Below are 282,549 nucleotides of genomic sequence, written 5' to 3'. Positions count from 1 at the left end.
TACGCAGAGTATCGGACCGGGTAACTACTACTGAACATAAAGTATGCACCCTACAAGCAGAGGTCTGTACGCTCCGTGACACTCTCCTTGACCTCCAGAAGCGAGTGGTGCGCCAGGATGACCCTGCAGAGGACTCTGAAGGGATGTCACGTAGAAAAAATCTACTCTTTTTGCAATTCCCTGAGAAAGCGGAAGGAGACTCTGCCAAATTATTTTTGGAAGACTGGATTACAACTGTCTTGGTCCCGAAGAGGCTCTCTACATTTTTCACCATTGAGCGAGCTCACAGAGAACCTGTTCCCCTCCACCCAAGCCTGCTGCGCCGCAAAGAGCTATTCTAGTTCGGTTATTCAATTTCAGAAACTGGGATGCAATCCTACAGACTATCTGTTCCCGAGGGCCCTTGCTGTTTGAGGGGCACCCTATTTCAATTTACCCGGATTACACGCAGCGAGTACAGGATCAGTGGAAAACTTTTCTTGGTATAAAAAGATGTGTTTGGGACCTTAATATCAAATTTCCTGCCAAACTGCGAGTTGAAAGCTAAGAAAAGGTCTGTTTTTTTTCCTCGGCTGCAGAGGCAAGTGACTGCCTGGATTGCTGAGAAAACTTGGGTGCCTGTCTGGTACCCTCGATTGAGTCGTCCCGGTCTGCCCGAGATGGTAAGCTGCTAAATCACTGGAGGTCCCATGATAAGACTGGGAGCCTAGGACGGATCTGAGTTTGCCCTGATGGGACGTTGCAGGCCACTGAGGCTGTCCCTGATTCGTATGTGGCTTCTCGGGACCAACTGGTAGACTGGAGCCCGAGCGAGGCCGCTGCGATTTAAGTGGTGAAATGGGGGAGCTCTGGGGTTGATATGTGGGGGGATGTTTGCATGGAGTACTGTGTAGGGGGATTCATCCCCCCCCAAATAATCTGACTCGTGTCGACGGGGGGCTTAACACCCTCTTCCCCCCCCACCACGCCCGAGGTGGGCACCTGTGTGGTGTGCTAGAGGTCTTTGCCTCACACCCCACCAGCTGATCAAGCTCTAGCACAGCACATGTCTGTGAAAAAGCAAGAAAAAGGAATGGGGAATATTGTTTTGTGGTTCCTTGTTTTTCTCTGTTCTTGTTCCAGTTGGGATGTTGGGCGGCACTCGCAAATCCGGTACCGCCCATGTTTAAATGTGGGTATTGGTTGGGGTTGTTGACCCTGTTTCCATATCCGAGAACTATCTTTGCAATGCCAAGAGGGCTCCTTTATGTGGGATGTTCATGCAGAGATGTACTGCAGATGTTGGGAAATGGGAGATTACTATGTGATATTATATCAAAAAAAGAGGGGGGGACCAGGAGCTAAATAATGGTCCAGTGCCTATGCTCCAAAAGTTAAATCTTGTAATCACAAAAGAGGCACTGTTCCAAGGGGAATTAGGTCAAGAAGCGACCGTCATCCGCAAATAGAAGTGAGAGAGAAGAAGAAGAGAGAGAGAAGAAGAAGAGGATTAGGTCAGGTTTAAGGTACTGTGGGTGAAAGGGGAGACACGTTATTGTCTCTTGTTGCCCTCACACACCCCGAAGGATGTCATGCTTCATCATCGGGCGTTTGCTCCTCGTCGGGCCGGCGGTGCAATGCCCTACGGGTCCCCCGAAGGGTCTCTTTAGCGGAGATCTTCTAGAGAACTGCCGATGGATGCATGCGGGTATGTGGGAGGGAAGTACCAAAGTGAGCAGTGCAAAGAGTGTGTGCTATGTGAATTTAAAAATGCCTAAGGATACCGAACAAGTGATCATTTAATAAAGAGATATCCTTGGTATAGTAAAAAACCCGTAGGTTAGTAGTTATCTGTCGGGACGTTATGTGTCTGGATAACTTAGATGATGGTCGACATGTTTCACGCCTTACGTGAAAATTACGAAGGTCACCTTCGAGCTGGCGTCTGGACTGGGCAGGTTTCCAGTGCCGTCACCTGAGTAACCCCCCTAGATGGTGTGGGCATCCTACGCCGTAGACTCATGGAGAAAAACTTACTCCTCCTTTAGGTCAGTTCCAAAGGGGGCATAACAAACTGGTTTTTACATACACTACCTATGGAGGTAATTTAAACCGTAATTTTCCCCCCTTCCCTCTAAATAGCGAGAGGGCTAATATCACCCTACCAGTATTTCTTAGTCTGTGCACTATTCACACTTTACCACCACCACCACTGGTCCTGATGAAACGCCGAGGATCCCTGTGACCACCCAAGGCGTGAAACATGTCGACCATCATCTAAGTTATCCAGACACATAACGTCCCGACAGATAACTACTAACCTACGGGTTTTTTACTATACCAAGGATATCTCTTTATTAAATGATCACTTGTTCGGTATCCTTAGGCATTTTTAAATTCACATAGCACACACTCTTTGCACTGCTCACTTTGGTACTTCCCTCCCACATACCCGCATGCATCCATCGGCAGTTCTCTAGAAGATCTCCGCTAAAGAGACCCTTCGGGGGACCCGTAGGGCATTGCACCGCCGGCCCGACGAGGAGCAAACGCCCGATGATGAAGCATGACATCCTTCGGGGTGTGTGAGGGCAACAAGAGACAATAACGTGTCTCCCCTTTCACCCACAGTACCTTAAACCTGACCTAATCCTCTTCTTCTTCTCTCTCTCTTCTTCTTCTCTCTCACTTCTATTTGCGGATGACGGTCGCTTCTTGACCTAATTCCCCTTGGAACAGTGCCTCTTTTGTGATTACAAGATTACTATGTGACCCATGGCCGCCTCCAAAACTAAGCTGATTACCTGAAATGTCCGTGGTATCACTGCCTTTGAAAATGCAGATGGGTGTTTGCTTATTTGAAGCGGTACGGAGTGGCGGTGGCTTGCCTGCAAGAGACTCATATTTGGGGGAACTCCCTGCCATACCTGAGGAAAAGGTGGGGAGGGCAGCTCTATGCCACTTCATATTCGGACTTTGCACGGGTGTGGGCTTATTTGGGTGGCTCCAGGGTTTCCCTTTCAATATTTGCACTATGTGGTGGATCTTGAGGGGAGGTATGTTATCTTAAGTGGGAAGTTGGAGGGGAGAGAGATATGCAACATTAATGTGTATGCCCCTGATGTTGATTGCCCTGATTTCCTTCCTGCTGTGATGGCAGCAGCAACTCCCTATTTGGGTACGATGATAATATTGGCTGGGGACATTAACTGTGTCCTCGATGGATCGCTGGATCATGAACCTCCTCATGCCCAAACTAAACCCCGTTTGACAGGGGCACGTAGGGACATTCTGGCTGGCATGCAGTTGTGTGACATCTGGAGAGACCGTCACCCTGCGAAGAGATTGTTCTCGTCATTCTCCGGCATCTAGGACTTTCAGCCGCATAGATTATTGTTTCCTCTCGGTTGAAATCGCATTCGAAGTTACAGGGATTACCTACTTTCCCAGATACCTCTCGGATGATTAGTCTGACCTGTTGAGTCTTGGAGTCCACGGCTGCCTGGCGATACCCTTGTGGCGCCTTCGAGCAGAGCCATTGACAGATCTCCATTTGTGGCAATACTTTGAAGAAGATTGGGTGTCTGCTGCATTGAGATGGGTACTTGATTGGGAGGCCATGAAGGTCGTCCGTCAGGGAGTGTGTATCAAGACGTCGTATGGGGTTCGGCGTCACTTGGAACAGGACATAAGAACCCAGGAATCAAAACTGGGTAGATTAGAGGTGTCACTTCACACAGCCCCTCAGGAGCTCTGCTGGCCCGACTGTTTTAACGGGAGTCATCTGTGACACCTCCGCGGTAGGAACAGGATCGACGGGCTTCAGGTGGAGTTTTATCATAGTTGTGCCCCGCTGTTGGCTGACCGCCTTCTGGAGGTCTACAATGAGGCACTTGAGGTTAACTCTTTGCCGGCTTCCATGTGTGAGGCCTTGGTGGCTATGATTCCAAAACCTAATAGGGACCCTTGGCTCGCTTGGTCATACAGGCCGATCTCGCTCTTGAATCTGGATATGAAGGTTCTTAATGGGATTCTGGCGGCCCGCCTCCTCCCAAACATTCCCCTTCTTATACATACAGACCAAGCGGGGTTTGTCCGAAGTCTAGAACCACCCATAACTTGTGGGTCCTAGCACATGTGTGGCATGCTCCACACCTCATGGAGGATGGCTATGCTCTGGCACTCTTGGATATAGGACAAGCCTTTAATTCTGTGGATTGGTTTTATGTCTGACAGGTACTTCAGTGAGTTGGAGTGGGTCCGGGTTTCATCAAGTGGGTCCAGCTGCTTTATGCTGCTTCTTCGGCTAGAATATGGGCTAGAGGACTAGTATGCAATCCATTTGAGTAGTGTCTGGGTACCTGTCGCCACTCTTATTTGCAGTTGCCATGGAGCCTCTTGTGTCTGCCCTGCGTGATAGGATGGGTTTATGGGGGATAACTCTAGGAGAGACCAACTATGTGGTCTCCCTTTTGCCGGTGATACGTTTGTGTATCTCTGACAGCCGGCATATTTAGTGCCTATCCTCCTCAAGGTTTTGCAGAGGTTTGAGGATGTCTCTGTATTAATCTGGGAAAATCCAAATTGGTCCACTTGGGTAGGCTGGTGGGAATGCCTGAAAGTGGGGTTTCCATGGGTGACTACGGGGATTAGATACTTGGGGGTCCAATTGGCCAGTACGGCCTCTTCGTAGGATCTTAATGTTTAGAGGTTGGTGGAAGGAGTATGCAGCTCCGTACGGTTCTGGAAAGAATTACCCCTGTCCCTCATGGGCCAGATAGCGATCGGGAAAATTATCATTTTGCTGCGTTGTCTCTATGCCCTACAGCATTCGTTAAATATGTGGTTCCCAGATGTTATTTTCAGGCATTGGATTGCCTGTTGGTGGACCTCCTGTGGGGCTCCAGACGCAAGAGGGTGAGACTCAAAACACTACAAAGGGCATGGTGTAGAGGGGGGCTCGAGGTTCCCTGCCTAGAGTTTTATTAAATTGCTGCCCAACTACAGTACTCAGTCCATTAGATAATGACGATAACTGGGGAAAGCGACTCCTGGCGGGCACATGCGGTGGTCACCTTCTGACTGATCTCCTGATGCTCGGTTTCTGGGGTTCCTATATTGTACATCATGTGGCTATCACCTAGGAGACCGTGGTTAGGTGGGTGGTGCAACTTGCCCCTTAAGCCCCGGATATGCCTCTTTGGGCAGTATGACCTTTCTCATGTATTGCTGAATCCATGTCTGTGTGGCGCTGGAAAGAGGGAGGGTGCCAGGTGTTGAGGCATCTATATGGTAATGAGCAATTTATAACCCGTGAGGAGGCAGTGACTTTCTTTAACCTGGGAGCTGGACAGTTTCTGCAGTACAAAAAGGTGTCGGGTGTTGTAAGGGAGGTCTGGCTGTCCTTCCCCGAGGAACCCCCCGGCACTAATAAACTGAAGGTAATGTATATGGCCCAGGGGCGCCAGTTGGCGTCTCAACTTTAGCGGGCCTTATGGGATGACTTACCTGGTGGGACTCTACCAGTGCAGACAAAATGGGACACACTAGTTGGAGAACCACTAACGCAGGACGAATGGCTGAAGGTACATGAAGGTGTCGGAATTGTAAGCACAAAATGCGCTTTTTAAGCTCCTTTAATATAATTTTGTGCCTCAGACATACCTTACCACATAGACACTGCGTACTATTTACCTGGCCTGCCTGGGCACATGCCAAAATGCAGGTCGCTGGAGACTGTTTTTGTCCATATGATGTGGGCTTTTTCATTCCTTACCACCTACTGGGAGGCCATACTCGCTCGCCTGGTGGAAGCTTCAGGTTGGGTGGTTCCCATGGAGATCCGAAAGGTGTTGCTTGGTTTACTTCCCACCCCAAAAAACAAGAAACTAAATAGAAAATGTGCTCTTCTAGGATTTGTACCAGCAAAGAGACGCATTGCAATTACCTGGCTTTGGCCTGCGCCCCCGTCCATTGGGGCGTGGTTGAGAGACCTGTGCGAATGGGTGACTGCAGAAGCGGTGCAAATGAAACCTGTCCCGAAGGATGAAAAACTTGAGGACGACTTTCAGGCATGGTCCAATATGTTATCTGACCTGTTGGAACCACTAGCCCCAGGGGTGCCTGGTACCGCTGGTGAGGGGGAGATCTTGCTAACCCCAGAGAGGTGATCGTTTGATGGCTGATGACAGACGGTGATTGAGGAGACACTGGGATACCTAGGGCACATCTATACATTTCATTCTTCTTGTTGACATGATGCCCTGACAGAAGTAGGGTGGGAGGTAGGGGAGTTAGTTTGTTAAATGTTTGCATGGAGTTCCCAAGATGTTTTGGGAGGGCTCTTCAATTCCTGTGCAGTGAAATCGCAGTGAATCCTATTTAACAATCTTAATGTTCTGAGAGCTGGGACATTTATTTGCATATAATTAATATGATTCTGCCCGCCCTCACTCCTTCTTGGATATCAGGAGAATTACTGATGTTACCACGTGTTGTTAATTTGTATTTATGTGGGGATGATGGGAGGGGATAGATGGATATTTTCACGGAGAACTCCTATTGAAAAAAGATGTCCATGTGATTATCAAAATACCAATAAAGTTGAGAGAGAAAAAACTACATGTAGTGGTGGATTTCGTGCTTTTGTCATGGAATAAATACATTTGGGTGAAAAGTGTGCATGAATGTCCCTTTCCAAGTGACCTATAGAATGTTACCGCCTTACCCCATGTGCATGTACCTGGAGGTACACGCTGCATATTTTTGTTTTCGCTTGTAGCAAGAAAGTCTGTCCGAAACCCCCATTCTGGAAAAAATTCACATAAAGTTGATCAATTTCCCCTTTGTGGATATCGTATTATTGTCTTCTGAGTCTGTCTGCTATGTAATCCACCAGGAAGTGCGTGGCGACAAAATTTACCTTTTTGTCCAATTTTCTCATTCTAAATTCTCTGCCTGGCGAGGATTTTGTTCTTCTTTGCTTGCTGAATTATTATTTGGGCCACCTTGCACAATCTGTGGTGTTGAAACTTTGACGCAAGGAAATGGTCCCTGTCTCAATTCTAGGAGGTTGTTGATATGTTTCAAGATCGTACTTAATGGCCACTGTCTTCTAATTGTCAAATCCTCCATGTTCTCCTCCCATCAGAGAAATGTGTCTTAATGGTTACTTCCCACCAATTAAATTCTAGGCTGTCCACCAATATAGTCTGTACTGTCCGTGGTAGAACCCCTAGATTTACCAGTATCTCAAAGATCATGGACTGGTCTCAGAGATGGTATCAGGTGCATGACTTATGTGATCATTCCTAATTATTTTATCACTAATCTTATCGTCCAAGGAGGTGATCTCGGGCATAGTGGAATCACTTTGTGAAATTCCTGCTGTATCTACATTGGCTGCGTTGCCTCTGCTTTCCACAGTGTTCATATCACCCCCAATAAGTTTCTTGTTCTGAGAATGGCCTGGGCGCGACTTTTGTATGTGGATAATGAATCCCATAATATACAGAACATAAATGGTTGTTTTAAATTGGCTCTGACATAGCTTACGCTTTCGTGTTGTAGATTTGCTGCCAGTGTAGACGAGCATTTGATAAATCTTTGGAACTCACTTTATTTCAAACAGCAAAACAAAGACCTGATATTGTTTGCCACCTACTACAATTCAAATGTATTTTTGGTGCCTCTGAGTCCTCTTAACGTGGAAGTAAGTATTTTCCTGAGAAGTCATTTGTTAGGCAGTCCCTTTTAGTGTAGAGGAATAATATTCTGCAATCCAGTCATTGAATGTATGTCGCAATTGAAAGCGCTGAATCCAGGCTTTGTGAATTGCAATGGTACTGAACACCCCCCCACCCCAACCTTGATTATGTTCTGTTACTTTCCTCATTATTTTTTTTCTTTTTTAAACCATGAAAGTGGTAAGGTCTCTTATGTAACCTATTATAGACCAATTGTAGCATCAGTTTAGCTGAGATTATAGTCTGATAAGTGTAGACAATTTCTCTGTGTGCAGCGGCCCGAGCTATTTGAACTCTGACCTAGGCTGCCTGCCTGCCTTGAACAGACTGCAGTTAGGCGTTTGTGCTCCTACTAAGAGGCAGCCTGTTGGCTGACTGCTGTTTTTGGTGATCTTGGTCCCACATATCTATGGGCCTCAAGGCCTGCTCCATGGTGGAGCATATCGAGAGAGAGGACCTCTGTTAAAAGTTCCTGTAGCCTTGGCTGTTTCTGTGTCCTTTTTAATACTATAAAATGACATTCACCCCTTGGTCGAACATATGCGTACCTTCAAAAGCCATGCTGCTGAACGGCTTGGCATCTCAAAGTAGAAACCTGAGATCCCTAGCCAGGAGTGTCGTTATAAAACCAAGATAATTGTCATCTCACTACTCTACTTATTCAACGGGTCAAGGGAGGCCATGAGGCAGGTGTTTGAATTAGTCCTCTCTTTGCTATCTGTCTTTTGCCAAGATTCGTGCCTACCCTGTCTGGAGGTGGGCCGGTAGTGATGCCTGGGTTCACCAATCTCTTTTGACTTTGTCCATAATGGTGTATGGCTGTGCATGAGTCTGTATAAATGTGGGAGCGGGTGATAGGGCATAACCCGCACTTCTCATAATCTGTGGTGTTACAAATCTAGTGGTAGCTGATGCCATGACTCTATTTGCTCCTTTTATTTAAAGTGTCCCAGTCTATTGGCAACATTTTTTTTTAAAACAAATAGACTTTCATATAAAGGGTGAAGCTGTAGTGTTTTTTAAGTGCTAGGGAATGGAGTTGAAGGAATGGTAAGTAGCAGTGAAGGAGTCAAAATATTCAAGCATAGGCAGGTGGATGATAGTAGGTCGACTTTATGGGTTAGATGGAGTGGTAGGACCGAATGATGGAGGTAGAAGTAGTGCCATGCCTCTTATTGTGACTGAGAAGTTCCTGATACAAGAAAGAGATACTTTTATAATTTGATTTCAGAGGCCGTCAGCTTGACATTTAGAGACAGACCTGTGATATACAGGCTCTATAGTAGAGAAAACAGTAACTATTCCGAAACTACACTAACCCCTTAGAAAATAAATATACGCTAATAATATACATGGAAACCCCTCACAGCGGGGCATGCTACACACTGACATAAAATACATATAAATTACACCATAAAGCTTACCCACACTTATTGCAGAAGTACACTGAAAGATGGAGAGAGTTTGAGAAATTGAAACAATGTCATAAAACGCAGCGGCGGATCGGGGAAGAATTTGAAATGGAGACACACTGACCCAATACACAGAAACCAGGACCAGGAGATGTTAGCGTTGAGAGGAAATAGATTAGAATTGTAACAAGATGCCACATACTGTCAAATAGAAAGCCTCATGCAATGAGACACTTACCAGATCACCGCTCTCCTAGAAACATTGTTTTTAAAGCAACTGCAACATAAGATTCTCCCATAGCGGTGGTTCTTAAACTTTTGACTTCGGTGAACCCCCAGTTAATCAACACTGGAATCCGCAGACTCCCCTCTGAGTCATTATTCGAATCTGTGGACCCCAGCCTAAGCAATTTCGATGCCATCAACACCAAAATAATACACAAAAATGTAGAGACATGCATTCATAAAGCAAATACACAAATGATTAAATATATTATTTCATTCACAAATTAATATAACTTTTAATGGGAAGGGTGGAGCTTTTCTAAATTCAGTTGAAGCCACCCCTTGTATACTATATTCTGTTTAAATCACTTGCACTGGTCCCACGAATCAATCGGAGGATGCGAAGTTAATGTTAGTCTTCAATTTCAAACTCCTATACTTTTACAGAACGTTTTAACATTTTCTATTGTACATTTTTCTAGTTTATTTATATGCACTTTAATAATCTTTTAATCTTATTTAATTTTCTAAGCCGTCACTGACCCCCTGAGCAGGTATTGAGGACCACCAGGTGTCCCCTGACCACGGGTTAAGATTAAGACTCTTAGACACCCAAAACCTGTCCAAGACGCAACCAGTGTTTACTCTATACTAGTTTTGTCCAAAAATCAGTATGCCAGTTGATGGGTGCCTACAGGTGAGCTATTTCCTAAAGACTTTAGGTCTCAATAAACTGGGTCATTTGTAAAGTCACTATTGTGGATCTATTGATGCTTCTCTGAGGCTATATTATTGCCTTCCGGTGTTTTGCAGAACTATACGCAACAGTTGTAATGCTGTGCTGTAGACCTCTGAAGCTCAGAGATTTAGTTTGACAAAGACCTCCCCCTCATTCCTGTCAGAATTATGGAACACTGTAAACCTGTTAGTCTATAGGAGCCGCAAACTATGTCCTGGTATTTCATGCACCAGTAAAACATATGTTGAGAAGATTGTTTAGCCACAGCCAAGGAGTTTTGCTAAAATTATTGGGATATATAAGGCACTGTAGGTTCGCTGTGGTGGCCTCTAGAAGTAGCATGTTAAACTAACAATTATGCCCAACATACTATTCATCTATTTCACTAATTGGAAATTTCTGTACAAATATGCCCTATGACGAATAACGCATGATAAAGGAACTCTGATAATAGCAGTGATGCTTACCTAAAATGTTAACTCTTCGTTAATTTAAGAATGTTATTCGGAGTGCCTAGATCTTTTCATTCTCCAACGTTGGATCTTTTATATATTCACATGCTTTAATCATTTCCTGTCATCAAGCTGGGAATCCCTGGTACATTAAAATAGCAGTATACAGTGTAAAAATATACAGCATACAGTATATAATGTGAAATGGCCATAGGCCTGAAACAGTCAATGTTTCCAGGACACTATGTTTACAGGACACGGAAAATCATAAAAATGTTACTAGACCTGCAGGTCTAGTAACTTTAATAATCAACTCGACCTAACTTTAATGTACTTGACTCGTGAATTTGTCTGAAATTGTGTGATCCTGGGCAAATATTTTGTCTTATGGAGCTGTCTTTTTCATTATCACATACGAGAGCACCTTTAAATATGGAAGCTCAATATTTCTGCTGTACAAAAAAACAAAATGTTTGCTCCGTGTATAACAAGAATCGAGCCCATATATAGGGTACACATGATTCCTTCACTAATAGCATTGTCATCTGGGCGGGAGCAGGATTAATTCCCAGTCCCAATATTACCAAAGCATGATGTGGTAGTGCATTGTCATTTGCATATGGCCTATTTTCATTGAAATGGCCACAAAACTTTCCCACTAATGTAGTTTTACATAAACTAGTTTTGGAATTGGGGTTCAGCAAAAATATTAGAAATTTTGCACATGAGCAAGTAAAGTGTTATAATTTGTTTTGATCCTATAAAAGTATTCTGTTTCTCCACAGAATTACAATAATGGGTCTTCATAACTCCTGAAATATGTTTGAAATGTTCGAACAGTTCACTTAGCTATTGCAGTGTTGTTAGAAAAAAGCCTGGCCTCTTGCAGCCTTTCATTTAACATGCTTTGCACAGTTCAATTGTCACACAGTTCACTTTATAAAATCCTCTAACTTAAGTCACAGAAAGAAAAATAAATGTAAAGGAGGAGGTTGAGGAGACAGGAGGCTGGGTGCAGAAGGTAACCCCATGTTAGGATCAGATGGTTTCTGTGGCAACAATTTAGTAAAAGTATCCATCACCAGTAGCAACATTGATAAGAAGGCCATTGGCACTTGGACCACATCTGGCTCTCTGTAATATCTACGTGGTCTCTGTCTTAAATCTACTGGAGTACTTCCAGACTTGTACTCCTGCTGATACACAGATTCCCTATAGGACTCCTCATCATCCACTGCATCCTCTTCAAATTCTGGGACATAGCTCACATCCAATTGCATTGGGTTGTAAGCTATCAGTGAGGCATAATCACTAGTCTCTTCTTGATCGTACTGCAATAATTGTACTGGAGGCACATCAGTCACTCTTAAAGGTAAAAAAACATTTTCTCCCATGTTATTTATTGACTGCATGGTTCCCAAAAGTAATGCGGTTGGCGGTATGTTTCTCGTCGTCGACGGTAAGCTCAACGTCTCAGTCTTCTTGCTGTCAACGGCATGATCAATGACAGTGGTGTCGTCGACGACGAAGGTACGGTTGATTATGACAGTCGTCGACGGAATTAAGGTCTTTCACGTTGATGGTCTCGTCATCGAAATTTCCTTCGAAAAGGTCTTCTTAGTCAGAGGTGAGTCTCTGTAGCGCTTAGACTCTGGTTTGTCAGCGGAGGAGGTGGCTGCAAGCCCTGTACTAAATAGATCATGCTCCAGAAACTGTAAAAGTCTCCTTTTGTGCACTGCCTTCATGGAATCTCCTTTAGAAGGACAATTCTCTCTATTCATCAGAAGTAATGCCAACCTCCTTTCTCCATCTTTAAGAGTCTTAGTGGAGAAGGACTTGCAGATCTTGCACTACGTTGACTTCTGCTTAGGATAAAGACAATAAATGCACTGAGAGTGTGGTTCATCAGTGTAAATGCTCTTGCTGCCACAAGATAGGTTTTAAAATGAGATCTCTTTTTTATGTCAGCCATAGTGACGGTTATTTGTCACACCAAACAGATCTCCATGGTTCAAAAATTGTAACACTCTTCCCTAAAAACAACTCCCAGTACAATAGTGCTGAAGATGGGTCTGGTTTAAACCCAGGGCAGCCCAAAATGGAAACAATTTAATGTTCACTGAAAGGTTAGAACAGAGATCTGACAGGGGAGTCCATCACACAAAACATGCGGTAGAAATCTGAGCTATGGTGACCTCTAGGGGGAGTAGGAGTGCTTAAGCTTCCACCTCATTGGCTGAAGTTTGGGTTCTTTCAAATGAGGTGGATGTGTTACTAAACATTCTGTTTCAGGCCTAGGGCCATTGTACATGATATACTGTATGCTGTATATTTGTATACTGCTATTTTAATGTACCAGGGATTCCCAGCCTGACGACTGGGTATGATTCAAACATGTGAATACATAAAAGATACCAATGTTAGTGAACTAGAGTTACAGGTAAGTAACTAATTTCTTCCAGAGCAAAACTTGTTTGATTCCTGCTGGTCTGCTTACTGACATAACTTAAACTAAACGTAAGATAGAGCACCTTTGTGATCACATGACTCCAGCATCTGTAGTTAAAAGCATGTTGCCTGCATGACTCTACGGATACTGTGGGCATGGCTGTATAGGTCATCTGCATGCATGCCTGAGGTCTCCATGGGCCAGTTCTCTAAGCTGTTTTAGTCTGCACTCATTCTTATACCTTCTCAGCTGTGAACTACCCTTTATTCACAAACCATTTTCTTGAATTACTAATGTTTTACTCTTAATTAAGTGTAGCAGACATGTTGAGTAACTCACCCTCCAGCCTGGAGTAGGATACAAACACTCAACAAAAACATTTGTGATTCCGGCCTCAAAATTCAGGAGTAATTCACAAATACGACAGGAGTTAGAGACCAGTTTTTCACAGAAAGTTTTGTGAATCTGACTCCTAGTTACTGTTACTAGTAGCTTTAACATATTAAGTAAATATCTTCTTGATGTAAAATTTAAGTAAACTCATTGCAGCCCTGACCAATGAAACCATTATAAATCCCCAGAGTAGGCACCACCTTTGAAATACTGTCCCTTATTGTAGATGGCAGATAAGCACTTTACTATGCTTTTTGTACACTAAGCAATACTTCAGTAGGCCAACATTCTTTAATTTATTTGGCAGTTTTATATAGCATGAACTAAACTTGCAGGTGTCAGAGCGCTTTAAAACAAACATTCTGGGCTCAGCGAAGAAAGTGGGAAAAGTGTAAAAGATACATGAGGGTTAGCAGTATCATCCCATGAAATTCAACAGTTAGAATATGTTCTGGTAATTCTGGGATGCACAGACTGTTTCGCAAACAAAACTTATTAGGCTTATTCTGATGAACTTTGGGCCCAGGAGTATGGTGTAGCAGTATGTTAACACAATGATTTAATGAATTCATTGATCGGTGATGAACGACATGTCGGTCAGAGGTGTCAAGTTTGATATTGATGTCTGAGTAAGAGACTCCTGGTTCTGGTTGCAAATGATTCCTGTCACCTCTGATGTAAGTGTTGCAGGTGTTGAGGCAGTATTATGAGATCATTTTTTTAAATTGATCCTAATATTGTAATTTCCTGATATCTGGTGGGAGTTTCATAATCTTTGGGCACTTCCAGACAAAGATTGCTTTATAGGTCTGTATTTTTTCAAAGCTGGGATCTTGAACAGAAGGTTATCTGTGATTCTCAGTTGCTGTAATTCACCCGAGATTCAATTAGCTAGAGAGATAGTTTGGTGTGCTCTCATGTTTTGCCATATAGGTGTAGCAGGCTTATTTAAAATAAATGATTGGTAATTGAGATAAGGATTGGAGGCATTTGTTCCTGTGCTGGAGAGCAGTCTGGCAGCAGTATGGATGATTGCTTTAAGCGATGCTAGGTGTAGGTTCGAGAGTTCTGCTAGTAAAATGCGTAGTTTAGTCTTGACAAAACAAGTGGTTGAAACACTGGTCTGAGGTCTGGTTCTAATAAAACTGATGCCTCTTTAGTAGTCTGAGTTGGGATTAAGCTCCTTTCGTGATATTGATGTGTTCTTGGAGGGTTAAGTGCCTATCAAAAGTGAATCCTAGTGAGTTAACCGAGTCAACAATAGTGGGGTTGTTAAGATCTGGCTTTTTTTTGGGACCATTATGATTGGTATGCTGCAGTTGGAAAAGTGGTGAGGTATTCTGTTTTAGAGTTGAGTTTTAGATGATGTAAAGACATTCAAGTTTAGATTTCTCTGAGGATTTTGGCCACCTTGTACGTGTCTTCTGGAAAGGTGATTTTTAAGTAAAGTTGTATGTCGTCCAGCTAGAATATATGTTCTTGTTTGGTTGTTTCAGGATAGTGTGTTCCATGTAGATGTTGAAGAGCGATTTGATGAGAATGTTTACCATTGAGGGATCCCTTAATGACATATTACTTTGTTCAAGTTGAAATTACTGAGTTTGTTGTATTGCTTTTTGTCATCTAGGAAAGATGAGAACCACTATGTCATTGATTCCAAACCTGTCCCTTAGTGTTCTCAGAAGAGTGTTCTGTTTAGCAGTGTCAAGCGCTGCTGATAGTTTTCAACGTATGAGGTGGCAGGTGTTTTTCATCTAAGCAATGTGGGGCACCCTCAGGTATTTTTAGGGTTGCAGTCCCCGTACTGCAACTTTTTTTAAAGCCAGATTGAAGGTCATCCAGGGCTATTCTAGGAAAAGTATGAGTTGATTTTCTACTCAACTTTTTAAAGATTTGTTGAGGAACAATAGATTAGATACTGGAAGATATGAGATATTTTGTGTTAGAAATGGTCCTTTCTGCAGGGCCACTCCCAAACTTTTTGCCTTCCTCCTCCCCATTTTTGCTGAATTCATTTTTGTTGACTTTAGGACTCTGGGCACTTTACCACTGCTAACCAGTGCTAAAGTGCAAGTGTTCCCAACTCTAAACATAGTAATATTGACTTATCCACAATTAGCATCATTAATTTACATAAGCCCCTAGTGCAGTGCAATAAATGCGCCAAAGACCTGTAAATTAAATGCTACTAGTGGGCCTGCACTGATTGTGCCACCCACTTCGGTAGCCCTTTAAACATGTCTCGGGCCTGTCTTTGCAGAGCGTGTGCGTGCAGTTTTGAACTGCCATGCTGACCTAGCAAGCTAGCCCTCTTGCCAGTTTCAAACCTTCCTTTTTAAAACATGTAAGTCACCCCTAACGCAGGCCCTGGATAACCCGAAGTGCAGGGTGCAGTGAATATAAAAAGTTGGACATGTACTTGTAAGTTTTACATGTCCTGGTAGTGAAAAACTCTTAAATTAGTTTTTCAATACTGCAATGCTTATCTCTCTCATATGTTAACATTGGCATTACCTTATTACATTTTATAAAGGTAATTTTCAATTGGGAAAAGATAGATATTTCAAGCTTGGTGTCTCCAGACTCCCAATCACAACTTGTGGTAAAGTTGTATTTTAAGTTGCAAGTCTGAAAATGCTGCTTTTAGAAAATTGACATGTTCTCACTTTAACCATTCTGTGCCTCTGTCTGCCTCTGAATACACGTCTAGGGTGGGTGACAGCTGGGCTTTGTGCATTCGCTCTAGACAGCCACACACAAGGAGGAGCCATCCACATCCTGATGGGCCATTAACATTCTGATGAGCCATCCTGGGCAGGACGGGAGGAAAGAGCTGAAACTTGCACCTGCATGGGTTTTGCCTGTCCCCACACAAAGAATTTCATACATCTCTGTAGTGAGTCTGGAGCCAGGGCTAGAAAGGCAGGGACTCTGTGTACTTCAAAAGGCCTTTCTTTGAAGCCTCCCCCACTTCAAAGGCACAACTGGGTATAAGTACTGGACCTCCGACACCACCACTTCAGTACACTTCTGGACCTGTGGATGTTCTGCCAGGAAGAAGGGCTGCTGTACTGCTGAACGGTCTGTCACTCTGCTGGACTGCCACTCTGAAGGAGCTGCTGCCTTGCAGTGCTGACTTGCTGCTCTCTTGCCTGGGGAAGAATTGGACCTGGAACCCAGGACCCTAGTGTGACCTAGTCTGCTGGCCTCCTGATCTGAGCCTCAGGGACATAACAGGCTCTTTGCAGCCCCTGACACAGTTTTCTAAGAGTTCTGACCCCAAAAGGCACCTCTCAGGTCCCTGGGTCCTTGGGTGGATCTGCTCTGGAACCAGGTCGCTCGCACAAAGGATCCAGGCAAACTGATGCCAGATCGTCTCTTCGCATAGCAGCATCTCCTGCAGATGCAATGCTCCAGGCCGTCCGTCCATGACGCCCAGCAGCTGTTCACACCCTGCTGACCCACTCCATCGACACTCACCTTGCTCCCGGCAAACTTCTCTCCTGCGAACAGCACTCTTGGCACACATTTTGAAAAGGTAAAACTTCAGTAGGACTTACCTGAAACTATCTGACCCACACTCCATCGCGGTCATTCAGAACTTTTTTTTTATTTCACCCTGTCTAGCACAACCAGATATCTCCAGTTGGTGCTTTATGCTTTTAGGCACTATATTTCAGTTTAATCTTTAAAAATGTATAACTCCGATTCTGCTTATTTTATCTCTGTCCGTTTGATCATTTTGTTCATTAAATTAAGCTCTGTTTTTCTAACCAGGTGTGGTGTGGTATCTTTTTGTTTGGTGTTTTCACTGCTCTACTTTTTGAATTGTTGCACAAATATTTACACATTGCCTCTTAAGTTAAGCCTGCATGCTCTGTGCCAAGCTACCAGAAGATGAGCACAGGTTAAATTATGGTGTGTATCTGACTTATCCTGACTAGGACTGTGGTATTTGCATGGACAGGCTGCATACCTCAGCCAATCAGAAACCCAATTTCTAAGAGGTTGGGTCTGCTTCTTCGTTTTTAAGGAGCTGTTTGACTTGCTCTACTTTTAGATGTTCTGGAACTCCCCTTGAGTCCAACTATTGTAGATGAAGTTTAGCCAAGATAAGATGAACGCCTGGCTATGTCTTTTAGGATGATAGAAGGAATGGAATCTTTGTCATGGGAAGTAGTATGGTCTTGGTGAGTGTTTTAGTTGTTTCCTCCCATGAAATGTCTCTGAAGGTAGACCAGCTTAATCGAGTATCCTGGCTTTCAGTTTAATGCGTTTGATCAGTTGTCTTCACTGTTTTGTACCATTCAATGTTTATCTTTGGTTTAAAAAAAGAAAAGAAGTTGGAGACCTCCTCTAACTTTTTATTTATTGTTTCTGTATATTCTCTGTGTTTGGTTTGTTTGGATTTTTTATTACTATTTAGTTACTTGCTCAGTTCACTTCCTTTTTGATGAAAGAGAATTGTGCTTTTAAACTGTTTCTTGTACTTGTTTTTTTCACTGTTGAGAACTGTCAGGTTCTTGAGTGAAAAAGTTCTGTACCAGTTTTTCTCCAAGATAATCAGGCGTTTTTCACTCTTTATATAGTTCTTTTGAGTACCATATGGTTTTGTTTGTGTTTTTTGTCTCGAAGGATTTTGGTGCTAGTTTGTCAGAAGCTACCAATGCTGCTCCGGCTTAGTAGTTTGTGACATCATTCACCTCAGAAGGAATGGATAGGGCTTGAGGAAAAAGTGCACCTTTCCATATATTGTTGTTTTGTCCATGTCTCTTAGGTTTCTCATCCATTTTGGGGGTATAATGATTTGTCCAGTGGTGGAAGGAGTGATTTTAACAGTCAGCTTGTCCCATCTTGTCGATCAGTAGCTTTTCCTCTTTGGCAGTTAGGTTTAGAGAGCCCCCTTTGCAATGTGTGTAGGTGATGTGCAATGTTGTGTAAGATTGTTGGTGGTTCGGTGTATGGCTAGGGGAAACACCTTGATGCCATATTTGTTTTGTAAATTGAAGTCACCCCAAAAAATCTTGTTCATACATTTTTAAACACTTTCTTTGATAAGTTCAATTATCTGATGGGTGAAGAGTACGTTTCCTGGGAGGTGGTAAATAAGTTGAAAGATTAGGTGATTTAGCTCCATTGTCTTTAGTTCAGTATTCTATGCGAGGGTAGTAAATTGGGTTGTGAATCATTGCAACTCCACCTCCAGTTTTGCCTTTTCTATTTAGGTGGGTAATCTCAAATCCTTGAGGGACTAGCAGATCTAGGGAAGGTTGCAATGCTTCTGTCAGCCAAGTTTCTCTCAGGAAGATCATGTCGAGATAATGGGTTGTTATGTCTTTTTGCAAGTTAAATTTTGCTGGAGATCTGTTGCATGCACAGATCTCCAGCAGAATACAAGGCACCTTAAGGAGTGAAATTGTGTGCATCTTGCTAGTAACAGCCAATTGGTTGTATTTCTCCTAGGTTGTTTTGGTTACCCCTTTTGTGGGAGAGTTTCATAGTGATGTTTCTCTGTATTTTATGATCTTGATGTGGAAGCGTTTGTGGTTGGTGTTGGGGGCCTTCCAATGGTTATAATCTTTCAGTAGGCCCCATCAGCTCTTTTCCTGATATTGGGGAGGATGCTCTCCTAATGCATGGATCTGTTAATACAAGGAATATTCTTCTAGTCAACAAGGTTGAAGGGTTAATGCGTTAGTGCATTATTAGGAAATTTATCTTTTCAAATGTAGTTGAGAGTTTGAAAAACAATTTTGAAATTTCTGAGGTCAGTGAGAATTTCAGTTTAGTAAGGGTATCTATTTTGGATTCAATAAAGTTGCTAGACGAGGAGGACACTATACCATTTGAGATGGGGGCCATCTAAGGGTGGTGAGGCAGTAGAATGAGAGGTGTTATAATGCCTGAAGGGTCCTTGGTGTGGAGTGTTTGTCGGGGCATAGGGCTATGATAGAGTTGTTTCAGTAGGTTCTATCTCTGAGTTCTAGGCAGGCATCAGTGGGGGACATTGTGTAAGGCTCAAATTCGGAATATTGGCCAGATGTTTTCTATAATGCATTGATGGTTATGGTGGGTATGAAGTTTTGGGAGTATAGAGAATCCAGTGAGGGGGAAGGTTTCAGTCGTGAGGCATATTTTTAATGTTTAAGAGCATCTTGGAGTGAGAGTTAAAGAGTTGAAGGTTGGTCTTAGAAGGTAAAATCATAATTTTTCTGATATTGTAGTTTTAGATTGTCATGCCAGTTGTGTGTGTGTTGGTTGGGTGAGTTTTGAGTTTTCTGCTATAAGAGAATTTGATATGTTTTGTTATTTTTAGGGATTTGATGAATACTATAAGCCATAGAGAGGTGTCTGGTGCATGAGATATGAGGTCAGTTATAGTTGGCTCTGTCTTTGGGTTGCTAGAGTAGTCCTAGAAGAGTGATTCCGGGGGCTCTCTCGTTGTGTGATGTTTGTTTTTCATACCACTTTTGGAGAGGTTTACAGGATACATGGTTTTGAAAGAGTTTGGGCCTTCTCTAACTAGGGGCTTTTAAAGGGGCATGTTATTTCTGTAGGGATGGACCTTGGTTGCTTCTCTATGATCCTGGAGACTAGCTTGTTAATCATTCTGTGAAATATGGGTTATACAATAAGGGTTTGAATTTTGTCAAGCTTTCTGTTACATACAGTTTACTAATAAATATATATGTACATATGTCTATGTATGTGTCTGTGTGTGTGCTGTTGGTAGGTAGGTATAGGAAGGAACTAGTTTCCATAAGAAAAGCGTTTTTTGACTTGTCTATATCTTTGGCGCTGTTTGACGAATCTTCATGAATATTCTCGAAAGAAGTGTGCCGGTGAGTCTTATTGTGCATGGAAAGTTTAGAGGCAATCCGTCAAGCGGGGGCCGAGAAAAGGGGGGGAGCCTCAGAAAAAGTGTTTCCCATGTTAATTTCCATTAGAATTTTAAACATGACTCGAACCTGTACCGCTAGATAGAATTACACCAAATTTGGAAGAAAGGTAGCTCTTGGTCTCGAATGCACCACTTTTGTTATTTGGTGTGAATCCATTTAGAAGTTTTTGAGATTTTAAAGAAAATCCAAATTTGTATATCTAGGGTCGCAACACCTCCGTGAATATTGACGATCTTGTGCAAAGATCTGATTGGCCGCCAACACTCCAACCAGGAAGTGTTGGCAGCCATTTTGGGATTGATTTCAGCCGAATTGCAAAGAAAATAAAGGAATGTGGGTAGGTTAGGAATACCCTGACCCCCTGCTGCTGAGGACCCCCAGGGCCAATTTTTTTTGTAAATGTTGCTGCAAAATGATGTGTTTTCGCAAATTTGCAGCAAAGAAAGCATGGTCTCCCGCACATGTTTGAAGATCAGATCCTGGGTGATCGGGAATGCTGCAAGGCAGACTGATATACATGCCAGTGAATGGAGCTCAGGGCATTGGGCGTGGCATAAAACAATAGCAGCGTCTTGTGGCACTGACAGGGAAGACCCAGTCTAGCTGAGCTGCTCCTGGAACTGCAGGGGGAGCAGTGGATGTGCTCCTTTCCTTCAGGCTCGGTTACAGGTGGTAGGGCAGGCACCATGCAGCTGGTGCCACGAGTGGGATGCTCTGACTCAGTCTGAAGGCTGGGTTGTGATGACAGCACAGCCAATAAACACTTCTTGAAGTGCTCCTGTGAGCAAACCCTCTGCTTTGGCTCCTCTCTTAGCTACCCCTCTGAATCAAGTTTGGCAAATCATCAGCTCAGTCAACCTACCTCTCACTCCTGATCTCGCTGCAATGCATTCTGTCTCTGCCTTCCTGGAGCTGCATACAAATCAGGGAGGCTTGCTTCCATCCTGTGGCTGCCCCTGCCCTCTTCTCCAGTACTCCCACATGCTATTGCTGCCTTCTCCGTGCGCAGGGAGGATGCTTGAGTGTGCTAGAGTCTGACAGCAGCTGCTACTGGACTCACTCTCTGTACCCACCCCTGTCGCACAGAGACAGAACTGCTGAAGATGCTGAAAGTCTCCATACCCTCATCATCCTCCTTGTCAGCATCCTCCTCTGGTTTGTCATCAACCTCTCGCTCGGGCAGTGGGGCAGTCCAGTACTCGATTGATGGCTCCAACAAGGACCCCAGGCCCGCTACTATTAGCTCGAGTCGGTAAAACGGACGGTAAGAAGAGCCCTGGAGGCACGTCGCCCTATCATGCTGGGCACAGGGGGACAGCTATTACTCGCGCATTTCCCAGGTGTCATGAACAAGCCCCCTGTGAGAGGCAGTGATGCTCTGTCTTTGAATGGCTATAGCATATATAAGGGAACGCGGAGAGCAGTGGCGCCTTTCTACTCCTCTCTGAAGAGGGATGTGCTTGTGGATCAATGTACACACTGCCTCACCAGCTACGGCGGGGATGCTAATGAGTTCAGGTGGCTGTGGTGCCTTTTGAAGAGCCCCTCTGCCTGCCCTGGTGAAGCTGGAGTTAGCAGATCCTCCCCCGTCTGCACACCGGCCACACAATAGAGCACCGGCTCCATAAACACAGGTGCAGCTAGCTGTTATGCTAATACCAGAGACCAATAGTGCGTTCCCTCACTGCCCCCTAAAGCTCCACATCACAGGTTTCTGTTTCACTGCCCACCTTAGGTCTTGGAGTCGCTGCCGTCAGATGTTCCTATTTAGTGTCTCCACACCGTCACTGCCCACCGCGGGTTCCCCTCCCTGTCCATCACGGGCCTCTCATTGCCTGCCTCGGGTCCCCTCAAAGCCACGAGACCCACTCACTGCCCATCTCTTAGAGTTGGGCGACCAGATTCTGAGAAGTAAAAACTGGAATAGGTCAGACATAGAAGGACTAAAGGCTGACCGAGAACAAGGTATATATTTGACCTGTCCCGATTTTTGCGTAGCCCTGTGAAAAAAATATATATATACATATATATGTATATATACTCACATATATTCACTGAAAAGGTTATAGGGACGTTATAGTTAGGTAAAAGAATTTTGAAAACCCTTAGAAATGTACTGAAAAAAACAAAGTTTACATGGACGTTATAGTTGGGAATTTCACTCGTACTAAAACTTGTGAAATTCAGCAGTTATAGTTACCTGAGCTAACTATGACAACACCCTTGTAATTCCCTCCTTATGGCCTCTCATATTACATCACTCATGGCATGGTCAGTGACATCACTCATGACATTATCCACAGAACCACTGACACACCCACACAACCTCATACACCCAACCACGCACATACCCATTCAAGTACTCAAACACCCCCACTTACTTATATAGCCAGTCACACAACCACTCACCCATACAGCCACTCACACATATATTCACTTATTCATAAAACCACATACATACCCATTCAAACATCAAAACAAACGCCCACATGACCACTCATTCATTTATGCAGCGAATAATACAGGCACAGACTCCAATACAGCTACTCACTCACCCACTAAAACAGCCATTTACTCACCAATACACCCACTTATACACCCAGTCACTCACCCATAGAACCACTCACTCACTGATACAGCCACTCACACACCCACCCATACAGCCAATCACACACTCTTTATTCACACGTACTGGCACTCATTTACCCACTCCCCCATTCACTCACCAATACAGCCACTCAGTCGACCATAGAGCTACTCACACCCACTTATTCACCCACACGGCCACTCACACACTGATACAGTCATACAGCCACTCAGATTAAGTATGTTAGAAATAGTATCACACAGTATTACAGATAGAATAGTAATTTAGCTTAGGCAGTAGCTTACTCGATATCTTTAACTCTCAAACGTTTTTGAAATGCACTCACTGGATGATGTAATCAGTGATGTCGATAGTGATCTCACTGACCATGGTGTTGGGTAATATATGAGTTCCTAAGCAGTGCATTGCAGGGGCATAAGTTAAAGTTAGCTCAGGTAACTATAACTGCTGAATGTCACAGGTTTTGTACGAGTGAAATCTGAATCGAACTATAATGTCCCTGTAACCTTTGAGGTTTTCAGTGTGATGTGGCAAGGTATATAGGAGAAATCAGTGATTGCGTGCACTGTGTGTGAGACTGTTCCCATGAGGCACAGGGTCAGACTGATTTGCATATGGCCATGTCTGAACTGGGGTGGTGGAGTGAGCTAAAGAATGATGAAGATTAAACCCAGATCAGTTGACTGGGGGTGAGTGTTTGATTTGCTCAAACGCTCCGTCCATCATCCCCTTTGGTATCGCTTTGTTCGCCCTAAGTTGGCAGGGTATGCCCAGAGGTGGGTCCCTTGCTCACTTTACCACTGGATTCAAGATAGCCTGGCTGATGAGGGTTATGAACCCGAAATCGGTTCCAGGATGCTTGTTTCCGGTCCAGGGAAGACATGGCTTGGCAGTTCGGGCTGGACTGTTCCTATGAGGCACAGGGTCAGACTGAATTGCATATGGCCATGTCTGAACTGGGGTGGCGGAGTGAGCTAATGAATGATGATGGATTAAACCCAGATCAGTTGACTGGGGGTGAGTGATTTGTTCAAGCGCTCCGTCCATCATCCCCTTTGGTATCGCTGTGTGTGAGAAAGGCAGGAGAAACTTATGAAACGCGTTGCTCTGTAACTTAATAAACTGAGAAACTAATATCCCAGTCGTGTCACTACCCTTTTTATTTTCGGACTGGTGTTGGAGATGATACGGTGCCGACACTTGCTGGATTCAGCTGAGCTGACGCCCACCTTCTGGTGCATTGCGGATTCCAAGTGTGATTTTGGAGTGGATGCAGCCCATACTGCGAAGCCCCACTGAGCCGATAGAAATTAGCATTTTAGTGCAGAGGAGCGCGGTGAATCACTACTGGAGTGTCCCAGGATGTCTGGAGAGCAGGTAAGCTGCTCCGACAGCATTGTTGAAATATTTTGGCTCATAGGAGAGGTTGCGGTGTATTTTCACAGCAAAACGGGATTATCACAGTCAGGGGCACGAACAAACAAGTTGTCACGCCATTATGGCATCTGTCAAGACTTTGGCAGCGACCACGCATATCGTGAAATTTAGTGTTAAAAACTACAAACCTTTATTCAAACAAACTAAGTATCCGCGTTGGAGAAGAAGATATTTGGTGTCAAAACTCCTGTTGAAACAATGCTTGAAAATAATAAAAGACTCTGGTGAGGAAAATAGTCGCGCGGTGGAGGACAGGCCAAAGGCAGGTTGGCGGTCTAGTGTTCCCCCCTCACGCGATCGTCAGGGAGCTCAAGATGCGCATTCCAAGAAGGAACTGAGCACTTCAACTGTAGCCCACCGTGAGGAAACGGTGTCTCCTCATAGCGCAGAGCCTTGTCATTAGCGTCTTGAAAACAAACAATTTCTACATATTTGGCAAAGTATAACGCATGCGCAACGTGGGAGTCAAGAATCCTTACGGAGAAAACCGAGCTCTGACCGCGCGTATGAGGAGAATATTCTTGTAGCGCTACCGTCGTCTTTGTTACACCAGAGTTCCGGATTAGCGGTAATTGCTGTTACCCATACATAGAGCAGCCAAGGTACTGTGACAAACTTTTGAATAATTAATAAGGGTGCTTATGTTATATAGCGCCACCGATAAATTCGATAAACTTTGATATTCAAGTCAGTCATAATCTATGGAAATAAACCTTAGGAGAGTATTTAAATTCAACCCCAAGTTAATAAGAGGATTACAGTTGGAGATTAATACGCAGCTACAATACGCAGTAAAAAGGCAATTAGGGTAGATACCAAGGCGTATAAGAAAGTCACTGTTTTTCTTTAGAGTTGAGTTGTTTATTTAAATGCTGTTTGTTTCCCCTAATGCAGATGCTGTTCAATAAAAACCACCAAAACGACTATAAGGGAGAAGCAACAGCCTAGGGTCTACTGGGTAAATTTAGCACAGACGTATGAATAACATTGTATAGTATAGTGTTGGTTGCACGTTACATTTTGTGTCTCTTATCCAGGTGCAGTAAGGAAGACGCCACATAGACCATTGGGTGAAGAAACTCTCAACCCAGCAGAGGCTGTCTCTCTTTATTTCTCTTCCACTTCCCCTTTCCCCCCTGCTTTATTCATTACCTTGAATAACATTCGGGTGACGATTGAGGTGGCGGGGCGGTGGGACCATCAACGGCTCCTGTGGATTTCCAGGTACTTGACAGCGTCTGACTGGTTGAAGGAGAAAGTAGGGGGCTGCCACAGAACACATGCACGGCCCAAAGGCAGGAATGGGCTACAAACAGTGCAGAGTCATCTAAGAACATGATGATGATCCTTATGAAATATGCCAATCAGGGTAGAGGCAGAATAATGGAAGAAATGCGAGCATTGCAGCAAGAGGTAAGTGAATATACTAATCAAGAAGTTATCGAAATATTTGAGAGGGAATTGGAGAGTAAATTGAAAAAATATGAACAAAAATCAAGCACAGCAAGACAACAAAATTCCAAAGAGACAGACATGATTATCAAAAGGGGCAGATCTACACCGTTGTGTGCAGATTCGTTAATGTACGCAGACAGAAACTTTCGGATCAAATCAATGGAGGCAGGCACCAACTGAGACAATCTCTGAGTTTGGTTTGGAGGTTAAAACAGACCCAGAAGAAGTAACAGGCATGTCTACTGGTAGGGGAAACAATCGAGAACGGCTTACAGTCATAGAATAGCTTTTTATTACGGTTAGACCGCACATGGAACACAAGACCACGCCCCCAACGAAGAGGAAAACCTATTAGAGGAGGCGCCAAAGGAGGAGGTATAGAGCTCAGATCAGGAACCAAAATGTGGCAAATACCTTAACTGTGGTCAACTTATCTGACTTGGAGCATTCCGGTGAAGAAGAGGGCTGACTCTCATTAGGATTGTCGTTCTGTACTCAAACTAACTTCAACTATGAACAGCCTCGCATTGATTTTTTCCTTTTCACGCGCAAACTAAAACTTAAGAAATTCTTTCAGAATAAGGGCAAAAACGACGATGGTCTTAACAATAGGGGAGCAGCACCAGAAACCAATCTGGCAGTTCCAGATTTGGAACTGCTGTTTGATCTGTAACAGCTTGAAAGGGACAAGGAAGGAAGGCATTCATTGTCCTCTACCTGGGAGATGGCTGACAATCTTGGAATTGACATTTATGGCTGTGTTTAGACTTCGTTTAAACCAAAGTCAGTTTTTATTCCAATCCTACCTAGGGACTCATGAGACATATATTCAGAACTTGTAATTAGTGATCTGAAAACATTATCAGTAACGACGAGTGAGCAATTTTTGTCTGGGAGTGAAACACAGAGAGTGAAATACCAACATGTAAACAAAATCAAAAATGGAATGGACATAGTAATCCGTCACTCGGAGAAGGGAGGAAACATTGTTCTATGGCCTCTAGATAAGTACACCACAGAGGCAAAGCATCAATTAAGAGAAGATGCATGTTACCAAAAGGTGTCACAATCGAACCTGGTTGAAATAAAAGGCAAGTATTTTGTTGAGTTTTCGAAGTAGAGAAGGGTAGGTTTGGTTAAACAAGAAGAATATCTTTATTTGAAAGTAGATGCACTGATAACTCTCAATCTATACTTGATCTCAAAAATACATAAGAACTGCCAGAACCCTCCTGGAAGACCCATTATCTTAGTGATTGGAAGTCTGTTTGAAACTACATCTCTATATATTGATTACTCTCTACAAGAACACCTATGCAATCTACCGTCCTATATTCAAGATACTGGAGACTTTCTCAGAAGAATGTGATATTCCTTGGGAAGAGTCATATGCTCTCATCAAATTAAATGTCACCTCTCTGTATACGAGAATCTCTCATAAGGATGGACTGAGGGCCAGGGCACACTTTTTAGGCTCTAGGCCAATACATCTTTATCGACATTCATAAATGTTATTGACAATGACTGAACTGTATCTTGAGAACAATTTTTTCTTATGCGTAAGAGATACTTACAGACAGATCAGAGGTACTCTCATGGGCACCTGCTTTGCTCTGTGCTATGCTAACCTTCATATGGGGTGGCGCGAGGAGTAGGTGCTCATGGCTAAATGCGCAAAGGAATGGGCGGAGAACGTTGTCCTCTGGACAAGATTAATTGACGATTTATTTATTCCCTGGAATGGTCCCCCTGAGTCTGCACAGGCTTTAATATTGGAATTGAATAAAAATGACTTGAATTTAAATTTCACTTCAAGAATCAGTACCACTGAGGTACATTTTCCTGATTTGGTGTTTTTTTGTAAAACAATTACAGATTGCACGGCAGGGAACTTCATTCTACATTCTGAGTTTCCATCCATGTAAACTCAAATAAAGTATCCTGTATACAAAACGTCTTCGGATGAAGAGAAACTGCAGCAAGGCAACTACCCGAAGTGAAGTACAAACAGAACTACAGACTAGATTTGTAGAAATAGTATATAGTCAGTAAGTATTAGACCAAACTAAAAAATAAGGCAAAGGAGATATCTAGAGACACGCTATTGTTCTCACAAAAGGAATCAGAGAAGGAGGCAAGAGCAGAATAAGAACTGAGAATGATTACTGCGTTCAATACTTAACCATCATAGAGTAAGAAACATTGGAACCTTATAAAAAGTGACCCAGTAATGAGCCAAGAGTTACCCAGAAAACCCTTACTCACCTTTGGATTTTCTAAGTCCATGCGTCAGAAACTGCTGGTCAGTAGTCCAGAGGTACTACACCCTGAAATGTGGTTAAGAGGCAACCCTGGCTTCCTCAAATGCCGCAAATGTAAGAATGCAAAGGAAGTAAAATCACCTCTATTGTAAACTACATTAAAGATGGGCAATTCATACAATTGCAGGAGTGACCATGTTGTGTATGTACTTTCATTTAATGAAGACATCTTATCAGAAAGCGCAATTATAATTATACAATAATAACAAATACTAGTGATTAAATCCAACAATATGAATTGTAGAGTATGATCGAACAATGTGACATTGAGTGAACGAATGAAATTTTATGATGCCCATAGAAAATGGAAAGAATATGGCGATGAGAGGGATAAGTTAATGGTATTTACCCAAATCCTAGGTCTTCTTGCATTTATTATATGGTGTTTTTTTAAGGAGAAAAAATTGCACTTTACAAAATTGGATGGTTTTAAGCAACAATGTATTTTAAAAATATTTTTTTGTATAATTGGTTAACAATGTTAGCTATTCGCATTAAGGACTGTAAAATGTAATGCCGCTTTTTTTGCACTTTATTTTGCGCATGAATATGCACTACATTAACCAGAATCCTAATAGTGCATCAAACAGGAAATGATGTCAGCACTGTTGCACTTTAAACAACCGTCTTGGACGGTTACTGATTAACCCGTGATCAAGGTCTAAGTTAGACCGAAACGCGTAGGGACTTACTGGTCACTGTAAAGAGAAATTAAAAATGTCCTTTATCATGAGTGCGTTCCTACCTCCTTCCTTGTGAAGAAATCTTGGTGGAGATATAATCACACACACTCTGAGCCAGGCAAGTTAGATGCACAAATCCATTTCATTTTTATATTGCGCATTCCGGCAGCAGCAGGAGCGAGTCTGCGTAGGCCCCCCTACCCATTTTTTAAAATTTAAATAAAGTCTGTGGCCATGCCCCGGGGATGGGGTCCCCGGGGCTATATCAGCCTCAGGAGGAGGGCCGTGTGGTCCCCCTCCAAATTAAAATAAATAAATAGAGGAGGCTGGGGTCCCAGGGCCAAAACTGGCCCAGCGAAGGGGAGACACGTGGCCCCTATTCCTTAAAACTATCCCTATCGCCCGGGGCTAAAATCGGCCAGGGAAGGGGGGCCGCAGGGCTCCCTCCGGTTTAGAAAACAAAATAGCAAGGGGCCAGCCCTGGGCAAGATCTGCCTTGGGAGGGGGGCTGCGCGCCCCCTCTGCAGTTTTATTACTGAAATTAGTTTTTAAAAGATCTGGCCCCGGGGGATGGGGTACCCGGGCCCAAAAGCATTGGGGTGGGCACACTGCCACCTCTTACTAGAATTATTATTTTTTCAAATGGAAGCTGGCAACTAACAGGCCCCGCCCCCTTTCTTCACTACTCTGCAAACGCACCTCCTGGCACGTTCTTGGTTCGAGGATGAAGTGCCCTTCGTTGCTGAGGGTCCTTAGGGGCCAACTAGCTCACCTGTTACCACCAGTAAGCCCCACACAGCTGGATTAGTAAAAGGTGGTTGGTGGCCACACCCCTTTTTACACCACTCTGCAAACGTGCCTCTCTGCGCACTGTTTGTGGGGTGATGAGGTCCCCTTGCATCTTGAGGGTCTCGGGAGTTAAGAATACTTCATACCCCAAGCAGCAGTGCACCAGGGGGTGTGTTTTCAGTGTGGTGAAGAAAGGTGGCATAGCCTCTGACCATCTCTCAGCAATCCAGCTGCGTGGGGCTTATTGGAGGTAACAGAAGGGCTAGTTGGCCCCCAGGGACCCTCAAGAGGCAAGGGGACTTCATCCCCCAACCAAGAGCACACCAGGAGGTGCGTTTGCAGAGTGGTGGAGAAAGGAGGAGTGGCCTGCGATCACCTCTTAGCAAGCCTACTGTGTGGGGCTTACTGGAGGTAAACTCTGCAAACGCGACTGTTAGTTTAAAAAATAACATAGAAATTCACTGAAAAAAACACAGATTTCATGGACGTTTTAGTTAGGAATTAGCATTTAAAAACCTTAGAAATTCACACAAAAAACTAAGGTTAGAGGGACTTTATAGTTAGTCTGACATTGCACTTGTAAAAAGCCAGAGAAATTCTGCCGTTGAGCTAAGCTAACCATAATTCGCGTCCCCACAATGCACTGCTTATGGTCACACATATTACATCACTTATGACATGGTGGTGACATCACTGATGAGATCAGTGATTACATAATCTGTGACGCCCCCACTCACACCTCTATAGAATCTTTTATATACCCACTGCCGCTCCCACTCAGCCATTCATAAACTCATTCACAGAGCCATACCAGTACCTACACACCCACTCACTGATTCATTGATCTATACACACATCCACTCGCTCACTCATACTGCCACTCATAGACCCACCCACTCACTCACTAATACAGTCATTGACATACCCACTCATACAGCCATACAGGCACTCACACACTGAGTCACCCATAGAACTACTCTCACCTAGACACTTGCCCATACAGTCATACAGCCACTTACTCGCCCACATTTACTTATTCATACAAATTGTAACACATACTCACTCAGCTATAAACTCACTGACAGAAGCGTGCACTCATCTATATAGCCACTCTCACATTCACTCACACATACAGTCACTCATATACCCAGTCACTCATGTATACTGCGCCTCACCTACTCAGTTACTCACCCTTACTGACACATGCACTTAATCATGACACAGCCATACAGATACCCATTCACACATGCAACAGTACCCCATACAGCTACTGACTCACCCACTCACTGATCCAGACAGGCAGTCACATACCTCCTCACCCACCAACACATACACCCAGACAACCATCGACATAGTCAGACAACCAATCAATCACACATATAGCCATTCACGTAGTCACTACCACACTCCTACACCCACTTAGAGATCAACTGACAAATACACACATTCACACAACCAGGCACTCACCCATACATTCACTGAGACACCTAATCACTCACTTATACAGTCAGTCATGCACCCACTGAGTCTTCCATACAGCCAATTGTACACTCACTGATTCACCAATATACCTTGGTATATCTATTTAACACTCATAAACTTTTTTAAAAACACTCAGTCACTGGATGATGTCATCAGTAATGTCACTGACCAGGTCATGAGTGATGTAATATGCGAGGTCATAAGCAATGAGTTGCGGGGGCTTGAGTTATAGTGGCTGAATTTCCTTGGTTCTGTATGAGTGAAATATCAGACTAACTATATTGTCCCTCTAACCATGAATGTCTAAGGTTTTTTAAATGCTAATTCCTAACTATAACATCCCTGAAACATGTAGTCAGTTACTATATATATATATATATATACATTCACTGAAAAACCCAAAGGTTACAGGGGCATTATAGTTAGACTCAGATTTCACACATTCAATAGAAATTCAGCAGTTCTAGTTACTTGAACTAATTATAACTTGCGCCCTGCAATACACTACTTATGAGTATGACCTCCCATATTATATCACTCATGACATGGTCAGTGACATCACTGATGACATGATCCACAGAAACCCTCACACACCCACTCACCCCCAATACAACCTCTCATACACTCACAACCATTGAAATGCCCATTCACAGACCCATACAACACACCCACTCACTCAGCCATAGAGAAGCTCACACACCCACTCGCTCCGACTCAAACAGCCACTTACGTACCCATACACCCACTTACACACCCAGTCACTCACCCATAGAGCCATTCACACAGCCACTCAGTCACCAATACAGACACTCACACACCCACACTCACTTAGTCACTCAGTCACTGATACAGCCACTCACTCACTCTCTCTCTCTCACACACACACACATACACACACAGTCACCCACCCATCCATACAGCAACTCACCCATCCATAAAGCCACTCACAAAGCCATTCACTCACAGATACAGCCACTCACACACCCATACAACTACTCACACACCCATACAGCCACTCAGACACCAACTCTTACACTGATAGAGGGAGACACAGCCACTCACATGTGATCTATTAGAAATAGTATGACTAATTTCTAGCACAGAAACAATAGTAATTTAACTTATGAAATAGCTTATCTTTAAGTCTCAAAAACGTTTATGATAATCTAACACTCACTGGAAGATGTAATCAGTGATGCCCCTGTTTCTGTGAAAACACAGTGCCATGTAATTTACAAATTGTAAATTGTAACTACAGCTATTTTGATAGAGATGCTTCAAAGATGGCTTCACCCGAAACCTATTTTGTGCCTTCTGGGAAATTTCTTAAGGCTAAATCGAAAATGATATTTGAAGAGCGGATACGCCAACAGGATCACAATCATCTCTCAAGTTTAGAAAATTCCAAGAAGCTAAACCAGCTAAGCCAGTTTGTGCATATATGTTTTTCCTTTCCAGTAACACATGCACAAATGTAAATGATTCCTTCATTAATACCAGTCCAATGTAATGGCTACCAAATTCCATGTGTCCGAATTGAAGGCGAAAATGAGTGGCCCTCAGGATACTTAAAACCTTGATAAATCTGTAAGATTATTGCAAATATAATGGTGTGCCATAAGATTTGACCTTATTCGGGTAGAGTGAAAAAAAGAGTTCATGTTGGTTAAAGATTTATTAAGTGAACCAATTAATGATGTCTTAAACTCCCATGTTTGTATTAAGCGTAGTTTTTTAAGCTTAAAGGTTGACTGTTCCAAAGACTACAGAGGAGTGAAAGAAGGATCCATTTTGCAGGGACTATGATTGTGGGTGACAAGGCTGGCCTCATTGTGACTTTGGATGGTTCCTGTTTGGATGTTGCATCCTGACCTGAAGCTGGACTGATGACCGTGTAGAAGATGATTCTTGTTGATTTGATCATGCTTGAAGATGGAAAGGAATTTCTTAATTCTCATTCTTGAGAGCAGCACATACCATTTCGGCCAGCCAGTGTTCTTTTCTGTGAAAAATGTCTTTAATATTTTGCACTTATACATAAAGTGGGCCAGGAAGAGGGTTAATATGGTCTTGACTGCATTCAAGATAGCTCCCCTTTACTTGCCTCCATGATGTGTAGTGGCTGCTTTTTCTGTTATGAAGTGTCCATAAGAGCGGTGGAGCTTCTTAAGAAGGGTTAAGTTGTTAGGTCATCTTTTTTTGGTTTCAAATGTAACTTTTTATGTCAAGGACTTCTTTGAAGTTTAGAGATTTGTGTTTTCAGTTTGCCATTTTTTCCCCATTGCTTTTCAGGGTAGAGTTTAGACAACTGAGGAATGTGTTGATGTTATTTGGGACATGAGTCTTGTTCACAAATGTGGTGACTGAAGATGTTCAGATTGATGTGGTGCTTTTGTTCAGGAAGGCAACTCTCGTTCATTGCTGGTGATTACGTGCTCAACACTTAATGTTGGTTCGACAGCAGCTTGGCTCGGCTCGGCTCAGGGCTCAGCAGGGGTGCTCTTCCTGCTCCTCCATTTCCTACCCCATCAATCGAACCCCCGGCATTTATTTTTCTTCAGGTCTGGGTTCAGGCCGCGTCTGGCTGGCTGGTTGCCTTGCACACCGGTGTTCCTAGGTGGAGCACATAGGAGCGTGCAGGAGTAAAGAGGAGCAAGGACAAGTGGCAAGGGCCTGGTGAGGAGCGACGCGGCGCTCAAAGGTGAGAGCGTACAGTTAGGGGGACCAACCGTCCGTAAATTTCACGGACAGTCCATAATTTCGGCCGTCTGTCCGTTGTCCGTGAAGGATTCTTTAACGGACGCCATTTGTCCGTAATTTTAACCGGGCACCGGTCGCACCACCCTAAGCCGGCACAGCTTCCACCCACCTCCCTGCTTGACTCCGATGCTGTTGAGGTTGAGTGTAACAGACTCCGATGAAGTACCGAAGCTCAGATACCCAGCAGCATTGGAGAGGCAAAGCGGGATGGCAACCCTCACACCTTCAGCCCTTGATGAGCTGTTAAGAGGTGTTTGAACGTGACTGAGAGGGAGGGGCTGCAGCTTCAGGATCAGGGGCATCTATTCAGATGCAAACAGCCCTGAATGCGTCCGGTCTCTGCAATTTAGAGGGGCCTCACACATTCCCTTTCTGCCCAGGGCCCCAAACATCCTAGAACCGGCCCTGATTACACCGAGGCAGCACGTGGTTATCTACACAGAGCTTAATTACTGTCACTAAATTGTAAGCAAACCTCGGTTCTGCAAACATGCAGTCTATAATGTAATAAAATAAAGAAATGGCACAATCGCACCCACACTGATTAACAAAGTATGGAGGACAATCCGTTAAATCAGTTCTCTTGCAGTATCTCCTTTAAGTACTGTACATCACAGTGGGGGATGGCAAAACTAACATTTTGGACAGAGAGCCTGTCGTCTCGTTGTCTTGTCCAGGGGGTGAGGAGCCCTACCTCACCCTGGAGGGGCCAAGATGATACTAGAATACTGCATGCCCACCCCTGTGCTCACCCTGGTGGATCCTGTTTCCCCTCTTGTGATGGCTCCTGCCCCCCCTCAGTGATGGCTCCTGTCCTCCATGTGATGGCTCCTGTCCCCCCCGTGGTGGATCCGGTCTCCGCCCTGGGTGGCCTCTGTCCCAGTCCTGGAATGGCTCCTGCAGCGAGGGTGAAGTTCTTGATGGGCCTCTTCTCAAAAAGGCTCAGCTCAAAATTAATATGAAAAGGTGAGCGAGTGAGTAAGTGAAGGGATGGCTGGATGAATTAGTGAAAGGGTGAATGAATGAATGAAAGATTGAATAGATGGAGAATGAGAGAGGATGGATGGATTGATGAGTGAGTGGAAGGATGGATGAGAGAAAAGCTAAATAGCTGGATGTATGGGTGGAAGGGTAGCTGGATGGGTAAAAGGGTGGATGGATGAGTGAAAGGATGGATGAGTGAAAGGATGGATGAGTGAAAGGATGGATGAGTGAAAGGATGGATGAGTGAAAAGGTGGATGATGAGTGGGTGGATGGATGAGTGAAATGATGGATGGATTGATGAATTGATAAGTGCAAGGGTGAATGGATGGACGGATGAGTGAAAGGGTGGATGTAAGGATGGATGAGTGAGTGAAAGGGATGGTAGATGGACAAAAGGATGAATAGATGAGTGAAGGAGTGAAAGGATAGATGGATGAGAGAAAAGAAGGATGAGTGATAGGGTCAATGGATGGATTCATGAGTGGATGAGTAGATGGGTGGGTGGATGGATGGAAAGAAGGATGGCTAAGTGAAAGGGTCGATGGAGAGAGAAAGGGAGGATGTATGGATGACTGAAAGGGTGGATGGGTGGAAGGATGAGTGACTGGGTGGATGGATGAGTAAGTGAAAGGACGGCTGGATGGGTGAAAGGGTAAATGGCTGGATAGATGAGTGAATGGATGCATGGGTAGAACAGTGGATGGATGAGTGTACAGATGATAGGGTGAAAGGGTAGATGGATGATGGATGGATGAGTGAAAGGATGGATGAAGGGATGGATGAGTGAAAGGATAGATGGAAGGATACATGATGGATAGGTTTGCAAATGGTTGAATATGTGAGCTTACTTATATAACATTGCGCGGCCTCCTCTGATGTGTCTGTAAAACTTATCTATTGTCCTGAAGTTTTGTCCTGAATTTTGACCTCCTTTCCTGAATTTTGACCCTTTGTCCTGAATTTTTACACTCACCGTCCTGAATTTGCACCAATGCCAGTTGGTCGCCCTACATACAGTAAGAGGTGAGGCAGAGCAGCGTGAGCCCCCTAGGTAGAGCAGAAGTGGCCAGCGGTGGGCTGGTGCGGCTTGCGCCCTCGTGGAGGCCACGCATTGCCCTCGGTAACACTGACTGCTGCCCTTTGTTTTGCTGCATGCTGTCCGCCGCCCACCCTCCTTTCAACTTAAAAGTTTGTATTCAACTAATCACCGAAGTTCCAGGCCGGATTCCACTGGCTACCAGCAGCAGCCTTCTTTTTATTACCGGGTAACTCTCTTCCTCGTCCCTCCAGCTCCTGTGCAAATGAAATCCAGGAGAGAGTAAGGAGGGGAGAGAAAAAACAGAAGCAGAAGGTAAGAGAAGACACTTTGTAAAGCTGGCCCTCTGTTCCCGGCTTCAGGAAGAGGCTAAGTAGCTGCATGCTGGGCTCGCCGGCTGCGCATTACATCTATATACTTTTCTGGTGATTGGTTGCTGGCACAGAGGCCAACTTGTAGCCCTACAAGTTCTACTTAGTTTTAATTATTTGATTGCCTGGATTAAAAATGCTTTTGCAAATCCCACCTGAGGCGGCCAGGCAACAGTATTTTATACCTATAATTTGTTTTCTTCTTTTCTACTTTTAGGTATAAGGCATTGTGTGCCAAGTGGGGCATGCGGGAAAAAAGTGAGAGGAGGAGGAGGTCTGTTACCAGTGGCCCTACAGTATCTATGGAGGTTCTGAGCTGACCTGTGTTCCGAAACCTGTTGGAAAGCTGCAAGGGTATTCTCTTTCTTTCGGTGCATACGGAGCTACTATAGCCTGGATGTTTTGGGTTTTGGCCATTGGGTCCATAATAGGAACACAGTTGTGGTAATGTTTGGTTTCCTGCTGTCTTTTCGGAGTAACAAGCCTTCCACTAAGAGATCAGATCGCACAAGGGTACCAATACAACTTTCGTTACAAGCCCAATTACAAAAAAGACGAAAGGCTGCAAGGAAAATTCAAACCTGTTCCCAAAAAGATATATTACATGCTAATGAAATGGACCTTTAAGAACTTTCAGACAATAATAGGTCATTATCAAATCTGGGGTGTGTAATAACTGTTGTGAGTCAAATACACAATCAAACTTCTGTCTGTGGGACTCATTTTTCTGAGCCCAGCATCATGGAGTATTTTAAAAGGTCAGACAAAGTCCAATGTGAGGCTGAGGGGTTCTCACCAACATCTTCATTTATAAATATGTGTCCATCATTAGCCCAGATTACCTGCGATGGTGTTCTATCCCAGGGTGAAGAAACAAGAGAATGCTTGAAACAGTCTGTTGCTTCTACTTCTTTAAGTTTAATTGCATCTGATGTAAAAACAAATATTGCATATGAAAGTGGGCATCCTCATGTAGTGATAGCCAAAGCCCAAATCCATAATGTTCCAAAAGTCTGTCAAGTAAACATGCTGTCAACTCAATCTATGTAACTGCCCCAGAAGAACTGTGCTCTACAGGCGGAAGAAAAACCCTGGGCTACAACTGAGTGTAATAAGGCCTCAATTGATTGTGATCTCTCTGTTATTTGTTTGGGAGAATTTCAAACTAGCCATTGCTCTTTTAAATCCCGGTAGTCTAAGACTGAGAATGAGAGTGCCTGCGAGTGTCTAGGGACATCTATGATCCAGTCACCGAGCGAGAAGAATGTTTAAACCCATTTAGTCCCGGAATATGTGACAGTGACGTTCATCTAACTTTAATTCCCCTAAAGAGTAAATCTACAAATTTTAATCGGGGACTAAAGAATTTAGCCCAAGTAGATAGCTCCTTGAACTCTGCAGACTTCTCAGTCTTTGATAAATATCATGTTCCTACAATAACAGATGAGTGCCCTGCTAAACATCAAAGTGCAGATTACAATGGAGTGTGGTGAAGCCTGTTGAATACAATGGACGCAATAATGAAAGCATTACATTTTCACTCAAATAAGGTTTAAATACAGGTGGAAGTACTAAATACTTTAGCAGTTTATGTGGCGGGTATACACACAAAATTACACAATGTAACAAACCTGGTGGTAAAAGCTCAGATTGATGTTAACAACCAATTATTTAAATGCACGTGTTCCCTGATCCTAGAGTATCTGACCTCCCGACATATAGTAGGGTGCCTCATTGATTAAGTAAAAAAAAATAGCTGTGATACTATACCCTGAACGAACACCAGTTTGCTATAATGAAATGGGATCAGGTGTAATAAGTATGAAGACACAGTTGCAACAGAATCGGTGAGTAGTGCCCACCGACAATACTAGGGCATCGGGTGGGGCGGGGGGGGGGGCGCAGGGGGGGGGTTGTTGGAGAGACAGAAGTATGCTTGGATTTGGCCACATCAGTAGATGAATGTCATGTTTCTCAGGGAAAAGTTGAAGCTGATATAAACCAAGTTGCTAATTCCAGTGGTTCAGACCTAGGGGATAGCCTTAGTGATGTTCCCTTATCAAAAAGGGCCAGAAAAAGGTTGCGTAAGGCTCGGAATAAAGCTAAGAATGTTGTTGCTCCTGTGGCCTCAGTGGCTATACCCATAAACTGTTAGCCTATTTTTTAAACAAACTAATCAGAAATCTCAATGCCAGGACTGCTCCCAAAAGGGTGCAGAAACCCCCTTTGACCTATCAAGTCTAAAACATCAGAACCCCAAACTGAGTAATGAGGTTCAGCACCCTGCAAAGGGTAGTAAAAAAGACCCTCCGACTGCTGCCGATATGGTGACCTCTGATATAGTTGGCACAATTAATGGAGCTGTGCCCAAGTATGACAGTAAGCCCCAGATCTGAAGTGAGAGTAAGCAGATGCCGGAAAACACAGGAATAGAAATAGTCTGCCACCCGCAATCTAAGACTAAATTACTAGTACACAATGAGACTACAGTCATGTCCCACAATCATGTAACTCACACCGATCATGGGATCAGTTTAGCTGATATGATAAAGACCTGTGTCACTCAGAGTCTAACGCCCTTTAAAGAATATAAAATTAACTATTTAGTTACTGATAGTAAACCAGGCTCAGCAAGAGCTCCATGTGTTATACTGGTAACAAATACTTCTAAAAGGGTGAAGATACCGGAAATAATACTTCTAATAGGGTGAAATTAATTTTGCATCCATTATACGAGTCCAGGGGCATTCACGGCAGTCTTAATTGGAGTTTGATTCTAAAAATAATCTCAACCATTCCTGATTTACCATTCATTAAAACCACTGATCATTTTTCTGTACAGTTTAAACAACTACAACCCAACTCATCCCGTGAGTCCACTATAACAACATGATCTACATATGAAACAGTGAACAAACTCTTAGATTTAAGTGTGTATTTGATGGCATGTGGTATTAAGGTAGAGAATTTCATTCCTTTAAAATACCCCCTGATTTTAGAGGTATTAGCCCCAAATGTGGAGAAAGATAGAATAAAGGTTGAAAGTAAAAAGTTAAACCCATTACTTAGAGGTGCGATCGGCACAATGGATAAATCATCTTGTAATCCAGGCCTGCTGATTACTAATACACTAACAAGAGTGCGTATCTGTGATTGTTACCTAAAAACAAAATGCAATTCGAGGATTGGTCTTGGCTTCCAGCCACCCTTGCAAATGTGCATTGAGTTGAGGAGAATTTAACTCTCAAGGGTATACTTTCCCCATGCTGAGCTTTTCATGAAGCGACTTGTCATTTACCCTGATACTTGGCTTGGAGCATGCAGTGGGCATTAGCACACCTATGCTACACCGTTTGTTTAAAACAAAACTACCGGGGCGTGGCTTAGGCGCCGGCGAAGATGGCCGCCTAGTACCGGAGCTCCGACACACCGGGACGGTCTTTTAGAATTTACGGCGGAGTTCTTGCTTACTTTTCGCTCCCCTCGACCGATGCTGGCAGCGGAGTGACTCGGACCTCGGGTGAGCCCAGGCAGCGCTTCCGCTCACCTTGTAATGCTTTGTTATCCTGCATAACGGGATCTCCTCAGCGCGTCCGCCATTTTGGATCGCGGACGACGCTGTCTCGGCTTCTCATTCATGCGCAGCTTGTGGCCAAAGCCTCTATAAGGGCGCTATGAGCATTTTTGTGACCAGTCATTGATGTGTATTCAAAAAACACAATTTTGAGAGCCTGATTATGACATTTTTATTTTTTATATTTTGTGGCACTTAAATGGCATCTGTTTTATTGTGGCAAGGACAATAGAATTAATGATTACATCTTGCGCCTGTTCGTGGAGCTGCGGTTACTGACTGGAGATTCTGCCTGGGTCTGGAGCACCCTCCTGTTCTCTCTTTTTGTCACGTTTCTTTTGGCAGTTGCTTCCTCGCACTAACTGGCTTGCACGTCATTTTGGCTCCTACGTCAAGTTACTGCGTCAGCCTAGTGGAATTTTACCTAACTCAGGAGCTTTTTCCCTACGTGCTCCCTTCACATCCTTGGAGGTGGGCCCTTTTTTATTGTTTTTCTCTGTGTTCTGCTGGCTGCTGTGCTGTATGACTTATCTGCCATTCTATTTTCTAATTGGCTGGTCCTCCCTGGCACATTGTATTTTGTTTTGGCCTAATATTTTTGCGTCTTGCTGTTCATGGGCAAGCTACGTAACCCAAAATTTGTTTTTGTGCCCTCGAAGGGTCCTCCTACAGCGCCTTCCTCTTCCTCCTCAACTGTGGATTCTTCTCCAGTCTCTGCTCAAATGGCGGCAGCAGCTCCCATCCGTTCTCCCACGCCACAATCCTCTTCAGGCAAAACACCTCCTTTCTCTGCATCCTCGAAGCGCTTGAAACAGGACTCTCCCCCTCCTCCGGATAAGTCGCCACCTCCCATTTCTATGGAGCTTCTGCTGGAAGAGATACGGGCTCTTCGCCCGTTTGTGGAAGAGACTAACTCGAAAATGCAGCTTTTTGAAGCAAAATGGGTGTCTATGGATAACAGAATGTCTTCGGTGGAGCAGCAGGTTCAGGACATCCAAGTCAATTCTAAGCGTATTTCTTCTCTCGAAAAATCGGTTCTAGCCCTTCAGCAGCACACAGAGGATTTAGAAAACAGAAATAGGAGGAACAATCTTCGCATTTATGGTCTGCCGGAGTCTTTGGAGGGTGATGACCCTGTCACGTTTTTCTCCTCGTTCCTCTTAAAGCTTTTAGACATGCCTTCAACCACCTCCCTGAGTATACAAAGAGCTCACAGACTTGGTCCTCGCTTATCCACCTCTACTAAACCTCGAGGAGTCATCATCCTTTTTTTGAAATTTACGGATTTGCTTCTGGTCCTCTCTGCGGCTAGAGCTAAACGTCAGGTCTCTTGGTTGGGCCAAAGGGTCTTTCTTACTCAGGATGTTTCCAATGTTACTGCAGCCAGAAGAAGAGAATTTTTGAGTCTTCGTGCTCCATTGCGCACTCTTGGTGCCAGATATGGTCTATTCCACCCATGTACCTTCAAAGTTACGCATCAGAATCAAACTTGGACTTTTCAAGATCCTGCGGAACTTAAATTTTTTATTCATATTCAATCTAATTCTGGCATGGATACTTCTGCTTATGCTTGTGGTTGAATGTTTAATCTTTCTTTTCCTGCAGGTTTTTCAATTGTAATATTTTTATGCTACCATTGTCTTTTAGATTAATAATTCGTTTTTTTGATTCATTCTTGCGATCTTCTTTTTGATGTTTTTATCCTTATTGCTTCTCACTAAGTTGTTGGTTCTCTTTCTCTCTTCACTCCTTTTTCTCTCCCAAGCTTGTTATCACTTTTCACTTTTTAGCTATTTCTCGTTCTACATTTCCACTCTTATTCATTTCTTTATGTGTCTATTCCATTGTCAGCACTTTTCTATTTTTTAATTTTTTTTATTTATTCAGATCGATTGTTGTGCTCCCCTCCTCCCTTTTTGCGAGTTGTGCTCATCGTCTCCCGTCCTGGTGCGTTCCGGTTTGGTCTCCTGGTTCCGGGAGGTCATTCTTGTTGCGTCTCTCCACTGTCCCGATATCCTCTTCGTGTCCCCTTCAGGTATGTTATGTTCAGTCGTCCTTTTTGGATTTGTACTGTCACTTCTTGTAATTTTTTCTTTTTCTCCTCCCTTTCTTTTCCTTTTCCCTTCGCTCTTCTTCTTTTTATCTGTTTTCAATCTTTCTCCGTCTCCATCATTGTTTTCCCTTTTTGCTTTACACTCTTTATTTCTTCTCTCCTCTCCCTCATTTCAGCCTTCTCCGTTTACCTGTATTCTCTGTCATTTTATGCATCTTTCTTGCCTTTTATCTGTGGTTGTAGGTGTTGTTCCTGTTAATGTTCTTAGCCTTTTAAATTCAGAGTAATCTCCTGGAATGTTAAAGGTTTTATCAGCCCTATTAAACGTTAGAGGATTCTTTCCCATCTTGCTTCTTATAATCCTGACATAGTCCTCCTGCAAGAGACCCACCTCTCTGAGGCGGAATCTCTTATGCTAAAGCGTGGTTGGGTGGGTACGGTCTTATTCTCCCCTTCTACTAACAAGAAAAATGGTGTGGCTATTTTATGTCATTAAAAATTACCATGTAAAGTGTTATTACAAGAAACAGATTCTGATGGTAGGTGGGTTTTAGCTAAGATGTTAATTAATTCTATTCCCCTGACTGTGTTTAATGTTTATGGTCCTACACAACCCAACTTACTTTTTTGGCCCTCAATTACGAGCAAATGTATTCAATACAAAGATGACTTTTTCATTCTAGGTGGGGATTGTAACCAGATTGTGGATCCCTTTCTTGATCGTAAGTCAATGGTTCGATTTGTACCTCACAAGCCTCACAAGCAGTTTCTCGATACTATTTCTCAAGCACACCTCACGGATTCTTGGAGGCTTTCGCACCCTGACATCCTTGACTACTCCTTTTTCTCCCCTCCACACTCATCTTTTTCTCGCCTTGACTATATTTTTCTTTCTCTCTCTTTGTCGCAAAATTTAATTTCTTCTTCTATTGAACCTATACTCATTTCGGACCATGCTCCTATTGTAGCGGACCTTGACCTCCTTCTTCCACATCCCAAACCTTCTCGTTGGCGATTTAATAATTCTCTTCTTACTGACCCTTTTTTCTCCTCCTCTTTCCGATCTTTTGCTACTGATTTCTTTCTGGTAAATGACGTTTCTAACATTTCCCCCCACCTTCTCTGGGATTCCTTTAAGGCCACGGCTCACGGGTTTGTTATTGACTTTGTCTCCAAGAAAAAGAAGCGTTTTCTTCAGAAACAGAAAGATATTCTAGCCTGCATTAAATCTTTGGAACGTAAGTTCTATTCTTCCCCTAAGCTCTCTGTTTCTCCGGATCTCATCCGTGCCAAACTAGATTTTAATAAATCTACTACCGATAATGCTTCGTCTATGCTCCTTCGCAGTAGCGCCCGATATTACGGTGGTCGCAATAAAGCGGGGAAGCTTTTAGCTAATTATCTCAAGTCGCGCAAGGAACGCTCTTTTATTGATTCCATTTATTCTTCTGATAATACTTTATTGCATAAAGCTCAAGACATTCTTGACCAGTTTCAGTTATTTTATCGTACTCTTTATACACCTGAATCTTCTCCCTCTCCCTCCCTTATCCAAGCTTATTTTGACAAACTTCCTAAGCCTTCGACTTCTCTTCTTAATTTCCCAGCTCTGGAAGTTGATCTTTCCTTGCATGAGTTATCTACGGCTTTAAATTCTCTCACCAAAGGTAAAACTCCTGTCCCTGACGGTTTTTCAGTTGAATTTTATTTGCACTTTTCTGATCTTTTACTTCCCAAACTTCTTTCTCTCTTTCATTCGTTTTATTTATCAGGTAAGTCAGAGGGTACATTTCAAGAAGCCACTATCTGTCTGATTCCTAAAGACGGTCGCGATCCCAAATTCTGTAAGAATTATCATCCGATCTCTTTAGTAAATGTGGACTATAAATTGTTTGCTAAAGTACTTGCCATACGCCTTGATCCCTTAATGCCCCTCCTCATTGGTAAAGAACAGTGTGGTTTTATTAAAGGTAGGCTTACCTCTGATAATTCTCGCCTTTTTCTTAATGTTTTAAATCAGGTTTCTTCCCTTTCTATTCCTTTAGCGGCTATTTCTGTAGACGCTGAAAAAGCCTTTGATAGAGTTGACTGGTCTTTTTTATTTGCTTCTTTGCGTTGGCATGGTTTTGACCCTCACTTTATTTCTCTTATTTCTTTATTGTACTCTTCTCCTAAGGCTTTGGTTCTGGTCAATGGTCAAGTTTCATCATATTTTCCTCTTCAGCGTGGTGTTCGTCAAGGTTGCCCCTTATCTCCTTTACTTTTTGTTCTTGCCCTTGAACCCTTTTTGTCTTCTATCCGCACTAATGACTCCATTTCAGGTTTTCCTTATGGGGATAATCAATTGAAATTGTCCGCTTATGCAGACGATATACTCCTCTTTATCTCTGATCCAGAAACCTCCATTCCCCCTTTACACTCTGAATTTGACTCTTTTTCTCAGGTTTCGGGATATAAAATCAATTCGGATAAAACCGAAATCCTTCCCCTTACAAAATTTTGTACTCCTCATGCCTTCTCCCCTACTGGTTTTGCTTGGAATAGTTCCAAAATTAAATATTTAGGAGTATGGTTTTCCAATTCCATCTCCGCTTCAATTACTCTAAACATGTCTGCGGTTTTGTCTCGTATTGAACGTTTACTTTCTTCCTGGAACCCCCTCTTTCTCTCCTGGTGGGGGCGGTTGGATTCAATCAGGATGATGATAGCCCCCATCTTAATTTACGTTTTATCCATGTTATCCGTTCATATCCCCGCATTCCATTTTAAACGTATTGATTCTTGTTTGTCTAGATTTCTCTGGAACAAAAAGAGATCTAGAATTTCTTTAGCGCAGCTTCGTAAGTCCCAGTCCAATGATGGTGTCAACTTCCCAGACTTCCGGCTTTATCATAAATCATTCTCTTTTCGTCAGGCGTCCAGATGACTTGCTTCCGTTCCTTCTCCCCTCGCTCCTCTCTGGCTTCACATCGAACAAATATTGTTGATGCCCTTTTCTTTTGGAGAGGTTGTACGTTTTTCTACCAAGGCCCCCCATTCGTCATCTCTTTTGTTTAAACATACCTCCTCTCTTTTGAGGATTCTTGTCAACCCTACGACTTTTACTCGGGAATCTTTCCTGGATTCCACTATCTGGTATAACTCGCTCATTCTTATTAACAATAGGCCCATCTTTTGGAAGTCTTGGAGATCTTTGGGCATCATATGGGTGAACCAGCTTTTTGATGGAGCGTCTCCTTGTTCTTTTCCTCATTTTCAGATGTCCTTTCATTGTCCCCGTTCCTTCTTGCAAAAGTTTGTTTCTCTGATGTCACTTATCCTCGACATTTTTTACTCTCTTCCTTCCTCTGTTTCCCAAGCTCCTCTTCTTAAAATTCTTTCAACCCTTCCCAAAGCTTCTCTCATTTATAAATTCTTTTCATCTCCTAATCCTGATCGTCTTAAGTCTAAACTGGAGCTCTCGTGGGAGGCGGACTTGGGATGTGCTTGGTCCGTTGCCTTGTGGGATAAGCTCTGGTCCAGATCTTTGAAAGTTTCTCGTTCCTCTTCACTCACTCAAACTTTATTTTATCTATATCATAGACTGTTTCTTTCACCACTCTCTCTAGCTCGTTTCTCTTCTTCTCCTGATTCTAACTGTTGGACTTGTTCTGCCCCTAACGCTAATCTCTTCCATCTTTTATTCTTATGTCCATCTGCTTCTCACTTCTGGAATTCTGTCTGGCTATACATCTCTCGTATTTTCACACTTTCATCTCCATATTCAATATCTACCCTTTTTCTAGGCAGTTTATCTGATTCTTTAGATCTTCCTCTGCCTTCTCGTGGCCTTTTTGATCTCATGCTGGCTTTAGCCTTTCAACACATTTCCTCTAATTGGAAGTCCCTTACAAAACTCTCCATCCGTCATTGGTGGAACTCCTTATGTCATTTTCACAGACTTGACACCGCTTTTGCCTCCTCACAGAACAGGGATCTCTTCTGGTTACCTCTTACCTCATACTTAGATCAGATGGTTCAGAAGAATGTGTCAACTACCACTTCGGAAAATTTTAAGCCGCCTTGAGGGACTTACTCCTTTTTCTCCTATATCAATATCATTAGTACAGGATTTATTTATTGTTCTACTTGTTCTTCTAGTTGCTTTTTGACTGTTGTTTTGCCTACAGCACCCCTTCTTTAATAGCATAATTTTCATTATTTTTAGAATATATTGTCACCTTTTCCCTTTCTTCCCTTTTAGTTTTCCCTCCCCTTCTCTTTCCCTCCCTTTTCCCATCTTTCCTTAAAATCCGTATAAAATGCTTTTGCTCGTTTTTTATGATATTAGCTATTTACTGTTATTGCATTCTTATTACTTTATTGTCTCAATTTCTGCTGATATCCTTGTACTGACATTCCTTTTAAATAAAGCTTTTCAAACTAAAAAAAAACAAAACTCCCGTGGTAGCGTGTTCTTTTCTATCTGGGCATTTTTAGCGCACAAGTGTTCACTTTCCCCACGCTGGGCACTGACTTGACAACCAGGTGTGCCATTCTTGATCCTGAAGACTGCCCGTGCTTAGCTTAAACGCTTTGAGTGTTCTTTAAGATATCTCACGCAACACTGCTTCTAACCCTGGCACTATATCGGGGCATTTGATAGGCAACCATGATGCATACCACGTCGGGACCCTGCACTTAGAAGTCGAGTCCCTTCTCACTCTTCGGAGTTCATTAGAGCCTCCCTCTGATAGATCTTCACTACTGTACCATTTCATCTGCTGTTTTGGTTCCACTACAACCTGCTATGCTCCGTGTAATTAGGGGTAATGGTGTTTACAATATGTCACCCATTACCATGGGCCGCTCCTTTGAACTGCTATGCTCTTCCGCCAGGTGGAGGGTCACCTTGTACCTTTGGACCCCCAAGGTGCTCTCCGTTATTACCCTTTAAGGCACCATATTCTTAACTTTCTTCACGGCGGTAAGAGGAGTGGCACTCCCAGACCCACTTACAGGTATGAGATACATATAGACAAGCCCCATCCTTTTTGAAACTATGGTGTTCACAAACCCGGCCTTGCGGCCTGTTCTAATGATTGCCTGATCATGTTGTGTCACTTTACATGTTTTTTACACAATGAACTCTAGAGTTTCCTACACTACATGTTGTCGCTCGTATCTCACTTTCTTTTAGTACTGGTAGCCGAGTTTGGCTGAGGGGTATCTCGTGGCTATAGAGAGGTACAATGCAATTCCTCTATAAGGTAAATACCTTTCCATTCCTTCTGTCCTTTTTTAAAACTCACTAGATAGGTATTTTATGTTAAGGAGGTGACTGTTTGTGTGCCCTGTGATACTATGTGTATGATACTTTCGAACCAGCTGATCCTTTTTAACTAATGTTTGTGTGTTTCACTGTTTCTCATTTTTCTTTTTAGATGGAGATGGAGTATTAATTACCCATCATTTCCGTGACAACAATTGAACACGGCCAGTATAGCCATCTGATTATTTTTTGGTTTTACTTATTGTTGCAGAGCGACTTGAATGATTTTTTGGGCCTGATGAATGCCTAGAGAACTCGGTTTGAGTCTAAATAGAGGCAGAAACATATTGATCACCGCGGGTGTACATTTGTTTTGAACCCCCCCGTCCTCTTGTTTTTTAATCCTATCCAAGGACACCACCGAATAAAGTAAATGGGCCCCTGAGATAGTTTTAATTATCCACTATTTAGGTCTCGCTGAGCCAACGCATGCGCTGCGAGAAATCAAGTGTGTGGGTTTTTCAAAAAAGTGCTGCCACAAGCTTTTGGTGGCCTAGCACTTGCATTCACGCGAGCGTGCACGCGCGCAGACGCCATCTATCTTTAATCACGATCACTTTCGCGGGCCGCGCGGCCGTGTCACTTTCACGGCCGCGTGGCCAATGTTTGTTTTCGAGTTTTGCTGCACTTTCCGCAAGAGCTGCATGACCGAAGTCCCAATACTGGCGCAGCATAAGGAGGTAACTATGGGATCGGGAACACAGACTAGTCACAGTTGCCATGTGTAAAGCTCTGGCTCCATCACTTGAAAGATCTCTAGAAAATGAACTGTACAAGAAAATGTGGTCTCACTGCCATTTAATGATCGGTAACACCATGGACCGAGGACCACACCCTAAGTATTTGTCCGAATAACAAACTTTTGGTCACTTATTCGGCTGAAGGCAGGCACAGAGCCGAAAAGAGTTTTTTTGTGTTTAGAACTAGTTCCTGATAATCAACCATTTATAGAGCAGACGCGTGCCTGTTTACATGTTTTGCATTCCTCTTCCGGTCTCCAGTGTAATTTGTACAATTAAAGACCGGAATCAACAAATTCTTATGAACAAATATTTGATTTCCTTTTGTAAAACGTATGTCTGAATAAAGTGATTTAAAAAAAAAAAAATGTTATTATTCAGGAATCAGTATTTTACAAACCATTATTTAACATTTGGCTTCGACTTATGTTTTGGGCTAAATCGAACATTTCAATTTTGGTCTGTTTGGAGCTACACATCTGTAAGATACTAATACCCACACCATCGCTCTCAGCGTTATAACCTTTAAATGATGGTACTGACTCAAATTCCCCTACAAATACTTATAGAACAATAGATATTTCCCAGGGCGGCTGTACTATCAGAATATCGAATTTGGAATATTGTGCTCCCTAATATGGTAGTCAGATTATCGACTATCAAAATAACGTGAAGGTGGGGATATATGTAAGTAGAGATTTACTATACTCCACTCCAAGCATACATATATCTTCAGTGTAAGTCGATATGGAGTTAAGAATATTTCATTTATACTTGCCTATTTATATTTACTGCCAATATATTTTTGCTGGTAAATACTCTGGGTACATATTGTGGTAGCATGATATTGTCATGTTTCATATTCTGTCATACAGATGGTTACAGAGTAAAATCACTCAACAATATCCACACAAAATTCCAAAATGTGTGAGGGTCTTTAGAGGGTCACGTGAGCGCAAGGAAGCACCACTGATCTATGTAGCAACAGTTGTGTGTTGGAGACACCGAGATAGAGCCCGCTCTGGTGTATCACATTTTGCATTTGCGTTAGGCAGTGCTTGGCCTGCTGATGGATCCAAGGTTGTGGGAATACAATGAGGTGACTTTGGGTGTTATGTGTATACTTAGGCATAAAGTAACCAAGCTATCTGGGACATAAAACATTTTTTTGCAGTTTTATTTGTATAGCGCTTTACTGTGGATTGCAAGGCTGAAAGCACTTTCTTGTTTGCCCAGTAAGTTGTCACTCAGGTTTTATCATTTATATATAGCGGTTAAAATCTCTGATGAATATGCCTCAGGATCTTTTATGCCCTTTGGAGTGCATTGTTGTAGTTTGCCCGAGATGGGACACGTCTGGTGAAGTTTGAACAAGTACTGTAAGCATTGGGCACTGAATGCTGATGCACATAAGCATGGGTGTTGCAGAGAGTGTGAGAATCGATGCAGTTGTGCATGTGCTTACCATTGTTAGGGACAGAAAGCATCATATTTAAAAACCGGAATTGATGTTTCATTTGAGTTCATTAGAACATATTAAGCAGCTGTGGTTTCTTCATTAGGGCAGGGAGGCATTGCCCCCCACCCACTGTGCCACGCTATACGTGAAAAATAAAATGGCAATGAATTGATTTGATCACCATTTAATTTCTCACTAGGGAGCCGCAGTCGCCAACCTTCCCGAACCAGGTAAAAAGGGGGCGTGCTCTCTACTTCCGATTGTCAGCAGATGACTGGAGCAGTGACTGACTGGGTGCACCAAAGTGCGCATGTTAGTTTGTCCGGCCGTCTTAGGCCGGGCAAACAGACCTGCACACTTTTATTTCTCCAACCCAGCTGTGTAGCATAGCCTGGTTGGAGAAAAGCCATAGGTACCCTTTGCCTGAGCAAGTGTCAGACCAGCCCACTCAGGCCAATCCAGGCACTTTTCTCATGCTAGCATGAGAACAGTGTCTGGATTGGGTGGGGAGCCTGACCGGAGGTGCTTGGACTGTTGGGAGATCAGAGGAGAGCTGGAGAGGAGCTGCGAGGCAGCGTTTGTGCAGCTAAGTCTTTTGTTTTTAATTTATTTGTATTCCCCCAACCCATCCCAACCCCAGTACCCCCCCACAGCCACTCCACTTTAGATTGGTGGCGGCCGCCCCTGATATTAAGTCCACACAGGCTCATCAGAAGGCCAAAACTACTGGGGGCATTTGTTAAACAACCAAAGGGGCATCAAATGGCTTCAGTTGAGGAGCAATGGAAGTATCGCATAGGAAACGAGCATTGGCATAGCCAATAGATCTCGCCTTTGGTACCTTATAGCCATGCAACAGTTGATGTTGCACCAAGGATATTGTGCTAGATAACTAAACACTTATGAGGTCCCAAAGGCGAGACCTATTGGCTATGCCAATGATTGTTGTTTTTTGCACTCTGCCCCTCACTCACCTTTGTGCTCATTGGCACTTCCTACCTACAACACCTCAGCTCCTCTTCACCTACATTTTTCTGGTGGGGAGTTGTAGCCCACATCGGGAACCTTGCGGTCGTGATGTGAGGAGGTAACACAATGATGAAGCATGTCACCCTCGGGTGAGTGAGGGTTCTCTTCCTGTAAAAGGAGCACTTTCTCTCCAGCTTACTTTCTTCACACATGACCCTTGTTACTAATAGGGACATATCTTTTGTGAGTTTCCATTATCGTTAGGGAGTGGTACGTCCCCCCCCCCCCCCCCCCCTTTCGGGATTGTATCCTTTGGATCCCCTGTGTGCTTTTGAGAATTGAACTCTGCTTGTTGCAAACGATAAAGATGTGCAATTGAGAATATGTTCATGGAATGTGCATGGGCTGGCCCATCTATTATCTGACCCAGATACTATTTTATTTTTAAACTGCTTTGCAATTTTAACATTCCAAGAAACGTGGAGAGAACAAGTGACACCTCTGCTTGGGTTTAATGAGTATAGTCTACCGGCAGTACACACTAATAAATTAGGCTGCGCAAAGTGTAGGCTCTCCTGCTATATTTTGGCAGAACTAAATTTAACAGTAGAAGTAGTTGATTTTCAACTGGACTGGTTACAATGCCTTGTACTGCAGTATAGAGGTCTTAGTTTGATAATATTTAATGTATATCTTAAGTACATTAATAATTCGGCACTCAGAAGCCAGGTTTATAGTTTCTGATGGTTTCAATTTACATTTGATCGCCTTAAACCCCGTAAACGGAAAGATTAATTGTACTGCAAAAGAGTGTTTTGACATGATGTACCAGTTTGGGTTTACCATGTTAAAAGAAAAATGTAGGTTTGTTCCATCTTTTAAACATTCTTAACATGGTTCGATTATTGATTATACTTTTATCTAAGAAAACATAAGCCTAATATTGATTAAATATCAGGTAACCCCGCATCTAGAGAGTGATCACAATCCTCAGATAGTTATACTACAATCGCCATTAAACCCCAACCCTAGATTTAATGAGTTCCCCAATACGGCCCATTCTTCAAATAATCTGAAGAGACTGGTTTAGCATAGTGTCAAAAAGAAGACATTTTACAGGCTGCTAAAGTAATAATAAAGCATAGTGACCAGTGCGAGGTGGGAGTAGGCTACATGATTAATAAATGGAATTATATATCATCATCCCTGGTGGGAACATTTTCAGCACAAAATCATAGAAAACTAATACTACATTAAGATCCCTGAATAAATGGTTCACTTCTAAATTATTCAAACTAAATAAAAATCACTTAATAGAGCTGTATGGGATGCCTATTTCTATTGACCCCAGCAATCCTACTGTGCCTATAAGGACAAAATGACGGCACTGAGAAAATCTTATAAACGAGAAGTTTGGGTGGCTAAATCATATTTTCGAACAGGGCTTTGGAACAGATTACTACATGCCTCCAAACAAAATAATGCGAAAAAGTTCTGGGGAATAATAAACAAACTCGAAAGGGGAGGCAGTAAGTCTTATTGCATTAATATAACGGAAACTAATGGGCAAACTTCATCACTAATCTGTATGGCATGGTGGGTCAAGCTGTGAAAAAGCAAGATGGGTGTTTCAACTATGATGAAACTAGTAAACTAAATACTGAAACAGAGAGTGGTATGAGCCTGGGTACGTATAATATTGTGAGATTTAGGGACAGTAGTCCTGATTTGAGGAAGGCCCTGGATCGCATAAGTTGTAATAAAATAGCCATTCTTTTACGTGGCCTTCGTTCAAACGGTGCTCCTGGACCTAACGGGCTGCCTAATGACTTGTTCCGGGCCAATATCGATATGTGTGCTGAACTACTAACCCCATTGTTTGATAATGTATTGGCATTGGAAACTGTGCCTGTATCATGGCAAGGCAGTATCCTGCAGCCTATTTATAAAAGTGCCCGGTTGATAACCCTGCTAATTATCGGCTAATCTCTCTAACTGATGTTGACGCTAAGGTTTTTGCCTCACGTCTATTGATAAACCTGGAAAAATGGGCAACACAGCAAGGTAAAATCCCACTCAATCAAACAGGTTTTCGCAAGGGACAATCTACCACTACTCATCTGTTGGCTCTTTCTCTATTAGCAGAGCTGGCTTTTTTAAAGAAAAAAAATCTATATATTGCCTTTATAGATCTAAAGGCAGCGTTCGACTCTGTCCCACAGAATTTACTATGGAAATAATTGGTTGGTTGTGACATTCCACAAAACTTGATAGAGGCCATAATTCTTCTGTATACCAATACCTGGGTCCAAGTCAGGCTGGGTGATGGTGATACTTTATCACAAAAAATTAAAACGTATGATGGCTTAAAGCAAGGTTGTGTTTGCGCCATGCCTTTTTAATTTATTTTTATCAGATCTCCTGCTGCATGTGGACTCGGCTGACGCCCATTCTCGAATAGGTCAGGTGCAAACTAGCTATCTACAATATGCAGATGATACTATTCTGCTGATTCAAACCCCTATAGGTCTACAGAGATTGATAAATGCTTTTGATGATTATATACTAATGAATCGCCTGGAACTGAATGTTAAAAAAAACTAATTATGAAAATTGGTCCAGCTAAACTGAAAACTAATACTTGGAGGGCCTGAGGTGGTCCAATTGAAGTCATAAAAACTTATAAATATTTAGGGATTCTATTTGATAATAGAGTTTCACTTAAGAATCACTTTAAAGTTTTTAGGACAAAAACTGTAACTTTAACTCATGCTTTCAAATGTTTGCACAAATCATTGAGTTGCCAATCGTATGATCATCTCTTCAAAGAGCAAAATTACAGCCAACTATTTCATATGGCTCACCCATCACTAGGGGGAAAGATGCAAATCTATTGGATTTATTAGTCTTTAAGGCCTATAAAGCAACTTTTAGGGTACCCAGGTCAGTGAGTCAAGCTGAAATAAGATTGGAGTTTGGTCTCCAAAGACAGTGTTTCATGTCAAAAGGGGCATTTTTGAAATGCATGTTTTCTAAGTTTTCCTCCTACCCTGTTTTGCTAGCCAACAATTGCTGGCTTGAAATAACTAAATCTGCTTATGCTGCTACCTGGAGATCTCATTTTAAATTGCTTAAATAAAATTGGCATGCAGATCGGGTTTAACAATCTAAAAATGCCCAATTATAAACTAATCCAAAAAAACAAATCAAAGTTAAATCTTTCATTGCGGATAAAACTGCATGAGCGGCACATAATCATGCATGGTATGTGATTAATTCACACCAGTCTCTGTGTATCCAGCCATACCTTAATGCCCACTTTCAGGCAATAATAAAAAAAACAACCTTAAAAATGTGATTTGGAATAACCCAACTAAGGGGGGCAGTCTGACTTGGATTCAGCAGTGGCCTAGTACGAACTGTAGATTTTGTGGGTGGCCACGAAATCTATAATGCATATAGTATGTGTGTGTCCCAAACTGCTTAAAATACTTTGCATAATTTTTAAACCCTTATTTCTGAGGTTTGGGGTAAGATAGGCTCGCCAAGCTCTGATTCTATGTTTATCCGGCGAGTCGATTCCGCTGCTATGTCAATTGATAACGTTTTTAGCTGTTGTCGAAAAATGTTTGTTATTGATTGTGTCAGGTACCTCATAATCAAATTAACTGCCACCAAGAGAAATTTTGAATGCATGAATGCACTTTTTTTTGCTTATTTGCACATTAGGGCCTTACAAAAGATTTGGAGTCTATGCTGCTATGGTAAACTATTAGACATTTAAATAAAGAAGATTTCTTGATTGCACAATGGAAGATATCTTGTTTGCACAATGGAAGATACTGATGCACTTTTACAGATTGATTGCACAATGGAACTATAGTTTACCGCACGTTTGCACTTAAACACGCAATGATTCAGTATATGTTTTAATGGATTTTATAGCTGAATTGTACAATGACATAAAGTTAATTGGATTTTAATGCATAAATATGAATGTAACTATAAATTGTTAAGGATACGAATGTAACGGTCTTAAATAGAAGTATATAAATGGTTTTATAGCTATGGTATGGCCTGTAATTACAGATTTATACTCTTATACAGGTATTCATTAACTACAGGTATGTGATAATGTTTTTATATACTGTCCTATTACTAAGATGTTTTAATTGCAATGATTTTTGTTAATCAAGCAATAAAGATCTAATTCATTCAGATTGGTGTGCGTGTTTGGCAGTGTGTCTGAGGCTGTGAAGGAAGGTTTCTTTCGTAAAGGAGTCATCCAGGAAGGTGAAGTCTCTCGGAAAACTGCTGCTGGAGTGATAAATGGAAAGTATAGTAATGAAGCTAGATATCTTCCATGAACTACTTGTTAGGGTTTGGAAGTCCTTGAAACTGGTGGAATGTGGTTATCTGGAAGTTGATGAGGTTGAAGTGGGAGGTGAGGAGTTTTAGTTTTGAATGTTGATGGTCATTGAATGGCGTTGTCCAAGAAAACGTGAACAATCGCAAACATTGTTGTCTTGCAAAGGCCATCGCTCTTTTGTATTCTGTATACTTTGGAGTTCAGGATATCATGGATGTGAGAGGATTTGGGGCTGAGCCAGATTTTGTAGATGAAGATTTTATGAAGTTTGTCCACTGTACTTGGGGGACGTGGCTTGCGAGGCCAACAAGGCGGACGCCTAGAACGAACCTCGAGGCCCACATATCTCTGTATCCGGCATTCATCTTAGCTACCCACCACAAATTCTATCCTCTGCTCGGTGAACCGACTTGGCAAAAGCTGGTGACAGTGGCATCCACATTATCTGTCCCAGGTCCCGGAACTGCCCAGCGAAGTGGAGCGGAGACGCCATAGTATGGCTCACCCAAACTGGGTATAGTCCCCTCCCTCCTTCACAGAAAGAGGGTCCACGTAGCGCTGCTGCAAGAATCCCACCTAACACATTCTGTGAGGGCGATAGACTCCCGAGGCGATGGTGGGGCAGCTCTACATTACTAACTAAGCTACATACATCAGAAGGGCCTTGGTCTAGATACAGACAGGCACTTCCCTCTAAGTCTTATTGCAGGATATTTACACTGAGGGAAGATTTGTCCTGTTAGATGCCAAGTTAGACTGCAACCATGTAATAATAGGCAGCATTTATGCCCCTACCTCCGACCAGACTCGTTTTTTTTGCAGCAGCTGCCTCAGTTACCAGATGGGCTCATCTTCCTTTGGTCATGGGGGAAGATTTCAATAGCGTCCTGGGCACATCACTGGACCCCTTGAAACCTCCCCTCCTGGGCACCCTCACTTTCACCAATACTCCCAACCTGGCTGCCTGGCTCACTCCCTGGTCCCTCCAAGACGCATGGCACCTCCATAACCTGGAGGTGAAACTCAACTCCTTCTACTCTCCAGTCCATGATCTTTACATCAGTCTGGATAGTATAGTATGCTCAGCCACCCTCTGCCCGTCCATCTCCTCTTCACACTCCCTTGGCAGGACGGTCTCAGATCACAACCCTTTAAGGCTTAGTCTGTCATGTGGCAGGGTATGCTCCCCCGATTGCCATCTGGCTAATCAACCATTAAAGATGAAAGACCCAGCTTTCTGGGGCTCCATAGCAGACCATATCAAGGACTGCTTCTAACATAAAGAGGAATCTACCTACTCCCTGGCTACGGAATGGGAGTCCTTCAAAGTGATCATCAGGTGAATGTGCATTTGCACGACCTGGGGTGAATGGCGTGCCATACACCAAGACGACCAGCACCGAACAACAATACATAGATATTGAGAGAAGGGTGGTTAACGACCCTACCCTCTGCCCTCAACTCCTCCGTCTCCAAGAAGTTGAGGCAGTGCTGGTGGAACGACTGCAATGCTTAGATTATAAATCGCATGTAGCCCGAACCCACTTGGAGGGCAACAAAGCCAGATGCCTCTTGGTGTGGCTTGTTAGTAGAGAGTCATGGCAGCTGCAATCGGTGATGATCTGAGGCTCGGACAGGATGCTCCTTTATTCCCAGCAGGCCATACAAGATGCCTTCGTGGCATTCTGCCAAACCCTTTACTGTCCTCGTCCTGAGGCTTCCCCGGAAGATATCCAGGTTTTCGTGGGGGCAATTCCCCTTCGCTGCTTGACCCTCGCAGGATGACAAGAGGTAGACACACCCATCGTGGCCCAGCACATGAAGGCTGCCATCACAGAACTGGCTGTAGCAAAGACTCCCAGAACCAATGTTCTGCCATCGAAGTTTAATAAGACTTCTGCAGTCTCATTGTCCCTGAAGTTGGCGACCTTATATGAACTGCCGCTAGATTCCAGGCACCTTCTGACTTTCCTCTGCAAAGCCGCACTTGTTGCCTTGCTAAAACCCTGAAAATACTCACAAACCTGATCCCCTATCGCCCATTTGTGGGCCTGAGCACCGATTATGAAACCTTTAGCAAGATTTTAGCTGATCATATTAAGCTAGCGCTCCTTTGCCTTATCCACGTTGGTCAAAACTGTTTTGTGCCCATCTGTAGCATGCCACGAAACTTCAGGAGGTTATACCGCATTCTTGAGGCCGTCTGGCAACACTATCCCCATGTGGCAGCCTTAACCTTGAACTTTGAGAAGGTGTTCAATTCTCTAAGATGCACATACCTCTTCTAGGTCTTGCCCAAGTTCAGATTCAGTGATCTGTCTGTTCCAGACGTTGTAGGAAGACCCTTCTGTCGTGGTCCATCTGTGTGAACTTGCGTCTGAGCCGCTGCTGGTAGGCAAGGGAACGCGACAGAGTTGGCCCCTCTCACCCACACTCGTGATGGAGCCCCTGGCCGCTCACACGCAGAGGGAGGGTACTACTTGCAGGATCCTCTATTGGACAGAATCCAAGCAATCTCGCTGTATGCTGATGACAATTTGTTCTACATCAAAGGCCTCACTGAGGATGTCTCTGGAATTTCTGACCTCCTGTTGACTTTTACAGCACTTTCAGGTCTCGAGGTCAGTTGGGGCAAGTCATACTTGACCAGCCTTCCCCCTGCCCCCAGCAGTGATGAGGGTGGGCTAGCACCTACAGGACCCCACTGGCCTGCTGTGTGGCTCCATCTTTCAAATACGTGGGATCTGAATTTTTCCCAACAATCTGGATCTCCTAGATGGTAACCTTACAGCGGCGGTGGCATCCCTTTGTTCCCAGGTGGTGCTTTGGAAAATTCTCCACTGGGCCACTTTGCAGTCTATAAGATGGTGATGCTTTCTCGACTTTTATATCACCTTGCCAAACTCCCTCTGCAATTGCCCTGGTACTTTATTTTGAGATCTCAATAGCTTACTTGGTTATCTGGCACAATTCCTGCCCTAGAGTAGCCATGCCGGAATTGCAGCTCTCATTGGATTCTGGAGGCCTGAGAGCACCTAACTTTGCGCTTGATTACCTGGCAGTTCAGCTGTAAAGGCTGACCAGGGGGATAGCCGTGTCCTACATAGAAGATACTAGTACCTGGAACCCTCCGCTGTCACATGCAAGCGCTTTAACTGTACTGGCTCCCATAGCGCGCCAACAAACTGACCCTTCGTGCCTGTTACTGATGGCTCTGATTAGTCCTGCAAGAGGCTTCTGGATCATGTGGAGCTCCGCTCTCTACTACCCAGTGATACCTCTACTGGGTTTCGGTGGGACAACAACACTTGAAAATGTGGGAACTGCTTGGACCAGACAGGAATCTCCATGATGAAGGACCTCTTCCGCGATGGCCAACTCTAATCCTTTGCAGACATTGTCGCACAGGCAACTCTCCATGCGGGGCAATTCATTACCTATGGCCGAGTCCGTCGGGTCTTGAGCGCCCTTGGAATGTTAAGGGATTTAGAAACCGCTACTAATCAGCTCACCAGCGCCTTGCATACAGTGGGGACAGGGCGGAGACGTATCACTTGGTTATATAGGGGCCTGGTAGCTCATTTCCAGATTTCCCTGCTTCCGTTAGGGACATTTGGGAGGCAAAGATATGTTCTGCGGCCAGATATATCCCCAGATGGTCTCGTGGAGTGCCAGCTTTAAGTTTATCCAGCTCGGTACGCTTCATAGAGCCTACCTCTCCCCGGCAAAGATGCACAGAATCTTTCCTGACTCTCAGGACACTGGTGCCCATGGTCATGCCCCAGCAACAGATTTCAAGCAGGACCTCTGAGATTGCCCCAGACTCCGACTCTACTAGACTGATGTGGACTGGACATTTTTAGCTGTTACTGGTAAGTCTGGCCTAGACACCTGGGACGGGAGTGCTCTGGGCCTCTACAAACGGTATAAAAAACGTTGAACCGTTTGCTAGATTTAGTCCTACTTCTAGCGAAATGCAACATCTCCATGCATTGTAAGGCCCCCGTGCAGGGATCTGACTCAGTGGGCGGATGCCATGGCAGTGGGCCCCTTGCGGGAGGAGGCAAGAGGCCTCTGCGGTCATCCTGTAGCCCCTGCATGGGAGGTGCTTGCGGGAAGACTGGCAGCATCCCAGGAGAGCCCGACCTCTTCTCCCTGGCCAGCTCCAGTCTGGGACCTGACATACTTCTGTGCTCCTTTCCCTCATGGACTCTTGGTTGCCTGCTACCTACCTCATGGACTGCACTGGCTTCAAGTCTGAAGGTTTCAGCCCTCTCGCCCCAAGAAATACCCCAAAAGAGATGAGACTCGGACGGCATCTGCCGCCCAGCACGGGATCAGGGGGATGGCAATGTGTGTATCGTAGATAAGATCGCATAATCTGTGTCTGCTTAAAACCAAATTCTGAAGCAACTGGACAAACCTATAATCACAAGCAAACACAATACGTAGCTGTACATCAATTTCCCTACATTGATTTGAGAGAACATTGAGAATATATTAAATATTTCACATTGCAGATATCATATTTAAATCAAACTCATAAACTCCCACCACAGGTATACACACACATCCAGGCTTTTTAAGGGCCCCTGGTTAGATATTGATCCAAAACAGTGAGAAATAATATTTCTTCGTGACTTAAACATGCTGTTTAAGAACAGGTAGAGTCTCATACCCTTTTTGGTACAATTTTTTATTTTTGTAAACTTTTTCTTAGCCACTCTCCCTATGAGTTGTCTGGTAATGATGCCATGATGTGCTACAAATCCGAAATTTGGCTTGGGATAGTATGTATTTGAACCCTATTTAGGGGGCAACAGAAATTGTACTGGTGATTCAGGTGAGTCAGTAGATCTCCGTGGTGTTTGGTTGGGCACAATTTCTATGTATCTTGTGGTGGGGCGGGAGTACCTGCAGGTAGTCATTAAAACGCCTAGGCAGTGCTTAATTTGCGCAGGTGGTTGCTGGTGCTGCACACTGGGACTCATTTTTGGAGATTGGAACTTATTTTTTATCATCCAACCTTGGCTCAGAGCAAGAGAAAGAAAGGCAAAAATGGTAGATAGAAGGAGGAAGCAAAGTATCGGAAAGTAGCAATAAAAAGAGGAAGCAGACATGAAAACCTGCAAAAGTTAAAGGGTGAGGAAGTTTATGTTGGCTGAAACAAAGAGGAATGAAGTGTAATCAAGACTAGGCTCTAGAGGTTGGCAAGACAGCAAATTCATAGGCAGAGTCTACCAGGGATCTGGCTTTATTTTAGGAGATGAACTGCAAGCTGAGGCATCCGAAGATTTGGGTGCCGATCACGATCCTGTAAAGACTGGGTACGAAGCGTCGGACGGAGCAAATTCTCCGTCCGACGCGTACCCGGTCGTCAAAATGTACAAACATGGAATTACGATTCGCACGGAAACACCATTTCCGTACGAATCGTACAAAACCCCGACCGACGAAAATAAACATACAAATGCGATCCGGGAAAGCGCCGACGTGACGTCGGGACGCACGCAGCCTGCCATTCACGAACCAGGAATTACGATTCGCACCGACGTCATCCCGCACGGTGAATATTTTCCGGCTGCCAAAAACTGCCGGGAAATCAGGACGACGCGAACAAGGAGTACCTGTACGCGACGGACAGACATGGACCCGAACCTACGTGTCATCCTGGCCCTCAAGCAGTCGACCTCCTCTACAGGTTCCGACGCAGACGCCGCAGAAGGTCAGAACAACTAAGGGAGGGGGGTAAAGGGGGGGAAAGGGGGGGGGGCAGGACCAGGGGCAGGCCACAAAACCACCCACCACCAATGTCACACAGCACACATACCTGACCCCCATGCCCTGGTCACCACGAGGGGGTGGGGGCGTGTCCAGCAAAGCCAGCGTCCGCCACAAAGGAAGTGCCTGATGACGCGAACCGGCAACACAACTATACAGGTACGTCCCGTACCCACGCCTTAAGAGCGTGGGTATGAGTCGTACCACGCCCACACCTACGTCACCCCAACAATGGCGGGACGGCTGTACCCACGTGGCAAAGGCCTGGGTACGGGTCGCACAAGCATCACATAGCGTGGGGACGGATATGTACGGACCGTACCCCCACCACCGTATGCATGGAGCGTACCTCCAACCCCAACAGTGGAAGTACGACCCGTACCCCCACCCGCGTACGTATGGAGCGTACCTCCACCCCAACAGTGTAAGTACGACCCGTACCCTCACCCGCGTATGTATGGAGCGTACCCCCACCCCAACAGTGTAAGTACAACCCGTACCCCCACCCGCGTACGTATGGAGCGTATCTCCACCCCAACAGTGTAAGTACGACCCGTACCCTCACCCGCGTACGTATGGAGCGTACCCCCACCCCAACAGTGTAAGTACGACCTGTACCCTCACCCACGGACGTATGGAGCGTAACCCCCACCCCAACAGTGTAAGTATGACCCGTACCCTCACCCGCGGACGTATGGAGCGTACCCCCCACCCCAACAGTGTAAGTACGACCCGTACCCCCACCCGCGTACGTATGGAGCATACCTCCACCCCAACAGTGTAAGTACGACCCGTACCCTCACCTGCGTACGTATGGAGCGTACCCCCACCCCAACAGTGTAAGTACGACCCGTACCCCCATGGAGCGAACCCACACACGTGTATGGACTAAGCGTACATATTGTTAAATAGGAGGGGTGTGTGCCAATCACTCCCAGCAGTGCCCAGAGGCAGGAGGGGTGTGTGCCTATCACTCCCAGCAGTGCCCAGAGGCAGGAGGGGTGTGTGCAGAGTCCTCCCAGCAGTGCCCAGAGTCAGGAGGGGTGCGTGCCTATCACTCCCAGCAGTGCCCAGAGGCAGGAGGGGTATGTGCAGAGTCCTCCCAGCAGTGCCCAGAGTCAGGAGGGGTGGGTGCAGAGGCCTCCCAGCAGTGCCCAGAGTCAGGAGGGGTGTGTGCCTATCACTCCCAGCAGTGCCCAGAGGCAGGAGGGGTGTGTGCAGAGTCCTCCCAGCAGTGCCCAGAGTCAGGAGGGGTGTGTGCCTATCACTCCCAGCAGTGCCCAGAGGCAGGAGGGGTGTGTGCAGAGTCCTCCCAGCAGTGCCCAGAGTCAGGAGGGGTGGGTGCAGAGGCCTCCCAGCAGTGCCCAGAGTCAGGAGGGGTGGGTGCCTATCACTCCCAGCAGTGCCCAGAGGCAGGAGGGGTGTGTGCAGAGTCCTCCCAGCAGTGCCCAGAGTCAGGAGGGGTGTGTGCCTATCACTCCCAGCAGTGCCCAGAGGCAGGAGGGGTGTGTGCAGAGTCCTCCCAGCAGTGCCCAGAGTCAGGAGGGGTGTGTGCCTATCACTCCCAGCAGTGCCCAGAGGCAGGAGGGGTATGTGCAGAGTCCTCCCAGCAGTGCCCAGAGTCAGGAGGGGTGGGTGCAGAGGCCTCCCAGCAGTGCCCAGAGTCAGGAGGGGTGTGTGCCTATCACTCCCAGCAGTGCCCAGAGGCAGGAGGGGTGTGTGCAGAGTCCTCCCAGCAGTGCCCAGAGTCAGGAGGGGTGTGTGCCTATCACTCCCAGCAGTGCCCAGAGGCAGGAGGGGTGTGTGCAGAGTCCTCCCAGCAGTGCCCAGAGTCAGGAGGGGTGGGTGCAGAGGCCTCCCAGCAGTGCCCAGAGTCAGGAGGGGTGTGTGCCTATCACTCCCAGCAGTGCCCAGAGGCAGGAGGGGTGTGTGCAGAGTCCTCCCAGCAGTGCCCAGAGTCAGGAGGGGTGTGTGCCTTACACTCATAGCAGTGCCCATGAAACGCAAAGGGTGGAGTAGCCACAGATACCATGCCCACAAATTTCAGTCAGGTGCACAAAGACCCTGCAGTACATGTACCACATGTGTGCGAGGCTGGGAGTATACGCATGCATAGCGCAGAAAAGAAAACATGTACACATGAAGTCATGTCAATAGTCCACATACACAAGTACAATGACTACCAAGAATGCCACGAATGATGCAGGTGGAGACATCGCTCAGCATGCATGTGCAAAGTAGAAGGAGTCCGTCACACACCCAGCTAATGTACACACAGCTCTGCGCTAAATATTGGGAACACCCTGCAGGGAAGATGTCAGGGTACACAGAGGAAGGAATACACCTTTGGACAATTTCACCATGCAGCAACTGCTTACATGAACACAGAAACCTAGCTAACACCGTGTGATGGCACACAGATCCCAGGGTCCCCCCCATCACCAGCACACTACTACATTTCCCACACAACCAACACATGATCACCACCCAAAATCATGTAGTAGCCCCACCAACAGCAATATCAGAAAAGCAGTAGTGTTTAAAGGAAACAAAAATTGCTTTAATCAGCATGATCAAAAATTGTATGTTCGTAGAAAGTTCAATATTTACAAAGCCCATAGGGCAGTCCAGAAGTCACAGCTGGATGGGGGACACAGTGGGATGCGTGTCCCCTAGCTTGCCTGCACAGTTACATTCCGTCGTCTTCCACAGGGGTGAGGGCATCATGTGGGGGGGAAGAAACAGGCACCGCAGGGACAGGAGGGTGAAGGGTAGGCGTCGTGGGTGCAGGGATGGAGGACTCCACCACAGGGGGTGGGGCAGGGCCAAAGGTGGAGGCCAGGATCTCGCTGCACACCTTAGAAAGGTCCTCCAGGGAATCCCCTGCACCCGAAGGAACCACAGGCCCGAAGGAGGGGGGGGTCAGAGGGATGGGTCGCAGCGCCACTGGGGGAGGGTGTAGACAGGGGGGGGGGGAAATCAACCACCCTGACCGAGGACTTCCTTGACCGCTTGCGTGGTGGCGTCACTGTGGGGCTCAGGGACAGAGCGGCCATGAAGGAGTCTTTGGGGGAGATGTGGCCAGGAGAGCTGAGGGGAGGGGATTTGGAGGGAGTGGATTGGGTGGAATGCGGACTCCCACTCTGGCTGCGTGTCACACGTTTGCCCCCCGACCCAGTGGGTGTGCCTACTTCACCCTGTGTGTGCGTGTCAGGAGGTGTGCGGTGGACCTTCCCTGCTGGTGTGGTGCCTGTGTGTGCTGTGGTGGGTGCATGCTGACGTCTGGGTGTACGTGGGACAGGCATGGGAGTGGGAAGTGTGGATGGGGCAGGGGTAGGGGGTGGGACGTAGCGCTGCAGGAGACCCACTGCTGCAGTCAGTGTCGAGTCTATCGACCTCAGCAAGCTGCGTTGGTCAGCCTGCGATGAATGAATGCCCTCCAAGTATGCCTCCATGTTGTGCAGCACTTGGCTGTGGCCATGGAGGACATTAAGGATCGCAGCCTGACCAACCTGCAACTGCCGCTGGATGTCCACAGGCTCGGCATTGGCGGCAGCAGTGGAGACAGGGGCAGGGGGTGCGGTGCCTGGCAGGAAGGAGACATGTGGTGACCGGGCACGTTGGGAAGGGACACGAGCAAGTGGGAGGCGGCTGATGGCAATGGAGGGGGCGGGGCGAGATGTAGTGCCGCTGTCAGCTGCTGGTGCAGCCGCCGCCCACTCGGAGAGATCATCCTCGGACCCGTCAGCTTCATACTCTGTTGTGCCAGTCGACAGGTCCCCGGCTTCACTCTCCTCCGCCTCAGTCCCACTTGATGTGCCAGCCCCGATGTCACCGCTGGCACTGGTGCTCGGTCCCTCTGCTCCGTCAGTGCCCATGTCTCCCTCCGTGTCCCCCGACGATGCTGTGGGCAGGGTGAAGAGACAGAAATTAATCATACACCTGTATACATATGTCACATGAGTCCAATCTACATAGGTCACAGTGCATAGCCTGAAACAAAAGAAGAGTTACATCTACAAAACAAGGTATATATGTAGGGCATGCAAGACACAGTTGTTTGACCCACCATGCCACCGAAAAACTATGGAGAGCATGACACAATAGCAAATGAGATGGAATGGAATTTTGACTGAGGAGCAAGGCCCTGGGGACAATCCAGCACTGCATCTGCACCACACAGCGTGGCAGGAAATAGGGATGAGCAGGGACCATATCCAGGAACAAGAGGCACATGCAGCATAGGTTATACTGAAAACATGCCCACCATGACTGGCCCACTGCACCTTGAGTGCATGTTCAGACAAACATCACACACTGGCCAGTCCTAGCAAGGAGATATCAGGTTGTGACATGAAGGCCATGCCCGCACCACCCACCCCCTACATGAGACAATTATTTGGAGACACAGGAAGCACTTACAACCCTTAGTCTGGGTGAAATACACATGGGATGCAACAATTCAAGATTGCACACAAAATACCCAAGGTGCGCCTGTCCAAATAATCATGTACAAATGGGCATCATCAGATGATTGTAACAAGACACACAGGCAATGTCCACCGTGAGTATGAACAAGGAAAATCAGGTCAGTCTGTACAGTGGACACTTGTACTACATTTCACGTCAATATACATTTGGCCAGGGGACAATGGCACAGAGCACAACCTATGCTGTAGACACAGAGATTGTCAACATATTCGGATTACACACATGATACCTAGGAAAATTTGCCCCTGGGGACAGTAGTGGCCACACAACTCCATGCTCCTGAATGGGAATGACTGCAACACACGCTACCATCCCCGCACTATGCGTACCGCACACTCATGCACATCATGTCACAGGCCACCACATAGGACATGCGTGCTGTAAGGCCTCACACTTGAGAGACTAACTCCCATGTCTGGACTCAGCATTAGTGCCAACTGACATGGAACCCACAAGACCAGAACTGGACAGGGCACAGGCAAGGTCCCAAAACCTGTTACACACCACCCCCACACATGATGCTGCAGGCATTGTACACGTGGAGAAGGTGCCAGGCTACATAACCTTGTGACGGAGTGACTTCACGCAGACCAGGGAACACATTGCAAGGAGGGGAAGGGAGGCAGGAGAGCACTGCAATACTGTGGGTAACAGGATCTGCACAACACCATTAAACCCTGGCAGTGCATCCATGGAACAGTGCACTTACAAATGCTGGTGAAACACAACAAACACACATGTACCTACCCCTTCCTGCTGCTGCATCTCCTGTAAGCGCCTGTCCAAGTCTGGAAATACCACCGCCAGCACACGCTTGTGGATGTGGGAGAGACGGCGGCGCCCGCGGTTCTTATGGCTCTCAGGTGAGTCCCCCAGCAGGACCCGTGCGATCCTCCGCGTCCAGCACCGGATATCCTGCCAGCGTTTCCTCACCTGGGACAGGCACCGCTTCCGACCATCCGCACTCCTCACGGCACTGACGGCGGTCAGCCAGATCTGCTCCTTGGCAGAGGCGCCTACCTGTGAGGATGAACAAGTGACACTACATCAATACAACTGCAACATGTCACAGAGACACATATGGGAACAAATTAGCTGGTTACAACAAGGCATGTCATGCAGCCAACGCATTGCACCTTTGCCATAGGGACATACTCCTCTGGGGAAGGGCAAAAGCAGTACGTGCCAGTGAAAGTACACAGGTGGAATGAGGGCAAAGACACAATCAATTATCAAGGCTCACACTGTGCATCACACCCACCCCTCATGACTCTGGGCACTGCTGGGAGGACTCTGCACACACCCCTCCTGTCTCTGGGCACTGCTGGGAGGACTCTGCACCCACCCCTCCTGTCTCTGGGCACTGCTGGGAGTGATAGGCACCCACCCCTCCTGACTCTGGGCACTGCTGGGAGTGATAGGCACCCACCCCTCCTGACTCTGGGCACTGCTGGGAGTGATAGGCACCCACCCCTCCTGTCTCTGGGTACTGCTGGGAGGACTCTGCACACACCCCTCCTGTTTCTGGGCACTGCTGGGAGGACTCTGCACCCATCCCTCCTGTCTCTGGGCACTGCTGGGAGTGATAGGCACCCACCCCTCCTGACTCTGGGAACTGCTGGGAGTGATAGGCACCCACCCCTCCTGTCTCTGGGCACTGCTGGGAGTGATAGGCACCCACCCCTCCTGGCTCTGGGCACTGCTGGGAGTGATAGGCACCCACCCCTCCTGTCTCTGGGCACTGCTGGGAGTGATAGACACCCACCCCTCCTGACTCTGGGCACTGCTGGGAGGCCTCTGCACACACCCCTCCTGTCTCTGGGCACTGCTGGGAGTGATAGGCACCCACCCCTCCTGTCTCTGGGCACTGCTGGGAGTGATAGGCACCCACCCCTCCTGTCTCTGGGCACTGCTGGGAGTGATAGGCACCCACCCCTCCTGTCTCTGGGCACTGCTGGGAGGACTCTGCACACACCCCTCCTGTCTCTGGGCACTGCTGGGAGGACTCTGCACACACCCCTCCTGTCTCTGGGCACTGCTGGGAGGACTCTGCACCCACCCCTCCTGTCTCTGGGCACTGCTGGGAGTGATAGGCACCCACCCCTCCTGACTCTGGGCACTGCTGGGAGTGATAGGCACCCACCCCTCCTGACTGGGCACTGCTGGGAGTGATAGGCACCCACTCCTCCTGTCTGTCTCTGGGCACTGCTGGGAGTGAGCACTGCTGGGAGTGATAGGCACCCACCCCTCCTGTCTCTGGGCACTGCTGGGAGTGATAGGCACCCACCCCTCCTGACTCTGGGCACTGCTGGGAGGCCTCTGCACACACCCCTCCTGTCTCTGGGCACTGCTGGGAGACATCAGGCATTCCCCCCCCCGGAACCCCCCCTACAGTACATAGCATGTGTGTCACACCTGGACACAATGGCAGAAGTCACAGTCACAAAAAAAGGGACACAGTCTGTGCTAGTAGCTCTTCACTCACCTGATACCCTGGTCGCCCATACAGCAGGGGGTACTGTGGGAGGATCACATCCAGCAATGCCAGGTTCTCCTCCAGGGTGAATGGCTGTGACCTCTCCACAGACCTTGACATGGTTCCAGGGAATCAGGAGCAGCAGCAGTGTGGTAGAATCGAAATATGTGCAGGCAAGTGCTCCCTCATGGGACCTGGCTGCCTTATATCTGACTTGCTGACCTGTTTCATGCACAGGAGTACAGAGTGATTGGTCACTCACCTTTGCATCCTATGTTTCCTCCAATCCCTTCAAACCTAGCACAGTCAGTGGGTTCTTATTGTGTTTTTTTCTTCAGCATGATGTCAACCCCACAAACACATTGCAACAAAGTAGATTCATTTCAACTGACTTCTGCTGTGCACCTTCCAGAACAAATTCAAACTTAAAACTTGGTCTCCATGACAACCAGCATGCATGTAGGCCTTAATACTTGTCCCTCATGTGTCCCCTATGTAAAATTGAGCTTCACCCACAGGTACGGTGCGTTCCGGGCCCCTAGGGCACCCCAAAAGCATAGCAACGGCCCATACACGCGTGCGTATTTTCACTATCACTATGGGTGTCCTCGCGTATGAGTAATCGTACTGGTATGGCCCGTACACACGCCTGTACGTTCACTATCACTACGAGTACGCATACGCGAGAACACCCATGGTGATAGTGAACGTACAGGCGTGTGTACGGTCCGTACCACTATGGGTGTTCTCGCGTATGCGTACTCGTAGTGATAGTGAACGTACAGGCGTGTGTACGGTCCCTACCACTATGGGTGTTCTCGCGTATGCGTACTCGTAGTGATAGTGAACGTACAGGCGTGTGTACGGGCCGTACCACTACGAGTACGCATACGCGAGGACACCCATGGTGATAGTGAACGTACAGGCGTGTGTACGGTCCGTACCACTATGGGTGTTCTCGCGTATGCGTACTCGTAGTGATAGTGAACGTACAGGCGTGTGTACGGGCCGTACCACTACGAGTACGCATACGCGAAGACACCCATGGTGATAGTGAATGTACAGGCGTGTGTATGGTCCGTACCACTATGGGTGTTCTCGCGTATGCGTACTCGTAGTGATAGTGAACGTACAGGCGTGTGTACGGTCCCTACCACTATGGGTGTTCTCGCGTATGCGTACTCGTAGTGATAGTGAACGTACAGGCGTGTGTACGGGCCGTACCACTATGGGTGTTCTCGCGTATGCGTACTCGTAGTGATAGTGAACGTACAGGCGTGTGTACGGTCCGTACCACTATGGGTGTTCTCGCGTATGCGTACTCGTAGTGATAGTGAACGTACAGGCGTGTGTACGGGCCGTACCACTACGAGTACGCATACGCGAGGACACCCATGGTGATAGTGAACGTACACACGTGTGTACGGGCCATACCACTATGGGTGTTCTTGCGTATGCGTACTTACTGACCGTACACATGCCTGTACGCTCACCATCACTATGGGTACACATACGGCAGCACTCCCATAGTGATATGGGAACGTACACAGGCCCTCTTAGCAGCAGTACGGTGGTTTTCACACATCACAGTGGTGACAGGCAGCACACAGAAGGAATAGGGCTGACATACTTGTCCATGGATGGACATCAAGGCATCGTCTGGGCAGTACTACATGTGTGGGGCACAGGTGTGACAGGCTGTGATGTGGCACATTACTCCTGAGTCGAGAAGGCACCAGATGTATGATGAGATGTGTACAGATGTAATGTGTGACGGTGCAATGTGTGCCAGGCATGCCCTTGACTCCTTTGACATGTGTGCATGTCGTACTGCACACTTGGGATGAGCGACACTGGCATGGCACGGACACCAACACACGGAAGTGTCCCCTGATGCCCGGTACAGGGGTTACCACACCTGACTTGTCACTACCCACGGTGCACGATGTGACTGTCATGTAAGTGTGGGGGGTTCCCATTAGGTTGTTGTTGGAGCACCCTCAAAAGCTGCAGCTGTTGCAGCAACCAACATGTGTCTGTGTGTAGATTGACATTGCACACTGTTCCGCACACCATGCCACATGTGGTATCGGATGTGAGGTGCGTATGTATGCATGGGACACGGAGTAGCGTAACAAGGACATGTCTGCATCCTCTCTATGAATGTGTGGTGAGTCATGACATGTGCACCTTCATGGCAAGGTGTGTGGGCTGTCCTAGTGTAATGTCATGTGACCTGTGGCTCTAGTGTTCCGCTACCAGTCTCTGCAATCGGCATCCTACTTCTGCTGATGTGTGGGTGTATGTCACTCCTGTCTTGCGTCTGGCTGTTCACTTGCACTGGGACACAGCTAATCCCATGCCATGGCATGTGGAGGTTCTCAATCTCCGTGTGTAGCTGGGTCTTGGTAGGAGTGTCACCTGCCAGCCATACGTGTCCAGGGCATGTGGCACATACCTGACTCCGTATGTAGCATATGTGTATAGACAGATTAACATGTGCTCAGTACAAATTAATTGTTGTTGTGGTGCACTCACTCTTCCTTGTCACTTCCAAATTACTGCAGAGCGCCGCCTCTTCCCCGACCAATTCCGGACTTGGCTGCCATGCGGGAGAATGACTGTATCCGGTGCTACCGCTTCCCCCAACGGTTGATTCTGGATTTGACGGCGAGACTGGCACCACACCTGCAACCGCTGCACAGGTATCCTACGGCACTGACACCCAAGCTGAAGGTAATGGCAGCCCTACATTTTCTAGCCACGGGTACCTTTCAAAATACCATAGCTCATGTTGGTGGCATGTCCCAGAGCATGTTCTGCCGTGTGCTGCATGATTTCTTAGAGGCCATGTTGATTCACCTGGATGACTTCATACATTTTCCTACCCCTGAAATGTTGACTGGGGTCAAGCAGGTCTATGCCCTGGGAGGGATGCCCCATGTCATTGGGTCCATAGATGGGACACATGTTGCTTTGGTACCACCACAGGCACAGGAGGTAGCGTACCGGAATCGCAAGCACTACCACTCCATCAATGCCCTTGTGGTGTGTCTGTCCAACATGGTGATTTCACATGTCTGTGCTCGTTTTCCAGGATCAGCACACGATGCCTACATCATGAGGCGTAGCAGGGTGCCTGAAATGACGCAGCTGCGCAACGAACGAGCATGTGTTGTTGGTGGGTACAGTCTGTCTGTCCTGTATTTTGCGTAGACTTCCAGCACGACCGCTTCTCCTGTTCTAACGATGTCCATGTGCTTTCCATGTAGGGGATGCTGGCTATCCCAACATGCCATGGCTGATCACACCTCTCCGCAACCCCATCACGCCGGCCCAGCTCCGCTACAACACCGCCCATGGCCGGACAAGGCGAGTGATAGAGAGGACGTTTGGCCTCCTGAAGAGCCGATTCAGGTGCCTACACAAGACCGGCGGCGCACTCCCATATGCCCCGGCGAAGGTCTGCAAAATCTTCATGGTCTGCTGCATGCTGCACAACATGGCAGTTGAGAAAGCTGTGCCACTCATCCTGGATCAAAATGATGAGGACCATCCACCCGTGGAGGACGAAGGGCTTAGCAATGGGGCTAGTGATGTGGAGGATGTGGAGCCGCAAGAGGACATCCGGACTTGGCTCATACGCGACTTCTTTGCTTAGTGGTGAGTACCAGTGTCTGAGTGTGCACGCATTGGTCCCCGTGTGGTATGTGTTGTGATGTGTGTCTCCACCTGCATGTATGGCACGTGAGTCAGAGGTGTGTGTGGGTGTGTCACTGGAGTGATGGTGCCAGTGATGGTTGTATTTCCCCAGTCATAATTGTGACCTAGCATGTTGTCATCCATACATGTGTCGAGTAAATGCACATGCAGGTGGCTGTGCTTTTTGTGGCTGACTTCTTGTGTGTCTCTCTTCCCCAGGTACTTGCGCATGCCGTCTGCTGCTTGCATTGTTGTGGCACTGCTATTCCTCATGAACACGTCATCGTGTGCTGACTCAGGGTTACAGGCACGGACACGTTTGGAAGTCTCCTTAGGGTAAGGGATGCATCAGGGGTGTATTGGGTGTGGCAGTTGTTCACGATGTATGCACACTGCCCCTGTCGATGTTTGGTTCCTCTGCAGACATGTTGCATCACCATGGTACACATGACATGCAGCTGGGTACACCTGAATAGATGGTCAGACTTTGACAGTCATCAGTGATGGGATAGTGGATTGTGATGATGGCATCAATGTGTGTAACACTGCCCTCGGACACATACGGTTTGCATTGGCTTGACATGCTGTGGGGCTTCCACATCAGCGGATCAATGGTGTATGGCAGGCTCTCCGTGAGCAGCTGGGGGTGTTTAGCTGTTAGCCGACACTTGTGTGCCAGTTCCATGGCTATCACGCATTTGTGCTGCAGAAGGGGGGTGCCAGTGTTGGACCCACATGTTACTCCACATGAACTGTTCATGTGTACTTCAAGTTGCCTCTGCAATCCCGAATACATGACTAATAAAGGTGTCCCTATGCCTCCAAGGTGCCTCTTCTCAGTCAATGCTGGTGTGTTGCCACGGTGCATCCAGCATGTCTGGCATGGTTTTCCCTGATAGTGGCTATGTGTCTATGTGTCGAGTAGCAAGATGCAAGCTGTGTGTGTGGGATGAGACTGTGTATTGTGCATGATGTCCATGACTGTGTGGGTATTGTGACATGTGCCATCCCCATGCATCCAACGTTGGCCAGGCCCCCATTATCTGCATCCACCGGACTCAAGCTTGCAGGACATGGTTCTGCCACCTGTCTACACATACCTGGGTGCCCCCCAGGACACTGGACATGATCCCTGACCTCTGCGCATGACTGTTGCTGTACTCAATATGTCTGTCAGCACGGTTGTGCGGCCACCCCCTCAGCTGGTTGGGCCCATCACGGGTGTGTATGGTGCTCCATGTCTGTCTTGCCTAATACACTGTGACCCGTGTGTCCTGTGCCAGACTCAGGCCCCAGGGTGTGGATGGTTGAAGTCAAAAGAGAACTCAGGCATGTTTAGACTTTACAAGACACATGTAAGGTAATAATGCAACCAGCAGGCATCTTCTCTTCATGGTGTGACTTTTTATTTTAGTGGGGGGGGGGGGGTGGGTGGGGGGGGTATGACATGAGGGGCTTTCCGGGTGTTTGGAATCCAAAGTTCAGTAGGGGAGTTGGTGTCCTTGCCATTGGAAATCCTCAGAGTCCATGCCACAGTCTTTGTCAACATTGGTCAGACAGTGACCAGCAAGGCCATGTGGCAGAGAATGTCTTTTGATGCTGTGCTGCTGTTGCTCCAGTGGGCCAGGTGCCAGGCCAGGTGTCCTGGGAGATGGTGCTGTAGCGCCGACCCTCACGGTCTTTTCCGTGGACGACCCGCCCTCCTGCGGGGACCCTCAGAAGCAGGCCGTGACGATGTTTGGGATGCTCCATCGGATGTTTCCTCCTCCTCCTCCTGATCCCTTCCTGTGGGTGGTGATGTTCTACGCCTTCTGGCACAGGGAGGGTTGCCCATGTTGTCGGCCATCCGACGGAGTGTGCTGTGAACACCGTCACGAGCTCAGCCTGTCTGTCCTCCATCCTCCGTTGGTGTTGCAGTAGACAGGCATGTCGCTCCGCATGTTGCTGGGCCTGCTGGGTCTTGATCTCATCGAGGGTCCCCTTCATCTCATTGAGGGTGGACACAACCTGGGCCATGCCCGTGGTGTCCTGCCGGTATGTGTCCAGGATGTTTCGGACATGGGAATATACCGGTTCCCCAGCCAACTGGTCAGGCTGGCGCCTCCGCCATCCTCCACTCCCACCACCCCTGCCCACTTGCACCTGGCCTACCCTTGTGGGCACATCGGGTCTCCGGGACCCCTGAGGGGTGGCATTGGCGTTGTCGCCTGCCTCCTCCTGGGTGCCCGGGACACCGTGTCCCTCCTGGCCAGCCTGGCTGCTTTGTGGTGGTGGGGCAGGGATCCTGGGTGTCTCCTGGGATGTGGCAGGAATGGGGGTGGTGGTTGGCCCCGTTGTACCTGACGCAGGTGCTGCAGGTCGTTGGACACCAGAGGGGCCAGGTTGGTCGGGGTCGTCCACAGAGTGGTGAGAGTCGTCGCTGCCGGTGGGATCGGCCTCCCGCAGAGCCGGGTCCTGTGAGTCTTCATCCCCCAGTGTTGGGGGGTGAACCACGAGGTTGACCTGTGTGTGAGAGAGACAATGTTAATTTTGGTCCATGCAACATCCATGTTTCATCAGTTTCAAAGTTGGAACATTTCCTCTGGGAATTTGGATCTGTCTTGCATTCCACTCACAGTGCACTTGTGCATGGGTGTGTCCCTTGGGTACAGCTTTGGCGCCTTTAACTATGTGTGGCACAGTCTTACTTGCTGCGTCAAGTGTGACTGCAGTCAGCAGTGGAGTGGGCAGGTGTGGCGAGCCGTGCATTGGCGCCTTCCGTGTTGCACTGTACGTGGGCACATGAAGTTGTTCCACACACTTATATGATGCAGGTAGCTGTCGTTGTGCTTGTGCACAGGTTGTGACATGGCCCTGTGTTTTGCCATGGAGGAGAGGGGGGGTGCTGGCACTGGCCACCCTTGTCTACATGCACGCAGTCCACCTGCTGACGAGCAGACATTCCCACACACCACATGGCTGATTTGCTCTCCCTGTGTCTCCCTCCCTCTCTGTCCCCCTCTCCCTCCCTCTGTGTGTCAGCCTCCTCCCTCTGTCCGTCTTCCTGTGTCTCCCTCCCTCTCTGTCCCCCTCTCCCTCCCTCTCTGTCCCCCTCTCCCTCCCTCTGTGTGTCAGCCTCCTCCCTCTGTCCGTCTTCCTGTGTCTCCCTCCCTCTCTGTCCCCCTCTCCCTCCCTCTCTGTCCCCCTCTCCCTCCCTCTATGTGTCACCCTCTGTCACCTCAGCCCTGCTTCCTGGGCACACACTGTTAGCAGATCTTTGAATGGCCCTTGGCTTGTTGATGTGAGTTTGTTTCTGATCTCCAGGCACCCATTGGGTGTAGTGTGTGTCTCTGCGCTGCTGCTGTGGTGGTGTGTGCTGCCACTCTTTCACAGTGTTGGCTGTTCATTAGCTGCTGTCATGTGCAAAACAGTGCCTTCACCCCCATGTGTTAATGCAAGGCGTCCGCCATTTGCTGGCGAGTCTTTCCTGTGTGGGGACACACTGTTTGTCTGGCTGTGACCTAGGCCATATGGGCAGAGGGCATTGTTGTCTGCTTCTGAGTTGCACTATGTGATTGTTTGGGCCCACCCTCCCGCCATCCGGGTTACCGTGTCATGTGTTGGTGTCTTCTGTGGCCTGTGACTTGACATTGTCCAGCTGGGTGCATGGGGCATGGTGGCGCCAGTGGCATGTGCGTGTTCATGGAGTGTGGTTGAGTCATGCGATAGCTTGGGGTGGTAGCGTGCCTGTTTGTGAGTTTGGTTGTGGATGACGTTCCCCCCATGTGAGGTGCGTTGTTTGTGTACTCACCCGGGTCTCGGAGTCCTCCTAATCCTTTGACTGCCTCCACCGGCAGTATGGCCATCACCCTCTCCTCCCAGGGATGGTAGTGTACGGGTCTGCGGGACGGCACTCCTCCAGTGACGTTGGCCTGGTTGTGTTCATCCGTCATCTTGGCTCGGACCCTCCTCCGCAGATCGTACCACCTGGCTTGGCATTCCTGCTTGTTCCTTCTGGTGTCCGCAACAGCATTCACAGCATCGACGATGGTCTGCCACATGGCTGTTTTTGCTGAAATGCTGGTCTGTCTGACCAATGTTCCAAAGAGGTGTGGCTCGACTCTGAGGATTTCATCGACAAGGACCTCCAACTCTCGGTTACTGAACTTTGGATTCTTGTTAGTGGGCATGGTGAGGGGTGTGGGTGTGGATGGGGGGGTGTGGATGGTTGTGGGTGTGTGGGTGTGGTTGTGCAGGTGTGTGTGTGAATGTGATGAGGGGGTGTTTGTGAAGGTGGTTGTGTGAAGGTGTGCAAGTGTAAGGTGTGGTAAAGCTTCTAGTTTGGTGCTGTAGGTTGTCTGTGGGGTCTGGCAGCAGTGAGTCTGTTGCAAAGGCTCATGGTTTGTGTGTGTGGGCCCTTTTTATTGGTCTATTGGTGGGTGTGGCTGTGTTTGAAGTTTGGGTGGGTGTGTTATAAGGAGTGGTGGTGTTTTGGGCCTCTGTTTGTTTTTGGCAGTTGCAGGTCAGTGAATGTGTTGTTTTAGTGGTTGTTGGACATGTTTAGTGGCTTTGTGCCATTCGAATGGTGTATTCTTGTGTTGTTTTGGTTTGTCCTGGTTGTGTATGTGCGTTTTTAGCGTGTGTACGGGGTGTACATGGGCCATTTTGTTGTACAGTGCTGTCCTTGTGTGTGGCTTGGTATGACTCGTACATGCGGTTGTGATGTTGGGGCCTGGGGTGCGCTCCGTACTTAGGAGGTTGTGGTGGGGGTATGACTCTGACGTACACGGGTGTACATACACGGGTGGGGGTACGACTCTAATGTACACGGGTGTACATACAGGGGGGGTACGACACATACAGGGGTGTACATACACGGAGGGGCACGACACGTACAGGGGTGTACATACACGGGGGGTACGACATGTACACGGGTGCACATACACGGGTGGGGGTACGACACGTACAGGGGTGTACATACATGGGGGTACGACACGTACAGGGGTGTACATACACGGGTGGGGGTGCGACACGTACAGGGGTGTACATACACGGGGGTACGACACGTACAGGGGTGTACATACACGGGGGTACGACACGTACAGGGGTGTACATACACGGAGGGGTACGACACATACACGGGTGTACATACACGGGTGGGGGTATGACTCTAATGTACACGGGTGCACATACACAGGTGGGGGTACGACACGTACAGGGGTGTACATACACGGGGTGGTACGACACGTACAGGGGTGTACATACACGGGGGGTACGACATGTACAGGGGTGTACATACACGGGGGGTACGACACGTACAGGGGTGTACATACACGGGGGGTACGACACGTACAGGGGTGTACATACACGGAGGGGTACGACACATACACGGGTGTACATACACGGGTGGGGGTATGACTCTAATGTACACGGGTGCACATACACAGGTGGGGGTACGACACGTACAGGGGTGTACATACACGGGGTGGTACGACACGTACAGGGGTGTACATACACGGGGGTACGACACGTACAGGGGTGTACATACACGGGGGTACGACACGTACAGGGGTGTACATACACGGGGGTACGACACGTACAGGGGTGTACATACACGGAGGGGTACGACACGTACACGGGTGTACATACACGGGTGGGGGTACGACTCTAATGTACACGGGTGCACATACACGGGTGGGGGTACGACACGTACAGGGGTGTACATACACGGGGGTACGACACGTACAGGGGTGTACATACACTGGGGGTACTACACGTACAGGGGTGTACATACACGGGGGTACGACACGTACAGGGGTGTACATACAAGGGGGGTACGACACGTACAGGGGTGTACATACACGGAGGGGTACGACACGTACACGGGTGTACATACACGGGTGGGGGTACGACTCTAATGTACACGGGTGCACATACACCGGTGGGGGTACGACACATACAGGGGTGTACATACACGGGGGTATGACACATACAGGGGTGTACATACACGGGGGTACGACACGTACAGGGGTGTACATACACGGAGGGGTACGACACGTACACGGGTGTACATACACGGGTGGGGGTACGACTCTAATGTACACGGGTGCACATACACGGGTGGGGGTACGACACGTACAGGGGTGTACATACACAGGGGTACGACACGTACAGGGGTGTACATACACGGGGGGGTTCGACACGTACGTACGGGGGCTGGGGGGGGGTGGCGCGTACGTACGGGGGCTGGGGGGGGTCGGCGCGTACGTACGGGGGCTGGGGGGGACGGCGCGTATGCGGGCACATGTCTCCATGGTTGCTATGGGTGTTCGGTGCGGACGGTGTTTTTTCCATACGGTTGTAACTTCTGACGCACGGGATGGATCGTGATTCCGCGGTCAGACTTCACTTTTCACATTTGTACGGTGATTCGTCCGAGGACGTGTCGGACACTTTTTCTGACCCGAGGACGTGTGGGGAATGATTCCCAATGCGATTCGTATGGTCTTTTTCCCATGCGAATCGTAATTGGCAGTTTGTACGGCACTTGTATGATTCGTACGGTAAAAAGACCGGATACGAGTCGTACGGGGAAATTATTTACCGGATCGTAATTGGCACCATGGTATGTAAAAATATGTTAACGGCTGTTTCAAATTAAGAGTACTATGGGTCTGATTACGATGGCGGTCGGACGAGCGTTGAACCGCGATCACTAAGGGTAGGTGACCGGCCAACAATGTATTGGCAGTCCCGCCCTATTAGGATATGACTGCCGTGCAGGCGGTTGTAAAAGGCTTCTTCCTGCTGCAGCCCAGAAAAGGGCTGCAGCACTAGCTGCAGTAGAAAAAAGCATTTTACAAACATCCATGCACTAGGTGGTGCCTAAAACACGATGCATGGATGTGTGTGGGGGACCCACAACATTGAACCCTGGCCACTTAGCAGTGGTCCCCCAAAGTCTGTTTCCGTCTGCCTTTTCATGGCGGTGGGACTGAAATTAAAAGGCATTTCGAAAGGGACATCGTGATCCTGACTTCGCTGTCTGAGCAGGCATCACCTCCATGCCAACTATATATATGGTCAATACTGTTGTTTTATGTGGAGTTGATCATGGACAAGTCAGGCTTTTGCAAAGAGCATGTCCTGTACTGAATTCCTTCAAGCTGCTCTCAGATCTTACTAGTGAAGTAAAATGATTTGCCTAGGATCACAGTTTGGAAAGTGGGAAAGCTCACAATTGAACTTACTGTTCTAATTAGTCCTTGTTAGACCCGGGATCAGGGAAAGGAAGGTCACCTCCTTAGATCGCCCGGCTCACCCTTGGCTCGGTAGCTTGGCACAAGTAGCCAGGCTTATCTTCAAGGCAAATGTGTAAAGTATTTGCATCCACGCTCACAATAATCCAATGATGACACCACAAAGACTCCACACGACTTTTATAAAAACAAGTATAAACTTTATGTAAAAAGATATCCGATAAGACCACACGATATAAAACCAACATATGAGGATGTGTAATATTTCTTCTGGCTGGTTGTTAGGCCAGCCAGCCCTTGTAAGTTCTGGCGATATTAATGAGCACTTCTAAACATTCTCCTGTACTCCTAATAGCGTAGTACACTCGGGCCCCGATCACCGGGCCTTAGGCAGTCTCTCTGCCTTTCCTTTTGACTTGCAGTCAGCCTCTCACAGTTGCCCCCGGCACAGTACGATGTAACAAAAAGTGCAGCTTCGCACTCCGGCCCCTGTGCCGCCACTCCCTTGGCAATACGTGCCGCGATACGAAACGAAGCAGTGGCTCGCACTGCCAACACGAGAGAAAGGCCAATAGCGTCACCCTCCGAGCCCGCGCCCCGCCCCAGGAGTCGATACACGCTACCTGGGGGGCTCAAACTCACTCTCCTCTCCTCGTCCGGCTGCTGGGCCTCCAATGCAGCTTTGTGAAATGGCAACAGCGGCTCGGGCCGGTAACTCAGCTCCTCTGGGACAGCCGGTCCGGGACGCTTCAGTTATGAAGATTTCAGGCTGCCACAAGGCACATGCACACAGCGTCGCTGAGTTCTCCTTACTCTTCGGGTGCACGATCACTGGGCACTCCACACACAGGTCTCAGGCTGCACGAAGATCACGCACACAGCGTCACTGAGACTCACTTTGCTCCGGTGCACACGATAACAAGGCAAATCCTCACAAAGGTCTCACGGTGCACAACGTACCCGCACACAGCGCTGATGAGACCCACTTGGATTCCGGTGCACACGATAACAAGGCAAATCCTCACGAAGGTCTCACGGTGCACAATGCACACACACACAGTGTCGATGAGACTCACTTGGATTCCGGTGTACACAATCACTGGAAAGGGGTTCAGGCTGCACAAAGCACACGCACCCCGCGTCGCTGATCCTTGCTTGAACTCCAGATGCCCACGATCACAGGTCACGCCTTACAAGGGTCTCAGGCTGCAACAAGCACACATACACAGTGCCGCTGAGACTCTCATGGAAAGTTTTGTGTTCCTGTGTTTCCGAACAGGGAGCCCTCTCACCTCGGGCCCTTGGGGATAAGTTACTTCAGGACACAGCACACAGCAAAGTCCCTTTAGCCTTTCCTTGGTTAAAACAGCAAATTGCAGGCCAGCCCCAGAACACATAGCAAGGGTCAGTTCTATCTTTCAGTCTCTTCAGTTGTTTCTTCCTTGGCGAAGGTCCTTTTGACCACAAAATAGCTCCAGTCTTGTTCACACTTGATCAAGCCATTCTCCAAAGTTCAGGGGCTTCAGCTCTCAAAGTTATACCCCTCAATAGCTTTGAGGTTTTTGTGTTTCAGGTGGCACTGACCCCTGTTCAAACCAGTTCTGGGTCGCTCCCTGCCAGTGACACCTTTCTTCCTTTGATTAGTGGGGGTCTGGATTCTCAATCACTCAGCAGGAGATGAGCCAATTGTTTTATAGCAGCAACCCAGGCCTCTTCACCTCTAGGGGCTTCTCCTCCCCCTACACTCCAGATGCAGGTCAGCCTGTTGCTGTCTCACCTCCTCCCCTGGGTCAAGACTACCTAGTCAAGACATTCCCCAGATCCTATTGCTCTCAAATCCAGACAGTCAAACCACAGCCAGGCAGAGACACACAGAAATGCCAGAGCATAAAAACTCAGCCACCTCTAAAAGAGTGGCTTCTGAATGCACAATGCAAAAATCACCTACATTAAAAGATGTGTTATTACATTGTGAGTTCAGGCATACTAAACTTCACCTTTCCATCTTAAGCCTTTGGGGAGATAGGCTGGAAAACATATTGCTCAGCCTTCCCATTCTGTCCTATGGGCAAGATGGCCTTTCAACAGTGAAAAACGAAATGGAGATTATTTCACTGTGAGGGTGTAAAACACACCTTAGTACATGTCCTACCTTTCACTAGCACTGCACCCTGTCCAGGGGGTACCATAGACCTACCATAGGGGTATCCGATGTGCATAGAAAGGGAAGGGTAAGGTCTGGAAAGTGAGTGCACTTGACAGAACAACATGGCAGTTTAACAAACTGCGAGCAGGCCCTGCAATGTCAGGCCTGAATTCCCTTTTTAAGGCAACATATGTGGGTGGCACAACTAGAGCTGCAGGCCCAATAGTAGCATTTGCATTACCAGCCCTGGCACACATAGTGCACTTTAGTAGGGACTTTACTAGTAAGGCTAACATACCAATCATGGACAACCAATTACCATTACACTTTATACAGGGAGCACTTAGACTTTGACACTGATCAGCAGTGGCAAAGTGTCCAAAGCATCTAAGTTGGCAACACCATGTCAGAAAAATTGTCTAGGGGGAAAGCAAAAAGTTTAAGGACTTTAGCCAAAAAGGGCCAAGTCCTACAGTCCTCCTGCAATCAGGCACTGAATATCAGTGGCAGCTGGCATGCACCGATGGTGGAGTGGTTGACACAAAAATTAAATAAATAAAATACACTTAGCTTCCTGCACGATGTGACGTACTCCTCCTTTGGTCTTCTCTCAAGGCAGGCTCCAAAGCAGGACCCAGCCAACTCCCCTAACCAAACCTGACCCTGCCCGCACCAGCATCAGGATTGGAGTGAGTGGCCTCACTCAGCGCTCTCAAGAGTACTAGAGTCTTGCGCTTTCTCCAACCCAGCTGTCTAAGACAGCAAGGTTAGAGAAGTTTAAAGTGGGCATGTCTGGCTGATTGTCACAAAACGGCCGGCCAAAGAGACGTGCATTTTAAACTTTAGTGCACTGTGTTCAGTAAATAAACGTATCACATTTTAACACAGTCTGGCATGATACATTGTAAAATAAATCTTTCTTGGCAAAAGCACAAAGCAAAGTGTAATGTAAGGCCAAGCAAGAGACTACTTTTAGGATACTGTCACTGCCTTCCCCAGACTCCACAAACAGTAAAGAGGGAGAGGGGCTGCCATTAAACGTGTTGCAAAAGAAGAAGGACGCTGACATCCTAAAGGGTTTGTTCACAGTTAAGTCTTCAATGAGAAACATGGAAGTTGCAGATCACCTACAGATACACACACAATTGTGAAATCCCCCCCCCCCCCCTTATTTAATGTCACTCTCTCATCTGGCCTGTGCTTAGCCGTTTTCCTCTTTTAAGCCTGCATTAGAGAGTAAAAAGGGTGATGCCTGTGATGCTTGAATTAGCTCAAAGATGTGTGCAAACCAGTGCTTAAATTGAGCAGGTGGTTGCAGGTAAGGGGCACACGGACACTCATTTTTGGGGACTGTCACTTCTGTCGCTTATTTTTCCTTATCAGACTTTGACCCGGAGTAAAAGAGAGAAAAAACACGTAAGGGGCAAAGAAGGATGAAGAGAAAGGGAGAAAAAAAGTGACAAAGGGAAAAATCGGGGATGAAAAAGATCCTGCAAGAGATGGAAAAACAGGCACGGGGTGTTTGGTGGTGGACTAAAGGGGCAAGAGGGAAATCAAGACAACGCAACATTGATATTGATAACACAAGCCACAGGCTTCTGGGCAAATGTTTAGGCCCTGGCACTTATTCTTTCACAAATTAAGCACTCGTGCAAACCTGCACATCTGCTGCACATGTGCATAGTTTTTTAATGAGTCAAAGATGTATTTACCAGTTACAACACAGGGGTGCCCTCTCCAAGGCAGAGGGCAGGGGATTTTAAATGTTAACCACTGTGTAAACAATCCTAAAAAAATCAATTCTGTGCAGAGATTGCGAGTCTCCGTTTCTGTTTTTCGCACAGTGGGTTCATCTTTTACCGGCGGAGGACCAGGCTTTTGAGAAATGAGGCTTTATCTTTTGTTGTTCCTCTTGGCAGTTTACCTCCAACAGAACCATGCCGATGCTTTTCAAAGGTAATGCTTTTGTCTTTCGTGTTTCACTTCTGTCTAGAACAAATGAGGAGTCTATTTTTTTATTTTATTTTATGTGTCCAGTTTTCAATAGCGCCAACGTGGTCTAGGCCATTAGAGCGCTTTAAAATTGAATGGAAGGTAGTGGCGAGTAACAGTGATACAATAAAACCAGTGAGCACCAAAACACCACAATCAGATTGAGGCAATGGCAAAGGTAGCAACGCATGGGGCCGCACATAGATCTAGCGAGGGAGTTTCGGGTTCTTATTGCAGTGCCAAAGAATGACTGCTTCATGCACCAATATTGGTGTGAGGGGGGCTCTGTGAGCAGGATTTGTGCCTTCCTCGACTCCACATGGGCGCCAGGGATTTTCAGTTTTCCGCGAGGCAGCCTGGCGTGGAGTTTTGCAGGGCTCTGTCCCTAATGCAGCCAGTCTTATTTTGTGCTGTTGCTTCAGTGGGGAGCCGCTGAAGAGTTAAAAGAACATGAGAGACTGTGTCCCATATCTTGTACCCAGAAACAAAGTGGTGAGCCATGTGGAGCACGTCTGAAAGGGGGGGACAGGTGAACCTTTGGCTGTCCAACGAGTAGAGAGTTTCTATGATTCATGCCAGAGAGATCTAGTACCTGGACTATAGACTTCTCCAGGGATGGACTGCCTTCTCCCCCAGCAGAGCCTTACTTGGCAGCGCGCGTTCTTGGCCATAGTAGAGTTATAGTTTTGTAGGTTACGCTTGTTGTCGAGGATTAATCGCAGGAACCTAATGTTGTTTACAATAGCAGGCTTGGAATCCAGCGGAGAGCATGAATCAATCTACGCTTGATTTTGTTTTGGGCAGATTAATAGGTATTCTGTTTTTGTTGAGTTTCATTTTAGGTGTGGGTTGACACCTCATTGCAGCATGTCATTCATACAGACCTACTGGAACTATCCTCAGTGGTGCATTCATTGCTTGATTTTTAAGGACTTCATATAGCGTTAGCGGAGGGCGGACCTTGTAGTCACCCTTTGATAGACCTGCTTGTCTATGGAGAGTTCTGATAATGGTTCTCAGTACTGTATGTTTGAATGTCATGCTGCAATGAGTATGACTGAATGCCTTAAATTATGCAGGCTCAGAGTATGCAGCAATCTCAGATATAGCAACCTAGAGCGGGGTTCAGATTAGAGATCTTTAAATTTGGTCCTGATGAATGCCGTTTGACCACTGAGGCAAAATGATATAACTGAAACATGTAGACCCAGTAATGTTCGAGTACATTGTATACTCTATAAGATCACCACAAGTTTTCTAACCTTTCCAGATGTTCCTCGGGATAAACTTTTGAGTCTTAAGGATACCTTTAGGCAATTTTATATTTAGATCCGTGAACCATAATGTACAGAGGGCTCCCTTTATTATCAAAGTTGTGCCCACCCAGATACAGACTCTATCTGGATGAGGACTTGATGATGAAGCATACCGCTGGGTCAAAGTCTTTTCTAAAAACCAAAAAGGACCTCTTGTGATAGACAGTAAGAGGAACCAACCCAAATGCTGAAATGTGGGCACTCTCCTTGATGATGTGGATAGGTATGGCATTTACCCTTGGATGGCTAAAAGAAAAGGGACAGATGCCAGGGAACTGTTTTTCATCCATGTTATATTTGATAAATTGTAAGTGAGAAATGGTTATAAACGGTTACTCCTATAGGTAGTCCATTTACACTGTGTCAATGGTGCTTATTCTGAAATTGGTTTAAAATATACTTTTTAATTATCAAAATATCTGTTCAGCAGTGCCTAAGCAGCATAGCTTGGCATTTATGTTCCTTTTTAGGTTAGACTTAATCATACTTGTGTTGTCCATGACAAACTATTTCATACAGTATACATCTAGATGGATTGGTATGTAGACTTGCTATGTGAGTCTTTAGGGGACAGAGGTATGTCGGCTACATGGCCCATCAATGGAGTTTTCATCTTTTACATGCCAATTCGTTATCTGTAGTTTTCACTAGTGCCCCACTGGCCTTGGTAGAAACAAAGGGGCCTAGTCACAAAAATAAATTCGTTTGTTAACATATGTTTATGCCTGAATTCACCTTATTTTATGTCGTTCAGGGAATCACAAAAGCGTTTCTGGCAGGCGTAAAGGAGGCAAGAGAGTGGGGTGGTGGGGGGGGGTGAGAGGTCTTTACCACAGGTGCATTGATCTCCTTAACTTAAGTCCACTCAGAGAGTGTTAAGTGGCCAATCCAGAATGTGGCTTGCCTTGGAAGTTTTGGAATGTCCACAAACGCATATATTTGTAGGAATTCCCAAATTTCGATCCATCCCATTGCCCAACATTTGCTTTTACTCCAGCACAGGACTGGTGCATATCCACTTCCCGCACAGAAAGGGGAATGGATTTTGCTCGGAATAGCTGGGGGCACTAGTTGGAGGCCTCGAACCACAATGAATAATATGTTCTCTGCAGAGAAAAAAGTGCATTTGCACAGAGGATCCTATTCCAGCTGTGCAGGTCTCTCCACTATGGAAAACTCCATCCGAAGGGAATAGGTGCTTCATACAAAGTCACATGACTTTCCTAAAGTGCCCCTGGAGATTTGCACCGTTTCTTTTGATTGCTGCATAATCCGATTCACAGTGTGGTGGCTGGTGGCAACATGTTCTCCTTTTCAAAGCAGGGCTTTCCTAGTGTCATTGCGTTCTTCAGTTGCATGGGAGTTATTGTCAGCAAATAAACAAATGCAGGTAGCTGCGGAAGATACAAACATCTGTAGCAGCGGTTGCATATGTTAAAAACATTTAAGAAGCGATAGCAAACAATGAAAATGGGAAATAAACACCACATGAATATATAGCAGAATAAACTGCCTCGAATTACAGGGCAGTATTTTCTTGTGTCGTTTCACCTTATGAACTTGAATTACATTGTTTTGCAATTGCATTCATAAAGCACTTCATGCCAAGACTCATTTGTAATCAGAAAAACAAAATAAGCAAATGTATGCTGTCCTCCGCATGCCTGGCCCTGGCCTTTCATTTAACACTTAATTGCATTCTGTATGTCGTCTTCATTTGCTTTATTTGCCAGTGCCTTCAATATAGATGATCCTTGAAGAGTGATTCTGTGGCTGGATGCTCAGTGTTTGATGAAGATCGAGCCATCGGTTACATCTCCATTGATCATATGTTTGTAATAAAGAAATGAAAGGATGCTGCATGAGTACAAGTATAACAGAGGCAAAGAATGGAAGGGCAGGCAGCGAGCAATGTCTTGTTACTTGTAGGTGACTATTCCAAAGAGGACAGTGATGCAACGTGTCGTCTGATCTTATCTGTGAAGTGTGACATGTGTGCTCACCTTTCTGTAGAGATTGTGAAGGAAGATCTCTGTGCAACGCTTGCTAGTAAACAAACCTTCCTTCTGCTGCCACAAATCAGCTGATTAATCATCCGCATGATTGCCCAACTTGATACACAATTGCTTAATTCAGAAACGGCACAGCTCACATCATCCAGCGAAAACAAGAGAGAGAAGAGACAAATTGATTGACATAACGAGAGAAAGGCAGAGAAACGGAGTAATGTAAAGTAATAAGAAAGAGAAAGGGAGAGGCAGGATAGTTTGAATTTGGGAAACCTCGGGCCAGATATATTAATACTTTGCGCTGGTGTAGTTTCACAAAAAGTAGGACAAAGGCCAGAAAATCTTGAAATAGCATTTACTTTCCAGCACAAATCTTACTTTGAGCAGGAAAGTAACCCTTTGAGTTACTTTGCATTACTTTGCATCAAGGGGATGTCCCATTGGTGATACATGGACATTCCCATGCAACCACTCATGTTTTTGATGCAAAGTCTTATCTATTGGAAAATATAAACAGGGCTGAGTGCCAAAAATGCATACCTCCTCGAGGCTACCTTAATGTTGGAGAAAAGCTTTCTCAAAACTTTTCTAACTTTGCATGTGTGCTTTGTCCTCACACACACATTCAAGGCACTTCAGAACTCAGGTCCCACCTACCAGAACAGTCGCAGCTCATTCCACCAACCACCCAGACACCTCGGCTCCGCAGGAACTCCTACTTGAACACATCCCATGCATACACACAACTAGATCAGGAGGGTGGGCGGTCTCTTATATCACTCCTAAAGTGTGGAACGACTTCCCACTCCACATGAGAGCCGCCTTGTCTCCACAAGAAGCTGTTCACCTGGCTTATCAATTAACCAACCAACCATAGGCAGGGCTGGGCACATACCTGCTCAGTGCCAGGATACCTTTGCATGTGATAGTACACTTTACATAACATAGTTTACAGCAGACAAGCAAAGTTCTAAAAGTTGTAATCTATGTCTAACCACAGTATTTTGTTTAGGAAGGGTGCTTTTCAAGTACAAAACTTAGATTAGGCATCACACACTTTTGTACAAGGCTGTGCGCATGGTGCTAGGCAACTTAAAGAGCGCCAGTGCAGCAGGTGATAGCAACAGCATCATATCTTAGTAGTTATTCCACTGTCCTGCTCTCTGCCTTCATGCAACACAGGGCAGCAACCTTTGTTGCTGTGCTACGTGATCTGTAAGAAAATCTAGTTCTTTGAACCCCGGCTTCAACATAACTGGGAACTTTGTTTTCCAAGAACGTTACACCTTCGAGGTAGTCAGAGGGGAAGCATGAAGTTCTAACTTCTCTGTAAGCGCTTTATGACTAAAGTGACTTGCTAAGGAGCCATGTGGTCACACAGTTCCATGGGTTGACTGAGCAATTGACAGTTTTTGGTTGGCAGCCCTGATACTAGAAAGTGTGCTTCAAAGTATGCCTGACCTCTGAAGCGTAGTAGGTGCTTGAGGTCCCAGTAGGCAGAGGAGCGCTGCTGCTGAGTAGAAGCATCCATATTGAACAGTTCTAGATGTGAGTGAGAAAGTACCTTGCTTTTTGGGGTTTGGGCTTCAATTTCTCTTGAGAGCTGGGATGCGTGGGTGTTTTGCCTCGATTCTTTTCCAGTTGATTATTTTAGGGGTTTGATGACTGCTTTAACATACACGAGTTGCTCAGAATAGGGCTCTGGTCGAGCAAGCGTTCGTTTTCCAGCCAATGCCCTGTTATGTAACCTGACTTCCACTCTTATTGTAATGCTGGGTTGTACAGAGTGCTTTTGCTCAGCTATCTGCTGAACATGCAGTGAGGATATCTCGCAGCTCAAGGGGGGTACTCTTTCCAGAGTGAACAGCGACCCCCGTTTCATAGGCGGCGATGACGTGAAAGATGGCAGAGTGGACTGATTGTTGGCAGCATAGCCCTGGGCCATACTGTGGTTTTCACCTAGAGTTGTTGCCCATCTGGATAGGTGCCAGGTCAAAACGGTAATGTTTTGTTTGTGAGTCACCCACGGATGTCCCAGGATGGAAGTAAGTCAAACAGAACTGACGGCGCACTGAACCTTGGACCGTTCCATGTTTGAGAAAAGGAGGTCACACTGAGTAAATACACTGGCTTGAAATACAGCTGCAGGGTTTGCAGGACTTGTTGTGCCCCTCCTTGATTCCCCGCTGCTACCATGCAGATTAGAAGGGCAGTTCATAGGTACAGTGCATATGCTTCCTTCCATTCATCTGATGGCAGAAGACCAGCGGAGTAGTAAATCTTTGCAGCCATGCACATGTCATTAACAAGGGAACAACCTAAAAACTCAAGGTATCCCTCCTGCATTACCTCCACCAACCATGTTAGGACAAGCATTGGCACAGCCAATAGGTCTCGCTTTTGGGACCTTCTAAGTATTTAGTTATGCAGCACAATATCCTTGGTGCAACCACATCAACTGTTGCGCGGCTAAACACTTAAAAGGTCCCAAAGGCGAGACCTATTGGCTATGCCAATGCTTGGTGTGGTTGTGTGTGTGGTTGTGTGTGTGTGTGGTTGTGTGTGTGTGTGGTTGTGTTACCGTCTGGAATTTACTCAACACCACATCACATATAGGATCCTTTGCTCACTTGATCAAGCAACATTCGTTAAGAAATTATGTGGGATGATCGGTTCTAAGCCTGTGAAAACGTGCCCTACTGACTCAGAATGGATGCGTGTGGTCTCCCATTACAGAAACTTCTGACAACTGAACCAATTCTTGTTAACTTCTAATCAAATAAAAACACTTTTGTTTTATCAATTTGTCAACTGGTTTTTATTGGACTTTTTCAAAAACTCAAGCATAGTAATTTTGAACACCAGCATTATATTCGTATTCTACTGGTTTAACTGCTGCCAAAACGCTAGACTGCCGACTTTGTTGCTGGAAACCAGGGTTCGAGCCTCGGGGTCGTGTCCACATCCTGTGATTCTGGGCAAATCACTTAATCTCCCCGTGCCTGAATGTGTAACGTAACCGGTGCTCATGTAAAGCGCTCCAATACCTTTGTGTCGAGTTCGCGCTATATAAAATCTGCAAAAAAAAAAAAAGCGTGCCCGAAGAAGGTATAAGCTGATCTATGGTTATTTCTCATTGTAAGGAATCATTAATTTGTGCAATGCAACTACGCTTAATCAAGAGATTGAAGACATTCTCCTCGGTTTCCAATGTCCAACACTTGATTGACGTAGGAGGTAAAAGCGCAGGAGCAGCCAAACCGAGCCAGCTACATAGGGTGGAGTCTACGATAAACAGCAGAGCCATGAAGTACGAAAGAGCAGGTGATTTTTTTTTGTTTGCGGTTTTACATGAGCATCAGTTACGTTAGGCAAGGACACATTCATTATTGGTAGGCACGGGGAGATTAGGTGATTTGCCCGAATCACAGGGTGTTAAGCCGACGCCGAGGCTCAAACCTGGTTCGGCAGCTCTGACCATTAGGCCACATTTTCTCCTTATCGAGCGACAACAGACTTTAGTAGAGAAATGTCTCCTCATCAACTTTGAATAGGGTTACATGGATCGCTGTTACCTCTTGGTGCCATGAACTTGGACACATGTTTACAGAAACAGCCAAAACTGACCGCTCAACTCCAGAAACATGCCGACCGACCAGGAGGATGCGGAAGACTGGCGGTCAAATTGTGTGTTGAGCCGCATCGCATGCGCTTCCCGGCCACCGTTACCAATGAACAACTGGGCAGCATTTTACTAAGCCAATCATCTGCCACGTTACAGGCTATGATACAGTACTGCTAATAAAGATCGAGAAATCTTATACCCAATCCATAGATAAGAGTTTCCACAACCAACCCAAGGTCATTACGCTTTCCCCAATATAACTTCAATATGTTTCCTCCAATATGATTGGATGCACTGACCCAGGTGTCCCCCTTGACTCTAGCCGTATTTGGCGTTATTACGAGGCAAGCGGCATTCGTTAAGGGTGTAACACCGGAACACGGATTTTAGTCTGTAAACAAGCGCGCGCGATGGCAAAAGTAGGCTGGCGAGTGGGCAGGAAAGGAATTTTAACACGCGCGCGTGCCTCGGCAAAAGTAGGCTGGCGAGTGGTGTGCGATGCGTGCGGCAAAGGAAAGCCAAGGGGCTGAAAGCTGGCGGATGAGCGCGTGCACGCTCGCGTGAACGCAAGCGCTAGGCCAGCCAGCAGCACTTTGAAAACTCACCTACAAAATGTCTCTCCGAGCAGCGCATGCGCGCTGACTCAGCGAGACCTAAAAAAGCAAGGATGCCATTGCCGGCAGTCTGTCCAATACTAGCCTCTGTCTGTTGCCCTTCCATCAGCTCGCCGCCTTCTCTTCTCCTCTTTCTCTTCTCCTCCACATTCTCACCACCTTCCCCCTTCCTCCACCTTCACTCCTCTTCCTCCACATTCTCGCCACCCTGTCCTCCTCCACCACCTTCTCTCTTCCTCCCCTCCTCCTCCTCCTCCACATTCTCGCCACCTACTCCCTTCCTCCACCCTCTCTCCTCTTCCTCCACATTCTCGCCACCTTCTCCCGTCCTCCACCTTCTCTCCTCCTCCCTTCCTCCTCCTCCACATTCTCGTTCTCTCACTGACCTAACACTCCAATGAATTCCTTTGTTTTTCGGGTTCTATCCCCTACACTAGGTTGTAGTATTTGGAAGACAAAGGAAACGGGTGCACGCGCACAAAGATGCACAACACCGGCTGCACACACTGACACACGTGCAAATATTTTATCAGGACACATCAAGCATTTGTTTTTTCTTCTGCCCCAATCTAATCAATGAAATCTTCACACCATGATTATGCTGCTACGTTGTCGGCCTAAAATATGAAAATGCAGATGTTGAAACCCTTTGATGCCTAAACAAAATGCTATTGTTATATAAGCTTCAAAACGCTTCATCTTCTACTGTGATACTGGCTTGGTCTGTGACAATACTCTGGGTTAAATAATATATGTGCAAAGTTAATACTTAGTATGCTATCAGACAACTGTTCATTGCAGACATGACCAGTATCAGACATGCATGTATGCAGATTTATAGACGTGGCCCAAGCTGCAAACAACGGAGTGCTGTGGAGGCGAATATATTACAGGGGTGAAGTTGGTTGAGTCATCTGCGGTTCCATTGTGAACTGGGCGCGAGGATTCAGGAGGATAAACAGGTGGGACATATGGCATGATGTTCAAGAAGGCACAAGTTGATGAGATGCTGCTTGAAGAGCAGGACCTAGAGTTTATTTGTGAAGTGGAGAGTGGTCTTCCACTCCCAGCCTGGCAGATGTTAACCAGAATGGTAATCCATAGTCTTGGGCCATAGCAGGAGAAAGCTTGGTGCCTAATTTTTCCTTCTTGGACCTTGTATTTCTTCTTCAGTGATGCTATGTAAATGTGAAATAGCGTTGTAAGTAAATGGGTTTTTAGTGCGAAGGTTGTGAGTCCTTCACAAGTAATAAATCCACATACTTGGTTCCCAGAACTCCATTGTAGCACATGACTGTCTCAGGGGAGCAAAGCAGAGCAGTCCATGGCCTACTCGTTGGAGGTGGTGTGGGCTAGTCACCCTAGTTTGCTGGCATGCAATAACAACACTCAATTATTAATTATCCATTTCTTATATGAATCCTGTAACCACAATAGCCCCACCTATACACAATACAGTGGGGCGCCATTATCAAGAAGGCAGGCTTACTGGCTTTGTCAGGGTGTTGGCACATTGAAAATAGAGCTATTGTATAATAAACGAAAACAACACCACTGAAATCAATAGGAATGGTACCATCTTACAATCACATTCATTAAGGCTTGTTAAGGCTCACTGATAATCTTGGGGTTGTTAATAAAGCAATTCAAGTGAGGACAATAACCATATTAAAACATGTAAGGCTTGATTATTAACTTATTGCTTGTAAATAAAACCATGTTATTAGCTTAATAAAAGTATATACCATTGCATTGACAATATTAGTCAATAAAGGATATTCAACACAATTTAATGTGTGCAAGACTATTTCTTCTACTTTAAACCTGGCGCAAAAGCATCCATAGGACCAAGCAACAGTGGCCCGGCTCCAGAGCCCATGTGCAAAAGTGCAGACCCCACGAGTATTTTTTTAAAAAACAAAGCACCCTTGTCCAGGGAGACCTGGGGCAACTTTAGTGCACTTTTGGCAGCCTCCAAACCCTCTGCACAACAGTTGCTGGGGAGCCTGCCCCTGCGCTGGGTCTTATGGGGTGGCGCCTTGCCCTACGGCGTGCATACTAAATGAGCATATTTGCTGCGCCACCCAAAAATGATTTTCTTGGTGTTTAAAAAAAATGTTTTTATATACTAGCATTTTTCCATCGTTATTTTGCTCACCATGCCACCCCAGTTCAGACATGGCAATATGCAAATCAGTCTTGACCCTGTGCCTCATGGGAACAGTCCAGCCCGAACTGCCAAGCGATGTCTGAACTGGGGTGGCGTGGTGAGCAAAATAACGATGGATTAAACCCAGATCTGTGACTTGGGGTGAATGTTTTGCCATTGTGCAACATTCCGACCATCATCTTGTGTGTTTTGCTGCTCACCCTTTGTGGGAAGGGTATGCCCAGACGTGGGTCCCGTGCTCACTACGCCATTGGAATCAAGCTATCCTGGCTGATGACGGCTGATAGCCAGAAACCGGTCCTAGGATGCTTGATTCCGGTCCAGGAAGACATGGCTTGGCAGTTCGGGCTGGACTGTTCCCATGAGGCACAGGGTCAAGACTGATTTGCATATGGCCATGTCTGAACTCGGGTGGCGTGGTGAGCAAAATAACGATGGATTAAACCCAGATCTGTGACTTGGGGTGAATGTTTTGCCATTGTGCAACATTCCGTCCATCATCTAGTGTGTTTAGCTATGGAGAGCAGCCTTCAGGCTAAGTCTTGAAGGAGTGTAAAGCAGCTTGGTTTACCAGATTATAACCTCTTGAATCACTAAATGAAAGGAGAACCACACAAGGTATATATAAAATATATGTATTTATTTCTAAACACTCACTACTAATCTCTTTTTGAGATTAGATTCCAAGAAACACAATAATACAGTTCAAAAATAGCACAATGTACAATGGGCCCCAGGGGGGACCAAACCATATACTAAGAAAGTGGTATAAGAACCACAACTTGACTAGACCCAGTGCCTAGAGCATGTAGAATCGCTGGGACCGCAAGGAACCACCCATGGTAGTGACACAGGAGACCCGCGGGGGACGCGTGCAGTGTGAAAACACAGGCGCGAGCCCCGTACTATTCTATGGGAAAGTTACGGTTGGACTTTTAGAAGTTAAGGACACTTAGGAGAGGACTTTGAGCAAACCCCTTTAGACTTAGGGGGTTCTAGGGCCAACACCCACGGGAGCACTGGAGTACTCAAGTTACCTCACCCAGGGAAGCCGGGTGCATAGGTGTCAAATGGCGTCGGGAATCGTTGTTGATTTCAATGGCGATCTGCTGCAAAGTGCTGCTGCCGGGAAGAAGAAAAGTGTCCGGTGTGATCCAAGCTAGGATCGAAGATCAGAAGAACCTGAAAGCAGAGGTGACAGAGTCTGGGTCACTTGCCAGTGACCAGGGGCACGATAGACGAATGCCCACCGATGTCGGGAGTCATCTAGCGCCTTGTCGATCGTAGAAGTTTCAGGATTATGTATCAGAGTTTCGTCCAGGTAAATCTAAAGTCCTGTATCCAGGGGTTCCTATCTTATACCCAAGGAAGGGGTGGGACAAACTCTAGGGACCCACCTATGGGAGGGTCAGGAAAGAGGTGTGGCTACACCAATTTCCTTTGTCCAGTTTCGCGCCAGAGCAGGGGCTGGGAGCCCCTGCATCCAGTTTGAGCTGGACTATGCACAGGGACACCAAATGTGCCCTCTTGGAGTGCACCCACCCAGCCCCAATACACTAAAGCCTGTCTGGGAGGCGGTCACACCTCCCTGTGACAGGAAACCATTTGTCCAGGCCTCCCCTGCTGGAGTTTCGTCCAGCAGCAGGAGGGCAGACTTGTGTCTTTGGCTGCAGCATCCATTTTGTGATGCCAGGGCTCTGTTAAGCTGGTACCGGGTATACCGGTGCTGTCATGTTTCTCCCTCTAGAAGGGTGGGATCATACTCCCACACCAGTTACTGGTGTGGGGGTATGATTCCAAGGTGTTTGACACCAAACACGACATGTTTCCATGCAGCCATTCCAAAGTTAGCGTTTACCGTTTGGTTATAATGCACTTAAGAGTATATGGTTTGTCTGCATCACAAACGACTCCGGAATAAAGGTTCCGAGAGCTGCAGAGGGGCTCTGCTCATGCATCGGCACCCTCTCACATGAAACCCAGGACCCTGCCTTCAGGATTGTTAAGGCCTGCCAAAGGGGCGACTGATAGGTTTACATGTGTAGTGATATGGAGCGATATAGTGAACCTATATCTCAGTAAGGGGTGCATACACCACCTTACCCAGGCTTCAGTAGCAGACCTGTGGTGTCATCTTGGAAGGCTTCCCAGAGGTGGCATAATAAATGGTGCAGCCCCTGGTAGGCCTCTGGTGTGCCTATGCCCTGGGTACATAGTATACCATATACTAGGGACTTATAAGGGTACCCCAGAATCCAATCTGGAGTGTACCTAAAGTACTGGTAATCAATTTAGAGAGGAAGCAGCTAGGATGGGGTTCTGGTTAGCAGGGCCCCAGCCTGACTAAAGTCGAAAAACAGTGAAACATCAGCAAAAAGTGGGGGAAATAATAAGAAGCAGATCCTACTCTCCTACATTCACAACAAGCAAAATATCATCTGCATTCATGGATATCAATAGTTTGCAAAAGTGAAAGGAAAGACCTCTGTTTATGTGGCATTCCTGGAGGTGTTGTGTCAAAGGGTCCATGGCTAGAATAAAAAGTAAGGGAGACAACGGGAATTTTTGTTGCATGCCTCCATTAATTTCAAATGTGACTGAAAGTAGATTGATAACTGTGACCCTTGCAACAGGCTTAGAATGGAACAAGTGTATTAGGGCCATACACCCCCTTGGGATGTCGTTCCGTTGAAGAGTTTCCAGGCGAAAGGGCCATTCCAAGCTGTTGATGTCCTTTCTGGCTTCGAGTAGGACCACCACCGCTTTGAGCACAGGGTTTAATTAGTGCAAAATAACGAACACCGTATGCAATGTTCATCTTTGGTTGACAAAACCAGCCTACAAATGCGGAGGCTATTCTCTCCAGCGCAAGGGATAGGCTGTTGGCTACTACTTTAGCTATGATTTTGTTATTGCTATTTAGTAGCGACAATGGCCTAATTGAGGCAAATATGATTGCATATCACTCTGGTTTTGGGAGGAATGAAAGGAATGATTCGTGTAGCTTTGGGGGAAGTACACATTCAGTGAGTACCTCGTTGTATACCTCCAGGAGTTGTGGGGCAGTCTTAGATGCTTTGTAGATGCCCATGGTCGGAACCGTCAGGACAGATGGAGCCTGGAGCCTTCCAACCAGTCAGGGAATCAGTAGCTGCCACTATTTCCTCTCCTTTGATAGGATGGCTCAAAAATTGCTTGTTACAGCCCTCCAACCACACCAGAGCCACTTCCTCCAGATAATTTGAAATGGAGTCAGCCAACTCCGTCATTTGGGACTCATATAAACGTGCATAATATGAGTGGAATTCAGACACTATATCCTCATTGTCCATCAGTGATACGCCTGGCTGGGTCATGATTGTGTATATGGTGTTCTGTCATCAGTCTCGAAGTAGGAACCAGGACAGTGTCTTACCCGATCTGTCCCCTTCGCCATATTGCTAGGCATGCACATTACTACAAAGGTTATGTACCTCTCTGTCTCCTAGGTCTCTGTAATCTTACAATAACTGATTCTATTCTCTGAGGAGGTGGGGATGTGGGGTGGGCATCATTCAGCTCTTCAAGGATTTGTGTGACTGTTCTATATGCGTGAGTTGGGTGCATATATTTAAGAGAATCCCTGCGTGCTTAGCAATTGTCTCCCCTCTGATATAAGCCTTAAAGGCCTCCCATAGTGTGCTATATTTCTGTACCGTGCCTTTGTTCAATTAAAAATATGCTAGAATCACCATCCACAAGGATATTAACTAATTATCATACCTAGTAAGTCATCCCACATTCTGCTGTGGATGAATGTTTTGAAACTCAATGATCAGTTTGTAGATGAGATAACATTTTCACAGACGCTTAAATCTGGTCACAAAAGTGCCATCATGGTTTCATCAAAGTATGCTGATTTGGTAATCTTTAATACAAAATGTAATTTTAAGAAATACTGTGTATTCCATAATTGGGAGCATATGATTAAATATGTGGTTTACTTTCTGGAACAAGATATTAGAACTTTGTTTTTTACTCAGTTTAAATTTGGCCAAATTGAATAGAATACTATAAGATTAGATAAGATGGAAGAAATCTTTTTAGATGAGGGTTGAAATGATATGAAATGAAATAAAATGTATAGAGTGCACAAATACCGAGGCGTCAAGAAGCTGAAACACCCATAACTTAACCCGCTGAGGAATTTAAAGAACATATATATCTGGAAAACCTAGAGACAGTCTTATTGGGGAAAAAATGTTTTAGAATTTTTCCTAAAGAAAGATAGTTATGTAGTTCTGAAACATGGCAATGAAGAGAGTTCCAAAGTTTGGCAGTGGCATAGACAAAGGACCTGCCACCCCATCTAGCCCGGCAAAAATCTGGGTATTATTAGCTGTCTACTGTCAGCCAAACACAACGGCCTAGTAGGGTGGTACCACTGAAGCTTTGACATAAATAATTAAGGTCCCTGATCGTACAAAGCAAAGGGTTTTCAAACCTCAGAAGTTTCATTAGCAACTTTTGCTTCACCCACTCTTGCCCAGTTAATGTTATCCAGATCGGAGACATTCAATGTATGAGGCATCAAGATCAGCCCCTTTAAAGGGACTAGCTATACTACCGTTCTGGTTGAACTGCAAACTCCCATTGAGCCCTGAGGTAAGAAACCCTATTCAATCTTAAAAAATACCCAGGGCTGTGCTGTTACAATTTGCAGTGAACAAAGAGTGTCAATCATCGATTTTATGGGGAATGACTGGAACTGGCTGCCCGCAGTTCTATCTTACTGATGTTCTGATTGAATTGACCCCTGAGCATCTTCATGCCCCAAGTCGCCTCCTTTATCCCTGTGCTCTTAGAACATCAATGGCCTTCTTCAGAAACTACAGTTCCTCAATCCAATTTAATTTTTAAATAGCCATGACATTTTGGCTCTGCAGGAAACATGGGCTGAGTTGAGTTGCCTGATAACAGGCTTTATTGAGCACTGAGAGCAGGCACTTAGAGAGCATAAGCATGGTAGATAAAAAGGTAGTTCATCCATACACACCTCAGCTAAGCTAAAAGGGAATATTGACCCAATAATGCTACAGGAGAGCTGGTTGTTAAGAATAAAAATTAGCAATTGGAATTCACAGCATCCCCTCTTGCTGATTAATGTCTACATCATTCCCAGTGCAAGGAAGAAGATGTCAAAACTCAGCTGTTTAATAATGATTCTGTGTGACTTAGCCAGGTACTACCCCAGGCAGATTTTCTGATAACAGAGGGGTTTAATACAAACCTCTTCTGAGATCTACATGAGGACTTTGATGGGTCTCTTTCAGGGGAGCTTTCAGAACATCACTGAACAATCCAGACCAAGAGGTTTCCCGCGAAGCTTGTTAGGTGAATTCTTAGTTTTGAAACTTAACAGTGTGGACTATAAAGCATTGAATGGTTGGTTTCCATGAAATATACCACCAAATTGGTCAAGGACCGATGGGAAAACCTCCTCCTACCTTGATTATACCATCTGTACCATGGAAATGTTTCCTTTTTTAGAAAACTATTGTATTGTCCCACGCACAGAGAGCGATCATCGTCCTCAGATCATCACAATAAATTCCAACTTCTTTTATCATGCAGAGGAATATACAGTGAGAATCTTAAGCATCTTAAATGGAGTGACACCATCAGTGAAACCGTCATGGCCTTGTCGAAGCTGGGTCCGACAATGGATCCCCGATTACGGAATGGAGGAGGCTTATCACTCGATTGCTTGCAAAATTCCATCAACCAGCCCTTCGGCATGGTTCCTCTAAGTCAACTGTTGCCTCAACAGCGATTTGGGATTCGAAGAAAGCCCATAAAAAGACTCTGAGGGGTGTTCGGAAGAGTCCAGTAGCAAAGGAGTTGCTTGATGTATTCAAGCAGGAGCAAAACATCTACAGGCCGACAATCTTCACAGAAAAGCAAAAATGTCCCAAACACTTCTGGAAAACCCTGTTATGTGCAAGCAAGAATCCCAATTCCAGGAATTTCAGGGCCCTGGTGAATAGGCAAATGAACAGAACTAGCGGGCTGGGTTGTGCTCATATCACAGAATCAGAATGGGCATCCTTCCTTGCAAGTCATTTGTCAGCAAACAAGAATGAAGTCTGTCTGCAAGGGGCATTCAAAGCCTAAATCTAAATGTAACTCCCATCCACACCCCATCCCAAGATTTAGATTACTTGCTTTCCCCAGCTACTGATATGCCTCTTCTGACAAGCCATCTTGAGCTTGTAATATCGTAGGCAAGAAAGGATGTGGCTCCTGGGCCCAATGGCCTGCCTCAGGCACTTTTCAAACAGGACATTGCGTTCTGGGCAGGACAGCTCACCACAATCTTTGATTAATGCCTGAGGAATTCAACTACACCTGAATCATGGTGTGGTGCTGTAATTCACCCCATTCGCAAAAGCGGCTGTAGATCAGACCTGAGTAACAATAGGTTAATTGCGCTCCTTGATAATGAAGCTTAATACTACGCCAGTTGCTTCTGAAGGATCTATGGCTGCAGGTGGAACTGAAGGGCTCAACTGAAGGAATCAGACAGGGTTTATAGCACAATCTGGCACGCTGACCAACCTGCTAGCAATAGTAATCTTGATGGGTAAGGTAACCGCTTCACATTCCTTGTTGCACTACTGCTTTGTTGACTTTAAGGCAGAGTTTGACCTAATACCAAGGGGGGCCCTGTGGTTCAAAACAAATAAGTGGGGAATACCCTCAAAACTCCTGGAGGCCATAATCCCACAACTACCTTCCAACACTTGGATTTGCATTTAATTAGGAGATGGTGCCTACCTATGTAAGAAAATCCCCATCTCATGGGGCGTAAATCAGAGGTGTATGTTAGCCCCTCTGTTTTTCAACATGTTCAATGCTGATTTATCACAGTCCCTTGTTTTCATCAATAATCACCCCCCAACGATTGGTGGCACGTGGATCAGTATCTTGCTGTATGCTGATGACCTTTAGTTTCACAAGGTGAGGGTTACAGTAGCTGCTTAACCAGCTACACATCTACACGACCATTCATAACCTGGAGGTGAATTTGAAGAAAACTAAGGGTTACGTTTGGTAGGAAAAAGTATCAAGGAGGAGGTGGCTGGCTTTACAATGGTAACAAGATTGTGTCGGAACAATCATACAAGTATCTGGGGGTACATATCGACGCCAGGGTCTTTTTTACGAGGCAATGGAAAGAAGTTAAAGCAAAGGTCCAGACCCTCCAGGTAACTCTATCTAAACTATCAAAATCATAGCTGGGGCCAAGCCTTTCCCCCCTGCTGGAAGTTATGAGGACAAAAATGTCCCACTTGTTGACCTACGGTAGTGCAATCTTACTGGGCAGGGGTAGCAGTTTGCAGAACAAACTCCTCTTAAAGACTACAAAAGTGTCCTTCTGCTGCTAAAGTCATTATCTGCCCTCCAGATTAGGCTGGAACTGGGTCTTCCTGATCAACGGGCAGTTGGTGCTGGCACCTACCTCAACCTGTGTCATAAGTAGCGTGTGCTAGGGCTAATTGCCTCGAGGCATTGCCATGGACCGAAATGAGCTCTAGTGGGCCAAGTCAAGCCCACTATTGGTTCCTCGAGGACTGTCAGCAACTACTGGATGCGAAAGAACTTTAGACCATTAATTTGAGTCAATCAACATTTAAATTGGACATCAAAAATGGGTCCACTTCTGGTCATACCATTCTGATAGAGCATTTTTGCCAAGGTTAGGCGCTCCTGGGCAGTCACCAACATGTACCAGCCAGGTTCTTCGTCGCCATATCTCACCTGAGTGTAAATCCAGGCTGCGGGGTGAATGGAATAAATTCGGAGTTCGTACCTGCCAGCTGGCCATTATTTCTTCTTTCAACCCAGGCAATACTTTTATAACTATTCTGCTGACTAAATTTGTCCCATTGCATTAAACAGGCTTAGCCATCCAGGGACTTAACCGGGGGATTCTCTTTCGATTCCGATATGCCCCCAGCATGTTCAACCTAGCTCCCTTTGTCCCTAGGACACCCATTCGACGATTAATTTGCTACCTTTTCATTGTACTGGCCCTTGTGAGTTATTTATTTTCTTCACTTCCTGAAATAATGCAGGTATTTATACAATGTTTGTGTGCATCTGACACGGGTCAGTGAGTTTAGAGTAATGTATCTTCAATGATGACTGTTTTTATGAATAACCTGCTGCTATATTTTGCGCCTGCACTGGTGGGACTCTTCTCGCACACAAACAGATCAGTGAGGGGTGCTCTTTTCAAAGTGATTTAAATGGCTTTTGCGACTGATTGCACTCCCTATCTACTGTATCGATGTCCCTATTGCCTTCATTAGGTCCCCTTTTGCACTATCACTTTGCTCTTTTATGCTAAGTGATGATAAATGATTTTAGTGTGGTGCAATTTTTGTGGTGATTGTATTAAGGAATACTTTCCTACGATATGTTCTGCACTAGCACTTGTGAGCCATCTTTTCCCATAAGTAGATCAGTGTGTGGGTCCCTTACATGTTTTAAATACCCTCTGTGCTAAGTAAATTTGATGGATCACATTTTTTTATTTAATGTACAGATGTCATCGTTGCTTTCTGGTAGATTCATGTTTTTTATTAGTATTAGATCCTTAAAGTAAAGTGACTCGACATCGGAATTATCATGTTCGCTGACTCTACTGTTTTAGTCTGTGCGTTTTGTTTTCTTGTTTTTAAATAATGGTAATGGTTTTAATTAACCGCATACAATAAAAAGAAGTACAAAGCATGGTGTGCAATGCAAAGAGCCTTAAAAGAAAGTCTAAGCTTTACTGGGAGCCAAGGCAATTTTTTAAGCTCCTCAGATACCAATCGATATGAGGGGATTTCAAGAATAAGATGAATAGCAGCATTCTGTACTGTTTGCAATGTAGTTAAGGAACACAGATTGATGTTGAGATTAACAACATTACAATAGTCCACGCTAAAAGAGATTAGTGCAACAATGACAGTTTTCTGTGCCGCCTCAGGGTAGAAGGGAAACATTTTCTTCAGGAAATGAATGATGTTTAAACAGAAAGAAACCGCCTGAAAAACCTGGGTCTCAAAGGCAAGATTTTCATCAAACATCATCTCCAAGTTTTTAGCCGACTCAGATGGAAAAGGAGGAGAACCCAAGACAAAGAGACACCACTTGTTGGACCAAATAGAGTGGTGGAATACAAAGATAAGGACCTCAGTTTTGTCAGCATTGAACTTAAAAAAATTCTAGTTTCTAATGTCCATCATACAGTTCTTAAACTGTTGGGAGACTCATAAAATATCATCTGTCACCGTTACAATGATCTGGGTATCATCCGCATGGGATACTACGCTAAAACCGAAGGACCGAATGAGCTTGGCCAATGATGAACCATACAAATTTATTAAGGCAGGGCTAAGAGACGAGCCCTGTGGCACTCCACAAGGGAAAAAATAGGGTTTTGAAATAAACTGTCCGCATCTAACAGACTGAGTCCTTTCTGATTAATATGAACTAAGTAGACTGATGGCTTTGCCCTTGATCCCAGAGTGAGATGAGATAGCAGGAGTAGAGAGGATAAAGTATCAAAGGCTGTGGACAGATCTTACATCGTAAGAACCCCAGCTTCAACCACATCTACAATTATTCTCATATTATCCACTGCTGCCACTAGTGCAGATCAGTACTATGTCCACTTCTAAATCCAGTTTGAGAAGGATGCAACAGACCATGGCTATTAATCACTGCCATCAATTCCTGTTTCATTGGTTGACTGTAGACTATGGAGAGTAATGCAGAAACGATGAGAGCACACATCAGTCAATAGACAAGCACTGGATAAATTTAAAAGCATTACCATTTAACCATTTTATAGAGGACTGCCGCGTACTAGTTAAACAGATGTTTCAGAGCATTTGTGAACTTCATGGAGGCGTTATTCATATGGTAGTGAAGTTCCTAATTGTGTTTTGTTGAAGACAAACAATTCTCTGTAGTTAAATTCATTAGCCTCTTGGATAACTTGACCTTTCACTGCACTCAGTTCCCAAACAATAGACATGCAGAGAAGTCCCCTCCCGTTTCGCTTTATTTATCCTTAAAATGTCAAAAAGTATTGATTGAGGTGAACAGTTCACAAGGTGCTAAAATTAGATCCCACTGCACTTGTGTGGCGTTTTAGAGTCTTTAAATAAACAAATCCCATGAGCGTTATATGCCAGACTCCATGTTCTTGCAAAGTTCGTACCAAATTATAGGGCATAGTTCGCCTCATTTGGAAATGCCCCAGTCTACGAATACAAAAGTATCCCAGGACGTACTTAACCGGAGTTAAAAATTCATTTTTAGAACTTAATTTTCACTGAATCAAATCCTTCAGTATCCAAAATCACTACAAGATTCAAGGTTTCATGTCTCGATCCAGTTTGTTCCAACAATATATCATCATTACGTTCTGGCTCCAAGACAGAAATGTTCCCTGCTCGCAACCCTCTAGAGCCACGGCTCCAGACCCACACGCCGTGTTTCAGGGGAACAGATTCCCCCTTGCTCCGTAAACGGTGGCCAGCCATTGGAACAGAGCTGTGCATGACGTATTTGTTCGGCTTTTTGAGCCGTCCCACTTGGACGGGCTCGCCTGAATTACGTTCCTCGCAAAAGGTTTCTTATCTTTATGGGGCCAAACACATGGCATCATAAAGACAAGAAACCTTTTAGTAGGCGAGGCCATCCAAGTGGGACGGCAGAAAAAGCCGAGCAAATACGTCATGGCGAGCGCTTGTATATAGCGTGAACTCGCCCCAACTGTATTGGAGCGCTTTACATGAGCACTACTTACGTCAAAGAAGGAAACGCTCCATTCTGGTAGGCACGGGGATAAACTGATTTGCCCAGAATCAAAGGCTTTTGAGCCGACATGGAGCCTTGTTACCCTGTTCGAAAGACGGCAGCTCGGACTGTTAGGCCACATTATCTCCCTGGGTTTTTGAGGCAGGTGAGGTATAGGGTGGCGCATGTCTGACAAATATAGAAAGGGGAGGGGGCATGCCTATTTCTGAAGCTTGTAGTGCTGCACACGCGCAACGTGAAATAAAGACTTGTTTCAATTGCCATGTATAGCCGTGGTCCAGTCTTTCTTTACTTTCTAGTGCCGTTCTCTTCGGTCCATGATAGGTTGGGATTATGGCTGCAATCCTTGCCTCGTGGCGGACAGCTCATCTCTGTTCTCCGTTCTGTCGTGCTCGCGGCTTCTCCAGCCTAGCAGATAAAAAGATAAAAACAGCCCGTGCTATCTAAAGCGAACTTTAACCTGGGGCTTGATATGTAGCTCTCGCAATGGACCGACGTACGCTGCAGCTCAAGTGAGGCCTGAGAGCACATTGCAGGGTTAAACTAAAGTGTGCAAAGGTAGGGGAGTGGCCATACGTGAACAGCGGTCACCAGGGAAACACCGCTGCCATGTTAGTCGGGTGGATTAAAAGGAGGGTCCAAACGGAAAAAGACAATAACTTCCAGTCCTTATTTTTAGATGTCTGTAAAAGCATGATAGTTTGAAGAGAGAGACGCTGGTGAACACGAACGCTACACTGAAAATGCTGCGAAGTCATGTTAATTATCAGGAGGATGTGGCGTTAGGCCAGAGCTGCTGGTTTGGGAACTGGGAAACCAGGTTCTAACCTCGACATCGGCTCAACGTTCTGTGATTCTGGGAAAATCACTCAATCTCCTAGTGCCTGAAAAATGAATGTGTCCGTGTGTAAGGTTATTGGTGCACCTGTAAAGAAATCCATAACCTTCAGGCCAAGTTCGCGCTATATAAAACTGAAAAAAGTGTCAAGAAAATGAATGTCACTTTGCTCATGTAAAGCGCCCCAAAAACTTCAGGTGTTTTTCCTGTTATGTAAAATAAATAAAATGTCAAGCAGTCTCTTCTTAAAATGGTGCTCGAGATACTAACCAAACTTGTAATGCGACATGTCAGACAAAACGTCACATATACTGCGTGATTTGCTATCCATTTTATTTGACGTAATGAAGTGACACGTTTGTACTGCATAAGACGTTTTAATTTGCCATTGCAAAAAACGGCGTTTGAAAACAGCAAGCCAACTAAGTGTTTGATTATTAACAAGCATTTGCAATGCAATAGGTCTCGCCTTTGCATACGTTTGAGCTATTGGCATTGTAAATGACAATGCATTTTATTTATGTGTTTTGAAAACCTGCAAGCAATGCGTAAACATGCACTTTGTACTTATAGTCGTTGCTTACGAGAAGCAAGGCTGGCAGTAACTGCGCCTCTTTTACTGCCAGCCTTGCTTCTCGTAAGCAAAGACTATAAGTGCAAAGTGTGTGTTTACGCACAAACTTATGCAAAGGCGAGACCTATTGCATTGCAAATGCTTGTTTAACATGGTTTCCTCATTACCACGGCTGTCGCTGGCACTGCCTTTACTTGCTTGACAAGGATTAAAGGCATCTGTTTGGCCACTAGACAAATGGGGTGTGCAGGGTGTTGAACAAACAGTTCTTTGTGCGTATTATTACTCAATCATATGCTGTCACTTTCCTTTCATTAGATTGTTTTATGGTTCACTTATAAATTATAACTAAACTATTTCTTTAAATAAATATAAATTAAACAAGTAACAGTGATAAGATCATGGATCAGATGGCACACGTGGTCATGAATACCACACAAGAACACCCGGACAGCTGCTCCCAAAAGACTAGATCATTGGCGACCTGTCATGAAGATTTCTTTCAATTCTTCTTGGACGGTAAAATTGCCTTATGGTTTTTTGCACATTCATTTTCTGGCCACCAATTTCAAGCACAGAGGTGGGTGGCCTGACATTGATGTTTTTTAGCCTACTTTTAGCCACACCGGCGAGAAGTTCTCTTCAAAGATATCATCAGGACATTTAAATTGAAGCGATCTGTGTTTAAGGACATGTCTCGAAGTGCCTAGTCGTCTGATTGACCCCACTACAGCTATTTGACTTCCAGCAATACTTTTAAGCCCATGAAAACCAGAGTGTTCAAATCAGATGTTTGCACTTCAGGTTTTGGTCTCTTGTCCCACTTGAATATTTTTACACCCCCGTAGCCTACTCATACTAGTGTAGGGTGTCGGAGCGCTTTACATCACACACTACACAGAGACAACCAATCATAGTTGTGTAGGTTAGTGTATAGGAAATGTTTCATAAGACAGAGGACTACAAGGTACAGGCGTCACATCATCCATTCTGGTAGACAGTATAGTTTAATAGTGCTTGGTCTGGAGAAGCACAAACTCTGAATTTAAAACTTAACACCATGGTTGAGGGATCTTTTCAATAATCAGAATTGATTTCTATCCAAACTAACCCTTTTTCCAATATTAGGATAATGAAAGATGGGATAAAATCATAATTCTCCTATCTATGGAGTTTTTATGCAGCTCTTTGTTGACAGTTAATAGCTCACTGTTTCACTATTCTATGCTAGGATTATAATTTATAAACTGCAAGTCACAAAAGGATCTCTCCGGAAAAAAACAGTAACCTACTGACCTATTAATATTATATGCACTTTTTGATCTGAATGGTACACGTTCTTTGCAGCAGGCATATTAACCCTCTGCGCTACCTTACCAGAAGACAAAACTTTCACTAGACAAACCTCTGATCTCTCTCTTAGAGGAACATTAATCACCGGAGTTATCTTGTCATTTATATTGGTGCTTGTAAATTTCTGGAGGCCTGGAATGTGTCAGCAGGTGCTTTTAAAACCACACAATACTTACAAATACAAAGCCCCACCCGAAGTTGGCACCCGGTGAGGTCGCACAGGTCGCACCGGTCGCACCACCCTAGAGCCGCACCTGGTTTTTACCTCCATATTTTATGGTTAGTTGTGAGGATATAATTCTTCACTGGGACAAATCCACCCTTTTAACCTACCACGTGCACTTACGAGTCACCTGCTTCTGGTGCTATGGTCCTGGTCAGATCACTGAAGGTCACTTAGAAATAATTTGAAAATGTTTAATCCTTTTTATATTTTCCATTTATTTGTTTGTGTAAATCTTTTTAAAACTGACTTCCTTTGGTGACTTTTTTTTCTTTTCTCATTATCTTTGAACTCTTTATCCATTTGTGTTCATTTGTGCTCAGTTTCTCTTACTAGATAAATCTATTTACATAAACTTGAAGTGGACGTTGATATTCTTTATTTCTTAGTTTGTCATTGTATTGGTTCTTTTGTTAAGCAGTACACCACCGTGCTTGAGAGCTGAATTGTCGCTCATACAGGCTACCAAAGGCGAGCCAAGATTCCACTCATTGAACTTGGTTTACCTCGCTGTCTGGATAGCTAGAACCTTTACCGGTGTGTATATTAACAGGAGTGAAAACATAAAACGAACGTTTTTATCTTCCCTTTCATAAACCATAAAGCACAAACTAGTTAGTTAAATTTAAGTTCAAGAAATAAAAACATTTTACAGATCCAGGATTTTCAAAAGTGAAACAGATTCAAGCAATGTGTTTCCAAAAGTGTGGTACATTGCATAAAATGGACAACACACAAGAAGGTGCCATGGAAGTTCTGAGGGATCTGCATGTTAGGCACAAAGTATCCGTAGTGAAAAGTGTCAGTCCACAAGTGATACCCTATTTTGCATGCTCAACAATGCTCAACACATATTCACTGTCAAAGTCTTTAAGACTATTGGCCTGATTCACAAAGGTAATTTACACTTTTGATAATTTACTGTGAGAAAGTGGATTATTAGTTGAAGTAGATAGTAGTCCTCTTCAAGTAATAATCACACCATTCCCGAGTAGATCCAGTCACGTTCCAATAATTTAAACCTGAGCTCAACCCTTGCTATCTGTAGCACAGACCAGACAGGTGTACCTTGGGAGAAATGTGTAAAGCATTTATCAGTACCAAAACAGTTTAAAAGTAGAAAACACAACACAATAAAAATACCACTCTAATTAATGGCAATAGCATACATTTTAATCTTTAAATAGACACCAATAGAATAAAAATCTAATACAGGGAACCGGGGATATGATTTTTCAAAGTTCCAGATGTTTCTAGCCCTCAAAAAATGCAAGTGCCAATCGGGGTTATCTGGTCATACTAGATCAGGTCAAAGTCAAAAGTTAAGGCCACGATGGAGCTTGGATCGGACACAGGGACAAGGTTTGGTGGAAAGTTTTAATCTCTGACTTAGTCTCCAGAATGGAAGTTGAAAATTACTGAGAAGGGCAAGGAAGCAGGTTGTGGCCAAGATGGGTTCCACAAGGCTGGATAGCCGTTGGGCATAGTCCAGATGAAGCAGTTGACCTTTGCCGGGAAAGCTGAAAGCAGGAGAAATTTATGCCCAAAAAGGCCCCTCAATGGCCAGATACTTTTGGCACCTTCCCTCAATGAAGAATTTTACTTTCAGACTTAGAAACCTTTTTAGAAGTAAGGATCTATTTAGCTGGGCAAACCAGCAAGTTGAGTCTGACCAGCAGTGTGCCTCCGCAGCTGTGGCTCAAGGGGGGTCCAGTGGTAGCCACTGGTTATTTTGGCAAAAATCCTTGCAATATTTCTGAGGCCCCAGCTTTTAGGGTCAGGCAGCAGGAGTACACTCTAACACTTATCCAACGGCCCAGGACCTTTATGGACACATCTTGTGGATGAGGACATACTTTAGGGGAAGCCCCCAGCAGGGTCCCAGGCAAATCCTGTGCATTTGCAACTGCAAAATGTATTTTAATGAAACAAAACACAATCTTTGCATGCCAAGGCAATTAAGTGCACACAAACTGAGGCAGACAGAAGCAGCATTGCGAATAGTCACTCCCTTGTAAGTACACAGTGTAGCTTACTCGCAAATCAAGTACCCTCCACAGCAGCCTGAAATACTTTGAAGTCTTGTCATAAGAGCTACTGTACTGTGGAATATCATGGTAGAAACTTTGGTTTCTTGGGGAATGTACAAGTTTTACGAGTAAAAACAAACAACACAAAGGGATAAGAGGTGTTGCTTGTGTAGGTGGTGAAAGGATTGCTAGGAGAAGATCCCTTCATTAGCATCCTGACCCCATGCTCACCTCCACAGAGTCTACAGTATACATGGTTGCAGCTGTGATGAATGTGTCTGTGGAGGCGCTGGCTGGAAAGATTTTGTATTTGTCCCCGGGACCTGCTCCACCCCAGCTCCTCTATTCCGAAGGCGTTTCATCTGTCCCTGGAGAGAAGTGGCAGCTGGAACATTGCTGAGTACAGAAGGGGCGGAGCACAACCCTCCAGCGTCGGACATACTTTCACCTCATGCAATTTCCCTAGCACAATCACCCATGTCTCTTCGACGATCTTTGCACAATCACTCAAAACACTTATAGTGTTACCTTATGGGGTGCAATAGGATCTGCTTGAGCCTCCCAGGGTGTGCTCCGACAGGAGTTTACAGATCAAAGCTGTGGCTATATTAACAATGTAAAGCACATGCTGAACGGCAATGTATTATGAGCAGTGCGTCCTCCTTCACTCCAGTGGACTCAGGCATGTTCACACAGGCATTGGGAAGGGAGCATGATGCCTGCAAGCCACGTGCACAAAAGAGGTGTTGTGCCTGATTAATTAAAATAAAACGGGAAACACTTCCTGGGTGGATGAGGGGTGTGGGGTATTGAAATGCCGTCAGCTGCTAGTTCATATGCAAACCCAAAACATCCAGAGCTGCCGACTCTGCCGAACTGAGATAAGCTGTAGAAGCACCGAAACAAGAGTGAGGTTGGAGGGGTACTGGGGGCGGGCAAGCACTGTTGTGTGAGGGGGAGGTGGTGAGGGGTACGTGGAGATTAAGTGACGGGCGAAGAAGATTATGCCATCAGAGGAGCGTGAACAAAGTAACCAGTGTGTTTCTTAAGTAAAAAACAAAAACGCGTGTGGTTGAAAATATGAGCTGCGTGCGTTTGCCGCTGAAAGCCAACAAGCACAAAATTACTAACACACAGCCGAGGCAATCAAATAAAACGGGAGTGAGGCATGTCGCTGAGCGGCAGGGAATCTGCTAACCAAATAGAGTGGCACAGCTAAAATAAACCATAGATCTGGGCGTGCGCCAAAGCAGTATGAAATGAGCAACAGTACGTGCTGCCTGCCCCTCGCGCACACCATCACCAACTAGTGCCGCAGCCTTGCCCATGCGCCTTGAAGCTGAGTACACCCCCACAGAGACTACAGCACAGTACGCACACCAGAACCCTTCTTAAACATAGCCACAAAGTGTTTATGTGGCGCACATGCGTATGATGTAAGGCATCGGCGCACGCGAGAGAAAACAAGCATTTGCAATACTTCGGTAAAGCCGGCCAGGAAGAGACCACAGCATCGGCCGGTTTCAGCTGCTGCGGGTGCTGGTGAACACGGATCACGTGATGCTGCCTTCGGTAAGGCAGGTCAGGAAGAGACCACGTCATCGTGTGCGCGTGGTTGTGGTTAGGCCCTGCGCCAGAAGAAAGTGCGGTGAGTAAAGGGGCCAGTAGCCTTGGAAGGATACAAATGACGACATAATCGTCATGAGGAGGGACTAACAAGTCTTAAACCAATTGGAAGGCAGCATAGAGAGTGGGCGGAGCTTCCACGAAGCTTCCACACTAAAGTGTATACTGCATGTCTCGGAGAGACAACGCAAGCGCTGTCTAGGCGAGACCTAAAAAGCACCAACCAACTAGCAACGCCTTATTTTGTTGGCTCAAAACCTATGCATGTGGATTAGCATAGGACTATCCATGCCATGCCCAGCAGCCGGGTGCCAGAATATAATCGTAAGAGTATTGTCCAACAAGAAGAGTGTGTCCTAAATATTGTTTACATTATTATCGCCCCCTTTGGAATTAATAAAGGAAAATCTGCACCCAACGGAAACGTATTTTTGTAAACGATATATAGGATACCATATTTACAGCAGACAATATTTCTGCATATGATATTCTGGCAAACAGCCCCACAGACCAGAAAAAAAGCAGAAAGTTCGGGGGGAAACAGCGAGAAACAGAGCATGACTCCGCAGGCTAAATCTGACTCGAACAAAAAGGGATTACTCCCAAGAATTTTATGGGCATATCAGGAAGCAGGCGTTAAAAAATTATCGCTGCTTTTGCGTCTGTTTTCGGACGAAAAGCGCAATAATTTTATCGCCTTATCTGCAAGGTCACGCTATTGTGTGAAACCTTGCCTTATCTCCATTTCCCTCAAAGCCCATCTTTGCATCTCTAATGAGACTTAGCCATGATATCCTATGGAAGGTGGATATCATGGCTAAGTATGTGAGGCCCTATCAGCAAGCTATCACCAAACTTCGTGGGATTATCGCTGGGTTTCCAGCGATAATCACACGTTTGGCAGTTAGCGCTAGGATTTTTATCGCTCTTGAGATAAGCGTTGCTAATAGCACGCTATCTCAGCGATAAAAATCCACGCTAGCTGGCGATAATTATCCTAGCGCTATGTGCGCTTAGCGATAATTATCGCCGGTTGTTGTTGATATGCCCCTTAGTATTTTGGGTTCTGAACACTGTTTCAGTGACATAGAATTCCAGCACTCTGATGGGACAATACTTGAAGCATTTCTTCGGACAGCATGGACCAGCATCAAACAGATTGTTGAGTGCAATGGATACAACTTTAAATTGGGTTTGGACCGGGTTGGAAGCCGGTGTATTCTTTTCACAATTGGAATTGCCAAGGTTCATCCTTGGGCTCCTGTAGCAGCACTGCCCATGGTGTTCTGTAATGACGGAGTCACATAAATACGTATTGGTTGGTACTACATATGGTTCATTAAATGTTATCTCATTCTTCACTATTCAGTGCTCTTGCAAATGGTAGCCCAATGCATTTGGTCAACAAAAGGGAGCATCTGTCTTTGCTGTCCTACGTATTCAAAGGAGATGCTGAAAATACAGTTTATTTCGTTGATGTTTTAGTTACTGTAGTGGGTGATTGTGTGTGGGTGAGCAGGGATGGAATGTTAGAATGTGTGTGGAATGTAGAATGTAGCTTGACTGTGGATGGCAGTGGTTTGAAGCATTGAATGTGGGCGATGTCTTGTTCTCGCTTCTGTTTGAATCCACTTGCTTGAATACATGTTTTCTGTTTTTACATGTGCCTCATTGATTTACTTTCTAACATACAGATGAGCAGAGGTCACAGGAGAGAGAACGAAAAATCATTCAGACGATGTGTCAACAGGTAGAACTGTGAGGAAGTGTTGATAGCAGTGGCGGCTCACACAGGTAAGATCGGTGAGGCGGTGGGGTGGGGGGTGGTAGTGGAAGTCGACAGACGACGGGATAAGTAATAAGAAATAAAACCACTTACTTTGCGCTCGCCGCATCGGCGATGGAGCGATGCGGCGAGTGCAAAGTAAATGGTTTTATTTATTTAATATTACTTATCTCGTTGTCTGTCGACTTCCACCATGCCCCGCCCCTGCCGCACCACCCCACCACTCCTACCTGTGCTAGCCTCTACTGGTTGAAAGTTGAGGGCATCATTCCACGTTGGCATGGGATTAGAGCTCAAAGCCTTCATGGCAAGTGGACAGGGAGAGTGGATAGTTAGACTTCCACACAGGTGAAAGGAGCATATCACTGTGTTGGCGGAGAGGTGTTAGTCTGTAGTTGGGCTGTGGAGCTGCGCATTAGTTTGATGCAAAATGTACACCCCAGTACTCAATTTGTGAAAAACAAAGTGCCAGGGTCCTACTCAGAAGGCCACTGCAGCCTGCACCATGCATTGCCTGTGCCCGTGCTGCCAATGACAAAACCAAGACAACTACTGACCATTGCACTCCTACAAGTGTGACAGTTCAGACCATTCCAGGCTACCCAAAGCTATAATAAAGGCGCGAGCAGCAGGCATTATTTATTGTTAATGTATATTAGCAAAGTAAACACAGTGAAGACAGCACCGCCATGTCGTGGACTGTCACTAGAGCCAGTGCTGACTATTAAGTACCGGTGCTGAATACTGAAAACCATTGGCTCAAATTAAGCACTGATAGACCCAGAATAACAATACGTGGTGGCCATTTTGAAGCGTTTAGACAACTATAGAATATTCAGTAACTGATGGACAGGGCCAGATGCTCTCGGCTAGTCTCCGGCACCTGGTGGCCTGTACAGAGAATATCAGGGGCAGAATGGTAGCTGCTATTTACCAATCAACATTATCATCTGTTAACTGTACTAAGTTATAAGGGCACCCCTCGCATGTATTTGTATTACATGAGAGTTTTGCTGATGTATGAAAAATACATCAGCAAAACGTTTTCAACAGTATTTATTCTTCCTGAGTATTAGCTCACCATTGTTTTAATGAGGTAATATGGCTATAAGTATGGCTGAGCTATACAGATATTGCAGGATTAGTGGTGGACAATGGTGAGTGCACTTACTTTGGATTTTTATTTTTCCTTTATATTTTGCTTTTCAGACAACAGTGAAACATTTATTTGTTTTTGATTGTTATTTCAAGCACATCATCTGAAACTGTGTCCAGTAATTCCCTGCAACTCGCCTTTTGTCAGTTGCCTGGGGACGGAAGTATGGTTTGGAGGAGCCTTTCCTAAACTGTTATTGGTAACCCAAGATAAAGGTGCCCATAAATTCTGCATTTATCTTGTCACATTTGCTGCGCTTCAAAGGCAGAGGTCAAATGTCAGGCTATGTCTTCAGACAAATTGCTGCTTATATTTTAACATGGGATTTGGTGTTTACAAACTCATCTCACTGTACAGTGAGAGAAAGAAAAATAAAGTGAATCATGTGTCAATCTTGCTGGGCTACGGAAAGTATGAAAGGAACGTCTGTAGGAGGTAATTTTTTGTAACGCACAATAAAATGTAAATGAACTGTACACATTCAGCAGTTAGGAATGCAACAATGAAGCTCATTTGTGATGGAAATAAAGAATTTAAAAGAATCAAATCAAGACACTTGATACATATTTACTTAAAGCTGATTTCCACACATTATCATTTGTTGGGAATATAATTTTATGAGTAAATCTGTATGTCTGCACAAATTTCGTGCTCATTTCAATGGAAAATGTGCTGTCTGTAAATTACAGTACACTACCACAAAATGTTTAAGTTACATTTTTTTTAAATCACCTGCCTCGTCCATTAAAGCTAAGAGGGTCGCAAAAGTTTGTAATTCAAAAAATTGGGCCATGGTTCTAAAATGTTTGGTAGCACTGGTTGGAGCATATAGCTAGAAACAATATTTTACCTATTGGTCTATTTGAGGTTATATACAGGATTCACTGCTCTGCTTAATGAATATTAGCTCATCTTAAACATTGTTTAGGTTGTGATGGTTGGATGGAATGTAAATTGTTACCTGTGTTGGAAACCCAAGGAGAGGTGGATGTTTTTGACAATTCAATTTAACCAATGGGATTATGTTATGGAAGGGAAGTGAACACAGTAATAGAGTGTTTCAAAATGTATTCAAGGAAGCTGGAGAGACAGTTGAAGAGTGTGTTGCTGTACTAGGGTTACTGGAGCAACCTGTGATTTCAAGAACATTTTGTATAAACGAGCATCACATAATCAGATAATGATGGAAAAGAATAGTAAAAAAGTACAGGAGAGATTGTGGATGGGCTCTAATCTCACACGGAATGCCACAATTAACATTGGTAAAAGAAGTTAGAAATCAGAATGTATTGTGACGAAATTAGCTGTCAATGTACTTCTCAAGAGAGTCTAGTAAATAAGAAAGTTAGTGACAGTAAAACAAAGAGAGGTGTATAGGGTGAAATCTATGAGGAAAGTAACATCAAACTGCTATTGGTGCAGTACTTCAAGTCATCTGGGGAAATCCAAATGCCATCCTGCAGTTGGCAACATCTGTAAGTGATACAGGACAAGAGGCTATTGTGGTAGATTTTGTAAGATCTCTAGTGGCGAGCTGATAAACTTAGCTGTTGTAGAAACAGTATCAGATACCACTGGTCTAAATCCTAATGTGGTCCATAATGTGGGAGCAGAGAAAGGGAGATGCATATTTTTATCCACATGCTTCATTCTGATTGATGGAGTGGAGGTTTTAGAAATAGCTGGTATGTTACATTAGGATTTTTTTAAGCTAAACTGTGTGAAGACAAAGAGCTACTCAGCACAGATAAATTGGGGCATAACATTGTTTTGGTGGAATGTTTCATGACTGAAATGAACTTTTAATATATATGTACAGGAAAGGTTTACATTGTGGAAAAACAAAATTCCATTTTGCATTGGTACCACCAGGAAAAGATGGGAATTAGGTTAGATCCTTGGGAAAATCCACCAATTTATGTGGTCAGGTGATATAGAGACCATTCCTCAGTAAATTGTGCAGGGCTCTAAAGGTGACGATAAGGAAGTAGTCAGGGTGGAATATGTTTTTGATTTAAAGAAGCGGTTGCTGCGCTTTTGGTGATATGGTGGGTGGCTTTGGAAGATTTTCATAACACATTTTTCTGAAAGATGAAACACTACCTATTTGGATAGGGTAAGAGATGGAACCTTAACCATGCAGAAAGAAGGTGAAGACATTTTGAAGGACTTGTGTAATGAAAACCTTATTCAACTAAATGTGTTGTTGCCCTGATCTTTCCAGTCATGGTATTTCTTAAGAGCTTTGACATAAGGCTTTGTATTGACCCGCAGAGTTTCAACAGTGTAATCTAGGTCTCAATAAGATAGTCTCCATACTGGCTGGGGCCATTGTGTTCTCTGTAATAGATTTAGCATGTCCATATCATCAGGTTGTTGTAGAAAAGAAGTCCAAACATCTAAAGCCTTTTGTGATGCTTGAGGATATTTTCTAATATATGAGAATGTTGTTTAGTTTGGACAGTGCTACTCCAGTATTTTAGGAGAAAAAGGAGGAGTTTCTAGAGGGTATTAGGGGTGCAATTGTATTCCAGGACAATATCCGGGTTTATGGGAATGGCTCAACATGAGTATGATGTAAATTAAGAAAGTGTGTTCAATGTCGTGGCAAAGGTGGATGCATAAAATATTGAGTAGGAAATATAAAGTTATCACAGTATTTTTACCAAAATATTGAGGACTAAATTATGTACAGGTAGGTAAGTATAAGTTTACTATACTCAACTGCACAAATATGTACCTTGATGATATATATATCTTCAACATACCTAGATGTAAAGTTAAGAATAGTAAATTATACTTAACTATATTCACCCACATCCTCAATATTTTAGACCTCAATATTTTGGCTACAATACTATCTCAATGTTCCTTACTCGATTTTCTGGATACAAACCTTAGCAAGAAGGGATCTTACCTTGAAGCTGAGTAAGTGCAGATTCAAATGCTCTGTATTGAATTTTTGGATTATAGCACTTCTAGAGAACGCGTAAACCCTAACCAAAATCATGTAAAGACTATCTTCAAGATACCTAAATTAATGTCCTAGGACAAGTTGGTGTTTTTTCTTGGTCTTACAGAATTCTGTTTAAGATTTGCTTAAATTGGCTTGTAAAAAACTTGAAAGGAAGTGGCATAGAGGCTACTCTACAATTACAAAGTATGTCTCAAGCGTACACTTGGTGCGTATTAAAATGAGGTTACTAAAGCTAGAGTTAACCTCTATGCTAATAACATTCTTACAGCTAACAATCTGGCAAAGAAGGTTTTCGAGATTCTCTGTGGTCTTACAGATCTGACTGCCTTAAGCAAGAAGTTCCTGCTTCCCAGGAACTTTGTGATGATCTTGCTAATTTCTCCAACAAAAGATCAGCAAGATTATGATGGACATTTCCACCCCTATCCAGATAACTGTTCTGGAAGTGATTGTTGCTGATGTTTTAGGCCCATATCTACCCCAAGGGCCGTGGCAGCCAGTGACAGTCCTATCTGTAGGCTGTATACCATTGACACAATCCTGGAAGAGACCGTTCTGGATATTACTAAAGCCAGTGCTTCAGGCTCTTCCCTGGACCCAATTCCCTGAGGATTAAAGGAGTTAGGAGATTAGTTCCTCCTTTCCTTATTAGAATTGTGCAGACAGTCCCTGGAGTCGGGTACGGTGCTACAGAGCTGGAAGAGAGCAATGGTCGGTTCGGTTTTAATTCTTTATTCGTCTATCAGAAGATAGTCATAAAAGTACAGTCATATTAAGATAAACATATTTTTATAAATAGGTGCAATCAAATTGGTAAAATCATTTATTTTCTTATATTAAAAACATAACATCCAAATTCATATTAGTACATCACCAATAAATCAAAACCTTAAAATTACTAATAAAAATCTAATACTAGTATTCTGAAGTCCCATAGAATCATGTCATTTCCTTTCTGCTAGATACTCAAGGTTTTTCTCATATTGATTGCTTTCAAAATAAACAGGGCAACACTATAACAAGTTAAGGGGTCACCCAATGCCACCAAAAAGTCCTTCATCGCTACTTTATGTGACCTGATATTATGGGTGACAAAGAGAGGCTTCAAATAAAAACATCTAAGATTCTTATAGAAATTACAGAATAGCTTAAAATGCATTATACTCTGCTTACTTTTGTTGTCACATGGAGCAATGGTCACCCCTCTTTTAAAGAAACCATCAGCAGATCCAACAGTCTTGAGTAATTATTGGCCTATCTCACTCCTCTCCTTTCCTATTGAGATTCTGAAATGATTTGTTAGTAGAAGACTATCGCAATAACTGGAATCCCACTCCTCTTTCATGGAGGATGACCAATTTGGATTCCGTCCAGGGCATGGGACAGAAAAGGCTCTGCTAGTTGCCCTGGATGAGCTACGGTTTCAGGTTGATAGTGGACAGTCGGCAGTCTTGATTATGCTTCATCTGCCGGCTGCCTTTCACATGGTTGGCCAGGTTAGCCTCAATCAGAGTGGGAGGTATAGCAATAAGATGGATTAAGTCCTATTTATCTGACAGGTGTCGCTCTATCCCCCTACTGCTCAGAGTTTGAAAAGGTACAACAAGGGGTACCACAGGGCTCAGTACTCAGTCCTGTTTTGTTTAATATTTTTTCCTGAGGGCACCTATCATGTTTATAAAAGAACATGGAATTAAGTTGATTAAATATGCTGATGACACCCAGCTGATTCTGTCCTTCAATCATAATCAATGAGAGACAATTATGATGGCTCAGCAAGGCATGCTGGACATTGTCAGTTGGATGAATATGAACTGATTAAAGCTCAACGGGGATAAAACAGAATTTCTCTGTTACTCAGCAAGTAAGATCCCCATGATTTTGTCCCCCAGTTTCTGACCTCTTTCGCTGGAGACAAATTGTTGCGATCTGATACGATCCGGAATTTAGGAGTCATGTTTGATAATAAGCTGTCTCTAGAAAACCATGTAGCAAAAGTGTCAGGCACATGCTTTGTGTTCCTACATATTGGGGTAACTAGACTGTTCCTAATGCAGTATGTAGACAACATGGTGCTAATGGACCATACTAAGATGGGTATGCAAAGAGCACTGGATGCACTAAGCATCTATAACAGCGAAAATGATCTAACAGCAAACGCAGGCAAAACAAAGGTAGTCATTTTTGGAAAGCACGCCTATAAACTCAAACATCAATGGAGAATGGGCAATTTGAAAATAGCAACAACAACTAAATATAATTATCTGGGGGTTTGGATCATGAGCAAGGGCAAGCCCACAGCACATATTGCATCTATAGAATCAAAACCTAAGGCGGTGACGTATGCCCTTTGCAAACTGAACCCCAAACTGCGCACTCCGACAACTGAGCCTATCCGAAAGGTTATAAGAGCCAAGTTACTTCCTTCAATCATATATGGCCAATTAGTATTTCCTGTTGCATTAATTAACACCCGGGAGTTTGCCAACTGACGAGCATTTAAACCGATTTTTCAGATACCCGGCCATGCCCAGAATGCCTTGGTACAGCTGGAATTCGGGTTAAATAAACAATCTTATGAACATTGGGCATCGATTATTGTGTACTATCGAGGGGCCTGTGCAGCACCACCAAACACAATGAAAGCAATTTTAAAGGAAATTTTCATGAATGGTAAAAATTCCTGGGCCAACGGCCTTCTTACTGCCTGCACTGAACTGCACCTTGACCTGTCAAATTGGCGGGATTTTATTCACCAACCTGTAATTTTAAAATCCATTTTAAAGAAACAAGTCAGACTACTATCTAAGGAAGACGACATGAGGCTAATAGAGTCCTCCAGCAGCAATATTGGGCTCTTAGGTAGTTCCTACCAGGATAAACTGAGACAGCCATATCTTGACTCAGCCTTGAATACAACAGTTTTAAAGCAAATTCTGTCAGTCAGACTTATGGTACTGCCAATAAAAGACATAAATACTCCTTGGAAGACACTAGAGGCGGTTACCACCTGCAGACTGTGTCATCTGTATGAGGAATCTATGGCTCACTTGGTTTGCATCTGCCACCGACTGAACCATGCACGTCGCACTTTACTGAAACCTCTGTTTTTAAAATATGATACTCGTACCTGCACAGATGCAATGAAACCTCTTTTTAATTTGGAGATTCCAATGGAACTGGCCAGACTAGCGAAATGTGCACACCAGCTGAAAGAACGTATAAGTAAAGATTCAGTCAAGGACTACAGGCTGGAGACAGCTTCAAACTAGTGAACATACATCTCATTTTATTGTCTCTTAATGTCATGTTTTGTGATCATTTGACTTGTTAAATGAAATGGTTTAATTATGTTTTATTCACGATCGAAGAAGGTGCGCGGATTGAGACACTACGGCCAGTCTTTTGTAACAATTTTAATTAATTGAAACAATAAATAATTTCATTCTTAGTCTTAGGAAGCTGCCACCGCTACTGCCCACCCAAGCTAAATCACTTCTAGTGGCATACTTAGTTGCCTGGACGTTTGTAATGCCTTGTTACTGGGGTCTCCTGACTACCGGCTCAACAGACTGTACGGAGTCCAGGTGGCTGTAGCAAAACGTCCCCTAAAGAGACCTCGTAGATCCTCAGCATCTAATGCTTTGAAAGAATTGCATTGGCTACCTTTGAAGCAGAGGATTGTCTTTAATGCACTACAAGGCATTGGTCCAGTGCCCCTCCAACAACAATTGAAGGGGTATACCCCAGGACGACCCCTCTGCTCTAGTACTGCAAACGTAGCTTGTATTAATAAGTTTCGGAAGACCAGACAAAGGGGAGTGGCTTTCTCAGTCAAGGCGGCCCAACTCTGGAATAAGCTGCTGCCATTTCTCAGAGCCAAAATGGATCTGTTGCACTTCAGGAAAGCACTGAAGACATGGCTATTCCCCAAGTAATGCAGTCTTGTTTCTTTCTCTCTGTTTGGGTTTTGTCAGGCAGTAGTACCTACTTACGTTGCTTAGTGCCAGGATACTAGTTCGGCGACAGTTACACTCAACAAATGATATAAATAAATAAATAAATACATTTGAATTGAGAAGGAACATTCATCATTAAATGGAGGTCTGGAACAAAAATGAGGGAAAGGGAATATTTTTGATTGCTTGGGCTGACATGATGGCTGACCAGCGGGTTTGTAACTGTTCCTTGTGTAGTAACAGTGACAAGCTAGCTAAGCCGTTTGCCTTGAGTTTACTGCATGTGTAAGTCTCAAAAAGAACCTGGAGGAAGTTAGGGGTGGGGATTATAGTGCAGAGGGAAATGTGGAGGACATTGAAGGTGGATTATGACGCAAAAGGAAATTTTTACAATGGTATTAGTTGGCCTTTATTTGAAGTGGCCAGGTGTCAGCATGGTGACATCTGTTGTAGTTACAATGTTTGTCAATAATTTTGGTTGTCATGAGGGGTTGCCTGCATGTGTGTTCTTGGACAATCATCTGCAGTTTGTTAGTGCAAAGATAGCGGCGTATCTAGATAGGAATTGATTAAATTACAAAACTATAGCTATACTACCACCCCAAGGGAATGGTTATTGAGAAGAAAAACACAATGTAAATATGTCCAGCTCAATCTAAAGTCAAAGGGGTAAGATTAGACCTGGGAGAGAGGTGCCAACTTTACTAATGAAAGGTCATTGTATGTGAACACAGCAGACGATGGCACATCACACTCACTGCACCCTGACATTTGTTATACCAATTTTTCCTCTTAATACTGAACATATGCTCAAAAACGGTGGCGCATCTGGGGACATCTTACATGCCTTCTTAAATAAGAACTTCATAGGCAGCATATAGATGCCTCAGTAATTACCCACACGGATTGGCACTGTAAGCGTTTTCTTGTAAATGAATCTTACCTCTTCCTTGTAGTTGTATACCCTGTGGTCCTCTTGTACATGCAACATACCAGTGTCCAACATGTAAGCCTCTGTGATCTATGTGCTCTTGCACATACATCTCAGCACTTTACAGCACTTGCAGATGTTGAGCCTTCTTGTTAATGCCACTTCCACGTACCAGGACTCTAAGCCCTGTCTCTTCATGTACATACTACTGATCACTGTCCACCATTTTAAGTTGCTGTCAACTTCTTGTGCATGTATACTTCCACCGCCAACCTCTGCTGTCTCTTGTACGCGCATCCTTAACACTTCCCAGCCTTTGTGGGATGTTGTGTTCCTGCCAAGTCTTAGCATGATGGATCAGTCTTCTTATGTGCAAATACGCTCCAGTTGTACCATTCACCAGCCCATATTGCTGGTAATCAATGGGAAATCCATCTTCTCCCATATTAGACATAGATTTTATTGTCTTCATTCTTCCGTCCTTCCACTGCTATTCCCAAATCCATTCGACAAGCCATTCACTGATCATCCAGCCACATAGCTATATTCAATCACCTAATATTTTACCACTGGTCTGTACCATCCATACCTGCACTTTTGCACTCTCATTGGTTCATCTTTTCTTTTTACAAGAATCTGTTCTAAGGAACAGACTTCAAACATAGCTGTTTAGTTCACCTTAAATTATTGGGGTGAATCTCTGCTCTCTATTGTATTCTGCTGTAGCTTAGGTAGCGTGGGGACCAGGGCCGGACTGGGAACCAAAACCAGCCCTGGCAAAGTGCTCGGTCAGCCCCCCGGGGCTTGGGGGTGCCGCCGAGCTGTTTGCGAGGGCTGGTTTTCGGCCGATTTTCTTACAGGGCCGATTTTGCAGCTATGCTGCAAAAACGTCCCTGTAACAAAAACGGCACCGAGGGGCCCAAAACCGGCCCCCACCCGTGCGGCGCACCGGGGGATTGCCCGTTGCCCGCTACGGCCAGTCCAGCCCTGGTGGGGACACCCCGTATAGTGTAACCAGGCGCTTTAGAAAATACTTCATTATTATTATTATTATATGTACAACCATTTATCCTTCTATGGTCATTATTTCAGATTTTTTCTCACATTCACATCCATCCATCTATTAATACACCCACCCTCATCGTTTTATTGTTATCCATCCTCACCCTTTCACTCTTTCAGAAATACAACTATGCGTTTGCACAACATCATGCTTCTACAGATCTATTCATCCAGCCTTAGACTCTGACACACACCGATACCCTGCCTCTTACCTCTCTATTGCTTTTATAAGTGCTTGTTTTGACATTGTAACAGATCTCTTCCTTGTTTATCTTTTCATGCAATTCGTTTTGTTTGAGCTTTCAAATCTGCCATTAATGGAATGTGCTTCTATATAAAATTGTTCGTAAATAAATCAAGACAGTGATTTTTAGGTCTCTGGACCATCCGGTCTGCCGAAGGCAGAACCGGAAGTCCGGAGATTTAATGTTTTGGAGAAGAGGGGCTTGAACCCGCCCCTCTTCTCTCCTCTTCTCCATTGGCTGGCCTCTTGAATGCTGGCCAGCCATTGGAGAAGAGGATCCTCTCTCCGATCAGGCCCCGTCCTTTTCGGATTCGGGGGAATCCGAAAATGACGTGCTTGGCAGCCCACAGACCGATATCTCCTACTTGACAAGGCGGGAGAAGTGCCCTCTCGCAGTGTCCATCTCTAATGGGCTCCTGGGCCTTGTTTAAGTACCACCCAGCGGAGGGCACTCAGGCAGTTTTAATTCCTATGCATAACATTCGCTTAGTCAGTTTACCCTAGTCCGTTGTGCTGCTCTTTTGTCAGTGTTTTGGACCACAGCAAGCCATTGGACAAAGCACATATGTTAATATATTGATCTAGCACTGATTATTTTCCCATGTGGACCTTTTCTGTTCGGAAATGTAAATCTTTTAGTAAACGTCACTCCTCCGCCGCGTATTTAAGTGGGAGGCCCGCACTACGCTGGTTAATGATTGGATCGTAAGTGGCTCGCTAAGTTCCCAGTGAAGGCTGCTCCTAATTCAGTGAGACAAGGTGTAAAATACTAAAGTAGACTTCTGGTACTTTAAACACACAGTATTCAAACCATTTTCAAATAATGCCTAAACGCGAACACTGCAGCGAGGGTCTGCCTGCTCCGAGTTCAGTTGCGTATTATGTTCCTACATTGGACTGGAGCCCGCTGCACATCAGCGAGGTCTGTCTCTTCCTCGAGTCTGATGGCTGCGGGGTGTCTGACCTGTAAGGTAGCTGATAAGGAGGACGTCAAGTCCAGAGCGTGGACGGAATCCGTCTGATTCAGACCCTTGCTACTCCTGGGACCGGTTTGTAAATCTCGGCACGCCCCCTCCTGTGTGTTGTGATCTCCCACAGCGCTTCCTTGCTCGGGCATCATCCACTTTTAAAAAGCTTTGTTTCTGTGATCAATCCACCTCAGCCGGTCCTGCGACTAAAATCATAGTACCATTGTATTTAATGCAGCAAAGGTGCTTTTTTTGCTATCATTCCTTAAGAGCCAGTGAAAATGAAGATCGTATAAATAATGGTATCCATACACATAAAACTGTTAGCAGCTGCTGTGTGCCATGGCCCTGCCTGGGAGAGAGCAGCCTTCGACTGCCGAAAGAAGGGCCGAGCTTGCACCCATTCAATACCTGGCTTCTCGGCAGAGATTACCAACGCTGCTGGAGAGGATGTGTATTTATCTATCGTTCTTCTAATAGCGCTTCTTGACAGAGTAAGGTTTCGGAGCGCTTTACAGTGTTGGTTATGATGGAAAGGCGAACGAGAAAGGGTGCTTATTTTTTGCAGTTTTTAAATGAAACAAAAAGTGCCACCATGTGGCAAACTGTCATAACAAGCATTTACAATGCAATGGTCTCGGCATTGGTAAAGTTAGAGCTATTGGCATTGCTCATGACATTATTTTTGTTTATGTTTTTGTTTTTAAAACATTTAAAGAAACGGCATTGTCATGAGCAATGCCAATAGCTCTAACTTTAACAATGCCGAGACCGTTGCATTGTAAATGCTTGTTTCTTGGTTGCATGAGTTGCTTTGCAAGCTTGTTGAGTTAAGCGCCAAGTAACGTATCAGCAATTAGCATGTGAACTTGATATGCACACAGTAAGGATCTATTTATCGCATATGTGAAACTTCACCTTGGATATATGTTTTCTTGTAAACCCAGAAAAAAGCAAAAAAGCAAAGGTTCTTGACAACCGATTATCATCACTACTGTGTGAAAACACGAGGGACTGACCTTAATCTGGTCCTCTGTAGAAATAATCGCTATTATGTTCAAGTATATTTAAGAATCTCTAAAATCCTTTATGGGCAAACCTGTGGCTAGTCACAAATAGGGGTGGGCGGAATTTGCGGAATTGTGTTACGCAAATCTCCGCGAAACGGTAAAAAATCTCCGCGAACACGCAGAAATTCCGCGAACACGCGGAATTGCTTGTTCGCGATGCTTTTTTCCTGTTCGCAATTGCTTTTTGCGTGCTCGAGGAGAAATATCTCGCGAACATGCATTTTGAGAACGCGAGCAAGCAAAAATTTCGCGAAATCACGGAAAGCAGACTTTTGAGCAATTTCGCGTTCTCCGCGGAACGCGAAATTACGCAAATTACGCAAATTCCGCGAGCGGAACGGAATTTGCCGCCCAGGCCTAGTCACAAACACTGCTCAAATACATGTTCCATAGCACAACATTTCAAATTATCCCTTCAGTGTCTTAATATTACATGTGAATTAATACCCAAGTGAAGTAAAATCCCACCTACTTTATAAATCACCCGGTAGTTATATTAACAATACCTTGATATGGAACATATCTCAGTACACAGTTTGTACAACTAGTAAAAATTGCCATCAGTATTAACTCATCTTCAATTGTTCTGTAGGCCACAGTCCTTACCTCCTTAATTAATTCCAAGAATGTTAGGATATCTTAAGGTGTCATGACCAAGATGAAAAAGGTAAAACGTGTCTTCTGCCAGCCCTTGCACCACCAGAGTCTTGCAGCCAATTAAGCTTCTTGTGCCACAATTTACCCCATCCTCCTGACTTCTGTGTAAGAGCCCACTATACTGTTGTGAGGCAATTCTCAACTCACCTGTAAGTTGCTCACCATAGCAAGGATGGTTGCCGTTTAAAGTGGTGCGCCTCTAGTGACAGAGAAGGGGTATGGCTACAGTGGCACTGCAAGGGTTACACCCTTGATAGTCTGCGGGTACAGTAGCATTCTATTAGCTTGAATCAAGAACATTTCTTTAGGATTTTTTCTTTGAAACAATAGTCACTGGATATAGTACGGCAGAGATGTCACGGTTCCTGACAGTGGAACAAAAACAGAGGTACGCATAGCCCTTTTTAGGTCTCGCCTGAGCCAGTGCTTTAGCGCTGCTCTGGCGAGAGCTTTAGTAAGCGGGATTTGGAAGTGCAAACTAGTGGCTTTTGCAGGCCTCTAGCTACAGTGCATGTGCGCCGCCGGGCGCGCGCACCATTTGTCCGCCTACATGATCACTTTCGCGGTCGCTTTGATGTACTCAGTGAGCCGCGCGGCCACTGAGAACATCAAAGCGGCCGCAAAAGTGCTCACCATATGCTCTGCTTGCATCTCCCTCCTCCCTCGCGAAAGTGCTCACCATATGCTCTGCTCGCATCTCCCTCCCCCCTTTTTGGAATATGGTTCGTGTGCGCTCACTTTCGTGACTTGTTTTTTTTGTTTTGTTTTTGTTTTGCTTCTTTGATATAGCGCGAACTCGACCCGAAGGTAGCGCTGTACATGAGCACCGTATTTACATTACATATTTACATATATGGTAGTGCAGATTTGTCTGTTTGCTTCTGTTCGCTTCTACCAGTGCATCTAAGCCTCAAAATTCCTCTCAAGTGTCTATAACCCTCATATTTTAGCTGACAGTGTGGATCGGTCCCACATCTCGTTGCCTTTGTCTACATCTTCACTTATGTTGGCAGCAATTGCAGCTTTTGTTCTCCTCTGGCTGGCACTGTTGCATGGGGTGCTCCCCTCACTTAATATCACCACGGCCATTGTATGGGGGTTCAGGCCTCTGGCATGTGTGGCCACAAAGCTTGGGTCTCACCTGCAGTTGTGCGTTGGCCTCCTCCCTTTGCAGTGCATGGAGGCACCATCTGCCGTGTTCTAAGCCCGGGGCTTTGCTGTGGCTGTCTGAGTGTGTGTGTGTTGTTTATGCTGGGTTGTCTGTGTGCTCCATCCTTCTGCTGGCACAGAGACGGCTCTGTGCACAGCTCTCCAAGTCATCCTTACTGTACCTCTGTATAGACACGCAGGTTGTGTACGAGGCGGAGCGAGCGCGGCCCTCCAGCTGCTTTCACTGTGTGTGTTTTTTTAGACTTTGTTTTATAATTGAATCTATATTTGTCAGTCCCTAATGCCGGGGTAGATCGCATTCCCTGCAGCTGAGGCAGAGCACCTCTTACTGCTGATTGGCAGATGTTGATGACTGATGAGAGAGTCTGACGTTTGATAATGTATCTCTTTACCCAGACACCCCAACAGGTCTCCACGAGCCAAGGGCATGTACACTCTCCAGCTTTACCTCTTTCCTTGCCTTTCTGCTGCAATGTCAGCTGGCGCTCGCGCACAGAACGAATGTTGAGGCTGTGCGCGCGGACGGAATGTTGACATTGTACGCGCACGGGTCGAATGTTGGCACTGAGCGCGGACATCTGATATATAGCACTTCGGTCTGTGACGGTTAAGGCAATTGCTCTCCTCAGCTGCCTCTCGCGACGTTTCCACTTTCTAGTTAATAAATACTTCTGCGCTTCCTCATCGTCTCTCACTATGCTCTCTCCAGTTTGCAACGTCATTTCTCTTCACAAACTCGTTGTATCAGATGAATAAAGTAATTAACAATTCGGTTTACAGATTGTTAAGAAAACCATCAACACGCATTGGCATAGGCAATAGGTCTCGCTTTTGGGACCTTATAAGTATTTAGTTATGCAGCACAATATCCTTGGTGCAACAGCAACCCTTGCATGGCTAAACAGTTATAAGGTCCCAAGGGCGAAACCTATTGGCTATGCCAATGCTTGTTATTACTATTTGCCGTATGTCCACTTGTGGGATCCTAGTGTGGACTGTAAACGGGTGCAGATAAAAAGGGTACATACTGAGCCCAAATATTCCTTTGTCAGGGGAGTTGTTTTTCCCCTCACTTTCTGAAAGCCAAATGAAGTGGTGTGTTTCTAAAATGTTGGTTTCTTGACTTTTACCAATATAGGGCCTTACTTAGAGTGGGGCAGACAGGATACCGCGTCACAAACTCCCGTCCTCCGTATTACAAGTGCATTATAGGCTATGACACTTTTACTACGCCTGACAGGATATCACCCGCATTTTGACGTATTTTCCCGTCCGTCTGCTAAACTCTAAGGCCCATAGTCTTCCACAATACAGACGAGCATTGAGAAACGATGTTTTTCTTTAACAATTCGAGGTATTTCGCAACTCTGTATGTAAACAAAGTACCCCCCTGTCGCCCGTGTCGACAATAGGCGTGGGGTACTGAAAACAACAGCTTGATGTGTGTGACTTTCATTAAAACTTGTGTAATGTATCTCATTCATACGGTGCGTTTGAGTAAAACGAAAGTAACTTAAAACATATCCAAATAATGAATACAAACATGTATATATTCCTATAGTCATACATCTAAACCAAGGTACACACACAGTGCTCGCGAGTGCCATTAAAGTCATAGTTTTGCAGTTTACACTGAATTAAATTATTATTGTGTTGTTAGAGCCACACACATGATAGGCATACCCTGAGGAGGTTCGTTTCTCGCGTGTCTACTGTTACTCAGGGGTTCTAAGAAGAGATTTCTTGCCTCATTCACCTTTCTGAATATGTCATGTGTTTTCTTCCCAGTGGGCAGGTTCTGTCCGTCACCCCGCGGAATGAAAGGCAAGCTGAGGTGATGAAGAATTTGACCGCCATGTTTGAGGTACAGTATGTCACAAAGTGTGAGTGAAATCACCCAGCTGCCTGTGAGTGAGTTAATCAAAGCACGTGCGACACGACTCCATTGCCGTGAATTACTCAAATTGTGATTGGCAGGCATGATTTTTTTCGGTTTACCCTTTCCAAATAACAGCAGCGAATTAATAGAGCATTTGTTTTCCAGAATCAATTCTTTGCATTTTAACTCCACACATTGTTCATTGCTCTCCCCATAAGCTTGTGGATGGTTTAATTTCTTGTCTGCTTTCATAACCGACATGCAAGATGTATTTCCTTTTAGAATGCCACGTTTGTTGAGCACCAGGAGATTTTGTGACTGGCTGCATTCGTTGTGGGCCTGCTTTGGTTTTAGGACTCAATAGCTGTATCCTCGGAGATGGGACAATATCTGAGCATAGTGACCTCTAGGTGACCTCTAGGTGTTAGCCTCCACCAACTATTTCTGCACGAAATGTTTTTAACTTTTTAACCACTTGCTCTTGACTCTGCTTGTCTCATGATTTTGATTTGGTTTTTGGAAATGTACCAAACATTTATATATTGGATATGTTTTACAATTCTTTTAATTCACTGTGCTAAAACTCTGCCAGCAACAGACGCGCCTGGCATATACGAAGATCCATCGTAGCAAGTAAGCAATCTATGCGTTGATTTGGAAGATTTAGAGAACAGAGAACGTGGCAGTGAGACAACTTGAGAATCTCAACACCCAAATTCGCACTTCATCTACCCTCAACACCTCACTTCCTGGCCTGCCTGTCTCTAGATCACTGTCAAACAAATTTGCATACTTCACTGTTCTTCCCATGGTTCAGGCCTCTCTTCCATCAGCAAAAATTGTATTCTCGGTAACCATCAAACCAGAGTTGCTCGACCTAGGCTTTTGTCTTTTGATAACAACAAGGCCTTGACTGCCTTGAATGGTTCTTTCTGAAAATGATTACTTGTTGACGCATGCCCGTGATCTTATAAGTGGATTATGGCAAATGATGCCACCCCAATGGTCAAGGTGTTAGTAAATGGAAATCTTTCAAATAAAATGCTATTGGAAAGGGGATGAAAGCAGGGGTGGCCACTGGTCCCGCTATTTTTCCCAGGTCGAGCCTCTTGCGGCAACTATCAGAGCAGATAGGGACATTAGAGCATCTTAGTGAGGGCAGAGAGGCAAAGACAGGCTGTGCCAGTTTACCAACTAAATAATGCTCACCCTGCATTACCTACAAAATGTCCGTTCTAGCATTCCAAGTGGAATCAAACTGAAACAAAAACAGGCACACCTGAGATGCTAGCCTTTAACATTGCAGCTGGAGAAAGAGCGATGAATAGTTGATCGGCACTCTAGTGGGTTTGCCATGGGCTTTGTGTGTATATAACAGGGGCTAGGGAGAGTATCAATGTTAAACATATTCCTTCCCCGCCTACTGTGCAACTTTCAGACTATAACCATGGGGTTTCTGACACCTGATCTTAGATACTTACAGCCTATCTCTACTTTTAGCTAGGATGTAAAGAAAGCAAGGGTAACTTGGAAAATTCTCATGGAGCTTAGCGAATAGCAGGTGTTAGCATGCCCAGATATAAAGGGGTACTATAGGACAACTCATATTACATCATCTTCTCAACAGAAAATTGATGGGACTTCATTCAACGCTTTATCTGCCTGCAACCTTGGGGACATGTTATGGCGCCAGGAACAGCATAGGCCAAGATCCATAGACAATCATCTGAGTACCAAGGGATTTCGGCAAACATGGGGCTGGTTGTTCAGTAAGGGAGGTCTATCCCAGCTCTTGACAACTGTGCAAAGTGTAAACATGGGGGTTGTAGAATGGTAAAGGATATGTTTGGGAGGGTGAATTAAATCCATTCACAGCTGTGACTAAGATGTTCAACTGTAAGAGGGTGCAATGCTTTATTACTGCCAACTTAGATTAGATGGATGTGGGGTCGGACTGGCATCAAGGACAACAGGGAGTACTGGATAGGCTGGTCTGAGAAGTCAGTTTTGTGGACCAGTTTTGTGGCTGTTTGTTCTGTTTTATGGTCTGGTGGGCTGGTTTTTAAAGTAGATTTTCATGATTTTGAAACAAACATTGCCTGTAGCAAACCCAAATGCATGCAATCTTCTATATCTTCCATAACACATATACAGAGTCTTTACAAGTTCAAAACTGCCCCAATTTGCAAATATTGGCCACATTTTTCAGCTATCTAATCCACTAACAAGGGCCGCTGTTATTATGATGTTTGGGCCTATTTCCTGTCCCAGTCCTATCATGCTTACATGTTAATCCATGCAACTAAATACAGAAAAACGAATTTGGGAGCAATTAGACTATTTACTGCTTTCGTGCAAATGTATTTTACAGGTTATTAGGTCGAGGGAGTTTATGGAGAGGGGAGTCTCTGGAAAAGAGTAGCAGATGATACACAGCTGAATCTTTATTTTAAATGGTTTACATCTAAAAAATACTCTGTAAAAGATACTACACTCATGCCAGAATAAAGAATTTTGCAGTAAGCAATACTGGATAGATGCTGGAAAGAACATGGGGGCAGATGTGATTTCCTGTACAAGCAATTGGCCTGTTATTGGGTGAGGTGAAGACAGTAGTGGGAGAGTAGTGAGAGCTATGGCAGGGAAGACATTTCAATTTATCCTTTTGCACTTTTTGTTTGGGAGACATAACGATGGGGAAGATACAATAAACCTAGATCATGTATAGCTGTGCAACCAAATCCTAACAGCAGTGAGATTAATTATCGCCTCTCTTTGGGGGAAAGCATTGTTGAAGAATAGAATATGTGACCATTAGAACAGATAATGTATTTGTCAGAAAATGTGTTATTAGCTGGAAAGGATGTGTTATTCCCAAGTAATAAGTCCTAAATCCTTTTTAGGCCCAACGCACAAGTTTTGAAATAAACCTGGGCTCAACCCCTGGTAACTATGACACAGAGCAGACAGAATTAACTTACGGAAAAGTGTTTAAAGTATTTAACGGTACCAAAACAATTGAAAAGTGAAAACACAACCCAATAAAATCCCACAACCAATTTCTAAAAATAAAGTAATATTCAATAAGAAAAAAAACACTAAAATGAGTAAGGGGGGCAATAGAAATGGCTTTTTAAAGTTTTAGGACAAAATGTGTCAAGAATAAGTAAAGCACCAATCAGAAATTACTGTTAGCAGTTGACCAGGACCTAAGTTTGATTTCAGGCCGACTGTGATGAAGCAGAAATCAGATAACCCAAGAAGGTCACTCCGGTCAATGAGTTTACCTTCTGAATTAGTCAAAAAACAGGTGTCAAAATCCTCCAGCAAAGCAATGCTGCAGTCTGTGTCCAGCAAAGTCCTGTCAAAGTTGGATAGTCATTTGAAGTGGTCCAGCTGAAGCCATTGGTTTTGGAGTTGAAGAAGCTTTTGTGCATTCATTAAATGTGTGCATTATTAATAATATGCAGAATATTAATCTATATTCAGTTTCATATGTATACACTGACATGATGTTATTGTTTTGAAACAATTTTACCATGGCCTATTAAAGTGCATTTTCATGGCTTTCGCTAATTAGACCTCAGCTAGGCTTCAATGCCATCTTGTTCAAAATGGTTGTCTCATGTTTGTGCTCTGTTTATTATTCCTGCTGTCCGTAGTCAAGCAAGTCATTTTTGTTTATTTCCAATTGACACTGTTCTAGAAGAAGAGTCTCTAGCATGGGCTTGGTATTGTATTTTTTCTCCAAGGTTCTCCCTCCTGCATGCACTGTTGCATTCATTCACAATGGTTCACTATTGGTTATGTAACTAGTTTGTTCTGACACCTCCAGATGATATTAGGTCAGAGAGGGCTGGATTCATATTTATATAGTGAGTTAGTGCTTATGCGTAATATTTATATAGTGGGTTAGTTCTTATGCGTAAAATTTATATAGTGGGTTAGTGCTTATGTGGTAAGGCCGTATGATGATTCTGAAGTCTTATTTCTGAGTTGTTGAAAATGTGTTTCTTGCCTTGATGATTCTGCCCTATCCATGCTTGTCTATGGGGAAATTTCCTATATAAACCCTCAAACTTGGGAATGGGGAAGATGCTGTTCGATTGCTTACTGATTTTGCTGCACATTTGGGACTTCAACATTTTTTCTAATTTTGTCACTTTTCTTTGCTCATGCCGTTTATTTCTATGTAAGCCACCAGTTTCTCCATTTGCGTATCCTATATAGTATATTTTACACTTTTGAAATACATTTTCATAAGTTCTTAATTCCACCTTATAACTCATTTATTGAGTCAGTCTTTTCTTAATTGACTCACATTTTACATGCTGATTTGTACCTTATCTTGGGACACTGTAGCTACAGAGGTCAGCCAGCTGACCCTTCATGTTTACTTCTCAGTCGTAGGCATAAGTGGGAGCAGCTCCAGCCGCTCAAGTCTCCACATAGGTGACAGACAGCAGATCCAGTCCTCTTCTATTCTTCTGCAAGTGCAGATGTGTTCTGAAGATCTTTGGGAGAGGTAGCCCTTTTGTAGCATTCTCTAGCCAGTGGGTGAGTGCGACTCCTGGATGATCCCTAACCAATGAAAAAAAGCTCCCAAGGGCAACCCTTGACACTTTTGCAGCACATCCTGTTTATCCTACTTCAAACAATCCCACAGTGCAATGTTGTGAGTAACATCCACAATGACAGCACTCTTTTGTCCTTGGTTATTTCTGATGTACCAGCCAGTCCCGTACCCACACACTGGGCCGGTGCCAAGCTAGCTACAGCTGTCCCAAGGAACAAAGGCTTCTATTCCCCCTGACTTCTTTTACTTAAAAATGATTGGCCTCACAGTGGTCCCAACTAAATGAATTTCCTGAAACCTCATTAGCTGCTCTTCCTGAGCTGAAAAAAGTCACATAACTCGCACCCAGGTCTTCCAGCAAAAATATCTAAACCATTGTCTCTGTTCTGGGAGCAGTTTTCACACCTCATTATGCGGAAGCACTGCTAGGGGCTAGCTGCTGCCAGGCTAATGGTAATCAGCCCACTGGAGGTTCAGACACAGTCTAACATTTTTAAAAGTTAGTTTTCCTTAATATTTAACAAATCTCTGCCTTCACTAGTGAACTGGCTATTAAATAAATATTCAACATAGTGGCTAAAAATCACTCTGGTAGGCTATCCCAAACCAGAGTTAGCAGAAGTAGTATTTTATTCTGAACTTTAGGTTTTCTCATTAGAGCAGTTATAGCCTTTATAGCAGAACAAGTTTTTGAGGGCTAGTCATGGTAAGTACATGCCTTGTACAACTTTGAAATATTAGGCACCCTGGGGGGGCTAGCAAGCAGCCAACGCTAATGGCCGCTGCCTAGGGAAGCTCTGGGGTTGACGAGACATCCCCATCGATCCTGACATTGATACGGCGGCGTCCACTTCAACTTCAGAAAAACGACGACCCACCACCACCCGCAACAAGCCCCTCGAAGGAACTGGAACAAGATCACTAACGACCAGCTCACCACCTTCCTCAGCCAGAACCCCCCCACCAGCTCACTGGACCCCAACGAAGCCGCCAACAACTTCACGCAGTGGATCACCAACTACGCAGATGCCCTTGCACCACTGAAGAACCCCCCCAGCAGACACGGCAGCAAGAAAACCTCCTGGTTCACCGACGAACTCATCACCTCCAAGAAGAACTGCCGCTTTCGGAGAATACCTGGTGCACCAACCAGACCACAGACAACATGACGGCCCTCAAACACGCCACCCGCAAACACCACCAACTGATCCGCGCCACGAAGAAGACAGCCTTCAAGGAACGATTGGACAACAACACCCGCAACAGCAAAGAACTCTTCACCATCGTCAAAGAGCTCTCCAACCCCGACGCCGGAAACAACGACATCACTCCCTCGCAGGACCTCTGCGACTCTCTCGCCGCCTTCTTCCACGACAAGATCGCCGACATACACAACAGCTTCGGCCCTCCAACCACGAACCCCACCACCGAACCGATGCCCCCCACCGCCACCCTCCGCACCTGGACCCCGGTCAGCACCGAAAACACAACACGCACGATGAACACCATCCACTCCGGATCCCCCACGGACCCCTGTCCACACCACATCTTCAACTCGGCCGACGACATCATCGCACCCCAACTCCGCGACATCATCAACGCCTCCTTCAAAACCGCCACCTTCCCGGATTGCTGGAAACACGCCGAGATCAGCGCCCTGCTGAAGAAACCTACAGCAGACCCCACCGACCTCAAGAACTTCCGCCCCATCTCGCTCCTCCCGTTTCCCGCCAAAGTCATCGAGAAGACCGTCAACAGACAGCTAGCCGCCTTCCTTGAGACCAACGGCTCCCTCGAACACTCGCAGTCCGGTTTCCGAGCCAACCACAGCACGGAGACCGCCCTCATCGCAGCCACAGACGACATCAGATCCCTACTGGACAACGGGGAAACAGCGGCCCTCATCCTCCTGGACCTCTCCGCAGCATTCGACACTGTCTGCCACCGCACCCTGGTACAACGCCTGAACAACACCGGAATCCAGGAGAAGGCCCTAGAGTGGATCACCTCATTCCTCGCCGGAAGAAGCCAGAGAGTCCGCCTCCCCCCGTTCCGGTCCGCGGCCACTGAAGTCATCTGCGGCGTTCCTCAGGGGTCATCGCTCAGCCCCACCCTCTTCAACGTCTACATGAACCCCCTCGCAGCCATTGCACACCAACACAACCTCAAGATCATCACCTACGCCGATGACACCCAGCTGATCCTCTCCCTCACCAACAACCCGGACACCGCCAGAGCCAGCCTACACGAAGGGATGAAAGATGTCGCCGAATGGATGAAGAACAGCCGCCTGAAACTGAACTCAGACAAGACGGTGGTTCTCATCCTGGGGTCATCACCCTCCGCCTGGGACGACTCCTGGTGGCCCCCTGCCCTGGGCGCCACCCCCAAGCCAACGGACCACGCACGCAACCTGGGCTTCATCCTGGACTCCTCTCTCTCAATGTCCAGACAAGTCAACGCCGTTTCGTCCTCGTGCTTCAACACCCTGCGCATGCTGCGAAAGATCTTCCGTTGGATCCCCACCGAGACTAGGAAGACGGTCACCCAGGCCCTCGTCACCAGCCGGCTGGACTACGGGAACGCCCTCTACGCCGGCACCACCACCAAACTCCAGAAGAAACTCCAACGGATCCAGAACGCCTCAGCTCGACTCATCCTGGACATCCCCCGTCACAGCCACATCTCCGGACATCTGAGAGACCTTCACTGGCTCCCTGTCAGCAAAAGGATCACGTTCAGACTCCTCACCCACGCACACAAGGCCCTCCACGACCTGGGCCCCAAGCTCCTCAGCAACCGCCTGACCTTCCACCAGCCCACCCGCCAGCTCCGCTCCGCCAGCCGCGCTCTTGCTGCCGTCCCACGCATCCACAGAGCCACCGCCGGAGGAAGATCCTTCTCCTACCTAGCGGCCAAGACATGGAACTCCCTCCCCATCCACCTCCGGACAACCCAGGACCATCTCGCCTTCAGGAAGCAACTCAAGACCTGGCTGTTCGAGCAGGAACGTTCCCCCCCAGCGCCTTGAGACCCTCCGGGTGAGTAGTGCAATATACAAATGCCGCTGATTGATTGAGAACAGCGGAGGGGACGGTGGAACAGCTGGCCCACCGGTCGTGCTAATCCTGGACCCTGAGCATTGCACGGCGAACTACCTACGTCATGCTCAAGAGACGTGGCCTGTGTGGAACGCTGAAGCCGGGGGCTTGCTTACACTGATGGCCGAGTGACAAAGGAGCAACTATGGGCCGGCTCGAGTAGAGCCTCCATGTGGCGTGGACACGGACGACTGCCTTTGCGGGTGAGGTACAGGAGTGGAATAACGTATCGTACCGTTCGTGCCTGCACAGTGAGGAATACAGCATCAACCGCTGAGGACGCGTGGCCCAGCTTGGCCGACCGGGGGGAGCAGACGTACATGAAACAGGCAGTGAGTCACTACCCGGGCTGGGGTCATCGGAGCGAGGCAGCTTCCGCGGCCACAAGGAAAGGCGAGGCTGTGCCCAAACAATCTACAGGGGGACCCTTCCCCAGTCAGCCTCCTACCAAGTTCTGGGCAGCTGATGCTCAAAAACTTGAGGACAGTGCTGATGAGAGTGGATTGCCGCGTCACATGTGAGGCGCTGGCGTCCTGGATATCCATGCTGCCAGTTTTCTGCAGCCCCAGGTCCACGGCGCGACGACATTTCCGCCTTCCCCTGCCAAAAAAACACAATACAGCACCGCAGGCAACCGTGTGGTGACTGCTGAATGTGAGGACTTCCACACAGTTGAGACTACTAACGGAAATAGGTGGCCTGGGACTCAGCAGCATCTGGGGGGCAACCAACCAATAACTAACACGTCCACCGGACCCCCAGGGCTTGATATCCTCAACGGGGAGACCTTAGATACTGAACAAAAAGGCTGATCTGCGAACACGCCGTAACGGAGGTGAATACCCCTTGTGGACTCTTCTGGCTGTACTCACACGGAGGTAGGACAGGAAAACCGAAAGGCAGCGAGTGACTGATAGTCACACAGGCAGGCAGCGGCGATTACTGCCCCCCACCCATACGACTTGGTAGGATTCCCGGTGGACCGAACACGATGGGGGGCCGGGGCCAACGCACCGTGCAAAGCCTCAAACTGGACAAATACGCTTATAGCAAAGACCCGCCGGAAAAATCAGCGCTGAATACAGAACATGGAGGGGCCCTTATCCCCGAGAAACCTGCGGAGGTCACCCTACAAGAAATCATAGCAACTCTGACCAAGTCCAAACTTCCATAGGCTTGATCTCAACAGACATTTCTCTCATACGTGCAAACTTTTCGAACATGGCCACGATAATGACGGAGGTTGAAACCACAACTGCCACTCTCTCCACAGACACGGCTGTGCTACAGCATCAGGTACGAAAACTAGAAACAGACAATAAATTAAGGGCCGCCAAGCTCGAGACGCAACAATGTCCTGATTATTGGCGTACCGGAAAGGGTGGGGGGTCCGGCATTGGATCTGTTTGTAGAGGACCTCATCAAGAACCAGCAGTTTCTTCTCAGTGGAGAGGGCCCACCGTGTACGAGGTGGCAGACCTCGGCCAGGCGCCCCCCCAGACCCATACTGGCCTGTATTTTCAATTTCCGAGATCGAGATGCGATTCTGCAAGCGGCTCGAATTGCCCCCCAATCCGTCTCGAGAATTGCACTGTAACACTCTATCCAGACTATATGGCAGAGGTAACTAAACAGCGACATAGCTTTTTGGACATCAAGAAAGAAATGCAAAACCGAGAGCTTAAATATTCAATGTTATTCCCGGCGAAATTGAGGGTGGAAGCAGAGGGGAAAATCTGGTTCTTTACGACGCCCGAAGAGGCCCACAACTGGCTGGAGGGGTGGCGTCCAGCTGTAGGCCCTAAACGAATGGGAAAGAAACAGCAGCACCAACTACTGCAAACGACGTCGCTAACATCAAGGGACTTGGACTAAACTGACAAATTATTGTACAAGAAAGATGGGAACTAATGATAGTATCTGAATTAACGGCTCCAGAACAAAGTTGGGCCGACCCCCGCGGAGAGGAGTGAAGGGCCCGAAAGGACCACCGACTCACTTGAAACGAACCGGTGCCTGCGGCCGTGATTGGCATGAACAATGTGCCGCCCGACGCCCTCGCTGATAAGACATGAACAATTTTGTGTATGAACATCTAACCGTTTTATAATGTTCCTGTTAGACCTGGCATCTTTGGCGTGGTTTCCCCTAACTTTTTTGCCTCTGCCTCCTGTAATTTTTGACGCTGTGCTGGATTTCTTTTTTTTGCTGGTTTAGATGCTTTGCACACTTTGCCACTGCTGATCAGTGTCAAAGTGCAAGTGCTCCCTGGGTAAATTGTTATTATGATTGGTTATCCATGATTGGCTTGTTTGGTTTACCTGTCAGACCCTAGTACAGTGCACCAGGAGTGCCCAGGGCTGGTAATCCAAATGCTGCTGGTGGGTTTGCAGCACTGGTTCTGCCACCCACAGAAGCAGCCTGTTAAAGTGTGTCTAAGGCTTGCCATTGCAGAGCCTGTGTGCAGTCTGGTACTGCCATGCTGACTGGGCAAGTGCACCCACTTGCCAGTCCCTAAACCTTCCCTTTTCTTCATTTCAGACACCCCTATGGGAGGCCCAAGGGCAGGGTGCATTGTACGTATAAGGTAGGACAAGCCCTGATGTGTGTGACATGTCCTAATAGTGAATTACAACCATTTTCGTTTTTCACTATTGCAAGGTTACCTGTTCTCCATAGGCCAGAATGGGCAGTTTTGATTATTACATCTAATAATCCTAACAGACTCAGGGAACATGGTAGAAATTCGAGTTTAGTATGCATGAACTCAGAATGATAAAATACATATTTTAGTGAAGTTGGTTTTAACATTCTATGTTTGAAAATACCACTTTTAGAAAGTAGGTATTTTCTTGTTGAACCATCCAAACCTGCCTCTGCTAGGTTGTGTGTTCCTTGTCTGGAGTTTGAGTGACAGGGGCTGGGGAAATTCCAGGAGACAGGGTGAGTCAGCACAGAGCTGAATAGAGAGATCTCCATGTAGAGGGGTGGGAGGAGTTGCACCTGGGACCTGAATAGGGCTGTGCCTTCCCTCCACAATGCTGGCTCCACCTCCTGTGGTGCGTCTGATGTCTCTGCCCTGCACTGTGAAAGGAAACAAGGAATCCTGTCAGCAAAGTGCTCCAGGACTGACCGGAACTGGTTTGGACCAGGCAAAGGCCTCTCTGCCTTCAGAGAACAAAGAGAAACTGGGTATAAATATTGGGACCCAAACCCAAGAACTTTAGATCATCCTGGAATCAAGAAGGAACCTTTGTCAAGGAGAAAAGCTGGTAGACTGAAGAAGAAGGACTGCCCTGCTGTGTGTTTGTGGGCTGACTTGCAGTTGCTATTCTGCCAAGGAGAGGGGAAGGACTTTGCTGTTGCTGGGTCCCCTGATTGACAAGATCTCCAAGGGTCTGAGGAGAGCTGGCCTCCTGTTAAGAAGTCCCAGGAACAAAAGGACTTCACCCCCAGCTTCCCCCCTGAACTCTGCTGTGTGAGTTCTGACCTGTCCAGAGTGCTTAATCCAGTTGTGGGGCCTCTGGAGGTTGTCTTCCGTTGTTTGGGGAGCTGGAAAGGAAGAAGAAAGAGAAGATCTACAATTTTGCACGCATCGCTCGCTTGCGGAGCGCATCGTCGACAGTGCGAGAAAATTCCCGTCCCCGCGAGGATCGTCGCAGCACCTGCTGCCGCTGCAAGACCCGACGCGTCGCTCGCTTGCGGAGTGCATCGCCCCGGTGCGGGAAGATTCCTGTCGCTGAGAATATCGTCGCAGAGCCTTTCGTCGCTGTGAGACCCGTCGCACCGCTTGCCTGCTGACCGCATCCCGTAGCTGCGAACATCGTCACAGAGTCCAGTGCCAACTACTCGAGGGGCCGTTACAGGAGAGGATCAATGCTACGCTTCGCCGCTGCACCGAAGATCGTTGCCGTCCGGAAGATCGTCGCATCGTGCCTGTGCGAGTCTCTTTCTACCAGAGAACCTGAAAACCGGAATCCATACAAGGTATCGCATCGCTTCCCATACAGACCGGATTCGACGCAACCTGCCCGCTGCGTGCAGTGGGGTTGTCGCATTGCCTCCCCAGGGTCTCAGGAGTGACGCATCGCTTGTTTTCTGACGCTGCAGCTGCCCCTGGGAACTTTTGTCGCATCTACAAGTACTTTGGGTGAAAAGTGGCGCAATTGTGGATTATTTTGGTGCAAACCCTTGAACTCTTTTTAAAGTCTTATTTTGGAACAGTGTATGTTGGATTTTGGTCGTTTTGGTCTTGTGTAGTCTAGATAAAAATACTTTATTTTTCTAAACTGCTGTGGAGTCCATTTGTGGTGTTTTCACTGTGTTACTGTGAGTGTTGGTACAAATACTTTACACATTGCCTTTGATAAGCCTGTCTGCTCGTACCAAGCTACCAAGGGGGTGGGCAGGGGTTATCTAAAGAGTGTTTCCACCTTACCCTGACTAGAAGCAAAGGTCCCTATTTGGACATTGTTACAGTTTCTATGTTATGGTTCTTTTATTATTACAGGTACACTATGCAATAGGTCATTTCATACAGCATGGACGCATGACTCTCACATCACAATGTGCTTTGTGCTCTCCCGCAAACAATGTTATCAGTGTCACAAACGGAAACACGTCCCAACGTCTCGGCCACCCAGCCTCTAACATGTAATACTTTGGGCCCTCCTCTCACTGTTATATCATGGAATGTAAATGGTCTTGGTGACAAGATAAAGAGAGGATTGGTCTTACAATATCTGAAACGTAAAGCACCGGCAGTGGCCTTGATCCAAGAGTCACATCTGGTAGGATCTGCTAGTAGGGCCTTAGATAGATGGGGTTTTAAAATGGTGGCACACTCCAAATTCACTTCTGGCTCCCGAGGGCTGGGAGTTCTGGTCAGCAAGCGCTTCCCACTTATTATTACCGGGTCCTGGACAGATGATCAGGGGCGTTTTGCAGCGGTATCTTGCCAATGGGAGGTACGATCGTACAATCTAGTTACAGTACATATCCCAACAGCACAGCATCAGATGGCTTTTCCGGCCCTGGGTAAATTCTTATTAACGCTCCCACAAGGCGAATTAATCATAGGGGGTGACTTTAATGCTACGGTTGATGCCACCATGGACCGGAAACGCCCCAGAACTCCAAGTGGTATAAACCTTAAATTAGCGGAATTCATGGATGCTTTAGGTATGGTCGATGTTTGGCATGCTAGGTTTCCACAAGAGCGACAATACACCTACCACTCTGGAGTACATAATAGCCTCTCAAGAATAGACTATATTTTTACACTTGCGACGGGTCTAGAGAGAGTACTAGAGGTAACGCACCTGCCCAGGGGTATCTCAGACCACTCCCCTGTTCTACTTAAATACACGTCTCATATCCTGGGGCACCGGCGTATATTCCCGATCTACCCGGGATACCTTAAAAACCCCAAGATTGGAAGAGGACTACACACTGCCATGGGGCAATACTTTACAGATAACGCACAATCAGTTACGTCCCCGACGACTTTGTGGTAGGCATATAAAACAGTAATACGGGGCACGCAATCTCATTAATCACCAGCCATAAACGAGACCAGCGACAAAAATTAGAAATCCTAGAACAGGGCGTAAGCCAAGCAGAGAGCACACATGCATCCAACACCACTGATGCCACGGCCCATAAGCTAAACCTGGCCCAACAGGAATACAAGGCCTATGCATGAGAGGAGGCAAAGACTAAACTCACTAAGACACAGCATACTATTTATGAGCTCGGGGATAAGACGGGCAAACTCTTAGCCTGGCTAGAAAGACGAGAAAAGGCTAGCCGGTGGGTGGCACGACTAAGACTAGACAATGGAGATCTCACCACAGACCCGCAACGGATAGCTGATGCATTAGCGTCTCACTACGAGACGATATACACACCTACAGCCACAGCCACAGTAGCCGACAATCTCGCCTTCCTCAAAGATATCCATATGCCTACACTGCCCCCTACTGCAACTCAGGCACTAGAGACAGATCTGACCCCAGACGAACTGACATTAGCAATAGGTGCACTACACACCGGGAAGGCCTTGGGACCGAATGGTATACCCATTGAATTTTATACAAAAACAGCCATCCAACTCGTGCCACACCTGCTTGCCATGTATAAGGATAGCTTGGAAAGAGGAGAATTGCCAAGGGATCAACATCTAGCGACGATAGTGGCAATACACAAGCCTGGTAAACCACCGCAGGAGTGTGCGTCTTACAGGCCGATCTCAAAGTCAAAGTCAAAAATTAGCTTTATTCGGTTAAAAAATTTTAAACCATCAAAGCACAGGACAATTATTTCATAGTGCAAGTAGTTACAGTTACACAAATCAAAAGGACCACTAAAAAATGAAGATTAAAACACAAATAACAATTCATGAAATATAAATAGTACAACGATTGGCAAGTATACACAGTAAAAAGTATGTCATCCAAGTGGTTCGGCAATTTTACGAATCCATAAAACCATCATTCCACATTCTCCCGCTATTAAACAGTACTAATAAAATATGGGGAGGATTACTAAAAAGACTGCGCCCTACTACTACACCTAATGGCCCCAGTAATATAACTGGCAACCCCAAAACATACCAAAGGAGACCCAAGCATTTGCAGATAAACCAGTGCGGGCCTCACTTGCTCGAAGTTACAGTTCTTAAGAATAGGCAAAATAAATTTCTTACGCTGCAAGGAGTAAGATTTGCAAAAAAAATACCAAATGCAACGAATTTTGTTCTGAGGTATTATCACAAGGGCAGGGCCCCAGGGTGCCCTCTTTGAAAAAACCCTTAGAGTAAGCCAGCAGCCAGGGAAGCATTCCATGTTTGAACCTTATTAACAAAAACAGATGGAATGGTTTGTTTATGTAGGTCAGGTATGGCTGAATCTCTATGCCAAACCTCCTGACTGCCGGCTTCCCCAGTTCCCCACCTTCCCTCAGTAACATCGCTCTACTCAAGAACTGAGACTTAAAGGCTTTTATTTTCACTTTACTCAGCGCACATGGTCTATCGAACAATTCGGGGCAACCCAGAGATTCCAGATTAGTTTTAATATATTGAAACCATGGAATAGACATAGCTTTATCGAGGGACAAACAGTCTTGAATAATAAGTTGATTTAGATTCGGAGGTTGCTGTGCCCAAACTCTCAACCAACCTAATAATGGGGCCACATTGATTTGATCAATAAGATAACCCGCCCCCAGGTCTTCATGAATATTAAAAATAGGAGCAGATGGGGGGGAGTGACAACATTTTCCGGAGAAAGGCCTTTTCTACTGTTTGGATTTCGGTCGAGGCCTTATAACCCCATACCTCGCTGCCATATAGGGCCATAGGAATACACTTAGCTCTATAAATCTTCATAAGAGCGGGTATGGGTTTACACCCCAAACGTTTCGTGAAGCCCAACAGCGCTCCAGTTGCCCTAGCAAGAATGTTCTTTTTCTGAGCGCGTTGCATGACCCAAGATCTCCTGTCATCAAAGACAATCCCCAAATATGGGAAGGTCTGCACTTTTGTGAGCTCCAGCCCCTTACAGTAGAATTTAGCCTTTTTAGCCCGCCCACAACCAATTGACATGGAATGTGATTTTTTAAAATTTATTAATAGGTCTAAAGAGACCATCAAATCATTAAATCCATTTAAAAGGGCTTGAAGGCCTCTCGCGGTTCTTGCCAACAGAACCGTGTCGTCGGCATATAGTAGAGCGGGAATCAATTTTGAGCCGGCTCTGGGAATATCCTTACTGGACGAAATTAAAGCCATAACCAGATTGTTAATGTAAAGCGAGAAGAGCAGTGGGGCAAGAATACACCCCTGTCTAACCCCTCGCTTTACCTGCCATGCTTCTGACAGGCTCCCGTCTTCACTGTAGCGGACGACTGCGGAGGAGTCCTCATGGATAACAGCCAGAAAGGATATCAACACGGGGTCAAGCCCCAGGGCAACTAAAGAGGCCCATAATTTTCGACGGTTTACCAGATCGAAAGCAGTGGACAGATCCATAAATGCAAGATGTAAGTCCCCCTGCTTAGCGACCGTGTATTTCCCAATAATAAGATGTAAATTAAGGCATTGGCCCACTGTGCCCTTTCCTTTTCTAAACCCATACTGAAGGTCGGAAATAATAGATTTATCTTCCAACCAATTTGTTAAACGGGCGAGAACCACTTTGCCCAATATTTTCATGGCAGAATCCAAGAGAGAAATGGGCCGGTAACATGCCGGATCATCTCTTCATCCTTTTTTAAATAATGGGACTATGACTGCTTTGCCCCACGACTTAGGAGCACCGACCTTGGATGCTGCATTAAAAACCGAGGTTAAAATCTTTGCCCAGAACCTTGGCTCTGCCCTATAGAGGTCCGCCGATCTCATTAATAAATGCGGAAGCCAAAATACTGGCTAAAACATTGGGCGTCCGGCTGCAACCATACCTCACAACGCTGATACATCCAGACCAATCGGGTTTCATGCCGGGCTGCAACACAGCTTTCAACCTGAGGCGATTGTGCAGTGCCATGGCACACATTCCCACCATTGAAGAGGACGCTGTCATTAACTCCTTAGACGCACATATGGCATTCGACTTAGTAGAATGGCCTTTCCCTTTTGCTGTCTGTAGTTACCTGGGTTTCGGCCCTAAGTTCTGAACATGGGTCCAGCTGCTGTACACGGGACCCTTGGCACAGGTGGTGGTGAATGGACGCATTTTGGCCGACTTCCGCTTGGGAAGAGGGACAAGACAGGGCTGCACCTTATCACCGCTCCTGTTTGCGCTGGTGCTTGAGCCGCTGGCGACATGGATAAGACAGGACCCGGTCATTCGTGGACTGAAATGGACGGTGGACGGGGAAGATCGCATCTCGCTATATGCGGACGATGTGTTACTATATATGGCATCCCCTGCACGCTCTATCAACTGTCTTCTGGACATCTGCACTGCATATGGCAGAGTCTCGTGGTATACTATTAACTGGACAAAATCACTCCTATATGTGCTTCATGGCTCCCCTCCACAGCTCCCACACGACTGTGAAATGCAAATTGCGGCAGAGGGGTTTAAATACCTAGGCTTATATATCACACCCCATTCCTCACAGTTTATTGAAAAAAACCTCATTGAGCCCCTAAGTCGATTTCGCCGTGATGTTAAACATTGGCGCTCGCTACCACTGACACTGCTGGGGAGGGCTGCCCTCTTTAAAATGATGGCACTCCCCAGATTCTTGAACACCCTACAAAATACCCCATTCCTGGGTCTCCCCACGTATTTTAAAGCGATTGACACCGAGGGGAGCAATCTCCTCTGGGATGGAAAGCCCGCTCGGAAAGCCATGCATAAAGTGGTGAAACGCTGGTATGATGGTGGAATCGCCCTTCCAAACATAAAAGTATACTATTGGGCTTCACAGCTCACTGTAATAAATCAATGGCTCCATGCCTCCCAGGAGGAACCAGCATTCCGCATGGACAGGTATGTCCTTGGTGCCGAGGATGTTATAGGAGTACTTTACAATAAATCCAAGGGGAACACTCTTATGGGTACCACAGCGCACACTGTCTGAATTTGGTTCACTGCACTTCATGCACTCGGATGGGAAGGGGTCCTAACACAGGCCACACCCCTTTGGGCAACCCAACGGCTAGGCAGACTACGCAATGCGAAGGGATTCAGGCAGTGGGATCTAATAGGTATCTCAAAGATAGGGGATCTTTGGAAGAAGGGAGCGGTCCTAACTTTCTTGCAACTTCAGGAAACATATGGGCTGGCACAATCGGAAACATTTCGGTACATGCAGATCAGGCATGCACTCATGGAGGTACTCCCACCAGGAACGAAATTACTAGAAGCCTCGCCGTTAGAGGACAGGCTCTTAACGGATCACATGACTAAAAAAGCAATTTCCCAAACCTATCGAAAAATTATAAATAACCAACCAGACCCCACGGGAACCCTAAGGGAACAATGGCAGGCCGACATTGGAGAACTCGATGAAACAGACTGGCAGGAAGCCCTCGCGTCCCCACGAGAGGTAGCGATATCCTCCAAATTAAAATTAGTACAACTAAAAGTCCTCCATTGAATATATTACACACGTACACTTCTGCACCGACTGGGCCGGACAGACACACCACTTTGGTTGAGACAATGTGGACTGCCAGGTACATTCTATCACATATTATGGGACTGTCCAGGGATTACAACATATTGGAGGGCGGTCATGCAAGCAATTTCGCAGGTCAGTGGAGCTAGTGTGCTGCCGGAACCGAGAAGATGTCTCCTAATTATCTGGGAGCCGACGAATCTGAACCATAGGGATCAGGACTGGGCGAATTTAGGTATGATGATAGCGAAACAAAATACTGCTCAACACTGGGGAACAGGGTTGATTCCCATCTATCGTCAATGGTGCTGTGATATGGACTGCGCAATTATAGCAGAGAAAGCGGTCTATGTACACACTGGATGCCCCCAGAAATGGGCACGGGTGTGGGGAAAATGGAATGCTTATCGGGGCAACATCTGTGAACCACCGTGGGTTGATTCAGTGTCGGATGTTAGTGAATAAGAGATCCAGGTCGGGGGCACGGCGTTAATGACGATAATTTCCTGTGGATTTGTTAAAGAATGGCTATAGAGCACAAGACTGACAAACAATGCGAAAATGTGAACGCGCAATGTACGGTTGATCTTTCCACCATGTATGTACCTTTAAAACACAACCAATGTAGTGTATACCTAATATTGCAAAATACTAATAAAAATGTATTAAAAAAATATATATATTAGGCACCCTACCTTGTGGGCTACAAGGCCTACTTAGGGGTGACATATTTAACATTTAAAAGTAGTTTTTTTTTCCCTCTGGCAGTTTTTTACTGTTTTGGCTATGTGTTTGACAGGCTTGCCTGTGTGTTTAAAAGCTGCAGCAGGCAGGCTAAACAGGTAGGCCTGACACCCTGTTTACTTTGTTATTCTAGTGCATGACACAACATGTGCTACAGTCCAAAGGTGACCTTTAACTTTCCATATCAATGGCGTATTTTCCTGCACCAGCTACCATGCCCTTATTGGAAAGATAAATATGCCAATTAGGAGTTAGCCAATTCTGTCATGTGGTAAGGGTCAGATAACATACACAGGGCCTGGACAGAAGTGCCCCAGTGTGCAGAGCTAAAAATACAGCATGACCACCCCCCACAAATGTGGCTGGCCGTGCAAAAAGTACTTTGTTACAGTGTTCACTAATTGGAAAATCAAAATATTGTGGTAATTCAGTTTCTACTTCTATTTGCTTGCTTGCTTCAATATCAATTCTTTGTGTCTGTATAGAAATGCGTGATTTCATTGAACTGTCCAATATAGTACAGAAATGGTGCTTTTATTTCATATCTAAGTGAACAGAAATATGTTTTCAATGTCTTGAAAATCTTTACACATTTTTAGGTTGTACTATGGCAACCAGACGCTCCTGAAAATATTATGCAGAACAATGAGGTGCATTTCTACACAAATGAGTCTGACATAAACAATGTTAAGGCAATGCTGAATCAGTCCTTCATCAGATATCGGTATGAGTAAACTTATTGCCCTAATTAAAATCTTTACAGTAAATAAGAAGCTACTTTACATGTATTGACATGGTTTTCCTATTGTTTAGTGTTTTAGTAGATGATGTTAAGAATCTCATCGAAAAACAAACTTTCAATGATACTGCAAATACCCGAAGTAGCCCGACTTACTATGAACAATATCATCCTCTGGAAGAAGTAAGTACTGTTGTGATATTTTGCAAAACCTGGTTAACTTCTACACAACAGTATACCATTTCTAGATATTCCTTTGTAGATAAACTGACCTTCCACTCTTAGATACCATGTACCTTAAGCATTTCTTTTGTTTATTGATTCCATGTAATATTGGGATTTTGATTGATAGCATGTTTTTTCATTAGGCTATTCTGTCTACTTTTAAGAGAATTTGTTAGCAAACATATGAAAGTGCGGTCTTGACAATGGAAGGTAAATTGACATTTTTAATGGATTTAGATAGTGAAATTAGAAACTAAAGATACAATTATGTTGAATTGAGATGTGTATTAGAATTGTGACTCATTGGTCACACACATGTGATTAAAAAAGGCTTGGCACTCATTTTTGTCCTCTCGTGACATCAAATCAAAGGTTTCATTCACTGCGGTAAGTCTGTTGGTGTTCTACGTGAGACCATCTATATGAACAATAGATTGCTAAAATACTCCATTTGTTATAATAGATCACCTGGGAAGCCAATAGCAGGTCAGATTTATGTAAAAGAATGTTGCCTGCATGTAATACGATTTTATGCATTGTGCTATCTTTTGGTATTTGTGAGCATTCCAGGTTACTGTAGGACCTCCAAGCAAGTGGCTCCATTGCTAGTGCAAATATTATGGGTGGCAGGGACCATACTCAGAGGGTGCCCTTTTGGACTGGCCAACTTTATGTGATTACTCACCCAGCTTTTGCTCTTGCAAAAGGTATCATTGCTATATATTTTATGGTGATAGCCTACATCCAAAAGGAGACTGAAATGTTCAATTTCATATGGTAAACTATTAAGAGCCTAAATATGTTTTTCATACATAACAGATTAAAAGCAGGAATGTCAGATTAAACTGTCTAGCTTCAAGGTTTAGGAAAAGCATGGGAATACAATTCTACTCATCATAGGAGAAGAAAGAAAAAAAACATGACATTAGATTCGTCATACACCATTGCAACCCTTTACAAAGATTTCACAGATGTATTAGCATGCTGTGCAACTGGATATTGAAGGGAATTCGAGGGAATGATGACTCAAGCACCAAATATTGCTTGCGAAGGAGCTAGAAACATAGAACATGTTGAGCAACAGCATTTACAGCTAAGAAAACAGACACATGGGAAATCATCTGCCCTAGAAACCACAAGCTACACTAGTATGTGGGTGGTGTAACATCTGTTCATTTACAACACACAAAGAAATATAGGGTACACCCCATTTGAAGAGAAATCATTATTTGCAGTGTATGTGAACAGGATTTCTAGATTCGAGGCACACCTTTTATACTGACCGCATTCTAAATAGTACATAGAACGTACAGCCTGTAAACTCAAAGTAAGAAATCAAGTTCATGTGTGTTGCAGAGCGCGCAATGTAAATTGTTTTATTTATTCATTTAACTCAGTTCTGCCGTATGCTGGAGTTTACTACCCCCTCCCCCTGTCCCTCCCCCAACCCGCCCGAAGCACTCCCTTGGCGAACCGCCACTGCTGACAACATCCGCCACCCTGCCCACTTGATTGAAAAAACTCATAAACGCTAAATCCCATCTCTAATCCTTTCCCTCGATGTGGAGAAAGCATTCAACCAGGTGAGCTGGACCTTCCTATCACAGGTACTATACACACTACAAATGGGGCAGAGCACCAAGAAGAACATTCTGGCAGATTAAACTAACCATAGTGCTGTGGTCAGAGTGAACAGGCAAAGCACTTAACCCATTACCCTGGCACGGGGAAGGAGACAGGGTTGACATGTGTCACCCCTTCTTTTTTCCCTGGTGGTTGACCCTCTTGCCATAAGAATGTGACAGGAACCTGCGATAACGGGTATCCCTTTGGATGCCACTCACACAAGATTAACTTGTTTGAGGACAATGTCCTCCTCACACTCACCAACTCCACAGACTTTCTCGCTTCCCTACCCCCCATTCTTGAGGAGTTTGAAAGAGTATCCGGCTTCAGGGTCAAATCTCATATATTCAATATCACATTGCCACCTGCTAACCTTCATGCCCTTATGGTGACAACTCCCTTCCAGTGGGTCAAACCTTTGATTAGATATCAGGGACTTACTATCATGCAACATTTAGAGGGATGGTCGAGGACTAACTGGACACTACTCCGCAAAAATAGTCTTGAAGACCTGCGACAAAGGCGGCTGCTCTATTTGTCATGATTAGGGCACATACATGTCATCAAAATTAACATTCTTCCTATGGTTTATATTTATTCCAAATGCTTCCGACCCCCATACGGACCCAGGAAATAACTCATCTTCAGAATAATATACATGCGTTCAGCTAGGAAGGAAAAACCCATTGAATCTCCAACTAAATTCTAATACTTGCAAATGATAAGGGGAATTTGGCATGTTCCAACCATCTGGTTTACTATTAGGCTGCCCACCTCTGATATATCTTGGAATGGGTGATGAGTGAGAATGAATTTCACAGGTTATATATGAACCGGTCCGTGGCCTGCTTCCTGCTTTGGGATCTAGCATGGCTACCAAGGTCTGCACATCCCAAATGCACTTGCATTGCCAATACCCACTAGGACATTACTGGATATCTGGGACCAGATAGCACTCAGAAAGAGACTCATGACAATCCTATCCCCAAACACTCCTATTGCTAGAAACCCAGAATTTACACCTGCCGACAACCTGACACCTTTTTGGAGTAGGAGAAGGGAGATACAAAATTATGGGTGACCTCTTCAAGGCTGATGACATTAAGGGCCAGATGTAGATAATCCGTAAATACCGAATTCTTAATACCGAATTTTACCGATTCGGTATTAAGAAATCGGTATTTCTTATGTAGCTAATGAATCGGTAAAAAATACTGATTCCTTAATATTCCTTATTACCGAATCGGTAATACCGATTCGGTAATAAGGAATATCTACCCATTCATTCCTATGGGCTTGGAGGCCCATAGGAATGAATGTAAAGCCATTCTGTATTAGTGATTCGGTATTACCGAATCGGTAATACCGAGAGGTATTTCAAGGGTGCCAGGGTGCCTGTGTGCACATGTGGCGCACATACATGCCCTAAGGGCATGGATGTGTGCCACATAGCACTTAAAAATTAATTCAAAAGTGAATTTTTAATGGAATCCGTTAATTACCACCAACTTGAAGTTGGTGGTAATTAACGAATTCTTAAAGCACATAAGCACTCTTTTATGTGCTTTCTACATTGCATTTACTGATTCAGTAAATACAGATTCGGTAAATACCGAATCATCACCTACATTAGGAATGGCTAAATACCGGTCGGTAACCCTGAAATGTACCGAATTACGGGGTTACCGACCGGTATTTAGCCTCCTACATCGGGCCCTAAGTCATTTCAGCAATGCAAATGAGATTTTCACATCTCGGATAAGTCAAAGCTCCAGTACTATCAACTCAGACACTGGGTACTACAACCCCCTTATATCGCGACGGCCACGAGACTGCTTACTCACTGTGAAAAATTGGTAAAGTCATTTGAGGGCATGAAGGGTGTGATTTCCAAAACCGATCATATTATTCAGGACCCCAAACCCCAACTCTCCCCATGCTTACCAAACAAGATGGGCAATTGATTTGGTAAAGGACATATCCCCAAAGGACTTAGACCTACTGTGGGCGGACATAGATAAATCTCTCCAAAGTATCCCCTAGAGGGAATCGGCACATAAAGTGATGTTCCCATGATAGCTCACCCCAGCTAGGTTGCATGTACCCCATGGCTTCCAATCTGTGCTGGAGGTGTAAACAAAAGCTGGGCATGTTCAACTACGTGTGGTGGGACTGGGCGCAACCTGAGGCCACCCTGAGCTACCCTACTCCAGCAGACCCTACTGCTGTGCTCTTTAGGATATGACCGACTAAGATGACGGGGAATACAGTCGGACTGGACTCTTGCATGCCACATGACGGGGCTGGGCAAGCAACTGATTGTCCTCTACTGGAAGAGAACAGTCCTGGCCATGGAGCATATCACACACAGCTTAACCAACACAGATCAGGAATTCACTTGACTTTGACAACCCTTCATAGACTACAAGTCGAAGCTTTAATTTAGTAGTCTCACATCACAAAGGCTCACGGCCCGCCAACTCTTTGGTCACATCCAGGACAAGAGCTTATATACAACACTAGGAAGGTGAACGCTACACTATCCCCCATTCTTACTCCTCTTTTCCCTTCCATCTCCACCGCCCCTGAAGCCTCCCACCCTCGTTTGGCTTGCACTGATCTCAATTATTTACACATGATTACCTTCTCAGAGTGACTTTTAAGTTTGCTAATTGCACAGATGAGAAGATGGGGGGATCCAGTTATTTGTTGTACCCCGATTAAACAATACATGAATACATTTTGTATATGATATGTTATATAATGGAAAACCAATAAAAAGATTTGTTTAAAAAGTATATTTGTATCAGTTAACTGGTGAACTTGCAGTGTAATCTATCTATATTTATTATAACTGCAGGTTACAGATGCGCATTGTACATTGAAGTGTTACGCTATTAAAAGTCATTAAAAAATACTCCTTTGAACAATGCTGACACTATTTCATACTTTCAATAAAATGTATGTGAATCACAGTTTTTGCATTTCTTTATAGATTTACTCTTGGATGGAGCAGATGGTGCAGAGGCATCCAGATCTCCTTGAGCAACTTTACATTGGGTCTTCATTCGAGAAACGTCCCCTCTATGTTCTCAAGGTATGCATTTTCAAGGAAGCACTACATTACAGTCAGCTCTGAGAACCTGGATTGGACAAGGTTAGGTGCAACACAATGCTCAGTGAAAATTTGTGACTGCATTTGGACAGAAAAGTCCAGAAGATAATGGTGTATGTATGCGTTTAACATGGTCCATAGTGCAGAAGCTCCATGTGACCATCCGGTTATGGGCTTCCCCTTAACAAATAATCATTGTCGGATACTTTAGCCCATTTCATTCAGCTGTCGAGAACCAAGAGTAGAACCACAAAGATGTGTTGTCCTCCTAAAATAAATTTGAGAACTTGAATCTTAAGAGAATCAGCATTTATTGTATCCATTATAAGCAAGTGTCAATCAGCCAGATGTCTGTCAAAATAGATGCATATTGTTTAATGGGAAGTAGATTCGTTTTATTGTTTTACACTGAACTGCTGGTAGGGAGCATGGATAACTCTCCCTGGGATTTAAGTCTACAAATATCTAGTGCCCAAGTTTGACTCTGATTTGGCCAAGGGCTAAAGCTAACCAAAACAAACTACATTGCTTCCCTTTTGAGCCTTTGTGTTTTGTATCAGTGGTTGGGAAAGGCTGTTCAAAGGCAGATGATACTAGTTAAGAAAATTCATAAGACAGAGGGGGAGCTGCTCATGAGGTAGCTGGTAAATGTGTGAGATAAATTTGTGAATGATGTAGAAAAGGCATTTGGGGTGCCTACAGTAGGGGAGGGCATGAGTTTCTGTAAACAGAAACTTTAACAGATTTGCAAAAATGTAAACCTTGCCACAGAATAAAGCTTATTACAAGTTAATGGGGAATAACATTCATGCTCTGGTGTTTCTACACCGATTCCTGCACTTTTTTGTATACGGTAAATTCTGAAACTCTGAAGTTCTTACTGCACTTGTCGCATTTGTGACGAAACATGTGCCGGCCATGCATTCATACATTGAGTGGACTGGTCACACATGAAAAGCACTGCTTCCCCCTCATGCATGTTCATAGGCATGGATCCTGAGTGTTCTGCAAAGAAATCTGATAGGGGGATCTGGTGTTCCCTGAGGAGGGTCTGAAGGGGGGCATCAACCATGCCACCCATTTACTATGGATGAAATCCCCAAAAATAATTGAATGACAGTGCCCTGCTGAGCTGGGCATTTTGGACTAACATTACAGATGTAGGCACAATGTGCTTACACGACTCGATGGATACACATTTCAGTTGAACATACCTGTGGTGTGCACTGACCTAGTGCAACCTACATTGCAATATGTGTAAATGCAGCTGTGTAGCAGGTAGCATCTCGATTGTCCCCTCTGCCAGTGATGGTGCTTCCAACATCTTTTGTTGCACAGACCTCTCAGTGCCTGTGGATACTTTTGGCTTGAATGTGTGATTATTGTGCTTATATTCCATTTGCTTTTACACACATGCACGCACGGCACATATACTCACTCACGCTTACTTCATCACACATTTTGTATCCGAGTGGTACAGTTTATTTTTCATTGACGGTGCCATACAGTTTTCCTTCATGCTAATATTGTATATAATCGGTTATTTGTTAGCTTTCTGGTAAAGAGAAAAGTGCAAAAGGCGCCATTTGGATTGACTGTGGAATCCACGCCAGAGAGTGGGTGTCACCTGCCTTTTGTATGTGGTTCGTAGGACACGTGAGTATATCGTGACTTGTCCTCTAGTTGTGCATTTACAAATAATATAGTGAACTGTGATACATTTTGAACAATGCCATGTTAATGAGAGCAAGGAATGCACATGAAGAACCTTGGATTCTAATGTTAACCACTTTCACAGAGTTTGAAAATCAATATTTAACAAAATATTTTCCACTCCAATTGCACACTTGATTTTAAACACTGTATGGGCCACGACAAATGCTGCATTTTTGGGTAATCCAGGGGACATCGCTTCATTCGTAATGTGCTATAGTCTTCACTTCTAGAGGTAAAGGTACATATTATGCAGCACAAACCCTTTAAAATATATTAAGGACTTTGCATACATTCTAGCATTATGACAGCTAAAGCATCTGTAACAAACGATTCTCGAAAACAGACGAATTAACACTCACCGACATGCGGAACACCCCTGCCAACATACACCAGTGCATACATCAAAGCAATAGAGAGAATCTGCAAGTACAAAACAACAAAATTAATACAGTATGTCTTTGTAATCTCATATCCCACCTGTTGCATAGATTGTACTTTTCTTTGTAACTCACAGCAAGACTAGATTGACAATTGTTAGGCAAGTGTGTACTCACTCAGTGGTCTATTCGCCTTCTCTTGTATGAAGCCGATTGGAATCTTAGATGTTAAAAGTGATTATAAAAAATCATTTTACACCTTATCTGTACTTATCAGAATTGCCTGCTATTGCTGTATTCCATTGCAGGTATTTATAAAAAGTGTTTAGAATTTACATGAAGGGAGTATTTACTTCAAATGTATGAAAATTGGAGTAAAATGGGAGTGAGGATTCAAATGGTAGAACTAGTTTCAGCCTAGCAAAGGAGTCATTCCTGTACCTGCAATTTAAAAAATAATACACTGTGCTAATGTCTTTGTAATATTGCAGTCCGCCCCACCACCTTGCTTTTTAATGGTTCGTTCATTCAGGAACCTGGAGTATCCACTAAAAGGATCACTGAATTGTATTAATTCCTGATCCACGAACCTCTCCACTTTCATCATTCACCATCCTGTGAACCAAAGTTAGGGCCAATCGAATGTGGCAGCGCAGACACGCCTGTCTCGTTGGTCATCAGAAGGGCTCACCGACTGGACGGGCGTAGAGTAGGCAGGTACCTGTGATTCAGAGAGTGGGTATGTGTGATAGAGTGGCACGTGGAGAATCAAGATATCAGAATGGAAGAAAGTGCACCCTTGACCTCTGATCCTGGGAAGGAGGGTAGGTGAGAGGCTTCTCAAAGTAGTTTTAACGGGGTCTCCTAATATTATTATTAGACAGTGGACGAGTCCAGTTTAAGAGAATGAGTGACAGAGAGAAATCGCTGGGCAGAGTGGAGCTTTGATAGTCGAGAAGTCAGCGTTATAGTTGTCACCTGCATAGTATCAGATGATGCCTCATCATTGTCAATGTTAGAAATGGTGGGTCTCTAGTTGGCAAATGCTTGCATCTTTGTCCAAATAGAGACCCTTCTTCCTAGTCAGGTTAAGGGGGATACACTTCTAAAATAACCACTGCTCACCCCCTTGGTAGCGTGGCACGAGCAGACAGGTTTATTTCAGAGTCAGTGTGTAAAGCATTTGTGCACACATTCAATAATACAGTGAATACACTACAAATGGACACCACACCAGTTTAGAAAAATGAGTAATCTTTATCTAACCCAAACAAGACCAAAATTACAAAAATCCAATATCCAATAATCAAAATATGACTTTTAGAAGGTAAGAACAGTTCTGTCCATAAAAACTATAGATGCAACACTTTCAACACAAAGTACCTTGGATGTATCACAATCATAAACAAAAACGGCTGCAGGGAAGGTGATGCGTCTGTTTGTTACCCCCAGGGAATGTGATGCATCAGTTCCTTACTTCAGGGGAGGTGATGCGTCGGTTCCTTACTGCCACGCAGGGGAAGTGATGCATTGGTTCCTTACTGAAGGGAAGATGATGCATCGGTTTCTTACTGTGGCCCCGGTGTTCTTGTAGACTTGGTGCCCCGGTGCGATGCATGGGGATCGGGAGATGCGTCGGTTCTCGATGCAGCAGAGGCAACGGTGCTGTGTTGGTCTCTACAGCTGTGGGCCCAAGATGCGTTGATTCTTGCAGCCGCACAGCAGGGCCTGCATCAGAATCGGTGCGGTGAACTTGGACTTCAAAGATCGGTGCACAGGATTTAGTGTGCGGCGATTTTTCTAGCCGCGTGCAAGCGCTGCGTCGGTTTCTTCAGCGGCGATGCGTTGGAAACGGGTGCGGATGCGTCATGCTTCTCTTAGTTGCATCACTTGTTCAGCTCCCAACAGCAGAACAACCTCCAGAGGCCCAACATAGCAACAGGCACTTCTTGGAAGGTCAGAACTCCCAGCAAGGAAGTTCACGAGAGCTGGTGTTGAAGTCTTTGTGTCCCTGTGACTTCAGAACAAGAAGCAAGCTCTACTTCAAGCCCTTGGAGATCATCTTCAAGCAGGATACACAGCGCACAGCTAAGTCTTTATCCTCTCCTTGACAGAAACAACCACTGCAGGCCAACCCCAGAAAGCACACAGCAAAGGGGCAATACTTCTCCTTCAGCTTTCCCAGCTCTTCTCCTTGGCAGAGGTACCTCTTGAGACCAGAAGTATTCTAAAGTTCTGGGGTCTGAGCCCCAATATTTATACAGCATTTTCCTTTGTTCTCTGGAGGCAGAGAGGCTCTGCAGTCAGCCAAAACAGCTCTGTTCTCTCCGGTCCAGCTTCCCCGCAGGAGGTGGAGACAGCATTTTGGAAGCAGACCAGGCCCATTCAGGTGCAAGGAAATCTCCTCCCCTACTTTAAATGCAGCCCAGCCCTGACTCATCCAGGAGAGGCAGGAAACACCCCCCCCAGTGGCTGTCTACAGTGAATGCACATCCCCAGCCTCTGTCACCCCAATGCCAGACAGTCAATCCACAAACCAGAAGAGGCACACAGGATGGCTAAGCAAGAAAATACCCACTTTCTAAAAGTGGTATTTTCAAACACACAATCTATAAAAATCATCTCTACTAAAAGCTGTGTTTTTACATTCTGAGTTCATGCATACTAAACTACACCTTTCCATCTTGTCCCAATGGGAAGTTATACTTATAAGATGTTTTAAGTAAACTACCATTCTATCCTATGGGACAGATAGCCTTTCAATAGTGAAAAACGAAATACACTGTAGTTCTTTATCATGTCACACACATCAGTACAAGTCCTACCTTTCAAAAACACTGCACCCTACGTACAGGGGTACATCGGACCTACCTTAGGGGTGACTCACATGTAATAAAAGGGAAGGTTAGGGCCTGGCAAGTGGGTGTACTTACCAGGTCGATATGGATGTGGAGACAGCGCACAGACACTGCAGTGGCAGGTCTGAGACCCCTTTGAGAGGCTGCTTGTGTGGGTGGCAGAATCAGTGCTGCAGGCCCACTAGCAGTATTTGACTTACAGGCTCTGGGCACACACATTGCACTGTACTAGGGACTTAGTAGTAAGTCAAACAAGCCAATCATGGAAACACCAATCCATATTCACAATTTATAGAGGGAGCACTTGCACTTTGGCACTGATCAGCAGTGGCAAAGTGCCCTAATCATCCAGACCAGCAAAAACGAGATTCAGCACACAGCAAAAATACAGGAGGGAGAGGCAAAAATATAGGGTAAAACCACGCCAAGGATGCCAGGTTTAACAGTCAAGTAGCGCATTGACTTAGATAGGAATGACATTTCTACACTGTGGGGACAGCGCTGAAATTCTGCCACTCGCAGTCGGCACTAGCACATTTTAGACCACTGTATGTGCATGCATGTGAGCACCATAAGCAGATTACTACACTGTTGTCCTAGAGGTGCACCCTAAGTTCACCCTAACTCACGGTAGAGGCTGGCTCCTGCCCCGTTTCCTGAATTGATATGCAAAGGCTGAGGCATTTTTACCTGTACACTTTTGGAGAGTGTGTGCTGCATGATTTTGGTTCTGTTAGATGTGTATGGTGTCCATGTGCTGCATGCATGGTGTCCTTCAAGAGAGTATGCTTAAAATGTCTCAAAATGGAACTTTACGTCCATTCTGGCTTTCTTGTCTTTCGAGTATCCTTTGGGGACTGCCCCTTGGAGTCCACTTAGTAATTTCACTTATGTCTGGATTCCAAGTTTAATAATACCCACTCAACTAATACATCGGTTCGGCAACACTAACAGGAACAAAACATATTGTGTGCACTTGCAGGGAAAATGTCAATCTGCCGAGCAACAGCCTCCTTCCATGTCTGGTATCTGACCAGTGACCTGCTGAGCCACATCCTAGTGACCATATTATGCTCCTTCTCTCTCCATTGCGAAAGGCCTGGGTATACACCCTCAAAGAAACTCCGTGATCTGTTTGGCTGGAGAGTTGATATTTGAAAGTTGCACACCTGAGTGAGCACTGCCTTCCTGACAAATCTCCTAGTTTCCCATAAGTACTGGACCTCTGGAACCAGTACCTTTTATTAATTTGAACATCTGGTAGTAGCCGTGCAGCATCAGGTTAAAGATATGTTGTGCCAGGAATATGATACCCCTGTGGCGTTTCTCCTTTAGGCTAGAGCTAAGCATAAGAACAGATGTTAAGGTGAAGCTGCTGCTCCTTGCTAAGATGATAAACAACTGGACTGTCTGATTTGGAAACTGGCTACCCTGATCGAGAAGGACAGAGCCAAGGCCAAGCTGACTGAGACCTGCAAGGAGGACCAACTCAAGGAATTAGAGTGCCCGACTGATCGGTGGAAGGACTTTAATATTTGCTGTATACATGTTCTCAAATTTGATGCCCACTAACTGTTAGTTTCTTGTGTGTATTACAATATCAATTAAGAATTGTGTAAAAAAAAAAAAGGGCCTGCGCAGAAGCTACTAAGATTTGCAGCCTGACCTGGACTGAGCCTAAAGAAATAGTATCAACCCACCACAAGCAAGTAGACTATGTTCCAGAGCACCTGCCGGTGGGATTACACTCCGTCCTCAGTGTACCCTGTACACCTGCCTGACAGCTGAGTAGTGTGCACCTGGGCTGGGGCCCATTGTTTGATTAGGATTGTAGCCTTCCTGGTATCTCATATTTTGAGCCTAAGAGGAACAACAGGGATTTTCTGCTGACTCAATTCCCTTAAAGCCACTTTGTGAATTGAACTGCTGGAAGCTTCCTGCCCTGACTTATGGTTTCCATATCATCGTGGTTACAGGATTTGTGTCAAGTAATCTTAAAATAGGGTTCTCTTGCTCCCAGTTACTTCCACCCTGACCTGTGGATATCCCATCTCTGTGAGTGCGATCCTACACCGAAAGCTGTGACCATGATGGCCATTTCTAAGATATAGGGGACTAAAGGTTGAGAAGGCGCTTGAGTGTCAGCCATTGATGTTATCACCTTTCTTAGCAATTCTTGGCACCCTGAAAACTAACCTCTGCTATGTGTCGTCACTACTAGTCCCTTTATCTGTTTTTAGTTCCCTTATCGCTGGCTATCAGAACCAAGAGGTTCCAGAACTCCAGACACTTGCAGTACCCAGACTTTTTGCTAGCTTTCTAAGGGATAGTTCATTTACTCGGTTCTACATTGCTTTCTTATTGTCTAGCACCGAGAGACTCTAACCATGAGTTTGTGCACTTTATGAAAGGTCAGGAACATAACAAAACATATCATTGTTCCCCAGTATTCTCTCCGTCTACCGGTAGCCACTTCCATGCTTTGCTTTGGCACCTCACTTAAAATCATTTTGGATGGTAGAATTTTGGGAACAAACTCACCTGTTTCAGTTAAATGCCCTCAGCTAATGGGGCATCCAGGTATTACATTCACACACATCTCAGAACTCTGGATGCACTGTGGCTTTTATTTCCCTAAAATGACATTCATACCCCAATACTGTGAACTGCAGAACCCTGTGGGTCATCGGAGGACAGAGCGCTGAACTGAAAAACACTGCAGATCATCATGATCCATGCAGTAGGTTAACATTGGCCATAGACCCGAGTGTTAAATCAATTACTGTACCTTTTAGAGACTGTCCAGTTGTAACATTCGTGGTCATATGTCAGCTATATAGGGAGCTAGGTTACCCTGGATATCTCCATTGATCAATGTTTAAAGGACTCTGGTCTTCCTGCTCTAAATTGAAACCCATACATTTTGCAAAGTTTAGCTCAGATTTGACATTGATTCTTATTTTAACGATTTACTCTGTCATACAGTATCTGAGCTTCTAACTCACAACCACCTTCTGGAGTATGAGTTGATTTATCACCTAAAGTACTGCTAAAAAGTCATGAGCACAAAGGTAGGATGTTTTCACTCTGGTTGGAATACATTAGAACTCCAGCAACTCTGGCACCAAGGCTTGGATAAACTTCACAACATACAACAATCTCAATGATGTAAGAACATGCAAATCAATCTCAAATACATCTAAATGGATGTAATTGTATTTATATAGTGCTTACTATCTCGATGAGGCATACATGAGAGGAATAAGGTATTAGAGAAAGTTCTTTCAAAGATGGATCTACTAAAACACATTGGGCATGAATTCATTCAGGAATTTGGATTTTCTTCCTGGCTCTACTGACCTACCTGCCTTTGTCTTTAACTGGTTACAATCCATCTGGTGCTCTCACCTGGTCATTCAGAAGATGCAATATATTGGGGTGATTATCAACTCCATTTTGCCCTTTTCATCACTTGCAAATACCCCTAGGAAGCATTCCCTGGCTGGCTCTGCATCATTCAGTTGGATTAGTTTAAGCTGTAGGAACTTCACGGGTGGACCATTGCAACTCCATGTTACCAATGAAAACGACATGCAAGCTTAATGGAACCAGAGCCATGTAGCACAGACAATTCAAAGACTGTGATAGTTGGATCACATGAAGCTGGGATTAAAGGCCTTGAGTTGTTTGCTGATGTCAGAAAAATCTAAAGCCTTGGTCCTTTAAGCTGTACATGATTGGACCATATCTGCCTAATACATGCTGAGATCTTAAAAAATGTCTTCAAAGCGGCTTACAGATGGGGGTAACATGAAAGCGTCTTCCTTGCCCATCATTCATAAGCCTTACATCTGCATCACGGTTTAATTTATCAAGGCACCTGACTGACCCTACACACTTGTACCCTTTCACTCAATATCCATCAAATATTTTGAAAGTGATTATACAGTGGCAGAGCGGCTCTGCAGACACCCAAATAAATGCATGATAAAAAATGATAGGTCTTTTGATTTCACTACCCAAAATGCCTCCATGTGCTTTCCTGTACTAAGGAAGTTACAAGTTAATTATCCATGCTTTAGACAATGTGCATAAATAACAGAGAGTGAACTACAGCAGTGTAACGTAGTTCATTGTCCTTAAAATATCAAATAAATAGTATTGTCCATTGAAGAAACCTGCAACTCATAATTTCCCATTAATAGTATGTTAGCGAGCTGCATTTTTGATGGACCTGGATAGATTAAACACAGGCGATTTCATTATAAAATTAATGGTAAAATGCTGAAAAAACATTGTAACTCACTTTGAGCCACAATGCACTTGAAATCTTTCTAATCTTTGAATACCCTGGTTCACGCTAACAAAGGGTAGCCCCTTTTTAACCATTCTTCTCTGAAGTTCAACAGGAAGTGACGATCATGTCCCAAGAGTCCTTCTAGTCCTCATTCTTGATACTGTTTAATTGGGCACAAGCAGGGCCGGACTGGTCATTCCGGGCACCGGGCAATCCCCCGGTAGGCTGGATGGGTTGGGGGCCGGTTTTGTGACCGGGGGGCCGGTTCTGTTGTTGGGGCCGATTTAGACCGACCGCCAGTCACGGTCGGTCCAAATCGGCACCAACAACACAACACAGTGCTTACATTACATTAAGCACAATCAGGCCGCTGGAATGTCGGAGAGGCCTGGTGTGAGCACGGTTCTCATGCTGGCAGCGCTGCGCCGATTTCAAATACATTATTTAATTTTGATCAGGCGGCCACCACGGCGCCGCCCGGCCCTACTCATTATAATGTATTCACTTACACACCTACGTCACGGTCACGGAACGTCACCACCTGACCTGACCTGCGACTGTCACCTGACCATGATGATGATGATGTGTAGAAGACGCGGCGCGCATCGCGCAGATGTCACCGCCTCCGCGTCTGCGTGCCGCTGTTTTTTTAGGGTGGGGTCTGCTGCTGATGCTCATGCGCATTGGGAAAGTGCGCGTGACTGAGGCGAGGTAGGCATTCAGAGCAAGGCCAAAGAGGGAGACAGCGGGACAGCCAGGAAAGAGAGTGGCACCCCGTCATTTAATTTCCCCTGTCTGGACTGCCGAACGCTGGGTAGTGCTTTTTGTTTGCAGGCATGGTCATTTGTGAAGCTTGTAGGTAAAATGAAATAGTAGACCAAATGAACTCCTTTTTAAAGAAAGTTAGGAAGTGTTCATTTTAATACTTAATAGTGGCGTGAGAAAGGCATGTTAACGACTGTCTAATATGAAACTGCTTGCAAACTTGTCGAGCAAAACAACGTTGCAGGTTGTCTCTGCATTGATAATCATTTACTAAAGACAGCGCGAAGATGCTTGAATAGCACACTCATGTCATCTATACCAACTCCTCCTCACGTGACCTATCTAGTCTTAAGGTTTTGTCAGGATGAATGCATTCCATACCTGGTAGGTAGTGTGGTGCAGCCTGCTAGCATAGCCGGACTCAAGTCTTGCTCGCAGCCTCAGGCACAGGCTGCCAGGCCTGCCTGTGCCTGAGGCTGCGAGCAAGACTCCGGCTATGCTAGCAGGCTGCACCACTACCTACCAGGCGGGCCCGGTTCTAGAGGGTGGGCCGCCAGGCCCACCAAACATGAGCCTCCTTAGCCCTCGCAGTCGCAGTGAATCTGCCACCGATATACAACAACAATAAAAACTGTTAACTTGTGATTTACGATCCTGCTGCAGAGCAACCATTTGTCGGTTGGTGGTTCGTAAATGCAGATAAACTGAATTTTATGGGAATAGCTCAGTGGGTTACTACCTCTGTCACAGATATCCTTGTGTTACTTGCAGTTCAGAAGTTAACATAAGAAAGTGACCAATTACCTGTCATCAAAAAAATGCATACAAACTTCGCTTTTTTGTGTTGTGATGTAGTTAGAACTTCTCCATTCTTTCATTATTCTAATGTTACTAATAAGAGTTTGTTTGGGCAGTTATACATTTTTATCAGTAAAGCCAACCCTGACCACTGGAGTACTCTTTAAATCCTGACTTTGTGCTTCTCCGAGTCCCGACCAAACCCCCGTAAAATATACTGCCCACCAGAATGGATGAAGTGATTTCCACACCTTGTAATCCTCATTAGTTTGTGACATTTCGCGTAAACTGATTTTGATTTATTGTCTCTGTATAATGTGTGCTGCTGTTATGTTAAGTACTGTGACACCTTACACTGATATGAGTAGTGCTATACAACGAATGGAATGGGTATGAGAGGGGCAACGGAGAGATAAGGGGCACTAGTGGAGGGTGGCAGTGAGGGAATACCAGAAAGAGGTCATGGGGTGGGGGGAGCTACGGAGAGATGAAGGGTGTGGGTGGCAGACAGTGAGGGAGGGTGGCAGTGAGGGAGTCAGAGGAGGAGGTCACGGGGTGGGGGGAAACACAGAGAGCGGAGGGGCACTAGTGGAGAGTGGCAGTTAGGGAAACCGAGGTGGAGGTCATGAGGTGGGGGAACTACAGGAGAGATGAGGGGTACTAATGGAGGGTGGCAGTGAGGGAAGCCAACGAGGATGTCATGGGGCAGGCGGAACTACAGAACGATGAGGGGCAATAGTGGAGGGTGGCAGTGAGGGAATCTGAGGAGGAGGTGGGTCACAGGCTGGAAGGGAACTACAGAGAGATGAGGGGCACTGGTGGGGGTGGCAGTGAGGGAATCCGAGGAGGAGGTCACAGGGTAGGGGGGGAACTACAGAGAGATGAGGGGCGCTAGTGAAGGGAGCAGTGAGGGAATCCCAGGAGGTGGTCACGGGATGGAGGGGAAACTACAGACAGATGAGGGGCGCTGGTGGAGGGAGCGGTGAGGGAATCTGAGTAGGTCATGGGGTGGGGGGCTACAGAGAAATGAGGGGCACTAGTGGAGGATGGCAGTGAGGGAATCTGAGGAGGAGGTCATGGGGTGGGGGAGCTACAGAGAAATGAGGGGCACTAGTGGAGGATGGCAGTGAGGGAATCTGAGGAGGAGGTCATGGGGTGGGGGGGCTACAGAGAAATGAGGGGCACTAGTGGAGTATGGCAGTGAGGGAATGCGATGAGAGGGTCATGGGGTGGGGGGAAACTACGGAGTGATGAGGGGTGCTGGTGAAGGTTGGCAGTGAGGGAATCTGAGGAGGAGGTCATGGGGTGTGGGAGCTATGGAGAGATGAGGGGCACTGGTGGAGGGTGGTAGTTAGGGAGTCTGAGGAGGAGGCCATGAGGGGGAGTGGCTACGGAGAGATGAAGAGCACTGTTGGAGGGTGGTTGGTAAGTTATCTACAGAGAAAGAGGTCAAAAAGACTTTTGTACCAGCACTAAAGCCGGCCCTGTCAGGGCCTTTCTGTTTTTGTTTATTTAATTAACAGTCATGTGAGTAGGACAACTGTAGAGCATACTTTAACATGCATGCTGATTACATTTACTGCTATATTCAATGTTTCAAATTTGAAGGTGATTTTACTTTTGTTTTTTACTGGGAATAATGAAAGTGGAACTGAATGGTGGCTGATATGGGGCTGGGTCCCAAGGTCAGCTGTGAGATAAGGTGTAATGTAGAGGGGTGGTAGAAAAGTGAATAATCAAGTCTGTAAGGGAGTGAGCTGCACAGTCAGGGGTCAGGTGGAGGTAGTAATGAAGAGGGTTTCTCCCTGAAGGCTCGCATAGAGGGAGCCAGAGTAGAGTCACTTGCTAGATACTCCCACCTTAGAAACCTCCTCTTCCCATCAAAGGGACATTACATGGAAGAAAAGCACTTTTTTAGAGTGATAACATTTAGAAAGAGAGTGTGTTTTACTGTACCTTGTAAGACTAAGGAGAGATAAGGGCGGTCAACTATGCTGATGACACACAACTGATTGTTTCCCTGGAGGGGTATCATGCGGACTCCTTAACTATTTTTCACAAATGTATGACAGAAATGGTGTCTTGGCTGAAAAATAATGCTTTGCAATTTAATAGTGCTAAAACTGAGATTCTGCACTGTGCAGTGGGCAAAGTGCCGCAGGCTCTGCCTTCTAATGTTTGGTCTCTTCCCCTGGACACACCTCTGGTCCCTGTGAAGACAGTGCGTAACTTGGGGGTCAGCTTCAATGAGAAGCTGAGTCTGGAGTCACATGTTAATAAAGTGGCCTCGAACTGCCATATGATCAGAGGCCTAAGCAAGGTTTTACCACTTCTTCCCTCTGTTCACTCATAAGCTTGATAAAGGATCCATTTTGCCCTTTAGGAGCAGGTCCATTGCACAGTAACCCAGGCCTGTGAGGTGCAGCACTCGTAGATATTTCAGGCAAGAGTTCTCAAAATGCATTTGTGAGAAAATTCAAGCAGGGGCCCCATTGTTTCTCAAACTGTTGTGGCTGGTGGTTTACTGTAGCTGAGATCTTCTCCATGATCAGGGTGTGGTACAGCTTGTGAAGCCAGTCGATATCTTCCGGCATGTTGCCCACACCCCAATGACCGTTCACTGTTTGCATGTGAATTACAGATGCGCACATTGTAGACGTTGAAACAGCTGGGCGGAAAATGAGAAGCTACAGAAAGTCCCAGCGCCATTAGCACATGTAAAATGTTTTTAGATACATATTGTTCATACTGACTGCTGAGACATGGTTAGCTAAGTCCTTGTTGGCCTCAGATTCCTCCAAATTAAAATCCGGTTCGATCTGCTTTATTACATCAAAAAAGGCCATTTTTGTTGGCTCTTAGGGCTCAGTGCACTTTACCACCATCCGCTAACCAGTACTAAAGTGCTTGCACTCTTTCCTTTCAAACATGGTAAAATTGGCTGACACTGAATTGGCAAATTTAATTTACTTGTAAGTCCCTAGAAATGTGGTTCTGCATATACCCAGGGAGGGACTGTACATGAAATGCTGCTAGTGGGCTTGCAACACTTATTGTGCCACCCACTCGAGTGATATTCCTCATGTAAAGCGCTATGATACCTCCGGGTCTCAACTGCCACATGTGTCATGTCAAGGACAGGGCTTTTGGGTTAATTTTTCATGCTTTCTGGCCAGGGTGCCATTTGAGACATTTCCATGACTTCTGGCAGCCTGGGTGGTTATGTGTGATGTTTACATGCTTTCTGGCCTGGGTGCTTATGTGTGCTATTTCCATAGTTTCTGGCCTCCGTGACCTGGAGGCTCATGTGTGACATTTCCATGCTTACTGGCCTGGGTGCTTATGTGTGATGTTTGCATGCTTACTGGCCTGGTGTGACCACCAGGCCTGAGTCAGTGCCTAGGTGCTTATGTGTGACACTTCCACACTTCCTGGGCTCAGTGGCCTGTGTGCTCATGTGTGACATCACATGTCGGTGCTTAATGTGTGTCAGCGTACAAAATAAAAAAATCAAAATGTAGTTTTTATTCTGTAAAGTTGACGTTGAAACAGTCTTAAAAAGCAACAAAAAAAAAGCCTAAAACACAGCAAAATCAAGAGTGGTCCGAAGGGTGTTGTGATCATCCCAGTACGGCCCCTTAAAGAGTTCTGGGCAGCAATGTATGCAATTTCAATCTTGTACACCTACTCAGGAAGTAATGTTTTGTGCTCGACATTTCATTTTTTAGTGTTCTCTGTAGGAATGTCTGTGTTTTATGACTGTGTATCTTGGTGCTCCTTAAGGTAATCATTTACTATGCTTTAAAAGTTAATACAATCCAATATGTAATGAAAAATGGCCTTTGTGTCTCCCAAATTTCTTGTGAGGGGGGGACAAGTTCAACCCCCCCAAACTCCCCCTAATAGTGGTTGCTCACTGTGCTTGCTCGCTACACACCATGTGGGGGCTGGTCTCACTTTTATTTCTCTCTGATTTACTACTCGTGCCTATTTTTGGTGCTCTCTGAAAGAATGTCTATGGGTACATATGACTGGGTGGGTATCCTGGTGCTCTTGAAGGTCATCATCTACTATTTACTGTGGTTTGAAAGTTGATACAATTGAATATGTAATGAAAAATGTGCTGTAAAATTCACCATTTTGGTCGGTTGTTTTCCAAAATTTTCTTGGGGGGAGAACCCCCCCCAAACCCCCCCTAGTAGCGGTCGGGCTAGCTCGCTGCGCTCGCTCGCTATGCGTTGGACGGAGGCTGGTCTGCCAAATTTGACGGGGGCTGGTCTGCCAAATTTTGCCTGGGCTGATTTCAGTTCCCAGTCCGGCCCTGGGCACAAGGACTCTAGATGATAGAGCTGCAGCGGGGTTGGTCAGATCGTTCATCTAGACTGAGCACAAGGGACATCTGAGTCTAGATGACACCCAGATACACCTTATCCTCGACCAGGGCTTTTGGTCATCAGGAAAATGTCATATTCCTAACAGAAATGTAAAGATGGAGCACCACAAATTGGGCAGATAAAGCGCACTTAGCTCAGCGTGCCCATCCACTGTACTCTCCAATAGCAGAGCAGAGCTCTTGTGGCAGAGGTCTCCTATTTGATTCTCAAAAAACTTCACCCCCCAATTGACCAATATGAAAGAATGATATCTATCGCCCCCATCACATATGAGGAACCTGTCACTGTTGATCTTGCCACACTGCATTAATCTAGTCCTTGCCATGATAGTGCAACACAGCTATACAGGGCTCGCAGCCAAGACCAACAAGCATTGGCATAGCCAACAGGTCTCGCCTTTGGGACCGTATAAGTATTTGGCCATGAAGCACATTATCCTAGGTGCTACAACAGCTACTGTTACTTTTTGTGCCCCTGGTGAACAGCCACACACCTATGATTGGGCTTCCATGCTATTTGATGAACACTGGAAATGCACTTGATGCCCAGATAGGGCAAGTCTGCAACCTAAAGGAATTTAACGATGAATACAAATAATGCTATTAAAATAATCCCTTCACTAACTGCACCGAGGCAAGGCATTGATAAAGAAGAAAACATATGAGTGACGGTAAAGCCAACCAATGGTAACCAATGAGTAGGATTTAAGCCTACTGTACGTTCCTGGCAAACTGACAATCTGTCTTTTGCAACCAGACAGTTTGAGCAGTCTAGTAGGCTTGAACTAAAAACCTTTTTTTTTTTTAAATCTAGTAACTCATGGTACAAGCGTGCTGACAATTTTTTTTTAGATTTCTTTGAGATAGTGCCTGCATTCCAAATATGCTGTGCAAATGCCAAAATAAATACCTCGATTGTAGTACAGCAAGAACTGAATTTGACTGCTTAGCAAAGGAGGTGAAGTAAACATCAGCTCCACTGCAGCATTTACCATTCTCGAAATTAAAATCACTTAAATCAAGAAGCCAGTAAAATGCTTGAAGAGTGTAGGTACATGAAGAAAGTAATATTTTTTGTGATCTAATGCCATTTTTTAATCATAGTGTCTAACTTGGCAGGTTGGTCATCTTTAAACAACTAGAGCCACATTTTAATGCAAACAGTGATACCAGAGGTTTTAAAGGGCTCTAACGTGCACAGTTGGAGGTGACTAATAGCACCACTTCTGCAGCTCTTAATGCATAAGAGGGTAGTGGGTTTCAGAAACAAATCTTGGCTCAAAACCTATACCGAACTGTCTGCAATATTGTAGAGAGGTGACAGGCACCACAACCTGATCTTTTCTTGATTATCTCCCCATAATGAGGACAGGTTATAGGAAGAAAAATATGCAGGAAGCACAAAAACTGACTCAAGAGGTTCTGTAACAGCCTGGCCAAACTGGGCTTCTGGCCGGGGTTTGGACTCAGAGAGCGGGAGCCATGGCCATAGCATGACGGAACTTACTAACGAACACTCTGAGACATTCCACCCGTCGTAGCCTGGCCCACATGGAATGAACCCACATGCCTAGAAGGAGAGGGGTTCTGCCACCTGGCTCAACAACCCAGTCTACCAGCCAACCAGCTAGGACTCTAATAAAGCTCCAGCATTACCACTACGCTAACATAAGACGAACAGCTGCCGAGAGAGTGAGAAGCAGAATTTATAAAGTGCACTACATATGGTGGGTTTACGCTCTCTCTGCTGTGCTAAAACTTGAGATGTAAGCTGCTGTTTAAGGAATAGAAAGAAGGGCTACAATAAATACCAAGAGGCAGGTTACCAGGGTTGGACTGCTTGAATGGCGTAGAGTTGCCTACTTTTAGAGTTTATCTGGAAGGCGAGATTTAAGAAGATGACCTCTCTTTAAATGACGTCACCTTGGACATCAGCTAGGGGTGAGGTGCGAAAGCATTTAAGTTCCACACAGGTCAAGGTAAAACAGATTCAGTTTGAGACAAGGTGCCAATGAAGTGCTTTCTGACACCTACATTTTGAGGTGGCATGGGTCTGCATAAAGCTCCAAGCACAGGAACAAAGTTAAGTGTCTGCTTGCTGTAGAGATCTGTGTTAAACTTCCAAATCAAGGGTTCTAAACACGGTGAAGCAACTCGGAGGGTAAATAGTACGTTCCAACACCTGTGAGATATTTTAGTGGGTTGAATTAAGTGCCAGTGTATGTTGGCAGTTTGAGTGGCCCACAGACACACAAGAGGCTGGCGGGGTTGTGGAGACTCTTTTTGTGATTATCCTGACTGCAGGGGGTGGCCAGGATCCTAAGCGTTTCTGCCTACACAGGGCACCCGAGTCTCCTGCGGGCATGCAGCCCAGCACTTCCGGACAGAGTGTCTCCCTGCTTCGTTGCACTGAGACTTTCACAACTAGCCATTTTATTCAGCGTAAGCTGGTGTTGAGCTCAGTGCTCATAAACCATGGATCAGGCCAGGGGAGCCATGTAAGCAAGGCGCTGTGATTTGTTATTGACGGGGGAGATGGGGGGGGGGGGCTGAATAAGCATGGTGCGGTGCAGGAGAGCCAAGGAACCATTGTACTGTGCTGGGCAGCTCTGAAAGCATGGTGCCTTGGAAGAAACCTGAAAAAAGTGCTATGCACACAGGGTTTTGCACAAGGATATATGATATCGGCAAATTATTCTTGTGTATGTAGCTTTAACACAATGGATTAATGTGGCTAGCAAACATGTGCATTGCACATGTACACCAATGGTACAGCTTGGTTCCTGCGCTGCAGTTTATTCTTCGTGCGCTTTTTAGTGCAGCAGATTCATTGTATGGGTTGAAAAAACGAGACCTTTGTGTGCTTAATCTTGAGTGCCAGCCCCTCCCCTGAATAAGTGGAGTGTTCAGACCTGCAGAAAAGTCTCTACGACCAGAGAAACTATTTTATACACTGATTCATTGTTTTCTATTCTCGCCTGAATTTACCATTGAAAACAAGAAAGCTGTGAAAAACACTTGGAAAATATTAGGACTATTTCCAGCCTAATTCTTTTTTGTATAAATATAATTTACATCTAATTCCACCACTGATATGAGGTGGGTGTGGGGTGGCTGAAGGGGGGTAATGGAGGTCCCATTATTCTAGAGGATAAAAAAATCAACAACAAAAAAAACTTAAATGTTTGTGTACATAATTAAATTTACACTCGTGGAAGGTAAAATAATGAAAAAACACAACTCGACACTTCGCCACCTACTGGATGAAAGAAGCAAAATGTAAATTTCTGATTGCATTGAGAATTTGATACGAAAGTAGGGTCCAACAAGTTGGCCAGGGTTGTTCCAGTGTCTTAAACCTTCAGACAAACAGCGAAGTTTGCGAGTGTTCTGAACTTTTCTACGGGCTGTAAGCAATGGATGCCCGAATAGCTCTTTCAGTATGAAGCTGCTCTAACACAGGTTTCTGAGGGCAAACCCAGTCCAACTTCTGCAAGTCAGAAGCTTTGTCACCTCAGTGAACGTTTTAGTCTAGAACTACAACGTCTTTAAACAAGCCGAGTAATGCAGTTACTATTGAATACACACGACTGCAGTGCACAGCTTAGGAACGTCTTTAACACAAGAAACTGGTAACCCAAGTTATGCAGACCCCCAACAACAATCATAATGCTGAAGCAGAGGTCAGCATTTACCGGCATCATCTTAGATCCGTACCGCATTGATCCGGGCTATGGGGCAGTTTGAGTCTCCCTTTCTCCCTGTGCTTAATAAAAAAATCTATATAAATAAATGATAATCATTTGTTAAGAAAATAAAACTGGTAAATAAGAAACAAAATAATAAATGTACTATGCCTATTGCAGTACGGCAAATGGACGAACTCCCGCAGGGTGAACGCAAGAAGATAAGCGCGTTTGGTTCAACAAACAAAAAACATCCACACCAATCCATAAACAGAGCGAAGGCAAATGAAATCTAGATTACCCCTAGCGCGAGCAGGAGCAGCGGCGCGCAGCCATGCTAATTAAAATGTACAAAAAGATAGTCGGCGCACCGCTGCTGTTTTAAAGCACTTGTGCTTGTGCTAGCTTGCCCCTAGCAGAAGCGGGAGCAGCGGCGTGCAGCTATGCTAATTAAAAACATGTGGTTGGCGCGCCGCTGCTCGCTCCTGCAAGGTGGATGCCACCACAAGCACGAGTGTGCTTGAAAAGGAGATGACCGATTTCTAAAGGTCATCTCCTAAAGAAGCGCATGCGCGCTGCCTAGGCGAGACCTAAAAACACAAAAAATACATTTCTGCCTGTTTTATCTATTGATCTGAATAAATCAAACCACATCATCCTACTTTGTTTGCTTAGTATCGAATACATATTAAGAGCTGATAAACTGTAAATCATTCTCCTCGGCACACAAGACCTTCCACTGTGACGTGCCAAGGTAGCAGGGCTATTCTCTCACAACCGACTGACTAAATGCTAGCATTCTTCTTCCCAAATGCCTCCATCTATAAGTGTAAATTATGAGTCTCCGGGGGAAGCGTTTGTTACCCCAAATTGGCCCCTTTGTTTTACCTGTCTCAGAGGTCATGAGGGCAGAAATAGAAAGTAACCACTTCTATCTACTACTCTCCATAGTTTCCATTCATTCCCATTGCCCGGGCTCCTCTGCAGAAATTAGGAGGCTTTTAAGGATTTAGGGTTAGGTCAAGGGTCAAACCTGCGATCTCATTGGTTAAAAGGAACGGATGTCACTCCCTGTCATCTTGGTGAATTGACATCCGTTTTTCCATCCGACCCTATACCATGTTACAAAAACTTGGGAGAAGAAAGACTACACAAGGCTCCACCTTCTGGGACTTCCTCCTCCCACGTCTGCAAATGGAGATGTTATACTTTCAGCAGGGACTTAAATTACCTGCAGCTAGTTACCGCACCATACACTACGCATGGCCTACTTAAGGGTGAGTGAAAAGGACCCCTTGTGCCTGCCGTGTCCTGGCATAGACTGCAATGAACCTTCAACTGGCTCGCGGTGCCAACACTCAGTAGGTCCCCATGACTTGCCCCTCCCACTACAAAGGTGCCTGGAAGTCGCCTCACAGCAATAAATGAATCATTTGTGTTTTGAACTTTAGCCAATGCTTTGTAAAATAGCTGTGAGCTCCCCACGGCTCACACATCTAACTGACCTCTATATATACCTCCACATACTCATGCACTTTGTCTAATCTCTGTTAACGTGTCATTGATTGTGTTGCAGCAAACCAGTCATGTGTATGTTTGTATTGCATCTTCTTTTTATACAGGCAACAGAATTTTATAACATAGACACCCGTATGAATAACCTTCTGAAATACCTTGACTTCTACGTCATGCCTGTGATGAACGTGGATGGATACGAGTACACCTGGACAACGGTAAGGGCGTGACTTCTGCTGCAGGCTAAGCAGTTCTCATAAAAAGTACAGCTGTGATAAAGCAGGGGGAGAGCTATACTTTCTCTCTCTCTATAGAGGTAGATGTTCTTAAATGATTATAATTATCTTTTTGTCCTGCATGCTCTGATTTGCATTTGAACCAAAGTTGTCTGATGGTACATCTGATACCAGTTGTTGTGTACAGCATTCTAGTGTTTGGCTCTTAAATTGGTCAAAATGTGGCCATTATGGTTGTGCCGGTAAGAAAAGATTTGGCAAATGACTGGAAGCCTTGAAAAAAAGTACATTTGGGGCAATTTGTGGCATTTTAAGTTTATTAATGTTAGTCTTCGCACGCCCTTCCCTGCATCTGCTCGCTCATACATTCCCTGGACCTGAACATGGGAAACACATTCAAAGCCGACAGAGGCATAGACATTGGATGGTATGGAGGCACACCAGGAAAGCATGCGCATTCGTCAGACAAGGTGTGTCCCAAACATAGGAGAACTCACAAAGTAACTCTACACACAGAAGGATATACCATACCAAACAACATCACTGCACACTTTCACGACACAATACAGCAACACAACCTCCAAAAACACAGTACATCATACTTACACCACATTATACCACATCACATAGTGTCACACAGCATCACACTATACCAAGCTATTTAACATCATATAACACCACACCCCTGCATTTCACACCACACCATATTAGAACATATCCCACTATGTCATATTTCAGGCCAATTCCCCAAGCCCTACAAAGTCAAAGACATCTGAGCAATCCTCATAAAAAGTACTGCACGGTTGTGATTGGAACTTCAGGAACAAGATACTAAAGCAATCTCACTCAATCTAAGTACATCATTTGTGGCTTTGGTTTCCATATGGTAGTGACATTAAATACTCAAGGCATTCTCTTCAAGTGTGATGTATCAGGACCCCACAAGTACCTGCTTCTTGCGGAGTGATCTCACAGGGTCGACATGAGCTATCGCCCACTCTATCCCACTTAGGAGTGATCAACAAGCTAGGATAGGAATGGAAGCGGGGAAGGTAGCCTAGAATGGCTGGTTGGCGTAGGTATTACCAGCGGACGTCCATCTGGTTGAGATGCCCTGGGCGCCAGCTGAATAGGGAAACAAGGGGACACCAGTTACCAACAATACAACATTTGTATTCCATACACTAGTACACACTCATGCGGGAGCCAACTAGTACCTCATCATGATGCACCAATACAGTGTTGTCATAACAATCAGCGCTCCTGCGCTATCCACCATGGAAACCCAAAACAAACAAGCGCTCTTGCGCGGTTGAACAGTACAGAAAAATAGAGCTCCTGTGCTCTTGCAGAAGCCACAGTCAAAGTAAACAAGCGCTCCTGCGCATAATGGCTAGTGAAGGGAAAAAGAAATCAACATAGCCCCTGAGTTTGGGGTTTTATCATCAAGGTGGCGTGCCGGGAATCCAGGCAGAGTTACAGTTATGTCTGTCGGCACTCCAGCAAGTACCACCGACTACATAGCATGAAACGGAAAATAAACGCGCTCTAAAGTGCAGCACTCCACATCCACTAGGGTGAAGCGCACTAGCACGGCGGTTTCAAAACAGGCAAAGCAACAAGTGGCCAGTCTAATGATACGGAGAAGCGCTCCAGCGCGGTAGGTCCACTAAACAGGAAGCGCCATAGGAACAAGTCACATTAACCCGAATCGCTCCAGCGCGGCACTACGCAAACCCCAGAGTTACAATGGCCCGAATCGCTCCAGCGCGGCACTACGCAAACCCCAGAGTTACAATGGCCCAATTCGCTCCAGCGCGGCACTCACACAAACCCCAGAAGCAGTCCTACCAGTGGCAATGCGTAAGCGCTCCAGCGCGGAAGTTTCCTGCAGGTTCCAGGCCTCAGCACAGGCTTGCGACGTCTGGTCTGGCGTCGATGCGAAGCGCCGCACCGGGGGGAAGCCGCAGGTAAAATGCGGATTCCTCCCGGAAACGCCACTGACGTCAGGGCGGTTCTGGCACGGAGCACCAGACCGCTAACCTTCGAGAGACCGGAAGTGAGGGGAATCGCCTCCCGCATGAGGCAATACGCATGCGCTCCAGGCACACAAGGACAGAGACGGGAGGGAACGGTGAGCCAGCATTCAAACCATGACAGATGTAAGTTTACAAAATCAGATACAGTTAGAGCAGGAATAACACTCAATAACTGATTAAAAGGCATTGTCATTTACAATACAAATAGCTCAAAATCTTGGAAATGCGAGACCTATTACATTGCGAATGCTTGTTATGTCTACACGGTGTTTTGTGAACCTTAGCGGTTGAGGTGGGAGATAAAAGGACGGGGGGGGTGGACAGCAGGCGTTAGGTATTTTTAGCAGCATAGAGGAGAAATTGCAACCAGCGATGGCAAGAAAATAGGAGGAGCAAGAGCGTTAAGGAGCAGTCAGCAGAGTGGAAAATCAGGTACCGTGCTGCAACCTAAAGCGCGGCGCCTGTGTTATTGATTTAAAAGCGGATAAGTGGCTATGTTTAAATAAGAGTTGGGCGGCCGTGCGGCCGCCATAGTTTATTCAGTTTCCTTCTTACAAAAATACGATTATAAAAGCGGGCGCCTGCTAAAATATTAAGCGTGATGCCCGTGTTTTTGTTAATGATGAAAGGTTTGCGCGGCGCCCTGTGACTGGACTCCCCAAAAAAAGCAAGCGTGTTGGCCCAGCCCAAAAAAGAACAGAAGGGGCGCGGCCGCTATAGTGAAATTAAAAGTAATGTAGATGAAAAGGTGCAGGTTGGCCGCTGTTGCCAATATAAATGTAAACGCGGGCGCCGTGCGGAGCACCCTTGCTGGAAAGCACATCGTGCCTGCAATAGGGGAAAATCATTAAAGAAAATAATGCTCACAGACTGTAGATAAAACAGACTGTGCAACACCACAAGTAAAAAATCCAGTCCTCATGGGAGTTTACAAATGCAGACAACGCTGTACTAAGGAGGGATACTAAGCCTATTCATGAATCAAAAGCAACCATTTAGAAAGGACAGTAACAGCAGCCAATTGAAAAAATGGGTGGAAAATGGGCAGATCTTCAAGTCCATACCTGAATACAGCATGCCTCGCAGAGCAGCGAATGCGCAGCACAGGCTTGACCTAAAAAGGATAAGGCTTTTATTCACGTTTGTTTGAACAGTATAGTATTAAAACAAAAAAAGATGGCTTTATCAGTGGGGGCGTTAGTGTGCCAATTTGTAGATGCATGTCTAGAAAGCAGGGGTGCATTTGTCAAAGATCTTACCGGATAGGTACCTAGCACAAATGTTTGCGCACTTTTGCTGAGAGACCATTAGTAGGAGTTCCCCTGGGTCTACTGCTAGAAACTAGTTGCCAGAAATCATTGCTTCCTATTGCAGAAAAGTTTGCAAGTGGCTGAATAGGCTGCCATGAATCCAAAAAAAACAGAGATGTACTTGATGCCTTCTTCTTTTAGTTGGGTTTGTCCATGATATTTAATGCCTTTTCATCAAGGAAATCTGACACTTGTTTACATTCCACAACTGAAGTTGGAAGTTTTCGACATGGGGGGAGGGTGTCTCTCAAGTCTTTGATGGTAAAAAAAATTGCTGCAGCTCTATTAGGGGCATGGAAAGCTTAATGAGTGTAAAACACATTATTTGTTATTTTGTAATTATGATTAAACATTTTACATTTGGGACTCGCTAAGGGGGGGGGGGGCACAATACAGCATACAGTACATCAATGGAAACGGAGCCAACAAACGTATTTGCAATTCACATCAAAAGAGTATCACAGAACTTCAGTGGCACGCGTTGCTCCACGGTCCCCTACACATGTGGACTCTGCACCACATTCTGTTCCAGTCACATGTTTTCTTATCTCCTGACTCTCCCTCTTTCTCCCTTGCAAACCCTACATCTCCACTTCCATCCATGCTTTGTATGGCCCTCAACATATCAGCATCGTCATAAAAGAATTTCACTCACCTTTATCTCTGCCTGCCCTCACCCTCACCTTCTTCTCATTTCCCCTACAGGCTACTCTTCCGTTATTCCATTCATGACAGTTTTCAACACCACGTGCCACTTTGTACACTTGCTACTTCTACAGGCCCGGAAAATGTAATGACCCTATCACTCTTTCTCCCAAATTGAACCTTTAAATGATCCCGTACCAAAATCCCACCATCCTTTGACAACTTCTTGCTCTCCGGATTTCCTTTGTCCACATCACCGGACACTTCCACATCTCTCATTCACTGCAGCAACAATTACGTTTTGGGATCTGGGATCCATCCACCGCATGCTTACAAAGGGTGTTTTTCCCATTGCGCCATTCTGTGTGGCATTGTACTGCCAAGTGAATTCCTCCATAGCTTCTCTAACACTTCTACTACTGCTCACTGCCATCTGAATAGGAATCCTTGATAATACAGTTTGCCTGCTCAACGATACCATTCCCCTGTGCATTGTATGATGGCGTTCTGACATGTCTATTGCTGTGACCCTTCAAAAATTCTAGCATCAACGCAGGCGTGAGCTGAGTCCCAATGTCCGTGACAATAATCCCCTGTCAGCTCTCTCTCCTGAGTGCCTGCCAAAACACTATAAAGTCAGTTTCCATTGCAATATTTCCTTCAAACTCCACTTCCAGCCATCTTGAAAACACATCAGCAGTGACAATAGTAAAATGTTCTGGCTTGCCCAAGTAATCCATGGAACCAATGAAGCCCAAACACGATTTGTTCCAAATACCTTCCAACTCATTCAACGTCCCCATTGATTCACGACTCGCTGTCAGAGGTTTTTTGATTTTCCTGACACATGTTGCACCGCTGCACCCAAACTTCCATATGATCATCCATGTTCGGCCCCCCAAATTGTTCTTTCAGATTTGTCTCATTGAGGAATTGGACCAAGTGCTCCTCATTTGCTAATTCCTCTAACTGTTTCCATACCCTCTTCCCCTCTGATTAATGAAGCACTGGTCACTGGTAAACTCAACTCATCCTGCAACTACACATAATACTGGAAACCTGGAACCCCATTGGCTTCTCTCCTCCACCCACACATATACATTTTGCCAGTTGCTGCAATACCATCTCAGCATGAGCAACTTTCTCCACCCCTCTTGCATGATAGCTCCCTTCTCCCCTTCTACTGCATATTCAATACCTACCACCAACATCCATCCAACTGCCCTCGAGGGGTTTCTTCCTAACATCATGCACACTCAGCGGCAATCTTGAGAGGCTATCTGCTAGCACATTTCGCCATCCAGGTACATGTTCCACTACATAGCAATACTCCTAAAGTCTTGAAGTAAATCTGGCAAATATCGAAACTATATTCACCTTTCCAGGCTGAAACACTTTGACTTATAGTTTATAGCCTGTCCTCAACTTAAAACTCATGCTCTATTTGTAAGTATGAAAAGATTCCACGCCCAAGCGGACACTGAGGGTTTCCTCCCTATTACAGCGTAATGACGCTCAGTGATATTCAGTCATCTAGACACAAAAGCCACTGGCTTCTCCACATCTCCTTTGACTTCTGACAGTTCTGTGATCACAAAATGAACACTTGCATCCATATTTTTAATCCCTTTAAAATCATCTTTCGGTCTCTCCCTCACTTAAATTGTGTTCGATTTCTTCTCTCAGTGGTTCTGTCTTTTCCACATAATTCCTCACAATTTTTTAGCAGTAGTCAATGGGGTGATGCAGCTAGTCTTATTACCTTTACCATGTCTACCTTGGGCATAACACCTTAAGCCAAAATGGCTCACCTTGCCGTTTCTGAGGTACAAATAGCAGGATGGGGAGGAGTAGGGTGACAAAAAAACATACCTCCAGGGAAAACAGAGCAGAAAGGCCTCTAGAGAGGAAACACTCAAAGTCGAAGAAGACTTTTCAACAAACTATGTAAAAAAAATAAGTAAAAACCCATCTTCAATTAAGCAAGAATAAACAAAACCGAGACAAAATTGCAACAACCTTCAGATGCAGAGTAAAAGGAAGAAAGGGAATGCAGTGCAAAGAGGCTCTGAACATGAAATAGGCTGTTCTTGCAAAGTATTGTGATTCATTACATTCAAATGTTACTCACTTTACTCATTTTCAATTATTAATGGCACTTACTTTATTACCTAGAAATGTAATCCATCACCTTGGAATGGTCTCAAACAATCCAAGGGTATGATTTAGAATTTGCTGCCCAGTACTTTACTCTGCCACCGTAGCAGGATCACCACCCACCATATTTAGGAATTACTGCGGCCAGGCAGCCCTTCCATGGTGGCTTCTTAGAAGTTACTTAAAGTTTGGTGGATAGACCCCACTGGTTTTGACGGCTGTTCACCAACCCTTTTATTTCTCAAGAACAAATAACTAATGACTCTCATACCAAGGAAGCTTTTCTCCTAGGTATGGGGGTCATTATTTAAATGTTTCTGTTCATCAGAGACAGGTTTTCCCTGGCAACAGCGGAGTGGAAAAAAGGACCGGCACTAAATAGGGTGGGCCGGGTGATGCCCTCACTCTGACAGCCAAAGAAGGAAAATCATTATAGAGGGATACATTTTGCCTTTTTAGTCAACAATAAGACATGAATTATTATTGGACAAGAAGATCATTTATATAATGCATTAATGTCGATTTTATATCCAGATGCCCCCTTTTGTAATCTCGAAAAAATCTACATTCCTTCTATATAAATAAACAAGTTAGTATGTAGATAATTATGTAAAAAAAGATTACAAAGTCTTTAAGACATAAGTCACACTATCCTTGTGTAAGATACATAGTTGTAAGGTGCGACAGCTCAATGTATAATTCCAAGGGGGAGCCGTTGAGAGATAGTCCACATTGTCTTTAGCCACCAACTAAATGTATGTGCAAAGCATCCAGTATGATGTAGGTGGTAATCTGTAAATTAATTTGTTGTTTCCAACCATCAGCTTGGACTTATCTTAATTTGTAGTTGACGCGTTTCGGCCTGTAAAGTTAGGACCTGTTCAGGACAGGACAACGGAATGTGAAACAGCTTTTTTTTTTTAAATAAAAGACAAACGCAAACCTGAGTAATAAAATTGCACAGTCACATATTGTAATACTTGCACATGCTCAAGTATCTGTATTTAGAACAGTGTTGCAAGGGGTGTAGTATGCATGTCAAAACAGTCTGAGACAGGTCATTGCCATGCAAAAGTAATTTTTGCAATAGCAAACTAAAGACTGGGTCATTGTATCAATTCTAGGCCATGCGTGCTACTACAAAGTCCATCAAAGTGAAACCTGCAAAGGACCCCAGTGTGAGTCACTCATTGCGTGGTTACCTGGAAATGCCAAGGAAATAACTGGTACCCTCAATCGGGATAGTGAAATGATTTTGCCAATAGCCATCTGTGTCAAAGACATCAAGCACAATACTGGACCATGTGCAATGCTATCAGCACATGCTCCAAAGTGAAAATCAAAAGGAACCCAGCCATATAGGCCACTCATTATGCGGTTACCTGGAGGAGCAAAAGAGATTACAAATATTTTCAAATAAGGCAGTGCATTGTTTTTACCAAAGCGCTCCTGTGTCGGAGCCGTCAGGCACAGTCAATGAACTTGTTAAGGTAGTCACATTAGTGGCAAACATATAAAGGCGATATGAAGTCAAATATAGTTACACTGAAAAAGCAGTACATTATGAAAGAGAGCACTAACATTTACTTACTACTTCTAGGGCCAGGGTGGGCTCAATGCCGAGGTGTGGGCAGTCAGCAAATGCGCATCAATGGCTCTAAAACGTATGCACGGGCCTCCGAGCGAATCGCCTTTAACAGAGAACCATCAAACCAGGCTCAGCTGCACACTTTGAGTGTGGCTTATTCAGAAACAATAGAGAAAAGGAACTAAAGACAAACAAATATACGACCCTCTGGCCAACTGAACCAGCAACCAACCAGAACCAACTGAACCTCCTCATTCCTCTCACTGAACTCTGTCCAGGCCATACCTATGCAGAGTGTATGACAAAGGCATGGTTTTTTGGGGCAGGTTTTGCTGAATCTCAGGACATACTCTTAGTCTGGTTAAACAATAAAATAGAGAGGGATGGGAAGGGAGAAAAGAAAACCAGAGGTCATGAAATATCCAGAAAGAGATGTATACATGAGCAATGTGCATTGAGGGCAGTGAACAGAAACACAGAGCAAGTGAACTGGGAGTTGTGGGGACAGTTGAAACCAGTAAGGTGGTATCACTTTCCTTTTCAGGATCAGCCACCTTTCTCTTGATCTCTTTTACACCAGTACTTCCCTCTATAGTGAACTTCCGGAAACAATTCCAGATCCTTTGGTCTGGAAATTCCCAGCAAACACTTGCTCTCCTCAATTACCTAACTTTTTCATCTACTTTGTTTCCCCTCTCTTGCTGTGTTGTATGTCTTCTCCATACACTAAACGTCTCTATTTTACCCGCATTTGTTGAATACTGTAATGTAAAAAAAACACGTTTTTATTTCTATGTGTAAAGATCTCTGCTGCCCTAGGGCCTATGCAGTTCAAAGAAAACACCAAATAAAGAAATAAAGCCAAGATGAGGATTGTTCGATTATGTTTAAACTGGATTTTAGAGCTTGTGGTCCAACATGAAATGTACCTTCCCTCTCTCTTATTAATATACATGTTAACTGCCAGATAAAGGTAGGTCAAATAAGCAGATATGGACAATGCTCATGAACCCCCCTGCATGCATGGGAAAACTGTTCATTGCTCATTGCCTCTCAGCACCTTACAACATGGAAGGAAAGGTTTATCCTGTGACCTATAAAAAGTAGTGAGTGAGAATAATCAGGTTTTTGTTTTTCTTGTGTTGCTAACTAAATATTTTTCTTTATCCACATAGAATCGAATGTGGAGAAAGAACCGGTCCAAGCACAGCAACAGCGCGTGTACAGGAACAGATCTGAACAGGAACTTTGATGCAGGATGGTGTGGTATGTTAACTTATGTTCTCCAATCAATATGAATGTATTGCTATTCACCACTAATACTAGCATTGGCATTGTGCTATGAATCAGGTGCCAAGGCTTTTGGATACACTTCCTTGATATTTTTAATACTCCTATTAAACGTAGTAATTGCAAAACTGTGGTGCTATGGTTTATAGGTCTAGCTAAAGACAACTTTTGCCCCTGCTGCCATCACAAAGCATGCACTGCCAAGTAGGCTGTATACAAAAACATTTGTAAATGGTTAAGTTGTCCTGGGGTTCTAATTCGTAATCATGTATTTAGATTTGGCTGCAAGCATCATGTGCTCTCATTGCCAGGGTAATTCATGTGCAACAAACATCTTACCGGCACCATCCCAACTCAGCCTTAGATTCTGGTGCATTGAAACATTTGCCTAATTTGTTGTAATCTTGTTTTACTTTCCTGAAGGCAAAAAAAGATCTTTAATTGATAAAACTATGGTCACACCTGACTTTGCTTCACTATAGCTTACTTCTTGGAACCCAGTGCTTTGTTAGTAGAGCTGTGTAACTGAAATAGCAGTACTGCACCCTATGATTACTTAACCGCCACAGTGCACTGCATCGAAAGATCACTAATCCACTGCCATACACTGCATCCTAAGAAGGATAATTTAGAACACCTCATTACAACCTACCACACTACATTGCGAGCTACGGGCACAATCCTGCCAGACTAACTTCCATCCTAGGGGCGACAGCCTACAACATTGCCTTGCATCGTAGGGGCCTTAATACACCACAATTTAATGCAGTCTGTGCTCTGTACCCCCCTCCCCCGCCCACACTGCATATTAGGAATACAAATCCACATCATTGCATGATAAGAAAACTAATACAACATACAAGCCTTCAAGGTACACTCACTAGCCACACAGCACTGTAACCTAACAACACAAACCGGTGACACTGCAATGCATTCTAGGTTCACTAATCCACCACATTACACTGCAGACTGGGGCACCAGCCCTCCTCACAGAACTGCACTGCATGCACACCAACCCATTGGGCTACACTGGATTCTTGAAGCTGTATCCTGGAATACAGAACTGAACCCTGGGAACACCCACCTAGAACACTGCCCTGCATCCTAGATAGTCTAACCCACCACACTGAACATAACTTTTAAGCAACTGCAATCTAGGGACACAGCCTACCACAGAGTACTGCTTCCCAGAGTCCCAACATTCTAGAAGCATTAGCCAGACTACTACTTTTTCCCCTAATTTAAAACACTTCACCCTGGATGATTACACTGCACCACATCTAAAGTTCACTATCCTATGGTACACTTCACTGCACTCTGGGGGCATGTTTTCACCAAACTGCACTACATCCAAGGTCCCATTAAACCTACCACTTCACGCCATATGATGCCTGTTTGCTTGCTGTCTCCACGGTCCAGGAGAGACCACAACGCCTTAGTGCTTTTGCCACCGCTGTCCCAAGCTACTCTGGAGAAAAAAACTAAATTTCCCAGCATTCCCAGTGTGGTGCACGATCATCTGCACCACTGAGAAGCGCCAGGAGGTGCTCAAAGGACGGCGCGGGCTCCTGCAGCACGGGTCCCATTAAACCTACATCCAAGGGAGCTGCACTGCACTTCACCAAGAAGACTAATTCACTAAAGTACACTGCATCCAATGGATACTAATCTATCCAGATCAGGGACTCTAAATTACCAAATTGTACTGTATTGTAAGGGTAGGTTGCAATTTTACTTCAACATAGGGTCTCTACACAACTCTGGGTCTCCAAAAGCCACTAGACGCCCATGCTGGACTACATAAGCGCGAACCTATTTCACCACTATTCATGGCCTACTTATCTATCATCCAACACTGCATCAAAAACACTCGCACACTGCACCCATTTATGGACATTAGAGACACTCAATCATCATTCTGCACTGCATGCTAATGATAATAACCAATTGCTGCAATGTATTGCATCATTGGGGGCTGTAACCCACCACATTGCACTGGCTTCTGGGACCAGTAAGTTACCACACAGAATTTTACATTACAAGTCCTAATTTGCCGCAACCCACTGCATCCTGGGGACACTAACCAACCAGACTGTGCTGCATTCTAGAGGCCTTAACCAATTAAAGTAAATTGCTGTACTGCATGCCAGTGTCACTCTTCAGGCACACTGCACTGCATCCACAGCTGGAGTGGAAACAGAAACCAGGCCTGGCAATGAGCTAGAGGAATCTGATCCTTGGTATGATCGATGATCTGAAATACTGAGACGGACATCACAACCATCATATTGCTGTTGCACTTATCACCCATTCACTGATTTTATCTACTAGGCTTGCCAAGAAGCAACCTTCTGTTGGTAATTTCCACACTATTTCATTGTGGTCCTAGAGGAGAAGTAATCAAACAGCTGCACTAGTGTCTGGATCGATCCTTGTTTTGACAAGCACATTGAATTAAATGAAGCACTGAGGGATTTCACCTCAGAAAAGGATCATGTTTTTGAGGTGGAGGTGCTTGCCAAACTGGTTCATAAAAGAACCTAAAAACAACACAATTTGTGGTTTTCAGAGTGCCTAAACAATAGAGCAACTACTGGCCCACTGAACAGAGCAGTAGTGGCATAACGTATCCTTCGAAAGATGCTCTACTTTACAAGATGTGACTGTAAACCTATAAAAACTCTTGAGGCAAACAGCTCGGCACAAGGCCTGTTCAAAGTATTCAAATCCTTTCATAAGCTGACTTTTGATAGCCGTAGAATACAAGCTTCACAAGATTTATGTGATAGCCTTTTCTACCTGAAAGTCAGAATATTTATGCAAAAATAAAGTACACCCAAATCCCTTCACCAACTGGCAGGAGTGCCTTCGCAACATCAGGTCCATGTTTGTTCCCACTTCTGTAGGTAAGATATCCATGCTTCTTATTATTATTCAATCAGTTTCTTCTAGTGATATCTGTCTGTCTTGGTTTTGCAGATTGTGCTCCTGATATTACTCAGAGACTAATTCCAGACACATCTTTACTGAGTGGAAAGCAGGAGCCATAAGCCCTCTGTTGAAATAAGATCATCTAGACAACACTGTGACTGTCAGCTGTTGCTCTCTCACATTGTTGCCTGCCCTGGGCAAAGTAATTGAACAAATAACTTCAAAAAAGCAGTTAGTCTATGTGGAGGAAGTGACATCATGGGACCTTGCCAGTCCAGGCAGGGGTACTAAGACTGCTCTAGCTAGAGCAGTGGATGAACTAGAAAACATTGGCGATGGTGGGGACATGAAGGGCATGATCCTTCTTTATTTGTTCACTGTAGTTTATACCGTTCATCACTCGATGCTGTGGATGAGGCTTAGAGAGATAGGTATCTATGAAATAATCAAAGCTTGATTCACTTCCTTTCCAAAGGATCACCTACAAGCACCTTCCTCCTTTCTAAGCAAACAACTTTTCTAGTCAGTGTGGAGCCCCTCATGGATGTTCCCTTTCTCCCTTGTTTTTTTTAGGTCTTGCCAAGGCAGCGCGCATGCGCTGCTCTAGGAGATGACCTTTTGGAATCGGTCAGCTCTTTTCAAGCATTCGTGCTTGTGGCGGCAACCACCTTGCGGGAGCAAGCAGCGGCGCAGGTGCCATCTGTTTCCAATTAGCGTGGCCGCACACGCGTCTGCTCGCTCCCGCAAGGTGGATGCCGCCACAAGCACGAGTGCTTGAAAAGAGCTGACCGATTCCAAAAGGTCACGCGTGCTTCTGTTAGCATGCCTGCGAGCGATGACATGCATATCTCACCCCCTTGCCATATTTCCCAAACTGGGGCTCTCTTACCGAGCAACGCCGAGCTGTCAATACCGTTAAACATGCAACAATAGGACAGCGTTTCCGTTTATCAGATCCACGCAAAACCAAACCAAAAGCGTGCATAGAAAGGGCCAGCCAGCGTCCGCATCAATGAAAGGAAATGAGCATAAGTATCGTGGAAGCCTCCGCCCCTCCCACCTGCACACGATCAGACAGTGAGGGTTCAACGGGCATGCCACTTACTCTGCACAGGTTGGTTACATTTTAGAAATAGCCTTTTCTTATTGTGCTTTTCCCCGAGTCCACAATATGGGCGTTAGAAACAATTCTTTCCATTACGAAAGACACAAAAAAATAAAAAGGTACGTGACCTAATTACAACTGGTTAGGATGCACTTTAAGGTTAAAGACAGACATTAAAAAGTAAAGCACAATGTTAATCAGTGCCCCAATTGTGCCTTACTGCTCTGAAAACAGCCCCTCTCAGTAAATGGGATTTTAAACAAATAATCAGGGGGAGAAAAAACATTTTCAAGATAAAGACAATCATAACTTCCATCCTCTTGCAATTCCATTTAAATATGTAAGGATTTCTGCAATGATGCAGACAAAAGCTTTTTGGCAGTTCATCGAGTGGGGACATAGATACGGTCCATTCAACAATTCCACCTCATTAGTACCAGTTTACCACAACAGAGCAATCAACAGAAAGGTGACAAGGTCACTTTTAGGAAATGACTGCAACTACAATTCACCAATAGTGCGTAGTTTCTTTTAGGAACCCTACATCCATTTGAGCCAGAAACATTATTTGTTAAAAATCTGCACTTTATACAACAGATGGTGGAATGTGTGACAAGTAGGGGAAATCTATAACTACTTGCACAAGCATTGGCATAGCCAATAGGTCTCGCCTTTGGAACCTTATAAGTATTTAGTTATGCAGTAGAATATCCTTGGTGCAACAACATCAACTGTTGCATGGCTAAACAATTATAAGGTCCCAAAGGCGAGACCTATTGGCTATGCCAATGCTTGCTAATATTTAGCTAAGATCCTTGGGCAAGCATACTAGGTCATATGGCTGCTGCACTGTAAGATATGCAGATAACACTCAATTAAGTTTGCTATTGGACCATCTTGATCCTACGTCGACTTCTAATTCATCCCCCTGTCTGATTGGTATTTACCAGTGGATAAGCATAAACATTTTGAAGTTAAATGGAAATGCAGAACTTCTGTTGTTTGGTATACAAAAACAGTGTTGGCACACAACTCTCAGGCCTTACTTGAAGGGGAACTTTACCTAACCCGATGCCAAGGTGAAGTCCCCAGGCAATCTCCTAGATGAAGATATTTCCTTCAGTGCCTAGATGAACTCTGCTACCTCAGCCTATTTTCATGCTCTTTATCGTCTCCGAAGTGAAAGTAGCCTACAAAAATGCAGGTAATGATTATTGTAACATCCTGAACTTCGGTCTCCCTTGGTCTTCTGCTGAACGTTCTGAATTTGGCAATGTGGAAAGTTACATGGTTAATCAAATAGGATAATTTCTCTGAAGCCAGAAGAGGACTGCACTGGGTGGAGGTGGACAGACGCTCTTTTACAAAGTTCTCTCTTTGATGTTTGGGGCCTAATTACGAGTTAATGTGTTATTTATTGCACCTGATAAATAACGATAATACAGGGTACATTATTTATTGGGTGCGATAAATAACACCTATCTTGAGTTTGTGGGGAATAACATGTGGATTGTGGTGTTTAACACACTAATCTCCACACGATATGGTAAATACAGTATGATTTTCCCCGTTAAATTTCGGTAGGTTTGACCTGCCCAAATTTAGAAGCAGTTGAGGTATTCAACATGTTCAATAATTATTAAATGCGTTAAATACAGTCACTTGTAATTTCGACCTTTGCGTAAGCAGGGATTTATGCACGGGTCCGAATACAATGACCACATCGTAATCATGTCCATAGAGTCTATTAAAGATGTGAATACTGTCTGCCTGAAAGAATACTTCACTCTCTACAAGCCTCCAAGTTCTTGACGTTCCAGCTTGTGTAGGGGGTTGGGCTTTCAGATTCTTGGAGAACCAGTTATGGATTGACATTCAAAGCAGTCGCAGCCGGCACAGGTATGAGTGGTGGGGTGTTGCGGGGTGGGGGTCAGGGAAGTCGTCATACGACGGGATGAGGTAAATTTAATTTAAAAAAATAAATCCACTTACCTTGCGTTCTCCGCATCGCCGACTGCTGACTTTATGTCCCGGAGGCCAAAGTTCGAATCTGATCTTGGTGTGCTTGGCTCAATCTTGTGTGATTCTGAGCAAATCACTCAACCCCCTATGTGCAAGATTGTCTCCCAATGCTCCCCCATGTAATGTACAGCACTCCTTTGCCTCCTAGCTAGGTTTGTGCTATATAAAGCCCAAATGCATACAGGAATGATATGCTCAGTAGTCATGTGATAGATAGATAGATAGATATATAGATAAATAGATAGATATATAGATTGATTGATAGATTGGTAGATAGATAGATAGATAGATAGATAGATAGATAGATAGATAGATAGATAGATAGATAGATAGATAGATAGATAGATAGATAGATAGATAGCTAGATAGATAGCTAGATAGATAGATAGATAGATTGATTGATTGATTTAAGGAGATGATGTGGTCTAGTGGCTAGAGCTGCCTACATTGCTCCTGGGAACCAGGCTTGCATTTCATCCTCGGCTTAACATCTTGTCATTCTGGGAAAATCACTTAATCTCCAGGTGCCTAAACAATGTGTAACAAGTCGCTATATATGACTGCAAAAATAAATAAATAAAATATGCGCTTTTTCTATAGAGCAAACTTGACTGAATGGCAGCACAATGCTTCTATGCGAAGCTGTTACAGTGTATATAAACGCAGGAGGCCAAGTGCTGAGGAGATTGTTGTGCTCCAGTCTAATGGGCAATGGAATGCTGCATAGTGGAACCGAGGCATAACACCAGAATAAGCTACTTCATTCTATTTACAACTTACCTTTAATGACCACTGCTTCTTTCTAGATCCCTAAAAGACAATAACAGTCAAGCATATAAAAATATACATATAATACAAATGATGGAGGGGAGTTACCAGGCAGCCATTTTGTTTGAACCAGGATCCTGTGCATTATGTTGCTAGTAATCCTGTTTTGCAAACAGGGTTTGCAGTGTTGTACGTACGATTACAAATATTTTTCTCACATTGCCTCCTATATGGTTCATGATCACATAATTCCTAGTCAGTATCTTCTCCATACACATCATTTAGTAGTAGTACATGCTCTGTTGATAGTTACACAATACTTCATATAGATATGTATGTTACTGCACATGCATTAATGGTATTGTGTAATGTTTTGATTCAGGCACAGGGGCATCCAGCAATCCCTGCCATGATACTTACTGTGGACCGTATCCTGCATCTGAACCAGAAGTGGAAGCAGTAATTAAATTCCTCACCCTAAAAAAAGAGGAAATTAAAGGATACATAACCATGCACTCTTATTCTCAGATGGTTTTGTTTCCATATTCGTACACCAAAGAAAAAAGCAAAGACCATGATGAGCTGGTATGTGTTCTTGGTTATAAATATTTTGCTTAGAATCCCTATTGAATGCTCATTTACTTAACTTGACAAATGCCTTACTACTCATGAAATACCAACATTTCAAAGCTCTGCCAGGCCTTCTCAATGGTATTGGTAGGCTAATGTCAATGATCAGTGGCAATAGGCCAAGACTGAATCCTCTACTGAATTCTATATTTGAGATCGGCCCTACATTTACAGCTCCTGAAAAAGATATGGTTTTGTATCTGAACTTGGAGTGTGGCAACCTGGTTTCTAGGCCTGCTCTAGCACTCACTCATAATTCCAGTGATTCTGGATAAATCCCTTAGGGCCCTATTTAGAGTTTGGCAGATGGAATCCCATAATAGGATTTTGTTTTTGAAAATAAAAAAAGAAATGTTCCCTTGCCATGGGAATTATCCCATGGCGTGGGGGTCATTTGGCAGTATGACGGAGTACCCTGTCCATCAAACTCTAAATCGCACCCTTAGTTTCCCAGTGTTTTAACTTGTAAATGTATTGTACAGACGCGGCCAGACCAACATTGAATTACCCTTTCTTAGTTAAACCAATTGAAAGAGAGATCTTTTAACCTAGATTGCAGTTTTGCATGCAAGTAGTTTTCATACAAGAAGTCTGATTGTAATTATACTGTATGGTGAAGCTTTTAGAGTGCAAAGACATTTCAGCGAAGAAATAGAATATGAGAAGGCACATTTGGAAATGGCTTTGTGTTTCCTGGAAAGGGGGTACACAGAAAAAACAATGCAAAAAGCAATTGAAAACTCTATCAAAATTTAGAGGGGAGTTGTATTGGCTGGAAAGGGAAAATCTAAGAAGAAGGAAAAGGAAGTGTAGTTTAGATTCATCACAACCTATAGCACAGAAGCAGGAGCCATTCGGAAAATAATGAGTAAATATTGGCATTTGGCAAGAAAGGATCCTGTAAGAGGACTTTTGTTACCACGTAAACTAGGGATTACATTTAGAAGAGCGAGATCTATCTGTGATAAACATGTAAAAAGTAATCCACTTAACACTTCCAAAGAAAATAGGTTAAAGGGGAGCCAAGGTTTCTGAAAGTGCAGTAAATGCAAGGCATGTCAGTACGGAGTTAATAAGGCTTAGTACAACATGCCATTTAACTAAGTCCCTAAAACATAGGAGGAGCATACACTTGCAGAACAGAGTACGCCGTCTATGTGCTAGTGTGTCAATGCGGGCTGCAATATGTAGGCAGCGTACTACATAAGGTGCATAAACAATTGCTGCAGCACGTTAGAGCAATTAAGACTAAGGATAGAACATATCCAATCGCAAGACATTTTGCTGAAATGCACAATAATAACGCTAACGAGCTGAAGTATTCTGTGATTGACACCATACCAAGAAATACTTGGGGGGGAAATAGAGAAAAAGAGTTGAGAAGGTTATATGCAACAAACATCATCAGATTAGACAGTAAGACTCCGACTTAAACCTGGAAGATGAGTTATAAACGCCTCTATAATACATGTCAGGTCTCATTAGGCTTAAGAAATGTAGTTGTACAAATGAGTTTCGTTCTCTCTCTTTAGGCGTTAGGGAGTTCCAGCCAGAAAATAGCATCATGCACACAATGTTTTGTGGTGAGGGAAGTAATTACAAGGGTTAAAGACAATACATGCAACACATATGTTAAAGTGCCAGACGAGTTGGCCCACTTGGGAAAACATGTTATGACTACAAGTCACATGCTAGTCTAGGAGTATTGGCAAGGAAAAGAGCAAACGCTATCAAAAAACAATACTAGTATATGTATACAAGGTAAACCCAAAGATCGTTAGGGACAAAGGGTACTTGAGTAATTCTACAGACAACGGCCCCTTAACAAAAAAGGAAATACAGTTGTTCTGGATACAAAAAGCAGTTCCATAAACAGATTCAATTATCAGAATTTTCTATTTTATTACTACAATTCAAACAAAAATTTGAATTACCCCAGCCGGAATAATTCAAAACCAAAGATCTAGAGATCAAACACACACTAAATTGAAACAATGAGCAAAAAACAAAAATGCACAGAAAACCAGGTGTTAAAAACTGACAAAATAAACATATAGACATATACAGGCAAGCAAACAGTGACCAACATTAACATAGCACTAGTGCTTCATCTACGTATGATACTCATGAACAGGTACTAATTGTGTTAAAAAACCTGTTGTTTGCTTAATTACAGATTGTTGAAAAATCAGGTGCTTCATGTAATATTTCAATTGATACCATGCAAGGCAACTGATCCTCAGTCCAGATGATGATCCCATATTTTTACAAGATTGAAACGTCGTTGACATACACTCTAACCTGTTACCCTATGCTTTGTAGTATTTTTTCGGGGGTACAGAAGTGTTTGCTTTTAATAAAAAGTGACCTAAAGGTGTTTTTTCCGGCTGGGGTGATTCAAATTGTTATGCGAATTGTAGTAATAAAATTGAAAACTCTGATCATTGAATCTGTTTCTGGAACTGATGTTTGTATCCAGTATGACTGTATTTATTCGAAAAACGATACAGCACTAGGAAAGTAGAAGGAATTATTCCTATTTGAATGTTTTGTTATTTGTATTGTACAGTCAAGTTACATGATAAAATGTCATTACAAGAAAACAACATTGCATTAGTAAATGAATAAGTAATAAATTATATTTGTACATTTTATTACTTATGTTGTGAAGTTATTTTATATGGTGAAATACAAAAAAGTAAAACAAAGTAGTTTATTTTCCATGTTTATTATGAAAGTAACCATGTGCGTACTGTAAAAATGACAGGCAAGATAGCGGCTTCCTTATGTGAGCAAGGCCAGGGAACAGCAGAAACGCGTTATGGTAGAGGCTCAATAAAACACAGCACTTTTTAAGTGACCTTGGAGTTATGGGGTCTAGTTTTGAAATTGTAACCAGAATTTGGTGGCTTTAACAAGGAGCTGCCCACACGTTGCCAGCTAGCCCCCCTACCCTGGTTAGGTGCATATCAGTGGGGGTCGATCAAAGGCAGTTTCGCAATATATATATATATATATATATATATATATATATATATATATATATATATATATATATATATATATATATATATATATATATATATATATATATATATATATATATATATATATATATATATATACGTATATATATATTATTTTTTTTCAACAAAGTTCCCAAAGCAATGAGAGGGCATACGACGATGGTCAGCCATCCGGCAGTGTAATGCAGCTTGCTTTTATACTCCGACTTGATCACACACTGAAACACGCATTTAATTTGCATTTCCAGCTGAACTTTATTAACATGCTCGCCCCCAATGGGCGTGTGCTGAAGAGCATTCTTTCCTGATGCATGATGGACTAAAGAGTTCCCAAATGCGAGTCACAATCCCCTTTGAGTAAGTTCAATGTGTGTTGATTAAAAGCAAAAATGATTTCAAACCTTTAGTAAGGGTTGGAGCATTGCTGCAAGCTAATTCGCATATTGAGTACTGTGCTTCACACGACCTCGAGCAAGCCTCAGTCAGCTGGATACTTTCTTTTCCTGCTGACGGTGGTGCCCCCTCCACGGCAGGGCTGCCGTGCGATATGTTTTTCAACAAAGTTCCCAAAGCCATGAGAGGGCACATGACGATGCTCAGCCATTCGGCAGTGTAATGCAGCTTGCTTTTATGCTCCCACTTGATTAATGATGCCAACGCGTTTCACGGCCTCAAGCCGCTTCTTCCTGGGCTGCTCCAAACACACACTGAAACACACATTTAATTTGCATTTCCAGCTGAACTTTATTAACATGCTTGCCCCAATGGGCGTGTGCTGAAGAGCATTCTTTCCTGATGCATGATGGACTAAAGAGTTCCCAAATGCGAGTCACAATCCCCTTTGAGTAGTTCAATGTGTGTTGATAAAAAGCAAAAAGAAGGAAAGATTGCTCTTCAGCACGTGGTGTAGTGTTCGAGTGCTGCTTTACCGATGGACACCCCACTGAGCTTAATCTATACACGGCCATCCTGCCACTAAGCGAGCACCACCCGAAGTGCAGGGGGCCACAGAGTTCCAAACGAAGGGCTCCGAATGGGACACGCACCTTGGATTGAGCACAACTTCGTTTCCTGGGGCTCATGAAGAGCTTTTAATTAGCTATAATAAAGGAGGCATCCATGTGTGGATTTAATTATGGACTACATCTCCCAGAAATATTTACGTGCAGTCTCATCAAGAGCAGCTGAATGTCACCGTCCGATATTGTTTATAAGCAGGAAGGTGTGGCATGTAATGCTTTCTTCGACCGCTACAGCCTCTGAAGAAGTGAAGCCTGCGAAACGCGTAAGGCTGCGGTCACATGCTTTCAATGACCGGGAACAAAGCTGTACATACCATTAAATGCTTTTTGTGAAAAGCGGTGTAGTGTTCGAGTGCCGCTTTACCGATGGACACCCCACTGAGCTTACTCTATACGCGGCCGTCCTGCCACTAAGTGAGCACCACCCCATGAGCAGGGGGCCACGGAGTTCCAAATGAAGGGCTCTGAATGGAACACGCACCTTGGATTGAGCACAACTGCGATTCCTGGGGCTCATGAAGAGCTTTTAATTAGCTATAATAAAGGAGGCATCCATCTGTGGATTTAATTATGGACTACATCTCTCAGCAATCTTTACGTGCAGTCTCATCAAGAACAGCTGAATGTCAGCGTACGATATTGTTTATAAGCAGGAAGGTGTGGCATGTAATGCTTTCTTCGACCGCTACAGGCTCTGAAGAAGTGAAGCCCACGAAACGCGTAAGGCTGCGGTCGTATGCTTTCAATGTCCGGGAACAAAGCTGTACATACCATTAAATGCTTTTGGGGAAAAGCGGTGTAGTGTTCGAGTGGTGCTTTACCGATGGACACCCCACTGAGCTTAATATATATATAACTACACTCTCTCCCCTTCCAAAGGGAATTCATATAAAATTATACATATATGTATATACAGTATATATATAAATATATATATTTTTGAAAAATTCCCAACAATGAAGAATTGTAAAAATATTTTACATTATAATATTAACCGTAATATAAATTAGAAATTATCAAACATGTACAGAAGCAAAAAAAAAAGTTCGCCTTTTTAAAATATCAAAATAAACATATCAAATGTAGTAATAATTATACTATAAACTCCATTTAGAAATAATGTTTTTTAACCAATAATAATAGGGTTCTAATAAAATTACAAATATTCAAAAATAACAATATGAGAAATAAAAAACTCTACTAAAACAATATATACATTCAAATTATTAAATAAACTAATATAGTAGATATAAAAAATAAAAAATAGTACTCAAATTATTAAATAAACTAATATAGTAGATATAAAAAAATGTACTTAAAAAAGATATGAACACTTCTCAACCTAAAAAAAATAAAAATAAACAAAAATTAATTTAATGTCCACTCTAAGCAAAAGTAGGTAAAGCGTTGGAATTTGGAGGGGTTAGATTTTCTATTCCCATTCCAGTCCATACAGCAATAGAGAAGGTGTGAGACTTCGGAGGGGTTACATTTACAATCCACTCTAAGCAACAACAGGGAAAGCATTGGACTTTGGAGGGGTTAGATTTACTATTCCTACTCCAATCTAAGCAATAGTAGTGAAAGCGTAGGACTTTGGAGGGGTTGCATTTTCTAATGTCACTCTAGCCTAAGCAACAGTAGGGAAAGCATTGCACTACGAAAGGGTTCGATTTACTCTTTCCACTCTAGCCTAAGCAACAGTAGCGAAAGCATTGCACTGCGAAGGGGTTAAGTTTACTCTTTCCACTCTAATCTAAGCAACAGTAGGGAAAGTGTTGGAATACGGAGAGGGTTAGATATACTATTCCCACTTCAGTCTGTGCAACAATAGGGAAAGCTTTGGACTTCAGAACAGTTAGATGTATTAATGCCACTTCAGTCTGTGCAACAGTAGGGAAAGCGTTGGACTTCAGAACAGTTAGATTTATTATTGCCACTTCAGTCTGTGCAACAGTAGGGAAAGCTTTGGACTTCAGAACAGTTAGATTTATTATTGCCACTTCAGTCTGTGCAACAGTATGGAAAGCTTTAGACTTCAGAACAGTTAGATGTACTATTGCCACTTCAGTCTGTGTAACAGTAGGGAAAGCTTTAGACTTTAGAACAGTTAGATTTATTATTGCCACTTCAGTCTGTGCAACAGTAGGGAAAGCATTGGACTTTGGAAGGGTTACAAATAATAAAACAAGTCCCTCCACAACCCAGCTTCCTCTCCTATTATCGTTGACTATATGCTTGTCTTTGACCATGTGCAGCTCTCCACTGCATTTTGACTAGGGCTGTGCTATAAAATACCGTGTACACATATATTCATACATCATACATTGCCCGAAACCAGGTACTAAATAGATTATTGATATGGTAGAGTAAGGGGCATACTCAAGTAACACAACACTGAGCTGGCTCCACACATTTATTTGACAAACAAACATGTATAAGCATGTAAGTAATCTAAGGCAATACAAGATAACCAAAGGCAATGCTATATAATTTAATGCACATTTCCATCAATACTATGGCAATAGCCCAGTCTCATAAGAACGAGTTTGAAAATAAAAAGATACATAGATGAAGTGGAACAGAAAGGCAAAAACTGTATGCACCTTCAGGGAGCTGAAAGACCCATGCACAGGTCTTCTGTCAGCACTAAGGCGTGTTACTGCGTGCATGCTGCTGTCAGCACTACTGCATGTCAGAAACTCAGTTAATATTCACATAAGCGTTGCTTTTCTCTTTAATCTCCTAAATCCTGGTACTTCTGTGTCAGAACCATGCTCCTTTCATATGACGCCCCAGAGTTGCCCCTGAACCTTGCTAGAGTATCCAGTTCCTTCACTCCAACATTGGCCTTACCACTGAGAGAGCTTGGCAGAACATCCCAAGAGGATGGTGTTTCAGCTCCAGTACATTCACCCTGTACTCACCTTAGCATATCTGAGTGCCTAGAACACTGGCCAAACACCTGCCCTTCCATAGGGGACTCTGTTTTCGCGGAAGCATCATCTAATTCCCCAGCTTGAGTTATGCTTTCACACTTTAAGAAAGGTCAGGCACATGGGGTTGGGATCGTAACATTACTGAGCGAATTAGGAGTTCCAAGCAATGCGGTCATAGGCGTCTGGTAATTGCACACGCATCACTGCCTAGAAGGATTCCTGGGACACATTCACCAAGTAAAACGTGCTGAATTGGGAAATTACCCAGGGAAATGGATTTAGTAACATTGACCTGCCTAGTAATTCCCCATTCCATTAGTGAATGTTTATAATCCCGGGGCAATTCTTCATCGGACAAATACCGATCAATCCAATATCAATAATTTCAGGTGTAAAATTGCCGCACCAGCATAACCGATGCAAATGTAAAGAGGGGCTGAGTGGAAAAGGGGGTATGGATAACAAGGGAGCATTCAGAAGGCAATGAAATGTTGGGTGTTATGAATGAAATGCATTTGCTTATCTCTCCATGTTTTTCTAGTTGCAGATCGCAAATAAAGTGGCAGATACCATCAAGGCTTCCTATCGAAACAAATATCTATACGGTCCAGGCGCACAGACCATCTGTAAGTAGGACTTCCATTGCTCATTTCTGAAAAATAAATGAGACCAGAGAATGTGAGGATATGCCTGCAAACGCAGAAAGTTGAAAACAGACCCGAGGAATGTAAACCCAAACTGGGCACACTACAGCGATGGTTCTGGGCACCAGAACACCCCAGAATGTATTGGCACAAGAGCAGAGTTGCTTGCTGGGCAGCAGTTCTTTAAAAAAAATAAAACTATTTTCCCAACCTAGAAGAAACGAAGCGATAGGAAATATTTACCTTTCCTTTATTGCTATATTACTGTCGCCCTGTGTTATGCTGGTTGTAGGTAATTTGCCTACAAGTAGCTCCTCTCCTACTTGCTGTCTCCTTTCTGGATGCTCGGCCATGAGTTGCATATGAATTAAATGATGGGGGACTACGGAATAAACACCACATCGATCATGACAGTGGTTCTATCTATGGACCTGAAAGTTCGCTCAACTGAACTAATTGGTTCTATTCCAAACAAAGTTTATTTTATATGTCTGTGCTTTGTGTTTGAGTCTAGAATTTATGTTATTTCTGAGTAACAATCATCCATCAGACTCATACAAATCTCACAAGAGGAGAATTATACCAAAGCTAGTAGTTGTTTCTACCGGATGGGGGTTGTGGGGCAGAGGGGGGAAGGGAGAGGAAAAAAAGATGTATCTGTGCCGGCCACCCGGCTGCCGCCTCACCTCCATCTTCTTCCTTCTTCCAGTCTCCAGTCCCCAGTCCCAGCCGCTAGCAGTAAGAACCTGGGACATTCCCAATGCTGCAATGGAGAGTTGTGATTGGCCTGAGTGCCATGGTTCGGCGCTCAGACGGGGACTGGGAGGCTTTGCATGTTCCGCATCAGGCTGTGTAATGCAGCCTGATGGGAAAGATGCATATTGCGCATGACAAAGGGGCCGACCAAAAAGTCATGTGCACTTAGGGAGTGAAATACACTCCTCCCCCTGCTCTTACCAACCCCGCCTGCCACTGACTGCAATAGAAAAAAAATATGATAATAATGATATGTTATTATCATCAAATTTTTTCCTTTTAAGCAGTGGGGCGACGCTCCTCCGCCTTGGCGAAGGAGCCGCCACTGACTAACACATTGCTTACAAAGCTTACCCGCCTGCTCATGGGCCACTGCTTTCGAGATATATTGCATACCTGGTCACATGTCCAACTTGAAAGTCATGGTGCCCGCCAGAAGACAGGTACATGCCTGGTTCACTGGCTTGCCACCATGCAGACCTTTTTTTGATTCGGAATTTAAGAAAACTCTTCCCTGTCATCAGAGAGAATCCCGTTTTTCTTTTCACCTTTTTCTTTGTTATCCTGAAGAGATCCTCAGATCGCAAAAAAAACCTGCTTCTTTGCGAATTTAAAGGTCAGCTGAGTAAGAGGGCTCCCAAAATGCACTGCATCAAATGATGCAAGCCAGTTGAGGCTTTAGGACTGTCTTTTAGAAATGCCACAAAGTAGCATTAATTCATGCCAAAATCTAATCTTCAAATGAAGGCTATTGTATGGGAGGTGAATGACTGCCTTTGTATTTGCTTGAGCTTCCAGTATACTTTAGGAAGAAGTATTGTCTCTTTGCGATAATCATTCATTCCTCAACATCAGTTGTTTCCATTGGTTCAGCGCCTGCAGAAAGTACATTTTGTTTTCACAGAAATGATGAGTCAGGCAGTGATCAAGATTGAGCAAATCTTATCAAAAATGTGCTCAGTGCCTTAAGTATCAAAGACTTGTTCCCATTCTATGTCTATAGAAAACATTTTAACACATATGGGCCATAGTCCCTGAAGGCTCTGCCTGTCATATACCAAGTACCAACCACACAGACCTCAGATCGGTAGCGGCAACTACAAGAAGAAAGCAGGCAGGCAGCTACAGTGCAGGAAGGCAGGGTTGGCACTGGCATAACGAAAGTTGAGGGGGCCCCCCTTCAAGGTACATAAAGGGGCCCCCACTCCGTATTTACAATGGAGCTCTCATGACTGAGTACGGTGCGGAGGGGGCCCCCTGCAGCTCGGGGCCCGCCCGCACCACGGGGGCTGCGGGGGCCTGTGTTACGCCCCTGAGGGTTGGACCCTTTTCAGCAGAATATGTTGAGTGATAAAAGGCGACATATGGAGGAGAGTGGGGCGAGACATTGGAGTAACCAATGACTGGACAAACTAGACGCAGAGATATCATTAACGAGCTGACTACAGAGGCGCTAGTCCCTTGATCCAGGACACCAAAATCCCAAGCTAAAGCAGTAGCAATGACCAGCAGCCCAGGCAGGAGATCAACAGAGCTGGACCACAGCCAAGAGCAACAATGAGTGCTGAGATTCTGACTGGAAGCCAGTCAATCACCTGGCTTGATGGACAGAAAATACCCCCAGATAGAAACCTGAACCAAGATCGCCAACCCAGGACTGAATCCAGGTTGTGTGTATGGCCCTAAACATAGGAAAAGAGTTTGGTGGCCCAACTGCAAAGTACCACAGTTGGAGCAGAAGGCCATGGAAACCATGCAAGGGAAAGACCGAAGAACAAGGGGCTGCAGTGTAAAGCCACAGACTGGTGACATCAAGCCCTGCAGAAGGGGCCAACAAAAAAGGCAAGGTATGGAGCTTAGGTCCTGATATATGTTTTGGTGGATGGAGTAAATTACTCCATCGTCCTGAGGAAGTAACAGCCTGCCAAATTTAGAAACGACTGCCAAGCCGGCGGTAATATCTAAAGCATGGGCAGGAACTGCTGTCATGGCGATTCCTGACAATGCTTTTCTAAGTTTGACGCACCCATCCCTCAACATGAAAGGGATTTCTGTGAAACGCATTTATTTTTTTGTTTTCCAGAAACAGGGTTTCCTTTTTGAAAACAAAACAAAACAAATTACCCCCTCGCCATGTGAGTTATTACCCATGATAAGGGGGGAAGTAGCTGGCTTTCACGGACGGTAACGGGAAGTGAGAACTGACCTGTATGTTTGCCCATCTGAATGAGTTAGGTGGATACAGAGGTCAGCCTCTGATGGCCCATACTCTGTCGGGCCATCGGTGGGGTAACCACTGTGGGGACAGAGTAGTCTCTGCCATGGTTACACCTAAGGTCTGCTCACATTTAAATGAGGTTGGCGGGCCCGTATGTTGATGGTAAGAAACTACGTCAGTGTTACAATGGAATATCCTTACCGTCACCATATAAATCACCCCCTTAGTCTGGGACCCAGCCCCATCACGTCCCAATGGTCCAAAAGTAGCAAAAAATATATAAGGCAGCACAAACACGCTATTCAAACCAACATAGGCCCTAAGGAAGACAGACGAAAACAAGAGCCAATGAGAACAGTAGTGGCCTAGGAGCTCACAAGGTTTATCCACCACTGATGAAAAGAGAGAAAATAGGCGTTGCTCTACTATGAAAGACAGCACATATCACTGTGTCCAATGATGCAGGAAGAAGAAAACAGTTCAGCGCCCCCTCATGAAACACCCATGTAGCAGTCCCAGGATGATAGGTTCGCCAGGGTCGACTGAACCCATCACAGAGAAAATGGTAGAGGCCCAACCTGCAAAGCACAATAGACTCCCCTGCATCAAAGGAACATGTATCCGTCGAGAAATGAGACAAGCAGCATTACAAACATAGATGGAAGTCTGGTAAAGGTGTACCAAGTCACAGAAGCCCAGAGGCACAACTGGTCAGGTAAGAAAACTAAGCAAGAGCACAAGATACCAGGGGCCATTTTATCAACGGTGCTAAGAACAAGGGACTGCAGTGAAAAGCCACATACTGGAGACCCCAAGACCTCAGGGAAGGCTAAGAGCCCAAAAAGCCCAGAAATCACACAGAAGGGGCCAATGGAGGAAGCAAAATAGGAAGATAAGGTCCCAATTTATGTTTTGGTGGATGGACTTTACTCCATGGAGGAGTAAATTACTCTGTCAGCCTGATGGAGTAACTGTCTGCCAAATATAGAAAGACTGCCAAGCCGGCGGAAATTTCTGAAGCATTGGCAGACGTGTCTGCTTTTTGCACTCCTGCAGTACTTTAGTATTGCAGAAAACGCCGTAAACATGTGGTGCCAGCGCAATATCAAGGGCATCATCTCTCATTTGAACGGAGGTGGGCCCATGCAAATGAGGAAACACTTTGGGAGTTATTACGACGTTGGCGTTTCTACAGCGGGCAGTGTATTGCGCCATCCCTGTAGGTCCACCAAAGCTGTGGTGCTGCCACCCACCAGATTAAGACTTCAATCTTGGTCTGGCCTGCAGTCCTGCTGTGGTCTAACAGCAGCAGTGTGTTAGGTTCACAGAAGTACATGCAGACCGCTGCTGTCAGAGTGCTAACTGCACCTTCCTGCATGGTGTGACATCCATTCCACACCGGGCAGGAAGAGGGTGTGAAAATTCCGGATGCACCCCCAGGAGCGGCAGGAGGGCCTATTAGGGCCTTCTTAGTTGCCTCAATGCCACCCTTTTTATGGCGGCCTCACCTCCATGGAAAGGTGGTGGTTGGGTAACTAATGATATTACTATGCTTGACCTTCACCACCACACCACGGGATCCTGAATCCTGGTGGAGGCGGCAGTCATGTGGCTATCCAACCACCACACTCCTGATGCAGTGCATGGTGCCGCAGTGTGGTGGTGGTCGGACTGCCGACCAAGAGTACGGCGGTCGTATGGCCCACCGTACTAGTAATAAGGTCCCTAGTCTCTGTGCCGACACCACATTAATTTAGCTGGCACAGAAGCTAAGAAGCCATCAGAATGTGCACCAACAGTAGGCCATACAGAGGTGGTGCACAGTCAGTGTGCCCCCCCGCCACAAGGCACCCCTTGCAAAGGTGGTGGAAGGGCTCCATATGGAAACCCCTGTATCCCACTGCAGGTTGGAGCAGTTACTCAAAGCTACCGCCTACAGGAGGATCTCTGTCCCTCTTTGTAATACAGACCACGTTGCCACCTGCAAAGTGAGCGGTGGATCGGTGGTTCAAACAACCTTCCACTAATGTGCTGCCCTAGGGCAGGCATGAGTTTGTGACTGCGCTGCCTAGGGCAGTGCAACCCATCAGTAATATGGGCCTGCTTTCAAATCACATTGGAACTCAGAGCAAAGATTATTACCTATCAGTAATCATGACTTTAGCTCTCATATACCTTTTACACAGGTCACCACCTCACTTCCTATATGATATCAGATGACTTTAGATGAGCGTTCCTGTCACATATGTTAGGAACACCCACATGTGGAACAACATAAAGAACAAATGTATAAGTGCTCAATTCTTTTTAAATATTTTGAAGTTTTTTTAAGGTAAGTGTAAATTAAAATGTAAACTCCCTGATTACAGTGCTAAACTGCAACCTGACTTAAACTTCACTTAAAAGGAGGTTTTCTGTTTTCGAAAAGAAAAAACTGTTTTCAGTACCAGATAGAGAAGAAAACAATTACAGTTAACATGTTGGCAAAAAATCTGGCATTACAGCTGCTACTCAAACACCCCCTGAACTGCAACCATCTTTTTTTAGTAGACCTCTTGTTTTTCTGATGTCTTGCCAACATAACTGTAAGTTTGCATGAAAATTGCAAGACCATCTGGGATACCAACTAGGATTAAGCAGCTGCTCATACTGCTCTCCATGTTGCATAGCTGCTCACTTAAGGCGTGATATCTTTTTTGGGCAGAAGGCCCCTTTCTCTGTCATGGACACTGAGTAAATTACTCAGTCACCCTGACGGAGGTGCTGCCCGCGAAACTGAGAAATGAACATTGGTTCCTGTCAATGTTTTCTTTTAAGTTTAGTGTACGGCTCTGTCAACATGACGGAGCCGTGCACCAAACTGTTTTCTTTTTCATTTTCAAAAAGTAAATCCCGAATCGGGATTTTCTTTTTGAAGATAACACAGAGAATATTCACCATGCGAGTCCTCGCCCATGGCGAGGGGACCATTGGCAGTTTTCACAGTCCCCTACAGCCAGGGTTTCCCTGGCGGTGATGGGCAGTGAAAACGTACCAGTCGAGAGGTAGGAAGTCTTGATTTAGATTGAATACAAAGAGAGTGTGGTGGTTTTATTTGGACTATAATTTGTTTCCAATCTTATTTACAGAACTAGTGGATAGGAGACAGGTTTGTCTATAGCGTGTAGAATTTTGGTGACACTTTAATGTTTTTATTTTCCCCAGACACAGGGTGGTGTGATTTTATCTTGGGCCATGTGTCTTATTAATAGGTCAAGACACAGTTATGGCAGTGCTAGTGGGATTTAGTATGAGCACATTGAGGGTTCTTTATTGACGGAGGTTCAATCGGCATTAAACACAAGGGGCTATATATGTATGATTGTTTTCTTAAATTACCCAAAATTTGATTGTTTATATTTGATCATAATTCTCTGTAGTTAGTTGTATGTGCCAAATTCATGTTCACGCATCAGTGGTGCATGGGTTTCCACGTTATGGCCACATTTTCTTGGCCATACAAATAAACACACGATGACACAGTGTGATGCTTCTCACTGTAGGACAAATGTTAGGCTCATATAAAATTGAGGCTTTTTCGTTTCATTTCGAGCCCTGACGAAGTCTTGGGGCAGGATGCCCAAAACGACTAAACACATGTTGTGAATGGGCAAAGAACAATAAAGATTCAAGATTGATTAAGAATGATAATCAGCATTTGAAGATTATTTGCACTATTCTGTTTATAATTTGTGTATGCTTAAGGCTGTGTGACTATTGAAATAAACTGCTTTACTCATTTTGGGAGGGCCCAGCAGCTTCCATGTGCCGCCAGGCCAGCCCGCATTCCAAATAACACTTCTGTTCCTCCATTGCTCCCTCATCCTCCCAGCCAATCCCCTTTTTTTCCTCACCTGCACTTCTGTTGCTAGCCCACCCCTCATTGGCCTTTCAGAAAAAGTTTTTCATTTTTTCTTATTGGGTGGCCTGGCAGCTGCCATTTGCTTCAGGGCTGCTCCTCATTGTAAACATTGAATTTACACAAATATATATTTTTTAATCTGCTGACTCAAGTGGTGTCAGCCATCATGGATCGGCAAATAAAAAATGTCTCTAGCATCATTTGGCTGGTATAAGTAAGTGTCATAACACATCGGCATACATTTGTAATCACACATGCATGCACCAGCTGAGGCAGCTGCATTCCTCCTTACATCTTTTTTCCTTCTCTTATTACTTTTTTTTGTCTGATACTTCCGCGCATCAGCAAAAAGCATTGGTAAAGCCAATAGGTCAACGAGGATTTGTCAATGCTTGTGTCCTGTTCAGGACTACCTGTATAATCCTGCCGGTCACAAGATTTGCACAAAGGAAACAAATAGTGACCACCATCGGCTAACACCAGAAATAGCAAAACAATATATGGGGGTTTGGCGTCGGTTGCCAGCCTCTTGACTAATGCTTTTTTGTAATCTTTCTGTAAATATGTACTGCAAATAGATTGAAAGATAGATCAATAGAGAGACTTTCAAAGACGGAAAGGATTGTACAGATAAACTGTTGCATAGCCAGATAGAGTCAATCAATCAATCAATCAATCAATCAGGGGTTTATATAGCGCACAACTCACCCCTGAGGGTCTCAAGGTGCTGGGGGGGGGGGGGGACAGCTCCGGATCAGTCGAAGAGCCAGGTCTTGAGGTCTTTCCTGAAGGTGTGCAGGGTTGGCGAGCATCTGATGTTCACGGGGAGCTCGTTCCAGGTCTTGGCTGCGATGTAGGAGAAAGCTCCCCCGCCCATTCTGTTTCTGCGGATGCGGGGGACCTCTGCCAGGGCGAGGTCGGCGAAGCGGAGGTTCCTCTTGGGTGCGTGGAAGGATACTCTCTCGTTGAGGTATTTGGGTCCGATGTTGTAGAGGGATTTGTAGGCGTCGGTGAGGAGTTTGAAGGTAACCCTTTTCTCGACGGGGAGTCAGTGGAGGTCTCGCAGGTGTTGGGTCATGTGTTCGTGATGCAGAGTTCCGAGGACGAGTCTGGAAGCTGCTTTCTGGATAGTCTGTGTAGTAGGGTTTTGTTGATTCCGGCATACAGGGCGTTGCCGTAGTCCAGTCTGCTGGTTATGAATGCGTGGGTGACGGTCTTTCTGCAGTCGGGGCGGATCCACTTGAAGGTTTTGTGGAGGATGCGCAGGCAGTTGAAGCTGGTGGAGTCGACGGCGTTGATCTGGCGGTTCATGGAGAGGGAGGAGTCAAGGATGATGCAGAGGTTGCGTGCCTGGTCAGTAGGAGTGGGTGGATTCCCGAGGGCGGAGGGCCTCCAGTTGTTGTCCCAGGCGGAGTTGCAGGATCCGAGGATGAGGACCTCGGTCTTCTCTGATTTGAGCTTCAAGCAGCTGTCTTTCATCCAGGCTGCCACGTTCTTCATTCCTTCCTGGTCAAGAATGATCGATAGATAGGCACATAAACAGATAGACAATTTCCTGGAGATGATTGCAAAGATAGGTAGCTAAATATACATGGTTACATATATATAGAGAAGGTTGCTCTGGATTGATAGATAGACAGACAGACAGGCAGATAGAGCGATAGATAGATACATAACAAACTAGAAAGCCATACAAGTAGGACAAGCAGCCTAAATTGGCCTACTAGTATAACTGTAGTCCTCAATTAAAATACATTCCAGTATGACATACACAAGTGTAGTTATATATGCACTTTGTTGCATGCATATAAAAAGAGAGTCTAATCTTATAAAGAATAATTTCAAAAGGATGCAATCTGGTATGCTGTGAAACAGCAGCAGTCAGACAAACTAAGGCCACCCCAAAAAGAATTTACAACACCATTAGCAGGACATGGGATCTGATTAAACTGGAATGAGCCCTAAGTGTTCTGCTATCACATCAGGCTCCAACCACAAAGGCAATACTAAAGTAATAATAAAGTAAAAACAAAAACACTTGGGCTGAATGGAACTACCTTGTGTGCCAATATGCTCCTTGTGAAAGAGCAAAATGCAGCTACTCAAAGTGAAGTTAGCCAGTGGCTAAAGTAGTCTGACCCACTGCCCCATGCTGTAGGCTATAGTGAGTGGGAGGAAAATGTGAATGATACAACATCAGGCCAATGGATACAAGATGTGGCTGAAAGTCCCTCTCTGTTAGTATATTATACATATACTTTTAGTAAAATCAAAAGGTCTCGGCTAACGCTATACATAAAAACAGACTTCCACTTTTTTGGGTGGGACAGTATGCACAGGCCTATGCACAAACAGAAATGTGTGCAGGTTTTGAGATTCAAAGTTCAGCCCTTATTGTGCCTGCCCAAGGGATTTGTCTTCACTCATGTAATTCCATGTGGCACCTGGAGGGATATCTATGGTGGAAATATAGAGGAAAGTAGGATACTGTGTGGTATCACCAGTTGGTCCCCATGTTTCCTGGGGATAAGACCATGATTGTGTGGTAATGGCATTTCCCTAAAGCCAGTTTTTCTGCCACATTTACTCGAGGACCTCAGGGTGAGGGTGTGTCTACACACACACCACAAAGTGATCACAGCATGCCACTGCAGGGGATACCCAGCATTCTCAGTCAGAGGCCATAGATAGGGATGAGGGACCATACAGCTATCTGCACCCAATGCCACCCCTCCAAGTTACCACGTCATTGTTGCCATTACCACTGCCAGAATCGCCATCACCACCACTGCTGCTGGCACCACTATTGGAGTGCCAATTAAATTTGCAATTTTGCCATGACACACCTGCAGTCTACAAATGCTCTCCCTGCCCTCCCAGAGAAGAGACTACAGGGAATAACTCAATAGGTTCAGAGGGTGTTAAGGATTTGGTCACCACAGTGCCCCTAAGTTACAGCTGTTGAAAATTAAAATATGCCTCTGCCAGCATCTTTACAGAATCCCCTCTAGGAACTTTCCCTGAGAATGACCACTCTTGAAAAAGGCCAGGTGTCGTTGTTGAGCAACGAACTTCAGAGTGCTACCTCCTTGCATTTCGGTTGCAGACATGGAGACGTAGATCATGGATGTTCTCATGGAGGAGGTCAGGTCTGTCGAGTGCCATGGGCACAACATAGTCATCGAGGAAGGGCCCTATGCCATGCCATGCACATACTCACAGCTTCTAGCAATCAACTGGCTGATTGTACAACGGCTCTTTAGAGAGCCAGGGAAAGCTTCTGGAGTGGCAAGAACTGACCCTGTTGCAAACGTCAGGATCTGATCCACCTCACTCTCCTCTTAACTTTTTTTTCTCAGATGCCCCTACTCTTGCCATATGACCCATACTCCCCTACTCCTGGGCACACCAGGTGAACCCATTGCAAATAACTAGTAATGAGTGCTCTGATATTCTGTCAAGCTTTAAGGTAGAGGTGGAGTTAGGCTAGTTCAGCAACCAGATGAGTCAGTTATGGTGCGGGTGAGCTGGAGCTGCCAATGGACAGGTGTGCTGGGATTAGGGTAAGGGGACGATAGTACATTCAAGCCTAGTGAGTTGGGCTTAGAGAGGTAGAAGGGAGCTACCAAGGCATGTGGAGCACCTCATTTACTTTAGTCATTACAGTTTCACCTCACCATAAATGTGTGCTTTTTGTACATTTTTAAGTGAGAATTGTGTTATGCAGCTAAGTTCAGAAATGTTTTATGACATGTCTGAGGACAATGACTTTGGTTTGCTGTGCAACTTCTGCTTCTTGTTCCTCGGTCATCACTGACATGATGTGCTGTAAGATCTATATGTCAACATGATATGTTTGATGACCTGAGACTCAGACAATTCCAACTGATTGAGGCTTGCCCTGGAAATCCAGGGCCATGTCCTCAGGCTGGGGATTGGCATTGGCCTTGGTGTGCAGCCTGGCTGTCTTCCTACAGCAGCATACCATACTGTACGAGGAATGGAATCTTGTTTCATGTAAGGAGATGCCCTGAGATAGCTACACCCATATTGATGCTTGTGTATGTATATGTGAACTAAGTATATGTACCTGCGTGGTCCATTCATCACACTTGTATGTGTATTAGTGCCTGGATACCCTCATGGGTGATAGGCTGCACTTTCAGATTGATTGATTATGTCCATTATGGTGTTCAAGTTTGATAGTTGTAGAACCACTATCATGGAATAGTGGATGGAGGCTTGCCACTTACAAGCCACAGCTCAGGAGTAAGATGAGGAAATGGAAGTGAAGGATGACAACCCGCTGGTTGTGGCCACAGGGGAGAGAGGAGGGCCCATGGATGGCTAAACAAAAAATGGAGGCAGCCAAGGACGAGGCGGCTGCTCAGAAGGCAGCAGGGGAGAGAAAGGCTGTGGCAGAGAGAGCCTTGGCAAGGAAAAATGCTGAGGCTGATAGGGCCTTGGAAGAAAAAACGATTTTGTTATTTATGAAGTGAGTTTTAAAGAGCTGTACATAAAATCAATACAAGCCTCTGAGTCCAGCATTAATGGTGCCAGTGATACCCCAGTGGGGATTGGAGAGACCAAATCCCTATGTACCTGGTGCCTATGTTGTGGGAGTTTGTATCTTCAAGTGGTTTGAGGACTATGCGATTGCCCTGGAGATGCATAGGGCCCTGAGTGGTATTGGGGGACCAGTCTCTGGAGGCAAATTAATAGTGAAGGGAGCCGTACACTGTTAGCCCTAGAGAAGGGAGACAGGATGAGGTAAACACTCATGAAGTACACCCTTGTCAGGAAGTATGGTTTCACCCCGGAGAGACAAAGGCAGGCATTTAGGGACAGCCATAAGCTTCTCCATTAGATCTGGGTGTTTTTGTGGATCACTTTTGCAAGGCACTGGTTGGTTGATTGAAGGCAGTGGTGTAAGTGATTACAAGGGGCTGTACAATTTGATTGGCAGAGAGAGCACATGTTCAGCAGTAGTTTTACAGAGCTTCTCCAATACCTAGTGGATAGCAAGCTTACTGACCTGAGGGAGCTTGCCAAGTAGGTGACAGCTGGCTCAGCACCAAGGTCCATAAGAAGGTACCTGGGAGTGACCCCCAGAAGGATGGTTCACCCTCCGGCTACTTATTTTATGGCAATTCCTATCTTTTTTTTATAATATGCTATTTTATCATGTGAGTAAATGTACATCCCTTTCCTTTAGCAAATCTACAAGTATTCTGTCTATTGTTATATCACGATTGAACATTTGGCATCAGTTTTTATTGGAACATTAAGTTACAAAATGAGATGGAGCTATACTAAGGACGTAGCCTAGTAGCTTCAGCTCTCTCCTTTAAACAAGATAAAATCAGCTTATCCCTGCTTGGCAGAATTAATTTACTTATAAGCTCCTAGTAATGTGGTACTACATGTCCCTAGGACTTTTAAATTAAATGCTACAGCAATTGTTGCGCCACTAACTTACGGAGCCCTTTAAAACATGTCTTAGCCTGCCTTTGCAGCCTGTGTGCAGTTTTATACTGACATTTCATCCTGGAAAAATAAACCTTTTGCCAGGCTTAAACCTTTTTGTTCCAAACATATACATCACCACTAAAGTAGGCCCCAAACAGCCAATAGGACCATTAGATGTTCTAGATACGATAAGCGTATCGTCTGCAAACATTAGTATAGGGATGGAAACACCAGCCAACCTTGGAGCATCGGTATTTACAGAGAGCATGAGATCAACTATCTCATTGATGTAGAGTGAAAAGAGCGTGGGTGCCATAGTACAACCTTGTCGCACACCACGCTCAACCGGGAACTCAGGGGTGTCCTCACCTGGCTCACCCCACTGTATCCTAGCATAGTTGGACTCATGCAACCGCATAACCAGTGTCAAAGTTTCTTTGGGGAGACCTAGTCTCTCCAGGACTGCCCACAACCGGTGGCGAGGTACAAGGTCAAAGGCAGCTCTTAGATCAACAAAAGCTGCGTAGAGACTGCCCTTGCCCAATGTCACCACCCTCCAGTGAAGCTGGACAAAGCGGAAGACTTGGTCCACCGTGCTGGTTGATTTACGGAAGCCTGCTTGAAAGGGGGACAAAATATTATTATCATCAATCCACTCTTGGATTTGATTCAGGACCATCCTCCCTAGCACCTTCTGTATAGAATCTATAAGGCTAATTGGCCTATAGTTTCCTGGGAGTGCCCTATCACCCTTCTTAAATACAGGGATGATGACAGCCCCCCTCCACGATTTAGGAACTGGTGCACCTACAGCCACAGCATTAGCCAATAGGGTTATATACTTGCTCCAATTAGTTTGTTGTGGAGAAAAACATGGAGAAAAACATCCGAAGGAACCCTATCCTGGCCAGGAGCACGTCCACTGGTAACCGTACCCAGGGCCTGCTTGGCATCTTGAATACAAAAGGGACCCTGGGAGAAAAAAGCATAGTTTGGAACCCATGCAAAGTTAAACAAGAGATTACAGGCATATTGGGGTTTAAAATAATGGACCCACTCCATCTGTGAGACATAATTGGAAGGACTATCAGGCCGCCCACCTCTGTCCCACTTGAGAATATTCCAAAATAACCGGGAATCTCTAGAGCGACAATCACTTTTTAAATCAAGCCAACGTTGTTCGTCCCAGTTCTTTTTGGCCATTCTTACAGCTTTTTTGTATGATAATCTAGCAGAATGAACACAATCCTTTCGTCCACTAGACAAAGCTATAGTCAGATTGGCCCTAGATTGCCTGCAGGTGTCATCATACCATCTATTTCTCTTAGTTGGGGCCTTGTTCTTATTCCTCATGGGCCTCAAAAAATACGAGCCTATTTCAACAAACAACTTATCATGAATTTCAGTGACTTCAGCACTGCATGGCTCATAATTTAATTTACCCTCGAGCTCCACAATGGCACCAGCTAATTTCTTGTCTATATCAGCAATAGCCAGATTATTAGACTTGAGCTCACGCCACTTAAGTCTACGCATATCGTTTGTAGAAATTACTTCAGGTGGTCTCAGATCCATCTCCCCGGTTGCTAGGTGGTTACTAGACCACCATTGATGAGTTACACAAATAGGGTTGTGGTCACTCTCGGCTCTAGCCTCAACCACCATATCCAGAACAGATTGCCATAATTTCAAGCTACATAGAACATAATCAATCCTACTGGAGTGCCGACCGTTATCGAATGTCTTGGCCCCTTGTTTATCACCTGGCGTCCTCCCATTCAGGGCCCTCAACCCATACTCATAGCAGAAAGCATTGACCTGAATAATAATCTCAGACCACCTTTTTATTGGACTAAGATCAAGCACAGGTACCCCCCATAGTTGATCTTCCACAGGGTCAACACCCCACCCAGAATCGGGATCCAAGAGTGGTTCAAAGGTAATGTTCAGATCCCCAGCGACAAGCACTCGCCTCTCACCCGAGTACTGGTCTATAAGGGAAACTAAATGGGCCAAAACCTGGGAACCCGTCCTATTGGGGTCTCTCAAATACAAGTTGTAAATATCCAGGTCACCCAGGGGGCCAAGTGATAACCTGACTAGCAGGATATCATCAGACTTAGTTAAGACTGCACAAGCTCCTAAGAATATATCCTGGCGAACCCAAGTTACCAGGCCTCCCATTGGGCGCCCCCTAAGACCCTGGATTGCGGGGACACAGAGGTTAAAAAAACCTTGCATCAACTGGGGCTCACAGGACCAGGTTTCCTGAAAGAGGCAGACGTCAAAGCCGCCTATATAGGCTAACCATTCCGGGGAGTCCATTTTTGACTTCAAGCCTGCAACATTCCAAGAGACCATTGATCCCCTCACCCTTCCATAGGCAGGAACGTGTGCAGGGTCAGCACAAGTCTGCTCAACACCATTTTGCATTTCCCCGGTCAGTTTAGGGATTGGTACATCTATTACTTCGGTCATCCCGGTGACAGGGCGATTGTATACATTTTCATTAGTCTTAGACTCTCCAGTAGAAATGCTTGAGTTGGAAGATATAATAGAAAACGGCGCCCCAGACGCTGGTCAAGCTAGAGCTACTGAGTAACACGAGTCGTTCGCTTCCCAATTTTTCCAAACAGGACCAGATCTTGCAGGAATATTGGGATTGAAATTGTAAAAGTACCCTAAATCATGAACCCCAATTTTCGACTGATCGCAAGCCGACGGATGGTCACAAATATGGTGCACTATACGTCTATCTTCAAAGTTAACGATAATAGAGTCCCCGGAAACGTCTTGAGAAGAGGATCTTTCCGTCCAAATAGTTCGGGATCGGTCTGTTCCTGTTTAACCAGAAAATAACTTTGTTTTTGAGTTGCTGACAGGATTCCAATACACCTTCTTTTAGTTCGGGGACACCTGTCAATACAGCTACATAGGGAGTAGAAGCAGGGGGCAGATGTATATGAGCCCTGGAGAATATACTGGTTTTAGCCCCAGGTTCCACAATTCCTCCCTTGCTCACGTTCTTTTTTTCAGTATTAGTACTGCACACACTCGTAGGGCAGTCCCCTACATGGCCAACACGTTGATTAGTAGAACTGTCACTAGCCAAAGCGTTGGGGAGAACTGCCTCAGGATTAACCCTAGTCGTTATTTCATGAACAGAAGACCCCAGTGGCAAAGCGGGGGTAGTAGAAGAAGACACCCCAAAGGAATTATCCCTGTCCTTGGTAGCTAATTTGATGACATTTTTAAGTGAACAAAAATTGTCTAAGACAGTTTGTTCTAGTCGTTCAACCTTTTCACTAACCATCTTGACCCTTTCTAAGAGTGGTAATAGCAAAGAACGGACCATTTTCTCTATCTCGGGAAGCAGATTACTCAATTGGGGCTGATCTATATGCCTAATACTATTCTCACCCAAAGATAAATGATCAGTGTCCTGTATCACCCCCATGGGAGAGTTTTCCGAAACATTAGAATGCTTCGCCTTTCTCCCTCCCTGGGACAACCCTACTCTTTTTCTCTTGGGGTTGGGAGGATTTACAGCTTTTCTGCTAGCCCTTGTTTGCGGATAGGTAGAAGCGGGTTTAGGGATATTAAGAGAACTACCTATTATTATGGCAGGATCACCAGAATCACCAGGAGCGTCATTCACTTCTCCACAGATCTGCGATATAGTAGTACTAACCCCAGGGTTCTCCTGTTGTACTAAGTCATCTTTGTCCTGGCCTGCTAGATTCAAAGGGGATTTTGCCAGTGCCAGAATTCCCAGTGATGAACGTCTGGCTTGCATTAACTCTGTGGACAGACGTCGCTCAGTTATAGCTAGTTCGTGTTCTAGAACTGATACAGCTCTAGTAATAAAATGATCAAGAGTCCCGGTCACAGACCCACACCCACCAGTGCGTTTCCCTTTAGCCGCCATCATGCTCTATATATACACAATACTAAGTCCAATATAATGGGGAACCTGGATGGGGTCAGTTTGATGACAATAATTTGCTACGCCAATACAAATTTATAAATTAATGTCCTCTAGGGGCAAACAGAAAAGATAGAATGAACACCTTAGAAACTATCCAATCAGCTTAACAGCGCCATTCTACCTTGTGCGCACACCAACAGCAGCAGCGTTAGAGGGGTGGCCCAGCCCAGTCAGATTCGGTCAGGGACGGGCAAGGACGGGCCCGCCCTTGGCCCGGGCTTTGCCCGGGCGCGGCCCGCGCGCGTCCCGCGCTGCGGGTTCTGAGGCAGCCTTTTGACCCCCCCGGGCGCAGCCTGATGATGCAGGCGGCGGCGGCCGTAACAGAGGATCCTGGGGGATGTAGTTCGTATTCCTCTCCCCACGCGTCGAGTAGCAGCCCACCAGCGAGGTAGGAGCTTCACAAAGCGCCGTTCCCCTCACGGCAGGTCAGCAACCTTGAAAAAGTGGCGTTCACTCAAAAGCAATAGCGCGTGCCTTTGCAGCCTGTGTGCAGTTTTATACTGACATTTCATCCTGGAAAAATAAACCTTTTGCCAGGCTTAAACCTTTTTTTTCCAAACATATACATCACCACTAAAGTAGGCCCCAAACAGCCAATAGGGCAGGGTGTATTGTATGTAAAAGATAGGGCACATGTTTTAAAATATTACACCTCCTGGTAGCGAAACACTCCCATATATATTTTTCACTACTGTGAGGCCTACATTTCTTACAGGATAACATGGGTTGCCCTTTAGAGTATTAACAGATAGAAATATATTTTGTCTCAAATGAACTGTAATTTGAAATCATCTTTAAACAAAAAAGTTGGATTTTAAGGCACAATTCTGAAAATGCCTCTTTTAGAAAGCTGGCATTTTATTGTGCCAACCTTTTGGTGCCTGCAGCCTTTGTCCTGGATCACAGAACTGTGAAAAGATGGCAGTTGACCTTTGTGTATTTCTCACAGGCAGTGAGACAAAGTGAGACTAGGTGTTGGTAGGATGGGGACATCCTGTCAGGGTGAGAGGTGAGGAGCTGTTGCTTGCCCCACTTTCATTTCAACTGGCTGCCTCCAGCACACTCACAAAGGAACTTGACACCGGTCTATTTTCACCCTAGACCACTTGGAGCGTGGGCAGGGGAAGGAAGGAAATTTCCAGAACTAGATGTGGGGGTTGTCTAGAAGTTTTCCCCCTTCAAAGGATGGCACTAGCTATAAATATTGAACCCTCTGAGCATGAAGCACAGGAGCCTAGGGTGGGGCTTTAGCCCAGTCTCTTCTTTGAGGCCAATGGCAATGGGCCAAGCTACCAAGCCAAAATCTTTGTTCAAGTTTTGATCACTCTCAGGTGACACCTTGACCTAATTTGTGCCAGTGCTCAAAAGGTCCATCTGGGGAATGTATATTATAAACTAGCCAGTGCACTTGGCTTTATGGTGATCACTAGACAGAGGGGGAATCTAAAATAGCAGAATTTGTCATGCAGAAAAGAGGAAGACAGTTATCTCTGATTAATACTAATCTTCTGTAGCACCATACACCTGTAGGGGATGCATGCATACACGGATTATCCCAATTTAGCCATCCAATGTCATATGTTTACAAAAACTCAAATGCACACTCATCATATACCCAGTTATGTACTACTAAAAAGACTGACGAGTAGGAGCCAATAGGCAAATCACCCCAGCAAAATTCAGGTAAAAATGGCTTCTTGACCATCAGTAGAGTCAGCTTCCACCAGTAGTTGGATATAGGCACAGGAGTCACCAAAGCTTGAAGGAGTTCGATGCTGGGGTGGACCCCTAATCCTTACTTGTACCACACTTCTCCCCCAACATAAACCAGATAGTATTCTGCACTAAAATGATAAATACTATTAACCTCTCTCTTGAAAGCAGTCTCGCAGCAAAAACTCTTTGATGAATGCAATTACCACTTCACAAGATACATACAGAGAAAAACAAAATGGCCACCACTATGTGTGTATGGTTTGTTTTCAACATTCCGGGAAATTCATATTCTCTTACCTGTACTGTTTAGAAATGTACTACAAATGCCTAGAAATGGCTTTCAATTTATTTTGGTAGTTGAAGGGAAGGAACACTTATCACACTAGTGAATACATTGTGATGGTTGTCAGCTGTTTTAACAAGCTACAGTGGAAATATGTGATGTTCTTCATGAATTTATCACAACTGTGAGAAGTGGTGGTTTATCAGGTAATTGATCCCAAGCAGTGGATTGCCTTGCCCCATCGCTGTGGTGCAGGCTCCTTCAGACATACCCAATTTGAGAAGGAAACTGAAAGCGCATTTGTTCTATTTATATCTCTGAGCTTCTATTGTGCATTCACTAACACGTCTCAGTGTTTTGTATGTGGAGCTCAGAAGCAATCTCAGTGAATGCTGCACATTACAAATGATAATAAAATAAATGCAAAAAATAAATAAAGGCCCCCACAATTTTGAAGTCATTCGATACTTGACTCTGCTCATGTGCTGGCTGCTGCATTGATGATTGTCTATGCTTGGCTGTGTTGAAACAACACTGTAGTTATTCACTTACAATTTATATTAGGCCTTCTGCCTTCTTTTGATCCCTCTGTCTTGGTCCTTGCTGAGTAAGTGGTCCCATGAGGCTTCTGTGCTGCCTGCAATGCTACAGGGCTGACTTCAAGATCTTTGTGCTCTTCTGTGCGGCAGAGCACCTGCCCTGTTTTCAAGGTCTCTGTGCTGCCTCGGGTAACAATCATTGCCAAAGCAGATAGTTTTCACTTCATGGGTGGCCATCTTGAAATTATAGGGGCATATTATCAAGGCGGCGCTATGAAATTATCGCACTTTTTGCGTCCATTTTCGGGCGAATAGTGGTGATAATTTCATGGCCTTATCAGCAAAGACACACCATCGCGTGTTTTGCTGACTTAGCGCCCGTTTCCAGCACGCCTAACTTTGCATCGCTAATGAGATGCAAAGTAGGCGTGACTGTGAAACCAACCAGGGAAAATATCACGAAGGCAGCTTCGTGATATTAACAAGGAAGGATAGCGATTTTTTAAATGGCGTTACGTATGCCTTAACGCAGGAATTTAACGTCTGTTAAATTCCTGACTAAGGCATACTTAACATGGGGGATGGATTCTGTGGCTAAGACCACAGGCCCTATCATCTAGGATATCGCTGTTTTCCACCATGGAAAACGGCGATATCCACACTATCTCTGGAATTTACATCGCCTCGGCGATGCGCATTGTTGATAACGCGCTAACCGGGTGATACATTCCAGAGATAGCCGGCAATAAATATGCAAGCTCTAAGCACGCTTTGCGAGTTGCTGTAATCAGTCAGTGGGAATCAAGTTCATCCCCCTTCTTGTTAGGTCGAGCTAGACAGTGCATGCGCTGTCTCTTCGAGACCTGCTGTAATCAGTCAGTGGGCTTCAAGTCCATCCCCCTTCTTGGCATTGCTTTTTATTTGTCTATGTCAATGTCCTTTAAAAACTGCTTGCTAGTGGTCAGTCCTGCATCTCTGTCCCTCCTTTCTCTCTTCTGTTCCTCCCACAGAGGAGTACTGTCTCATTCCGTTATGTTTCTTTATCAGTTCTTTGGGGAATATTTTTTTGCTTGGATTCCTGCTCTTTTACTGATTTGTCTGTGTTCAACTTCAGCTCCCTACCTGCTTACATTTAAATATAGCATTCTTAATTCCATCCCCTCTTAATGCCACAGTTACTGCTGCCTCCCCTGCCATGCCTCACGCTCTGTGGCTTGTATTTTATTTTTATTTAGGCTTTTTGAACTTTTTTATGTTCGCCTCCAGTTGGGCATTTTTGGGTAGGATAGTTTGGTTTGGGCTTCCTTTTAAGGTGGGATTGGGCTTGTTTTGTTTTTTTCCTGCCTGCCTCTGCTCAATCCTTCTGTTTAATTCTCATTTGCCTGCCCACTTAATTATTCCTGTGCTCTCTACCCCACCCCTCCCACAATAGTGCTTGTGTGGGGCCCCACCACCCCTTCAATATTGATCAATGCTTTTTTGAGTGCATTTTAGGGCGAAGATTTTCCCACAATCATTCACATGATGTTGAACTGACTCCAAGGCTTGAACACGGATCCCCAGCTCCGAAGTCTGAGCCACGTCCTCTCAGTCTGCAAGCTGCTTGCTTTGCAGAGACACGCTCTGATGGCTTTTTGTTTCATTATCATAGTGCTTTCCACAAGCACCAGTTACATTACACAATTACAGTTTCATATTTTTTGAAGACACGCAGAGATTAATCGGCAGCTCAGGACATTACTTAAATGTCTTTAACAGAGCTGTCGATTAATCTCCCTGTGTCTAAAAAGATATGAATATGTTGTTGTGTAATGTTACTGGTGCTTGTGGAAAGCCATTTTAAACAAGCAGCATTAGTCAGTGACAGGAAAGCCTTCACATTTGTAGCACTTTCTACGAGCACCAGTTACATTACACAATTACAGTTTCATTTTTTTTGTAGACACAGGAAGAGTAATCGGCAGCCAGGACATTACCTAAATGTCTTTAACAGAGCTGCTGATTATGCTCCCCGTGTCTACAAAAAATATGAATATGTCATTGTGTAATGTTACTGGTGCTTGTGGAAAGCAGAGATACACACTGTAATTGTAACAAACAATACTGCACCTATGTTTCCCACAGTGCTGCAGTCTTTACTATGACTATTCTCTGCATGCAAGGAAAGCGTTACATCCGCATATACCACAGTTGGTGTTTGTGTCTTACTGCCACAAGTAAAAACAATTTGCTTGCCAAAATACAAAATTACTGCCTTTGTCAAGGCTTGTTCTATGGGGCCCACAGCTCGATAAATTAACAGATGATCTACGTGTGCCTCTGTTCGAGATGTTTTATGTTTTAAAATCTTTTTAGAAATTACCCAATCCATCATTTAGACTAAAAGTCAAACGCATGTAAAAAAAAAATATATAAGACAATTTCCATTTAAACACTCTCTGTTTAGCATATAAATAAACTCTTTCCCAACAAAATACATAAATTAAATTAACAATGAGGGCGACTAAAAATATATGCACTGGCTATAGAATTGGATAAATGACAGAGGGGCAAAAACATCCACAATCCAATGTAAAGGAGCGCTCCAACAGACAAAATTGCTGTTGCACCACCAATTTTAATGCCAATGTACACCAGAGTTCATTAACATAATCATAAGCCAGAAAGACAATGTCAGGGACTCCATTAGCGAAGTGGATCAGAAGAACCCACTTTTTTTTATTATAACTTTTCAAAATGATAGACAGCAGCCACACTGCTCTACAACATAACCTTAACACATTGGCATAGCCAATAGCTTTAACTAAACACTAAAAAGGTCCCAAAGGCGAGACCAATTGGCTATGCCAATGCTTGTTATATGTGTACATATTCCAAATTGAACGTCGCGTTGCATGCAAGATGATGTTCGTCTTGGAATAGCTCAATTATAAGATTAATACCACATATAGTTGGCTACCCATTGCTATTCCCTTTGCAAAGGCTTTTGCAGTAGCGGTGTTCGCCATGCTGTGGAAAAACACAAAAGCAAGTGGGGGTGACAAAAGTGGGTTCCTCAGAACAATGGGCATGAGTGAGAGGCGGAGACAGCAAAGAGTGCTCACACAAAGTGAGCATTGACTGCAGAGGGGGGGGGGAAACAGAAAGAGAGGTAGAAAGCATTATTTGGAAAGAAGAGGGCCAGAAGAGACCGCGAAAGCTGGTAAGAGGGGGTGTCATAGGGAGAAGCTTTAGAAGAACATTTAAAGCTTGTGGTGAGAGAGCCACCCGCCTTTGGACTGTGCTAAAATGTAGTTGACACAGATTGATGTCAATTTCTGAAACTGTAGGAACACAATACGCCAGTCGTCGAAGAGGGTAGACGTAAACACTATTCAAGTACACAAATACATAGATAGGCAGCTACAGCTTGTGTGTAGGCAAGGCATGAAATAATTGTTACCAAACATCACATGCACTTTCGGTTAAGACCAATGTTTGCTCAACAGCACTGTTTAATTGTCTTCTTTCTATTTTCTCCCTTTGGAAGCATATGACTTACTATGATCATAACACTTTGCACTCAGATTAGTTAATGGTATGTTTTGTTAAAATTCTCTCTTGTATTGAGTTGTCATTCCTCTTTTGTTTTATGTATATAATAATGCAGAAAATAAAATTGCACTGTTTTGAGTATGCTTTGCATGGATACCGTGTGGATGACTTGTGTACTTGTAATGCTTGTCTTTTAATGCTATATTTATTGAAATAATTGATAAAACGTAGCAAGTGACGTGTTAGGTGATGATTGGCTATGGTTTTATCTTACAGATTTGGCTCCCGGAGGTTCAGATGACTGGGCTTACGACTTTGGGATCAAATACTCTTTCACTATTGAACTTCGAGACAAGGGTACCTATGGATTCCTCCTCCCTCCAGCACTTATCAAGCCAACCTGTAGCGAAGGACTTACCGCTGTCAAAACAATCGCGACTCACATCGCCAGACAACTGTAGTGCACTGAAATGGGGCACCGCATGCTAAGATGTGTGATAACAAATGTGGTAATTGTACAACAATAAGGTTGCCAGATAATTATTCCATCTACGTGCCTGCTTATGTTTCAATTACTTTTTCATGAGAACTACCAAAAGGGAGGTGGGAGTACCGACAACAGATTTATTCGAGCAAAGTGCTTAGTCTGCCTTCACTACACTAGCTAGCCACTCTAATTGTAATATTAGCACACATCAACAGAAACACTGCAGAAGAAAACTTGTTTGTAAGGGTCCTTGCTACGTAACATCTCTAAATTCCAAACACCTTGCGTGGAGAAAAGTTTCTGGAGAAGACACAAGGAAGAGGTGCAGTAAGTACTTTTGGTTGCCCTGGTAATGCTACCCATGGTCATCCTCCAACATGTCAGAAGGACTACCAGGATACTCGTCTATAGCATGTGTTCGCTTACATCAGCTCAGAGACGACACACATGAAGCTTTCCTATGACGTCGGTGATGACGTGGAGGCAAGCACGGTTTGACCGACAGGCAAACTGTTGTGGCAAACATTTGAAAAATACTCCAAGTCCTATTTTTTGCATCCTCAGACGAGAGACACAGGCACCTTGGTGCATTACAGCGAGTTGATGTAGAGCATGGAAGCACAGGGCAACCCAAACCCACCCGCTTTAATTATTCAAGAGCCACAAACATGCCACAGATTATCCTCTACCTGGGAAAACAAAAGTCAAAGTGACAATATAACCAAAGTATGTTAACACGCGATTTTCCGATTCCAACTTGCATTCTCTTTGCATTTTTGGTGCTCTACTGCATAATGTATGTGTGCGACCTATACCAATATATAATACATTCATGTTCTTTCTTCTCATACAGTACCTACAGTATTAAAGTTGTATGTCACATGACTGCATTGACTGAACATTTGCTTGAAGGCTCTACAACTGGGAAAAACATTCATGTTGTATTTATGATTCTGTTGAAAACAATTTATGATAAAAGTGCACCTGTATCTTTCTGTAATAGGCAAACGTTCTGTATATCTTTAGTAACATTCCACAATGCTAGTGCATGTCTAGATAAGCTTGCCCCAGAATCCCATTAGTAGCTTGTAAAATCATTGGAGAGACCTAGGTTGAGAGTGAAATTCAATTGTCAGCTTTGACGCTGGTTATACTTGTAAACAGCAGCTAAAGCTGTCTTTAGCCAGACCTAAAATGTCCATATTATAGGGCAATAAATTACTACGCCAACGTGCAGTATTTGTTGTCATTTTAATATTGCTGCTCTTTTGTCGTGCAAAATGGCTACGACTTTATGGTGAAAAAAATGTAATATTTTCTAACACAGCTGACACGAATTAAATGTAGCAACATGGATTTGAACGAACTATGCCCATTTTATAAAACTGGACTATAACTGTGTTCAGTTTTCTTAATACAAACGAGACAAAGGAAATAACATGTATGTACACCTAGCACTTTTGCTGGTCGTTATTAGGATGACCACTGTTTACAAGGGATACAGTTAGGATGATGACGTTCACCTGATGCTGAGTCATTCTTCCAATGAGATCAAAATTTAAGTTATACAGAAATTGATAAGCAAAAAAATTAAAACTGAAAGCCATCTATGGGAGCCATACATCTAGCCCCTGAATTTTTGTCACTGTCCTAAATCTTCTGGGACCTTTTGGAAGCTGATTTTATGATTCATTTCAACCTTTAACTGAAGGCACAGGCCACCCACCAACAAGGTCAGCCAGGCTTCTGTATCTTTTTGATGTTGTGAAAAATCTCCCTCCCTGAATGAAGTAGCCTTAGTTATCCATTAGGATGTAGGGCGGATCGCCACCGCCTGCATGGCGGTGGCGATCCGCCCCACATCCTTCCCCACCTGCCACCCATTCCCCCCCGCCATATTAGTATGGCAGGGGGACCCCGCCGGTGCGGGACCACCGCACCACTGGCTGCAGGTCCCAGCACCGCTAGGGTGGCAGGCGGACGGAAGTCTGTCCGCCATCCTTATGGGCCTCTTAGTTGTGATATTACTGGTGGGTGGCAATATTTCATCATGTCGCCCCAGCCCTGTGCAGTGTTATCTTGCTGCCTATATGTCAGAAAATGAATGGCAGAGTTATTGCATAGATAGAAATTGAGTGAAGGACAGCTGATGATCTCCAACGCACTATTGGCCTAATTTAAAGGGACCTCTAGCAACCGACCTACCTAATGTCTGTATGTTGTACAAATAAATCATAGATTCCATATTCATAGACATCCACCTGCTGCATGCCAGAAACTTGGAACACGATTTTGACTCCCAAAACACTGGTTATAGCCATAGCCACTGGAATTATGCAGCAAGGAGGGGCCAGAATATGCAGTAGGGTGGACTAAATTAAGCTAAAAAAAGGCAAATTGTGCAGTGTAATACAGCACACTGTGTGACGGTTTTACGTAATTATTTTCTCCTTTTTTGTTTCTCTTGTTAACATTGTCTGAGCATAGGCTGAACCTTACTGGTACCAGTTTAACACCCAAATATAGCAACAAACAATAGAAAGGTGACCAGTCAACCTTTGAAAAGGTCCTTCAACTGCACAGCAACACGTGTTGCTGTATTTTAAGTAACTTTTGAACTTTGTGAGCTAGCAACACATTTTTAATTGTTAAAATCTGCAGATTATACATCAGATGATGGTTTATGTGAAAAATACGGCAAATCCATAATTATTAATTATCTAAAGTTTCAAGACAATTGCGATGGAGGGCATGCTGGCTACAGGACCTATGCAGGGCCCGCTGACAAATTACCTTGGATGGAGCAAGCGTCAGCGCCGAAGACTCGATGCGTTGGTTCCGATTCACACAGTCGGGTAGATGCGTCGAAGTCGAGCTTAGCGATTGGGACTCCGGATAGACACTGCATCGTCATCGAACTTTGCAGTTCGGTCCTGCATCATTGTCTAGCTGTGCAGGGATGTCTTCGGATCGGCACTGTCAGTTCCGATCGGTGCAAAGTTGTCACTGCGTCAATATTTGCAGGAAAACGGCTGCAGAACCCACTTTCAAGGCCCAGGACTGGATTGGCACCTCTTGGCAGGGCGGAACTCACAGTTGCCAGAGCTTAGCAGCTGAAACAGAGTTGAAGGAAGTCTTTGATGGTCCTAAGACTTCAAGAACGGGGGACAAGCCAACAAACCTTTGGGGAAACTTGGGTTCAAGGATGTAGAAAGCATGTCCAGTCCTTCTCACTCCCAGGCAAGACGCAGCAGGCCAACACAACGAAGCAGTACAGCAGCTCTTCTTCCAGGCAGAATGTCCTTGGTTGTAGCAAAGTGCTGATTTGGTGGTCTCAGGGGGTGCACAGTCTAAATATCGAGTTTTAAATATCGACCTACAGTAATATCAAGTTTAAAATATCGTAGGGATAGCATATCGAAATCAAGAATATAGTTAGTAATATCGATAGCAAAAATATCGATGTTACTAATATCAATATTTATATTAGTGTTATGTGTTTTATTATGTATTTTATATGTATGTGTTTTTTTTGTTAAGTATTGTACTGGTTTTTATATATATATATATATATATATATATATATATATATATATATATATATACATTTTTTAGACGTTAGGAATGTTTTTTTAAGTAAATTATGCATTTTAGTACCATAGTGGGTTGTGGGTTTATAGGGAAATAGGGTGGGAAGTAATTTAAAAATAGTAAATTAATTAATAATGTTTAGGAACTATTAATTATTTTTAATTACATTTTGCGTTTTAGTTCTGTAGTGGGTTGTGGGTTTATAGGGGAATAGGGTGGGAAGTAATTTAATTGTAATTAAGCAATTATTTATTTTTATTTTTTGGTATCGATAATTCATTTACTGTTAAATAATTATTAATTGGTAATTCATTTTTATTAATTGGTAATTAATTGATTGATTGGTAATTATATTAAGGGGCCGATTCTGATCCGGGTCGGAAGGGCACCGAACGCGATCCGGCCAGAAAAACTATGCTCCGTACGCGTGTTTTTCGCCCGACTCATACAGCTGTACGAGCGAGCAAGTACGATGCGAGCTACATGAAATTCACCGACCGACTCGTTTCCGGGTCCGAACCGCTCCGTACAACTCGGTCGTAAGCTAACTATGGCGTGCAATGGATGCGATTCACGACCGAGCCAGTACGATGCACGCGTCGGACCACCTGTGCCAGCCAGAGTGTGCGGCTCGCAAATCGTCCAGGTGGTTACCATTGGGGGTCCGCGTCGGACCCCATGTCACCCGCAGCCCTACGACTCGGACACAGGGGGAGACCCATGGGTCTCCCCAACACAGGCATGTACATTGCGGATGGCACCGACGCATACTCACTGTTGGGGGCGCATTTGTCCGCGACGTACCCATTCAGTCAAAGGGAGCCCATGTACGCGTCGTACGACCCGCTCCCATTGACTTCTATGGGAGTCCGACCGAACCGAGTCCGACAGCATACAGCCGCATCGTACTCGCTCGGTCGGACTGCAGGACTCCGGCTCAGTCGGAAAATACTCCGGATCCGGCTCGGTCGGAGTGCTTTCCGACCCGGATTGGAATCGGCCCCTAAGTGTATATATTTATTATTGGAACAGGTTGTGAGTTTATAGGGGAATAGGGTGGGAATTAATTTAATTCTAATTAAGTAATTATTAATTTTATTGTTGGGTATTGATAATATATTGTTAATTAATTATTAATTGGTAATTAATTGTATTAATTATTATTTTGTTGGCATTGGAAATTATTTTATTCTTCATTAATTATTAATTGGCAATTCATTTTTATTAATTATTATTTATTGGTATTTATCATAAATATATTGTTAATTATTAATCGGTAATTACGTTTTAATAATTATTATTTTTGGGGATTGGAAATTAATTTGTTAATTAATTTTTATTTGGTGATTAATTTTTATTAATTACTATTTATTGGTATTTATAATTAATGTATTGTTAATTATTAATTGGTAATTACTTTTTAATAATAATTATTTTTTGTTATTGAAAATTAGTTTGTTGTTAATTACGTTTTATTTGGGAATTAATTTTTATTGATTATTATGTATTGATATTTATCATTAATTTATTGCTAATTAATTATTAATTGGTAATTCTCACTGGAGTGGGAATAGTAATTTTTACCCCTACGCTATCCCACACTTTCCCTACCGTTGCACTCTCTGGAGTGGGAATAGTAATTTTTACATATACGCTATCCAACACTTTCCCTACTGTTGCACTCACTGGAGTCGGAATAGTAATTTTTACCCCTAAGCTATCCCACACTTTCCCTACTGTTGCACTCTCTGGAGTGGGAATAGGAAAGTTTTACCTCTACGCTATCCCATACTTTCCCTACTGTTGCACTCATTTCAGTGGGAATAGTAATTTTTACCCCTACGCTATCCAACACTTTCCCTACTGTTGCACTCTCTGGAGTGGGAATAGTAATTTGTACCCCTACGCTATCCCACACTTTCCCTACTGTTGCACTCTCTAGCGTGGGAATAGTATTTTTTGCCCCTACACTATCCAACACCTTCCCTACTGTTGCACTCATTGGAGTGGGAATAGTAATTTAAACCCCTACGCTATCCAACATTTACCCTACTGTTGCACTGTTTGGAGTTGGAATAGTAATTTTATTCCCTCCACTATCTAATATTTTTTTGTATTATTTTAGCTAATGTAGTATATAATTAATTCTAAAAAGATTAAAAAAAAAAATTGTTACATATATTTATTTAATTTTTATTTATATTATTGGTTTATGTGTATAGATGTATTTATAATTTATAATTTCTTTTAAATAATTTATATTAAAATAATTATTAAAACATATTAATAAGTAAGTGTGTATATTATATATTATGGTGCCGATTCCAATCCTGTAAAACCCGGGTACGAATCGTCGTACGGAGCGTATTCTCTGTATGACTCGTACCCGGGAAATCCAACGTACAATCCAGCAAGTATGATTCGTACAGAAATAGCATTTCCGTACGATTCGTACAAAACACCGTACGGCTAAAAAATACCTACGAGCCTGATCCTGGACAGCGTGCACGCGACGTCCGTACGGAGTCAGGCAGCGTTTTACGGACCAGCAAGTACGATTCGTCCCTACGTCACTCTGCACAGCATTTTTTTTACGGCAGCCAAAAAATGCCGGAAAACTGAGTCCGACGCAAAAACGGTGCCCCGGTACGCGACGGACAGCCATGGACCCCATCCTACGTGTCATCCCGGCCCTCTTAGCCTATGACCTGGTGCACCGATCCCGACGCACACGCCGCAGAAGGTGAGAACAACACCCAGGGGCCAAGGGGGGGTGAGGGGCAGGAAACATACCCCCTACCCAAATTCAAACCTACAATATTGAGGACATACATTACCTCCAGGGTCTGGTCGATCACGGGGGGCATGTCCACCAATCCCTGCGTCTCGCAACAACGGAAGTGGACGTGTATGGCAACACTACAATAGTGATACGCACCGTACTCACACATCCATAGCGTGGGTACGGTCCGTAGCACTATATTAGTGGTGCCGTGGGGGTACGCGTGGTGCAGACCGTACACACGCTCTGAGAGCATGTGTACGGTCCGTATCCCTATTGTAGTGGTGCCGTAAGGGTACGCGTGGTACGGACCGTACACATACTCTCAGAGCGTGTGTATGGTCCGTATCCCTATTGTAGTGGTGCCGTAGGAGTACGCGTGGTACGGACCATACACACGCTCTCAGAGCGTGTGTACGGTCCGTATCACCATTGTAGTGGTGCCGTAGGGGTACGCGTGGTACGGACTGTACACACACCCTCAGAGCGTGTGTACGGTCCGTATCACCATTGTAGTGGTGCTGTAGGGGTACGCGTGGTACGGACCTTGGCTGCATAGGATTGCCAGCAATGGACAGACATGAGAGGGGTGGGTGCAGAGGACTCCCAGCAGTGGACAGAGACATGGGGGTGGGTGCATATCACTCCCAGCAGTGGACAGACATGTGAGGGGTGGGTGTATATGACTCCCAGCAGTGGACAGACATATTTGGGTGGGTGCAGAGGACTCCTAGCAGTGGACAGAGACATGGGGGTGGGTGCATATCACTCCCAGCAATGGACAGACATGTGAGGGGTGGGTGTATATGACTCCCAGCAGTGGAAAGACATATAAGGGTGGGTGCAGAGGGCTCCCAGCAGTGGACAGAGACATGGGGTGGGTGCAGAGGACTCCCAGCAGTGGACAGAGACATGGGGGTGGGTGCAGAGGACTCCCAGCAGTGGACAGAGACAATGGGGTGGGTGCATATCACTCCCAGCAGTAGACAGACATGTGAGGGGTGGGTGTATATGACTCCCAGCAGTGGACAGACATATTTGGGTGGGTGCAGAGACTCCCAGCAGTGGACAGAGACATGGGGGTGGGTGCAGAGGACTCCCAGCAGTGGACAGAGACATGGGAGTGGGTGCATATCCCTACCAGCAGTGGGCAGAGACATGGGGGTGGGTGCAGAGGACTCCCAGCAGTGGACAGAGACATGGGGATGGGTGCATATCACTCCCAGCAGTGGACAGACATGTGAGGGGTGGGTGTATATGACTCCCAGTAGTGGACAGACATATTTGGGTGGGTGCAGAGGACTCCCAGCAGTGGACAGAGACATGGGGGTGGGTGCAGAGGACTCCCAGCAGTGGACAGAGACATGGGGGTGGGTGCATATCACTCCCAGCAGTGGACAGACATGTGAGGGGTGGGTGTATATGACTCCCAGCAGTGGACAGACATATATGGGTGGGTGCAGAGGACTCCCAGCAGTGGACAGAGACATGGGGGTGGGTGTCTACAGCGCCGGGACACCCCGTTGCTGGGGTAGCTGTGCGCTTTACAAGTCTACAACATCTACATCTACATCTGCAGAGGACTCCCAGCAGTGGACAGAGACATGTGGGTGGGTGCATATCACTCCCAGCAGTGGACAGACATGTGAGGGGTGGGTGTATATGACTCCCAGCAGTGGGCAGACATATTTGGGTGGGTGCAGAGGACTCCCAGCAGTGGACAGAGACATGGGGGTGGGTGCAGAGGACTCCCAGCAGTGGACAGAGACATGGGGGGGTGTACATTATTATCAGATGACCACAACTCCATGGGTGTATGTACTCATCCCTAACTTTGGACAATGATGATAGTGCCATAACAACACATCACTGACAGCAGTGTCCCACTCCCAGGAGGATGGATGTCTTTCCCCCACTGCATGACACACCACATGTGGGTGTGAGGACAAATAACACATGCATACCCACCCCTGGCGGATGCAGCACAATACACACACTGAGATCATGTCACAAGACTTTATAGTCATGTCACTGCCTACTAAACTAAGAGAGCCAAAGGGAACACACACTGTCACGCACATCCCAGGACTGATAGGAATGTACAGGCGCTGGGCCAGCCACCAAGACGTTGTCTCTCATGGAAGGAATAGGGTGGAGTTCCCACAGATACAATGCCCACAATTGTGAGTCAGGTGCCCAAATACCCTGCAGAACAAGTACCATATGTGTGCTAGGCCGGGAGTACACACATGCATAGTGCTGAAAAGGGAGAATTTCTCCATGAAGGCATTTCAACATACTCAATACACAAGTACAGTGACTAGCAAGGATGGCACAGACGATGCAGCCGGAGACATTGCTGAGCAGGCATGGCCATAGTTGAAGGGATCCATCACCAACAAAGGAAATGTAGACACAGGTCAGCACAACAATTGTGCAACTCTTTGCAAGGAAGATGTCAGGTGCCACAGAGAAAGGAACACTCCTTGGGACAATGTCTCCAAACCAAAATAACACACACTACCACTGATTATTTGCAGAGACCTTGTGATGGCACGCAGATACCATGGTCCACCTCATGACCATCAGACTAGAACATTTCTCAGAACCATAACACATTACCACAACACCAACTCCTGGAGCCTCAGCACCAACATCAATACCTGAATTGCAATAGTGTTCAAAGTAAAAATAAAATGCTTTATTCAGCATAAAAAAGAAATTATGAAATCACACTATATACAAAGGCCAATGGCCAGTCCATAATAGAAGTCCTTGGGGGGACACATGGGCACGCGTCTCACCTAGCTTGCCTGCACAGTGGAACCCTCAGGTTCGTTGACCAGGGGGGGGCATCATGTGGGCAAGGACCAGGCACCGCAGGGACAGGAGGGGGAAGGGTAGGTGTGGTGGGTGCAGGGGTGGACATCACCACCACAGGGGGTGGGGCAGAACCAAAGGTGGAGGTGAGCTCGGCGCTGCACACTGCTGGGCGTCCAGGGTAACCCTTGCACCGGAAGAAACCCCAGGGCCAACGGAGGGGGGGTGGCAGAGGGATGGGGTGCAGCGCTCTTGAGGGAGGGGGTGGACAGGGGGGGGACTCAACTACCCTGCCCGGGGACTTCCTCGCCCGCTTGCGGGGTGGTGTCACAGTGGGGGTGATGGGCAGCTCACCCATGTCGACCTCTTTGGGTGTCAGTTTGGCAGGGGAGCCAAGGGAAGTGCTTTTGGAGGGACTGGGTTGTGAGGCATGTGGACTCAGACTGTGGCTGTGTGTATGTCTTTTTGCCCCAGACCCAGTGGGTGTTCCTACATCCCCCTGAGTGTCTGTGCCAGGAGGTGTGCGCTTGCCCTTACTTGGTGGTGTGCTGCCTGTGTCTGGTGGGGTGCGTGCTTGGGAATTTCTGGGTGTGCATGGGACAGGTATGGGAGAGGGAAGTGTGGATGGGGCTGGGGTAGGGGGGGGACGAAGCGCTGCAGGAAAGTCACTGTTGCCGTCAGGGAAGAGTCCATGGACTGCAGAAACCTGCGTTGTTCAGACATTGTTGCTGACATGCCCTCCATGAACGACACCATCTGTGTCAGCAGTGTGGTGTGGCCATGGAGGACAGTCAGCACAGATGCCTGCCCAACCTGCAACTGCCGCAGAATGTCCACAGACTCTGCACTGAGGGAAGCAGGGGTGACAGGGGCAGGGGGTGTGCTGCCTGTCCCGAAGGAGACATGGTGGGGCCCTGCACGGACAGAAGGGACCGGAGCAACTGGGAGGGCGGTGATGGGAATGGAGGAGGCGGGGACAGATGTTGGGCTGCTGCCAGGTGTTGTAGCAGCCTCCGCCCCCTCTATGAGGTCAGTCTCGGACCCGTCTGCGTCGTAGTTGGTTTCGCCACCAGACAGGTCCTCCGACTGACTCCCCTTGCCCTCCGTGCCACTGGCTCCCGCAGACTCGCCAGCACTGGTGGCACTGGTACTGGGTCTCTCATCCAGGTCCGTGCAGGTGTCTCCCTCAGTTTCCAATGATGATGCTGTGGGCAAGGTGAAGATACAGAAAAACATCAGTCACCTGTATACATCTAACATATGAGTACAAAACCAATAGGTCACAGTGCATATCAGGCAATGCATCATGAGTAACAGCTAGATTACTCTGCACATATGTAAGCCTTGTACTCCCCAGTTGGTAGACCCACCATGCCACTTGGACACAAGGAAAAATAGGACACACCAGCCCAAAACTTGAATGAGAAATACACTGAGGAGCTAGTGTCTGGGAACAGGTGAGCACAGCAATACAATGAAGTCATGCCACCTCTTGTTTACCCTGAAAGAAACAGAAGTGGTGCACCCAAGGCAAAGTAACACACCTCAATACCAAAGGTGTCCCCACACTCCGAGACCTGTAAGTACTTTGGAACACAAAACGAAAAAATGTTCGTCCCTTGGGAATCACAATACTTGACACAATCGACATGGTCAGAATGTGGGAATGTGCCATTTCGTGAACAGAACACACATGTGCCTCCAAAAAAGATGGCTCCCAGGGAGGTGCACACAAAACTACATTTACCTAGTCATTGAAGAAGCTGGCAGCCTTCTTTAAAGAAGCCACTGTTAGAAAGAAATGGTGTTGCAGAAAGTACATATACATGGGCCCACGGAGGTCTTGATGACTTGACACTCGTAAGTTGGTATCACCAACAACCAAGGACTTACCCAAATTCCACAACACTGGGGGAACATGTATATGTATAATCTGAAAAACAGTCTCATTAGAACAGTGCCTCCTTTTAAAATGTGCCAGCATGTTCCCTGAAAGTGTAAAGGTGGTTTGTTGTGCACTTCCTTGGGAGACATCTGTCATGCAGGCACATTATTGTTCTTAACAACAAAACATCAAACTAAAGCATTTAAAACATGAAGACCTGTTGACAAGTGTTGTGAGTGCCAAGGTACAATACCTTTTGACTAACAACTTGAATTATGTCAGTTGTCACATGGCCATCCGTTACCTGATGACACAGTTGGCAACACATCTGATCCACTGCCTGTCATGTGGAGTGGCACACATGTCCAAACCCAGGACAATGCATAAGCTAATGGGCCTGCAATTGTGTCGTAAAAAGGCATACCTGCACTGAGGAGACACCCTCATGGCAAGCCAGAATGTCCACACAGATGTCAGCACACAAACACCAAACTACGTAGCATCTGGACCACACACTGGTGCAAAAAATGTATGAGCAGGAATCATGTATTTAAACAATTGACACATGCTGCAAAGCACAAACGTTAAACACTGCACAATATCACTGGGTCACTGCACGTTGAGTCTCTGTCCAGCCAATTATCACACACAGGTCAGACCTGGCAAGGAGACATAAGGTTTGGCCATGTAGGCCTCCCCCGCACAAATCCCCCATACCTGAGACAATGTGATTGAGACAGATCAAGAAGTGACACATCTTAATCTGGGTTTACAAACATGTGCTGAAAGAATTCCCAAATGTACTCCACATCACCTTGTGAGGCTGCCAACACATATTTGTGAAAACAACCATCGACAGATAGTTGTGAATAGACACACAGGCACTCCCCAGTGTGAGTATGCACAAGCCAAATGGTGTCTCCCTGTCCAGTGGACACATGTAGCACACTTTGGATAAATACAAATGAGGCCAGGGAACAATGCCACAGAGGCAAACATATGCTGAACACACTGAGAATGGACACAGTGTTGGATGACACACATGATTACGAGGCAAGGGTGTCTCAGGGGACTGTAGTGGGCACACTGCTCCTTGTTCCTGGAATGATCTGACTGTAACATGAGCAACCGTCCTGGCACTGTGCATATCTCCCACTCATGCACATCATGTCTGAGGCCACAACATTGACATGCATGCTGCAAGTGTGTTCATTTGAAACCTCACACTCCCATGTTGAGACTCATCATCAGTGCCAACAAATATGGACCCCCAACAGAGTGGACAGGGCACAGGCAAGGTACCAACACATGTCACAGACCACCCTCCCACATGATGCAGAAAGCAATGTGCACTTGGATTAACTGGCAGCCTAGATGACCATGTGCAATTGTAATTACACACAGACCAGGGGACACATGTCAAGGAGGGGAAGGGACGAATAAAAGCACCGGTTGACTTTGGGGAACAGAATATGCACTGCACATATAAACCCTGGCAGTGTATCCAGGCTACAGAGCACTTCCAAAAGCTGGAGACACACAACACAACAAACAGACATGTACCTACCCCCTCCTTTCTGCTGTCTCTCCTGTAACTGCCTATCAAGGTCAGGGAAGACCACCGCCAGGACACGCATCATGTGGGTGGTCAGGCGTCGGCGCTTGCCATGGGGGCGTGGAGGTGAGAGCCCCAGCTGGACCCGGGCGATCCGCTGGGTCCAGCACCGGATGTCCTGCCATCGTTTTCGGACTTGGGCTAGGCGCCGACTGCGACCCCCAGCCGATCTCACGGCCCTGACGATCTCCTTCCAGATCCCCCCCTTCTCGTAAGCAGTTACCTGTGAGGATGACAAAGTGAGACAACATCACTACACCTGCTCCATGTCACAGAGACACACATTTGAACATCTTTGATATGTTGAACAGGGCATAGGATGCTGCCAAGGAATAGCATCTTTCTCATATAGACATTGGCCTCTGTGGAAGCCCCAATGCACTACATGGCATTGAAAGTACACAAGTGGCAGGAGGGGTGCGACACACTCCCTGATCATGGCACACACTGTTTAAACTATATCTGTTCCACTTATTGTGGATGTGGAATTTGGCGCTCTAGGTGGATGAGCGTTGGACACCAAAGTTGCACTCAATATCTGACTCATCTTTATTGCTGTTTGAATTATATACTTAGGAGACACTTTGATGTGCAGGTCGTTAAAAGCATATCCACTTTGTTTATATGTCATATGATTATTTTGCTGATCTAGCACTCAAGACTTAAGAATGAATGGGAGAAAATAAGATATGATTAATTGAGTCCAGTCAATTGTAATTACTGTTTGTAAATATAGATAAATCAAGTATAAGATACAAAGAGATGAATATTCAGTCCAAATAATTTGAGCTTTTGGTGTGTTCTAGCACACTTTCGTGTGGTACCAAATAGTGTGCCGTTGTATTGACATAATACGAATATGGCCACTTTTGATGACAATAGAGATGCCTTGCTGGAGGACTTATTTAGTACAAACCCTGGAAAAAATGTGACCAATCCAAAAATGCCAGTTAAAGAAGGATTACGACAAAAATTTGTAAGGTTAGAAAAGGCAAAAAAACAAGAACTTTCCCGATGGTGGGATGCCACTGTATTACGTAAATACATAGACAAGGAGCAAGTACCTAGAGGCCTGCGCGTTCTGATTTTCCCCTCCTTTGAAGATTTAGATAGGGGGCATCTCAAGGAGTGGGAAAAACTATTATTGAATTCTTCTATGGGTATCATAAGAGACGCTGAATTAAAATGAGACAAGCTTCTAGTAGAAAATGCCAATTTGGAGAAAGAGATTCAAGATTTTGAATCTACCAGAAGTTACAGAACGAAATCGGGTCATTCTTAAAGATGAATTACACAAACATCAGATGTATTTAAGAGAAAAGAAATCTCAAAAAATCAAACGGGATGAGCGAGACTATCGCAGTGGCAGGGTTTATACATTTGCCAGGCAATTTGATAACATAAAACCATATATGAATAAAGAAGGATCTGAATGCACATCACAATCGGCAGATTTAACAAGTATGTTGGATGTGTCCAGTAATAGCAGTGTGACGAGTGGAGAGTCTTTCAAAGCCCAAAGTAGTGCAGTGGGTATGGGTCCTGACTCCTTTTTTTTAGAACTACAAAGATTCAGGAAAGGCAACAAGCAAGCATTCAAAAAAGATATGACTATAAAAGAACGCGGAGGGGTCAATCAAGAACTAGATCCAAAAGAGAAAGTAGGGGTCACAACAAGATCAGGGGCTCGCAATCTAAAAATGTAGAGTACTCCCATGATACTGAACCATGTGATAATATCAATATTGTCAACCTTTCGGAACATGTACTGTCGAATCCAGAAATAAAAATATTATGCAAGGGACTTGGTTTTTGTCCGAGTTCCATACCGGATTTTTCATTGCTTCATATCAGTTGTTTTAAATTTGTTAGAAATATTAAACTGTTTAAATATTTCCAAGACAGACCTAATACTACTAGCATGTGCTTACCACCAAATATAAGTGACTCCAACCCATCCATTAAAGATATCAAGGATGTACATCTCCTACTTTGTCTTGATGACCAGGGAGATGATGCAACAATACAAACAGTGGCTGAAGACCTGGGTCTGGATACTTACACAAAAATAGATAGTGGTCTTAAAGTCAAATCTAGATTCACACGCCAATTACAGGGAGTCAATAACATTGATAAATTCCAACAGAATGTGATGTCTGATTTGTATAAACTGGAAGATAAATTCCATACTAAACGTAAATTTTACAGACAGAACATTACTGTGGAAGAAAGAAATGCTGTGGCAAATCTTAAGAAAAAGGATTCCCTTGTCATCCGAGAGGCTGAAAAGGGTGGAAATATAGTCCTGATGAATTATTTGGACTATATTTCAGAAATAGATAGACAGCTCGGTGATACAATGACATATACAAAACTAAGTGGCAATCCCATAAAAGAAACTAAAGAGAGAATTTATATTCTTTTGAAATTTTGGAATGAACAGTGTCTAATCTCTGACTTGGAAATCAAGTATCTATATAATGATATGCCTACCTATCCGTGTATATACTGCCTACCCAAAGTACACAAGGGCGGAGAGTTTCCTCCGGGGAGACCCATTATCTCTGGGGTTGGATCTCCCACGGAGAGAATCTCTGAATATATAGATCTTTTTTTGCAGCCACTGGTCACAAACTTGCCTTCGTTTATTTTGGACACAGGAGATGTCTTAAATCAAATTGGAGATGTTGAATGGGTCTTTGGACATTATTTCGTAACAATGGACGTGTGTTCATTGTATACAAGTATTCCAGGCAAACTTGGATTGGATGCAGTACGACATTTCCTAGACACAAGACCAATTGAAACTTATGAGCATTCTACAATGTCATTGGCAATGATTGAACTGGTGTTAAATAATAACATCTTCTTGCATAATGGAAGCTGGTTCCGCCAAATTAGAGGAGTGGCCATGGGGGCAAAATTTTCCCCCTCTCTGGCCAACCTCTATATGGGATATTTTGAACTAATACACATATGGCGTAAGGGACCTATTGAATAATATATTGTATCTAGGTAGATACATTGATGACATTCTAATATTTTGGGCAGGGACTATTGTTGAACTAGACCAGATTTTTGAATATATGAATGATAATCCTTTTAATTTGAGCTTTACAAAGGAACAAAGTACTTCCAGCATCAATTTTCTGGATATTGCTATAATGGTGGATAATGGCAGATTACTCTTAGTTCCCTATAGAAAATCAACTGCCTGTAATGCATTATTACACGCAACAAGCTCACATCCAATCTCACAAATCAATGCAATCCCATTTGGGGAAATGGTGAGAATAAAGAGAAATTGCAGTGATGATACTAGATTAAATGAAGAACTCTTATCGGTGGAAAGGAGATTCTTGGCCAGAGGATATGGAAAAGATGTAATTGAGAAGGCTCGGGCCAGGGTTAACAAAAGGGATAGGAACTTACTTCTCCAACACAGAGGTAACAAAAAGACGTCTGATGTTAGAAAAATTAGATTTATTACACCTTACACATCTATAAGTATGGAATTGTTCAAAATTCTTAACAAACATTGGCATTTGTTGCTGGAGGATGGGAGCCTACTTGAAAAGATAGGTACCAAACCCTCAATTACTTTTAAGAAGGGGAAAACATTAAGACAAGAGCTTTGCCCGAGCTACCTTCCACCTAAGAGAACTTGCACTTGGTTACCCACTGCTCCTAAGGGATTCTATACATGTGGAATGTGCTGTGTGTGTTGTTTTGCTATGAACAAAACCATTCAATTTCAATATAATAGTGCTAAAACACACACTGTCAACTATTTTATTAATTGCAATACTACACATGTAGTTTACTGCATAAAATGTATTTGTAACAAAATATACATTGGTAGTACTGTAAGGCCCTTAAAAGAAAGAATACAAGAACATATACGGGCGATCCGCAATAACAACACCCTATACCCACTTGCATTACATTTTAATACCATACATGCAAACAAAGAGATCCTTAATATAGGATTTCATGGAATAGATGTTGCACAACTGGGACAAAGGGGTGGAAATAGAATCTCTAAATTGCGTCAGATAGAAAGTAAATGGATCATTTCCCTACAAGCTGTGGAACAGGGAATCAACATTGACAAATAACTTTTCGAATTTTTGTGATGCATTGGATTGAGGTTACATGTTATATTACATTAGTAATATGAACTACAGGAATAGAGATTACTAAGCATGTATAAATATAAAGTGCTTTTAAATGGGGTTACAACATCTACCCATGGCCGAACACGCTATCCACATATAATAAGATAATATCATCCAAGGATGAAATCAGCTAGCTGACATTATATGAGATGAATATCTATCAGCTTTTTTTCAATGATTTGACGCAGACTTAATTGGTCTGTGTGATTTGGAGAGTAAAAATACATTAATGAAGTCGAAATGCTATAAGGGTTTGAAATCATGCCATGTATTATACATGGAAGGGATCCTCCAGGAGTTAAGCAGAATAGGCGTGGTCTATTGTTTTACAAAGATAAGTCTTAAAATACAGGATATAAATTGTATGGAATCAAAAAGCGCATAACAAAATGTGTAGAAAATGAAATATGTTTGAATACTTGGTGTTCATGATGATATCATGATATCAAATAATTGGTTGATATCAAGTCGGGTTCATTTCAAACTGGTTTGTTTTTAAATGTTTGTGTGTTGGTAGTGATGCATTGGACTAAGGAGGACAGTCGTTTGACTTTTGATATGAAAATGGAAGCTTCATGCCCTAACTCGTACATTATTTTAAAGATACAGCAATACAATTGTGCTTAATCACGTAAATGTAACTACAAAGATGGCCGCCACGCTGGCATGCGGTATAGTCATCATAAATGAAGCTGTTCCTCTTCGATTTCGGCACTAATGTGCAAGTTATATATCAACAAAAAATAGGTTGATTTCAACTTGGGGTATATTTATTATGTGTTGATAGTGATGTTCCAACTTAGGAGGACAGTACTGCAGAACGGTAAAATGAACTCATAAGTGTCGTTCCAAGATGGCCGCCGAACTAGTGTATGTTATATCCATCAAAGAAGGAATTGTCCCTCTTCAATATTGGCACTTACATAAGAGGTTTAAGAGAGAGCGGGGAAAGATCTTTATTTGAACGGACTTCGTAAATATCTTTAGACTGGGAACTTATGATAAACGCACGGTGAGTCATAGGTGGAGATACTTATAACTAGTGTTGAAATACATGAGAATCAGAATTGTTGTAGAATAGGGACGGGGACTATCGTGGCATGTGTTATAAGGGTAGAGAATTACAATTCTCATGCATAAATATACAGAATATTTCGTATAGAAGCAGTAGAACGGTAAAATGAACTCATAAGTGTCGTTCCAAGATGGCCGCCAAACTAGTGTACATTATAGCCATTACAGAAGGAATTGTCCTTCTTCAACCTTGGCACTAACGGGAGAGGCTTAAAAGAGAGCGGGGAAAGATCTTTGTTTAAACGGACTTCGTAAATTTGTTTGGACGGGGAACCTAAGATAAACGCACGGTGAGCCATAGGCGGGGATATTAATAACTAGTGCCGGAATACAAGGGAAGTGTAATTGTTACAGAATAGGGACGGGGACTATCGGGACACATGTTATAAGGAGGGGATCGTATTAAAAGGGGTGCCGTAAGGATAATAATACAAGGATAACATAAAGTTAATAAGGAGGAAATAATGTCAAGGGGCTTAATAATTCGCCTCGTAGTAATTACATAATCAATAATAAAGGGATATATAACAAATACATGAATTGCTTATGTCCTATGTTTTGAATGAAAGTCAGATAGAGGGATGTTGAGCATACGTGGTCATGCCGGTAACTAAATACTGGGGTCAGACATGATCATACATATATGTAGGCCAAGGCTTAGTTAGCACTTAATATTAAACTTTAATAAAAATATCTTTAATGATATAGATGGAACTTATCATGGATCTACAAAAAGGGTGAATATAAAGAACTAGCTCTGAATACAAGATACATCTGACTGACCAATGGAGATGTGAACGTTAATCTTTTATTAAGGTAGGACTCGAATATTCCCATGTGCCCTTATTTATAAGCAAGACCATTCCAAATAACAGTATTAACAAACAGCTTCATCTACATAATAAAAATAAAATTTCTTTTACAGTATTTTGGATATTGGACGTTGTACTCTTGAAACCAACACTAACTGAGACAAATAGGGTGAAATACATTGCTAGTGAGGTGAGAAGATCCAAACATATCTGGTAATTTCAATCCTCACATGGGTGTGGGTGCTCCTACCTCGCTTAGTTTTTAATATTCTAAAGTTTATTTGTAATACCAAAACAAACGCTTGGAATTGGAGATCTTGGTTCTCACACATGGTGGTTGTCCTCTCTTTGTCGGTATGCATCACTATTTATGCTTTGAAAAGCCTATGGTTTCATGAATGGAAGCACAGGCATTGTTCATACTTGCTGAAATCGCATGTATGATGGTTAAGAATGTTTTTATAACATATTTTTGTAAAATAAGTGTAGTCTATATATTTTTGTATAGACATGATTTAACTTGTTGTGACATTATATGGATATATAGATTATAAGATGTATATATTTTTGTATATGATTTACAGCCTTGAGGAAGCCCTGATAGGGTGAAACGCGCGTCGGCTGTGGAATACCATATCATATAAAGGAATAAAAATTGGATTGATCTACACTACATGATTTTTATTGACTGGGCACTCAGTAACACAAGAACATTCAGTGAAGAAGAGTGCTAATTGCACAAAGGATAAGAATAACTTACATTTGACGTGCTCTGGTGACTTTTTGTTTAAACTATATCTGTTCCACTTATTGTGGATGCGGAATTTGGCGCTCTAGGTGGATGAGCGTTGGACACCAAAGTTGCACTCAATATCTGACTCATCTTTATTGCTGTTTGAATTATATACTTAGGAGACACTTTGATGTGCAGGTCTTTAAAAGCATATCCACTTTGTTTATATGTCATGGCACACACTGTGCATCACATGCAACACCATGCTGATGGACAGCACCTCAAAGCAGTTACATGCCCCAGGCCACTGACACAACCTCAGCAGAGTACACAGACACACACAGGCACAGATCAATCACCTGCCATTGGCAACAGCGGATACAAACCTCACTCTGCACATGTGCCACTTGCCTGTGGGGTGTCACAGGTGTTGGGCTAGCTCAGCAAGTCAAACACACAGCACAGCTTACTTCTCACATCAGATGGGTAGAGCTGTTGCCTCCTCCATGCAGCAGTGGTGCAACACTTCACATAGACACTCACCCACATGACAAGGAACCTTCACACACATCAATGTCCAGGAGGGCGTACACATCACTTGGACACTCTCACCACAGCTCCACTCAACTCATACACATCTGTGGGTACAGTCACCTGTCACACCGGGGGGACCACTGAATCACCTCAGGACAATAGCCAGAAAATGCCACAAAGGATTTGCCAGGCTGAATGTGTCATGCACTATGCAGTGAATGTCACAGTAAGCACAATGCAAGTGAGGAGTGCACACAGGAACTACATCATGCTCTGCATGAGAGACATAAGCCTTTACCCCCCCCCCCCCCCGGGACCCACTCTAAACCACATTGCATGTCTGTCACACCTGGACACAATGCCAGAAGTGACGGTCACAAAAAAGGTGCACAGTCAAAGGTAGTGGAGTCAGCACTCACCTGCACCCCTGGTCTCCCATACAGGCTGGGGTACTGTGGGAGGAGGACATCCAGCAATGCCTCATTCTCCTCAAGTGTGAATGGCTGTGCCCTCTCCACAGTACGCAACATGGTGCCAGAGGAAGCACAGACAGCAGCAGTGTGGTCAACAGGAAAGTAGTGCAGGCAAGTGCCCTCTCATGGGTTCTGGCTGACTTATATCTGTCTTGCTGGGGGCTTTCATTTACAGGAGTACAGAGTGATTGGTCAGACTCATTTGCATCCTACGTTTCCTCCAATCCCTTTAAACATACACCAATGACACACATTTGCATGGTTCAAATTTAGAGCATCATAGCAAGGCAAACACCACTTTGCAACATTGTAATTTTTGGGCCAACTGACTTTTCAAGCCCACATGATGGCCACATTGCAACTAAAATCTCTGTTTCCATGACAACCAGCATGCATTTTGGGCCTAATACTTGTCCCCTATGTAATTTTTGATTCCAAAAAACATGTACGGTGCTTTTCACAGGTACCCGTACGGCACCACTACAATAGTGATATGCACCGTACTCACACATCCATAGCGTGGGTACGGTGCGTATCACTATAGTAGTGGTGCCGTAGGAGTACGCGTGTGTGTACGGTCCGTACCACGCTTACTCCTACGGACCCACTACTATAGGTATACGGACCGTACACACGACGTGTGTATGGTCCGTACCACGCGTACTCGTTCGGCACCACTACTATAGTGATACGGACCGTACACACGCTCTGAGAGCGTGTGTACGGTCCTTACCACGCGTACTTGTACGGCACCACTACTATAGTGATACGGACCGTACACACGACGTGTGTACGGTCCGTACCACGTGTACTCGTGTGGCACCACTACTATAGTGATACGGGCTGTACACACAACATGTGTACGGCCTGTACCACGCGTACTCGTACGGCACCACTACTATAGTGATACGGACCGTACACACAACGTGTGTACGGTCCGTACCACGCGTACTCCTACGGCACCACTACTATAGTGATACGGACCGTACACACGCTCTGAGAGCATGTGTACGGTCCGTACCACGCATACTCGTACGGCACCACTACTATAGTGATACGGGCCGTACACACGCTCTCAGAGCGTGTGTACGGTGCATTTCACACGCTTACACTGGTGATAGGAGGTGCACACAAAAGGAATGGAGGTCTCCGACTTGCACAAGGCTGTACATCAAGTCATTGTCATTGCAGACTTTCATGTGCAGGGCCTAGGTGTGTCAGGCAGTGATATTGCACATGTCTCCTCATGTAGTTGCACAATTGATGTGTGATGACCTGTGTACACATGTCATGTGTGATGGGGCACTATGTGGCACACTTCCCTTTCACACTTTGCACATGTGTGCCTGTAGTACAAACGTGTCAAGCACAGCATCACTGGTATGGCACAGTCACCACCACCCACAACGGTCCCCTGATGCCAGGGACAGGGACACTAACAACTGACATTTCACGATCAGCGTGCCCCGATGTGACTATGTCATGTGTGTGTCATGTGTTCCCATGAGCTTGCTGTTAGTGTTCCATCAACTACATCTGCTGTTGCTGCATCCAACATGTGTCTGTGTGGAGATGGACATGGCACACATCTAGGCACACCATGCCATATGTGGATTCCCACGTAAGCAGGGTCTGTATGCATCGGACATGATATTTTCACATGAGGATATATCTGCGTCGTCTCAATGTCTGTGTTTTCTGTTTTCACGTGTACCACTTCATCGCAATGTGTTTGATCTGTACATTTGACATTCCATGTGACCTGTGCGTCTAGCTTGCCGTCAGCTGTCTGTATGAGATGACATCCTTTAAATGCAGCTATGTGGATGTATGTCACTCCGGTGATGTCTCTGGCTGTTCACTCAGACTGGCCCCCAGCTCGTTTCAGGGCATGTCATGTAGACTTGCCAATCAACGGGTGTATCTGGCTTTTCGTAGGAGTATCACCAAGCTGGCATACGTGTCCTGGATGTATTGCACACACCAGACTCTGTATTTAGCTGATGTGTAGTAGCAGTTTAGCATTTGCTCTGTTCATTGACATTGATGTTGTTATGCTCTCAATCTTCGTTATTCAATACAATTTTCTGCAGGGCACCGCCTTTCCCCCGACCAATGCCAGACTTGAGTGCCATGAGGGAACGTGCCTGCATCCGACGTTACAGATTCACTCAACAGTTGATTGAGGACTTGACCGCCAAGCTGGCACCACACCTCCAACCGCGACACAGGTATCCTACTGCGCTGAAACCCAAGATGAAGGTGATGGCAGCCCTACATTTTTTTGCCACAGGTATGTTTCAATTCACCATAGCTAATGTTGGTGGCATGTCACAGACAATGTTCAGCCGTGTCCTGCGTGATGTTTTGGCAGCCATGTTGGAGCACCTTGATGAATTCATCCATTGTCCTACTCCTGAGGAGTTGACAGGTGTCAAGGGTGATTTCTATGCCCTGGGAGGGATGCCCGATGTCATTGGGTCCATTGATGGGACACTTGTGGTTTTGGTACCACCACAGGCTCAGGAGGTAGCCAATCGCAACCGTAAACATTACCACTCTATAAATGCCCTTGTGGTGTGTCTTGCTAACATGCTGATTTCCCATGTCTGTGCACGTTTTCCAGGGTCAGCACACAATGCCTACATCATGAGGCGTAGCAGGGTGCCACAAATGATGCTGCGGCTGCACAACGAACGAGCATGTCTTGTTGGTGGGTATACTCTGTTTGTCCTGTGTGTTGTGGTATCTTTGGCTCTTACGGCATCTCCTGACCCACTTATTTACATGATGTTTCCATGTAGGGGACTCTGGCTATCCCAACATGCCATGGCTGATGACGCGTCTACGCAACCCAAGATCAGCTGCAGATCACCGGTACAACAATGCACACGGGCAGACCAAGCGAGTGATTAAGAGGACGTTTGGCCTCCTGAAGAGCTGATTCCGGTGCCTTCACAAGACAGGTGGGTCCCCCCCATATGCACCGGCGAAGGTCTGCAAAATCTTCCTCGTGTGCTGCATGCTGCACAACATGGCAGTGGAGAAGGCAGTGCCACTCATCCTGGAGCAGGATGAGCAGGAACATCCACCCGTGGAGGATGAAGGGCTTGGTCGCGAGGCAAGTGAGGAGGAGGAGGAGGAGGATATCCGGAGTCAGCTCATACGCAACTTCTTCTCATAATTGTGAGTCACTGAGTCTGAGTGTGCACGCTTGTAGCCTTGGGTGGCATGTGTTGCAATGTGTGTGTTCAGCTGACTGTATGCTAAGTGACTTAGATGTGTGTTCTGATGTGTCACTCGAGTGATGATGTCATTCCACACATTTTAGCAGAGACACTTTCTTTTAAATTAGCATGGGGACAACATTGTTCATGTTTAGTATATGACCATGTATGCGGAGAAAACTCTTTTAGCTGACTTCTTGTGTGTCTGTCATTCCCAGGTTCTTGCGCATGTTGTCTCCTCATGTCATCGTTGTCCTCCTGCTGTTCCTCATGAGTATTGCAACGTCTGCTGAATCAGTGTTCCATGCACGGACATGGGGAAATTTCATTTTGGGTAAGGATTGCAGCAAGGCATTTTGGGGGTGATACGTGTTTGGAATGTGTGGGGACTGCTTCTGTGCATGTTGTGGTACCATGCATACATGTCGACTCACCATGGGGCACATAACATGTAGCATGACTCCCATGAATTGATAGTCACCCTTTGTGACAGTCATCTGTAATGGATTTTGGATTCTGATGAAGGCATCAATGTGTGTAAAATTTCCCTCTGACACATAGGGGATGCTACGGGTGGACATAGTGTGGGACATCCCCATAGCAGGCTCAATGGGGAATTGCAGCCTCTCCGTGTGCAGCAGGAGATGTTTGGCTCATCCCCTTAACTTGTGTGCCAGTTCATTTGGATTTACAACATCCGTGTTGTGAAGGGGGTGTCCAGCGTAGGTCCCACATGTTCATTCAAATGACCTGTGAGTCTGTTCATACTGATGCATTTCCCTTAGTGTGAGCTTGAGTAATAAAGGTGTTCCTCACCCTCCAAAGTGCCTCATCTCTGTCAATGCAGGTCTCTTGCCACTTTGCATGCGTCATCTCTGGCATAGTTGTCAAAGATTGTGCATATGAGTGTATGTGTAGTTCGGCAACATGCATGCAGTTCTTCATGGCTAATAATCTCTATTGTGCATGAAGTCCATGGTTGTGTATGTATTTGGGCAGGTTGCTCCTCCCACGGGCCGTCAACGCCTGCTGAGGGTGTGTCTCCTGTGCGCAGCTCAGCCTTCTGTTTCCTGATCCTGTGTCAGTCATCTTTGGTGATTGTTCATCCATTTTCTCTGGGTGAGGCATGAGTAACTTGACACTCCTTCCTTTACATACGCCTGTTGCAGTTGTCCTTTCTGACATCCTTGTCTTTGTGTGCTACTTTCGGCCTAGTTTCCAGTACATTCCGCCTGCTGCTGCGGCCCCTGCGGCAAGGGCCCACCAAGTTCCTGGATTCTGCAACCCACACGCCTCCAAGATGCTCCTCCCTTCCTCCCTCCACCCATTCATTAGGCTGCCATCAGCTTGTCTGTGCCACTGTTGCGGCCACGCGGTGCCAAAGGCAGGACCGTCAGCGCATGCAATGTGCACATTGCACGACCCTCATGTCCTTGCATGACCCACATCACACAACAGTCTCATGTTGCAGCCACCCTCCAAGCAATGTCCAACCGAAAATCAACCGCCTGCTCTCAGGCATACCCTAAGCGCACACACGACACCTTTGCATGCTGAGTGTGCAACTCCAACTGCCTACACAGCGCTGCCCCGCCTTCCAGGCCCTGTCACACCAACCAGGTCATGTCCCTCCTACTCCACACCGGCTCCATCCAACAGCACGCCATTGGACTCTGTTACCTCCTCAACACAACAGGCCCACACATCACCTTCATGACAGTGACTTGGATAAAAGCATCCTCAGCACACAACTTCTTCATTGCCAGCTCAGACGGATACTAGAGCACCCGCAGGGACGGCACTAACAATCCCGGAGGATGAATGGATATCTATTCCCAAGTACGCACTCAGGGTCACAAATCCGGTTTGGCACAAACCCCCTGCAAACCCTCAGAGTAACACTCATCTACAGATCTCCAGGCCTACATCCACAATTCCGCAAAGCCATCAACACGTCCATCGTCACGCACGCCCTCACATCCACAGGATACATGTGGCTGTGGGCCAGGAACTTCTGGCTGGATGAGAACCACACCAGCATCCATAATTGGTCCATCCACATTAGCATCCACATCTCCGACGAGCACCACACTGCCACATACCCCGCTACCAATCCTCCAAAGATGCTTGATGTAAGTCAACACAGACATGCTGTGTGGGACACTGGAACCAACACCACCGCCACACCCTGCAACCTCACACACTGGATCAGCAACTGATCCAACAATCTAGCCACGTTGACGGACTTTCCTGTGACGCACATCAACAATTAAGCCACCTGGGACAAGGCAGACCTACTGGACTCATACACGTCTAGCAGGACTCTTGTGCACAGCCTGCAACACTAATAACCATCAGTGGCCTTACAACCCTGGAAAACGGCACACACAGCCGTCACCATATCATCAGCAAGGACAATTGGAGATCCTTCAGACGGGGCCGAGGCCAAAAAACCGCACAACATCAAGGAGCTCATCAGCATTGTGAGTGCACTGACATCAGCTCTCCATCCAAAACACACCCCACCCTTGCAAGGCTGAGCCAATCCCTTGCAACTGTCTACCACTGCAAGCTCATTGACATTCACGCAAGCCTTGGCACACAGAGGCAGAACGCACTATTATACACGGGACCAACCCCCCTCAGGTTTTGGACTTCCATCATCAGCAGATACAACACCCGGCTCATGTGCAACATCCCCTGGGGATCTCCATCAGGCCCCTTCCCACACAACATCTCAACCACGTCATTCCCCATCCTTGTAGCCCCCGTCCAGCACGTCATGTATGTATCATTGGAGTTAGCCACATTCCATGGTAGATAGAGGCATGCAGTGACCCAGGCCCTTCTTAGACAACGGGCGGCAGGAACGCAGGCTCTCAAGGAACATCACCGTGCTTCCCTAGCCAGCAAATGTCATCAGGAAGACAGTCAACGAGCAACTGAAAAACTTCCTCCACGCAAAGAGCTCCAGGCAACCTGCACAAGACCATCTTCCACAGTAATCACCCCACTGCAACCGTCATCATTGCCACCAACACCGACAACTTTGCCCTGCTCAACAATGGGGAGGCCACCCCCCTTGACTTCTCCACAGCATTATACACGATGTGCTCACACACTGTCAGCTCACACATCTCCAACACTGGTATCCAGGGGATGGACCAGGATGAAATCACCAAGTAGCTCACCAGCAAGGCCATGGGAGTGGGACTCAAGCCTTCAGCATGTAGTACAGTGGTGTCATCTGGCACATGGCCCAGGGCTTATCTCTCAGCGTGTCAATCTTCAATGTGTCCATGACCCCCCTCTCCACCATCACATGCGCACACAATCTCATCATCATCTCGTATGCCATTGACAGCCAGCTGCTCCTCACCCTCACCAAAGACACAGCCATTGCCAGTTCCAACCTTCAAGAAGGTATGAGGTCCGTTGATGAATGGCTGAACATCAGCCACCTGAGGCTGGACTTGTACAGGACTGAGGTAATCATCTGAGGATTGTCCCCTTACAGCTGGGTCAACTCCTTGTGTCCCACCTGCCAGGTCACTGCACCAGCACCCAGTGGCCACGCACGCAAGATGGTGTGCATCACGGCCTCGTTGCTCACAATTGCCATGCAACTCACCAGCATCTGTACCTCATGCTGCAACACCCTCCGCATGATGCACATGATCCACAGATAGATCCACTCCAAGGCAAGACAGACCGTCCCCCAGGTCCACGACACCAGCCGTGTCAACTACAGCCCCGCCCTCTACGGAGCAAGTACAGCCAAACTCCCGGAAAACTTGTCCACATCCAGGGTGCATCTGCACACCTCAGCTTCAACATCCCGCGCCCCAGCCACATCACCGTCCACCTGAGATAGCTGCAATGGATCACTGTCTGCTGCAGGATGACCTTCACACTCCTCACCCACACTCAGGAGGCAGTCCACAACCCCATATCCCAAACCAACCTTGGACGTCTGTCATCCAAGACCCCGTTGGGCCGACTCCGTGCATCCAACCTTTCCCTGGCCAACATTCTTCACATCCACCGAAATACAGCATGCAAGAGATAGTTCTCCCACCTGGCCAAACATACCTGGGACTCCCTCCCTGGTAACCTCCACATGAGCCATGACCTCTCCGCCTTAATGATACTCTTCCAAATTGGTCTGTCCGCACAGTATTCAAAGCCCCCCCTCAGCAGCTTGAGGCCATCACGGGTGAGTATTGTGCTCCATGTCTGTATTGGATGATACATTGTGACCCATGTGTGTCCTGTACCGGACTCAGATGCCAGGGTATGGATGGCTGGAGTTAGTTCAACACTCAGGCATAGTTTGACATTTCCCCACACGTATCTTGTGGACTCATGCAAAATGACTGCAACATCTAATTAAAGAAATTTAGTTTTATTCTCGGTGGGGGGGCGTGTTTTGTGTGAAAAAATAGGTGCAATACAGTGTGCCTAGAATCCAAAGTTCACAGTGGGAGATGGGATCCTTGGCATTTGAAGTCATCACAGTCCAGAACACAGTGTTTGTCATCATTGGTCAGACTGTGACCAGCAAGTCCATGTGGTAGAGAATGTCAGTGAATGAGGTGATGCTGCTGCGCATGAAGGGCAGGTGCCAGGCCAGGTGACCTGGCAGATGTGGATGGTCCGCTGCCTCTCACGGTCTTTTCCGTGGACAACCCACCTTCCTCGCGGGACCCTCAGATGCAGGCCTTGTCGATGTTTGGGATGCTCCGTCGGACAAATCCTCCTCCTCCTCCCTCCCTGTGGCTGGTGGTGGTCTTCGCCTGGTGGCACAGGGAGGGTTGCCCATGTTGTCGGCGATCCGACGGAGTGAACGGCTTATGTCCGTTTGCACCGCCAGGAGCTCAGCCAGTCTTGCCTCCATCCGTCCTTGATGTTCTTGTTGACTGGCGTGTTGCTCGGCCTGCTGGTTCTTAATCTCTGTGAGGGTCTCCACTACCTGGCTGATGGCACTGGTGTCACGTCGGTATGCGGCCATGATGTTGCGTATGTGTGACATACCGGTCCCTTCAGCTGGCTGGTCAGGTTCTCGCCTCTGCCTGCCTCCACTCCCACCACCCCTGCCCACACGAGCCTGGCCTGCTGTTGTGGGCACATCGGGTCTACGGGACCCCTGAGGGATGGCAGTTGCGGGGTTGTCTGCCTCCTCCTGGGTGCCCGGCGAACCTTGTCCCTCCAGGTCAGACTGGCTCAGTTGTTCAATGCGGGCAGGGCTCCTGGGTGTCTCCTGGGATGTGGCAGGAATGGGGGTGGTGGTTGGCACAGATGTTCCTGAAGCAGGTGCTGCAGGGGCTTGGACACCAGAGGGTCCAGGTGGGTTGGGGTCATCCGCGGAGTGTTGAGAGGCGTCACTGCCGGTGGGCTCAGGTTCCTCCCGAGCCTGGGACTGTAATTCTTCCCCCCCATTGTTGTGGAGAGATCCATGAGGTTGCCCTGTGTGTGAGAGAGAGACAATGTTAATGCTGTTTCATGCGAAATCCATGTTTCATACATATTCAAGTTGGCACAGTTCCTCCAGGTAGTTGTATGTGCCTAGCATTCTCCTCACTGTTCACTTGTGGATGGGTATGTTGCGGGGGACAGATTGATATGTTCTCCTGAGTGTTTGACATGTAGATTTTTGACTTGGATGCTTCTTTGGCTATGGATTGATCTTGTTGTGTCACATGTCCATTGTGAGAGTGGGTAAATCCATTGCCTGCCCCGGGGGTGTGTGCTTGTGTAAGGGGTGTGTGTGACAGGGCCTGCTGGTGGGTGTTGTGTGATTTGGCAGTGGGTCTCCCAGGTGATGTATCTGTCCCCCCATGGAGCATGCTGTCATGACAGTGAGTGTGAGTTTCTGTCCTAGATATCTGAGCTTGTTGTGTTGGTGTTTGAGTTTGCAGTGGTCACAGGAGGGCCTTGTGCTGCCTACAGCAGGGCCAAGTGTCAGCTACCTTGTCAGTACTTTGCCAGTCCCTGTGCATTGAGCATGGTGCATGGGTATGTCCCTGGGCCATATGGGCTGAGGGCAATGGTGTCTGATTCAGAGTTGAACAATGTGTTTTGTGAGTCCCACCCTCCCAGCATCCCGGACAGCCAGTCTTGGGTTAGTGCTTCGTGTAGCCTGGGACATGGCATGGCCTTGCTTTGTGAATGGGGCATGCACATGTTAGTGGCATGAGCGTTGTTTTTGAGTGTGGTTGTGTCCGGTGAGCGCTTGGGGGTAGCTGCGTGCATTTGGTGTAGTTGGGGTGTGGATGCCATTACCCCCATGTTACGTAAGTTGTTTGTGTACTCACCAGGCTCTGCAACTCCTTCGAATCCATGCACTCCCACCGGCGGAAGCAGGGCCATCACCTTCTCCTCCCAGGGATGGTAATGTACCGGTCTGCGGGACAGCCCACCTCCAGTGATGTTGCTCTGGGCGTAGTCCTCGTTCATTTTCCGCTTGAATGCCCTCCGCAGATCGTACCACCTGGCTTGGCTTTCATTCCTGGTCCTTCTGATGGGTGCAACAGCATTCACCCTATCGACGATCCTCTGCCACAGGCGTGATTTTTCGGCTATGCTGGTCTGTCTGACCAATGTTCCAAAGAGCTGTGGCTCTTGTCTGTTGGCATGGTGTGGGGTGAGGGTGTGGATGGTTGTGGGTGTGTGGGTGTGAATGTGAAGGTGTGTGTGGGAATGTGAAGAGGGGGTATGTGTGAAGGAGTTTGTGTGAAGGTGTATATGTTGAGGTGTATGGGTGCAGTTGTTGGGGTGTGCTCTGTAGCTGCAGTGAGTCTGTTGCAAAGGCTCATGGTTTGTGTGTGTGGGCCCTTTTTATTGGTCCATTTGTGGGTGTGCCTGAGTTTGAAATTTTGGTGGGTGTGCTATAAGAGGTGGTTGTGAGTTTGGGCCTCTGTTTGCCTGTTTGGATGTGCCAGGTCAGTCATTTTGATGTTTTTCCTACTGTAGACGTGTTTTGTGGTGTTGTGCGAGTCGAATTGACCCTCCTTTTGCTGTTTTACAGTGTCCTGGTTCAGTACGAGTCGTTTTTGCGTATGTAAGGTGCGTACATACGCGATGTTGTTGTACCGTGCTCGCATACACAATGTTGTTGTAAGGTCCGTACATACGCGATGCTGGGGTATGGTGCTGGGGTACGGTGCGTCCAAGTACAGGGCTGGGGTACGGTGCTGGGGTACGGTGCGTCCAAGTACGGGGCTGGGGTACGGTGCTGGGGTACGGTGCGTCCAAGTACGGGGCTGGGGTACGGTGCTGGGGTATGGTGCGTCCAAGTACGGGGCTTGGGTATGGTGGTGGGGTATGGTGCATACAAGTATGGGGCTGGGGTACGGTGTGTCCAAGTACAGGGCTGGGGTACGCTGCTGGGGTATGGTGCGTCCAAGTACGGGGCTGGGGTATGGTGGTGGGGTACGGTGCGTACAAGTACGGGGCTGGGGTACGGTGGTGGGGTATGGTGCGTACAAGTACGGGGCTGGGGTATGGTGCATCCAAGTACGGGGCTGGGGTACGGTGCGTCCAAGTACGGGGCTGGGGTACGGTGCATCCAAGTACGGGGCTGGGGTACAGTGGTGGGGTACGGTGCGTACAAGTATGGGGCTGGGGTACGGTGCGTCCATTTACGGCACTGGGGTATGGTGCGTCCAAGTACGGGGCTGGGGTACGGTGCTGGGGTACGGTGCATCCAAGTACGGGGCTGGGGTATGATGCGTCCAAGTACGGGGCTGGGGTACGGTGCTGTGGTACGGTGCGTCCAAGTACGGGGCTAGGGTATGGTGCGGACATGGGGGGGTACGGTGCTGACATACGGGGGTACGGTGCTGACATATGGGGGTACATGCGGACATACGCGGGGGAGGAGGGGGCTGTACGACTCGTATCCCGGGCACAAGTTTACCCGGGATGCGAGTGGTACAGAGTTCGCTACGTACGGGACGTTTTACATACGCTTGTGTATTCGGAAGGGCGGTACGGATCGTACTTGTGCGTTCGGACTTCAGTCTTACGATTTGTACGTAAAACTGTCCGGGTACGTCTCATAGACCTTTTCCCGATGCGATTCGTATGTATTTTTCACGTACGAATCGTACTTCACCGGTGGGACGGGACTTGTACGATTCGTACGTAAAAATATACGGATACGAGTCGTACAGGAATTTTTTTTACCGGATCGGAATCGGCACCTATATGTATATATTTAATGTATTTATAAATTATATATATATTATTTAGAATTTTTAAACATTATATAATATTTTTAACTATGTTTATTTTAATTATAATTATTATTTACTTTATTTTACATTATTTCTTTAACTAAAAAAAACGATATTTTTAACAACGATCTTTTTAACAACGATATTTTTTACCGATATTTTTTTAGATAGGATGTCGATATTCTTGACTTCGATATTCTTTGTGCGATATTGTTGTAGGTCGATATTCTGACCTTCGATATTCTGTCAGTGATCCGTCTCAGGGGTCTAGTACTTATACCCAGTTATACCCAGTTGTGCCTTTGAAGCGGGGAAGACTTCAAAGAGGCTTTTGAAGATCACAAGGTCCCTGCCTTTCCTGCCCTGGCTCCAGACTCACTACAAGGGGGTATGAAGCTCTTTGGGTGGGAACAGGCACGGCCCTATTCAGATGCAAGTGTCAGCTCCTCCCTCCCTATCTACATCAGGAATGCCCGTCAACCTGGTGATGGACCATCAGGATGTAAGTGTCACAACCCAGCTCCCTTTGTGTATGACTGTCTGGAGGGAATGGCCAAAGCACAGCTGTCACCCATTCCAGATTCAGAGTCAAGCAGGGGAACAGAATGGTTAAAGTAAGAAAATGCCACCTTTCTAAAAATAACAGAGAAAAGAGGTGTCCTAGCCGTCACATTTAAATGCTGTTAAAACAATTTAACAGACTAAAGACCATGCATTCAATTAATATGGACTTCAAGCATTTAACTTCTACTTAATTCTTTTCACCTTAATCCACATTTTTCCATGGGTCAGGTAAGTATGGATACATTTCATTGAGTACAAATTATACATGTTAAAACAACAAATAGGACAAAGACATACAAGCTTTGTGGTAAGATAATGTGATAAAGCAACCAAAGCATGTAGAATGATGCACAAAAACAAGTGTCTAAACAATATATCACCAGTCTTAATTCATAAAAGTAGCAGCTACTAGGACATCCTTTAACATCCACAGTGTATATCACATTTAAAGTGCTGCTATCCCATGAGGAAAACAACCCATAAGACTCAGGTGCCGATTCTGATCCGGGTCGGAAAGCACTCCGACCGAGCCGGATCCCGGAGTGTTTTCCGACTGAGCCGGAGTCCTGCAGACCGACCGAGCGAGTACGATGCGGCCGTATGCTGCCGGACTCGGTTCGGTCGGACTTCCATAGAAGTCAATGGGAGCCGGTCGTACGACGCGTACATGGGCTCCCATTGACTGAATGGGTACATCTCGCGCAAGGGTGCCCCCTACAGTGGGTACGCGTCGGTGCCATCTGCACTGTACATGCCTGTGTTGGGGGGGACCCTTGGTTCTCCCCCTGTGTCCGAGTCGTAGGGCTGCGGGTGACAGGCGGTCCGACGCAGACCCCCAAAGGCAACCACCCGTACGTTTTGCGAGCCGGACACTACGGCTCGCACAGGCTGTCCGACGCGTACATCGTACTGGCTCGGTCATAAATCACATCCATTGCACGCCACGGTTAGCTTACGGAGCGGTTCGGTCCCGGAAACGACTCGGTCGGTGAATTTCATGTAGCTCACATCGTACTTTGCTCGATCGCTCGTACAGCTGTACGTGTCGGGCAGAAAACAAGCGTACGGCTCTGTCAGGAGGAGCTGGGGATACCGAACGTAAATCTCCCCTTTGACCCCCATGTCATGGCCATGCAGGTACGGGGCGATGATGACGGCCCCTTTAACCCGCTCCGATGTCAAGAGGAGGCGGGACTGACATCGGTGACGCAGCAACTCCGGGACCTATCGGGATTGGAAGAGGGGCGGAGAAAAGGCAGCAAGCAGGAAGAAGACGCGGAGACCTCTGGGGAAGCGGCGCGAGGAGGAAGAACGCCAATGGAGGGCAGCCCGAGGATCCTGCAGCACGAGAGAGACCAGGAAAAGAAGCCGCCATTCTACTTGTTGAAGAATGCGTCGGCCCCGACCGACACCACCCCATTGCCCACCACCCCCCAGGAGGAGGGTGGCTCCAACAGGTACAGGGACACCTCCGGGCACTTCTGAACACACCAGGAGGGCAAAACTAACGAGGGTGGTCACGGCTCGAGGTTCTACTTGGGAATCACCCCTTATAGCTGCGGTGCAACATCCCTCACGATCTATCCTCCCCTACCTACATCTCCCTAAGGAGAACCACAATCCTGACCCTTGGTTTCTTTTTTTTTTTTTCTTTCCGGCTTCCTCCCCCTGCAATTGAGGTATCCGTGCTGATCCTCGAGGAGAGCTCTGGCGCAAGAGTACCCACCTAAAGAAACAGAAACAACGGGCAGTAACAAAGACCTCCCCGTGCAGGCCCAGGCATTGGACATTTGTTTTCTTTTCGTTTGAGCAGGGGGACTTCCTAAGTTATAGACAAATAAAACCCCTTGTTTTCGCAAACCCACAAGGCGTCTTTCTGTCATTTGATGCTGCCCGTCGCTGGTAGCGTGACAGGCTCGTAGTTTTTCCGGCCGGATCGCCTTCGGTGCCCTTCCGACCCGGATCGGAATCGGCCCCTCAGTAGTAAGAAAATTCAAATACAATTTCTAGTGGGGGAAACTCCATCAGATGCAAGAGTCCCCGCGTTGTGTAATGCTGACGCGTTTCGATTCCCAGGGTGGTTTGCGGGCTTCTCTTCAGGGCGTGGACTGGTTTATCTGAGGAAAGAGGGGATATGAATTATGCATAAGAAGGGGCTCTACACTTCCCAAATATTCAAAGTTCAGGATAAAAGTACCTGATCAAATAGAGGAATAGTTTCACACGCTGCAGGCATGAAGAGCCCAGTTAGTGTGTGGATGGCACAATCTAAAATAAAAGTGAATCTACCATCAGTCGTGTACATAAAATTGTGAATGTTGTTAGTCTGTTTCAAGAATTTATATTTCCAAAGCCAATCACAGAGGTGGTTACTTTTTTTTGCTAAAGGTTATTTCCTAATTTAAATTTCCTGCACATCTCCACCATCCAATCAAATATGTTCTTTTATATTTTAGGTGCTGTGCTTCATTTTAACTGTCTTTTATCTTTAAAACTGCCTCATTCTCCTGCAGCCTTTTCCTCTGTCCTACTCCAGCTTGTGTTCAAAATGGTCAGATTCTGGATTGTTGGCCACAGTTTTATGTTTTGGGCCAGAGAGAGTGCTAGAAGGAGTGGCATTGACAGGGGCCTAGGTTTACCTAATATAGACTTTACTTGGGTTAGCCAGAGAGGGTTAAAGTTGCATCAATTGCTGCCTTTGGTTGAAAGCATTGTGGATTGTCAACATCCAGACCCCATGATTGTGCACTGTGGTGGCAATGACCTAGCACAATTAATGGGTTAGGACTGGAAATCCTAATGAAGGATACATTTGATAAATTAATGACACCTTTCCCTCATACTGCCTTGGTATTCTCCAACATTTGTCAAAGACAGAAGAAGGTGCAGTCAACCAAATTTTGTACACAAATGGAGAAATCCAGGAAGCATGTCAATGCACTGATTCTGCATTCCTTAGAGACCACAACATGGGATCTATGTACCACAACAACTTACGCTTTGATATGGAGGGAATATATTGAAACAATGTAAGTAAGTACATTATTTATATGCTTAGTTAATAAAAACCATTGCATAAGATACACTCATTGAAAGAATTAAAACTTGGGAAACAATAAAATTGAATCATCAATGTCACATGCATATTGAACGCAGAGTCCATGGTTGCGTGATCGCCTGTGCGAATACATCCGGAGAGTGCTCCAATTAACGCATTTAAGTTCATCTGGATGATTTAATGGTCTGATTGTCTTTGCTCATTAGCATGATTGTTTAAGACCAATTACACTGCGACACAACCATAATAGAGTCTCTTCAATATTCATAAAACCATAATTTGACATAAGATGAAGCACTGTTGTATCAAAACAGTAAAATATAAGTGATCTAAAATCATTAAATATGAGCCAGAGGTTACAGATTACTGTATTTATTAATTATAGGAAGCTGCAATGACCTAATTGTCTTTAAAAGATAATGCGGCTGAGTACTGATAATTAACTTAGTTCCTGCTACACATAAATTGAACCAGGCAGCAAGCTAGCTGGATGTCCCCTCCTTCAAAGCAAGCTTTCAGTGCCTGCCTGCATGTCCTTATCTGTTTTATTCTCAGGGCAGGCTTTAGCAAGATTCTTCGTTCCCTATCTAAGATCTTGCATATGCACATTAGGGGGTCGATTCCGATCCTGTAAAAAGGCCCTACGAATCGTCGTACGGAGCGTTTTCTCCGTACGACTCGCACCCGGTAAACTGTCCCTACAACCTAGGAAGTACGATTCGTACAGAAAGCCTATTTCCATACGAATCGTACAAAAGAACATACGTGGAAAAAATACCTGCGATTCTGATCCGGAACAGCTTGTACGCGACGTCCGAACGTATTCAGGCAGCGGTTTCTGGCCCAACAAGTACGATTCATCCCTACGTCACTCCGTAAGGCCCTTTTTTTACGGGAGTCAAACACAGCCGGAAAAGCAGAGTTCGACGCGAACCGCTACGCAACGGAGCCCTGGTACACGACGTACACGCCATGAACCCCATTGTACGTGTCATCCCGGTCCTCTTGGCCTACGACCTGGTGAACCGCACCCGACGCACACACCGCAGAAGGTGAGAACAACACCCAGGGGCCGGGGGGGGTGAGGGGCAGGAAACATACCCCATACACAAACCCAAACTTATAATATGTAGGCCATACATTACCACCAGGCTCTGGTCACTTGGGGGGGCTTGTCGAGCTACCCCTGCGTACCGCAACAACGGAAGTGGACGTGTACGGTGCGTACCACACGTACCCCTACGGCACCATGACAACTCAGGTACGGACCGTACCCACGCATGAATGCGTGGGTAGGGTGCGTACCACACGTACCCCTACGGCGCCATGACAACTCAGGTACGGACCGTACCCACGCATGAATGCGTGGGTACGGTGCGTACCAAGTGTACCCCTACGGCACCATTACAACAGTCGTACGGACCGTACCCATGCATGAAGGCATGGGTACGGTGCGTACCACACGTACCCCTTCGGCACCATTACAACTCAGGTACGGACCGTACCCACGCATTCCTGCGTGGGTACGGTGCGTACCACACGTACCCCTATGGCACCATTACAACAGTGGTACGGACCGTACCCACACATTCATGCGTGGGTACGGTGCATACCACACGTACCCCTATGGCATCAGTTCATTTGGGATACGAGGCATACACACACCATGAATGTGGGCTTAGAGGACTGGCCCAGCATGTTAACATCACATTGGTGTGTGTGTAGGTCCAGGCTAGCAGTGTTCAGCTCCAAGGGGGTGCGTGGGTGGGTGCATATGACTCCCAGCAGTGTCGAGACATATGAGGGGTGGGTGCATATCACTACCAGCAGTGTCCAGACATATGGGGGTGGATGCATATCACTACCAGCAGTGGACAAAGATATGGGGGTGGGTGCAGAGGACTCCCAGCAGTGGACAAAGATATGGGGGTGGGTGCAGAGGACTCCCAGCAGTGGACAGAGATATGGGGGGGTGCATATCACTACCAGCAGTGGACAGACATATGGGGGTGGGTGCATATGACTCCCAGCAGTGTCCAGACATAAGAGGGGTGGGTTCATATGACTCCCAGCAGTGTCCAGACATATGAGGGGTGGGTGCATATCACTACCAGCAGTGGACAGACATATGGGGGTGGGTGCATATCACTACCAGCAGTGTCCAGACATATGGGGGTGGGTGCAGAGGACTCCCAGCAGTGGACAGAGATATGGGGGTGGGTGCATATCACTACCAGCAGTGTCCAGACATATGAGGGGTGGGTGCAGAGGACTCCCAGCAGTGGACAGATATATGGGGGTGGGTGCATATCACTACCAGCAGTGTCCAGACATATGGGGGTGGGTGCATATGACTCCCAGCAGTGTCCAGACATATGGGGGTGGGTGCATATCACTACCAGCAGTGTCCAGACATATGGGGGTGGGTGCATATCACTACCAGCAGTGTCCAGACATATGGGGGTGGGTGCATATGACTCCCAGCAGTGTCCAGACATATGAGGGGTGGGTGCATATGACTCCCAGCAGTGTCCAGACATATATGGGGTGGGTGCATATCACTACCAGAAGTGGACAGACTATTGGTTTGGGTGCATATGACTCCCAGCAGTGGACAGAGATATGAGGGGTGGGTGCATATCACTACCAGCAGTGGACAGACATATGGGGGTGGGCGCATATCACTACCAGCAGTGGACAGAGATTTGGGGGTGGGTGCAGAAGACTCCCAGCAGTGGACAGAGATATGGGGGTGGGTGCATATCACTACCAGCACTGTCCAGACATATGAGGGGTGGGTGCAGAGGACTCCCAGCAGTGGACAGACATATAGGGGTGGGTACATATCACTACCAGCAGTGTCCAGACATAAGGGGGAGGGTGCATATGACTCCCAGCAGTGGACAGACATATAGGGGTGGGTGCATATCACTACCAGCAGTGTCCAGACATAAGGGGGAGGGTGCATATGACTCCCAGCAGTGTCCAGACATATGGGGGTGGGTGCATATCACTACCAGCAGTGTCCAGACATATGGGGGTGGGTGCATATGACTCCCAGCAGTGGACAGAGATATGAGGGGTGGGTGCATATCACTACCAGCAGTGGACAGGCATATGGGGGTGGGTGCATATCACTACCAGCAGTGGACAGAGATATGGGGGTGGGTGCAGAGGACTCCCAGCAGTGGACAGAGATATGGGGGTGGGTGCATATCACTACCAACAGTGTCCAGACATATGGGGGTGGGTGCAGAGGACTCCCAGCAGTGGACAGAGATATGGGGGTGGGTGCATATCACTACCAGCAGTGGCCAGACATATGAGGGGTGGGTGCAGAGGACTCCCAGCAGTGGACAGATATATGGGGGTGGGTGCATATCACTACCAGCAGTGTCCAGACATATGGGGGTGGGTGCATATGACTCCCAGCAGTGTCCAGACATATGGGGTTGGGTGCATATCACTACCAGCAGTGTCCAGAAATATGGGGGTGGGTGCATATCACTACCAGCAGTGTCCAGACATATGGGGGTGGGTGCATATGACTCCCAGCAGTGTCCAGACATATGAGGGGTGGGTGCATATCACTACCAGCAGTGGACAGACATATGGGGGTGGGTGCATATCACTACCAGCAGTGTCCAGACATATGGGGGTGGGTGCAGAGGACTCCCAGCAGTGGACAGAGATATGGGGGTGGGTGCATATCACTACCAGCAGTGTCCAGACATATGAGGGGTGGGTGCAGAGGACTCCCAGCAGTGGACAGATATATGGGGGTGGGTGCATATCACTACCAGCAGTGTCCAGACATATGGGGGTGGGTGCATATGACTCCCAGCAGTGTCCAGACATATGGGGGTGGGTGCATATCACTACCAGAAGTGTCCAGACATATGGGGGTGGGTGCATATCACTACCAGCAGTGTCCAGACATATGGGGGTGGGTGCATATGACTCCCAGCAGTGTCCAGACATATGAGGGGTGGGTGCATATGACTCCCAGCAGTGTCCAGACATATATGGGGTGGGTGCATATCACTACCAGAAGTGGACAGACGTATGGGTTTGGGTGCATATGACTCCCAGCAGTGGACAGAGATATGAGGGGTGGGTGCATATCACTACCAGCAGTGGACAGACATATGGGGGTGGGCGCATATCACTACCAGCAGTGGACAGAGATATGGGGGTGGGTGCATATCACTACCAGCACTGTCCAGACATATGAGGGGTGGGTGCAGAGGACTCCCAGCAGTGGACAGACATATAGGGGTGGGTACATATCACTACCAGCAGTGTCCAGACATAAGGGGGAGGGTGCATATGACTCCCAGCAGTGGACAGACATATAGGGGTGGGTGCATATCACTACCAGCAGTGTCCAGACATAAGGGGGAGGGTGCATATGACTCCCAGCAGTGTCCAGACATATGGGGGTGGGTGCATATCACTACCAGCAGTGTCCGGACATATGGGGGTGGGTGCATATGACTCCCAGCAGTGGACAGAGATATGAGGGGTGGGTGCATATCACTACCAGCAGTGGACAGGCATATGGGGGTGGGTGCATATAACTACCAACAGTGTCCAGACATATGGGGGTGGGTGCAGAGGACTCCCAGCAGTGGACAGAGATATGGGGGTGGGTGCATATCACTACCAGCAGTGGCCAGACATATGAGGGGTGGGTGCAGAGGACTCCCAGCAGTGGACAGATATATGGGGGTGGGTGCATATCACTACCAGCAGTGTCCAGACATATGGGGGTGGGTGCATATGACTCCCAGCAGTGTCCAGACATATGGGGTTGGGTGCATATCACTACCAGCAGTGTCCAGAAATATGGGGGTGGGTGCATATCACTACCAGCAGTGTCCAGACATATGGGGGTGGGTGCATATGACTCCCAGCAGAGTCCAGACATATGAGGGGTGGGTGCATATCACTACCAGAAGTGGACAGACATATGGGGGTGGGTGCATATGACTCCCAGCAGTGGACAGAGATATGAGGGGTGGGTGCATATCACTACCAGCAGTGGACAGACATATGGGGGTGGGTGCATATCACTACCAGCAGTGGACAGAGATTTGGGGGTGGGTGCAGAGGACTCCCAGCAGTGGACAGAGATATGGGGCCGGGTGCATATCACTACCAGCACTGTCCAGACATATGAGGGGTGGGTGCAGAGGACTCCCAGCAGTGGACAGACATATAGGGGTGGGTGCATATCACTACCAGCAGTGTCCAGACATAAGGGGGAGGGTGCATATGACTCCCAGCAGTGTCCAGACATATGGGGTGGGTGCATATGACTCCCAGCAGTGGACAGAGATATGAGGGGTGGGTGCATATCACTACCAGCAGTGGACAGAGATATGGGGGTGGGTGCAGAGGACTCCCAGCAGTGGACAGAGATATGGGGGTGGGTGCATATCACTATCAGCACTGTCCAGACATATGAGGGGTGGGTGCAGAGGACTCCCAGCAGTGGGCAGACATATGGGGGTGGGTGCATATCACTACCAGCAGTGGACAGAGATATGGGGGTGGGTGCAGAGGACTCCCAGCAGTGGACAGAGATATGGGGGTGGGTGCATATCACTACCAACAGTGTCCAGACATATGGGGGTGGGTGCATATGACTCCCAGCAGTGTCCAGACATATGAGGGTTAGCTGCATATGACTCCCAGCAGTGTCCAGACATATGAGGGGTGGGTGCATATCACTACCAGCAGTGGACAGACATATGGGGGTGGGTGCATATCACTACCAGCAGTGGACAGAGATATGGGGGTGGGTGCAGAGGACTCCCAGCAGTGGACAGATGTTAGAATCCGGGTTCTCTGGTTGGCACAGGTAGGTACTTGTGTCAAGCAGGGAACCTTTCCTCTAGTCAGGGTAAGGGGGTACACTCCTAAAATAACCCCTGCTCACCCCCTTGGTAGCTTGGCACGAGCAGACAGGCTTATCTCAGAGGCAGTGTGTAAAGCATTTGTGAACACATACAGTAACCAAGTGCCAACACTACAATTGAACACCACATAGGTTTTAAATTAAAAATAAGGATTCTTTATATGGAGTTACCACAAGACCATTAAACGACAAAAATACACAATGCTGTTACTTTAGATGGTAGAATTTTGCTTAGTTCTCTTAAGTTCTTAAATGCGACACTTTAAGTCAGTGTACCTTTTAGATGCGACACGCAGGGTAACGAAAGTGTTGATGCGATTAAGTTTTTGATGCAAAGAAATAAAGATGTGAAGATCTTCCAGATGCGTTACGCTTCTCCGATGTTGCGAGAAGACTCGACTCGATGCGTCAGCTGCAGCGGCGTCACCCTTTACGCGATGCGACGACAGCGGCCTTGGCAGCGGCACTCTTCTCCGACGTTTGCAAAACGCTTCCGCTCGATGCGATGTTGCAGCGGCAACACCCCTTTACGCGATGCGACGACAGCAGCTCCGACGGTGGCACGCTTCTCCATGGATGCGAGGCACTTTTCTTGATGCGGTGCAATGCGACAGCTATGATGGCTGCGATGGCGACACGCTTCTTCCTCGATGCGAGACTCTTCTCTTGATGCAGTGCGATGCGTCAGCTACGATGGCTGCGATGGCGACACGCTTCTTCGGCATTGTGAGACACTTCCTGGATGATGCAAGACGCTTCCGCTCGATGCGATGCTGCAGCAGCGACACACTTTACGAGATGGGACGACAACAGCTTCGATGGCGGCACGCTTCTCCCCCTTGAGTCGCGCTTCCAGCTCCTTGTGACACGCAGTCCCTCAGAAGGCCCCACAACAGCAGCAGGCACTTCCAAATAACTCTGGGGAGCTGGGGGGTGAAGTCTGTTGTTCCTGAGACTTCAGCAGGAGGCAAGCTCTATTCCAAGCCCTTGGAGGTCTTTTTAAGCACAAGTTGAAATAAAGTCTTTTGTAGTCTTTCTCCTCTCCTTCAGCAGCAAGGCAACCACTGCAGGCCAATCCCCCTGGTCAGGGACAGTACTCCTCCTTACAGCTTTCCCAGTTCCTTCTCCTCAGGCAGAGGTTCTTCTTGTCAAGCAGGATCTAGTTTCTTGGGAGCAGGGTCCCAATACTTATACCCCTAATTCCTTTGTTCCTCTGGGGTAGAGGGGCCTTTGCCCAGTCCAAACCAGTTCCTGAGCACTTTGTTGACATGACTCTGACTTTCTATTCAGGGTTCAGGGCAGAGACATCAGCCGCTCCACAGGAGGTGGAGCCAGCATTGTGGTGGCAGAGCACAGCCCTATTCAGAGTCCAAGTGCACTCCTCCCACCCATCTGGATGTCAAGCTCTCTATTCTCCACCAGGCTACCTAGCCCTGCCCCTCAATCAATCAATCAAACACGGCATTTGTAAAGCGTGCTACTCACCCGGGAGGGTCTCAAGGTGCTGGGGGAAGGGGAAATGTCACTGCTCGAACAGCCAGGTCTTGAGCTGCTTCCTGAAGGAGAGATGGTCTTGGGTTCGCCGAAGGTGGGTGGGGAGGGAGTTCCAAGTCTTGGCTGCCAGGTAGGAGAAGGATCTTCCTCCGGCAGTGGCTCTGCGGATGCGTGGAACGGTGGCGAGGGCGTGGCTGGTCGATCGTAGCTGGCGGGTGGGCGTGTAGAAGGTCATGCGGTCGTTGAGGTACTTGGGGCCCAGGTCGTGGAGAGCCTTGTGTGCGTGGGTCAGGAGTCTGAACGTGATTCTCTTGCTGACGGGGAGCCAGTGCAGGTCTCTCAGGTGTCCGGTGATGTGGCTGTGTCGGGGGATGTCCAGGATGAGTCGTGCGGAGGCGTTCTGGATGCGTTGGAGTCTTTTTTGAAGTTTGGCTGTGGTTCCGGCGTAGAGGGTGTTCCCGTAGTCCAGTCGGCTGGTGACGAGTGCTTGGGTGACGGTCTTCCTGGTTTTGGTGGGGATCCATCTGAAGATCTTGCGGAGCATGCGCAAGAGCATGCGCAAGTTGTTGAAGCACGAAGATGTGACGGCGTTGATTTGTCTGGTCATCGAGAGGGAGGAGTCCAGGATAAAGCCCAGGTTGCGTGCGTGGTCTGTTGGTTTGGGAGCGGTGCCCAGGGCCGGGGGCCACCAGGAGTCGTCCCAGGCGGAGGGTGATGATCCCAGGATGAGGACCTCCGTCTTGTCCGAGTTCAGTTTGAGGCGGCTGTTCCTCATCCAGTCGGCGACGTCTTTCATCCCTTCGTGTAGGTTGGCTCTGGCGGTGGTGGGGTCGTTGGTGAGGGAGAGGATCAGCTGGGTGTCGTCAGCGTAGGAGATGATGTTGAGGTTGTGTTGGCGTGCGATGGCTGCGAGGGGGCTCATGTAGACTTTGAAGAGGGTTGGACTGAGTGAAGATCCTTGTGGTACGCCGCAGATGACTTCGGTGTCCTCGGATCTGAAGGGGGGGAGGCGGACTCTCTGGGTTCTTCCGGCGAGGAACGAGATGATCCATTCCAGTGCTTTCTCTCGGATTCCAATGTTGCTGAGGCGCTTCACTAGGGTGCGGTGGCAGACAGTGTCGAACACCGCAGAGAGGTCCAGGAGGATGAGGGCCGCTGTTTCCCCGTTGTCGATCAGGGTTCTGATGTTGTCGGTGGCTGCGAATAGGGCGGTCTCGGTGCTGTGGTTGGCCCGAAACCCAGACTGCGAGGGGTCGAGGGAGCCGTTTGTCTCGAGGAAGGCGGCAAGTTGTCTGTTGACGGTCTTCTCGATGACTTTGGCCGGAAAAGGAAGGAGCGAGATGGGACGGTAGTTCTTGAGGTCGGTGGGGTCTGCCGTTGGTTTCTTCAGGAGGGCGGTCAGCTCGGCGTGTTTCCAGCTCTCCGGGAAGGTGGCGGTGTGGAAGGAGGAGTTGATGATGTCCCGGAGATGGGGTGCGATGATGGCGTCGGCTTTGTTGAAGACGTGGTGTGGGCAGGGGTCGGTTGGAGATCCGGAGTGGATGGAGTTCATCGTGCGGGTGGTGTCTTCGGTGCTGATCGGTGTCCAGTTGCAGAGGGGGGTGGTGGCGGGCGTTGGTTCGGTGGTAGGGTGCGTTGTCTGTGCGTCGAAGCTGTTGTGTATGTCGGCGATCTTGCGGTGGAAGAACGAGGCGAGTGAGTTGCAGAGGTCTTGCGAGGGAGTGATGTTGTTGTATCCGGCGCTGGGGTTGGAGAACCCTTTGACGATGCTGAAGAGTTCCTTGCTGTCGTGGGCGTTGTTATCAAGTCGTTCTTTGAGTGCCGACTTCTTGGTGGCGCGGATCAGCTGATGATGTTTTCGGGTGGCGTGCTTGAGGGCGGTCCTGTTGTCTGTGGTCTGGTCATGCCGCCAGGCTTTCTCGAGGGTGCGGCAGTTTTTCTTGGATTCCTTGAGTTCGTTGGTGAACCAGGGGGTTTTCTTGCTGCCGGGTCTGCTGGGGGGGTTCTTTAGTGGTGCGAGGTCATCGGTGCAGTCGGTCAGCCACTTGGTGAGGTTGCTGGCTGCTTCGTTGGGGTCCATTGTGCTGGCGGGAGTGTTCTGGCTGAGGGAGGCGGTGAGCTGCTCGGCGGTGATCTTGCTCCAGCTCCGGCGGGGGGCCTGTTGCGGGTGGTGGTGGGTATGCTCAGACGTGAGTCCCTTGCTCTCCATGCCACTGGAATCAAGCTATCCTGGCTGACGAGGGCTGAAAGCCCGAAACCGGTCCTAGGTTGCTTGTTTCCAGTCCAGGGAGGACCTGGCTTGGCAGTTCGGGCTGGACTGTTCCCATGGGGCACAGGGTCAAGACTGATTTGCATATGGCTGGGTTCAAACTGGAATGGCATGGTGAGCAAAAAAACGATGGATTCAGGCCCAGATCTCTGTACTGGGGTGAATGTATGACATTGTTCTGCATTCTGTCCATCAATTGTTGTTTTTGCATTTGTCACCCCGAGTAAGAAGGGTATGCTCAGACGTGAGTCCCTTGCTCTCCATGCCACTGGAATCAAGCTATCCTGGCTGACGAGGGCTGAAAGCCCGAAACCGGTCCTAGGTTGCTTGTTTCCAGTTCAGGGAGGACCTGGCTTGGCAGTTCGGGCTGGACTGTTCCCATGGGGCACAGGGTCAAGACTGATTTGCATATGGCTGGGTTCAAACTGGAATGGCATGGTGAGCAAAAAAACGATGGATTCAGGCCCAGATCTCTGTACTGGGGTGAATGTATGACATTGTTCTGCATTCTGTCCATCAATTGTTGTTTTTGCATTTGTCACCCCGAGTGAGAAGGGTATGCTCAGACGTGAGTCCCTTGCTCTCCATGCCACTGGAATCAAGCTATCCTGGCTGACGAGGGCTGAAAGCCCGAAACCGGTCCTAGGTTGCTTGTTTCCAGTCCAGGGAGGACCTGGCTTGGCAGTTCGGGCTGGACTGTTCCCATGGGGCACAGGGTCAAGACTGATTTGCATATGGCTGGGTTCAAACTGGAATGGCATGGTGAGCAAAAAAACGATGGATTCAGGCCCAGATCTCTGTACAGGGGTGAATGTATGACATTGTTCTGCATTCTGTCCATCAATTGTTGTTTTTGCATTTGTCACCCCGAGTGAGAAGGGTATGCTCAGACATGAGTCCCTTGCTCTCCATGCCACTGGAATCAAGCTATCCTGGCTGACGAGGGCTGAAAGCCCGAAACCGGTCCTAGGTTGCTTGTTTCCAGTCCAGGGAGGACCTGGCTTGGCAGTTCGGGCTGGACTGTTCCCATGGGGCACAGGGTCAAGACTGATTTGCATATGGCTGGGTTCAAACTGGAATGGCATGGTGAGCAAAAAAACGATGGATTCAGGCCCAGATCTCTGTACTGGGGTGAATGTATGACATTGTTCTGCATTCTGTCCATCAATTGTTGTTTTTGCATTTGTCACCCCGAGTGAGAAGGGTATGCTCAGACGTGAGTCCCTTGCTCTCCATGCCACTGGAATCAAGCTATCCTGGCTGACGAGGGCTGAAAGCCCGAAACCGGTCCTAGGTTGCTTGTTTCCAGTCCAGGGAGGACCTGGCTTGGCAGTTCGGGCTGGACTGTTCCCATGGGGCACAGGGTCAAGACTGATTTGCATATGGCTGGGTTCAAACTGGAATGGCATGGTGAGCAAAAAAACAATGGATTCAGGCCCAGATCTCTGTACTGGGGTGAATGTATGACATTGTTCTGCATTCTGTCCATCAATTGTTGTTTTTGCATTTGTCACCCCGAGTGAGAAGGGTATGCTCAGACGTGAGTCCCTTGCTCTCCATGCCACTGGAATCAAGCTATCCTGGCTGACGAGGGCTGAAAGCCCGAAACCGGTCCTAGGTTGCTTGTTTCCAGTCCAGGGAGGACCTGGCTTGGCAGTTCGGGCTGGACTGTTCCCATGGGGCACAGGGTCAAGACTGATTTGCATATGGCTGGGTTCAAACTGGAATGGCATGGTGAGCAAAAAAACGATGGATTCAGGCCCAGATCTCTGTACTGGGGTGAATGTATGACATTGTTCTGCATTCTGTCCATCAATTGTTGTTTTTGCATTTGTCACCCCGAGTGAGAAGGGTATGCTCAGACGTGAGTCCCTTGCTCTCCATGCCACTGGAATCAAGCTATCCTGGCTGACGAGGGCTGAAAGCCCGAAACCGGTCCTAGGTTGCTTGTTTCCAGTCCAGGGAGGACCTGGCTTGGCAGTTCGGGCTGGACTGTTCCCATGGGGCACAGGGTCAAGACTGATTTGCATATGGCTGGGTTCAAACTGGAATGGCATGGTGAGCAAAAAAACGATGGATTCAGGCCCAGATCTCTGTACTGGGGTGAATGTATGACATTGTTCTGCATTCTGTCCATCAATTGTTGTTTTTGCATTTGTCACCCCGAGTGAGAAGGGTATGCTCAGACGTGAGTCCCTTGCTCTCCATGCCACTGGAATCAAGCTATCCTGGCTGACGAGGGCTGAAAGCCCGAAACCGGTCCTAGGTTGCTTGTTTCCAGTCCAGGGAGGACCTGGCTTGGCAGTTCGGGCTGGACTGTTCCCATGGGGCACAGGGTCAAGACTGATTTGCATATGGCTGGGTTCAAACTGGAATGGCATGGTGAGCAAAAAAACGATGGATTCAGGCCCAGATCTCTGTACTGGGGTGAATGTATGACATTGTTCTGCATTCTGTCCATCAATTGTTGTTTTTGCATTTGTCACCCCGAGTGAGAAGGGTATGCTCAGACGTGAGTCCCTTGCTCTCCATGCCACTGGAATCAAGCTATCCTGGCTGACGAGGGCTGAAAGCCCGAAACCGGTCCTAGGTTGCTTGTTTCCAGTCCAGGGAGGACCTGGCTTGGCAGTTCGGGCTGGACTGTTCCCATGGGGCACAGGGTCAAGACTGATTTGCATATGGCTGGGTTCAAACTGGAATGGCATGGTGAGCAAAAAAACGATGGATTCATGCCCAGATCTCTGTACTGGGGTGAATGTATGACATTGTTCTGCATTCTGTCCATCAATTGTTGTTTTTGCATTTGTCACCCCGAGTGAGAAGGGTATGCTCAGACATGAGTCCCTTGCTCTCCATGCCACTGGAATCAAGCTATCCTGGCTGACGAGGGCTGAAAGCCCGAAACCGGTCCTAGGTTGCTTGTTTCCAGTCCAGGGAGGACCTGGCTTGGCAGTTCGGGCTGGACTGTTCCCATGGGGCACAGGGTCAAGACTGATTTGCATATGGCTGGGTTCAAACTGGAATGGCATGGTGAGCAAAAAAACGATGGATTCAGGCCCAGATCTCTGTACTGGGGTGAATGTATGACATTGTTCTGCATTCTGTCCATCAATTGTTGTTTTTGCATTTGTCACCCCGAGTGAGAAGGGTATGCTCAGACGTGAGTCCCTTGCTCTCCATGCCACTGGAATCAAGCTATCCTGGCTGACGAGGGCTGAAAGCCCGAAACCGGTCCTAGGTTGCTTGTTTCCAGTCCAGGGAGGACCTGGCTTGGCAGTTCGGGCTGGACTGTTCCCATGGGGCACAGGGTCAAGACTGATTTGCATATGGCTGGGTTCAAACTGGAATGGCATGGTGAGCAAAAAAACGATGGATTCAGGCCCAGATCTCTGTACTGGGGTGAATGTATGACATTGTTCTGCATTCTGTCCATCAATTGTTGTTTTTGCATTTGTCACCCCGAGTGAGAAGGGTATGCTCAGACGTGAGTCCCTTGCTCTCCATGCCACTGGAATCAAGCTATCCTGGCTGACGAGGGCTGAAAGCCCGAAACCGGTCCTAGGTTGCTTGTTTCCAGTCCAGGGAGGACCTGGCTTGGCAGTTCGGGCTGGACTGTTCCCATGGGGCACAGGGTCAAGACTGATTTGCATATGGCTGGGTTCAAACTGGAATGGCATGGTGAGCAAAAAAACGATGGATTCAGGCCCAGATCTCTGTACTGGGGTGAATGTATGACATTGTTCTGCATTCTGTCCATCAATTGTTGTTTTTGCGGGTGGTGGTGGGTCGTAGTTCTTCTGAAGCTGAAGTGGACGCAGCTGTGGTCGGTCCAGTGGAGTCCGGTGGCGTGGCTGAAGGAGATGTGCTTGCTGGATGAGAAGACGGGGTCAAGCGTGTGGCCGGCGTAGTGGGGGAGGGTGTTCACCAGTTGCTTGAGTCCGAGGTTGGCGAGGTTGTCCAGCAGGGCGGTGGTGTTCCTGTCGTTGTTGTTCTCCAGGTGGAAGTTGAGGTCCCCTAGGAGGATGTAGTCAGCGGAGGGGAGGGCGTACGGGCTGATGAAGTCTGCGATGTCTTCGCTGAATTGTGTGCGTGGTCCCGGGGGTCTGTAGATGAGGGTGCCTCGGAGGGTGGTCTTGGGGTCAGTGTGTATCTGGAAGTGCAGGGGTTCGGCGGCGGTGAAGGTTTCTTCGGAGTTAGTCGAGATGCAGATTGTGTTCTTGTGTATGATGGCGATGCCTCCTCCCGTCTGGTTGATGTGGTCCTTCCGGGTGATCTTGTATCCGTCCGGGATGGCTGTGGTGATGTCGGGCGCTGAGGAGGCGTTCATCCAGGTTTCGGTGAGGAAGGCGACGTCAGGTGCTGTTGCGTCGAGTAGGTCCCAGAGTTCCACGGCGTGCCTGTGGACGGAGCGGGTGTTGAGCAGGATGCACTTCAGGTGGTTGCTGCTGGTGCTCGACTTGGTGGTGCAGGTCCGGTAGCAGGTGAATCGGCAGGCTTGGCAGGCGAAGGGTCCGTGGGTGCGTCTCGGGGTGGCTGGGTAGCAGGCAGGGTTCTGGCCGGCATTGAGTGCATAGAGAGTGGCGGCGTCGTAGGTCCGTCGGGTAGTCTTGCATCGGCGGGGGCCAGGGGTTCCGGCACTGGGCGCGGTCCAGGCGCGGACGGGCGCAGACGGGCTTGCCTTTGGCGCGCCTTCGGCGCACAATCGGCGCTCCCGCTGCGTGTGACCGCTGCGCGTCTGCGCGGTAGCCATTTATGGCTAAGTGGGAGGGAGGAGCAGCTGGGAGGCGGGAGCGGAGAGGACACGAAAAAGGGGCGTGGCCGCAAGGACAACAGCGGAAACCGGAGAGCGGGGCAGACACAACAATCACCTAAAATCACAACAGTTATGCACAAAAACAATTACAAAATGCAGAGATAACAGAAAGGAACTAGAACACAGCTGGGGGACAGTGCGAGGCAGGCAGAGGGCAAAACGAGTCTGCGAGCAGCAGCAGGGCACACGAGGGGGCTCACATAGCTGGGGGCCGTGCGGCGCGGGGGTTTCCCCAGCCCTGTCACTCACACAAACCAGACAGGCAGATACGCATCATAGCAGAGGCGGGCTGAAATGGTTAGGCAAGCAAATATCAACTTTCTAAAAGTGGTATTTGCAAACACAGAATATTAAAATAAACTTTACTAAAAGATGTATTTTATTATTCTGAGTTCAGGCATACTAAACTCGAATTTCTACCCTGTTCCCTGGGTCTGTTAGGATCATAGGATGTAACAATTCTGACAGCCCATTCTGGCCTATGGAGAACAGGTAGCCTTACAATAGTGAAAAACGAAAATGGCTGTAATTCACTATTAGGACATGCCACACACATCAGGGCTTGTCCTACCTTATGCTTACAATGCACCCTGCCCTTAGGCGGCCTACCATAGGGGTGACTAATATGAAGTTAAGGGAAGGTTTAGGGATTGGCAAGTGGGTGTACTTGCCCAGTCAGCATGACAGTGCCAGATTGCATGAAGGTTCTGCAATGGCATACCTTAGACACATTTTACGAGGCCGCTTCTGTGGGTGGCACAACCAGTGCTGCAAGCCCACCAGCAGCATTTGTATTTACAAGCCCTGGGCACTCCTGGTGCACTTTACTGGGGTCTGACAGTAAACCAAATAAGCCAATCAGGGAATCCAACCAAAATATACATTTTACAGTAGGGAGAGCATATGAACTTTAGCACTGATCAGCAGTGGTAAAGTGCCCAGACTCATAGAACAGCCAACAACAGGTCAGAAAAAATACAGGAGGAAGGTAAAAATTTCAGGGATACCCTGCAAAAAGGGCCAAGTCCAACACGACCCCCTTCCAGCCAAAACACAGGGTAGCCCAATCACCACCGTGATGGGCTTCCCTGCTTCGGGCGATAGAACAAGGACCTGGCCCGCATTTGCAGGGGCAGACTTCAGTTCTACGCCAATCTGAACCTATTGGAATCCCTCTGTCCACACTCTCAGGGCCCACCAAGACACTGCTGGTAGTGATATGCACCCACCCCCATATGTCTGGACACTGCTGGGAGTCATATGCACCCACCCCCATATGTCTGGACACTGCTGGTAGTGATGCGTGCTCCCCGGGGAGTCCTGGTGCGCCAGGCGAGCGTTCAACCGCATGGGTTGGTCCCAGGGTTGGGAAGCCAGGTTCAGGTCTGACCTGGAGGGTGGGACAACTGTAATCAGTGTCCTGACCCATGTTGCTTCTAGGGGTACCACGCCAGTTGGGAGTGTGCAGTACTCTGGAAGGGGTTGCAGAGGGAGGGAGTCCTCGCCTCTGACTCCGGTGCAGCCTGAGGGTTTAGACCCTAGGTTGGAGAGCCAGGTTCAGGTGTTGTCTGACCTGGAGGGAGGGACATCTGTAATCAGTGTCCTGACCCATGTTGCTTCTTGGTGTACCACTCCCGGTGGGAGGGTACAGCCATCTGGAAGGGGGTGCAGAGGGAGGGAGTCCTCACCTCTGACCCCGGCTCAACTGAAGGGTTTAGACCCTAGGTTGGAGGGCCAGGTTCAGGGTGTCCCCCCTGACCTTGATGCCCACTGTGGACACCACCTGTGCAGCACCTAACCGTAACTGGGTCACAGGTGTGTCCCAACAGACAGACAGCAAAAATGCTACAGTGGCCACTGACAGTAGTCAGGGATGAGACCCAGGCCGTATGCCTCTCAGGGCTCTCAAACCTCTGTGGCGCCAGGGAGCGGGGGGCAGTAGCCCTAGGTGCTTGGCAACCTTTGTCCATTCTCCCTCCTGTCTGGTCAGGTATGACATCCTGGCACTGACCCACCAGCTCCAGGCCTGTACCCGGTGGCTGGACCAAAGACTGGGGTGGCCTCTCCCACACCCGGTCCTCCTCCTTGGGGCTCTGTATCCTCCCACTTGGAGTGGCACCCCCTTCCAGAATTGCCATGGCACCTGTGGCAGGTGTCCTGCGCAATTCGCCCACCAGTTCAGGGGTTCTATTCTGCAACTGGGCATCCAGGTCAGGGGGGACACCCAATGTCACACTCCCAGGAGGATGGACGTCTTTCACACACTGCATGACACACCACATGTGGGTGTGAGGACATATAACACATGCATACCCACCCATGGCGGATGCAGCACAATACACACCCTGATTTCATGCCAACAGACTGTATAGTCATGTAACTGCATACAAAACTAAGATTGCCAAAGGGAACACACACTGTCACGCACATCCCAGGACTGATAGGAATGTCCAGGTGCTGGTCCAGCCACCAAGATGTTGTTTCTCATGGAAGGAATAGGGTTCAATGCCACTAGATACAATGCCCACAGTTGTGAGTCAGGTGCCCAAATACCCTGCATAACACGTACCATTTGTGTGTTAGGCCGTGATTACACACATGCATAGTGCTGAAAAGGGACAATTTGTCCCTGATGCCATTCCTACATACCCAAAACACAAGTACAGTGACTAGCAAGGATGGCACAGACGATTCAGCAGGAGACATCGGTGAGCAGGCATGGCCATTGTTGAAGGGATCCGTCACCAACAAAGGAAATGTGGACACAGGTCAGCACAACAATTGTGCAACTGGTTGCAGGGACGATGTCAGGTGCCACAGAGGAAGGAACACTCCTTGGGACAATGTCTCCAAAGGAAATAAATACACACTACCAATTATTGTGGGGTGGTGTCACAGTGGGGATGAGGGCCAGACCAGCCATGTAGCTGTCCTTGGGTGACAGTTTGGCAGGGGAGCTAAGGGGAGTGGTTTTGGAGGAACTGGGTTGTGAGGACTGCGGACTATGACTGTGGCTGCGTGTCTGTCGTCTTCCCCCAGACCCTGTGGGTGTGCCTGCATCCCCCTGAGTGTGCGTGCCAGGATGTGTGCGCTGTGCCTTACTTGTGGGTGTGCTGGATGTGTCTGTTGGGGTGCGTGCCCGTGACTGTCTGGGTGTGCGTTGGGCAGACATGGGAGAGGGCAGTGTGGATGAGTCCGGGTTAGGGGGGGAACGGAGTGCTGCAGGGCAGTAACTGCTGCCATCAGTGAAGAGTCCATGGACTGCAGAATCCTGCGTTGGTCAGACATCGTTGCTGACATGCCCTCCATGAACGACACCACCTGTGTGAGCAGTCTAGTGTGGTCATGGAGGACATTCAGCATCGATGGCTGCCCAACCTGCAACTCCCGCAGTATGTCCACAGACTCTTCACTGAGGGCAACAGGGGTGACAGGGGCAGGGGGTGCGGTGCCTAGCACGAAGGAGACACGGTGGTACGCTGCACGGACAGGAGGGACGGGAGCAACTGGGAGGGCGGAGATGGGAATGGAGGAGGCGGGGACAGATGTGGGGATGCTGCCAGTTGGTGTTGCAGCCTCCGCCTCCTCAGGGAGTTCAGCTCGGACCCGTCGGCGTCGTAGCTGCTCTCGCCTCCAGACAGGTCCTCCAACTGACTCCCCTCGCCCTCCGTGCCACTGGCTCCTGCTGACTCCACAGCACTGGTGGCACTGTCGTTGGGTCCCTCTTCCAGGTCCATGCAGGTGTCTCCCTCATTTTCAGTTGATGATGCTGTGGGCAAGGATAAGAAACCAAAATGCATCAGTCACCTGTATACATGTGACACATGAGCACAAAACAATTGGTCACAGTGCGTATCCGGCAATGCATCATGAGTAACAGCTACATTAGTCCGCACATATGTATGCCCTGTACTGCCCAGTTGGTAGACCCACTATGCCACTTGGACACCATGAAAAAAAGAACACACCAGGCCACAACTTGAATGAGAAATACACTGAGAAGCTAGTGTCTGTGAACCGGTGAGCACAGCAATACAATGAAGTCATGCCACCTCTTGTTTACCCTGAAAGAAAAAGTAGTGGTGCACCCAAGGGAAACTAACACACCTCAATACTCAAGGTGTCACCACACTCAGAGACCTGTAAGTACTTTGGAACACAAAACAAAAAAATGTGGTTACCTTGGGACTCACAATACTTTACACAATCGACATGTTTTGAATGTGGAAATTCGCCATCTCGTGAAAAGAACACTCATGTGCCTGGATGAAATATGTCGCACAAGGCAGTGCACACAAAAGTACATTTACCCTGTCATTGAAGAAGCTGACACCTTTTCTAAGAACCCACAGTTAGAAATAAATGGTCTTGCAGAAAGTACATATACATGTGCCCACGGAGGTCTTGATGTCTTGACACCCGTTAGTTCGTATCACCAACAACAAAGGAGTCTCACAAAATCCAGACCACAGTGGAAACATGTATATGGAGAATCTGCAACACCAATTAATTCTAACAGTGGCTTCTTTGAAAAGGTGCCAGTGTGTTCAATGAAAGTGGAAATGCCGATTGGTGTGCACTTCCTTGGGAGATATCTTTCATGCAGGCACATCATTGTTCTTAACACAAATCATCAACTTACCACATTTAAAACATGAAGAACTGTTGACAAGTGCTGTGAGTGCCAAGGTACAATTTATTTAGAGTAACAACTTGAATTAAGTATTTTTGTCACATGGCTATCCGTCACCTGATTACACAGTTGGCTACACATATGACCTACTGCCTGTCATCTGAAGTGGCACACATGTCCACACCCAGGACAATTCATAAGCTAATGGGCCTGCAATTGGTTTGAAAAAAGCCTAGCTGTACTGTGGGGACACCCTCATTGCAAGCCAGAATGTACACACAGATGTCAGCACACAAAGTCAAAACTGCGTTGCATCCGAACCACACACAGGTGCCAAAAATGTATGAGCACGATACATGTTTGTAAAAAACTGACACAGGCTGCAAAGCACGAACATTAAGCATTGGCCACCATCACAGGGGCACTGCACGTTGATTTTCTGTACAGCCAATTCTCACACACAAGTCAGACCTGGCAATGAAAAATCTGGGTTGCACATGTATGCCCCTCCCGCACCCCCCCCATACCTGAGTCAATGTGACTGATACAGATCAGGAAGTGACACCTCTTATTCAGGGTTACAATAACTGTGCTTGAAAACTTGCTTCATTGACACAACATCACCTCGTGGGGCTGGCAACACATATTTGTGACAAACAACCATCAACAGATTGTTGTGAATAGCCACACAGGCACTGCCCAGTGTGAGTATGCACAAGCAAAATGGTGTATCCCTGTCCAGTGGACACATGTAGCACACATTTGAAAAATACAAACTAGGCCAGGGACCAATATCACAGAGGCAGACCTATGCTGAACCCACAGTGAATGTGCACAGTGTTGGATGACACACATGATTAGGAGGCCAGGGTGTCTCAGGGGACTGTAGTGGGCACACTGCTCCGTGGTCCTGGAATGAGCTGATTGTACCATGTTCAACCGTCATGGCACTATGCGTATCTCCCACTCATGCACATCATGTCTGAGGCACAACATTGGTCATGCATGCTGCAAGGGGGTTCAGTTGAAAGCTCACACTCCTATGTTGAGAATCATCATCAGTGACAACAAATATGGACCCCCAACATAGTGAACAGGTCATGGCACAGGCAAGGTACCAACACAAGTCACAGACCACCCTCCAACATGATGCAGAAAGATATGTGTACTTAGATTCACTGGCACCCTAGATGACCATGTGCAAATGTGATTACACACAGACCAGGGGACACATGTCAAGGAGGAGAAGGGATGAAAAAGAGCCCCAGGTGACAATGGGGAACAGAAAATGCACTGCACATATCAACTCTGGGAGTGTATGCATGCGAAAAAGCACTTTCAAAAGCAGGCGACACATAAGACGACCAAAAGCCATGTACCTACCCCCTCCTTGCTGCAGTCTCTCCTGTAACTGCCTATCGAGGTCAGGGAAGACCACCGCCAGGACACGTCTCATGTGGGCGGTCAGGCGTCGTCTGCCGCGGTGGAGGCGAGAACTGTCGAGCCCCAGCTGGACCCGTGCGATCCGCCGGATCCAGCACCGGATGTCCTGCCACCTCTTGCGCACCTGGGGCAGCTGCCGACTACGCTCCCCAGCAAATCTCACGGCCCTGACGACGTTGTTCCAGATCACCCCCTTCTCGTAGGCAGTTACCTGGCAGGATGACAAAGTGACACTACATCAATACACCTGCTCCATGTCCCAGAGACACACATTAGAACATCTTTGAAATGTTGAACAGGGTATAGGATGCTGACATGAACTGCCTCATTCACAACAAGAAATAACCCTGTGTGCAAGCGCCAATGCACTACATGGCATTGAAAGTCAACAGGTGGCATGAGGGATGCAACACACACACTGATCATGCCACACACTGTGCAGCACATGCAACAGCAGGCTGATGGCCAGCACGTGCCAAGCAGTCACATGTCCCACTCCAGTGACGCACCCTCAGCAGACTAGACAGACACACCCAGGCACAGATCACTCGCCTGTCATTGACAACAGCGGATACAACCCTCACTCTGCACATGTGCCATTTGCCAGTGGGGAGTCACAGGTGTCGTGCTAGCTCTGCAAGTCACACACAAAGCACGGCTTACTTGTCACATCAGATGGGTAGATCTGTTGCCTCCACCATTTAGCTGTGGTGCAACACTTCACATAGACACTCACCCACATGACAAGGAACATTCACACACATCAATGTCCATGAGGCCGTACACATCATTTGGACACTCTCACCACAGGTCCACTTAACTCATACACATGTGTGGGTACAGTCACCTGTCACACCGGGGGGACCACTGAATCACCTCAGGACAGCAGGAAAAAAAGCCACCAAGGATTTGCCAGGCTGAATGTGTCATGCACTATGCAGTGAAAATCACTGTAAGCACTATGCAAGTGAGGAGTGCACACAGGAACTACATCATGCTCTGTATGTGAGCCATAAGCATGACCACCCCCTGGGACACACTCTAAACAACATTGCATGTATGTCCTACATGGACACTATATTGACTGTCACAAAACAGGTGCATAGGCAAAGGTAGTGGAGTCAGCACTCACCTGCTCCCCTGGTCTCCCATACAGGCTGGTGTACTGTGAGAGGAGGACGTCCAGCAAGGCCTCATTTTCCTCCAGGGTGAATGGCTGGGTCCTCTCCACAGCACGTGACATGGCCAGAGGAAGCAGAGACAGCAGCAGTGTTGTCGACTCTTGAGTTGTGCAGGCAAGTGCCCTCTCATGGGTTCTGGCTGCCTTATATCTGTCTTGCTGAGGGGCATTCATTTTGAGGAGTACATAGTGATTGGTCTGAATCATTCGCATCGTATGTGTACTCCAATCTCTTTCAACATACACCAGTGACAGCATTTGCATCGTTCAAAATTTTAGCATCATGTCAAGTCAACAACCACTTTGCAACATTGTATTTTGTGGCCAACTGACTTTTCCAGGACACCTGATGGACAAATTTCAACTGAAAACTCGGTATCCATGACAAGCAGCATGCATTTATGGCCTAACACTTGTCCCTTATGTGTCCCCTATGTAATTTTTAAATCCACACACAGGTACTGTGCGTTTCACACGTACCCCTATGGCACCTGTTGTACAGTGCGATTGACACGTACATGTACGCACTAGTAGTACACGTATGTGTACTACTAGTGCGTACCCGTAAGGGGATCGCAATAGTAGTACACGTACGTGTACGCACTAGTAGTACACATATGTGTCCTACTAGTGCGTATCCGTAAGGGGATCGCAATAGTAGTACACGTACGTGTACTACTAGTGCGTACCCGTACGTGTACTACTATTGCGATCCCCTTACACGTACGTGTACTACCATTGCGATCCCCTTACAGGTATGCACTAGTAGTACACGTACGTGTACTACTATTGCGATCCCCTTCCGGGTATGCACTAGTAGTACACGTACGTGTATGCACTAGTAGTACACGTACGTGTACTACTAGTGCGTACCCGTAAGGGGATTGCAATAGTAGTACACGTACGTGTACTACTATTGCGATCCCCTTACGGGTACGCACTAGTAGTACACGTATGTGTACTACTAGTACGTACACGTACGTGCAATACTAGTGCGTACCCGTAAGGGGATCGCAATAGTAGTACACGTACGTGTACTACTAGTGCGTACACGTACCGGTACGCATTTCACACGCTTACAATGGTAATACAGGCGTACACATGCCAGGAATGGAAGGCTACCAGTCACACAAGGATGTCCATCAAGTACTTGTCATTGCATACTGTTATGTGCAGGCCCTAGGTGTGGCAGCCAGTGATATTGCACAGGTCATCTCATCTAGTTGCACAATTGATGTGTGATGACCTGTGTACACATGTCATGTGTGATGGGGCCCTATGTGGCACACATCACCTTGACACTTGCCACATGTGTGTCTGTAGTCCAACTGTGTCATGCACAGCAGCAGTGGGATGGCACAGTCATCACCACCTGTCTCCTGATGCCAGGGACAGGGACACTCAATCAACTGACATGTCACGATCTGCGCGCCCCTTTGTGACTATGTCAGGTGTGTGTCATGTGTTCCCATGAGCTTGATGTCAGTGTTCCGTCAACTGCATCTGCTGTTGGTGCACCCAACATGGGTCTGTGTGGAGATGGGCATGGGACACATCTACGCACACCATGCCACATGTGGATTCCCACCGCTGTAGGGTCTGTGTGCATCGGACATCATATTTTCCCAGTCATACATGTCTGCATTGTCTCAATGACTGTGTCTTTCTCTTGTCACGTGTACCCCTTCATCGCAATGTGTTTGATATGTACATTTGACATTCCTTGTGACCTGTGCGTGTGCCTTGCAGTCAGCTGTGTGGATGAGATGACATCCTTCCTATGCAGCTATGTGGTTGTGTGTCACTCCAGTGATATCTGTGGCCCTTCACTCAGACTGGCCACCAACTCATTTCAGGGCATGTCATGTAGACTTGACAATCAACAGGTGTATCTGGCTTTTTGTAGGAGTGCCAGCAAGCTGGCATATGTGTCCTGGATGTATTGCACACACCCGACTCCATAGTTACCTGATGTGTATTAGCAGTGTAGCATGTGCTATGTTCATTGACATTGATATTAGCAGACTCTCAATCTTCATTCTTACAAACAATGTCTTGCAGGGCACCGCCTGTCCCAAGACCATGCCAGACTTGGGTGCCATGAGGGAACGTGCCTGCATCTGACGTTACAGATTCACTCAACAGTTGATTGAGGACTTGACCGACAGGCTGGCACCACACCTCCAACTGCGACACAGGTATCCTACTGCACTGACCCCAAAGATGAAGGTGATGGCAGCCCTACATTTTTTTGCCACAGGTATGTTTCAATTCGACATAGCTGATGTTGGTGGCATGTCACAGATAATGTTCAGCCGTGTCCTGCGTGATGTTTTAGCAGCCATGTTGGAGCACCTTGATGAATTCATCACATTTCATACTCCTGAGGAGTTGACAGATGTCAAGGGTGATTTCTATGCCCTGGGAGGGATGCCCCATGTCATTGGGTCCATTGATGGTACACATGTGGCTTTGGTACCACCACAGGCACAGGAACAAGCCTATCGCAATAGAAAACATTACCACTCGATAAATGCCCTTGTGGTGTGTCTTGCTAACATGCTGATTTCCCAAATCTGTGCACGTTTTCCAGGATCAGCACACGATGCCTACATCATGAGGCGTAGCAGGGTGCCACAATGAACTAGCATGTCTTGTTGGTGGGTATACTCTGTTTGTCCTGTGTGTTGCGGTATCTTTGGCTCTTACGGCATCTCCTGACCCAATTTTTTACATGATGGTTCCATATAGCCATGGCTATTGACACCTATCCGCAACCCAAGAACAGCTGCAGATCACAGGTACAACAATGCACACGGGCAGACCAGGCGAGTGATTGAGAGGACCTTTGCCCTCCCGAAGAGCCGATTCCGGTGCCTGGACAAGACAGGCGGGTCCCTCCCTTATGCCCCGGTGAAGGTCTGCCGAATCTTCCTCGTGTGCTGCATGCTGAACAACACGGCAGTTGAGAAGGCAGTGCCACTCATCCTGGATCCGGATGAGCAGGAACATCCACCCGTGGAGGATCAAGGGCTTGCTCACAAGGCTAGTGATGAGGACGAGGAGGAGGATGATATCCAGAGTCAGCTCATACGCAACTTCTTCTCATAATGGTGAGTCACTGGGTATGAGTGTGCATTGAGTGGCATGTGTTGCAATGTGTGTGTCCAGCTGACTGAATGCAAAGTGACTTGGATGAGTGTTCTGATGTGTCACTCGAGTGATGATGTAATGCCACACAGTTTTGCGGAGAGACTTTCTTTGCAATTTACATATGTCAAACATTGTTCATGTTTGGTAAACGTCCATGTGTGCGGTGAGAATTGTTTTAGGTGACTTCTTGTGTGTCTGTCACTCCCAGGTATTTTGCGCCTGTTGTCTTCTTGTGTCATCGTTGTCCTCCTGCTATTCCTCATGAGGATTGCAACATGTGCTGAATCAGCGTTCCTTGCACGGACATGTGGAAAGGTCAGTCTTGGTAAGGTTTGCAGCAAGGATGTTTTGTGGTGGTACGGGTTTGGAATGTGTGGGGCTCTGCTTCTGTGCATGTTGTGGTACCATGCATACATGTCTTCTCACCATGGAGCATATAACATGTAGCATCACTCCCATGACATGATAGTCACCTTTCTTGACAGTCATCTGTAGTGGAGTGTGGCATCTGATGAAGGCATCAATGTGTGTAAACCTTGCCTCTGAAACATTGCAGATGCTACGGGTGGACATAGTGGGGGACATCACAACAACAGGCTCCATGGGGAATTGCAGCGTCTCCGTGTGCAGCAGGATGTGTTTGGCTCATCCCCTTAACTTGTGTGCCAGTTCATTGGGATTTACATCATCCGTGTTGTGAAGGAGGTGTCCAGCGTATGTCCCACATGTTCTGTCAACTGACCTGTGAGTCTGTTAATATGGATGCATACCCCTTTGTGTGTGTATGTGGAATAAAGGTGCTCAGCACAATCCAAAGTGCCTCATCTCTGTCACTGCAACTCTCTTGACAGTTTGCATGTGTCATCTATGGCATAATTGTCAAAGATTGAGCATCTGTGTGTATGTGTACTTTGGCAACATGCATGCAGTGCTTTATGGCTAACGATCTCTATTGTGCATGAAGTACCTGGTTGGGTATGTATTTGTGCAGGTTGCTCCCCACAACGGGACGTGAACGCCTGCTGATGGTGTGTCTCCTTTGCGCATCTCCGCATTTTGTTGCCTGATACAGTGGCTGTAATTTATGGTGATTGTTCATACATTTTCTTGTAGTGACCCATGAGTAACCTGACACTCCTTCCTTTACATACACCTGTTGCACTGTGCCTTTCAGACCTTGTCTTTGTGTGCTACTTTTTGCCTAATTTCTAACCCCTTCCGCCTGCTGCTGCCTCACCTGTGGCACCGCCCCACCGAGTGCCCTGATTCTGCAACCCCCATGCCTCAAAAATGCTCTGCCCTTCCCCCTCCACCACTCGAAATGCAGGCAGCAGCTTTCCTGTGCCACTGTAGCCCCAGCGCCGTGCCAAAGGCAGGAAAGTCTGTGCCTGCAACATGCACAGTGCACGACCCTCTAGTCTTTGCATGACCCACGTCACACAACAGGCTCATGCTGCAGCCACTCTCCAAGCAATGTCATCGTGACAATCATCCTCCTGCTATCAGGTAACCCCTAAGCACACACACGACACATTCGCATGCTGAGTGTGCTACTCCAACTGCCTACACAGCGCTGCCCAGCCTACAAGACCCTGTCAGAACAACCAGGTAATGTGCCTCCTACTCCACACCCGCTCCGACCACCAGCACGCCATTGGACTCTGTTACCTCCTCAACACAACAGCCCTACACATCACCTTCATGACAGTAACCTGGACAAAAGCATCCTCAGCACATGACGTCTTCATTGCCATCTCAGACGGATACAAGACCACCCGCAGGGACGGCAACACCAATCCCGGGGGATGAATTGCTATTTTTTCACAAGTACACCTTCAGAGTCACAAATCCGTGTTTGCAGCAACTCCATGGCAACCCTCAGTGTAACACTCCTCTACAGATCTGGAGGCCTACATCCACTATTCGGCTAAGCCATCAACACGTACATCTGCACGCGTGTCCTCACCTCCACGGGCTATATGTGGCTGGGGGCCAGTAACTTCTTGCTGGAGGGGAACCACACCACCATCCATCATTGGTCCATCAACATTTGAATCCACGTCTCCGACAAGCAACACACTGCCCCACACCCCGCTACCGATCCCCCAAAGATGCTTGATGTAAGTCACCACAGACAAGCTGTGTGGGACACTCAAAACAACACCCCTGCCACACCCTGCAACCTCACACACTGGATCAGCAACTGATCCAACAATCTTGCCACATTGCCGGACTTTCCTGTGAAGCAGAATAACAGTTAAAGCACCTGGGACAAGGCAGACCTACTGGACTCCTACAGACTTAGCCGGACTCTTGTGCAAACCTTGCAACACAAAGAGCCATCATTTGCCTTACAGCCCTGGAAAACACCACACTCAGCCATCACCATATCATCAGCAAGGACAAGATCCTTCAGATAGTGCCGAGACACCCAAACACACGACATCAAGGAGCTCATCAGCATTGTGAGTGAACTGACAGCAGATCTCCATCCAAGACACCCCACCCTTGCAAGGCAGATCACATCCC

General features: G+C 45.8%; 1 protein-coding gene across 1 annotated transcript; it reads left to right on the top strand.

Annotated features, from left to right (window-relative positions):
* Nucleotides 1–82,349: 82,349 nt before the first annotated feature.
* On the top strand, nt 82,350–220,414 carry CPB2 (carboxypeptidase B2). Its single transcript, XM_085621837.1, has 11 exons — nt 82,350–82,488; nt 127,531–127,606; nt 146,776–146,900; nt 146,990–147,098; nt 151,762–151,863; nt 153,433–153,537; nt 172,394–172,504; nt 181,437–181,527; nt 188,760–188,962; nt 196,536–196,620; nt 219,319–220,414. The coding sequence occupies exons 1-11, from the start codon at nt 82,418–82,420 to the stop codon at nt 219,501–219,503; spliced, it is 1,263 nt and encodes a 420-aa protein (XP_085477963.1). The 5' UTR covers nt 82,350–82,417; the 3' UTR covers nt 219,504–220,414.
* Nucleotides 220,415–282,549: the final 62,135 nt, after the last annotated feature.

The sequence above is a fragment of the Triturus cristatus genome, chromosome 8 (genome assembly GCF_964204655.1).
Source record: "Triturus cristatus chromosome 8, aTriCri1.1, whole genome shotgun sequence".
Taxonomy (NCBI): Eukaryota; Metazoa; Chordata; class Amphibia; order Caudata; family Salamandridae; genus Triturus; species Triturus cristatus.
This window is presented reverse-complemented; position numbering and strand designations above follow the sequence as displayed.

Coding starts and splice junctions, on each gene's coding strand:
- CPB2 (XM_085621837.1), top strand. CDS start 82,418: ATGAGGCTTTATCTTTTGTTGTTCCTCTTGGCAGTTTACCTCCAACAG. Junction 127,607..146,775: donor ATTTGACCGCCATGTTTGAG/GTACAGTATGTC, acceptor ACACATTTTTAG/GTTGTACTATGGCAACCAGA. Junction 196,621..219,318: donor TCCAGGCGCACAGACCATCT/GTAAGTAGGACT, acceptor TTTATCTTACAG/ATTTGGCTCCCGGAGGTTCA.